This window comes from Haemaphysalis longicornis, unplaced genomic scaffold (genome assembly GCF_048455015.1).
Source record: "Haemaphysalis longicornis isolate Haplotype H1 unplaced genomic scaffold, Haemaphysalis longicornis Haplotype H1 scaffold_3, whole genome shotgun sequence".
In the NCBI taxonomy this organism is placed as follows: Eukaryota; Metazoa; Arthropoda; class Arachnida; order Ixodida; family Ixodidae; genus Haemaphysalis; species Haemaphysalis longicornis.
Window position 1 is genome coordinate 48,030,125 of NW_027526335.1, and position 216,781 is coordinate 48,246,905.

The 216,781-nt window shown below is 46.3% G+C and overlaps 7 protein-coding genes across 10 annotated transcripts in view; 5 read left to right on the forward strand and 2 right to left on the reverse strand.

Moving 5' to 3' along the window:
- The window catches only part of Cnga (Cyclic nucleotide-gated ion channel subunit A), a 123,771-nt gene extending 97,073 nt beyond the window's left edge, over window positions 1-26,698 (forward strand). Inside the window, exons 3-7 of the mRNA XM_077703126.1 lie at window positions 13,890-14,166; window positions 15,127-15,276; window positions 16,147-16,283; window positions 19,955-20,178; window positions 20,708-26,698. Of these exons, the coding sequence (XP_077559252.1) occupies window positions 13,963-14,166; window positions 15,127-15,276; window positions 16,147-16,283; window positions 19,955-20,178; window positions 20,708-22,137 (2,145 nt within the window). The 5' untranslated portion in view covers window positions 13,890-13,962 and the 3' untranslated portion in view covers window positions 22,138-26,698. The remainder of the gene's footprint in view (window positions 1-13,889; window positions 14,167-15,126; window positions 15,277-16,146; window positions 16,284-19,954; window positions 20,179-20,707) is intronic.
- Window positions 26,699-53,518: 26,820 nt separating this feature from the next.
- On the reverse strand, window positions 53,519-56,446 carry LOC144174419 (acetylcholinesterase-like). The gene is made up of 2 exons (XM_077703127.1): window positions 54,900-56,446; window positions 53,519-54,174 (listed from the first exon to the last, which is right to left on the reverse strand). The coding sequence occupies exons 1-2, from the start codon at window positions 56,372-56,374 to the stop codon at window positions 54,033-54,035; spliced, it is 1,617 nt and encodes a 538-aa protein (XP_077559253.1). The 5' UTR covers window positions 56,375-56,446; the 3' UTR covers window positions 53,519-54,032.
- A 3,185-nt stretch (window positions 56,447-59,631) lies between these two features.
- On the forward strand, window positions 59,632-86,708 carry Ids (iduronate 2-sulfatase). The gene is made up of 10 exons (XM_077703128.1): window positions 59,632-59,701; window positions 60,695-60,826; window positions 62,808-62,947; window positions 64,590-64,770; window positions 66,098-66,186; window positions 74,733-74,961; window positions 77,204-77,364; window positions 83,650-83,776; window positions 85,264-85,529; window positions 86,322-86,708. Exons 2-10 carry the CDS (start codon window positions 60,709-60,711, stop codon window positions 86,637-86,639), a joined length of 1,629 nt encoding a protein of 542 aa, XP_077559254.1. The 5' UTR covers window positions 59,632-59,701; window positions 60,695-60,708; the 3' UTR covers window positions 86,640-86,708.
- Window positions 81,365-83,070, reverse strand: LOC144173607 (uncharacterized). The gene is made up of 2 exons (XM_077701959.1): window positions 81,661-83,070; window positions 81,365-81,514 (listed from the first exon to the last, which is right to left on the reverse strand). The coding sequence occupies exons 1-2, from the start codon at window positions 82,705-82,707 to the stop codon at window positions 81,365-81,367; spliced, it is 1,197 nt and encodes a 398-aa protein (XP_077558085.1). The 5' UTR covers window positions 82,708-83,070.
- A 3,036-nt stretch (window positions 86,709-89,744) lies between the features above and the next one.
- Window positions 89,745-119,330, forward strand: LOC144174423 (cytochrome P450 3A14-like). 2 transcript variants are annotated; one of them, XM_077703131.1, is made up of 14 exons: window positions 89,745-89,870; window positions 91,721-91,817; window positions 95,509-95,561; window positions 99,013-99,109; window positions 103,236-103,361; window positions 105,286-105,517; window positions 106,388-106,518; window positions 107,123-107,204; window positions 107,827-107,896; window positions 108,570-108,678; window positions 115,531-115,628; window positions 116,115-116,255; window positions 118,303-118,465; window positions 119,105-119,330. In XM_077703131.1, exons 1-14 carry the CDS (start codon window positions 89,812-89,814, stop codon window positions 119,201-119,203), a joined length of 1,557 nt encoding a protein of 518 aa, XP_077559257.1. In that variant the 5' UTR covers window positions 89,745-89,811; the 3' UTR covers window positions 119,204-119,330. The 2 variants fall into 2 exon arrangements, with proteins under 2 accessions (XP_077559257.1, XP_077559258.1); XM_077703132.1 differs by having other exon boundaries at window positions 115,534-115,628; window positions 119,105-119,329.
- A 3,880-nt stretch (window positions 119,331-123,210) lies between these two features.
- LOC144174421 (cytochrome P450 3A14-like) lies at window positions 123,211-171,016 on the forward strand. Of its 2 annotated transcripts, none has more exons than XM_077703130.1 (14): window positions 123,211-123,284; window positions 153,904-154,000; window positions 154,894-154,946; window positions 157,042-157,138; window positions 157,622-157,747; window positions 159,482-159,719; window positions 163,257-163,387; window positions 164,332-164,431; window positions 164,679-164,751; window positions 166,923-167,031; window positions 167,917-168,008; window positions 168,336-168,476; window positions 169,314-169,479; window positions 170,323-171,016. In XM_077703130.1, exons 1-14 carry the CDS (start codon window positions 123,226-123,228, stop codon window positions 170,398-170,400), a joined length of 1,560 nt encoding a protein of 519 aa, XP_077559256.1. In that variant the 5' UTR covers window positions 123,211-123,225; the 3' UTR covers window positions 170,401-171,016. The 2 variants fall into 2 exon arrangements, with proteins under 2 accessions (XP_077559256.1, XP_077559255.1); XM_077703129.1 differs by lacking the exon at window positions 123,211-123,284 and adding an exon at window positions 144,580-144,829.
- A 5,283-nt stretch (window positions 171,017-176,299) lies between these two features.
- LOC144174424 (cytochrome P450 3A14-like) lies at window positions 176,300-206,203 on the forward strand. Of its 2 annotated transcripts, none has more exons than XM_077703134.1 (14): window positions 176,300-176,347; window positions 182,008-182,104; window positions 184,848-184,900; window positions 185,623-185,719; window positions 190,395-190,520; window positions 190,815-191,052; window positions 193,597-193,727; window positions 198,049-198,148; window positions 198,376-198,448; window positions 199,981-200,089; window positions 201,702-201,793; window positions 202,104-202,244; window positions 205,127-205,292; window positions 205,780-206,202. In XM_077703134.1, the coding sequence occupies exons 3-14, from the start codon at window positions 184,869-184,871 to the stop codon at window positions 205,858-205,860; spliced, it is 1,386 nt and encodes a 461-aa protein (XP_077559260.1). In that variant the 5' UTR covers window positions 176,300-176,347; window positions 182,008-182,104; window positions 184,848-184,868; the 3' UTR covers window positions 205,861-206,202. The 2 variants fall into 2 exon arrangements, with proteins under 2 accessions (XP_077559260.1, XP_077559259.1); XM_077703133.1 differs by lacking the exon at window positions 176,300-176,347 and adding an exon at window positions 179,272-179,447 and having other exon boundaries at window positions 205,780-206,203.
- The last annotated feature ends 10,578 nt before the right edge of the window (window positions 206,204-216,781 follow it).

Here is a 216,781-nt window from a genome sequence, read left to right on the forward strand (position 1 = left end):
CACTATACCATGTACCTAACGTATGATTAAGACTTCTCAATAATTTCAATTATATCGTAATCAGTTTTGAGCAGAAGGTCCCGTAAACCCGAGTTTGCGGAGTTTGCTGAGAATGTCAGTTGTGTACAACCAATCTTTGACTGTCCTGTAAAGCACATGCAGAGATAAAGTGAAGGAATTAAAAGCACCAAACGATTATGTGCCTTAATAGCCCAGCGTTTTCTGGGCTCTGTTCGGCACTGACAAGCTAGCTATTTCGACACTAATTGCTATGTAAATCAGTCCAGCGCTAATGTTAAAGCTTACAGTAACCAAGTCGCGTCCTGTACGCCTGCCACGCTCTGTTATAGTCTCTTTCATTTATTTCATCGCCCTATCTCGAGTGCACTATCCCATTGAGTGTACAGCGACGCTGAATAGAGCTCACGAAACGGGCGAATAGCGTTGTACGAAACGCTTCTTTTACAGCAGTGTAAAACACAAAACCGACAAAAATAACGTATTAGGCAGTGACACACAAAACAATTTCCTATGGCGTAACTTGCAAGAAAGGCGGCTCCAAGGGATGCTTTCTTGCACACTCGGGATTCACCAACCGGTGCAAGCTCCCACGCGAATACAAGCACGTAAGATTAGATGAATCTAAGAATGCCAACACACACTTTTTTTTTTCAAATGTTAGCCTGCGGGTTTCTGAGGGCGGCTATTGTGGTGTCGATGGCTTTCGCATGTTGCGTCACGCCAGACCAACGTGAAAAGCTCGACAAGTTGCTTCCACTTTTGTCAAGAAATCTTTGTAGTCTAGAGGCGCCTTTGTCAGGTCGTGTACTGATATACTTTCTGAGCAGAGTGGCACAGCGAAATTGAATCTTGGAGAGAAGAATCCACGTTTATAACCTCCTGCGCGATTGCGCCACAGAGAGCTTTTTAAGCTCAGTGCAAACGGTCGGGCAAAAGGTACACAAGAGCTTTTATTGAATGAGGAAGAATAATACTGAGAATAAAAAAAAAGGGCAGCATGTGTGGAGCGGCCGAATCGGCTTACTATTTGTGATTACTTTGAATGCCAGTCTATCATCTTGCCTTTCACGGTTCGTAAGAAAAATACGTGTTGCTGTTCATACTTTTCTTCAGTGTAGTTTTCGGTTTTTGCAAAAAAAAAAAAAAAAACAACGAAAGAAGGCAACCTTGTCCTTCGCAATATCTCGCAAATCTAGACATTTTTCTCGCAATTGTTGAACGCAAGGAATTTCTGTTGACGCTTGCAGGCGATTACGAGATTGCACATAAACTGCGAACAGCCAGCTTTCATAACTACTGCCAGTAAGGCCCTGACATTACTCTCATTCCTACAACGACTCCAAGTATTCCTGAAAACTGCCTTCACGTGAAGGCCGCGCAGATACAAACTGGGGGAAGTGATGCAACAAGGAAGTATGCACGATGCTTATTTATTTTTTCTTGATCTAATTCGCGGCGTACTTTTTGAATATTTTAACATCATTCCCTATTCTATGGCTGGGAAAAAATTTTGCTGGTCGCAAAAAGCAAAATTAGGTGTCTAAGCGTTAGCAGGTGGCTCTTTTGCTTGTTTTAGCGTCGCGGTCAAGTGTTCAGCACAAAGCATATATTAGGCTCACCTCACGCTTCATGATGGAGATAGATGTAGCCGCATTGCACAATTCAGAAATTGTTTATGTTTATCTTATTGTAAAACGGATAGCCATTCGCTATAAAAGCTTAGTTTGCTAGTACCTAACTTAAACGAAGATGTTTGACATGCTGGGCAAATTTAGGTTCCCTTAGTCTGTTTGTCGAGCTTAATAACCTACGTTTAAACAGCAGAATAGAAGCATTTAAACTTTTAAGGGACAGATATTTAGAAAACAATCTTTGCTACAATCAAAAAGGACTCCAAAGGTATCTTAGAAGCATCCCCTGGATTAAATTCGTGGAATGAGTTTATCATAAAACATGGAGAGAAAGCTGCACAATTGACATGGGATAAATCGTTCTGGCCAGTTACAATGTGCCTACATTACATGTTTGTTACTCTAAATCACAGTGTAAGATATACTTTTAAGTGAGGACACAGCTTGCAAACAAACGTTTACTCGTCGTGCTAAGAAATTCGCCTAACAGACGCCGCTGAAACCGTTGACTGCAGCGCCCTCTAGCACGCGAGAAAAGAAGCTGCCCGAGCGCAAGCCACTCGAAGGTGTTCGGATCTTTTCGGCTCTTCATCGGTACTTCTCCGCAGCTTTCGTAACCGGTTGTCTGTTCGCCACGGCTTGGAAGCTTGGCCGATACCACCGGTCGATGGAGAAACGATAATTTGGAGAAGGCTGTGCGAAAGCATTTGCGCTCTTTGCAGTGTTCCAACGTGTTCTCGGCAGGTGTTTTGAAGCGGTAACAATACAAAGAATACATAAAACAGTAAACTGAAATGAATGTCTGCCGCCGTAGCCGTGGAACACTCAAGCGAGTGAGATTTTATGCTTCCGCAACGAAAAAATGGGGTGTGAATACTTTAAAGAGAACTGAACGCCGGTAGAAGCCGCTGACAAGAAAACGTTACATTGTTTAACATTCCCTGAGATCCTAAACAAACGAATGTGTGTTCTGCAGCAGACTCCCGCAGACAATGATGCTGTTTGCAGTCAGCATTTCTCTGAGAGTGAGGTTGTGCGAGAAGGTACGTTTCGGAGTTTGGAGGGGAAGTACTACTTAACGTCGAAGAGGTGGGCTTAGAAACGATGCAGTGCCGTCAATTTTGCCGTTGGCTACAGCACCGTCACCAGCTACTCAGTACCAGCAGCTGCAACAAGGAAGAGTCCGCTGCCGGGACAACTAGTGCCTCGAAATGCAATGAAGGTTGAATTGCTGAATTGCTGGCGGAGAGTACGCCACTAGTGTACGCCACTAGTAACTAGCGGAGAGTACGCTGATGTTTGTTCGTCGTAAATGACTTTGCGGAACTTGGGTAAGTTCATGCACGAAGCAGCGGATACGAAGTGATGCGGTCGAAGACACTGGCAATGCCCAATGTTCACAGGAGCTTCATTGCGGGTCTAAATGAATTTAGGACGCTCGCACTCCCGCAGCTGTTTGAACAATGCGGTAAAATCACGCGTTAGGATCGCATTGTGTGAGCTCATACGGTGAGCTTACACAAATAACGTTGCTTTACACGCATGCCACTGGTTCTTGCGAGCCACCTTGTTCCGGACACTAGTTGCAGACGATTTGACACAATAGTTCGGTCTGCACTGTGACACGAAGCAATAAAAGCATGACGTTCGATACTGTGCAGTGTCACAGCGCAGATCACAGTTTTGTGTGAAATGCCACGCACGTTGCTGTCATTTGCTAGATTCTCTCAAATTGGTACATGAATTCGGCAATCGAATGCACTGTGTGCAGCTGAACCACGGGATCACCTTACACCGTAAAAGCTCGTTAATTCCAACTCGAAGGGAAAATTGTTCGAATTAAGCGGAGCTTGAGTTAGCGTGCGGGTGCTAGAATGAACGAACCTCGCGCCACACTGCGGGAGCATCACAAAGACTCGCTATTTCGGATTAGGCACTACTACACGTTTGGGGCAGGTGATTTGCAACGACATGTGCTTTGCAGCAGCAGGTGCAACGGCATGCGCCGGAACACTGGCGCGGCGCCCGCTGTGGAAGCGAAAAAAGCGGTCGCTGTTGTTTTTCTGTTTCATTAATTGGCATTTCTAGAAAATTTGGTTGGGTTTGGATTTGCAACACATTGTAATCACTCTAGGCTCTCTTCTTCTGCTAGGAGCAAATGGAAACGAGGGGATACCTGTTTGAATTAACTGTTCTGGATACCGACGCTGGAGTTTTCCGCCATTGAAATATAAAGGCCTGTGCCAAGACCAGGGCGTCAAGTTCGAATTAACGGAGTTCGAATAGATGACTCTCGGGAGATGTGGAACTCATCAATACCCGTTTTGTTCTGTCTGGGTGGGATTCCTTGCCGATTTATGGCTAAAAACAACAGATGTATACTTACTACCCTAGTGCTGCAGCTTTTCATTTTGGTTTGCCCTTTTAAAGGGACACTGAAACGAATTTGTCAAGCTCCCGGTTTTGCTTGCACTGGGTAGACTGGCTCAAATTACCACACTTTTCATCGTTTATCCGCTTGATAAGTCGTTAATTATTTTATAAAGCGGGAAAGAAGAAACACTACCATGCGCGGTCTGTGGCGGCCGCACCATCTAAAGGCTGTGACGTCGGGAGGAGATGGAACCGTGATTGGACGATGCCCAAGATTAGCATTCAAACAAGTTTCGGTTTCGGTTCTGTAAAACAACATGCTTGACATCCGACGGCATCGTTGTATGGGCATTCTCGATATCTCAGTAATCGCCGTACCGCGCTTCTGCCATGTTGTCGGCTGTAAAATGCCTGAGATAAGCCTCCCAGGACGGATTTGAATAGTAGAAATCCCTAGCCGAGGCCTACGCAGTGGATGAACGCCCTCCGCGTCACCGCAGACGCTCAAATGCCATGCGCTTTTCCCGTATATTCGGAGCTTGCCTCACTCATGCCTGTATCGTAAAAAGCGTGTTCGCACCAGGCCAAGGGTGTGCTGATTCAGGCCTGTGCCCACTGCCCGCAAGCATTCGGTGCTTGCGGCAACAGCACGCTAGAACTCGCTAGCGCGTCAGTGGCAGTCTGCGCGCGTTCTGCGAACTCGCTCGTGAAGCAGTGAACTTTACCGCCCAAAAATGGGGAACTCAGTTTAGAAAACACCGGCCAAAAACGAAAAAATCAACTTGCAAAAAAAAAGGATGTACCTTCTGGGACTCGAACTTGCGACTTGCAAAAGAACAACCTAGCGCCTCTGACCGCTAGGCCACGAGCCAGCTCTGTAGAGCTTGGATATATAAGGTATATAATGTATAACCAGTGTGCACTTTTATTTAGTTTTATCATTTCAAGTACTTTATGTGACTATTTGTTGTATAGCGCCCGTGCAGTAAGCGTCCCCGAAACTTCCACAATATCTCACGCCTAGCAATTGCATTTCTTTGAGGGAAAAGCTATCTCAGATGTGCGGTCGTGCTGCTGACCGCTGTGCTTGTTCACCCAGCGCAAAAACGTGCTTCCTGCTCCTTCGTTTCGTACTGTACGGTAAAAGCTTCAGTTGATTTTATTTCCTCAGTACCAATATTGACTTCGTTGACTCTTCTCCCGCCTTCAAGTGACCTTAGATTTTCCAACAAGCGTAAAGTCAGCGAAGCGTCCCATGTGCACTTATGCAGCGCTTGAGTGGAGGGACCCGGACTCGGAGCTTGATACAGTGTACTAACTAACAAAGTAAAGAAAGGCACATTCTTCCATTCACGAACGTGCTGTGGCTTAGTTTCAATTGAGCGAACGAATTGCGACGACCCGCCGGCGGCCGGCGGTCTTAACGCTGGGCCGACTGACTCGATTGGAAGGTCGGCGAACCGTGCAGTAGCACAGCCAATTGCCAGCTCGTCTCCTCGTGACGCCACACGAAAACGCCACAAAAAATGGGCGAGGGTGCAGAGAGGAGGACAGCATTTTCGAATTGCTTTTTCTACTAAATAACTTCGCGTAAACGCGCTCAGAGTGGTCGAAACGTGGCCTATGGACTCCGGACTACAGTTTGCGCTAGTAATCCCGCAATTTTTACAAGTCACTTCAGTGTCCCTTTAATGCAGGCAAACATGAAGCAAAACATTCGGCTGACCTTACCAAGAAAGGTTGTTTGTACGGGGGCGTGGTAACGTCACTTTCCAGTGTACTTGGACATTGATTACAAAGAAATAAAGGAATTCCAAACTAAAAAGTAAATAAATAATAACTATGTCTTTAGACCTACTTCACAGCGCGACGTGACAAAAATGCGGTGACATGAAAAGTTCTTTTATGTTCTAGGAGCAAAATATCAACCTGAGTAAAGTATCAATACGATTTCTATTGGTGAGAGGCGTTATGGCGCACTGTTTTTTTAACATTGCACAAGAATTTTGAAGCATTTTGTATTTTTTGTATATGACTTTTTACTGATAGGACTTTTTGATGTTAGTTAGTCCATGCGCTTAGAATGAAATTAAACGCTGAAGTCTGTATTCATTCGTATTGAGAGAGAACAGGGAATGCAATAAGTTCGCTTTTTTGCTCGTAATTGCATAGAAACTGGGAACAAATTACATTACATGTGTAAATGATCTGCATTTCAATTATTTTCACGATTCCTTGCTTGGAAAGAAATTTCGTTATTTTGGTGTACTGTTGAGAAATAGAATAAGTGACGCAACGTAATTACTCTAGAAGTATATATTCGCCGTTTCCGTCAAAGGCACTGCAAGAGCAGTAAATCGCTGAGGAGAAGAAGTAAGGGTAACAACGTATCCACTAGCCGCCAAACGACGCCACGCCTGAACGGAGAAAATTGCACATTCCGGCGAGCACCGATAAAATTTATGATGCGGGGCAAAGCCCACACGGCGAGGGTAAAGCAACCAGAACGCTGCTCGCGAGCAGATAAGGAAGGAAGTACGGTATGCGAGACTTCCTCGGTGGCATCGTCACGCGTTTGTGCTCCCAAGTGCAGCATCAAGTGACAAATTGTCAGCGTGACGTACGCCTCTGAACAGCTTGCATATTGAAATAAGCGAAAGGACAGTGGCTCTGACCGAGGAAAACGCCTCAAAATCAGCACTTCTAAATTATGGGGATGAAAAATTGACTTTACGATGAATTTACCTGCGAGTGATTGTTTCAAGCGCCCAGTTTTTCGTACAGCCTGAGGCTCAGCATGTGTGAAGTCCGGAGCCATTTACTTCTGATTGACTCTGCATTTTTGTCATGTTACCACGGGACATTTTAGCAGGGACTGAATTCTCTTTTTGGCCCCATTCTGTTTTCAGCAGCTTATTTAGTGTCTGTAGGTTCAGGTAATTACTGCTTTTTAGCCGATCCACAACTTGTGATTTTATTAACTTTGCTTGACGTAGGCCTCTGAACGTAGGCCTCTGAATGCAATCAGAGGAAGGACAGTGGCGCTGACAGAGAAAAACGACTCAAAACCAGTACTGCTAAATGATGGGACTGAAAAATGGACATTACGATCGATTTGTTTATGAGTGATTTCTTTTCTTTTCATTTCATTTCTTTTATTGAATCATTAGAGGCCCGAAGGCATCACCGAATGGGGACAACAAATACTCTGTGAGGGTGTACAAATCAACATGACCAAATTATACACATTACAGTTCTAAATACGCACATGGTAGTTTGGTCAAGAATGACAACAAAAGCGAATCAAACAAACAAAAAAAAACGCTTGGACTGGGAATTATGATTGAAGAGCACAAACAACTTGGCAAAAAATGTATACGTACAGTACGCTGGTAGAGTATATTTACAGCCACGGGTTATTGGATGACATCGAAGCGGGATTCCAGTTTTACGGGGATAAATGTGCAGTCAGGTGTGGCAACAATGGTGTCGGGGACGTGATTCGAAAGTGTAATTGCATGGGGGAAAAAAGGAGTGATTCATGTCGTATGTACGGCCGTTGATTCGGGCAATGGGGTTGGAACGGTTAATGCGGGAAGAAGTTTTGTTTAGGGCCTTTAAAAGTTTGTCTTGATTGTGGGCGGAAAAAGAAACTGTGCAGGAGGCATAAGCGTGAGACGAGGCGGTGTTACGCGAGAGATGGCAGTTGGATTGAGTGTTTTAAGGCGGTGACGCTGATTTCTCTGGAGAACTGTGAGGTTATAAAGCGAGCTGCGCAATTTTGGACTGATTCTAGTTCTTTAGCGAGATACGCCTGGGATGGATTCCAAATAGACGATCAGTATTTGAACTTTGGGAGTACATATGTTAAGTATGCTAGTTTTTTATCGTCAGGAGATGCAGATTTTAGATTACGGCGCATGAAACCATGTGTGCCCAGAGCGTCGGAGCAGATGGACTGCACGTTTGGCGCAAATGAAAGCGATGAATGCATGTGCACTCCGAGATACTTCTATGACGAAGCCGAACCAAGAGGAAGCGAATTGATAAAGTAGGTAATATGAACTCTGGTTCGCTTACGGGAAAATAACATCGATTTGCATTTGGTTAAGTTTAACGGCACTGATGAGTCTTGGCACCATAGCGCAACTGTGTTGAGGTCTTGCTAAAGTTTAGTACTGTTTTCAATGTTTTGAATGGTGGAGTATATGGTTTCAAGTGCCCAGTTTTAAAGCAAAGCTTTTTACCTCTACCCCCCAAGGGTTCTTTCGCGACCGTTGGTGTCACCAGAAAACTCCAGCGAACAAATAAAAGAATTTACTGGCACCGCCGGGAATCGAACCTGGAACTAATAGACTAACAAAGCGAGAGCGCGTTGTCTTACCGATCTAGCTATGAGCCCACGCGAAGACGTGGAAAACAGGTGGTGTACTCACCAAGCACATCTGCGGGTTTACCCCCTGCGTTATTGCTGAATGCCACGTGAAAACGTCACGCGACCCCTCCCGCCCGTCTAGCGGCCCTGTGCGCTCCTTGCTCATGTGCTGAGTTCCAAAAATTAAAGGAAGCTCACACCAATGAATGGCATCTCACTTCTAGTACGCCAATGGGCTAAAGCCTGTGGCCTCCAGTGTTCACGTAAAGAATCACAGCTACTTGTCGTCCGCCCTCACACCAAACCAAGGAATACATTCAAATATTCCTTGATGGCCAGGCCATCACTCCAAGCCCCTGCTTCAAGATCATGGGCCCACTTTTCCAGGCCAACACCAAGAGTGACGTATCCTTGCAGCGCCTCAAAAACAGCATTAATCCAATCATACACATGATCAGGCGAGTTGCCACCAAGCAGCGAGGCCTAAAGGAATCCGCTACCTTTCGATTAATTGAAGCTTTTGTCCTCTCGAGAGTCACTTACGTCAACCCACTGTCTTCTTGTCGACAAGGAAGACATAGAGATGCTTTATATAATGCTTAGAAAGGCGGTCGAGCAGGCCATTGGTCTTCTCATGAGTGCGTCCACACAGGGGCTGCTTAGCACGGGGCTCCACAACACGGTGGAAGAGCTGATAGAAGGCCGTCTTTCTAACCAGAAGGTCCGACTCAGAACTGCGGTGGGTAACCGCATGCTTCACCAGATTGGCTGGGCGGCCCAGAATGTCACTCCGCTTGACGTTCTCCCAGACTCTTGGCGACTAAAACTAAAGATTCTCCCTTTGCTTACAAATATGAACCCCTCACATGACGAGGGTTCACCGAAAAGCACGGGCTTAAGCGCTAAATATCACCCTCGGTGGGGATCATGGCGTTATTTACACAGATGCCTCCAAACATCGAGGGAAGCAATACGCCATCATCGTGGCTACCTCCAGAACCAACCTACTTGCGTGTACCTCGCTTAGGACCCAAGAAATGACGGCAGCAGCAGAGGCAGCCATCACCTTGGTTCTCGCTCAACCAGGAGTGCGGAGGGTAGTCATCGATTCCCAGCAAGCCTACTGGAATTACCAGTGGGGTTAGGTGTCCTGACCTGCACTGCGCGTGCTAAAAAACCACTCCCCAAACGGTTCCATTCAGCTCATCTGGACCCCCCTCACGCTTCAATGGAGGGCAACAAATACGCCAACCCAACAAGCCTGCGCTTTCACCTCCCGTTCTATTGAGCTGCAGGAGGACAATCACCCGCTTGTCACGTTCAGGGAGATAACCCAGCATTATCGCCTTCTGAGACAGACCGTACCTTCGCCTTACCCTGACCTTTCCAGAGAACAACAAACTACCCTACGGCTCATAAAATCCGGGCTCCTTCCCACAGCCTACGCGTCTTCACTTAATGTATCCGAATCGCTACGACGCTGAATGTAACTTTTGCTCAGAAGTAGGAACACTCCGCCCCGTAATCGGGGTGTGCGACTTTAGCCCTGAGCACCCTCCTCTCTTTCCGTCAACTACCCAACAAGAGCAATGGGAGATCCTGCTGTCGAGGCCCTCTCTACCTACCCAGCTTCAGCGGATGGACAGAACACAGGCCGCGCGGGCTGCGTATGGGCCCCACAAAAGAAGGAATCACTCCCCGGGGCTGCACTCTGGGCCGTTTAGAAATCTGAACAGAAGTATTTCTTCCTCCTCCTGCTCCTTCTCTGCAGCAAATCTCGTCGCCTCCGTCCGCGGCGCAGAGACGGAGAAGTCAGATCGTCTAACACCGAGTTGGAGCTTACTTTGATTTTATAAAAAAAGTTTCCACTCGTGTGCTACACCAATACAACTCAACCAAACACCGTTCATGCATCAATCATTGATTTAACTTTACCAAGAATATCTCTTTGAAGTAATGAATGGTGTTGTTAAGTGCATTACACTTCTCTCTGGTTTTGCTATTTGTAGAGCGATGTGAGTGAATTTAGGTGACGTCGTATGGGCAATCGTTATGGGGGCCGTTTACAGCTTTGCTTTTCAACCACATTCACGGGGTGGATTGGCGCGATTTTTTTTCGTACAGCCCGAGGCTCGACATGTGCGAAGTGCGAGCCATTTAGTTCTGATTGCGTCTGCATTTTCGTCATGTTGCAGTTGGACTTTAGCAGGAACGGAATTTTTTTTCTGCCCCCGTTCAGTTTTCAGCGGCTTATTTAGTGTCTTTAGTTGCAGGCAATCACTGCTTCTTAGCCGATACACAACTTTTGATTTTATTATCTTTGAGAATTCATTAATTGTTTCAGCCGGACTTTTGACTTTACTGTGGCTGGCAACTACTCAGTCGCTAATCTTATGTTTGTGTGTGTTTATACAAGTGGTTGTTGATGCCGAGCTTGAACCCGTTCTGATGGGTGGCCCTCAAAGCGGCAGTACAGACTAGGCCAGGGACGATAGATATGCGAGTGTGTCTATGTGTGTGTAAACGTGAGTGTGTTATTGCCCATGGGCGTAAACGTGCGTGTTTAAGCGGGTCCACGATCGTATGTGCATTTGCATGAAGTCTTATCGTACAACCGTGCAAAATAAGTTAAGCCAATGCGTGATGTCACGAAAAAGGCTACCCTCTCACTCACAGGGAAGTATTCGGCCTGCAACTGATATTCCAGCTGTCAATAGCTCATCTGCACTTGAAAATGTATTTCGACTTTCAGGAGCTGGAAGACCTGGCTGACCAACCTATATATTAATGCGTTAAATTACAAAAAAAGATATTTCTAGCCTTTGACTTTTGACAATGCACAGCTGCAGTAAATATGCCTTTAAAAGCGGGTGGCTTTGGCGTGGCTTTGGCTCATGCGCGGCTTTAGCGCAAGCATTGCGAGATGGTTTCTTTCGCGCTAGCGGACGGATGGCAGCGGCTGCTGGTTTATGGTCTGGCACAGGAAACGGAAATGGCCTCCCCCAAAGCCTGCTCTGCTGCGTGCCAATGCACTGAGCCGACGGGCCTGAAGACGGATCGCCGAGTCAGGAACCACGGCGATGGCCGTAAATAAGGAATATGCCTATTTCGTATGGGCCTCGTTTCCGGCACTCGGTTGGGCTTGGTGTTTGTGAAGGGAACCGGTGCATGAAGACCACTTCCAGAGCCTTTTGGGGGAGTCCTTGTCAGTTGCCTTCGGACCGGATGCTACCCTTGTCTGACCACCACTCCATTATGAGAACAGCGGCATAACGCTCAAGATAAAGTAGGAAGAAAATTTGTGAGAGAACGAAGGAAACAAAAAACCTAAAGAAAATGAAGAAGGAAAAGATATGAAGAAAAGAGATACGAATCACCATAAGACAAAGCTTAGAGATTGGCGCCTTTCATTAACAAAAAAAAACAATATGTTTTCCGTAATGCCTATGTTTTCCGTAAGGTTGCCGGTAATATAACGCCGTTTTTTTTAGCAAGGATTCACACCGCAAATTTTTTATTGCAGTGCGGCATCCTAGTCTTCTCTGACAAGCAAGGTGCATGGTGTAGACAATCTTGCAAATCTTCGAGTTCGGCTATGTTCAGACTACCTACGCAAAAGCCTTACCGTGGTCTGTGGACGTACAAAAAACGGCGTGTGCCGCAGCAGGGTTGTCTGGGAAGCTAAATGACGTCATTCTTTAAAGTTATTGCGACAGTTGCGGCAACAGGCTGAGCCCGGCCTCATTGTGAAGTTACAGACATAACTGCCAAACATGTCGTGGCCGAAAGTGCATAAAATGGATGACCGCTCCAGGGCAAACTATGATCACTGCTAAAATACCGCTTATCTGCTTTTAAAGCGGAGCAAAGACCTTGCCTCACCTTTCTCGGATGAAAGCTTCCCGTTCAATCCTTCCCCCTCACCCCCTCCTACAACGTTTACATATGTAGTTTCCAGTCTGCGTGCATTTGATGAGAACAGAGTACTGACGTGCTGAAGAGCTCTGGGGTAGCGAAGGAGGACTTAATTTGTTCACAGTTGGCCACTGTTATATTGAATAACTGTGGATATAAATAACTGGTCTAATGAAATATAGCTATTTTAGAAAATATCTGATAGATGATAACCAGTGTGCTTTCATACAAGCAATGTTTCGAAATATTCGCATTCAACAATGATAGCTTCCACCGGATATATGTAAGCCCAACTAAATCGAGGAGCCTTGTTAGCGCCGGCAACGCATAAAAATCGGTGTTTCGATTACAGTGTGTAAGGGTGGTTGTGTGGCTGCCATCAACTAGAGTTCATTTCACAAGATGCGTGCAGTAAGACCGAAGCTGTGCGGCTTAGCTGGGCGGTTCCACTTGCCCAGAAGTGGGACGGAAATGTACCCCCATAACACCTGACGCCGGTTGTCACTTTGTTTCAGTCGAGAATATAACGGTAAGTTAGACGCGCTGACTGGGCAGCGCTTTTCAGAAGGAAGAACGAAAACAAAATTCATTTTTCCAAGTAGCCTTACTCTAGAGTGCCTTCTTAGGAAACTGCGGCCAAGGCTTTCTTCGGCCTAGACATCAACAGGAGCTGCGTCGCTTTGCTGGTGTCAGCCAGCCTCGCCTCCTAGAATGACCGAGTTAAGTAGGGAATGCCGCCCAAGAGTCGTGCAGCTTCCACAGTGGTGCATGCTGCCAGTAAAAAAATGTCCGCGTATCTGCTCTTTTCGTTGCAAATGTCGTCAAAAGACTATAGTCTTTGTAGACATTTGCCAAGGCAATGTCCGCCTTTGCTTTCCCGCTCACCTGTCGTGCTGTTCCTGTTCCGTCGCGCTTATCCCAAGGTAAACACACTAAAGGTTTGCTCAAGGCGATTTGAATTTACCGCGTTCTACTAGTACAGGCCGGGTTTCTCGATGCCAGCGCTGGAGTACGGCGGAGACGCGCGTGAATCGAGGCGGCCGACTTCAAGGTTTATAGAACCGCGTTGCTGTGCTCCACGTGCGTTTCCAGCAAGAACGTGGAACCTTGCTAGTGGAACCTTTCGTTGCTGTTGCCACGTGATTTCTCATATGCCACCAGGAGGTGGCGCGGGCAACAGCAGGCGGCGTTTTCTGCAGTAGATGTACAATATCATTTGCTATCGGAAAACCATGAAGCATCTATGAGTTTTTTAATAAAGGAACACTGTAAATATCCCTTGTGTATTAATTCCCTGTCTTATATTTGCGTAATGTCTTGTTCTTCAACAAATTTGAGAAGTATGAACATATAAACCGGGCTTAGACGTTTACATTTGGTTGTGAGTATATAAGACTATCGTGCAGTATTAATTGTACTTTGGCCGGGTGGCTGAATCGAGTCACAGACAGACAGACGGACAGACAGACAGACAGGCATACAGACAGACCAAAATTTCTGGGTTTAAGTAGCCCAAGAAAAACTATCGTCTTTAATAAACTTGAGATTCAGTTGGTGTCATTCCGACCCTGCAGGGGGGTACCTTGCCCGGTAGCACGCGGCCGTGAGCAGAGAGCTGAGGAGGGGAACGGGGGCGATGCGTTGCTGATGGATCGGGCTGCTGCTGGCGACACGGCGCCCGTGCTGGCTTCAGCCACGGCGGCGGCGGCCGGGCCGGTGGCGGCTGGCCCGCCCGTCAAGGCCCTGGGCTCTCCGCAGCTCCGGGTTCCCGCCCCGCAGGCCACGCTGCAAGTGCCCCGCCACTCAAGCCTCCCCAACGATGGTCAGGCGGCCACGCGCACGTCCGAACAGGTGAGTACAGGCTCGACAAGGTTTCGTGGTTAGGCAGAACGGTGGCAGAAATGTGTACCACAAGAAATTATGTCCATTTGTTAACTTTTCACGCCCTTTTCTCCCTACCTACTGGCACGAATTTGAACGTGCGGGCTTATGCATATCACCACACACCGCTGTCGTTAATGTTTCCCGCGGCTCACTCTTGTAAGGGGAGATGTGACAAGCGGCATCCCAACCAAGAATGGGTTATCCGTTTCGCTTCTCAACCCAGGCCGCATGCTTCATGCTTCCGCGTGCAGGCCGCATGCTTCCCTATTGCGGCGACTGATTTTAAAAAGCGAAGACTCCGGTGTATCGAAATTTCGACACACGTTAAAGATCTCCAGATGATCAAAATTATTCCGGGGTCCCTCCTCCCCCACGTACTGCATGCCTAATAGCCCTAATGTAGCTTTGGATCATTAAAACCCCAAAAAATTTAAATTAAGAAGAGTGGGTCAGCCTATATTTTTAAACTCTGATGCTAAATAAACAGGCTGTAGCGCGATGCAAGCTGCAAAGGTGCATCTTGACCTCATTAGTCTTGTCGCCTGGAAAGGTTTAACGTCCCCGACTACTAGGCAGGTTAACCCTTGTCCTCGATTTTCCTTCTGTTTAGCGAGGCCTTTTTAATTCACTTCGCTGAGCTCTTTATCAAAGAAGTTTCATGTTACGCGATGGGGCTTCCCGGACGCATCTGTGGTATACCGTATTGCAACGCATCGCAGCGAGTCGGGTTGTTTGTATTGCATCGCATTGTTGTTTGTTTTGCATTTGGTGCATTTATGTTCTGGGTATCAGAAGTGCCGTTGACTGTTATCTGTTATCTTACTGCTTCTTTTCCAATTCTCGAAATATTTTGCACATGAGTTTCGCTATACTGATGTTTTTGCCCGATCATCGCCAGTACTTTGACGTGGCTGGTATTGTTTTCAGCCCGGCGACCTGGAGCTGCTCGAGAACGGCGTGCCCAGCCCATCGAACCGCAGCAGCACGTGCTCGGAAATAGTGCGCATCGAGCAGATGGCCAGCGATCAGGAGTCGCCGGCTGCCACCAAGCTCGGCAAATACATTGGGCGTATCAGGGTACGTGCACGTGCGACTGTAGTGCGTGCGCTTCAACGTACTCCGCCGTTCACAGCTGGTGGATATTCGGACCTTCTGGAGCTCCCTTGTGTTCTGCACAGGGGCGCGCGTAGCGTGATGCATGTTTTGACAGTCTGCTTGACAGTGAGCAGTGCACTCCACTTTTGCTAATGAACAGCCATGTGTTATGCAGTAGATGGATGGATACGTTTGAACTGAACGTTCACGCTGACACAACTACTGGAGGAACTGCTAAATGATACATTCTGTAGTAATGGAGGCTTGGCCGCTGAATCGCAGTGCAACAGGATGCCTTCTGAAACAAGGGGGGTTTGGCTGCTGAATTGCAGTGCAAAAGGATACCACTAGCCGTTTGTGTATTCTATGTGATGTTTAGTAACTTCAGAATTATCAATTTTCTCTGTGGCTGAGGCGTGATAAGGACTTAATCGACGCTGACAGAATTACGGCTGCAGTGAATGCACCGGCTATTATAAGCCACATGGCAGCAGGTAGCCTGTGTTGTAACAGTTTACGTCTATTAAGGTGAGAATGACGTGGTCGGCTGGGTTACGCCATTGTGTTCCAGCTTCTCTGCACTTCATCTTGCTAACTTAACACTGGAGTGGGGAGAACCGATAGAACTGAAAACATACCCACGCATTCTATAAACTTTGAGACGACGAATTAACTACTTTTAACCTCTCTTTTTTGAGAGGGCTATTTACATCAATCTACTGCCTGCTGTCGTTTTGTTGTATGGTGTCTCCAAATTTGTTTTCCTCCAGGTTCCTTCGTATGTGCATTTCTGTGCTAGTTCTGTTTCTAGTATGTATACAGTCCGCACTTCACGTTAATTTCGCTATGCAGGGCATTAAGAGATGGGCAGTGCGTCACAAGAAGCCGAAGGAGCCCGATCGGCCGGACTCCTTCTTGGAAAAGTTCGCCATGGGTCAGATGGCGGAGGAAGCACAAGACACTAGCAAAGGAGAGCAGACGAAGCAGAAGTACGTATCTCTAACATGCCCCTTCTTACCGCTCTAAAATCATTAACGTCTGCTCCGCAAATCACCCTCCTAGCAATGAGTAACACCACAGCTGAAACACAGTTTCCTAACCAAAGTTTGAAATACGAATGACGGTAATTCGAAAACAAACACCGCGGTCGTAAATATACTCAGATACAGCTTGCCGCCTGTATCCACAGAATATGTGTTGATCATTTATCTACGCACGTGATTAAAAGCACAGAAGGTCCATGTAAAGCCGAACAACGTTATCGTTCCCAACAACAGAGTGTGCACGCGATACGACAATTTAAGAAGGCGTCGAATCCACTACAGTGGGTCAATGATATGCTGAGCATTGTGTGTACAGATTCACGACGCCAAATGCAAGAAGGATGATGGTAACTACATTTTGGGTTCGTGGCAGTATACCACGGCACCAGAAAATTTAAAACCACCACTCGTGGAAGAACGCGGGCCAGCATTTTGCGCTTCATATTTTGTTTTTATTTTGTTTCGAACAGTCGAATGGCTGGCGCCCGCGCGAGGCGTTCTTTTTCTTCAAATGTGCCTTTTGTTCTACTTCTATTTCGGCATTTGTGGACGTTGTGGTGGTGGTGGTAAAAACCTATTTATCCAGAGCTGTTAAGAAAGAGGCACCGGCTGGGAGCACCGGCACACTACAGTCCCCTAGTCGACGGCTAGGAGCCCGTGGGCCCTAGCGGCGAGTTCGGCCAGCTGAATCACACACTCTTGAACTTGTTGGTAGGGGCTGAGCAGAGTAGCCTCCCATTGCTCTACCGTGGTAAGGGGCAGGGACAGAGTAGGATGGAGGGTGGGTCGCGAGGGGCACGCGCCTACTATGTGGTGGAGGGAAGCAAAAGGCGCGCCGCACCACGTGCACGTGTGGCAGTATCGCGTGGGGAAGTGGAGGTGGCACAATGCGGGATGCGGGAAGGTGTTAATCTGCAGTCGACGCCACTGAACAGTCTGCCTGCATTTTAAAGTGGGAGCGGGGCCGGGGAAGTGCATCCGACTAAGGCGGTACTGTTGCGTTATTTCCCGATACGTAAGCAGACGATCCCTCCCTCCCACCCGAGGTGGAGAGGCAGCATCCGAGGCATCCCGGCCGCAGAAATCTCGGGCTACCTCGTTAGCCAGCTCGTTGCCCGGAAGGGACGAATGGGCCGGAGTCAATATCAGGCGTGGACAATGTGCAGGCGGAGTCTGTGCAGTCTGCAGGATACGTGCGGTGATGGGGGATACAGGACCCGTCGCAAAGTTCCGCAGAGCCGTGTGCGAGTCGGAGATTATTGCGGTGGCCGGGGCAGCTGTAAGGGCCAGGGCAATGGCGACTTCTTCACCAACTTCAGGGTGAGGCGTGGAGGCAGAACACGAAGCTACAGAGTCTCCTCGGGAGTTGACCACTACGGGGACGCAGGCTGCACGGTCGGGATATTCCGCTGCGTCGACGTATAGGATAGTGGGGTGCGAAGCGTGGGCCTTGTGTAAGGCCTTGGCCCGGGCAAGGCGGCGTTCTTGGTAGAAGGCAGGGTTCATATTCCGTGGGATGGGGCCCACACTGTAGTGGGATCGTAGAGAGTCACTCAAACTGACCTTATCTCCGTGCTGCGTAGCAAAGGAGATGCCCAGTTTGGTTAGGATGGAGCGATCCATCGGTGTAGAGGCCAGACGGTGGAGTTGACCAACACGCTGCGCTTCAACCAGCTCCTCGAAGGTGTTGTATGTCCCGGTGTTGAGAAGCTTTTCAGTAGAGGTATGACGAGGGAGACCCGTGGCCAGCTTGACCACCTTGCGGATGGTGCATTGGAGGCATCCAATTTCGGTCTGGGTAAACTTCAGAAAGGGGGTGGCGTATGTGATGCGGCTGGTAATGAATGCGTGCACCAAGCGAAGGAGGTTGGCTTCTTTGAGACCATGGTTGCGGTTGGCTATGCGGGCGATGAGTCTGCCAATCTGGTCGGTGGTGTTTTCGAGACTGCGGATAATTTCAGTGTTAGCCCCATTTTCTTGAATTCGGAGTCCGAGAATGCGAATGGAGGGCACGTGCGGAATGAGGTTGCCTTGTTGCGTGACCTGAATATCAGGGGCACAGGCATCACGATGGCGACGCTTCGAGTGATAGAAGAAGAGCTCCGACTTTTGTGATGAGCAACTGAGCCCCCGTTCATGGGCGTAAGTGGCGATGATGTTGGCAGCTTGCTGAAGGCGGTCTTGAATTTCACCATCGCTGCCCCAAGCTATCCAAACGGTGATGTCATCCGCGTAGATGCTGTGGTGCAGGCCCGGGATGCATTCCAAGAGGGGAGGGAGCTGGTGCATAGCCACGTTGAATAGAAAAGGGGAAATGACTGATCCCTGAGGTGTGCCTTTACTGTCCAAGGGCATAGGGTCCGATTCAAGGCCTTGGACCGAGAGGGATGCTGTGCGACCAGTGAGAAAGTTGGCGATGTACTGGTAGGTGCGGGGTCCCATGTGAAGTTGGTTAAGCCCGGTCAGTATACTTTGATGAGTGACATTATCGAATGCCTTAGTCAAATCGACGCCCATGATGACTTTAGTGTCTTGCCGGGAGATAAAGGGGTTATCCAAAATTTGACGCTGAAGCTGCAGCATAACGTCTTGGGCAGACAGTTTAGGACGAAAGCCCAGCATGGTGTGTGGGAACAGACCCTGATCATCCATATAGGCTTGGGGATGCGCGAGGATGACGTGTTCAAGTAACTTGCCCAGACAAGATGTTAGGGAAATGGGTCTGAGATTTGTAATAGCCAATTCCTTGCCTGGTTTGGGTATAAGAGAGTTAGTCAGCTTTTGTTGTTTTAATAAAGAACCAATACAACATAATCTCTTCATTAAAATATTGCTGTATTTTCGTTCATGTTCTGACCTTCTTTTTCAAGTATGTCCGAGATAAGCTTTGCGGTAAAAACTGTTGACATCTACAAGCTGTTCCCCAAATGCCAGTAGTCTCGAAAGGTCGTCCTCACACGTGATCGTTGCGGGGTTTGTTATGCGAAATGCTTTTTTAAGAAGGGCTGATAAATTCTTAAAAAAAGCGACGTTACCGCATTGACGTGGAAAACCTGCGCCGCTTCGCCAAAATGCGCTTCTCATATTAAAAAAAAAGGCTCAAGAATTAAAAATATACAGTGCCCGGTATCCTGCTGCAACCTCACTAAGTATGTTGTTTTTAATTCAAATTGCTGTGAATAACGCACTGGCGTGCAGTTAGAGGTCTTTTCGGTTCGTGCGTATTGTATGTGTATGTCTTTCGCATGTGTTGCAAGGTAACCCGTCGTCTTTCGCGTCACCACTATTCCTTACTCATACTTTATTTGCGGCCGCTGTTTCTTAAACCTTTTCTTTAAAATGTTTCAGTGCAATAAGCCCGAAAACAAAACATTTTATCGCTGACAACAATCCGCTTATTACGCACCGATATTGGAGTTATGAAATCCTGTTGTGTTTACTTTCATCTTCTAGCGAAGCAGCGTGATGTGTTTTTCCCCCAAAGGAAGTTCTACATTTTTCGAGGTACTTCGGTGATAAATATTTTGGTACATATATTAACTTGCTACCTGGCCGGCTGGTTGCATGAGGGAATGAACGAACAAATGAAAAAGTGATTAATTTACTTGTTCTATTAGCTTTTTGCAGAAGCACGGCCGGTCGTTCGTGGTGGACCCATCAGAGAACTTTCACTACCGGTGGCTGTCTGTGATCAGTGCCGCGGTGCTATATAACGTGCTCGTTATCGTCGGCCGAAGTGTCTTCTGGGAACTGCAGAACGCGATGCCTGTCGCGTGGTACGTCTTCGACTACACCTGCGATGGCATCTACCTTTTTGACATGGCCCTCCATGCCAGGACAGGTGGGTTCATTGCGGTCTAGGAAAGTTAGCTGCAGGAACAAAACAGGTGCGCGTTTACATGTACATATGAGCGTGTGCTTATTATGTCTAACAGTAAGCCAGAAATTGTGCGTAACTATACCAGAGAGGGATGGCGGATTAGTCCTGGACTAGGGGTCATGTGGCATCGTTGTCCTAGAGAAGCATTGTGAATTGATGTTGCCTGTTTTTCAATGCCTTTGGATGAATGTAAACTTACACAAGCAATCTGCAAATGCAGTAGAATGCATAACGCGTCTAATATATGCTGCAATGTATCCCGTACTTCGAGGTGAAGCATTTTTATTTCAAATAACATTCTACACCTACTGAGATTTAGAAAGAAATTTGTATACAAGGCATGAAAAGCTTTTCATAAATGAGAGATTTGCGTGAATGCATTTATACTTGCTTCTAAGACGTGTGAATGAAATTAAGTTAATGATAAATCTTGATGCTGTTAAAGGTGAAAGGAAACGTACTTTTAATAGATTGCTGTTCGTTTTCGCAGGGTACCTGGAACAAGGCCTTCTCGTGAGAAATACGCGCAAGCTCATCATACGATACGTGCAGTCACTGCACTTCAAGCTGGACTTGATCAGCTTGATCCCGACGGACTTGTCCTATTTGTTCCTCGGAGTCGAGTGCAGTGTGCGAGTCCCGTGTTCTGTGATTGTGCGACTGAACCGGCTATTTCGCGCTTATCGGATGCAGGAGTTTTCAGACCGGACCGAAGCCCGCACGAACTTTCCGTACGCATTCCGGATCGCCAAGCTTATCTTTCTTATCCTCGTTATCATACATTGGAACGCGTGCCTCTACTTCGCCGTCAGCTACGCAATTGGCTTCGGGACGGACAACTGGGTCTACAAGAACATAAGCCTGCCAGTGTACAGCACCTTGCGGCACCAGTACATCTACAGTTTCTACTGGTCAACCCTGACCCTAACTACCATTGGTGAAGTGCCTATTCCGGAGAAAGACGCAGAGTACGTCTTTGTCGTCATTGATTTCCTCGTGGGCGTGCTCATTTTTGCCACCATCGTCGGCAATGTGGGCAGTATGATCAGCAACATGAACGCAGCGAGGGCAGATTTCCAGCACCGCATGGACAGTGTAAAGCAGTACATGGAGTTCAGAAAAGTGAGCAAGGAACTGGAGAACCGAGTCATTAAATGGTTCGACTACCTCTGGACGAACAAGCAGTCTCTAGACGAAGACAAGATTACCTCCATGCTTCCAGACAAACTAAAAGCTGAGATCGCAATCCACGTCCACCTAGACACCTTGAAGAGAGTGAAGCTCTTCCAGGACTGCGAGCCGGGACTGCTCGTCCAGCTAGTACTGAAACTAAGACTTCAAGTTTTCAGCCCTGGAGACTACATATGCCGCAAGGGTGACGTTGGCAAAGAGATGTACATTGTGAAAAGGGGAAAGCTTAGTGTAGTAGGTGATGACGGTAGGACTGTGTTTGCCACACTGAGTGACGGCAGCGTGTTTGGGGAGCTAAGCATCCTGAATATTTCCGGTAACAAGACCGGGAACCGCCGGACTGCGAACGTCCGCAGTGTCGGCTATTCTGACCTCTTCTGCCTTTCTAAGGAGGACCTTTGGTTCGTGTTGGAAGAGTACGCGGAGGCCAAAAAGATGCTTATCGAAAGGGGGCGCAGCATCCTGCGGCGCGATGGCCTTCTGGACGAAGACGCTGTGAAGGCGGCCGAGAAAGAACAGGAGTCGCTGCAAGGGAAGTGTGACCGCCTCGAAAAGGCTCTGGACAATCTGCAGACGAGATTTGCTAGGCTTATGGCGGAGTACATGGCTTTCCAGGTGAAGATGAAGCAGCGCATTAGCAAACTGGAGGGGCGAGCGGATGTTGACGACAATGGACCTGCTACTGTTGAGGATGACGACGACGCTGCGAGTCAAAGCAGCCAGCTGTGATGGTTCGAAGTTTCTGTGACCAAGTTGTGCTTTTTAGTGGCAAGGCCCGATTATGTAACCACTCGTAGTTTTGAAAAACATAAGTAGAGCTCAACGCTCGTAATAGGTCATTATTGTAGCAACAAGATGCTTAACTCCACAAAGCTTTTATTCTGGTGTTCAGTTGGTACAGTCAAAACAATTCATGACGGAGGCTGGGCTCTTCGCTGTGGTCTGTCTATGTTTGTGGTTGTCTTCACTTACATGCTTTGTAAACGCGCTACTAATGGAGCATTTGCAGCTGTTTTGTGGGCACTGCACGTCTATTGCTACAACCTTCCATTCTAAAATTGATTCTAAACGAACTAAATCGCATGCGCATGATTTTGCGATAAATATATCTTTTGCCTGTCAGTAAAAATGATGGTTGTCAAGTAACCCTAGGCCTGTGAGCCATACACTTATCGACACAGATAACAGCGCAAATGCTAACTGGAGTCGTTCAAAGGTTTCCCTCCAGAAATATTAGCAGTCTATTGCCCATGGTAGCTAAAAGAAGCGACGGGTAAAACTTACATCATCAGAACATCAATCGATTACGTGCCGATTGTTGACATTTTTCATGCCGGAATTAGCAAGAACTATTGTTCATCTTCCCGCAAAACCACTCTGAAGCCTACGTGCTTCGGCAGCCCAACTTAACGGAAGGAAACAGAATGATGTGTTAAATCAAGCCATGTTAAAGCTTACTTGCGCACTATATAAGAAAGCTTAGCCGTATATGTTGTTAGCTACTAGTTCTCAACCTTCTCGCGCGGGCCTCCATGAACTACTGAAACACAGCGAATGTCTATATTGTGAACTGTAAAATTGTATATATTGCATCGAGCATTTATCACAAAAAGACATCTGCCTGCTGCCTTCAACTTGGAATCATGATTTCTACGGACGTGGAAACGGCACCACCCAGTTCGGAAGATTTTCGAAATACGAAGCAATGTTGCGCAACTTTTGTGTACCAAACATTGTGAAATGTCCTAAGTGTGCTCCATCATAAGTGTGAAATAGTCCCACTGGGCCAGCAGCGGCTTATGATATTTGCCACTCAGTGCTTTATTGTGATGTAACAAGGGACCAGAAACCGGTAAGCCAAACCAACAAAAAAAAGTGGGAGGCCGCGGTTCATTGGAGATGCTGGCTGTTAACGCTAGTATTGTCATGTTGTGTCATTTTTGATAGTTGCCGTTTGCTGTATATTAGCTGCACAAATACCAAGAATTTTGGCGAAGAAAACGTTGTTGGGCTCCACTAATCTTGCCAGTAGAACTTTCCACTGGACGCTTGGTTTCCGGTATAAATCTCTTTCGTTACCCTCGAGTTATTCTCACAATGTGTTACAAATGTTGTATTGGGCATAACAAAAGTACGATGTGTGCTTGAGACTGACCAGCCCCCCGTCCCTGTAGTCCTTCCTTAAAAACGTTTTTTTTTTGAAGGTTGGTATTACAACTTGCGATATGAAGAGTTCAGTTTCAGGCTGTCAACATGTAGCGTTTTGGTGGTGCACGACATTTTGTTGACCGGTTTGGCGCTTCTGCCAGCACATACAGAAACCTTGAGTACGATTACCTTAAATATGAGTACCCTAAAAAATGAACTTCATATATGTACACGTAATGCAACTTAATATTCACTCAAGATTGAATGTTTGCCATTTTTTAACCACTCGCAGTCCTGTAAAAATGTTTCGTTAGTTAGGAAATGAATCATCCATTCCGAAATATTTTTTATGCTAACCATTAGAAAAAAGACGTTAAAAACATTGCGAACGACTGTTTTAAGGGTGACAAGAACGCTGACCTTGTGCTTATAGCGCAGATTTCGTCTTTATTACGCCTGCGAAACTTTAGTAGTATACCTTTCACCGGACTTTGCTGTGCACCACGTGGGGAATCGCGAATTTCCGTAGCAGGAGGAAAGATCCCTTATACACCTCAAGGCAAAATAAATAAAGACTAGCTCACTGCTGTAACTATTTCAGAACATAAAATGTTTTCTCAAGGCAGAAGTCAGAAACCGTAAAAAAATGCAAGTACCGCAAGTACCGACCTGTTTTGCATACTCGGGTTACTGAATTCGCACTTTAAAATAGTATCATGCAAAAGCGCATTCTTTCTCCCTTCAGTTTTTGTGTTTCTTTTGTTAGGTTTGTGTCCTTGCAATGTCGCACACAGGACAAGCGTCTCTTCCACACTTGCGGTGTCACTGCTTTTGTGATGTTTAGTAGTACAGTGCCCTGCAACCATAAACCACTGCATTTTATGGTGTACTTCTCATAGTTCGAAGTGCAACGAGTGGCCTCTTTGCGATGCTGACAAATGAAGTTCGCCCGTACTCGGCGGTAACACAAGAATCCGGCAAGCCACCGGCAACGCTGCGACGACCAATCCGTCCACACCAAAACCGGCATGCGTGTGATGCATAGGAAACTGAGTGCTGTGGGTCATGTCTTTGTAGTCGGAGTCCTTCGGCGTTCGTGTGGTATGTAAACAGAACAGTGTTGTGCGCATTGTCGGAGATACGAACGCCGTGGACCATCAGGTATTGATGAGTGAAGCAGTTTCAACCATCCCGAATGACGCGTAACTGCTTCGACATTTTAGACAATTTTATGGCATCCGGTTACGGGAAAGTATATGGTCATGAATTGTATGAGATCCTGGTGGTAAAAGAAGTATATAGCCGAATCCTAACTATAATAATATGGTGCGCTTAGTAAGAATGATATGTGTTTGCAGCTGTCACGAACGACTGTATGAGGACCGTTTATTTGGAAGTAGTTAGAGGGCGCACAATAACTTTTTACTGTTACACGGCTGAAAGTAGTCGTTACCCTCTTCTATGGCAGTACCCGGGCTAGACCAGTAGGGGTTTAGGTCAGGATGAACCTTCACCAGACTGTTCTCTACCTGAGCCTGTATAACTCTACCTGACTTCATCATTAACGCCCTGAAGGCTATTACATCACGTCAACACTGTTTGATGGTTTATTTTGGCTTATTCGACATTGTTACGTCCTTGCTCTTCCCACGTACGACGTTAGGTTGGGAATGGCTTCCGTACTCGGCTTTGTCGTGTGTGCTACGCTCGCCAATACCTATTCTAAAAGTGTTCTGGAGGGCTTGTTGATACAGTATAACTTCAAGAAAATCACGCATACGACGGCACTGTGTTGTGTGTTTCTTGCTTAGTCCCGTCGTCTGCGCTGTTGTCTTGAAGCTACTCGACAAATTTTGATGGGTTTTTCATTGTTGACCTCATTATTCTGCAAGACTGTAGCAGTCCCGCTGCAGCCTCATGTTAGGAAAGGTAAAAATAAACAGTAACAGGCACTACAAGACAGGCAGTTATTTTTCCTTTCTTAAATATAAAGAATTTTTTTACTGCAGGATCGTGCTACGCCCGAGCCTTCTTTTCGGTAGAAAACTAAACTTTTAAGTATTCTGTAGCAACAAAGTGACAGAAATGCGCATTGCAAACATTTGCCTGCCGCTACGACCTTCTCTCAACGCTGCTTTATGCCACAGGGAAGGGGTAATAATAAGTTCACCGGTGATGACTCAAGCAGGTAGTTTTCTTTCTTTACGTAGCACAGCGATAGTGCCGCAATATCCATCAAGGTGGGCGCACCTTGAAATTTTAGCAGCTAAGTTCCGGGAATAATGTTTGAGTGCCATTGCGAGGGATAATCCATTTTTAAGGTTAATGTGAGATCAATGCTTGCAGCATCCAGCCGACTCACCCTTCCGTATAATTGTTTTAAACTATGGCGCCATGAAATGACTAGCTCCTATGCTTCCCGTAGCGAGAGAGTTAAGGCCGATAAATATATATTATGTCCCATCCCCCAAGAAGGACCACCAAAAGCTACAGGCGCACAGAACCTTAGAAAGTTCGCAGCACGTTCTCGGGTAAATCGTTCTCCAAATCTCCTGCAAGGTTCAACGTGTTGTCAATCCCAATTTTTTACGTCGTTTACTTCAGTGTCTGCGTTGCACATTGACATTTTTGACAACACGGTTCAGTTTGCAAGAGATCCATAGCTTCCATACAATATAAATGGCGCAGGTATTCCAAGTATTTTTGCGTTTAGGGATATGGTTTTCCTTTGGGCCTTATGTAAAAACATCCTCCTCTTTATTAAGGCTTGCTCTAAGAAAGTATCCTCTATTCCGGTAAACACGTGATTCCGATAATATCGCAATTTGTTTTTGCAACCACAGAGGACGTTGTAAAAATTATTTTAACGCCATTAATTGTCTCTGCATTTTGCTTAGGACTGTACGTTGCAGTCAGTATACAATAGGTGGAAAGAGCAAACGGAACAGCTGCATATCACCACTCATGTATTATTCGCCTCATGATTTTAGGCAACCATAGGAAATCAACCGCTATTGTTACCAGATTCAAGCCGGGCGTGAGGATGTGCATCTATAGTAAATTTCTCGTTAACATCTAATAAAATGTGTAAAATGACGCAAAGACTGTAATAAAGTTCGTATTCTACCTGCATTGTACACTTTACTTTAATGGGGCTCCGACTCATTTTGTAGTACCTATTGAATGCTCGGCGGTGCCCGTGAGAAGAATACTTTCTGTTTTTGAGAAAAAGATAAATTGTCGAAGAGGACCGACGGCATGAATGAATGTCGCCTCAGACGTTTCTCGATTAAACGTGGGCGCATGCATACATACAATCATTAACAAATGAAATGTGATCAGGAAAATATGAACCACCACACGGAAAATCGAAAAATACTGCTCGTGGAGGTCCAATAATGGCGCGATATTGGTATTTTTAGAGAGCCGTACCGTATTTGCACGATTCTAACGAGCAGGTAAGTTTTCCTATAAAAATATGAAAAAAAACAACCTGCAAAAGCTATTTAAAAATAAATATGTGAAAGAGTTGGCTGAGGTAAGCCCATTCATCGAGGAAAGGGTACGCCAACACTTACTTGCGTTGTGTTGACGAATTGGTTTGGATGTGATTGAGTTGGATTTTGAGAGGATAAGGTATGCCCATCGAGGAATGGGTACGCCTAAATTTACTCGCGTGGTGTTGACGGATTGGTTTGGATAGGATTGCCTTGGATTTTAAGAGGAATTTGCATCCATGCCGACGCCGCTTGGCGCTCCGAAGCTGATTTCGGTTTTGCGCCCAATTGTAACGCGCCCACAAATTTAAATGCTGCCTCTAGAGAGAAAATGTGAGCGTTATAATCATGTCAATACGGTATTTTCCAACTTTTTTACTGTAATTAAGCCACGCGGCAGTTTGACCTGCATGAAAAAAAATCGCGCTTTTTGTACTTCGCGGTTCTTATTTTCGTGATCGTGTTCCAGTTGTGCATGACTGTAACTACAGGCATGCATACACGTACACCGAAGCACTCCGGTGTAAAATGTGTGTAAATTTACTCCGAAAATAGTGTGCCTAACGGATACGCCGGTATTGTACGCGCCGCCATTACGCCCCGGATCGCTGGTGAGTGCTGTGGCGGTGCGTGAGGCCGCGGCATGTGAGCGCAGCTCGACGCGGGCGGTGCTGAAATCACGTCTCCTCCCATAATCAGCAGCAACCCTTTTCCTTTGTTTAGTTTTTTGTTCTCCTCTTCTATGACTGATAGCCCTGGCCAACCATTATACTTAAGTTTCTATTCAGTTTAACTTTGACCAACCGTAATGTTGGGTCTCATGACGTGCCAAGGAACAGAAAAGACATTGCACGCCTCGCGGTGGGTACCGGCTGACGAAGTTAGAGCTCAAAGCGTAACATGAGGACTAATGTGAGGCCAACACATGCCTGCGTTGTCGTCCGCCATTCGCCACCTGTTCGGGTAGCGCCGTACAGTCGCATGTTCAGCGGATGCCGCGTGATGTCACTACTCTTAAACGCCAAGCCAAGAGGACATTCGCGGAAGCGTACATACCTTCCCACTAGTCTAAATTCTACTTTTGTAATTAGCGTGCTCAAAAAACTCCTGTATGCCTCAGTTCACTTCCGCAACACACGTTTCTAAAACGTCAACGCATTGACGCAATAGTCCTACCTGACATTTAGACAACTAGACTCATCGATCCATCGTAGCATGAGGTGCGTGATAGGATAGCAAAATGGAGCCCCTGGCTTCGATGACAACTCAGATCCGAATTTTAACTTATCATATAGTTATTCTTCAGAGCCATCTCTGCCTTCGGCGAGCATTGGGCCCCATTCATGGGTATAAGCATAGGCATCGGTGTGAATCTCAGTTGGTGCGCGCGCATTGAAATGTGTGATATAAGTAGCGATGTAAGGACTCGACGTAGGTTTCTAAATCAAACACTTTACATTCAGCGCTGTTGCGCCATCGGGCATCCTGTGTGCCCTCTCCTTCTCCCGACGAGGGATTTTCAACGCATCGAGCAAACGAGTACTTCCGCATCAAAAATTGGCTGCACTCTGACGGTGTTAAGGAGGTGAGTTATCCCGCATTAACCACACCCCACAAACTCAAGCGACGTCATGCACACGCAGTTTACGGGGTCAACGAGTTCAAGAAAGTGAAATGTGCGCTCTCGTCTCATCTGCGGTCAGAACAGGGCGAGCCGAGGCGTTTATCGTCTTGGTGAGTGACGTTTAACTCTCAGGTGATGCTGCCGAGCGCAAGGAATGGTGAGCACGCCGACAGTACACCTCTTTCGCAAGCGCGACAGTTCACCACTCCACGAGCCTTTCAAAAAGGGCCCATCTCCCCGCGAGGGGGACTCGAGTAAATGCGTCGCATAGGGGGTGGGTGTATTGCGTTAACGTTTAGTGTTTGGGGAGTTGGTGGTAGTGAATGCGTTGCATCAGCAGCTTCTTGACGTAGTTTGAATGAGTCAAGGATATAAGGCGCGTTCGTAGCCTTTCATTCTGTGTCGGTTTTGTGGCGCAGTGGGAAGAGCACCATGTACCTCGCGTTCCGCCCACAGGTAGTGAATGCGTTGTATCAGCAGCTTCTTGACGTAGTTTGAATGAGTCAAGGATATAAGGCGCGTTCGTAGCCTTCCATTCTGTGTCGGCTTTGTGGCGCAGTGGGGAGAGCACCATGTACCTTGCGTTCCGCCCGCAGGGTTGTGGGATCGAAACCAGGCGCCGGTAAGTATTATTTTTTTATATAGCGTAGGGGGAGGGGTGCGGACCTGTTGTTGAGAGCGAGGAGGGTAGCGTGATGCGGGAGAGGAGGAGTGGGGGAGAGGGCGCACCTGGAACGGCTGTTGCGGACGCCGAGGCACGCCAACGCCGACAACGCCGGGTGACATCGTGAGTTAAAGAAATGTTCTGCATTTAAAACATGCCCGAAGCCGAAAACCCATCTATTTCTCGACAGGTTTGGCACTTCCCATCGCCAATTGATGGCCTTGACAGCGAGTTTAGGTAAAATGCTACGCGGGGAAAATTGGTGCATACATATACAAAAAAATTTACCGCGATAGACGCAAGGACACCGAAGTAGCACGATGGAAGAAGCGCCCTTGACCCTCCGTGCTTCGTTTGTGTCCTTGTATATATGGCGGTTTATTTCGTTTAGAATAACTGCTTCTTGCGCCTCCACATTTCACCATTTCTTTCCTTCTTTATGCAGTTCTTAAACCCCACGAAGTGTTCAGAATGCGGGGCATGCGCGTTTAAATTTGTTGTCCAAAACGAGAGTATAGCTATAGGTATTGTTGGACATTGCCGCCAATTTGCCGGAAGGGAGTCAAGTGTATGATATCTTAGATAAGATTATATAAAATTCATTTACCTGATGAATGTACAGCATATAATGGCCAACAATTGATTGATTGAAGGGTTTAACGCGCCGACGCAACGCAGGCAATGAGGCGCGCCGTAGTGGAGGTCTCCGGATTAATTTTGAACACCTGGGGATCTTTAAACGTGCGCCGAAATCTCGTACACACGGGCGTTTTAGTTTTTCGCCTCCATCAGAAATGCGGCTGCCGCGTCCGGGAAACGAACCCGCGACCTCGTGCTCAGATAATGGCCAACAAGCCGAAGCCTTCAGTAGGCTTGTGTGGCGACGCCCTGCAGCAGCGATAGTTTCACAGACTTATTGCGTTCAACAGGGAGTTATAACACGCCAAGTGAAATGCATAAGACGAACACCGGAGGAAGGTTTAGAGTAAATACAAATACAAAACACAGGAAAAACAACAACCAAAAAAACTTAGAGCCCTTCCACCGAATGTGAAAGCTCCAGGAGGTGCAGAGCAGTGATTCGCCGTAATGGGTGGTGGCGCAGTTATCCGCTCACTGCTACCACCCTTCATGCTCTTCGCCGCCCCGTCTCACTCCTCTCTTGATGAATACGCAATTCAAATTTCCCGCCTTCGCAGTGCTCCCCCCCCCCCCCCCCCCGGCCTGAAACTGCGCCAGTGAGAGTTCTGTTATTTTTGTGCTTGCTTTAATTTTGTATGCGGGAGCTGTTTTGCCTCAATTCGAAGGCGCCATTTTTTTCTTGCGCGGCTGGAGCTTTTCTGCGGCATTTCGAACGCGCTATTTTTTTTATCTTGCACAGCCGCGTTTTTCGGTTACTATCATAAAAACCAACCCAGCGAGCCTCCCTAACTAAATAAACGCGGGGGCTGCTGGTTATATACACAGATTTCGCCTGAAATGTACCTGCAGGTTTCTTTGCTCTAAACAGCGGGGAGACGTATGACCAGCGCCAGCGAATGGCGAGGTTCGAACGGTTACGACTATTTAAACCGTGTTGTTTTTCGAAGCCTCGGCGTGATCCCCTAACGACGGCACACCAGGCTCTACTTGGGTCCGTTATCTCGCTGCGCCGCCTAATTCCGGCAGTCGCTTGACATCGACCGTTAGCGAGTAACGACGACAACTACTACTACTACTATACTACTAAGTGGTTCAAGAGAAAAGGAAAGGAAATGCACTGGGGATATTATTGAGCCCAGCTGGGGGCTCACCTGCATACAACCCAGTGCGGGGGGGAGGCGGAGGAGGGGGGATGAAAGATTAGAGGAGAAAATGGGTGATGAAAGAGGTGGTTAACCTAGGAAATTAAAACGTGGAGCGTCTTCTTAAAGCTAAGCGAAGCAGCAGCAGCAATGGCGCGGACAGCAGACGGCCGTCTACAGGCGCTTGTTGAGACCGGCGGCCTCCAGGTAGGTGAGCAGGTGGCGGAAGACGTCGCGGCGGGTTCCGGCGGGGCCCGTCGGGAACAGTAGACTCTCGAGGTGCTGGTAGGGCAGCCCAAGACGCTGAAGCGAAGTCTGCAGCACTTCCCGGTGTGCTGCAAACTCCGGGCAGGAGCATAGCAGGTGCTCCAGCGTCTCGGGCTCGGGACAGTGGGCACAGGAGGGGGAGGAGCAGCGGCCTTGGTGGTGCAGTCTGGCTGCCACGTCGCAGCAGTTGAGCCGCAGTCGGAGCAGCAGGCTGCGGTCGTTCCTGCTCAGACTACCCGGGAGGACCCGAGGGGCCTGGCCACTCACCACACGGCGGTCGGGGTGCATGGTGAGGGCCACTCGGGTCAGCTGCTGCCGTGCGGCGTCGTACGCTGTGACGTCCCGGGAGACGGGAGTGTCCTGCTGGTGGGCGCCCTTGGCCAGGGCGTCGCCCATTAAGCGCCCTGCCCTTAAAACAAAAATGCAACAGAACGAGGCATTGCTCAACACTTCAACGCAGTTGTCCTCAAAAGAAGGTGTGGCCGCTCGCAGCTTACTTCGCGAAGTCATCAAAAGCAGATCGCCTGGAAACTCTATTAAACTATACTGGGACATACCACGATCGTACGGCTCTCCCGTAGTGTGTCTGAATTCTTGGTAGCGTGGAAAGAAACACTTGTCGTAGAGGTAAGTATTTCATTTTATTAAACTTATATTCACTTTATTTCAAAATGACCCGTTGTCTAAATACGTTGTCAAAACCAAGCAATCATGCTGATTTATAGACACTGAGGGATTCATCTCGATTAACATTATCAGGAGCACTTTTAGTGATAAGTTTCATAATTCAAATAATTTTATTTTTACATGTTGAAAAACAATGAAAAAAAAAACAGCACATGCCATAGCGGGAAATACGGGGCGGCGTCAAGACAGCCCGCTACAATACAGCCCGCTACAAAAGGGCACGACGACAAGACAGCACTGCGACAAAAGAGCACGCGGCAAGAGGTCAGAGCGTAAACACAGCCCTCTGACAAAACACCGGGCTTTAACAGTACGCATAAATGTGCAATTATTTATATTTTACAAAATTATTTTCTACATTATAAAATTATTTTTCTTACGTTGCGTTACTGTTACCGGGAAAAAATGTCCGAATTTCGCTATCTTCAAAGAACGCGGTTTAGGCCTGTTAAAAATGGGGTACATATGTTAAAAGCTACGACGCAAACATAAGATGCTCCGTTTTTTTCTATTTTATATTGTATTTGTTGTATTTTTCTCCATAAATGGTTTGTGATACTTTATGTCTGCGCCAGAGTCTGTCGTATAAAGCGGACCGCGTGCACCCGAGCGTCATATCATCACGATTTCTGCGGGGAGTTAGCCGGGACCGCGGTGATCCGCCATAAGAAGCGGGTCGTCGTAAGTCCGGGGTCGTATGAGCGGGGTTCCACTGTAATACCTGCCACATGGTATGCGCCTGTAAAATCACGCAATCGCTCACCCCCAATCCCAACCCTTCCCTAGAGCAGTGGGAGGGCCTCCGAGGCAGCTCCATTCACGCTGCCCAGATCGTTCTGGTCACCCGCGGCACGGCTGCAGCCAAGGCTCAAGAGTACCTGGAATAAGGCTAGTCCACCCCACCGAGTGCCGGCTCAACGACCACCGTTTACACAGTTGAACGTTCCTTCTCTTTCTCCTAATGCTTGCCGTACAACTACAATTTTTATACTTTGGATGCTTCTTTACTACTGCCGGGGAATGGAAAGTTTTTCTCTAATTAATATGATATTTAAATAACGTGCAATAACCTCTTGCCTGCTTATTGCTTGCGGTGGTGCGTGTCCATAAATAATTTTACAAAAATGAAATGATTAAATGCAAAAAATGCACAGGTATTGCCCGTGACGTGTAATCTTTACAAATTACGGCACCCGAGAATTTAAACCTCTTGCCACCCGGCTTTCGCGGCCTGTGCAAGTTTTCTTGAATCAGGAATCGTCTGGCCTAGTATCAACGCCGCCGTCGTTGCGCGGTGGCAACAATGCTAGCATCTGCGTGCCACTATTCACAAGGAACGTGGCCGCAAAACGAGTTCGGGGCAGTACCCTGGGGAGCTGTCGCCAACACTACCGCGTATATGCAAATGCACTGTTACGCCAGACATTTCCCACCTTCTGGGGGCGCCCCCGGATCTTAGCTAGTTATACGCCCGGCAATGACAATCGTAACCTCATTAATATCACGAATGGATTCCATGAACTAGTCGCCATGAAACAACCAAAATCTCGCTCTGGCGCACGTGCATGCACGCAAACTCACCCACACGCACACACGCAGACACACACACACGCACAAAAACGCCCACACACACGCGCCCGCAGGCACGGGGGCATGCGGGCACGTGCGCACGCCCGCACGCACGCATGCCCCCAAAGTTCAGTCGGTTACCGTTCGGGTTCGAGCGACTTTATTTTGTTGCGGTTGAGTTCCGGTTCGACTAAACCACGTACCGAGCCAGTTTGCTCATTCGAATTACTATAGTCAAACTTCCTTAACACGTACCCGCCTAATGTGTAATTGCGGTTTAAACGTAATTGCGAAGATCGCCCCCCACATTGAACCATGTATTGGCTGCCCGCTTAAGCCATAGCCGCTCATTGCCATCAAACTGTTAGTGCGCACTATTTTCTTTCTGGTTCTACTCGCAGAGGCACAAAATCGGCAAAATCTTATGTGCGCAGGCGTTCGACGCTCGAGCGGCGACGCCAGGACGGCAGTCGCCAGCGCTAGTGACGTTAAAATATTGCAACCATGACGTATTTCTTGCTCATATGGCTGTTGCTGATTGCAAAGAACAAAACCATGGCCTTCGAGATTAGCTTCCGGTAACACAAAGAAGCTGCCCGTAGGGATGCGAATCCAATCCAGTTCACGAAGTAACCCCGTAGAAGCGCATTTTTTTCCTAATTCCGACGGTGTGTTTGCGGTCGTGGTCGTGGTATAACGTTCTACAATCTCTGCTGCTTCGTGTCGTGTCCATTGTTTGTTTTTCTTGTTACGTCTCTGCGTCTCATGGACAAACTGGTTCGCGACTTCACTGATGTCAAATATGCCGTCATCACGCTAAGACCACCAAGACGGCAAGGTAAGATGACGAAATTTTTGCTGCCTACCCGCAATTAAGGCCTGTCCGAGGGTGTATTTGAGAGCGACGTGTCGTAGTTATTCTTAGGCCGGTAAGTAGCCGCTATGCTGGCACTGGCGGTTAATCCGTGCATTGTTTAGTGCGTACCCAAATGTCATTCCCGGCCGACTACTTATTAAGGGAGTTTTACTGTATTACCAAACGTAAAAAAAATGCATTTGTAGTTCAGTACGACCATGAAGTAAGATTGCAAGCTTAGTTCAGTTAGAAGGTTTCGTAGATTCTGTAGTTCCGAAATGGTTAGCGTATACTAACGTGTCGTTCAAGAATAATTTTAACTTTTGGTTGTGCGGTTGAACAGGCAGGCAGGCATACATGCAGGCATACAGGCAGGCGGGCGGAAAGACAGAAATTTTGGTGTTTATGCTATCTAAGAAAGACAATTGTCTTTAAATAAATATTTAGTTACTTTGCGGTTGAGGTTTCGGGCTTACTCATTTATTTTGGGAATGAAGGCTGAATGGTATCCTAAAATAAAACATCTCGCAACTGTAATAAAGCATAAACATGAGCAACCCTTGTGCAAAATGCAGAGGCGTCGCTTAGAGGTACACAAAATTGAAAATTAAGTTGACCCATACTGGCAGAGTAGGGTGCCTAGAATACGAATATTACCACTACTGTCATCAGTTTTGCATTCTTCTCATTCTATGGGGGAGACTCGATCGGTTTGGCGGTTGACAAGTTGGATGTGCTGCTTCATCAGTGAAAATTCTGTATTTGGTGACGGTGGCGCGGCCAAAGCGCAAGGCGTGGCGAAACAGTGACGAAAGTCGTCGAGTGGTGCAAACAACGTACACGTTCTCTGCTGCGAGAGTTTCGAGCCGACGTCCAGATCTAGGACAGCAGCATTGTTCTGTGGCGGCGATTTGGGGGCGTCGGACACACCATCAATAGCAGAAAGTTCGATGATCGCTTCTACTTGAGCTATAGCCTTGGTCAGATGTTGGGTCTCGTCTCGAAAGTTGGTGTTTAGGACTTGCGCACACCCGTTGTGAAGCTGCCGTAGGCCTCTGGCGAAACCGATGCCTGTACATAGAAGAAGCTGGATGCTTTTTTCTAGAAATGCTTTGGTATGAGGAAACGTGTCCACTTAAACCAGCAAGAAAACAGTGGCTCGCGGAGACAGCTTTACGTGTGCATCCAAGGCCCTTAACACGCATGAATTCGGGCTAGGCTGGCTTTGTGAAGCTTCGGGCATGCGCACTTTGAGGCCGTTCGCACCCAGATTAGTCACGGCACCGTACTCGTAGATGAAGTCCACACCCACGATTATGTCTCTAGAGCAGTTCTGCTGGAAAAAAAATTTCACTGGGCACACCACACCATGAATCTCGACGCGGGCAGTGCACCGTCCAACAGGCGTCACGAGGTGTCCTCCGGCGGTACGAATACCGGGGCCTCCCCACGCTGTCATCACTTCCCGCAGGCGACGGGCAAGCTTTCCACTCATAACTGAGTAGTGAGCGCCTGTGTCAACGAGTGCCGCCACGTCGTGGCCATCTATGATGACAATAAGATTGTTGGACGGGGCAGACGTACGTATGGTATGTTTGCAGAAGTGCATGCTCACCAGATTCCATACACATGACTGAACGGCCGCTCCCGAATGGTAAGTCGGTTTGTTTGTGAATTGTGCTACAAGCTGCTGACCAGCTTGGACCTAGCCGTCCAGCGTATGCTAGTGGAGAGCACCCATCTCGTCAAGGTACCCTGGACTGAGGACACTTCTCACCGGCAGGCGCATTCACAAACTGTACCCGTAGGGGCCCACGACCAGGCATTGATGACCAGGGGTACCGGTCACCGTGATCGGGGCTGATCAGTGTGTCCCACCACTGCTCAGGAAGTGAGACTGAAATTAGGGGGCTGTGGTATATGTTGTTGAAAGGGGAGGACAACAGGGTATATATGTTGTTGAAAGGAGGACCACGTGGTATATGCTGTTGAAAGAGGAGGACAACAGGGGCGGGTGAGTGGGTAAACAGTCGGCGAGAATGGGTGACCTTCGTGCGTTGTAGAAACGTGTTGCTTTTAAGGCTATGCCGCATGTACTCCCTGGTGATAAATGAACAATAGTTTCGGCACTCAGTTACTGTGGTCCTCCAGCAGGGGCCGTAAATTTTTCTCTTGCTCAAAAAGCCATTTGCTTAAATGTCTTAAATAAACGAAACCATTAGGTTGGAAGCAAATCGATTCATATTGTACGCATTTTTTCGAACCGAGTTGGATTTCATATAATATATTTGCGCTATGTTCTCCGTGAGCAAAAAAGGCTAAAACAGTGTGTGCGCTTTCTTCCCGAATTTGACATATAATCTGTGATTTAGATGGTATACGGCATTTCCAACCTTATTTTTAACAATTTCTATTTCGAACTTTATAAAAGCAGAACCACATTAGATTAATGTTCGGAGTCTTAAATCGTTATCGATCCCAAACTGAACCCCGTACTACTCGTTCCGCCATTTGCGAGTCGAATGCCTCCGCTCTCCCCCCCCCCCCTCCCCCCCGCCTGTCTGTTCAATTTCTTGTCCAATGTCTGAATGCATCACATCGAAACATCTTCTAACTCTCGCCAAGGTGAACCATCAAACCTTTGTTGCGGAGGCTTCCATCTAATAGAAACGAGGGAAAATTTTATTTCACTGGTGGAGCTTAAATAGAGGCACGTTTCCGCTTCACCAAATAAGGGGCGTCTCCCGATCCAGGAACTTTACAACCTTTTATACGGCTTTGAACTTCTGCTTCCAAACGACTTCTTGCCAATGTTTTCCCATTTTTATACTCAAGCAGCATTGATCTAATCGCGTAACTTTTACCCGAGATCTAATAGGTCGAAACTGGTCAACTTCATGCGTGTGCATTGACTTTTCTTGCTATTCTCTTAGCCTTACTGAAAGGTTAGATTATTGCGTCCAGCGTACTTGAAGATTAACTTTGATTTCCTTATGTTACATATCAACTGCAGAAGGCTATACTTATTCAAACCAGAGCGTATCTTGTTTGATACTGTGTTACTCCGCGCTTGTGTTTTTTTCTTTGCTACAGGGTTACGCTTAATTTTTACGTTTGCGTGACTATGGCTCGAGTACAAGAGAACCGGGATGCGTTGCATTCTGCGCAACAGGAGCCAGATTTTAGTGCGCGAGCTTTAAAGGGACAATGAAGTGAATTTGTCAAGCTCCCGTTTTTGCTTCACTTCGTAGACTGGCTCTACCTACCACACTTTTCATCGTTTACCCGTGCGATAAGGCGGTATTTATTTTACAAAGCCTGAAAGAAGAAAAAATACCATCCTCGGTTTGCGGCGGATGCACTAACTAACCGCAGGGGTGTTAGGTAAAGGGACTACGTGAGTGGACGATGTCCAAGACTAGCATTCAAACAAGTATCGGTTTCGTTTCTGTGAAACAACATGCTTGGCATCTGACGTTATTGTTGGATTAGCATTCTTGATATCTTAGTAATCGCTATACCACGCATCTGCCATGTTGTAGGCTATAAAATGCGTCAGATAAGCCTACCAGGACGACTTGGAATCGTAACAATCACTAGCCGAGGCGTTCGCAGTGGAGGAACGACTTCCGCGTCACCGTAGGCGCTCAAATGGTTGCGGTTTTCCCCCCATCTTTAAAGCTTGCCTTAAAAAAAGTTCCTGCATTTTTGCAGCCACCCAATTTCATAGGGGCGATTTCCCGTCCAAGCCGGGTGGATTTCCCAAGCCTTGTAGTCCCACACAATGGCCGACCGCCAGGCCAGAGAGGTGCCCGGCGCCACCAAAGCACACAAATGCACATGGTGACTTCCACAGCCACGACGGACACTCAACTTGCAACCGCCTGTGGCAGGACATGCCGCCAGACTTTTTCACCCCCCGGTAATGCGGTGTTGTATACAAAGCCGGGAGGGGGGGGGGGGGGGTAAGGACGGGGGGAGGGGGCCCTGACCCTTGTCCATCCTTGCCAGATGGACAAGGGTCAGGGACCCCTCACAAGGGTAAAGGCGGGTTTCCAGGCGTGAATTCCCCTTTAAATGGTCCGCACTCGACCAGGGACGCGTGTACCCATTTAAGACGCCGGTGGGTGCCCGGCGGTAACAGGATTCGAATCCTGTATCTCCCGCATACGAGGCGAGTGCTGTACGTCTGAGCCATCGCTGCGGTAAAATGTACGACCCCTTCCACTGGGGCATTTCCCGACAAGTCGGGTAACTTCCCAGGCACGAGATACCCGGTTCAAGGAGTGCATGTACCAATTTTACTGGTTGGAGCCCAGCGGTACCGAAGTGCCTACCACTTTCTCGTACCCCATGGAACAAACCGGCGTAGTGTTACGGTTGCCGGTACACTCGATCCGCCGTACGGGGGCGCCTGTCCCCATTTTTATTCTGGTGAGTGCCCAGTGGCTCCGCAGGAGCCTACCACATCTGCCGCAGTGGTGGTGCGTGTTCAAGCCCTTTATTCCCCGCCGAGACAGGGGGCGCTTGTACCCTTTGAACTAGTGGGTGCCCAGTGGACCCAGACCCCCCCCCCCCCTCCCCCTCCCCCCCCCCCCCCGAAGGGGTTCCACGGACCTGCCACATTGCCTCCCATGGCTGGTTGTGGTCAAGCTGCAAGCGTTTGTTCCACAGTCGAGACGAGCTACGTTATAGCGACGCTTGTACCCTATAAGGAAACCGGTGGGTATCCGGCGGCCTGTATCGTGAGAGGCGTGTTCGCTCCAGGACAAGGGTCGCCCGATTCGAGAGTGCCCGCAAGCAGTCGGTACTTATGGCGACATCACGCCAACGTGAACTGGCTAGCGCGTCAGTGACAGTCTGCGCGCGTTCTGCGAACTCGCTCGTGGGGCAATTAACGTTACAACGCAACAATGGTGAATTCAGTATAGAAAATATCTGCCGAAAACGAAGAACTCAATTCACAAAAATAAAGGATGTACTCCCGGCTATTCGAATTAGCGACTTGCAAAATCACATTCCTAGCGCTCCAGACCACACGGCCACGAGCCGGCGCTACCGGCTTAGGAAATATGAAGTATATGACGTGTAATGAGCTCACATTTTTATTTAGTTTTAGCATTTCAAGCAGCTTAGATGACTATTTGTTGCATAGCGCTCGTGCAGTAAGCGTTCCCCAAATTTCCACAATATCTCATGTCAAGCAATTGCATTTGCTAGACGTAAAAGCGTACGCAGATGTGTGGTCGTGCTGCTGATACCAGAGCTTGTTTACTAAGCGCAAAAAGGTGCGTCCTGCTCCCTAGTTTTACGCTGTACGGTAAAAGTTTCAGTTGATTTTATTTCCTTAGTACCTATATTGGCTTCGCTGACTTCTCCCGCCTTCAAGTGGCATACCAGTCAGCGAAGTCCCGCATGTGCGCTTGTGCAACCTATGGGAAGCTACCTGAACTTGGAACTTGGTAAAGTGTAGAAACTAACAAACTATAGAACGGCGCATTCTTCAATTCACGCACGTGTCGTGGCTTATCTTTAATTAAGCGAAGGAACTGCGAAGACCCGCGAGTGGCCGGTAGACTAAACACTGCGCCGACTGACTCTGCCGGAAGGTCGGCGAGCCGTGCAGTAGCGCAGTCAAGCCAAGCCATTTTTTTCGACTTCATACAAAACGCCACCAAAAATGGGCGAGGATGCAGAGAGGAGGACAGCATTTTCGAATGGATTTTTCTGGCGAATAAACTCGCGTAAACGCAGCGAGAGCGGTCGAAACGTGGTATACAGACTCCATTCTGCAATTTGCGCTCGCAATCCCGCAATTCGTAATCCCACAATCCCGCAACCCTGCATTTAAAAATGCCATATAAAAACACTTTCGTTAATCCCCGTTTTTCTTTTGTTTGTTTGTTCTCGATTTTTCCAGTTTTTGATATCCTTTCCTCTGTTTGCATTATGTATTAACCCCACTCCCTTCTGTAACGCCCTCGGGCCTTGAAGGTACAATAAATGAAATGAAATGAAATGAAATGTTTACAAATCACCTCAGTGTCCCTTTAAGAGTGGTGACCGCTGGAAATCTGTCAGCGTCTTGTGAAGATTCGCACAGTTACATTAATTACAAATACTTGCGCCCGCTGCGGTTGCTCAGTGGCTAAGGCGTTGCGCTGCTGAGCACAAGGACGCGGGTTCAATTCCCGGCCATGGCGGCCGCTCTTTTGATGGAGGCGAAAAGTACGAATGCTCGTGTGTGTGAGATTTCGGTGACGCTAATGATCTCCAGGTGGTTAAAATTAAACCGGTGCCCTCCACTACGGCACGCCTCATCGCCTGCGTTACTGTCGGAATGTTAAACCGTACAATCAATCAATCAATCAATCAATCAATCAATAAACAAGTACTTGTAACGAACCTCTCATCCATCATAATGGTCAACATTGGCTAGAAAGTATTATTGACAGAACACAGCAGGATTACACAACGGTATGTAAAATAATTTGCGACGGAATGCGGGAAGTTCAAGTAAATAAAAGTACCTATCGGTGGCTGCAGAGCTGCGGTCAACGGCTCCTCAACGCTGGAAGACGAAAGGGACAAATCAAGGCATCTCCTCACTGTATGAACTGCGAAGCATGTTCGTATAGGTAACATGGTAGCTGTCGCCTTGAATCAATCTCACTCAATGAGTTGCTGTGATTCTGCACAGATTTTTAAAGCCAAGCTTTATGTGGCTAGGGTTCCGCGCGTTTTTTTACATGCTCGAGTAAAAACACAACACCAGACAGATTCATTCCTAATGCTCAGCACAAAACAGCTGTATATTTTGTTTTATCAAAGCCCTCCCAAAAACCATTATGAAATGATTGGCCGCTCAGACGATTCCTTCAGACGAGGTTCATTTGCCTGCCAAAATAAGTTCACAATAAAAGTAAAAGAATTACCGTCTGCTATCAATAGAAAGGCATCTACGGGAGGAGTATGATAAGACAAGACGGCTTACTACCCCGGAAAAAGGCACGTGAAATTAGTCGCTAAGACTGCTATAGTATTATGGCAAGTTTCATTTACTTCTCCTAATGAAGTAGCTCACAGTGAAGTTGCAAACGTTGAAAAATTCCAGTCGACGGTCATCACATGGGCTTATATCTGCTGGGATGAAATACTAGTCCTAAGTTTTGTCCAGGGACCGCAGCGAGGAAAAAAATATGTGTAGGCTTTGTATACGTGTCTGATCTGTACTTCGCACAGATTTGCTGCATGGGGTTATGAATCGACTGTATGTGTGCATGTGTTGACGAGGCGTGCAGGCTGCGATAGTGCACAGCGCGACGGCGCACCTTGATAGATTCCAGCATAGCACTGGTGGTGGGAGGGAAAGACCCCCTCATTCGTTCGTGCGACATGGAGAATACGGCGTTGCCAGAACCTTCTCGATCATGCAGGAGCCCTCCGGAGCTGCTGTTGACTGCGGTGGCATCCGTCTGACTCATTGCCTCTCCGGCGCCGAAGTAGTAGTAGTAAAGTCCTTTATTGAGATGGGACGGCCGGTTGGCCAGAGGGGGGAAATGGGAATAGCAGGGAGGGAGGATTAACACTACTTGAATCTTCAAGGGCCGTAGAGGATCTAATTGTCCATTGAGGTTCTCATTGTCCAGTTTGAGGGACCAAATGGGTTGTAGGCCCCGGCTCACACTACTCGATCCAGACCGCTCTCAAGGGAAAAAGTGCCTAGCGCGGCAAGGAATTGGGGGTCATGGTATGGGGGATTAGCTGGTGAAGAACCATTTGGGAGTGCATTTTCGATAATATATCGATGGTCTGAGAATGCAGTGCAGTGCCAGATTAAATGGTTTAGGTCCGCGATAGAAGTCGCTGAACAGTGCGGACAACGTGGGGGTGGTGACGTCCCAGGGTGAATCCATTTGTATATTATGTGAGGAGTGACAGCAGCGTTCGCAAGAGTCTTATTAATGAAAATTTCGGCTGGGCGTGGTAGGGAAGGGACGCCGTGTAGGTAGCCAAGCGGAGTGCCAAGCCAAAACACTCTTCGGCGCCGCCTAGCATCCGGCGCCGAAGAGTGTTTTGGCTTGGGTGTGTTTGGCTATAACGTGCGTTGGGCTCCTTCTTTTCCGGCCTCTCTCCGGCCAATACCTGTGGAGGGTGTTGCAATCGACTCGCCCATTTACCTCTTCCTTTCCAGCCCTACCTCATGCACAGCAGGCCGGCTTATATTACGGAACCTTTGGAGGGTGTTCTTTGTGTTTGTACTTTCTAGTGCCATGCGCAAAACGCCTGCTGACCGTTGGGAATTCTGTTTATAAATAGGCACCTTCCGAGACCGCCGAGCATTGCGCATGGGGTCTTGTTTAGAGAATTACTCTGCCCGTTTTAGCTGTAAGCACGCCAGTGCGATGCTTCCTGTATCATCACTGCCCTGTTCTCGCAATACATGAAACAAGTTAATTTTTCCTCTTGACTCTGCATCGTTGTTCAGAACGGAGACAACTCCCCTGCAATCCGCTCGTCCACCACGTTACCACAACATCATGAAGGTTCGCACTTGGACGCCTTCGCCAGTGTAACAATGGTCAAACACCCTCACAAAGTGGAATGGCTACTAACTCTTCAGGATCGCTTAATTTTCTTGACTTTAAAAAAAAATGTCTTCTCAACAGGCCCTTCGACTAATTTTCAGATCTGATTTATGAAAGCGAAAACATAATACGTGTCGGAGTTCAGTCGCCATTGAACGTCCTTGGCGTCCGGATTCGGTGTATGGGAAACAGAAGCTCGAGCTAAGGAACACCTCGCGCTTCCAATGCAAGTGGAGACTGGAAGCCTCCAGCGAATTAAAACAAAATAAAAAAAGGATGGCCGAACGAATTAGGACAACCAAGTAAGGGTAATTTTTAAATCGTAATAAACATGGGTAATTTAGCTAGCTGGACAATTAAACTGGGAAAATGGCATTGACATACTGAATTTGTGCGCACGAAAATATGACGGTTTCGGGTAAGATAGTTACGCCAGAAGGAAAGATATGACGATGGTGGTCCTGAAATAGCACCGCTAGAGGGAGCACAAGGATCTTACAATTGCGCCAACGTGTACAAACAGGTTAGTGCCTAGAGGTGAGTTTATCGCAGAGCATGAGACAAAATAAAAAAAGGATGGCCGAACGAATTAGGACAACCAAGTAAGGGTAATTTTTAAATCGTAATAAACCGTGTGCTTGTTGTTAAAGCATTGCCTCTCAAGTAATCGGCTTCAGGTCGTCTTAGGGGTAGCGATGTTTTTCTTGACTGCCGCCGAGAGCGCCGAAATGAAGCCAAGTGAGGATTTTGACTGTCAGGTGGGGGTCAATGGCCTATTCTGCAGTGCCAAGACCAATTGAAGATGAGGTCGCGCACTCCCTTTGTCTCCCAAGAGATTCAGCGGTCCTCCATCGAAGACGCGACAATTCAGTGAACCGGCAATAACGCCCGAATGCAAGCTCCGGCTTATCTACAGCTCGCTTCGTCCTGTGCGGTACGATTCCGCTGGGAGAGTCACAGAGGACAATAACCTGCGCGCATCCGCTCACTCCAAGTTAGCCTCTGTTTTGGGAAAGGCGCGCAGCTGGCAGTCTGAGGTAGTGGTAATCGGCGCCGGGATTTGATTTGATTTGATTTGATTTGATTTTTTATTTCTGATATTCGATACGACGGTTGTTTCCATCACTCTATTCCCTGTGTTTCTCGTTAGTTTTTGTCCAGTAGAGAATGTGAAGGAAACAAAACGGTCATCACGCAGAAGTGTTGACAGAAAGTAAACATGTCCTCGCACCCGTAAAGAGAAGCTTCTATACGAGTAAACAGGGCTTTGCTACAGTGCCGATAATTACTATAACTCTTTGCTTGTGCCCGAAGCACAGCAAAAGCTGCTGTTTTCGCCAACTCAAAGCAGCACTTCGTGATTTGCTCGCCTTGTCGGATATTCTTTTCATTCTCACGTTTGGTTGTATTGCGTTTTTCTTAAGTCACTTTCGAATGCTTTTATTGCTGCAACAGAGAAAAAACCTAGACAATATCCGCGACATCGCTCGAAGGGCGTCATTCAGAAGCGCAAACAATTCCAGTACCGGGAAAGATAGACAAATATTTCTGAGTAAAAACTAAGTGGTCTAGATAATAGAAGTATGAATAAAGCAGTAAATTTTGCGACCACGTATTGTAATTACTGGAAGAGATAACTGACCACGCTTTGAAATCATTTCATATTTAGAAGAAAGTTGACAAAGGGTCCTTCTAGGAAATCTGCAGGGATTCAGTGCAGAGATTCAGTGTGTTGGCGATATAAATTAGCTCGGTAGGGTAAAACAGCATATCAAAAGGAGAATTTCAGCGCTTTAAAAATCCAGAGGAAGCTTTAAAAAATAAACCCGAAGAACACCGTTCCGTTTTTTTGATAACGGCGCGCATTTTCGGAGTACATTCCAGAGATGCCGCCTTGTAGGAAAGGGACCCTGCATTTTCGCTATTTTCAATATGATTGGCGGTGTTTCTACTTCTAACAAAAGTAAATTTGCAGGAGGGTTCCAAGCTGGGCTAGTTGGAAAGGCATTCTTGGATGAAACCAGCGCGAACTTAAACAAAGACGAAGGAAGTGCAACACAAGGACAGCCGCTGGTCTAACAACTAAAGTTTAATATCAAGAAGGGTGAATATAAACACTCAACACAAACATTAAGAAGCAATAAAAAGACTGCGCACGAGCGAAACAAGTTTACAAAGGTCGGGGTGATAACGCAAAAAAGATATACACCTGCTACAGTCAAGGCCCACGCAGATCTGCAATCTCTTTGGGACGGAGATGCACGCTTGCTTGGCTGACACACTTGTCTCTTGGTTCCGCTACGTGAAATGCCTCCATAATTTCGCGGGGTGTTTGTTCACGGTGCCTATATAAAATTTTGGCGGCAGGAAAAGGACTTTTGTACTTTTCTCCCAAAACTTTTTAAATTGGACGCAGATTGGTTGTTACGTTGCCAACGTGGACGTTAAAAAGGCCATTTCATCTGTTGCATTCTCAGTTATTGTATCCATGGAGGGATCATATGCCTTTTATACAAGACATTTATACAAATTTATACAATTTATGCAAATCTGAGGGAAGTTCCTATCCCTACAGTACGTCGTGGAGAGCGGGGCGGAAAAGGCTCCTTTCTAGCGCTGTGTGCCATCTCGGAACAAAAAGGTGCAACGTGTTTTTGCTACTTGGCACGGCTACAAAAGTAGGCGTGCCAAGTGGCAACACAAACTTTCACTTTGGTTCTTTAGTCCTGAAAACCGGTGTGTACTGGAACAGCCTTCTTGACGCCATCGTTTCTACACGCGAACTAGAGAAATTCAAGTCATCACTCGCGAATCTTTCTTATTGACCCATGCATTGTTTGTTGTGTACTCTATTTTTTTTACCCCACTCCGCCTGTACCGCCTGAACGGCCTTGAGAGTAAAATAAATGAAATGAAATGAAATGATAATGCAAGTGCATGTAAAGGCCGACATACGGAGAGAATTTCAGAAAAATAAAGGATGGTGATGGTAAAAACCTTTCTATTTGAGTAGACAAAAATAAATAAAATCATGTACCTCTCCGTCTAACAACGACGATTGTTGAACGCGAAGCTTTCTACTGATGGATTGTTTGATTAACCAATCCCACATCGCGAGTATGTGCTACTCTGGAGGCACCCACCACTTTTCTAGAGTGGATTGGATTGGAAAAACATTTATTGTGCCTGCAGTTGAAGTCCAAGTTAAGACTTCGGACTGGGCCAGGGTCGTCCTCACTGTCGCCACCAGGGTTAGAGGTCGCCCGCCCGTTACCGGGCTGCGAAGACTTTGGCTGGCCAACGAACGCCACGATGACCCGCTGGACAGCCTGAGTTGGAGGTCTTGGTTGTCAGATCGCTTCGCCTCTTCAAAGGCGGGCGGAAGTCTTCCTGATGTAGAATCTTCCGGCAAGGCGAGACAGTCCCAGACGATTTGCTCAAGAGTAGCGGGGTCGTTGCGACACACCCTGCACGTACCGTCGGGGTGTGCCTCTGGGAAAATCTTGTGCATGAAAGCCGGGGTCATCTTCAAACCACTTTCCAGAATACCCACAGCAACTCCCGGGTGTGTACTCCGTAAGCCTAACGTTTGGGTTTGTAGTGTACGGCGCGAATCGGTACCTGCTGCTTGGCGTTCACTTCGACATCGTCAAAATGGAGCAGTCGGATAGAGTCCGGCTTCACAACGCGAAGGACACAGGTTAGATTCCGGCCACGGGAAGTATTTTGTTCTTTCACTTCAGCCACGTTCATTCATCACCATCGTCAGAGAAGGTTGGCTTTTCTGCAGGGCGTATTGGCTTACAACAGCATCAGAGAGGACACCAAAGCTTCGCTTTAAAAGAAAGGTGGGTGGCCTTTCCTCAGTTCAGAAAGGCGCGATCCACCGCAGCTGCTCTAGCCCGGGAAATCACGTGTTCGTGAGTCTTGAGCTGAGAGCTGATCAGCCCGCATTCCCACTCCTCAAGGGTGGGGAAGAGAGGGGGTTTGTGTATTTGGCGGGTGCCCCTACGAGATGGGAAGTTGAGCATAAAATTTTCGAATTGCTCCTAATAAATATTTTCGTAACTAGACGTCACTAAATTTTGCCGAGGCGCACGGGCAGGTAGAGGCGTGGGTCAACCTTGTTGTGTTGGAAAATTTTTTACAGCTATACAAAGTTTTTCCCGGGAAAGCTATTGGTGAAAGTGGACACGAAAATAATCAGGAAGTGATATAAAGAAATGTAACCAAATTTAAGAGCTTCACCAGCTGCCCTTTAGTCGATCTTATCTGAAATCACCCTGTAGTGACGTTCCGAACTTGGCTGCGAGGGGAACATGATTGACGGGCCGGGCGAAGCAGGTGTGCTTTGTTGGTAGGCGCCACAAATCAGAACAAGTGAGTAATGCAAATGTTTCATTTGTGAGTAAGAGTGCGCCGAGTGAGTAACGGTGATATTTCGATGTCAGGGTAAAGTGAAGGGCAATAGAACCTGTGACAGCCGGCAGTTTGATTTCAGACGTCGCTTTCGAAACGCATGCCATGGTCTGTATTCACAGCACATTCCAAAGTGATTTTGACGCTGAATAAAAAGGCAGAATCAAGAAAGGTCTCTCACTTTAGAGTTGTGGCATTGTGTGGCGGAGCGAAACAGCGTTCGATCGCTGCGATGTAGTAAATGTAATAACTTAATTTTGCTCAAAAGTTGTGGGATCGCTGTGCTGGTTACCCTTTAAAGGAATCAAGGTGAGAGGTGATCTTTATCTCAACTTCGCATTTTCTATTACAAAAGGCAGGGCTTGAATTGTTAGCCACGTGCGGCTCGTAAAAGATCGAGGCGACTACATGATGACAGGAATCAGACTGAAAGAAGAGTTTATTGGCATGTCGTGATATAGGCAAGAGCTTGATAACACCCAAGAGCACTGCTGCGTGTTCGCGCTGTCGTGATAAGGTTTAGGCAGACAGCGCATGCCCGATACATCCTCTGGGGGGAATACAGAAGCACAACAGTTCACGTTAGTTGATTAAAGTCCTCGTCGTAACGAAGCCGCTTTGGTGGCTTGACTGCTCGCCCCGACCTCCTCGGCACCTGGGTTGGTCTTGGAGGGGTTGCCGGGACTAGTTCAGGGGTCCGTTGAGGGTATGCGCCATCGGCGGACGACGGCTGTTGCTGCGATGGTGTAGGCACTGTGGCACCAACGGCGCTGCTTGCTGTAGGTGCACTAGAGTCGACAGACGTGCTGTCGGGTGAACCGTAGTCCACGTCATCACTTGAGCCTGCTGCGCACTTTTCACGAGTCTCAAAGGGGTGCCTTCTGTTACGTCTAAACACACGACCATCTTCGGTTTCCACCTCGAAAGACCTCGGAGAAGTTCTTCTAGCCACAGTTCATTTCGATGACCATGTGGCGTTCCTAAGCCTTACGACCGACCCTTTATCCAAGGGCGATAAAGGTTTCCCGCTGCTTTAGACTACTGAAAACAGTCGACAGGACACGTCATAAGAGAAAGACCGAAGTGCCTTGAAATGTTAGGTTACATAGCTAGTTGTTTAAATAAAGTGAAGCCCCGTCCTTACGTTCCTCAGTGCTGCGTTTTCCAGGCTGCTACGTTGTTTTTGTCTAATCTCGGCGCAGCTTACATAGAGTCCCATGTATTAAAATCCTCACTGTTACGTCTGGGCTCAGAATATGTCCCTGGATCATTCGTCTCAATCTGACACTCTGAAGCCGCCCGGGCAACATTCGCGGACCCCCATATTGACGTTTGACGAGCCTTGGCCAGGCTTGTCTACGGAACTGACTGCATGAAGCCGCACGCGGGTGCGAATCGTCACAACTAGATAGCAAAATTTTACTCTATGCTATCAGGATTATCGCTGCGCTTACAACGGGAGTTTCATTTCGGAATGCCGGAAATGCGTATTTACCACGAAGCACCATCGCGATAATAGCACGCGTCTCGTCGTCATCGTGCGCTTCAAGCTTTGAGAAAACCGTTGAACTTGCAACCGCAAAATTTGTCGCGCCTTTATGGCATCGCCAAAACGGCAGCCGCTTTCCGCTCAGGAAAAGCTTGACGTACTAAGCGCAGTAGACAAGCAGCCAGCGCGGAAGAGAGTCGGCATAGCTAGGGAGCTTGCATTGCTACGCGTAGTGTTTTCCAGCGATCGCAAAAAGCAGCAATCCCAAATCCTCGAGTTTTTTAAGCGTAGAAAGCCAAAGTTGAAGAATTACATGGTCGAAAGCCAAAGCTACGCTGTGTCTGTTCATTTTCGAAGGTTTTCTCACTGCTGCGTACTCCTGGTTGTTACGTTTTGTTTTCTCGGTCCGGTGGGAAACGTATGAACGGGGTTCCATTGAACAGCCACGGCTACATTTCCGCCAGATTCGTGCTCCACATATATGCCGCTACACAAAAATAGCTGCCGTCGCTAGGCCGATAGGGAAACTGTCCACTGTCGGTACCGCTGATAGCCGAACGCGGCGAAAAGAATGCTTGCAGTATTTAAAATCCCGGATGCTCCCAAAGCACTGCTGGTGTCGTAGCAGGATGACCAACTTCAAAATACGCTTTCTGTACACCAATGACGTTTCCCAGAAAGGCAATAAAAATAGCAAAAAACGTCGTGGCTACATTGATGGTTAATGGGGAGTCGTTTAAAAACAGAGTAGAGGGTGAACCGCCAGGATTAATTACCGCTAAGTCCGACCACTCTGAGCAGAAATCAACGCCGATGATTAATGGGTTTCAGAACGGATGACGCGAACCGTGGGCAAGTGATTAGCGCGGTGGGGTGGTTTAGTTAGTTTCGACCATTCCGACCATCACTCATTCGTATATAGGATAACTGTCGGCTGCGTAACGGTAAGTAAAGGACAGTTATCCAAACGCACAAATAAACATTTTCGCTGAACAGGAATGTAATCCCCAAAGTGTGCTTCACAAAGTCGTGAAAACAGTATTGTGTGCGTTGCGAAGTTGGGAGATAAGTTAGGGTCCCTGCTAAAAATATAAAATAAGAGTGATTGCGCAATTTTAGAAGCACCACACAAGTTTCCCCTAAGCACGTCAACTTGGTCGCGTGGAAAAGGGTTTATTTGGCCTCAAGACAGTATACACACCTGAAGAGATCATATAGAAAATGAATTGACATCACGACGACACCTCAGCACAAGCTATGGGAGATACCCTCACAGGCTAACATGATCAGCCGTTCAAGTGTAAGCTCCTGATTGCAGACAATGCCCCTGTTATCAGTAAAGCTTGGCAAACACAATATTATCAACGGGTAATTTCGACCAAGTACTTTCTTGAACCAATGTGCAACCACAGCCGCTTCGGATTTGTCATGTGAGCGAATACAAAATGTGATACGTTTTTCGAGTTGTATTTTGTAGGCAGCTTTCCCCGGCTGAACAGCGTTCGCAGGGCAGACAGATGTATTTAGCAAATTAATAACTGAGGATGTATGTTACCTTTGGTGAAGTCCCCTTAGGAACTGCATAGCAAAGGACAAACCGAATTTTGAGGAAAAATTAGTTTAAACTATAGGTTAAGCGAGAACAGGCATTACACCTTTCGTAAATGCAGGACTGCAGCGAAAATCCGCATTGAAAGCCGCTTAAAGAGCATTTTTTTCAAAAACACTAAAAAAATGAGCTATCTGGAGAGGGATTCGCATACATGTTTATGGACACGACGTCTCTTTTGGAATTTTGCCAGTGTGTGAGCTCAAGAAAGCGGATTGCAGACATTGCGTCATGCCTAACGCACGTTAAACCTAAGGTAACGTGGTGAAGCTCTAAAGCCTGGGGGCATGCATCAAGAAATGGCCTACGCACTGACGTAAATGAAAAGCTAGTCAAGTGTGGTGCAGGAAAGCAAAATGGCAGATGGAAACTTTGTGCAATGAGGAGCGTAACAAAGGCAAGTGTTAGTGCAGCTAGAAACTTTGTGCAATGAGGAGTGTAACAAAGGCAAGTGTTAGTGCAGCTAGAAACTTTGTGCAATGAGGAGCGTAACAAAGGCAAGTGTTAGTGCAGCTAGTTCCTTACGGCGGTAAAGCCCCGCAAATGAAAGCTTGAAAACATGCCATGCTCTAAAATGCGCCTTCATTGTTACGAACATGGTGCCGATTTTTAACCCTGATTCCTTAAAATATTTTAAATCAAATCGCATTAAATGGGTGCTTCTGGCGGTACAGCTCAGACAATGTTGAAAGTAGAAGATGCCCAGGAATACTTTTCTTGGTATCTTTCTCTTTAGAAACTTCGCCGCTGCACTTAATGCTTGTTCATTACACAATTCTGACAGCATTGTTTACGTGCACCAGTACTCCCGGTAAAATAGGCGAACATGTGGGCAGGCAGTAGAGCACAGCAAATCATCAAGATGCTATCACTGAATGGAAACAAAGTCGAGCGAAGTTCGAGCAAAACATGTGAAGTTCTCTCACATCTGATGATTCCGGTGATCCCATTAAAAGTATTTTTTTGTCAAAGGAAGGGATAACATCACCTAGTAAATGAAAGGTAGGTGCAACAAATGAGCCCTGCAACAAACATGACCCCATACGTTTCTGGTTACTACTTTTCCTAAGCTACTGCTACGCAAGCTGGCGGCTTGTTGAATTTGAAACTTCACAGAGGCATCGATAATAAAATGTTCCTGCGTGTGCATTTACGATACAGGATTAAAACTTGCAGGAAATGCTGCAGCCCCTTTGACAAATTACCGCTGAACAACAACTATCATGACAACTAACTGCGCAAAGAACAAGCCGAACCATGCGCGTCGGCAGGGGGTGCAAAATAGACGACTGTCAGCCCCCCCCCCCCCCCCCCAAGCCACCCCAGAAAAATTGCCCCCCCCCCCCCCTCGCCGTCTCCCTCTTTCTCCTCGATACAATGGGTTTGCCCCTCTCAAGACAAAATCCTGCCGACGCCCATGAGCCGAGCTGAAGGGAGGTTCCCGTGAAATTATTGCAGGCAGATAGACGTACTATTTTTGAGCGTTCACGAGATACCCATTGCAAGGAGCTGAACAGCATAAATTTTGTCATTAATTCGGAAATAGAGTTCACAGCTTCAAATATATACAATAATTTCCCGTGTTTTACTAGGCAGAAATGCTGGTAATAATGCCCACTGAATGACGCGGTATCTTGTTTTGTTTATCGGGGAATAGACCGGGTAAACATGTACACATTTCGGGTTTCAAAATTGGCGCTCGTCGTATGGGTTTTTCCGGTGAGTGGTATGGTCCCGCCACCTTTGAGATGCTGGTAAAAGCTCGGCATCTCGGGCTTCTCCCCCTGATTCTGATTTGGTTCCTCAGAACCCCGACGATGGCGCTGCAGTGCAAGAACAAGGAAAATGCGCACTGCAAGCTTCAATACGCAAAGGAAATAAAATGTATTTCTTTCCTCTGAGCATGGTTACAAATCTTAGTTGCTAGCATACCACTTCGAGCTAACAGCAGAGAGAAGGAAAAAAAAATCAGGAGCCATTACGGTGTGTTTGAAGGGGTAGTAATATATACGAATCACACTCACGGTTAGAGAAGGTACAAGTATTTGTTTTTCTCGCCATTCTCTAATGGTAGTAACTACGGATTGGTGATTATTTATTGAAACTTGGGAGGACTACAGTTCTATCCTTTAGCAGACAAGCACGGGGCTGCCTGTTTGACCCCTCCCGTAAATGCCGATGAAGTGACAACTTGCGGAACTTTACTGTGAAGTAACTAACTGCCAAATTAAATCAACCAGGGGTGTAACGATACAGTAGCCTTAGGGGCCAGGTTTCATGCATTTTTGTTGAAAAAGTGTTGATAAAACAACACTTACACAAACTTTGTAGCCGTACTCCTACCGTAGATTCCCATGTATTGATGGCGGAGAAGGATTCATTTTAAAGTTTAAAATTTCACTATAAATTAAAAAAATTATGAAAAGTGAACGAAACTCCAGGTAGCGGTATAGTCCTCTTATCGGTCGAGGGCATATAACGTTCGTGAGGATGGTTGGATAAAAGAAAAGTCTGCTAAGCATTCGCGACAAAGCTTTCACGCACGGCATTTTTGTTGGCGCATTACAAAATGCACGGAACCACAGATACAACTCGCTTCGCTTAAAAGCTTATTCGTCAAACGAAAACGCTTACATTTTGGATCCACTTACATCAGCCCAACAGTGCTATTAGCAAAAATACAGAATACAATTTCTTTATCGCAGAAGCAACACGCAGGCAATACGTGACTCCCGCCAGAAACAGCGAAGGAATCGTTTTTGTTTATTTTAGGGGAAGCAGGAAAAATTTTACGAATGTCGTACAGGGCTACTGCGCCATCGGGCGCCATGATGAATGCGCCGGTTTTCGTCCGATCAGTACAGTGCTACTCCTGTTAACCCACGCCCATTCATTCGGGTTGCATATGGCTGTGAGGTACCAAGGACAGTTTGCCATAAATCATGTGCCCTTCGTGCTCTTTAAATAAGGCGTTATGGTTGCCTTTGTTGTCGCTACTACAAACAGGGCAAAATAACTAGGCATAGGTTATGTACAAGGGAAATAGAGGTGTGCAGGAACTAGAATATTTCTGGCTTTTAATTTGGTCCACAACACACCACTTCCCTTACGCCCGCATCCCTGCCCTGGCTCAACCAGAGTTCACCCGGACCCCTTACAGATAAGGCTCTTTGTAACCTACAAGATCTCCGTAATCTTACCACCTCGCTGCTTGTATGCAAACAACTGCAGACCTGTGCTGACGTGCAGTTTCCAAGCTGTCCTGTAATAACCATTTTTTATGATCATTCCTTGTTGTCATAGAAGCCCTCCAGAATTAAAAAAAATGAGAGGAAGAGGCAATAATTGTGTCGCAATGTATTCCAATTTGGTTCTGCCAAAATGTGTATAACTACTGAAAAACGGTCCTCCCCCTCTCCTTGCTCAGAGGAGTTGTTCTCTCCAAACTTTGCAGTTTTCTTGCCCGATGTTTCGATGCAGCGAGTAGTTTCCCGGCTGAAACCACAGTATAGCAGGATCCTCGCTTGTGAACGCTGGCCAGTCGACGCCGTTGATGACTGGAGTTCTGTAAGTAGGTCGCAAGCAAGAAAACAGGGCTGTCAGCCACTAGCAAAGTCACTTGCTGGATAAATATTAGCCACAGCTCTTAAAATTCAACTCAAATTATTTCGCCAATATTCTTGCGATGACTTGACGATTTCTCGACTAAAGGTGCACCTTCAAAGGTGTCAAGAAAAGCGGCCTTAGCGTGCAGAAAATGCATCACAAGTATATAAACAGCGTAAAAACGAATAAAATAAGATCACGAACCCATTATTGCTGATCGCAGAACAATAGTTCCAATGATTTACCAGTGCAATGCGCAAAATTTGGTCATTGAACGCACCAACGCGAATTTCAGAAACATTACTTTGTCACTGTCAGCACTTCAGATAATTTTTTTGGAGGCTACCGTATACAACAAAACAGGTGAAATACTTCAGTTTGACGATCTACAAACACCAATTCGATAGGGCATCGCTACATAGTTTTTGTTGAACCCACAGTCAATGCTGTGTACAGCATGTCTTATTGTAGGCACGGTCTCTAAGGTTTTGCTCTTGACGCGCAGGTGTATTAGTACTGCGTCATCGTAGTGATGATTTTTAGCGGTCATAATAATTTGGTAGAAGGATTTACCTCAAATATTATACGGAACGCCGTACGAAATGAGTATAAGGTACTACGCAAGTAAGGTAATAAATGCAGTGCGTTATTTCCGGTTATAGCATGGTATTTCAAAATACTTGCCCAGTCCTGGCGAACTCCGTGAACGCAGTCATCACAGTCGTGCTGAAGTCCCTGTCTTCGTCGGTGAAATGTTCGGGTGCGAGAAAAGGAACTCCGAAGTAGTAGGGAATGTCAGAAGTGTGCGGTATGCCGGTCCACTTGGGGAAGGGAAACTTCACCGACCTGTGACCGAACACAGAAAAGTACACCTTGTTTCCCATCCCGGAGTACTCCTCTGCGAAGAACTTGCTTGAACACACGAACTGACCGTCGCTCACAAACTCCGTGTGCAATTCCCTTAGCAGCCGTTTGTCGCCAGGAGTCGCCCTACTCGTGTAGTGTTCCAAAGTGGGCGCGAACTTGTCCGGTAACCAAGCGAGAGCCATGGCCCGCAGGACCTGCTTCAACTCTGCTTCGGTGATACCTTCGAGGTCTTCCGTTTGGATGCGCTTGTCTGGAAATGATATCGCTGCAAAGTTGCCCTCCGTGGCTGCGATCCCCATCATAACATCGACGTCAGAAAATTCCCCTTTCTTCACAGCCGCGGTGGGTCGCTTGGGAAGGAAGGTGTTCGGGTGAGAAGGTATGAAGTTGAAGACCTTAGTGGCGGAGCCCTTGTAGCTGGCCTCGCACAGTTCTTCCGCCGGCTTCAGACGCAGGCAGTCGAGGACTTCAGCAGGATAGGATGCAAGGTCTTTGTAGGAGCTGGCGCAGCCTACCAGTTGAGCAACCGTGTTGCCCTTTGTGAGGCTGTCGTAGAAAGAATCAATAAAACCGTCGCCGCCATAAACGCCACTCATGAGAACAGCCCTCTTGAATAGCCCACGACTTAGCGGAGATACAAGGTGGGCGCTTGCGGAAAACGAGCCGGCGCTCTCCCCGAACAAGGTAACGCTAGCTGGATTGCCTCCGAAACCTAGAATGTTTTCACGAACCCACTGAAGCGCAAGATTCTGGTCCATAAGGCCCATGTTTCCGGTAGCTTCTGGAACGGCAGCATTGAGGAAGCCGAAGATGTTGAGGCGGTAGTTAAGCGTGACCACCACGACGTCATGCAGGGCCGCCAGTACAGAACCGTCGTACCAGTGTTGGTATGCGGAGCCAAACGTGAAGCCACCTCCGTGAATCCATACTAGCACGGTCTTCAACGGTTTAGACCTCGTCGGTGTCCAAACGTTGAGGAAGAGACAGTCTTCCGACTGCGGCACGTACGGAGCAAAATCGCTGCTGAAGATTTTCTGGGTACAACATGTTTTGGGGGCCGTGGCGTTGTACGTACCGTTCCACGGATCCGCTGGAAGTGGTTCCCGAAATCGAAGCGAGCCCACAGGAGGGCGAGCAAACGGAATACCCAGGTATACTTCAACAGTTTTTCCAAGAACGTCCTTGGTGCTGCCTTGGATGCGCCCGTTCATTGTGGAGACTACGGGGGGCTCGGCTCCATTTACAATTCGCACCAAGAAAGTCGCAAAACAGTATTGCCACAGGTTTGACATTGTATTGCAGGCTCCACCTGCGAAGCAATTGTTCTTGAGTTGCAACGAATGTGCCAGTGTTCACAAGCACGAAACCTGGAATAAATAACCCATATGCCTTAGAAGAATAACTTTAATAACCACATGTATATCGATTATTCCCATTAGGCAGCAATATATTCCAGTAATTTCCATTAATTTCTTCCAATAGATATTACCTTAACAGCTCAACTCCTAGCGTGCAAACAGAAAGACGTTCACTCAATCGTTAAGCTTTCCCTTTTCCCAACTACAGGAAAACGCGCTTTACAAAGAGAATGATTTAGAGTAAACTGGCAGGTTTGTAAGAAAAATAGCGCTAATGTAAGAACATTTTTTTCGGGGTCACGTTGAGCGGGATTTCCTTGCTTAACTGCTTAAACTATCAGTAAATTTGTGTATGGGTATAATTTGCTACTCACCTGCGTGACAAAGGCGGAGACTATGGACGGTCTCACAATCTTCTATGGGCCGAACAGATTTAAGTCTAATGCTCGACCTTGCAGCCGTTTCGCATAAGAAAGAAAAAAAAGGCAGGTGTCCAACAAAGGCGCGATTAATGAGCGCTTTCACGCGACCATGGTCAGTTTGCGCCTTGTGTTTTCACAGCTTCGAGAGATTAGCATGTCCACCGGATGCCGCAATGACTCGGGTGCCAACAGGGCACCCCGCACGTGTCAGCGGCGATCTGCGACTCAGAATAGGAATTACAGGCTGGGAGAAACGGGCAAGGGGAACATGGCACTTAGTTTTCGCTACGACATTGTTTGAATTTCTCTCAGATAATGAATGGCAGCCTACCATTGTCCGTGAAGAAGAAAGTGTATGACTGCTGCATCTTACTGGTACTCACCTACGGGACCGAAACTTGGAGGCTCACTAAGAGGGTTCAACTTAAATTGAGGACGACTCAGCAAGCAATTGAACGGAAGATGATAGGTGTAACATTAAGGGACAAGAAGAGAGCTGATTTGGTTAGGGAACAAAAGCGTGTTAAGGACATATTAGTAGGAATTAAGAAGAAATGAACGTGGGCAGGGCATGTAATGAGAAGGCAAGATAACCTAGGCAAGGCAAGTGTGGCCGAGGGCGGCAGAAAGTTAGATGAGCAGATGAGATCAAGAAGTTTGCGGGGATAAATTGGTCGCAGTTAGCGCAGGACCGGGATAATTGGAGATTAAGGGAAGAGGCCTTTGCCCTGCAGTGGGAGTAGATAGTCTGGTGGTGATGACGATGATGACGTTTGAATTTAGAGAAAAAGTGTCAAGCATATATAGGTGCAATGTTTCATAGACGTTCGCATAACCTCGTAAAAGAGGAATTGGGAGCGGCTCAATACCTGGAGATCTGCCTGACGCATTGACAAGCACTTGAAAGGCTTCATTTGAGCACTTTATCTTTGTTGCTGCATGGAGCATCCGTGTGTTTTGAGACACTGAGATATCCGTGACATTCGAGAGGCTGACTTCTAAGAGCCTAAAACAATGAAAAGATATTTCACGCGCCCGCTCAGCCGGTGCGCAGAGTATTCAGGTGACGCATGTAAGTACAAGAGCAAAGGGAATGAACTTTGTCCTGCGGCTTTTACTTTCGGCATCCACAGCGATTGCTTTTTGGTGAAGAAAAATAACCGAGCGCCAACTCACAGTTCAACGAGCCTACTCTGCGAGTTGCTGTGGTTTATGCCACATCTCCGCTAGAAGTCCACGTATATAAAGAAAGCATGAAACGCTTGCTAATTATGCCTAACGTTAAAAAGTAAAATCAATAATTAAAACGCTGGAAAATAGAGACTGCCGGTGGGGCACTCTCCCCCCACAATAAAAGTACTGAAAGTAAAAAGCCGCATTATAGATCCCTTGATAGCCTATGTTTAATAACTACATGGTCAACATCCGGGATTTTAGGTGGGCTATACAAAAATGAACGATGGGGTGCTTGTTCACAAAACATCGTGGCAATAATATGAAGTTTAGGTTTCACGAATAATATGGGGGAAGAACTACATATACGTGTGCAACGGTTCCTTCCAACGCCAATGCGGGATGGCCTGTCTGACCGGGTGGTACCGTCCCACAAGGATGATATATTGTATTCGTGATTTTGAGTGAAGAGAGCTACCCCCGAACGACACCGACGTCGGCACAGTACTGATAAGCTGTTATTACCGCGAATTCTTTTCGACAACTTCCCGAAATAAACGAAAATACCAAGTAAGTACGACATACTGGGCTGACTGCGGAGGAACGTTACTTGTGTAGATGGCGTTGACTACTCCTTCCTGCGCTTCAGATCGGTTGGCCGCGTTCGTACTTAAGTTGGGCTATTTTTGGCCCTCATAATGGCACAAAATGTTTTCGCGTAATAATGTACTGGTAGACAGCGACTGCAGACGGGGCCGCACTCAATAGCATATACAATTCATAAGCATTTTTTCTCTCATGGAGCCAACTATGCAGACTCTCGGATAAATGGTAGACCGTTGTTTTATTGAAATAATACAAGTACCGCCTTGGAGTCGCTGATGAAGATTGCGAGGCAAGCCTCATTTACTTCACCGGCCTTCGGCAAGAATGTGCCCAATCCTGTTTCTTTAAGGGTGGTTGGCGCTTCGGGATCACTGCGCACTAAGGTCCCTGTACAGGGACCTTACTGCGCACCAGGTGCCAAGGTACTTATCATCATCATCATCATCATCATCATCATCATCATCATCATCATCAGCCTATTTACGCCCACTGCAGGGCAAAGGCCTCTCCCATTAATCTCTGATTACCCCGAGCCAAGGTACTAAGGGCTCCAGCAAATTCATCGCTCTCGGAAGACACCATAAAATGAATTGGCCGTTCCCTTGTCCGTAAAGGGAGAACGGGGGGGGGGGGGGGGGGCAGGGGGGGGGGGGGGGAGCGGCGGGTGTTAAGAAGGCTGCTGAGCGTAGAGGAGTTTAATTCCCGGCGCCTGACATTTAAAAGCAGCCACTATCCCTGAGGTTAGAACCTTCGTTCTAAGGGGTCACACATACAAAAAAAAAAAAAAAAAAAGATTTTTGTGATCTACCCTCACTTGTTGAAGAAAGAGAAGGAGAGTGAGACAAAACCATAGAGAGACAAACAGATACATATGTGCTTTTAAGGGCTGCAATCACACCAGCTGACGAAATACAACCTTGATAGAAAGGGAGCGCCCTTCTGAATTCGATCGTTTATCAGTTCGTTACTCGCGCCTTTTATCTCCTGTACAGATACCGGCGCGAAAGCTGACACGCCGGACCATAGATTGCGGCCGTCTAGCAAAGCGTGCGAGACGTGGGTGAGTTCTTTGGGAACTTTCTCGGGAACGCTACTCTGTATCGGGTTAAATGATCTTGTAAGCGCTTTTCTTTATACAGTTGGAAGGCGTTGCCACTTATGCCATCTCTTCGCCTACTGAACAAGTTTTAATGGGCGTCTGTCAAATGCGTTATGCGGATTCTTCCTTTCATTTACTCGGCGCAATATTGGAGTTTTTTTGTTTTTTAAATCTGAAAATACTTAGTTGCTTCAATCTCGTGTAAGATATGCATGAATAATAGATTCAAGCCTAGCAAGAAAGTTTCTTGTAATCCTTCCGTTTCCATTACAGGTAGCAGGCTTTACCGAAGTATTCTCTCACAAACAATGCTTTCGTTTTTTGCTCCATAAGCGAAATAGCGGTCACGGCGATTTACGAATCCGAGTCCTCCTACAACAGCTCCACAGCTTTAGTCACTGGGTCACCGCGGCGGGTACTGCCCTTATACAAAAATGACAAACCACTAATGGTAATATTGAATAGGCTGATTGTTCATATAAAAATTTGGTTGCGGGACAATGCGAGTTCCATTATTCGTTGTTCGAGATTAGGAAAATTTTGTTAGTGCACTACCGGGATTTCTTTTCAACGCTTTCAAACAAAAATTTATAATGTATATTACTAGGTACAGCGTCGTGAGTAACCATTGTTTGACCAATGAAGACCATTGGATATTATAGCCTTAGGTGAATTTCTTAAGCAGGAATTATTCGCAAGCAGTTGTTTACGAAACCGAGTTCTACTTCCTACAAGTTCTAATTTTCGACTGGTCAGTAAATGCCGAAGCATTAATGCGAATTCTTTTGCGTTATGCGGATTCTTCCTTTCATTTACTCGGCGCGATATTGGAGTTTTTTTTTGTTTTTTTAATCTGAAAATACTCAGTTGCTTCAATCTCGTGTAAGATATGCATGAATAATAGATTCAAGCCTTGCAAGAAAGTTTCTTGTAATCCTTCTGTTTGCATTACAGGTAGCAGTCACGTAATGTCATCAAGCGCCCACCCACGACCGCACTCTATAATGAGTGCGAAGCTCCAAAAGGCAGTAGTCGGTCTTTTCATAGCCTTCCTGTTCCTCCCAGCCATCATAGCGCATGACCCAAGTAAGCAATGAAGATCTACACCTATTCAAGGGATGGTGCGAATGTCTGGAACGCAGAAACAACGGTCAAATCAAGCTGCTTCGTTGAGAGGCTTGCACCGCGGGTGCGCTGTGTGCGCAGATTAATATTACCTTATCTACGGAAAGATCAATTCAACATTCTCAATTACACACGTGCACGATGCATAAGGGAACGTGGGGCCGGAGAGAGACAGAGAGAGACACAGGGAGACAGGGATAGAAAGAGAGAGAGAGAGAGAGAGAAAGAGAGAGAGAGAGAGAGAGAGAGAGAGAGAGAGAGAGAGAGAGAGAGAGAGAGAGAGAGAGAGAGAGAGAAAATAAATTTTAATTACATCAAGCAAAAGCTGCAGAGAGTCGTCCTCATTCCAGGGTGCCTTGAGCTTGGGCCGTGTCTTCAGCCCCTCAGATAAAGCGCAGCTCATCTTCGAGGCCGGAGCCATGGCCTACGTCTGTCTCCCAAAGCTCTATTGAAAGGTGGAGAATGGAAGGGGAGGGGGGAGAGGTCTAGGGTAGATTTGTCGCAGCCGCAACTATGGGTCTGAGGGTCCCAGGCTCTCCCCAGAAGCAGCAAGGCGAAGTGGGAAAAATTGTGTCCAGTCAGAGAGGTGGAGTCTTGTGGCACGTGGGAAGGTGTTAACCGGAGGGGCACGGAATAATCCTTCCTGGTTCCTCGGTAGCCATTTGAGCGAGGAGGAGTACGTTTTACAGGACGTCCTATACTGCTGCGTAGTTTCCTGGTATGTGGCTACACTATGGATGTGGTTGTGGTCGCCTTCATCAGCGCTGGCTAGACGGGTCAAATCTCAAGCCGCGAGGTTGACAATATTGTTACCGGGGATTCCACTGTAAGGTGGGGCCCATACAATCCTGACCGGACGAATCACTGCTTAGTGAATTTTCAATGGAGTGTTCTCATTCCTAAGCAATAACTATGTCTTCTAAAACGGTGCAATTCATCTCCCGGGTCACTAGAATTTTTTCGCTGTATTCTCATTTTTTTAGGTGAAAGTTTATTTCATAAAAGCAATATAAACTTGTTAGTGACCAGACGAGTGTCAATGAGACAAGAGACTGTAAGGAGACCCTCGAGGATCTTTAACGTGCACCGAAATCTCGAACACACGAGAAAGAACGCCCGTGTGTTCAAGATTTCGGGGCACGTTAGAGATCCCTATGTGGTCAAAATTAATCCGGAGCCCTCCACTACGGCACGCCTCATTGCCTGCGTTACGTCGGCGCGTTAACTCCACAATCATCATCGCTTATGAAAGCATAAAATCATTACGTGAAAGCAGAAAGAGCTCGATAGAGCCCATCAAATGAGTATCCAGTATAAGCAGGCAAGAAAAAGATAACCTCTTGTGTACATACACTCAGTATGGTAGCCTAACCTAACACAAATAGTGGTAAAATCAATATAAACCAAATACATATAATTGGAAGTGTTGAATGTAAACAACAAATCAAAGTAATTTCAATCGACTTCTTCGTAAGCCGGCATGATGTGCACCGAGGAACAAAAGCTTTGAGAGTGCGATTTAAACGTTCAAATTTAATTTCTTTGTTGTTGTTCGGTCAACACTTGGTGGCTATTTGTAAGATAATTATCACGCTTCGGAGCAGTATCACCATACGCGTAGCAGGAACTCAGGCACCAGGAACCAGGCAGCAGAGAAATTTACCGTGGTTATGTATACCGTCCAGGTAACTTTCGTCTGATTGAGAACAAACGCGACTTCCTGCATGTTACCGCGCGTCTTTGAGCGGACGGCATCAGGTAAGGACAAATAAAAGGTCGGGACGCTATAACAGCTCTGTGTCAATCATCGGGTAGACAACATCGTACACAGAGGGCAAATTTGCGGCCTTGAATAGCAAATGCCTTTTTTTTAATCCCACACTCTAACGGGCCCTCTGCTACCTGCATGATATGTAAATGTGTTAAATTTGTTTCCTCGCAGCCAACAGACCCAATGTTCTTTTCATCATGGCCGACGACATGCGCCCAATGCTTGGTTGCTACGGCGACGAGATGGCGCTCACGCCGTCAATCGACAGCTTGGCGCAAGATGGCGTGGTCTTCACAAACGCGCACGCACAGGTACGCAGCTCTCGCCGTCATTTGTTTATTTTTTTTACTCTAACGGCGGCTTAGCCATAGTTGATTGAAGATGTTGATTCAAATTCGAATTTGGGGCTCATATATTGGGCTGTAATCTACATTCTCGTGGAGTAAGTGTCCGACGTGCATTTTGGCAAAAAGAAAATAGCTCGCTGTGTAAACTCATGGTAGCTAACTTTGTAGGAGATTAATTAGGGCGGAGCACTTTTCGTTGTATTAAAAGTTTAACGCAGGTAGCTCGTCATGTATCTACAATCTTCCGGAGGTATATGCGCCGACGCTGTCAATCAAAAACTCAAACTGTGCCCTGTAAACTTTCAAATTAGCGCTTGAACTACAAGGCTCAGCCACACCTATTTTTGTCTTGCGCAAGATCGAAACGAGGGGTTGATCAGATGCAAATAGCCGGCGACCGCAAAGGGAGCGCTTCTCGTCGCTGCACAACGATAACAGGTAAAGGACATATCTTTGTGGAACGTGTGCTTTCGCAGGCCCTGATCGCGCAACTACGCGCCATAATTTTTCCCTAGTTGCATGTTCGTCCCTTTAGAGATGCGTAAACAAAATAAGGAGGCCTAACAACCAATGGTGTGGACCAGCTAGATACCCCCAAAAGTAGAGAAATGTGATTATAATTGGCTTTAACTCGCAGTCTAAGGTCAAGTGATTAGATTGCGCAAAATATAGCTTTGAAAGCCTTCTAAGTCGTTTGCGTAGTTGTAAAAATTTAATTTCACGTCCGGTTTTTGTAAAAATTTAATTTCACGTCCGGTTTTAAGCGCCCATCACATCAGCCAATTCCTCCTTACTTTCTTTTTTACTGGGCATCTTGTCTTTCCTGCCTACTTCGAAGCGGGGTTTCACTCGCGAAGGTGCACTTACGCTGCAAGGTACGCCGTAGTGGACGGTTGCGGAGTCATTAATTACACCTTAAAATTTTACACGTGCGCTGAAATCTCAATACACCTGCATTTTTTTTTCGCTTACATCAGAAAACAGCCAGTATAGGGCATAATCCCTTGTGCTGGGCCGCCCAATGCCTTGGCCACTAAGCCACTACAGCGGGTTTTGTTTCGTGCATAAATTGCCCGGGAGCCAACATACATATCCGGCCTGTCTGTGCGTTTTGTCTGATGTAGTGTATGCGCGTTACACATCAACTTTAATGCAGTTCTGGTGAATTTCAGTGCAGCGTCCACAGATTAGTGCTTGATTAATCCCAACAAACCGATGTTCCTTTCTGTAGCCTTGCCGCCGTCATAAATACGTAATGTTTCAATCTACATCCCATTCGCCACACCTGCCATGCTGCACCGCCATGTACATACTTTCTACAGCTTACGTCAAACCAGTTAGTGTTCGTGGGAATGTGAATAAAAATGGCAAACATACCTGAAGAAGCAGTGCCTGCGGTGGACAGAGGAATCGATGAAGGGATATGAACGTCGTTGCTAGATAACACCCAAGAGCTTTGAAACAGGTACCCAAGCTCCTTACGTAAACGAATGACTTGCGGCTTAAGTACAGAATCGACGGCGTCAGTCAGCTGCGTACACAGGAATCTTTGATGCCGTACCACGGAACACGGTGGGAAGCTAATAGGGGTGCTTCCTGCGCACAGCAAGCCCTGTGTGGGCCGAGCAGGACCTCTCTGCTCACAAGTCGCCGGCCAGACACAGTTCGCGTCTACGAAAACCACGACCACTACTGGAGGAGGGCCGTTGGCAACTTCACCACGATTCCACAGTACTTCAAAGAGAACGGCTACCACACTGTCAGCGTCGGCAAAATATTTCACCCAGGTAACTACGTCGGTCCACTTGCTTCACTGCCAACCTCTTTTTCACCTTCCTTAGATACAAGATATCCGCAAAAAATTATCTTTCCCCATATTTCTAAATAAAGGGCTTGTTGTCTGCAACTGCTACCCACACTCGGCAGCTGCTGCTCGATAGAGGCATATGTGAATAGAAAAGGGACGAATGGTGCGTCGTGTGCCGAGTGTTTGAACGAAGCCCATTATGCACATCAAAATTAAAGCTGGCCTCTCCGAGGAAACATCTTCGAGTGCATGAGAGGCGATGAGGCGAAAAGAAGGAAATGTGCACTGTCGAGTCGCGAGTATTCGCGAGTATTCACTGTGTTGCGAGTATTCGCGGCAACAAGTGCTGTCCACGCTTTAAGCACTGTTTCGTTTTCTACCTTATATGCGTAGCTTTTTTTGTTCGAACTTTTCTCCCAGTGCTGATGGTTGCCTTAAAGGAGTACTGACACGAAATTTCAAAGCTGAGATAACTATGTAAAACGCTTCCTTTTTATCAGGAGATATCTCCCAGCAAGTTTCAACAGCAACCGTTCAGCGAAACATATTTAAAATCCATTTTAATCTTCGCCCGCACGAGAAAGCCCAGAGCGGGCCGACGTGACATCATCTGCTACGTGCCCCAAACTGCGGACGTCGGGGCTCCCGTGACGAAGCCGACGCGCTGGCTGTGGTTGGCGCGCGCTGCTCGGGCGTGTGTACACGTCATGGTTTTGGGACTGACGTCATGCTGCCCGGGCCTGTGGGGACGGCGAAAACCTCGGCCGGTCTGGGCGCGCGCGTGCGCTCGCTCGCGCGCGCTTCCAGAGAGGCAGCGATACGGCAAGAATGGTGACGTCATGTTATACATGCTGTCATGGCGGCCGCTCGGCGTTTTTCAGTCGAAACCGAAACTGGCACGAATAAACGACGCCGTAAATGAATGTTTACGCTGCGCTCGACCGCCTAATCTGTCATTCTATGATTAGTGGGCTGGTAGGCACGCATAGCAGCGAAAAAAACGTAACATAAAAATTTCGTGTCAGTACTCCTTTAAATTCCATAAAGATATCTGCTCTGCCAGTATTAAGCAGCCTGAACAAAAATTACTATCTAATTGTTATGAATACGTACTTCGTCTTGTCTGCTTTTTCAAAAGGCAGAAAAGTGTAATAGACAGCGAGTGAGAAGAGTGCGAACAATGCAGCATTGTTTTTATACCACCGTTTTATGTCATTTCTGTCTCCATTTTCTTAAAAAACATCAGGTGTCACTAATACTGCTGTTTTCACTAAAACTGCTGTCCCACTGTTTTAATTCAACTGCAGGGCCCCCAAGCGGACACCACCTCGACTACCCTTACAGCTGGTCCGTGAAGCCATTTACGCCACCATCATTCAAGTTCGAGTTTAAACAGGCAAGAACACTGCTCTTTGCTAAACAAATAAAGCGAAGCTTTCTAGTTCTGACTGATGGGTACGTCACGTGGAAAACGCACTGTAGGAAAGCCAACTTACTCTGACGGTGATGATGATGATAATCGTGGGTGAAGTGAAAGAAAAAAACTCTTTCCATGGTCCGAATCGAACCTGGGTCGTTCGCGCTGTGAAGCCGACGTATATACTGCGCCATTACGATTTTTTCTTGATTGCCGCCCTTAAACTCATCTAAAGTCCGTGATACATGTGATAAAAACGCTGGCTTTACCTTAACGAACGTATAATGCCAAAAAAGGGCATACACAACACTCTCGACTTCAGGCAGCCACTCTAGCGTACATGGTTGACATTTCCAGATCTCTGCAATACGGCGAACACTTCCGCAAAAATACTGACTTGCAGGCCTTCCATCAACGCCCGAGTATCACGTCGCTGTCCGAGATCTCCATATTTAAGGAGGACCGATAACATAAAAAAATGATAGGGCACTCCATTATCGTTTTCAACAGCCAGAAACCGTATGCTATGAGTATCCAGTGTATCCTTTTTCAACGTTCTCTGAAGGACGTCCCACAAGAACACCGCATCCCAACAGTCCCAAAATACAGGTTCAACAGTTTCGGGTTTTTTACACAATAAACAGACATCTCTCCACCACACAAGCAAACCCTTCTCAAACATCCATGTTTTCACCGGTACCACACCAACATGAAGTTTAAAGACAAACGTATTTCCACCGGATGTATACAGCCATTGCTTTAACGCCTTTGAAAAGATGTGGTCTTGGGCCATTAAAAAAACATGTATCTGAACAACGGAACTGGAAAACACAATTCAATGCCGTATTTGTATGACTTTTTTAGACACTGTACTGAGGTACTCCAACAAAAAATGCGCACAAAGAAATTGTGTTGCCTGTACGACCTCCCTTAAATATCAGCTGGCCTCTCAGGCGTAACACAGATGTGACGAAACAATAAATTAAGGAAGATAACTAGCTAGGGTGATCTGAATAAAAGTGCGCAGGATGGGGTCTTTCACTTCCCTCAAAATAAAAGAGACTACTACTTGTCGAAGATAAAGATGCGATAGCGACAAACCAACACTGTGCCCACATCGAAAAGGTTAAATTCTCCTTGTCTATTCCCAGGTATAGCTCCATATAAGAACAGCACATATGCGATGTAACCTCTGTACATTTGTACGCGAACAATGAATCTCGGGTCGAACGTACCGCAGTTTTGCCAAGAGAAGTATATTGCAAACTGCGGCTGCCGCAAACACAGACAAGACTTTACCTTCCCCTCCCACTTTTCCGCTTTCTCCCACAGCGCCTATTTTTTCTTTTCTCCAGTACGGGTCGCCATCTTGGTAATTTTATAGCGAAACCCCTACATATTTGGCCGGCGTAACTGGCCAGTTGATACTCTCAAACACAGTTGGACTAAAGCCCTAGTTGTCATGTCGAAACCACGACACTGGTTCAAAATTACGGAGCTCCCGCACTATGTACAAAATGTTTTGAGTATTTTAACTGAACTGCGAATGCTCTCCCTGTCACGGCAAAATACGTAGTGTCATCCTCAGATGCCGCTACCCAGACCTCGCACGCCTGTAACTGGGAAGCACGAACACTGCTGCTGTTCATTATGTTTGCACAATAACAACCAAAGTATAAACAAAAGTGTAAAGGTGACAGCCTACGTCATCGCCGTGCTGAACCAGTAACGTTAATAAATGAGGTTACACACCTGTTTATTATCGACGTTTTCGAACAATCTTTATCAGCTAATTTTGCATACTCGGTGAATATTCTACCGAAGTTGACATGTCGTGTATTGTTATACAGCAGCTATGAGTGTGTTCACCGAAGAGGCGGCATTTAGTGCAGCGCGGCAGCTTACAATCTCGCCTCATGAGCCCCGTCGCCGAACAACGAAGCCACTGCGGGGCCCTGCCTGGCACGACTACGAACGCCCGGCCTCCCGCTATACGGAGCTCATTCGGCAGGTCGTCGATCCGCACGCCGGCGTTGAGCCTGAGGGTCACCCACCCCATAGTCGAATGTTTTTAAGGACGCCCTTAACTCGCCCCCGTTCTCTTCCGTTGTCGGCGACACGACGGCAGTCAGAGCAGGTCGCCCTTCATCGTCCGGCGCGTTGTAAAGAAGACAGAGCAGCTTCATCCCGACACCCTGCTTTGCCGGATCGGTTAGCCACCACCGGCGCTCATTCACCTTCACGTCGGTCGCAGCGAGCATGCGCCTACCGCCGCTTTCACCTATGAATGTCAGGGCCCATACGTGGTTCATTTGATCGCCCCCAAGGCAAGCACGTCGGGGAGCAGTTCCAAACGAGCCAAAGCGTCCCTGAAATCCTCGACGTGATAAGGCCTTGCGCGAACGTCCGCGTGAATAAAAATTCTATATAACACACACCGACTTAAAGGAAGCGTAGGCAAACTGACTGGGTAATACTCTGTATCCTGTCTCTTAAACCCGTTTCCGCGGCCAGACATGGCCTTATACAGCGCTTCAACGGAGCCACGCATCCTGCGTCCGCGCAGGATGGGTGAAGCAAGCAGGAAGCAGAATGGCGCCATTACGACACGCTCGAAGCAGATTGGATCTGGACAGCAGTGTATAGACAAGCAAATTTAGACAGAAAAATCATGCACCCTCCGTCCAACGACAATTGAACGCGAAGCTTTCTTCATGCGAAATCAAATGGCGAAGGGTCAAAGTCAAAACCGCTGCGATCGAAAGTTAAATATGCGTGCGAGTCGAAATTAAAGCTCAACGACTCAAAGTCCAAACCGTCTGCGAGCCAAGGTCTAAACCCAGATGAGAACAAAGGAATTCCTCACAGGAAAGCTTCGCGTTGAACCATCGTCGTCGTTGGACGGAGGGGTGCATTATTTTTTTTAGTTTAAACAAACGTATAGTCGCTACAATACCGTTCGCTTAATTTTGTTCCTGTATAGGGTGTTTTCTAGGTAAGAATGAAGCGCCGGAAACATGGAATGTCAGGGTTAATGCAAACAGGAAATGGGACACAACCACTTTTTTTTGGTGACTTTAGACAAGTCAACGGTTTGACGGACGCCAGTCTGATCGGGAGGGTACATTTGGCAGAGAAAGAGGGCACGAACCACGTAATGAAAAAGAAAAACTTAAAAAACGTTTCTGCTCCCGCAGAATAAATTCATTGTGAATATGTAGCCCTGTCGTACCAGCTACATGTAGCATGTAGCCCTGTCGTACCAGCTGGCCGGTGGGTGATATTATACGCCTGTCACACGGGCACTTTCAATCGCGATTGAGTCGATCCGGATCGAGATCAATCCGAATCGTGTGCTGCTACACGGCAGTTCTTGTCGTGGTCGAGCCCGATCCTGCTCGAACGCAATCCTGGTTTCTCAAGCGCGATTGAGGTTTCCAAACGCGACCGGACGAAAGCGGTCAACCTCTCGTCCCCGCTGACTAATGGCACAGAAGTTAACAACTATAAGTAACGCCAGAAATTGTATCAAATAACTTGACCCAAATAAGCATGCGGTAACATTTATATAGTTACATATACATACGATCGCGCGAAGTTACCAGATGCCGTCCGCGAAGGACACTTCTGACGCCATCTGGCGTACGTGAGTAAACCGGTTGCATCTTCGAATCGGGATTGAAACGTGTCGCGTAGCAGCGGCGGTGCCTCGAGCGCGCTCTAAAAGGCAATCGCGCTTCGCTCACACCCATTCCCTCCCCACTCGATCCATCCTCACCCACATATGGCCATCCTTCTTTCCCATCCCCGCTTGTCCACACTGCGGGGACTACGACGACACCCCCCACGCCATCTGGCACTGCCCTGCCCTGCTTCCTCTTCCCCTACCCAACGCCCCCGACTCCTGGCTGTCTGCCCTCGCGCGCTCGGACGCCCAGTCCCAGTGCGCCCTGGTCGACAGGGCTCGGGCCTATAGAGCTGCGCTGCCACGGCTCCACCGTCCGAACAAACTTAGCCTGGCCAGGAATAAAACGTGTTTCTCTCTCTCACACACACTGCATTGAAAGTGCCCGTGTGATAGCTGTATAATCTGACGCAGCAAGTGCATCCAAAGTCCTCACAAAACTTCAATCTCTAGCGTTATGCTGCCGCCCTTGCCTGCAGATGTTTACTTATCCTAATGCCTAAAAATTACAGGCTACTTCTCTCTAAATTTAATTGTGCGTGCGTAACGTGGGGATACTGGAGGTATTATGGACTTAAGGTCATAGGGTTTTATAATTTTGATGCGATACTGCTTGTATTACATCGGAAAAATGACTTCCAGGTGAAGCATTTAATTATGGTTGGCACGAGGACGTTAAAACCTATCTGCGTTAATACATGAAGTCTTACGGAGGTGAAAAATAAAAGGTCCTGGGTACTCCCCATAGTTGTTTGGGACATCTTGTATTTTCACTGTACAGATTGCCTTCCCAGAAGTTTACCCGCGAAAAGTAGTGAAATCGGTGTATAGCACTCAAGCGCACTGCACAATGACTCCCTCTTTGTAATGTTGACTTTCCCACGGCGTTTTAGTGTATGGCAGTTAAGTTTCATGGTTGTAAGAGAGTCTTGTAAGAAGAAAGCCTCGGAGGACTCTGCACGAGTACGAAAGCCACAGTGCTTCGCACTATGGAAGACTTCCTTATACCAGTTTTTAATGTTTGAACCTTTTTAGTGTCTGCGAGGATGAGTGCAATATCATCACGCACCGTGTTTCGTCAGGCATTTGCTGGTGCCACTAGAAATTTGGTAACCACCAGCTGGTCTATACCGACGCACTGGTATAACCAAAGCTCTCAGTTGCATACATCCTAAGCAGAGGTTTCGTCGAACTGTTGCTACAACTTCATCGCGTCTTTGTGAAACGTAAAGATATCAAAAATTCAAGCGGCGCCACCACAACTTCTAGTACTTTGTTCACACCGGCCGAGTCGTGCTGGAAGAGTTTCGCGGTGAATCATACTGCAAAATTATCGCTTAGCGCTGGTTGGTAGAACCTGGGTGGTTAAGCTTGAGCAGCGGCCCTTCTACAGAAGTGCGTCTAGAAACAGACCAGCTGGCGGAATTACGGCAGTCGTGCACTAGACGGCGTCAGATTGGGGATTAGGAGTTGGCATCCAGGTGCGCATTGTATTATTCCTACGTTTTTGGCGCCGGCATCAATATTACCGTCAAGTGGCTAGCTGATATCTCCCATTGAAACTCCAGTCACGTGAATTTGCGGGCGGTCATATCAGTCTTCTTCTAGCTCTGCGGCGGTTGGTCGGGCTCAGTGACACTCATCGACCGCCGTTCTCACGCCTCCTGCGCCGTGATGAAAACTGTTCAACGCACTTTCTTTGTCCTGGGCACAGAACTCAACCGTGATCATATCTGGAATGCTGAAACATTTAGGCTTAGACAGCGGATTTTATTTAGTTTCCGTTTGCGGGCACCAGTTTCGGAACCGGCGTCTAGACACTTCTACTGTACAGCGCCGACTTTTTTTCTTAACTTTAAATGAGCAAGACCATTTGTACGTTTGGGTTTTCCAGATTTAATGTCATTAGCTTACCAACCCATTTTTCCTTCACCACGTGCACGCACAAACACGTGCGCGCACGTGTAGCCTGTCAAACTGGTATTGAGTACGGTAAAATACCATGCAACCCCCCCTCCTCCAAGGGGATGGGGTGGTGAAATAACAGCGGGAGTTTTTGCACGAGATTAGGATGGCCACCAGGACGACATGTAGGGAAGGTGCGCTTACAAGTTAAGAAGTGATGAGCGTAGTAGGGCACCTCGATCACGCATATGCAGGGTATTACATCGATAAATGGAACACCTAAAAACATTTTCCTGAGTGGGCCACTCTTCCGTTCGCACTCAAGCTTCACACGAAGGTCGCATTTTGTGTAATATTTTGTTTGACACAAGAAGTAATGACGGCGCTTTTCTGTTTATTATGAAACTAAATAAAAACGATTTTCGCCTATGCGAAAATGGCGGCCAATTTGGACGTGCAAGTCGATCTTCAGCGGCACCTTGGATATGGAAAACGAAACGCGCGATGGCGATTCACGCTAAGAAGTCAAATGAGGTAGCACACGATGAGAAACCCTGTTTCGTCGATAATTTATGATCGCGACAAATAGTTATTATAGAGCTCATAGGAATCATAATAAAGTATTCCCGTGGTTCATCGTTACCAATACCAGTCATCCGTTTTCAGATCGTCGGTCACCTGTAGTGCCAGCTACACCCCTTTTCTAAACAGGCACCACAATTCTTGGTTCACGCTTCTTTCTTTGTTCCCGTTTTACTTTTGTTATTCTGTGCCTGCGTGCCGTGCTTGTGACGAGTAAAACGAGAACAACGTAAGAAACGTGAGCAAAGAAATGTGATCCTTATTTAGGACAGTGGGGTAACCAGGCACGTATGGCTACAGACGAGCTGAAAACAGATGACTGGTATTTACAACGTGTAACCGCGTGAATACTTTACCATGATTCGTATAAGCGCTTATATAAGTATTTGTGGACATAAAAAGCTATCGAGAAAAGAACTTTTCAGATTGTCTACTACCTTACTTGGCTACTTGCCACGCAAAATGCAAAATTAAAACTACACTATATAGTCAGCGGCATAAACTGGATTTATTTTTGCAATAACAAACGGAGTAATTAACCTAATGAGTGATGGCAAAAATTTTAGTTTGGTGCACTGAATAAACCCAACCAATCGTGCACATGCGCCGTCTCTACGCCGCGAAATACAGCAGTTATTTAATACACCTCGATGCAGTTAAAACTGGATGTAACGAAGTTGACGAAAATTCGCAAATTTTTCGTTACAAGCAGGTTTTCGCTACATGCAGGTATCGAGTTAACGATCGTGTAAATGAAGCCGAAACTAAACCAAAATGCTAGACATCAAGGATAGTGAACTCCCCCTTTAAGAATTTATTTCGCAGTGAAAAAGGGCGGGCTCTGCGCATTCTGCTTTCCCACGGAGTTAGTCAGTGCGCGGCACTCCACAGAATCAAGGTCACTTCCCCCTATATTCTCAAACGTTTTTTAAGTATCAATTTTGCCTTTTGACAATTTTCGGTGCATTAACCAATTTCAACAAACAAGTGTATGCTGAAAGGGCGCCTTTTAGCGAGCTTGATGCTCTTTGTCACACTCAAACTTTTCGAGGGGGTGTTAGCTGGGATACTGTACCGGAAGGCAACGTTCACCTTTCTAGCCGGTAGAGACGGCACATGAAATCGCGAGCTTGTCTTGAAAAGACAAAACTTTTCGTTTTCTGACAGCAGAACTCATCACCGACGAACCTACACCTCAGAAAATTGGCCGCGTATCTGCTCCTTTCGTTGCAAATGTCGTCAAAAGACGATAGTCTTTGTGGACAGTTGATAAGGAAATGCCCCCTTTTGCTTTCCCGCTCACCTCTAATGCTGTTCCTGTGCCGTCGCGCTCATCCCTAGGTAAACACACAAAGCATTTGCTCAGGGCGATTTGAATTTACCGAGTTCCACTTGTACAGGCCGGGTTCCTCGATGCCAGCGCTGCAGTACGGCGGAGACGCGCATGAATGGAGGCGGCCGACTAGAAGGTTTATAGAGCCGCGTGGCCGTGCTCCACGTGCGTTCCAAGCAGAACATGGCTAGTGGAAGCTTTCGTTGCTGTTGCCGCGTGATTTTTCATATGCCGCCAGGAGGCGGCGGTTTTCTGCAGTAGATGTAGAATATCATATGCTGTCGAAGAACCAAGCATCCATAATTTTTTTTAATAAAGGAACACTGTAAATATCCCTTGTGTACTAATTTCCTGTCTTATATTTGCGTAATGCCTTGTTCTTGTTCAACAAAGTTGACAAGTACGAACCTATAAACCGGGCTCACACGTTTACATGTGGCTGTGTGTATATAAGACTATTGCGCAATATCAATTTTACTTTGGCCGGGTGGCTGAATCGAGTCACAGACGGACAGACAGACAGACAGACAGACCAAAATTTCTGGGTTTAAGTAGCCCAAGAAAGTCTATCGTCTTTAAAAATCCGTGGAGACGCTTTCTGAGGTGAACGTTCGTGGTCCTAGCACCTATCCGACACCCAACTCACACAGGAAACGGACGCTAGTTTGCGGTGCGGGCAAAGGTCGCTAAATTGCGCATATCTGCAGATGATTTTTCAGAAAAAGTGCAAAAAACAGTGACTCATCAGCGTAGCGATGTCGTTACATCAAGGTTAACCGTCGCCATGCCTTCGTTACATAGAGGTCGCTAGCATATGGGCTTCTATGGGGCCGGCAGTGTAGAATGGAAAAACTTTGTTAAATCCAGGAATGTGTTACAAAGAGGTCCGTTAAATCGAGGTTTAACTGACTGTATTTTGATATGAACTAATTGCGGTCTACCCACGCATTCCATCATGTCACCTGAATCAATGCGCGTTCGCCGAGAACTACAGTCACGCCGTCTTACCATGCCCTGCAGGTTTGCCCGGATCCTAGCGGAACACCGCAGAACAACCTGTTGTGCGCAGTAAATGTCTCTACTCAGCCCCTGGGAACGCTTCCTGACATAGAGAATGCGGAGTTTGCCTCGAAATTCCTCCGGGAGTGGGCTTCTAGGCAGGCCGATGGCAATACGCCGGAACCTTTCTTTCTGGCCGTCGGATTCTACAAGCCGCACATTCCTTTCAGGATACCCACGCACTACCTTGGTAAGGCTTGTCGGCTGTGTCTCTTTGTCCTTGGCGGTACAGATCGTATTATTGTTAGAAATTTAGGTTCCATTCTCAGCACGGGTGCTTCGTTGAAGGTGCTGGTCATAACGCGGGACCACTGGCTGGGATGCAACAAAGTTAAGACCACCAAAATAACTGTTCCGTAATTACTAAGCGCGTTGAACGTACGAATGCCACAATACATGTCAAAGTGACCTATGTGTGCATTTAAACGCGGTGGAAAAACGCGAAAATCATTGTGCACTACGATATTATGTTCGATGCTAATCGACAGCGAGTAGTATTCTCATGAATACAAGATTTCAGCAATCTTTACTCGAACCGTGCTTCTTTTCATAAAATGAGAGTACAGATTGGCCTAAATTTCAGAAATAAAGACGCACAAAAACATTTTGTCTAGTTCACTCCAAAGGGCTACTTACGCATGTAAGGGGCGATAGAACGTGCAGATGGCTATGTTCGCGTCGCATCCATAGGGAATCGGTGAATAGGCCGAGGGTCTGTGACTCCAGCCAGGGCAGTTCTCATCTTCCCTGACTGATTTCCCTGGGTGTGCACGTGAGAATTGTGGTTGTTTTCGTTGACGTCGCATTTAAGTTGTAATTGGAGAACCGGCCGTGAGCTTCCTACGCCACCTGCCATGCTTAACGACCAGTCCCCTTTAAGCCGCATGTTGGAGTGTGCATTCAGCCTTAACGTAAGCTTAACGTGGAGCCTAACGCTGAACCAAGCAACGCCAATTTCATTTAGGCTTAAAGTACCCCAAAGCAAAACTTGAGGCCTACCCTGCGGACCATTACCGTGAGTTGCTACTGGTGTTCGTTTCCGCTTTGTGTGGAAAAGTCAGTTCCGGGAACGGCCGGCAGGCCTGTCTAAATTACGGGGTGCCAGCTCAGTAGCTTCTTGGCGCTACCTGTTACAGCGCTAAGCAAACTGCAGCTCGCGCAACTGTCAAGCAATGTGGGTTTAGACCTATGAGCTTGATATAGCATTACAATACCAAGGCAGCCCACAGAAATCACCTGGCCTGTTGCGCCGTGAAGCTCGACGGTCTCCTAACTGAAATATTCGTTTACGGGAGGAAAGAAAGCATGACGTTTAGCGTATTAGGAGTTCGTAATTGGGACATGACGAACATATTATAATACTTGAGTTTAAATTGGGTGCAGACGCGACAAGAAAACCTGTGAGATGAAACGGTTTTATGTTGCTTGCACGCTCAACGAATTTCAATATTATCATGTGCCCGGCGTGTGACTAAACAAAGTAATTTTTTTTGTGATTTGGGTACAAAAGGGTTGACAAGGGCGTTATACATTCTTTTTTCTGTGCAATCACCGTATGTCTCAAGAATAACGTCGGCCACGGCTCGTAGAGCTAGCAAAAGTGAATCAGAGATTTTTCTTAAGCGCGCACCATGTGTTCTTTAGATTGACACAAATTTATTTTTCATTCTTTTTTTTCCTGTTTACCTTGTCCGGCCACTATGAGGAAATATTCCAGCAGATGAGTCCTAATTAAAAAAATGGCGCAGCTTGTACTAGTGACGCACGGTTGGATGTAGAGCTGAGGTGGACCTAGCTCCTTCCCACAGCGACAGCGGATCCCAGGAGAGAGGGAGCAGCTGGACTCCAGCAGTGCAAAGCCGTTTTGACCGGCACTGCAAAGCAAAGACAATTAAAGTATCTACAGATTTTTATTCAGCAGTAATCGCCGTCATACATTTTGTCGTCGTCGTCCGACGGCACAGCCGCTTAGGGCAAATCATTTTGTAGCGCGTCCTCGCCTCGGTAGACTTCGACGTCTTTGTGAGCTGGTCCGGTGGCCGTGTCCAAGTGTGGATTGTGACTTGACAGATTTCTCGTCGTCGTCTTCAGCGCGGCGCACACATGGCGCACCGGTCGACTCACAACGACGATGACGAAGGTGCACGCTCCTCACGTGACTTAAGCTTACGCGCAAGCCGGGACGGCCCCCGGCGCTCTTCACGTGGAGCACGCTCACGAGTGCGCGGTATTTTTTTTTTTTGCTAAAGCCACTATGCGAAGGTCGTGCCGGACGACTCGCGCTGGTTTTTTCTTTTTTTTTTTTGCTAGCGCCAACGGACCAAGCTAAAGCTCCAACAGCTCTGCTGATAAACTGTAAGGAAGGGTGTACATTTCCGCTGCCCCACAGAGTGTAGCGAGTACAGCCTAACGACTCTTAATTCTGTCGACAGACCTGTACCCGATTGAAAGAATCAAGCTTCCGCCCGACCATGAACTGCCTGCCGGCCTGCCCTCCGTCGCCTGGAACCCTTGGACCGATCTGCGAAAACGCCACGACGTCAGCCTGCTCAACGTTAGCTTTCCGTACGGACCCATGCCAGAGGACTTTCAGGTGTGCGCTCCATCCGCAGTGCTAACAGCAACATTGTCCTCGCTACGAGTACAACGGGCGATCTGTTAGCGGGAATGAATTGAATTTCGCTGCGGAATAGCTAAACATTCAAGTGGCAGTTTAAGAACTTCTCATTTAATTTTTAAGTATCACCAAGGCATTTACGTAACACTATATTGTCGCGTACAGCAAATACGCGTTGGGGGTGTTGGTAAGCTTTACTAAAACGCTATAGTAGAAGGAGCAGCGGAGAAGAACGCTCTTGACCGCGAAGCACTCGAGCTGCCAGAGCAAGACACTGATGATGATGCGTTCCCGGTAGCGCTCGTTCGTCGTCGTCGTCGCCTCGGCTGGGATGTCACAAATTAAAAGTTCATTCAGATGCTTGTGGGTACGTGACAGTTTACCTCCCCTCCAAAGGAAGCATCGTCCCGATGCTAAGGCAGAAAGGAGCGGAACTTCATTTGCGACCCGTCACGTCCTCGCGAAGAATGGTTTCATGCGGACTATGTGGACGACCTCGGGCCGACGACGACGGCGCATTGTGGAAACGCTGTCCACCGGAGTAACTGCATACGTGACGTCGCTTAGTTGCTGCAGTACTCTGTAGGGCCCGAAGTAGCGCTTCATGAGCTTCTCGCATAGCCCTCTTCGTCTGATAGGGCTCCATACCCACACGTTGTCACCAGGCTGGAAAGCGGCGTGCCTGTGGCGAGCATTGTAAGTAGTAGCATCATGCAGCTGTTGTTGCCTGATTCGATGTCTTGCGAGCTGACGCGCCTCTTCCGCGCGCTGGGCGAACTCCTGCGCAGTCGTGTCGTCACCCCCACCGTCGTGAGGGAGCATGGCATCTAACATTGTGGTTGCCTCCCGACCGTACACAAGAGCGAATGGCGTCATGCGCGTGGTTTCTTGCCTGGCGGTATTGTAGGCAAAAGTTACGTATGGTAGAACTTGGTCCCAACTCTTGTGTTGCTCGTCGACGTACATGCTCAGCATGTCTGCAAGTGTTTTGTTTAACCGTTCTGTCAGTCCGTTTGTCTGCGGATGGTAAGCTGTCGATTTTCGGTGGGATGTACCTGTGAGGTTCATGACGGCGCGCACCAAATCTGCGTTGAATGCGGTACCCCTGTCTGTAATCACAATTGCCGGAGCTCCATGGCGCAAAACAATGTTTTCGATGAAAAAGTGGGCCACGTCGAGAGCTGTGCAACGCTGGAGGGCTTTCGTTTCGGCGTATCGTGTGAGGTAGTCGGTGGCGACAAGTATCCACTTGTTGCCGGCATGAGACGTAGGAAAGGGGCCTAAGAAGTCCATGCCGATTTGTTGAAACGGGGTTTCCGGTATTTGGACAGGTTGAAGTAAGCCGGCTGGGCGTCCCGGTGGTGTTTTATGACGCTGACAGTCACGGCAGGTACGGATGTATTGCTTCACTGTCGAAGGAAGCTTGGGCCAGTAGTAGCTCTGTTTAATTCGGGACATCGTACGTGCATAACCTAAGTGACCAGCGGTTGGGTCGTCGTGGCAGGCCTGTAGTATTTCTGGTCTAAGGCTCGCGGGAATAACGAGAAGAAAGTCTTTTCCATTCGGGGCGAAGTTTCGCTTGTAGAGGATGTTGTTTCTTAAAGAAAAAGACTGGAGTCCACGTATGAACAGCCTTGGCTTGTGCGGAGTTCGTCCTTCCAGAAAATCTAGAAGTGGCTGCAACTCAACGTCTTCCCTTTGCTGATCGGACAAAGTTGTGGCGTCGATGGCACCAAGAAACGCCACGTCGTCATCATCTTCCGGTACAGGGCATTCGACTGCTGGAGCTCGAGATAGGCAGTCGGCGTCAGAATGTTGTTTCCCTGACTTAAAGACAACCGTCATATCAAATTCCTGAAGTCGAAGGCTCCAGCGGGCGAGGCGACCCGTAGGGTTTTTCAAACTGGCCAACCAACAAAGGGAGTGGTGGTCGCTGACAACTCGAAATGGGCGACCGTAGAGGTACGGCCGGAATTTCAAGACCGCCCTCACAACAGCCAGGCATTCCTTCTCTGTAGCTGAATAGTTAGACTCCGCGCGGGACAGTGTTCGGCTTGCGTAAGCGACAACTCTCTCCGCGCCGTCTTGCCACTGAAGCAGCACTGCCCCAAGGCCAACGTTGCTAGCATCTGTATGGATTGTGGTGGCCGCATCTTCATCGAAATGGGCGAGCACAGGCGGCACTTGTAAACGACGCCGCAGGTTCTCGAATGCAGCCTGCTGCTCAGTGGTCCAAACGAAGGCGACGTCATTGCGGGTGAGGCTTGTTAGCGGAGCCGCGATGTGGGAAAAGTTTGGGATGAAGCGCCGGTAATAGGAGCATAGGCCTAAGAATCGCCGTACGGCCTTTTTGTCGGCAGGCGTCGGGAAGTTGGACACAGCGGATACTTTGTCAGGATCGGGCTTGATGCCGGCGTGGCTGACAACGTGGCCCAAGAAGCGTAGTTCTTGGTACCCGAAATGACACTTTTCCGCTTTAAGTGTGAGACCAGCTGCTCTCACGGCGCGAAGTACACAGGATAGTCTTTTCAAGTGCTCTGCAAAGGTTGACGAGAAGACGATAACGTCGTCAAGGTATACTAGACACGTCTGCCACTTGAGACCGGAAAGGACAGTGTCCATCATTCGTTGGAATGTTGCTGGTGCCGAACACAAGCCGAAAGGGAGCACTTTAAATTCATAAAGTCCGTCCGGCGTTATGAAGGCTGTTTTCTCGCGGTCGCGCTCATCCACCTCGATCTGCCAGTACCCGCTCTTTAGATCCATCGACGAAAAGTAACGGGCATGACGAAGCCTGTCGAGGGAGTCATCGATCCGGGGCAATGGGTACACGTCCTTCTTTGTCACTTGATTGAGCTTTCTGTAATCAACGCAAAATCGCAATGTGCCGTCCTTCTTTTTGACCAGAACGACGGGTGATGCCCACGGACTTCGAGAAGGCTGGATGACATCGTCGCGCAACATCTGCTCCACTTGGCTGCGAATTGCGTCCCGTTCCTTCGCAGAGACACGATAGGGGTTTTGACGAAGTGGCCTCACATTATCATCAACAATGATGCGATGTTTTGTAAGCGGAGTTTGACGCACGCCAGATGTCGAAGAGAAACAGTCCTTGAAGGTCATCAGCAGCGCGAGGAGGGCTTGTTGTTCACTGAGAGGCAAGCCGGAGTTGACATCGATGATGGCATCGGAGCTGGTTTCACCAGGTGCGGCGCCTTGTAACGCAAAGCAGTCTTCGCCATCAGCTATGTCTTCGAAATAGGCAACTGTCGTGCCTTTGGCGACATGTTGGCGTTCATTGCTGAAGTTAGTAAGCAGTAATGCTGCACGGCCATCGAGCAACTGCGATGCCATGACGGAACAAAAGTTCATCGATTCGCTCTGCTATGCCGTCAACATTGCTAAACATGTCGCAGTGAACTGAAACTAGCATGCAGGACCGCGGTGGTATGTTCACGTCCTCGTCGATAACCCGCAACGGCGCTCGGCATGCTGCGAGTTCTGGTGGGCGGTGGCTCGACGAGAATGTAATTAGGCGTTCACCAACGTCGATCACAGCGTTGTATTCTCTTAAAAAGTCCATCCCCCAAATAAGGTCCTTGCAGCACTCCTCGAGAACCACGAAACTGCCGACAAAATCAGCGTTACCAATGGCGATTCTGGCGGTGCACTTCCCTATTGGAGTCATTAAATGGCCTCCAGCAGATCGAATCTGAAGTCCACACCATGGCATCTTCACTTTTTGTAACCTATCGGCGAGGGTCTGACTAATTATAGAGTAGTCTGCACCGGTGTCAATAAGAGAAACCACTTCATGTCCATCTATACAAATTACGAGGTCGGCGCTTCCAGCTTCGGCGAAAGACATTCTTGTGGTATCCTTTTCCGTCGGAGACGTCGAGGAGTTTTGAAGGTCTTGCGTAGTTAGGCTACGAGCAACCCTGCCTCCAGAGGTTGCTGCTTTTAGTTTCCCCGCCTAGGGCTTGGGGATCTGCCTCGCAGTATCCCGCGGAAGTTCTGACGGTTGGGGGAGACGTCGTTCGCTGGGGACGGTGAACGTGGTCGACGGTTCGGCGAAAGGTCTAGTCTCGCAGCAAGGTATTCCTCGATAGCAGGGGGTCTTTGTCTAAAGCAAGGGCGTGGAGCCGTGGGAGCGAATCCGGAAAGCCCAATTTCGCGGTACGGACAACGGCGGTAGATATGGCCTGCTTCGCCACAGTGAAAGCACAGCGGCCGGTTGTCATTTGTGCGCCAGACGTCGGACTTCCGTACCTGTCGTCCAGCTGAAGTTTCCATTCGAGGCCAGGGATGCGGGTTGGTGTGCACTCCCTGACGCCAGGAATCGGTTTGGGGAGCCCGTTGAGGTGCTGGAGTAGGCGGTACAGGTGGGTGACGACGGACAACCGACACATAGCTTGGTTGGAGCTGCTGCGGCTGGCTCTCCGGAATGGCCAAGGCTTGCCGGATCTCCTGACGCACGATGTCGGCGACAGAAGCATGCGAAGGTTGTGAAGAGCCTATCCCGTGCAGCTGCAGTTCCTCTCTAACTATCGATCGCACGATCTCACGCAGGGACCTGTCACTGGATGCAGTCGCTGCAGCAGTAGCGCTTGGAGAACCGCCGGTAACCCGGTCATATTGCCGGCATCTGTCCCGCAGGGCATGCTCGATGGCTGTGGCCTCCTTAATGAAGTCCTTCACTGTGCGGGGTGGATTTCGTACGAGGCCGGCGAACAGTTGTTCCTTCACGCCATGCATTAGATGCCGTAGTTTCTTCGGCTCTGACATTTCAGGGTCGGCTCTACGGAAGAGGCGTGCCATGTCCTCTGCAAACATCGCCACCGTCTCGTTCGGTTTTTGGATGCGAGACTCCAAAAGGCGCTGAGCGTGGTCACGGCGGTCGCTGCTGGCGAATGACTCCAGCAGCTCCTGGCGAAATTCCTCCCAAGTAGATAACCTCGCTTCGCGGTTCTCGAACCACGTCCTTGCACCATGTTCTAGCGAGTAATACACCTCACGCAGCTTTTGACGAGCGTCCCACTGGTTGAACGATGCGACCCGCTCAAACTGCTCCAGCCAATCCTCGACGTCCTCAAACACCTCACCGTGAAAAATGGCCGGCGTACGTGGCTGTTGGAGAGTTACCTGGCAGGGAAGTGGTTGCGTCATTACTTGGGGTGCTGGGGCTTGACGTCTAGGTGCAGTGAAGTCAAGGTAACCGCACTCTGGAGACAGTCCGCGTTGGCGACGACTAGCCCGATGGACAGGTGTGTGGACAGGGTGAGGCCGTTCCGGGCTGGCCGAAGGGGTCCTCTGCATGGGGTAGTCGTACCCCGCACCTCCACCAGTGTCGCGTACAGCAAATACGCGTTGGGGGTGTTGGTAAGCTTTACTAAAACGCTATAGTAGAAGGAGCAGCGGAGAAGAACGCTCTTGACCGCGAAGCACTCGAGCTGCCAGAGCAAGACACTGATGATGATGCGTTCCCGGTAGCGCTCGTTCGTCGTCGTCGTCGCCTCGGCTGGGATGTCACAAATTAAAAGTTCATTCAGATGCTTGTGGGTACGTGACAATATTAAGAACGTACTTAAACGGCTGAAACAAGACAGGCAGCTTTATGTTTCATTATAAAAGTAAGTGCATAACACGTAAGGAATGCACAGGGTGGTAACTTGTGCCAGAAGCTACAAGATTGACTGACATTGTTTCTGTTCTGGTGCTCTTGATACGTGACAAAAGAAGAAAATGCTTACTTTGCGTGCTTGTAGATGATTTAATGACACTATAATCCACTAATGGGTCTGCTGTTTAAAACGCATTTTGGAGGCCAATAAAATACGCCGGAGTGAAAGGGTATGGGGAATATATTCACATTTGGAACTTCTTTGGACCTCCAAGGTTCTTAGCAATCCCGCATCTTCTCTTTTTGTCTCCATCAGAAGAACAGCCGAAGAGGACGGGAGTACAGAAAATGGAATATCGCAGACAGAAATTAAGATAGCCATTATAGATTTGCGTTGTTTGCATTGCAAAAAAAAATGGTTTTAAAATACAGACATCGGGCCGAAAAGATACCACACAGAAGAAAACGTTTTTCCCTCATAAATTACAAACTGGGTGACACAAATTTTCGGGGAAGAAAGCACTCACTCTATTAAATTACCCTTGAGGCATTCAAAGAAAATATCGGTTATTTTAATCGGTTCTGTTCTGTTTTTTTAAAACGGCTAGTCGTTGTTTTGTGCCTTTCTGGTCTCGCAGAAAAAGATCCGCCAGCATTACTATGCCGCCGTGACGTACATGGACGAACAGGTTGGAAAGGTATTGTCATCGCTAGAGGAGACGGGACTTCGCAATAACACGCTAATCGTCTTCGTGGGCGATCATGGTAAGTGCTTATACTGCGCCCGAATGCAGTCGCGGATTACGCGATGACGCCTCCCAGAACTCTAACAAATTACGAAGTCTCAAGTAACGCTGCCCTAACAATTAACGCTTGGTGTGTTTAACGCCCCTCTCATCTCCCCGAATGTGTGCCGAGGCTGTAACCGGACATTTGCGGTTCAAACCACTCGAATTTAGTTATTGGCGCTTCACGAGTAGTGGGTTCGACGCAGCGTAATATTTCTTTATGCCTTCTTGGGTTGTGTTTTGAGAAGTAGTCTGCTTTTTATATTTTCTTTAATTGTGTTTTATCTCTCTCTTCTTCGGCGCCGTTTTATGACCCATATTTCTTACTTTTTTTGTAAAAACCAATCTAGCATAAACTTGTAATTAAAATATTACTTTAGTGTCCGTTTATATACGCATGCGTTCTACTGAAATATATGCCAGAGTTGGCTTATGCTGGACTTTGTTGATATGTACGGGCCATGCCACCAATTTTACCCGTTTGGCAATGTCTTACCGCTGTGTACTTTATGTTGACGCTGTTTGCTATGCCAATACATCTTCAGTGTCCACCCCCTCCCACCGCCCAATATAATATAAATAACAGGGGAATAACATTCATTCCAATTAAGCTCTGGCAAATTTAAAGATACTGAAAATTATTAAAGTCAGTAGACACCCAAATTGTATTCTATAATGCTGGATAGGAGGAGCAGGAGCCGGGAAAACGTTTATTTGAGCCGATCATAAAGAAAAGAACAGTGGATGGCATCTTTTCATTCCAGAAAGCCGCGGCCTACCGCTGCGACTCGGGCCCAATCGCCCAGGCATTCCTGGTCCTGAAGCCGCGAGGTGTAAATAGCACAGGGCTTGGGTGGTGAAGGAATTCCCATACGAGGTGTTTGGGATCCCGGTACGCCGCCGGCAGGGCAACTCTAGGTGTATGCTGAAGGCGCTATGTGGTGGAGGACAGGGGTATGATAAGAGGTACTGGAATAAAGACGTCGCCACATACGGGCAACTGGAAGGATGAGTGACAGGTGTGGAGAGGAGTACTGTAGTCTAGACCGGTGGTAATGAGTAAGGATCTCAGTTTATCAGAGTGGGATGGGAGGGTAGCTGCGGCATGGCGCCGAGCCTTCCTCTGGGAGGCCTGTGAGAACGACCGGGGAAGGAGGTCGCGGGTTTTCTTTGTATAACACCTGAAATGTATTCGCCACGGGCGCTGAAAACAGCGTCAAAGAAACGGAAACGCCAAGATACGAAACGCCAAACCCTGTCAAATCCGGAAACGCGGAAACGCCAAATCCTGCCAGGATTCTACAGGATATTAATTGCATGTAAAGAATTAACGCTTCGTATTTTCAATGAAGTGTCTCTCTTTCTCTCCAGGTTTTCATGTATTTGAAAACTTTAATTTGATCACACGGATTGCACAAGTTTTCTGATGTATTATTGAATGCATCACTTCCTGTGCTACCCAAGGTTGGTCCCTGGGAGAACACCAGGAGTACAGCAAGTTCAGCAACTTCCAGGTGGCGACGAACGTGCCCTTGATTGTCTCGCCGCCTCCCTCGCATCGACACCGCGTGGGCTTCGGTGCAATGCCAAGATTCGTGAATGACCCCGTAGCTTTGTTGGATCTGTTCCCTACCCTGACGTCCTTGGCGTCACTTCCTATGCCGCCAAGATGCAGTTCACGGCGTGAGGGCTTAAGAAATGAAAGCACGTGCACGGACGGCATAAACATGGTGAGCATAAACCGAGGTCCCTTTCCCTGTACACCTTGAAAGAAAACTAGCCCTTTCCGCTTGCCAGGCGAGGACACGGGAGACTTCGAGGACGCGTTTGGTGAGAACGCAACCTCACGGGAAGCCCTTGCCAAAAACTATGGCGATGAAAGCGCGAGACTGGGTTATGAAGGAGATGGTTTGGTGCTTGCACGTGGCACGATGATGATTGTTTGCTAGGCGAGAATGACCAGTTCGGAGGCCATTAGGAAACAACGATGACGCTGGTTTGCACACCTAATACAGCTTAGTCTTTGTCAGGTTGGGTTTGTGATATGTGTAAACTAGTGCAATCACGCCGGTACTGAGAATATCCGTTTCCTCTAAACCACTGGGCCGTCCTCTAGACTTTTGGAACGTACTTAAAGCAAGCTTGCAAAAAAATAGCATCCTGCCGCAATATAAAAGCAGAACGCTAGAGCAAAAAGGTTGATAATAAATATACAATATTGCTGAACTAGGTAAACATAGTTATATTAATTAGGTGCTTCGGACATGTTCACGCCGCCTTGATTTTCTAGCGGATAGCTGGGGTGTGAAGGTCGAAATTTAAAGAGTTTTCACGGTGCCGTAACCTGGCGAAAAGAATATAAATTTGACTTTATGGTCAGAACGGGTTTCGGGTGGGATGGTAAACGTCAAGCACGTTCAGGGCCACGTCTGGTTTAGGCTTTTGAAATCTGGAACAAACTACTTATTCACTTGCGCGTCAATAGGGGGCTTCGGTTGTAACAATGCATCTTTCCTTTCCAGTTCGAAGCCGCGAAACGTGTACAAATACTGCACCAGTACCCAAGACCTTCGTCTGCTCCCCAGAACAACAGCGATCAGCCGCGGCTCGGGGACATCCGCATCATGGGCTACTCGTCACTGTCGTGCGACTACCGCTATACCGAGTGGGTCGGCTTCAACCCACACACTTTTCGGAGAAATTGGAGCGACGTCTACGGCGTCGAGCTCTACGACCTCCGTACCGACCCCCGTGAAGACAACAACGTCGCGAACAATACCGAATACAGACGAGTGGTCCAGGCCCTGTCGTCTGAGCTACACAAATTGGTCGGCAGCTAGAGAAGATTTTATTAAGTTTACCCCCCGCATGATGTCACAATAAAGAAAAACTCTTGCCTTTTACATGAATCATGAACCATTACTGACTCCGACATATGGGGGAGCGTTCAACTACTGTGCTAGGCACCCCGGGTTTTAGCACCATAATTTGTCCTAGAGAGGAGCATGAACACACATAAGAAAATAACTTCATTTATTTTCTGTAGGCCTGAGCCCTAATGCTACGAAAATAACATAGCATCCAATGATTCTCGTCTTCCTTCTCTTTAGAAATACGCTCGTTTCATCTAGGCCTGCTGGTTCCTTCGTCTAACAAAAATTTTCTACACTTAAAAAATGTGTGCTCATTATTCTCTGATGAAATGATTTAACGAAGTTTTGAAGCGAAAGCCTACTTACCAGGACCGCGCGTCCGGTCAAAAACCTATTGTATTTCCACATAGACCGATTGCTCTACCGAAAGATCGGATAAGATATCTGGACACATGAGGGCGTGCGTGAAACCAGTTTTTCACTTATGTTGTAGAAGTATAAAGGAGGCTGTGGTTGTAGCGGAGGACGCTCAGCACCCCAGCGCAAGCGGCTCCCGCGAGACGGGGCTTTTCCTTTGTCTGCTGTCTGCCGCCGGCTTGAAGACAGTCCGCCTTTGTGGAAGACGCGTATTGGCGACGTCGGTGATGGCTTAGTGCTGGGGTCATTCCCCCCATCTCTTCAACGGTCACTGTCGGGGGAGGCATAACTTGTCCGGCCGACTCCTGGCATTAGTCCTGGTGCCGTTGCCGTCTGCTCGCTTGGGGGCCTTTTTCCTCTTTCTTTTTAAGGGCGCCGGGGTTCCTCTTTTTTCCCTCGTCGGGGGACACTCTCAGCGTACGCATATTTTGAAAATAAACAGTCTTGTCTTAAAACTGCAAACCAGCTCCACGTCTGCTTTCTCGCCTCCTTCAGCAGCCGACATTCCGGGCTGCTACAATGTCAAAAACAGTTACTCAAAAATCGCGAAAAAAGAACAGTTACGGATAATACAATACACACATTGATCGTGCAAAAGGAGTACAACAATATACCTTCATTTCATAAACCACGTATTGGTATGCATTTATATCATGCGTACATCCGTTAACTTAGTGCGCGAAAAACCGTCGCATGGGCTCGTTCTTCGTTGGCGATTTAGGTCTTTGAAGGTTTGAGAAAAGATTGGAGGCAGTTTCAGCGAAGGTTAGACGGTCTTTTAGCGAAGGCTTTGACGCACTTGTGACCCAGTTTTTATGCTAGGCAGCTGTCGCGCTTCTCAATGCGGGAAACTGAAACTTAGTTCAGTTTCCCGCATTGTGTGAACTTGCAGCCCACGCGGCATACCTTGGCCCGTCATGGTGCAACCTTGAACGCTGCTTTGTTAACACAAACCCTTTCTCTCTCTCGCTCCCCTCCCCCTTTTTTTGTTTGTTGTTGTTGTTGTCACATAGGCGTAGCCCGACTGCATGCATACTCTTCGTTTCCGAAACATCTTTCGCTCCTTCGCACTGTTTTCTGCAAGGCTATGTAAGAAATGTGTTCCAAATGTTTGTGACAGCAAAATCATGTAACTGTACTCAGATGAAGGCAAGTCCCGTTGCCGCTACGTAAGTAAACCTTCTTTGTTATTCTTCTTGCTGTGTATCCAACTCTTTACTTATACTATTTGTGCGCGCTTTGTGAGTTTTATCTTTCTCTCAATTTTATATATATATATATATATATATATATAGATATATATATATATATATATATATATATATATATATATATATATATATATATATATATATATATATATATATATATATATATATATAAACTACACACCATGCATACGTACATAGGAATTGAGGATCTGAACGAAACTACAAAATAATTTCATGATGAACTGCTTACTTATACTACTCATGTACAGCCATCGTCCCTTGTTCTTAATTAAGCGCAAACGGTAAACCAGTATTTTACATCATCAAACAGAAATCTTCGAAGTTGCCACCCACGGTTAATATTATTGTGCTGACGTTTGGTCCAGTCTGGTCGTAGGAGAGAGCGATAGAGAATGACACACTTCAAGATGTAACCCGTCGTTGTGGCCCTTGTATGTTTGTATCATTCACATACGTGATTTCGATCATCGTTTTAGCAATTGGCCACGATAATCGCCTGGTTGGGGGATAGTTCTTTATTCCTAATCCCCTCTTATTGCTTTTAGAGCCATATGTCACGCCCTCAACATTTTGTTTAAAAATTTCATAAGAATTGTCTCCAGAACTTCCAAGGACGCGCATAGGGTCAGTGGTCCGCGTGTTTTATTTAATCATCGGCCCAACACGCGCACAGAGGAAAGTCCCAATTTCACGCTTCATCGGGGACTTCTTCAGGCTCGGAGTGAGATTTTCTCAATTATCGAGTCTTTTGGAAAAGAAAAAATAATTATATATGTCGTGTTCCACCACTAAGAATAAAATCGCAGACATATCTCCCACTGGTGGCGTACTTCTGATGCAGTTATTGCAAATGAAAAACGAACGCACATATGGGAACGGGAACAGAAAAATAGCGCATTTTCCTCCTGTGCAAGTCAAATTGTCGCATCGCTCTAAAATAGAAGCGACGTTTGTAAACGTGACTTTCAAGGTATTGCACAACCACATTATTGCGGGCTTTTCACGGAACGAATACTTTGATTTTGCGAGTTCTGGTTCATATTTTCGCGCACTTTTCAGTTGTCTACGAGTGTACATATTTACGTCAGAGCAAGTGGAAGGGTTGCCACCACCAATCCAACAATAGGGTTCGAGACTACGTACACCACCACCCCGAGTACTCTGTGGCAGAGCCCTAAAATGAGAGATTTGTGCTGAATTGCCCTTTGTGTCAGCAATAGTGTGCGAGAATTATCTTTGAAAAGCAAGTACTATTGCAGATATTCAGTCTTGTCCTCCAATGACCTCTAGGCAACCAGTGGGTCCATTTATAATGCCCAGCCTTTGGCTTTCGGTGAACGCTGAGGGGAACGTCCTTCGATCGACCGGTTACTTCTTGCAATTGGAGAGAGGGAAATACCAATGATTTGGCGTTACGTGACGGAAACAAGGCTCTGCTGAACCGGATTTGTTGTCGTCAGGACAGTCGCCAGTTGCCGGGCCCGAGGGAAATGATAGCAAGCGGCGTACTACTCACCGTAGCTGTCGTACTAGCGGTGATACTGCTCAGGTAAGTAAAGGCCGTGGTGTGCTGCTGGATGTCGAATCACGTGCGCTAAATGGCAATGACATGGGCTATTTATAGCACGAGTACCAGTGCCCTGGAGGTGGGTCTTTATGTGCTCCGAACGCTGAGTGTATATACAGATGCCTGCAATACCTTCTCAGCTCCCTAAATCATGACGTTGGCAAAACGCCACCAGAATCTCTTAAGGCTGTGGTTTGAAAACCCCGAAACGGTTGTCTGTCTTTTTCTAGGGCTGTACATGTATGTGCTACCAGTACATAGGCATATCAGCCCCGCTGTGGCAGTTTTAGCCGATTTCAAGCTAGAGGTCATAGGCATTGAGTTCGGAGCGCAGAGCAGATTACGTGACCTGCTATTGAATATCACCAGCACACCTTGTTTGTATTTGAATCCTTGTGCAATTGCAATTTCGGTCATATATTGCTTCTTAGGTACCGCTCCTAATGTGATATGAGATGCTTACGGCGCTATCCCTTGGGCTGAAGCTTACCTTCCCAGCTTGTTCATGACGTAGGCTACGGAGATTTCTATGTCTTGGTGTTTGGATGGGAAATCAATAGATAAGCAGGCCTTCAGTGGGCCTATTTTCAGGTGGGGCTACTAGACTGTCTAGGTGATTAGTCTTCAGTGCGCAGCCGCTGTAATTTCTTTTAAACGTGTTGGTAATGCAGTGTCTCTTTAACAGCTGTGAACACAAAGTAAAGCGCAGTTGGTAGTGCGCTTATGTCCTGTGTATGTTAATTTCTCTTAAATTGCGTTTAGCGCGTAAACCCGCAGGCCAATTCAACCGACCACATTGCACTGCGGCTGGTGCCAATAAGGTGAACGGCCTGTAAATACAAGCGAAGGACTATTTCAAGTGGTTGGGGTTAAAACTATGTTCCTAATTAAGATAACACAGACATTCTCTTTAATGCTGTTGCAGCCACGACGGCGGGGTTCCAGTGCTAAAAAATGATGTTAGTGGTGCGTCCTAAACACTGATTCGGCCATCCAAATATAAATTTGCACGTGGCGTGCTGTTTAGAAAACCGTGTCGAGTATCTTTCGGCGAATCGACGATGTGTTCGTGATTACTTGTGTTCACAGTCGTGTTGTTGTAATCTTCCTTCTTTTGGGGTATACCTATTATGTGCGCATTTAAGAGACCAATATCTAATGACACCAGTAAGCTGCTTCCGGTCTTTCTCCGGCACTGCTGTGCAATAAGTTTCCAATGCGCACTGCGAATTAGACTGTGATAACATCGTTTTCATCCACTGCGCCCTTACTAGTCAGTAAAAGCGGGTCTTGGGGTCCTTGGTCCATGCCGGCGAGAGGAGGTGTGGTCGTTTCCGCGTTCTCCGTACGAGTAGGGTGGCCGGAGCAACGCGCTACCCAGCTTCCGCAGAAAGCCACTTTCAGGGTCAATTCGAGGTCGGGCAGTTCGCATTAGACAAAACAAAAAGAAAGCGCTCTAGGACGGGGGCACGGAGAAAAGCTTACTTGTTATTTTTTCTCTGTCCTCATACGACCGCGATTTCTTTCGGTTTAAACTGTGTGTGAACCAGCTTAGCAAAGCGTACGGTTTGCATAATTTGTTTTGCGGAATTATGATAGTGAAGGTGATGAAGAAGAAACAGGAGTAGAGGAGGTGGACAAATAATGGAAGGAAGGGTGAGGGGAAGGAGGACTATAGGGTAAGGAGAATGTGGATGGGAAATAGGAAGCGGAGGAGGTGCGGGATCGGAGGGGAGGGACATGGGAGGATAGAAGGACGGAGGGTGGAGAAGGAGGAGTTAGGTGTAGGGAATTTATGTCCTACATCATTCACGGCTTCTGTTTCAATGCAGATGGCGCCGAAAGCACTTTTCGTATTTCGAGAGCATCGGGATTCCTGGGCCTGAACCCAATTTGATTTGGGGAAATTTGCGTGAATATCACCGAGAGGTAAGTTTATTCATTGCTTTATTGTTGGGGTTTTACGCACCGAAGCTACACCAGCTCTATGTGGTGCGCCGTACTTAAGGGCTTTGGATTATTTTCGACCACCTGGAGATCTTAAACGTGCACTGAAATCTCAACACATGGCCGTTTTGGGTATTCGCATCCATCATAATAAGCGGCCGCTATGGCAGGAAAGTATACATATATGGTTGAAAGTAGTGTCGCAATTACAAATCGCGCATGCCGAGCTGAGGTAAGGGAAACGGAAACGACATATTGTAAAAAAACCTGCGAAAAATACAAGAGCTCAGGAAGGGCAAGACCTGCTCTCAATGCGAATTTATTTCAGTGCCTGCTGGGTGACTTGAAAAATTAGTTTCGATGGATGCACATGTATTTAACGGAGTACATAAAGGGGCGCGCACAATTGTGCCGGAAGGTAAATAGTTTTTTTAAGTAATAAGCTCTTCGCACTACCTAGATCCTAATGAACGACATACACTTTCGTGGGCTTGACAATATTTTCAAACATAAAGATCTACAGAAACCGTCCGTCATTCGCAAAAAAACAAAAAAAAAAAAAATCCCGGGACATCTTTGATAACGCCAGAAGCGAAGCATGAGGTGTATGAGTTTATTCTTGAAGCCTTGGCGTTTTTTCCAACGGAGATGAAACCATTGTGGGAGAGGGGGGAGGGGTTGGAGGCATAGAGGTACACTGCTTTGCTGTAAATGTCTCGTGCTTTTGAAGCACGAACCGTTCTAACGCGAGGCGTTGGAAAACGAGTATACCGGAAGAGTGAACTGGAACACAGAGAGGTTCAAACGGCTATACTTTTAATACACCAAAAGTGAAGCCAAAAACGGGTGAAATTCCTTAGGGGCGCTGTAATCACAAGACTACAAAACGTGCGCAGTGGTAGAATGCTCGCTTCACACGCAGAAGGCCGAGGTTCGATTATTGCCAGTACCGTTCTGTTATATCTTTTGTTTTAGTTTTTTTTTAATGTTCGTGAAACCTGCGCTTAGGGGCGTTGAGCCAAGGCGCGGCGGAAGCCGAGAAATGAAGCTCTCCGTGGTAAAAATAGAAGAGGACTTATTTGCGTGGCACCAATCACGGGCGTTCAACGTTCGATTCCTCAAGGGGCGAGCCCCGTGCCGCGAGAAGCCAGCCCGGAGCGCGAGCTATGCCCACAGCATCTCTGACACTTCCAGCTGTATTCTTCGTCTTCTTCATGCATCGGAGAAGCATGGCGATGACAATTTTCCACAGGGGTTTACTTTATCGACCGTTACTTTTTATTTTGTGTACGGCACGATGTGCAATATAGTTACACTCTACAGATATTCGTGCTTCCTTTGAACAGGCTATCCCGAGCAAATTTGTATTTTGCGATTATAACAAAAAACTGCATCGCAATTTCCTTAGCATCGAATACCTCATTTGAGCCCACCTTTACACATAGTTTCATACAAATATTATTGTATGAAACTCTATGCCTATAAATGCCTTTGTTCTATGTGACCTTATATTTGCTGAATCTTCGCCTGATAAGTGTGTGTTCGCGCAGCGAGATGCTAGTCTGAGCTCGGCAGTGCTTATCATCAAACAGGAAAAATCGAGGGTAGATTAGGAGAAGAAACATGTATTTGGCGAACTGCTGCGCTACCGGTGCATATTTTAGTCCAGGGGACTACTCGCTTCACGCCCAGTTTTTAACTGTTATGCGCTGTCTTGAAGCCACGGGGTGCATGATCTTCCATGAAATGGCTCCGCGTCACAGAATTGCATGTAGTAGACGACCCGAGAGTATTTTCCAGCCATCGCATAGCGGTGCCGCCATCGCAAGATTACGCAGAATTTCTCTTGACTTTCGCAGTAATAATAATAAAGACCGTTTATTTATGTGAATAAAAATTTCTTGTTTATATTATCATATAAATTTATAATTGTTGATTTGTTTGTTGGTTGGTTTTCAAATTATCCATGCAGAATGTCAAGTTGCCACTGACCACCCCTTGGCGGGGAGGTGATCGCAAGACTTCAGGGGAATCTATTACCCTATTTTCGCTTCATTTTTCGCAGCTCATTTGAACCACTCTGTGCTCTAGTTCACTGTAGTCCCGGTGTGTTCTTTTATTACGGGTTACGTTATAGCGTGAGTCGTTGGAAAACGAGTGCCCGGTGTTTCAGTACCGAGACTACACGAAATGGCGACGACGACAGGAGGCGCCGACAGCCCAAGCCCCGAAGTGGCTTCGCCGCTAAAAAAGTTATATCAAATCATCTGCGCCGTCGCAATGCCTGTCCCGTCTAAATTTTATTGTTATTCTGTAGTTAAAAGTATTCTGAAATGACACCACAAGAATACCACACATTCAACATATTAAGGAAGCAGTATAAAAATATTCTGTTTCCTTATTTTTTTTCCCGTCGTGATAAGAATAGGGTTCATTAGGAAAAAAGCCATCACTACGGGAACCTAAAAACAGCCTTGATCATGTGTTCATGGTTATTCCACGAAACCTGAGATTCATACTAAGGCGGCAGCCCGTATAAGCAAGGAGCCACAGCAATGAGAATCGCTCCAGCAGTAGCTTGTGACAGGCCACCCCGAAGTGCGTAATTCTCAGCACTGCTATAGCGATCACCATTTGGGCATTCTCTATGGGAATGACTTTGTGGCCACTCAGGACGTCAATTTGCGCAATTAAAAGTAGCTAGTTTTGCTAACGTTTTGCTAACGTTTTCTTGCTTTGCTAACGTAGTTTTGCTAACGTAGTTTTGCTAACGTTTGCTTGCTAATTTCTTCAAGCATAACTGGGAGTCGCAGCCGGGAAACATCGCGATACTACTTCTCCGGTTTCTTTTTTTTTCTTCAAACGTACTGCGCCTAAAATGTTTTCATTTATACAGCGTGCCGTTCACTCGGAAACTGAATACTCGATGGCATTAAAAGCATTTGCTTTGGCTGAAATGTTATCGTGTTACCTTGACAAATCCATAATTCAATGCATACCCGGCAAGGCAAGATGTGAGCGGCTCAAACGTCTATAAAACGACCCTTTTTGCGGTTGAATTAGGCCTCTGCAATGTTTTCCAAATATAACTCTCCGTGTGGCATACTGTAACACCTGGGTTCGAAAGAAAGCCAATTAAAGAAAACAGAAATTGAGGTTTCATGTATTGAGGCTACACCTTGGATATGAGGTGGGATGCAGTAGATACCCACAGAGTAATTTAAGCAACCTGGTGATATTTCTGTACGTTGTAGTAACCTTAACGAGTGTTTTTGTCAGTCGCCTCTATCAGAAAAATGGCCTCCACAGCCGGTGTCGAACCCGTGACCTTTGGTCTAAGCAGCACAACGATTTAAATCACTGAACTACCACACCGAGTTATAAATCCGGCTGTTCAGGCCAATCAGCCGAGAACTTAATATGAGATTGTAGTAAAAGTGACATCTTTGCCCTCGTAAACTTCTATTATTGTTCCGCAGCCCTAACAAGTCATCAACGCTAACCAACTCCCGCACATGAACATGCGTACCTCAAATAAAATGGAGCCATGTTGTTAATTTCAACCGTGCCGTGAACACAAGAGGGTGTAAAGCAGTTATTTAATTTATCGAAAACTTTGTCCTAAATAAGATTTGCAAAGACCACTATTAATATTTTGTGTACTGACTTGCAGGACCGCTTTAAAGTATTGGGAAAATGGCTGAGAAAATACGGCGATGTGTTCGGGTAAGTAAGACACAATATATAACCAATTAACCGAGTTTTCAAGAGACATGCTCTCAATTTTGCACGGTTTCTCTAAATTGTGCACAGGGGCTAAATTAACTGCCAACTCGAAGGCTCCGTCAAGGGTTGCTGGTTTTGAAAATGGGTGCTTTATAGAACCCTGACAGCATGCTATTGACGTAAAGTGTGCAGGGCCCCCCAACCCAGTTGAAGAAACGCTGGGGAGTCGGGTTGAGCTTTTTGTGCTAGACGATTGGTGCAGTAGAATTCAGGGCAGCGCGGAAAGCAAGTGACAAACGTGTGCGTACTTGTGGCGCCATATCTCGTCGCCAAGCGTTAGTACTGTATACACAGCAACACAGTATACACAGAATTAGGCTAGATTTGAGGAGGGGCCGCAACAAGCTACTACGAAAGAAGCCGATAAATGAGCTAACAGTAAGACGCAAAGCAGAATAATTCAGGATCGCGCTGCAGAACCGATATTCAGCTCTTGACAATGAAGCCGAGCTTACGACACAGGAAGTCAGCGACAACCTTACACTCATTATCACGGAGTGTGCAGGAGAAGTCGGGGGCACTATGGCTAGACAGGATACTGGTAAACTATCACAGGAGACGAAAGATCTAATTAGGAAACGGCAAACCATGACAATCTCTACCGCAGCTGACAGAATAGAAATAGCTTAGCTTTCGAAGTTAATCAATAAGCGTAAGACAGCTGACATACGGAAGTATAATATGGAGGGGATCGAATACGCTGTAAAGAACGGAGGTAGCCTGAAAGCACTGAAGAGGCGTCTTGGCGCGGGGAAAAATCAGATGTATGCACTTAAAGGTAAGCAAGGCAATATCATCACAAGTAGGGATAAAATAGTCACAGTGGCCGATGAGTTTTATAGGGACCTGTACAGTAGCCGGGACATCCAGGATAATGCCGAACGAGACAGTAGTTCAGAGGAGATAGACATCCCACCACTAATGACCGAAGTAAGGAAGGCTTTGAAAGAAATGAAAGGGGGCAAAGCACCTGGCGAGGATCAGATAACAGCAGACCTCTTGAAGGATGGCGGAGAAATTGTACTTGAAAAACTGGCAAACCTGTATACGCAATGCCTAATGACCGCAAGTGTACCGGAATCTTGGAAGAACGCGAACATCGTCCTAATCCATAAGAAAGGCGACATGAAGCGCTAGAAAAATTACAGGCCAATCAGCTTACTGTCAGTCGTCTACAAGGTACTTAACAAGATAATCGCTAACAGAATTTCTGCAACCTTAGATTTCAGTCAACCTAAAGAACAAGCAGGGTTCCGTAAAGGTTATTCAACAATGGACCATATTCACACGACCAATCAGGTGATAGAGAAGTGCGCTGAGTATACTGAACCCCTATATATAGCCTTCATAGAGTATGAGAAAGCATTTGACTCGGTCGAAACCCTAGCAGTCATTCAGGCATTACGGAACCAGGGGGCAGATGAGCCTTATGTAAGAATACTAGAGGATATCTACAATGGGTCCACAGCTACCATCATCCTCCATAAGGAGAGCAGTAAAATACCTATAAGGAAGGGTGTCAGACAAGGAGACATAATCTATCCAATGTTATTCACAGCATGTTTACAAGAAGTATTCAGAACGTTGGATTGGGAACAGGTGTGAGTAAGGGTTAATGGAGAATACCTCAGTAACCTCAGATTTGCTGATGACGTTGCCTTGCTAAGTAACTCGGAGGACGAATTGCAAAGCATGCTTTCCGCACTGGACGAACAGAGTAGAACCATGGGCCTGAAAATTAATATGCAGAAAACTAAAGTAATGATCAATAACCTGGGGCAGCACAGTGGTTTGAGATAGGTGGCGAGGTAGTGGAAGTGGTAAGCGAATATATCTACTTAGGCCAAGTTGTGACCCCAGATCCCAACCATGAGGCAGCGATTATTAGAAGGATAAGATTGGGGTGGGGTGCATATGGCAGACATTCTCAGATAATGAATAGCAGCCTACCATTGTCGCTGAAGAAGAAAGTGTATGACAGCTGCATCTTACCGGTACTTACCTACGGGGGGCAGAAACCTGGAGGCTCACTGAGAGGGTTCAACTTAAATTGAGAACGACTCAGCGTGTAATGGAGCGGAAAATGATAGGCGTAACATTAAGGGACAAGAAGAGAGCGGAGTGGGTCAGAGAACAAACACGTGTTAAGGACATATTAGTGGAGATTAAGAAAAAGAAATGGACGTGGGCAGGGCAGGTAATGCGAAAGCAAGATAACCGCTGGTCATTAAGGGTCATTAAGGGTAACAGAGTGGATCCCTAGAGAAGGCAAGCGTTGCAGGGGGCGGCAGAAAGTTAGATGGGCAGATGAGATCAAGAAGTTTGCGGGGATAAGTTGGTCACAGTTGGCACAGGACCGAGGCAATTGGAGAATAATGGGAGAGGCCTTTGCCGTGCAGTGGGCGTAGATCGGCTTATGATGATGATGATGACACAGCAACAAACAATCTCTGCCCCACCCTTCCCTACCGAATGCCTCTGGTGGGTAGGTAAAGGAGGAGCGCGGTGTGTGTGCGTACTTAAACACGCAGACACATTTATTTCCCCTTTTTAATTCCACCGTTTTTTACATCTTGTTCGCGCCACGCCATTTTGTTGCGTATGGACATACGAAATATACAGTTGAAACTCGTTATAACGAAGGCTGATGTGGAGAGTTATCGGCTCATCATCATCATCATCATCACCAGCCTATCTACGCCCACTGCAGGGCAGAGGCCTTTCTCATTAATCTACAATTACCCCGGTCCTGTGCTAACTGCGACCAATTTATCCCCGCAAACTTCTTGATCTCATCTGCCCATCTAACTTTCTGCCGTCCCCTGCAGCGCTTGCCTTCTCTAGGGATCCATAGGCTATAGCGAACTAAATACAAACTTTGGTTGGTCGCACTTTATTTATATGACACTTCTTTTATAACGAAGCTGAAACCGTGAGACCCCGCGTGACATCGGATACAACGAAGAAATATTTGACCAGGTGTCTGAGAAGCTACTTGAAAAGAAAAACCACATCGTTCGAAACTGCAGAAGTATAAAGGTCGTTTGTTCGTAGACACTGTAGAAAACTTCATCCTTCTCAATGCTGTGACTAGCCACAAGGCAAATATCACATCCCTCATCAAATACATAAGTACGTAGGCCTGTTTTGTCAAGTGAACTTTAATCTGTTGTACTTTCACTTAATCATGTTGTGTTTGATTACAAGTTGAAATGCAACAATGAGAAAGGTAAGCGTTACTTATTTCGTAGTAGATTCGAGGCCTCAAAAATACATTTGTGTTCCAAGTATTTTTCGCCAGGTTTTCGATTCGTTAGAGCCGACTTTTACCTGTACTGTTGTTTGAAGTTTTGAAGCTGCCTGAAGTTTAATCTGCCGTTCTTATTCGCAGGTTCTACAACGGAGATGTTCCCTTTTTAGTTGTGAATGACCTAGACTTCCTGGAATATGTTTTCGTTCGGAATTTTCAGAACTTCATTGATCGCGGGGTGAGTGACATTAGAAAACAGTTTGAGTTTGAGCCTCTACACAAGCGGCTTTTAAAGCTTCGTTATCAGTAAGCGCATCTCTCTCTAACTCATCAGGCATCACTGTCAGTCTCCGGTCGTCACTGCCGACGTAGACTTTCCGTGCCCTCAACAACCCCTACTCGTGTATTCCCCCTCTCGCCCCGTACCCTCCTACAAGCATTCAGTAAAGAGGCATATGCGCCCACTGGCTCCCAAGCATCGAGTAAATGGAGCTTGCAATAGCTCCCCGGCACCACCTTAGTATAACCGGTTATACCCAATTGCAACAGTACAAAAAAAGGGCCAACCGGCAAAGAGAATTTTGTCCACCCGAAGGTGGAGAGAAATTAACGGGAAAAGCTTTCTTGCGACCCACCGCCAGGGGAACAAGCCCGGGGGGACCCCCCTTGTCCCCCATAGGAAAAAGCCGGATAGGGTGGTTTGCTGGGAACGGGAACTTGGACATCGGGAAGGGTTATGGGAGGAAGGGTGGGAATGGGGGGAGCACAATTTTGCTCCAATCCTTTTGTCTGACTCTCTTCCAAGACTGATTTCTCAGCGAGGGCATCAGACAGTGCCAATTGCCAAATATGCGGTCCCTGCCACGGGTTACCGCTCACCCATAGGGTCCGATAGCTGGGCCCCAACTGTCGGAGACAGGAAGTACCCTATTTAGTGGCGACGGCCGCCCCCCCCCCCCCGACCCCCATCTCTGCGGCCGATGCGTACTAACGTCCTCGATCAACTGTCCCGCACCAGGTACTCACGACTCAACAGTGAAGCTTTCCACTATACACGGGTACGTGGGAACAGGCGTTTACCAGCTCGGACGTCCAATCAAAGGGCCTCCAGAGCAGCGGCGGCGCGCGGCTTTGTGAACGAAGCGGGCCATTCAACACTAATTTTAAATCAGTGACATTTATATGCGAACCTAATGAGAAAGCCCACCCGGACTGCTTCAAGTGTCACAATTTTGCGGGCACAGAGATTCGAACATAGGTCGTTTGGGAACAAACTCAAGCATTTAAACCACAAAATGACCCGTTTGTTCTCGAAAGGGAAGTCAAACTGCTCCACGTCTATCATGTTTCGCAAACATAGCAACCCTGGAACCGTAGCCACCACATGATTGCAACGTTGCGCCCAAAAACATCATAGTAACCCTGAAGATGCGATTGCGGGCACTCCCGTGCCATAATTGAGCTGATGGTCAAGTGACAGGAACGCGTGCAGAGGAGGCGAAGGAGTAGGAGGAAAAATTTTATTGTGAGCCTGGTGATGTGGGAGTGGCTCCTCAGTCCAGGAAACCATGGGACGACCTTGCTGTCTCAGCCCTATAGACACCAGGAGTTGCTGTGTATCCAAACCGGCGCTGGTCGTCAGGTTCTCCCACCGCTGAGGGCATGCGTGAGCAGTACGGCTAGCGTCACCGTTCGAAGCACTTCCCGCAGCGGGGGGGATTACGTGGCGCAGAAGGGCGCAGCCCTGGCTCGCTGCATTCCTTCACACTCGATAGGATCATACCCTCACCTTCTGGGTTTAAAAACTGGTCCTCGGGGAGAAAATAGGCGCACGCGGTAAAAAAAGAAAATAATCATAAGATTAGAGCACACGCTATACGGAACTGTACGCAGCAGGGTTTAGGACTTACCCTCCTAGCTATATAAGAGAGCTCATGTGCTCTCGCACCCTGAGGTTGAAATACAAGTTTCACCTTCCACGTGGCTCATGTTTAGGTAAAAATGGGATTATTTAATGACTCACGGTTGCTGAACTGACAGTTTCGAAACTAAAGCTTGAGCCTTAATGGGACCATGCAGACAAAATACGTTCGTTTGTTTCCAAAGATTTCGTGTTTGTAGTGCCCCCAGTGCTTGTCCGTCAGAAAACGATACTTTATTCACTGAGGAATTGTTAAATTTAAGTTAAAATTTTTATTCTCCCGCGAAATCGTGTTTTGTTGACACTTGCAATGACATCACAAGAGCAGGTTTTCGAGGTAAGCCGGCCGTGGCTACGGAGCCTTGTTTACCGTTAGTCAACCCAGATGCCGCCACCATACTGCGGTGTGCTGTTTACTGCCTTTGCTTTGTTTTTGGTCGTATTTGTTCCTGGCTTGTTTTTGTTAAGGTAGAAAATAATTGTTTTGCTAAAGATGATGTTCGGTCCGCAAATATGATGACGTAACACACCGTCGCTTACGTCAATCGGCCAGTGTCTTCTTAGACAACCATAAAATGCCGCAGTGCTGTGCAGCTAAAACAAGCATTCTGCGCGCCGTACCAACAGCAGTACGCATGGGTACTGCTATGTTTGCGTCTACTTTCGTAATTCCCTCTGTTTACCCCACAATGCTTACCTTTATAAAAAGGATTTGTCCTAAATGCAACCGCAAATAGGTCGTTTAACCAGCCTATAAGGCCAGTCTCATTTGCATTTGCTTTAACTGGCATCTGCCAATCTCTCTGCTAAACCCTTTTAGATGCGAAGCATCTCATGCTCAGGGCTGTGTCCCTCCCTCCCTTGTTGTTGTCGTTGTCCGCCGTCCGCACACCCACTGCGCATGCCTGGCCACGCACCGCTGATGATGATTGTGGCAGGATGCCTCTAGGGATTGGCCAACCAAAGAATCCATCACGAGATAGCTTCGCGTTCAACCACCGTCGTCATCATCCCGTAGGGGAACCCTGAGCAGTATGCGAGGCATTTCTCCTCTCCTCTCCGAAGCTCCTCTCCTCTCCGGGGTTGCGCAACGAATGTCAACATCTGCGCCTCCGCGCGCGATAATGCGAAGCAGCTTAGAGTTAGAGACGCGACGGTAGCCGCTGCATACTCCGCTGGGGGCGCCACTGTAGCTCCGCGGTAAAAATGACGCGCGCGCGCGCGCGCTCCGCTCCCCTCATTCTCCCCACGCAACGCCGCGATCAAACTGAAAACTAATGGGAACTTGAGTCGACCCCATGGCTGCTTCGCATACTGCTCAGGGTTCCCCTACGGGAAGTTGGCGGAATTTTTCCAAATTATGTTGATTATATGTGTGAAGTTTACGTTGAAAGTGGTGTCAGTACGATTACAATTAGGAAATCTTTCGAATGAACCTAGTTTGTGTTTTGTCTGCCTGGCCCGTTTAAGCCTAATTGCTGCCTGCAGCCTCTACGTGACAGAGACTAGAATAATTGATTGATTGATTGATTGTGGGGTTTAACGCGCCGACGCAACGCAGGCGATGAGGCGAGCCGTAGCGGAGGGCTCCGGATTAATTTTGACCACCTGGGGATCTTTAACGTGCGCCGAAATCTCGTACACACGGGCGTTTTTGCTTTTCGCCTCCATCAGAAAAGCGGCCGCCGCGGCCGGGAATCGAACCCGCGACCTCGTGCTCAGCAGCGCAACGCCTTAGCCCTTGAGCCACCGCGGCGGGTGTCAGAGACTAGAATAATTGCTACAGATCCTCTATTTTTCTCGAAAGCAGAGTGCCATACTTTTCACGCCCCTACAACTCGGATGAGGTAATTGGGCAGTTCACAATATTTGTTACTTTATAAAACAATAATTTAAAACAAAAGGCGTCCCGTGCGTCCCGTCTTTTCACAAAAGACGAGCCTTACGCGCACTTCTTAATACAATGTTTTCATTATTATTTATCTTTAAACACTTAATAAATTCTTCGTGTTTGTAATATAGCTCTTTTCAACAGAGGCCGTAGCAGAACTGTACGACCTAATTTTTTGACAAGTTCGGTTTCATCGTCGAATCTAGAACCGCACTAGTCAGAGAACCACCACATGCTATTCTAAAAATAAGTGGTTTGCCGACAGTTTTCCGGAGGCTCTGATAAGAAAATTCGCTGCGGCGAATTGTCGTGTCCTCGATTTTTACTATTCTTGCATCTGAAATGAATTTTTAATTCAACACACCGAACGCTTCCTTTTCCACGCTGCAGACAAATACAGCAAACATCTAATAGTAAAATTGAGACATTATTGGGATAGCCGAGCTCCAACGCCACCCGGTACGCCTCAATGGGTAAAGCTTTTTAAATTCGCAGTTAGCTTTACTCAACAAGTAGTGTTGCTTAGAATGCGCATCTTGTTTTGCATTGCAGCTCACCATGATGACCGATCAGATGCACCCGCTCCTGAACAAAAGTATACTGCACGTCCGAGGGAGTGAATGGACGAACATTCGAAATGCAGTCACCCAAGGGCTCAGCGCTGCAAAGCTCAAGCTGGTAAGATGCACGTCTCCTTGATCTTATAAAGCGCTTGGACTCGCACATGGAAATTCTCACCCGTTGCGTCAGCGTTCAAGAGTTATTCAAACGAAATTCTTTTCAACTTAAAATTCTGGGTGTTCTACACACCGAAGATACACCTTGAGTGTAGAATGTAGGATTGTGGAAGGATCCGGATTAAGTTAGAGAACGTCGTTATTTTAATTTCGCGCCAAAATTTCTACACATGAACGTTTCCGTTTTTTTTTTTTTACATAGATCAGCGGTCCCCGCGGCCGGGATCGAACCGGCGTCCTTGGCCTCAGCAACGGTGCGCTATGGCCGCTGAGCCACAGCAGGGGTTCAATTTCGAAGTAAACAACAGCGAAGATTACTACTTTCTGTCAAACACTTCGGTATTTCATTGTTGTGTGCTGTGCTCTACACTGTATTTGGAGCGACACCCCTGAAAATGCTTGTAACACAAAGGGCACTTACGGACTGATCTCACCTGGGTAATTACACCGGGAGAGGGGATCTCAATAGCTGTCCTCACGCCACTCTTGTCGCTCGACCCGTCGTGCATGTTAATTACCGAACTGGATATGACGACGGCTGGCGGCGCGTACCCATACCTTCCTGCTCTTTTCACAGTCATCCCCCCATCCAGCTGCAGACTTACTCCTATTAAGAAATATATCCTACGGTCAAAACATTATATTAAACTGAGATTGTGTGCAACCTATCCTTTTACAGCTTGTATATTCTCATAAGTGCCTATTTTACTGGAGCAGGTGCCAGTGGTTCATTAGCTGTATGTAGGGTCATGAATAGGATTCTTCATGAATCCGATGTTTCTTGCCGAGACTTTTTTGTGCGCTTATCGGCCACCGAACAACACCACTTGCAAGAACACTATGCGAGGGAAGTGGCATCTTTAATGTTAACGCGCAGTCAGCGCACTTATAAATTGCGCTCGCCCAATCTATTGAAACCATCCAGAATCGGGCGACTAGTTTTATTTTATCGAACTATAGCCGTAATGACAGTGTTACAGTTGTTCTTGGCCTGCCTGACTTGTCGGCACTTCGCAAATATCATCGTCTTTGCCTTTTGCAAAAAAATATTTTTCCACATCATTCACCTGAAAGAACAGCTGATGCTTCCGCCTACATATATTTTATCCCGCACAGACCATGTAAACAAAGTTTGTGTTCGTTCTTGTCGGACTAACCTTTATAATGATTCTTTCATTCCAAGAACCGGTGTTGTCTGGAACCACCTTCCCGCCTCCACTGCTGCCATCTCAGAACATTCCCAATTCAAGACTGTCCTACAAAACCTCATTTGTTACAGCGTGTAGTAATACTTTGTACTCCCACCTATGTACTACCATTGTTGGTTGTCATCGTTCTGTGCCCCTCCCCCCACTCCTTTCTGTAGTTCCTCTTGACCCTGAGTGTATTGTTAATAAATAAATAAATAAATAAATAAATAAATAAATAAATAAATAAATAAATAAATAAATAAATAAATAAATAAATAAAAAATAATGATTTTAAGCATTGCTGACGTCACGTAGCTCAAAGATTCGTGTTTTTCTACATTTCCTTTTTTTTGGAAATGTCTGTCGGTGCTATTCAGTTGAGTGAGTTCCCGAAGGCTAGTTCTTTCAAATTAAACCCAGCTGCTTTTTCTCTTTATGACTCCTTAAAATGACCATGCATATGCTTATGGGTCTACACAAACGTTATCGCCAGTCGCCTTCTCTTTTGGCGTTGCATGTATATAACATTCGTCTTCCTTGGCGTAACAGTTTAACGTAATAACCATGGTGCTTTTAATGTACTGCAAAACTTATTTGTAAACTAATGTACTACAAAACTTACTGCAAAGTTTATTTCAATATGCCTTTTTCATCTCACTGTTAATGGAATTCCAGATGATGCCAGAATTTGAGAGAAGTGCGGACCTTTTTCTCAAGAGGCTCTCAGAAGTCGCAGGAAAAGAAGTGAACTCTTATGACGAGTACCAGAAGCTATCAATGGACTACACGGCTCGCGGAGCGTTTGGCGTTGACACCATCTTTCAGCACGAGCCAGATCACGTGCTGCTAACTACTGCCAAGAAAGTGCTTGACGGCGTCATGACGGGACCGTCGCATATGATTGCTCGTACGTATGTTGATGCATACGCGCATGTCCACCTGCAGTGTGTCAGTTAAATGACGTTATAAATGTACCATTACGGGACATGACCCTTTCAATGACGCTGTTGTGCACGGCTGTCTTGTACCTAACGAAGTGAACTTTACCAAGAAAAAAATCTTCCGTGCGCGATAGGCCTAATAAATGAAAGACCCATTTCAAATCTACGCTACTTAAAGCTATCTACTGCTTTTAACTGCTTTTTTAACGAACGTCCCAGCAAAATCACCCACAAGAAAGAAATACCTACCCGCACACGTGATTAGCGTGAAGAACGACCGACCATCCACCGTCACCCAAGACAACGAGAGGGAAAATAGACAAACGTGGCTGGACCTGCTAGACTACTGCCCATTAAACCTCAGCCGTGTTGTGGCGCTAGCTGTTGGCACTGGACATGGTGAGGGTGATAGCTACTGCACTCAGGGAATACACATAGAAATGCTTGTTTCTTTTTCACACAAAAGTGGTGACGCTGTTACTTTTAGCCGAATTCGTAATACTGATGTTCCTCTACTATAATGGGGAAAATAAATTATATGCGTTATTCTTAACTGTGCGCTATTTTGAAAAGCGTAGTTGTGAGATATTTTTACCTTCAAACTATGGGCTATCTGGCTAGAATTCTTAAACTATGTGTAAATTTGAGAAGTTTGTTAATGTGGAGTTCATATAAACGAGATTTGACTTCATATGTGGATGAAACTAACGCTTATTCGCAGCGGCTGATGTTGTTAGCGGGATCCATGTTATTAATTGTTTCTGTGATAGCTCCGTATTACATTTAATAACAATCACTGCAGTCTAACAAAGCTGCTACTTGTTCTTATATTTCAGAAAGCACTTCAACACTTGGAGTGCTTATGAAGCCGTTCTACTCGTTTCTTGCGTTCTTCGGGAGCTTTACATTCGCCGCTTTAGCCAAGGAGACATTGAAAGTGGTTGAGATGCGGAGAAAAAATCCATCGGTAAGTGCAGCGGAATGACATGCATAAAAATCTTCAATGGAAAGTAAAGTACACATACGAACCTTTTCACATTAAAATTTGTGACTGATACCTATAGGTTTCAAAGAAATATCAGTGCGCCATACGTGTATATTTGAGTATTACGAAACTGGGGAGAGAATAAAATCTGCCGTTTTTTGTAAGCTTGTTATATTTTTATCAAAAAACGCCATAATCTTGTTGGATATGTCTGGCCGACCAAGTAATGCTTTGTAATCAAGCTTAGGCGAGATATTACTAGACTGACGTTATTTTCGTCCAACAACACTTGAAGCGAATATGTCAGTAGGGTCACTGAAATGGAATAAGTCGGCTTTCGTGCTGTGATAAAACCTTTTTTAAAGACGATATTGTTTCTGGTGCTACTCAAACGCAAAAAGTTCGGTCTGTGTATGTATATGTACGTCTGTCTTCCTTTCTCTCGATTCAGCCACCCGGCCAAATACTGGAATAAATTATTTGGCGAGACGTTTATATGGGCAAATGATTTTCAATCCAATAAATGTAGAAATATAAAGTTTTTATTTCTGTGCGTAATACGCCCTTTTACTTCGTTCATTCATAGTTGCGGAGGCCGGACATTTTGCAGAACCTGATCGACGCCACCACTGCGTCTGACAAGAAATGCCAAAGCAGCAGTGCCGAAGGTAAACTGGCATGGGGGAATATAAGTACTTAATATGTATGTATTACGTCGCTATGTCTACGCGAAGGGAACACAGCCAGAACATTTTTAGGAAACTAAGGAGTAGTATCTTCTTTATGTTTATTTTAGATGCAACGCATCTCATGCTCGCCCCTCTGTCCTTCCTGCGTCTGTCCGGCGTTGTCCGCACAGCTGCGCCTCTCCTCCTCTCCTCTCTCCGATAGCGAACACTCTCTCCCAAACAGCTGCGGGTTGGCGCAGCGCGCTCTCACTCCGTTGCTAGGCGCCGGTGGGCGGCGCTGCGCTCAGCGCTGGGCGCGCTGCGCATGTGCAGTACTCTCTCTCTCTCCGCGCTCTCCTCTCCTTCGGGCGCTGTGAATATAAAGCGCTCCGGCGGTCTCAGTCGACGGTCGTCCGCCCACACCCCCTTCGCTGGAGAATCCCTGCTATAAGCGCAATCAATACGATGGAAAACGCCAATGGAACCCCCCATGAGATGCGTTGCATCACACCAGGGTTGCCGCGAGGGGAGGTGGGCGTAATATTTGTAGTCACACCAATAAAGCTACACTTACCGTTAACAGGAACCAATAGTTTTTCTCTACCGGTGTTTTTCGCTCCAGGTTCAAGCAAAGGCCGTTCACTGAGCAATGAAGAGGTGTTCATGACAGCGAATTCTCTGTTCATAGCCGGGTAAGAATAGCGAATACTTGGAATGTTAACGTTGGTCATTTCGACTTCATGTTATCAGGCAGCCGTGTCTGTAGTTGAGAAGTCTAGTGGGCGACTTCTTTAACAAGAGCGAATTAATGCAGTCACCTCTATCTTTTATACGAGAACAGTCATCTTGCTTAGAGGAGTTTTTGATTAATAAGCTAAACTTTTCTACATTTCATTTGGAGTTTGATTAGAGTCACCATAATTAGCTTCGTTTTTTTTGTTTTTTAGCCACAAATTTTAGCAATAATATTATAGTTAAACCGACAGTGGCAATGGGATTGATTGCGTGAAAGAACCATTGATGCAAAGTTGGGCACGAGGGGGCACGTCGGAGCGTCACAGGGCAACAAACGGGAGAGAATACAGAAAATACGCACACGAGCGCTTGGGAACGTCCATTCCGCTCTCTGGCCCGTTTATTGTGCTGTTCCTTCCAACAGTTTCATGCTCAGTTTGAACAAGGTTATGGCCGCCTAAAACATTTGCAAATCCCACCATCTCCAATAATGGAGCCGTGAAGACATGCTACTACTGTACTTAATATTTCATGCACTTAAATATTGTAACAATATTTGCAACTATATCCTCACGGTGCGCGTCTCAAATGCCATTAACAGAACATTTTTTTTTTAAATACTGGAAACAGGTTCGACACGACGGCAACCACTTTGACTTACGTGACATTCTGTATCGCGAAGCACTTGGACGTTCAAACCAAACTTCGTCAAGAGATAAGGGAAATCCTCACGGAAAATGTACGTTCCAGGTTTGGGTTAATGTTATTTTTTGTGTTATTTTTACAGTCTGAAAGACATTTACGAATCTTGTTTTTGTGGTTGGTAGTTGTAGCTTTCTAGCTTTCGTGCTTTGTAGCTCCTGGCGCAAACAACTTACCGTTGTCACTGAAGGCAAACAACCTGCCTGTGATTGTAACAACCATGGATTAGATTTTTGCGTAGTACTTAAGGTTATGTCATCCACTTTAGCGCAATGAAGTTTTCTATACATCGAGAGTGCTTTATCTGTTAGGATAAGGAAAATGTATTAGATTGTCAAACCCTGACAGGCCAACAAGAGATTGGTTCGCAGGCTTATAAAAGGGACTTTGTACAACTCACTCAAAATTACATTAATTTGTTTCATTGGTTACGTGCTTCATTCAGGGGTATTTTAGTGATAAGTCTCTCCTACGTTATATCTTTCAAGATCATTCATTGTGTAGGAAGTGACAGCCGTCGGCACGCAAGCAGAGCCTTAATTATCGCTTCTCTTGCTGAGGCGTACCCGCTGCGGTAACAGTCGACTAGGCGATGGTGGAGCGGCTGCTTTTCCTGCGCCCGCTTGGTCCGCGCCTGCTGGGCCGTCATTGCATGCGCTTCCGTTGAAGCGAACCACATGACCAGCCGAAGGCTTAAAGGGACCCTGCAACACTTTCGATAAGCGCTTTCACTCTTTCCTTCGCCTCCGGAACCACTCCGAAAGTTATAGTTATCGCAAGCACGGAGCGGCACTGCGTGATTTGATCGTCGCACCATATGCGCCTTCCATTTCTGCTTTGTTTTTGTGGCTTGTTTTTAAGTTGGCATCGAAAAGCGTTCATTGCTGCAACTGAAGAAAAACCGGCCAACAGCCGCTACATGACCTCAATGACGTAATTCGAGCCGTCAAAGAACGTCAAGACCGGGAAAGAGATCAATCTTTTGAGCGAGTTTACAAGTTATCGAATGGGCATAGAACAGTAATGTTTGGCTGAGGTACTTTGCGACCCCTTAATCTAAGTACTGGGTGTGTTGGATGACTACGTTCTGCAAGCATTTAGGATATCAAAAAAGTTGAAAAAAGTGTTGCAGGGTCTCTCTAACGGCCTCTTCGGCGGCGATTGGTCCCTCAGTCTCGCGATCGATGCTACGCAAGGTGGGATGTCTGTGCGTGTCCTTTAGCCCAACGGATAAGATTAATCCAACCATCCAGTAGGCAAACTACCAAGTCTCAAGGAAGGGCCAACTTTCACGAAAGATTGTGTGCATACTAGCATAGTTTGCTTTTGCTCGCTTAAGAAGAAGAAGAAGAAGAAGAAGAAGACTTTATTTTTCAGCAGACGTTGTTACAATCCCTGCTGAAGGGGCAGGAGCTAAAGGCATTGAGTGCCTGACGAGGGCTCCTGACCCTCTGGAGTCCACAACAGAGGAGTTCACAGTAGAGGACATGTTCAAATCAAATATGCGTGCTTAGCAATAAGATCCAGCAATACAGAGAAAAAAAATAAGTAAATCGTGAAAAATACAAAAAATCGTACATTTACTATAATGAGAATCACAAGTTCTACAATATACATTGAACTTTTTTCTTCAATACCTGTTGCCAGCAGATACAATACAACACGAAATGTTTCCTTACTGAGTGTTCCTCATGTCTATGAAAAAATCACGTCTTCACACAGTACAGTTTAAATTCTTTAGAGTGAGACACGCCTAGTGATTGTCATATCTCACTTTCTTCTCTATAAACATCACCTTGGTTTCAGTCTTAAATACGGTTGCACTGGTGCTAAAATTTAAATTATCCGCTAGGATGTTCAAGACATGTGGTACTTGATAAGTGGCCGATTGTTTGCCGTAATTAGTCCTAGTTTTAGGTGTACGTCTTATTGGACGCCGTACACAGTAATGACGGTTTTCTGCGTCACCATCTACATATAACTTGTTTTTGTGTACCATCTGCAGGAGTCTAAAGTAATACAGCTGGTCAGCTCTAAGTATTGAGTGTTTTGAAAACAAAGGTGAAGTTGGCAGGTCTTGGAATTTCCCTTGAAAATTTTCGAAACACCTTAATATCTTTTTTTGCAGGACAACAAGCTTATTGTAATTATTTCGTGAGGTTGTCCCCACACCAAGATTCCGTACGTTAGTTTTGAATAGAATAGAGAATAATACATGTTTCTTTTTAGCCATAGCGGTACTAAGTCTGATATTTTATAAAGGCATCCAACTGTTCGTGCCAGAGCAGCAACTAAATTATTTACGTGTACTGACCAGTTTAACTGTTCTTGGAACCAAACACCAAGGAACTTTTGCTCATGTACCCGTGCAATAAGATGACCTTCGTATTTGAGATTGATATCTTCGTTTAAGGGCTTATTGATTGGGCGGAAAATTATATAGGTTGTCTTTGTGGCATTTAATCGCAGCTTGTTTTGTTGTAACCAGTTTGAAAGATGCACCAGATATTCGTTTACAATAGATTCCAGGAATGTTAAACTGTTTGATGAGAAAAAAATATTCGTGTCATCTGCATACATAATAATATCAGAAGAACCTGGTATTTTAACAATATCATTTATGTACACAAGAAATAATAACGGGCCAAGTAAGGATCCTTGTGGGACACCTTGTTTCAATTTCATTTCGGCAGATAATATGTCATTGATGCCGACTATTTGATATCGATCATGCAAGTAGTTTTCCAGAATTTGTAATGCGATCCCACGAATTCCACAGCTAGATAATTTTTTTAACAGCAAATCAAAATGTATTGAATCAAATGCCTTTTGAATATCTAAGAAAAGACCGAGTGTGTATTTTCTGTTTTCCATATTTACGATTATCTTTTCCTTGATATATGCCAGAGCTTGCTCAGTTGACCTATGCTTTTGGAAGCCGTATTGGTTGGTTGCTATTATTTGGTGCTTGTCAAAAAAAGAAGTGAGTCGCTCATGGATTACGCCTTCGAATATTTTAGATAGAGTTGGAAGCACCGATATAGGACGATAGTTCGACAGGTTGTTACGGTCACCACCTTTGAATATAGCAGTGACTTTGGCCAGTTTTAAATGTCTGGGAAAAATGCCTGTGGTCAAGGTGAGGTTAATAATGAAGGATAAAACTTCGCATATTAATGGTGATATCAATTTTAACTCTGCGGGCCCTATTTCATCTATGCCAGATGCTACATTGGTTTTAAGCTTGCAGATTAAATTTGCAACCTCAACTGCGTCTGTTGGTTGCACAAAGATGGACTCAGGCACACGGGGGCCCTCTGTTAACGCGTTGTCTGCGCTAATGCTAGTTCTTTCGTACGTGCCCGCATTTATAAAGTGGGCGTTGAAAGCATCGGCTAATCTCTTTCCTGCAAGAGCTTCATCGTTTACTGTTAATTCTTGGATACATTCACTACTTGTACTTTTGCCAGTCAGAGCATTCACTACCTTCCAGATTTTGCGTTGGTTATCGTAGATCCTTTCAAATGTCTTTTGGTAATAATCTTTCTTGGCCTTTTTCAGGTCCGACGTGAGCGTATTTCTGTATTTTTTGTACTTCAGAAATGCTGCAGGTTCTCGTGAACGTACAAAGTCATGAAATAACTTGTTTTTAGATTTAATTCTCTCGTGAAGACTAGTGGTTATCCATGGCTTTCGGCAATTTTTAATGGTCCGGTGGGAGAGCCTCTGTAAAGGGAAAGCTGCAGTGTAGCTTGTACGCAAGAACCCGAGAAACTTATCATATGCATCATCAGGATCGGATTGGTTATAAATGCAGCTCCAGTCATGCGCTTCTACTAATCTATAAAAGTGTTCCTGGGCCTCGGCATTCTTTTTGCGTCCAAGGCGGGTCCGAGTTCGGACTTTACTTTGATTAGGTGCTGATGGAAGAACACAGAACACCGGAAGGGGGTCACTAAACTCATACGAAATTATTCCGCTTGTAACGCTATCCGAGCTTATATTTGTTGCACAAATATCAAGGAGAGTGGCACTTAGATTGGAGAGCCTAGTAGGCAAAGTTATATGATTTGTAAACCCATAAGCTGATAGAACTGTCTGAAATTCTTGGCTGTACGGGTCAACGGACTTCATATCGATATTTATGTCGCCAATAATCATGTAGGGAGCATTGCAGAAAGTGACCGATGCTAGCGTTTTGTCTAAAAACTGTAGGAACTTGGTTTTATGTCCGTGCGGTGGTCTGTACACCAGACTGATTGTGGTCTTTCCAAAACGCATCGTCAAGATTTCAATGTCTTCATTGATAAGAGAAAAAGTTTCTACTAATTCATAGTTTAGACTATCTTTAAAATAAATAGCGAGCCCTCCACCTTTCTTTTTTTGTCGACAAAGAAGTTCGAAACGGTAGCCCGGAAAATAAGGTGCATTGGCTTTATCCCTAATCCAGGTTTCAGAGAAAGCTATTACATCAAAATCTATTGATACTGACTGCAAGAAAATGGTGTTGTTATCACCTTTTTTTCTTATACTTCTACAGTTTACATGTAGTATGGAGAACGACTTCTTTGTTGATGATATTTTAGAGTTGAATTCCGAGACAGTGTAATACTTGCAAGAGTCATTCGAGTCCATCAGAGCGAAATCTAATAGCAATTGCCATTTTCATGCGACCAATTTAGTTGCGGATTTGGGCCAGGTTCCCTTCATGAGCTATGTGAATCACAGGCGAGTCTTCGTCCCTTCGCACCAGCACCCTTCCATTAGTTGTCCATGCAAATTTCCACCCTACTTCTTTCTTTTTTTGGATGGCAGCCGAGAGCAAAGCTTTGTTTTTCTGGGTCAGATGTTCGTTCACAAAGAGCGGCGTTTTTTGCGCGCATCCAAGGATAGAGCAGTCCACTCTCTTTTTTCTGCACTTTGCCAGCACGTCATTTCGCTTGCTACGTCGAACAAAACGCACAACTATGTTTTTCACGCCCCGCTTTGGGGTGCTAACCCAGTGACATATATCGATGTCAGTAGCGTCTATGCTCTCGCCCACTGCCTCTCCTATTTTCTGCAGGACGGTCACGGGGTCGCTTTCCGCGGGCGCGCCCTTTACCTCGATATTGTTCAGGCGCTGATATTGCTCCAGTTCATCACATCTTTCGGATAGCCTTTTGTTCTCCTCTCTCAGCTCTATGTTCTGCCTGAGCAGCTCCTGCATTTCCAGCCTCAGGTTCTTTATATCTGTGGCAGTGCCCTTGACGTCATTGCAAACATCAGTGCAGAAAGATATACCGTCTTTAAGATCACGCATCTCAGCGCGAAAATCCTTCTTAAAATCCTCAAACATCTTTAGCAGGTCCCGCAATTCTTTAACATCTGTCACCTCCTTTTCACCATCCCTGCCAGTATCCTTGTTAGCATCCTTGCAAGCACCCTTGCCACTATTTTTCACCATCACGGGAAGAACAATTTACGCTTTGTTCGCCAGCAGTGCACAACAACAGCCAAATTAAATCACTTATACTTTTTCTCACCTGCAAAAGCAGAGTCAAGGGTTTACGATGTGGCCGGTTTGTGCACCGCTGCCGAATTGCGTAGCGCCAACGATGTGGCGGGAGAACATTTAGACGATGCCCGCAAAATGCCGTTGCGACGGCCAAGTGAAACGGTGGGCGGTGCAGGCTGTTTCACTATGCCCCAGCGATGCGGGGGCGCCGCAGTTGCACGTTGCCAGCGTCCGATCGCGCTCCCCTGGTCGCCGCCCGATGAGCTCGTTGACCGTGCCGGCACGTGCGACGATCGAGTCCGGTCACCAGTGCGGGTGGCAGCTTCACAGCGTTGAACCAGTCTCCCAGCGCTGATTCCTTCCACACGATGACTGTGTTCCGCGACAATACGTAGTCACGCCAGCAGTGGACCTGAATTCCTGGACGCGGTGCACAGGCCTGTTGTAACACGGGAGTGTCGAGATGTTAGACACACACACACACCCTGCACTTGTAGCCACCTCGTGGAGTTGACCGGCTCAGAAACAGAAACCTCCGCCTCTGTGCCAGGAAACGTTTCCGTCGCAGACACCAGGAATGCGGGTAGCACGCAGGAAACGTAAAAGCACACGCTCCACCAGACCTAGCGAGAGTGCAAACCTGTGCCGGCAACTGTGGTCTTCAAGAAGGCCGCGCCCAGGGGCAAAAAAAAAAAATAAAGAAAAGAAACGCTATCGGTACGTTTTTCCCGTTTTGGTGAAATTCCTGGTCGATTTCGATGCGGTTTTTTGCGTCTTTCAGTTCTTCTTAAGTTCCGATGCTTAGTTCGAAAGCACAATTTTCGATGGAAGCCAGTTTGGTACCGTAATCGCTTCAATTAGGTCGTAAGGCTTGGTGGCCGCCTTACTTGTTTATGTCGCTGGGTTGATGTACTCCTGGGGCTCCTTGGCAAAACTAGGTCTTCTTCAGGGGTCCTGGTTGCTTCATGTGCTCCGGGTGAGTCATTATAATCTTCGTCGCACAGGTTTACATTAAAAAAACAAACGTTCTTGCTGGAGCCGGGGTGACGGCTGCCCGCCACTGCTGCCTGCAAAGCGCACTATGCTAGTATGCAAAGTGCATACTAGCATAGTTTGCTTTTGCTCGCTTAAGCAAGACGGCTTATAGCCGCTCTTAGTTATAACTAGGTTTAGAAGTGCTAAACGTGAGCAATTTGTTACAGAGACCATCACTTTCCAGAAGCTTCCTGGTATTTTTTTTTAGATTGTTTACCTTTTTATTCATTGATGAGAATACGTTTTCTTTGTCATTTTTTAAATTGTCAACAAAGGCTAGGAGTATTTCGTATCGCGAATTTTGTGAGTAATATTCATTTCACTAATTATAGGCTGTCTTTATCTTCTGGGCCACAGCAGCAAGCGGACCTTGACTACGATACAACCATGAAGAAGCTACCGTACCTGAAACAAGTTGTCAAGGAATCACTGCGCCTCTTCCCCCCAGCTCTTATGTACGTATAGAACAACAAGAACCACACAAATGATGAAACGCGCTGATGTGGAGTGTGCTTTATGTGAAGCAATCATGTCACGTGGTGTTCCTGATATTATGGGCTCGTCGAATATGTGATAATAACTCATCCGTTTCTGCGAACGTTATCAGGTGAAGGATGACTTGCTCAGCGTGTGTGCTGCGCAGCAAGTAGTGTGTTAACTGCCAGTGATGTACCAACGGCCGAGCGTCCGACGGATGTATCAAAACCTGTACACAAAAGACTTCTTCGATTCGTTGCTTGTCATTGTTTATGTGCTTCGCTGAACAGATAAAATAGGTGTGAAGACACGAGATCGAATTTGGGAATGAAGGCGGAAGCAGGTAACACGAATGCATTTATTTCATTCAAACAAGACCGAAGTCCTCGGTGTGTCAGTCTGGAAAGATGTCACCTGAAATACATGCAACGGAGTAATAGCTGTGCTTTCGCTTGTTTCTGTAGATTCTCGACAAGGCGAGCCAAGGCGGACTTCGAATATAACGGTGTTCAATACAAGTCCGGCACATGTGTCATGGCGCCGACTTATCAAGTTCACACTGATAATCGCTACTGGCCAGACGCACAGATGTTTGACCCGAACAGGTTGGTCGCGCACTCATGAGCGGTCATAAAGAAGCAGAGATCACACGTTAACGAGTGTGTGCTAGTACGAGACATTCCTGAAAAGGTTTGTATGATGAAAACGACAGGCCTTTCAAGCCTGAGTACTGCGGAATATAGAAAGTATTTAGCTGGGGCCTGTAGTAATTTTTGTTTCCCATGTTCTCGCTTTTTTGTTTCGGAGAAAAAAACTTGGCACGCAGGTGTATATTTTCCTGTTCCCCCTCCCCCGTTCCCCATGAAACTTCACTGCTGTATTGATTGTATATTCCGTCGCCCTACCCTAATCATTTGTTGTAGTTCGAACCAATCCTCACATGTAGCACTTTATACCGAAAAGTCTGAAGTAGAAAATCTTTCCTGCTATAGGACATGCGCGCTATCGTTTTCGTTTGCTCAAGCATTGCTGCATAAGGTCATGAAAAGAAACGATTCGTTAGGCTCTGTGGCCGATGAAAGAGCTTCAAAAATTTCATGGCATGATTTAACATACACAGAGGCAACTTACGTAATACGTTCGCACAAAGTTACTGCGAAAAGAAAAAGAACAGAAAGGTAGTTATTGTTCAGAAACTAGAAATGCGATGCCTCTCGTGGAATGCGACGTCGTAAATGGACAGTTGTTAGTAAAGCGAGCACATGGCCACCACCTTATTTTTTGCACCCGAGAAGAGATCCCGTTTTTTAAACGCTGGTACTACACACCCCATGACAATCCTACGGCTTAGTTTCACGCCAACCTACTGGGTTGACAAATACACGCAGCCTATAAATAAAAGTTTTATGGAGAGCAGTGTAAAGTACGCAATCTGACTCAAACGTTAGAGTTGCGCTGCGGCATCGCACAATAATGCGAGCACACCGTTCTGCATCCCTAAGTGCCCAAGCATACTTCAATATTTTTTAGACTAATGCATCTTGCTATCATTCGACGAATAGGATTTTCTGGAGGCACGAATCGCTCACTCGAGTGCATTATGGCGAAGGTGAACTACGGGACCGACTTAGAGTACAGAATTGGTGTGAACAAAACGGGTGTCAAGTGAAGCTACATCATTCTCTAGCCGTTTCTGAATTTTTTTATCTCAGATTTCTCAAGTTGTCGTCTTTTTGACACCCTATTCCTCATTCTCAAGACCTGCTTTCGACGCATTTGGACGATGTTAAAATCACGCGACCTCCACAGAGAAACCTTCAGTGCTTGAAACAAACTTCGTCTTTTGCAACAGTCACAATTTATGAGTGACGCAACTCTTACCGACACTTCGGAACCATCTTTCATCCGACCCTAGGTCCCTGCGAAGAATAATTTTAACTTCCTAGCCTGCGTGCACTGACTGAGCCGTCCTGTACGATGCTCACATTGACACACATTGTTATCAACTACATCTGAGAACACAGTGTTTGCAAGGTTGGTCTAGATCAATCATCAGCAATAACAGGATGGTGATCAGGTGAGGAGCTTCGCTCAATAAAACACGCTTGTGAAAGAAATAGGCCTAGTACCCTAAGAAATGTGCGAAGACCCCCCCCCCTCCCCCCCTTCCATCTTCGCCCCCTCTATTTAGGTATTTTGAAATACATGACGTTCCTGGATATCGGTACAGGTGTGTTTTCTTTCTGGACGGAGTAAAACAGTTCTATATCATTCGTTGCTAACTTTCAGTCGTCTCAGAGGCTTTAATACTGCCGTTTATCAAATTAAATTCATGATTGCTGAATTATAATACTTTTCTTGCGCTGCTTCTGGAGAAAACAATTTTGTTCACGAAAAATTTATTTTTGTAAAAGCCTTCCCGTACTAACCTTTACCTGTAAAATGCACGATGAGGGCTCGAAATAACCTGGGATTTCTGGCGTTTTTCACTGTGCAGGTAACACCGTTACCAAGCGCACAAGGAATCCGTTGTAGCTAAACCAAAACTGCTTTTGATTGTATTCCCAATCACAGAGACGGTTTCTACTTAAACAGACACATGTTGGTGATGCTGCCTAACCATAAAAGTATGCATTTTTTTTCGATTGACAGATTTTCCGCCGAGAATGAAGGTGCAGTTCAAAAGATGGCTCAGCAACCATTTGGCCTGGGGCCACGCCGCTGCGTCGGTATGCGCATGGCAGAGTTGGTCGTGAAATACACCATCTCTAGGATTCTCCTCAAGTTCAGTGTTGAACTAAGCGATAAGCAGAAGGTAAGGACTACAGGTAACAGACGTATCTCGGATAATGACAGATTTTTATCTCTTCTATGAGTCCCATGTCAGGCAGTGACGAGTAATTTTTCTTCTAGCAAACACTACAATGAGAAATATTCCTATAGTGCCGAGCATTCTGTTCCACTATATACGCTTTAAAATGGCAGATGTGATAATTGTGGTGTAACTGCGTCCTAAATTTTTACCACTGATTTATTTTAATACAAAAAAATGGCTTGCAATTTCGGTACTGTGAAAGTGGATGGCAAATGATGCCATTTCAAATGACGCTGTCTCAACTTGCTGATGAGGCTATGAATTGTTTTATTATTGTACCGCAAGGGTAGGAACAATCGCTCTAGTTTTACCCGGCAGCGTCGTGGTGGGCTTGTGTTTTGCGCTGAGCTTCAAAAACAAGAACATTCAGGTCCTCGTGTTTGGCGTGGCGCTTGCGCTTGCCTCGAGGGAACGGAGTTCAATTTTGGCAGCACTTGGGCAAAGAGCGTTAACAATGAGAATACCATGGGCGAACTGTGAAGGCAACCTGCGGGTGTCAAACTTCATGTTACCACAGATGAAACAATAAAAAATTACCTCGTAGAAACTCTTTCGCCCTCTCACCTTTATTTTGTCCAGGGTACACTCGACATTACCGGACACGGCATGGCATCTTTGCCGGCTACAGGACCCTGGTTAGTATTTCGTCGACTGAGGAATGAAGACACCACCAAGTAGCCCCAAGCCGGTTCCGACCCTGAAAAAAGAAACTGTTCTGTTTTACTTGAAGATCGAGCTGCCCTACATTGGAGGGGAATAAAGTGAAAATTTTAATAAAAAGTGGTGCCTTTTTAGGGTAATTTCGGAAACCGTGTTTTTTAAACAGCAAAATCTAAAAAAAATTTGCACGAAATACAATAGCCGATTGCATGAAAGAAATTAAAGAAGTCACCATCCTCTTCGCTTGGGTTATAAGTGCCGTCAAACAGCTGTTCTGTAGAATGACTCTTCCGACAGAAGTCCCCAAGTAGCCTAAACGAATGCGACTGCATATACGTGCCGGTGACACTCATATTGCTGACGTTTATTGGCAAAGCAATCACTGCGGCCATATTTCTATAATTAACGCCGGGGAGGCTGGAACCAACATTTTGAGCATGAATATTATCTAAACTTCAACACGTAATATTGTGGGACACAATGTTCTCGTAACTAAAATACACATCTGTGTGAATTTTTTACATTATCATCGCCTCGCATAGATATTCTCGTATTATTTTTTTTGCGCTTCTTAATGCAGTAAAAAAGTAGTATTTATGTGTTAAGCAAGAACAAACCAATACGTTTACGCACGCACCTTGAATTTCACGCCACCAACTACTATCCCCAACGGCTGATGTTTTTACAAACCAAGAACCCCTGTCTTTTTTCTTCTCAGGCTTGCTATTTTGATTTCCCTTGCATTATTTCAAAGTGTCGTTATTGACTTGAGGAAGGAACAGGGCATTTTTTACGTTGTTTATACTTCAAATAATAAGTATAATCAAATAATCAAATCAAATAATAAGCTAAGGTTATGCTTCAACCTTACAGGGCGCACGAGGTCGCGGGTTCGATTCCCGGCCGCGGCGGCCGCTTTTTTGATGGAGGCGAAAAGCAAAAACGCCCGTGTGTACGAGATTTCGGCGCACGATAAAGATCCCCAGGTGGTCAAAATTAATCCGGAGCCCTCCACTACGGCGCGCCTCATCGCCTGCGTTGCGTCGGCGCGTTAAACCCCACAATCAATCAATCAATCAACCTTACAGGGCGGGGTCGACGAACAGCTTCGGCGTAGTATATAGCTTGTGGCTTACTGGGTGCTTCCGATGCCGTAGAAGTTCCAAGTGCGTGTTGAACTTCTCGGGTCACATCGGTCAGGGAGGCGACTTGGGATTGTGGCGTTTTTGGGAAACGTTTCCTCGGTTCTTCGCGAACGACGGCGCGGATTGTTTCCCGTAAGCCTTCCGTCGCGAATCCAGAAGCGTTGACGGGGTTCGACAAAAACACGTTTAGTGGTCGATCTCACTGCCTCGAACGCATGTCCAGGCTGCTGTCGACCATGGAAGCTTCGGTCCCGAACTCAGCGACGGTTCCTGTGGTGCATGGCCTTCATGATGGCATTGTGCCTAGAATAAACTGATGTTGCGTGCGTTGCGATAACAACCACGCCACTCGCACCTCAAAGGTCATGACTGAAAAAAAAAAAAAAAACGTGTCCTTGCGGAAAAGTAATTTCGTATGCGGAGCAAATCACTCGTAATACAAACTGATTTTGGCTACGTTTAGGCCACTCGAAATTTTTACACTTGGCTACATGTCGGCTACTATGGAGGCCGATTTTCCGGTTTCTGGTTCGAGCGATTTGGTAACTCTCACGCGGAGTCTCGCTGACTGCGAGAGCTATGCAAGGAACGCAAGCTCTTCTTGGGGCCAGCTTTGGGGCTCCCGCTACTTCGGCAACATAGCGTGCGCGCTCAACGCAAACCCTAAACCCCAAGAACGACTTGGGTTCTGCGCATGCGCAGTACGGCGCCCCAATCCACCTGGGGACCGCAGAGCATTGGGACCCCCTATTCTAAAGCTCTCTATTATTTTTCCTAGGGGCACTGCATTCTAAAAAGAGAGGTATCTCGACTCCTGCTGGAATTTTCGCCAAGAATACGTGGCGCGTGGAGTCTCGGTGTCTGTGATGCGATAATGGACCCGATTAGGAAGAGCAATTCACGGCAGTTAGGCAAGGCTAACGCCACCTCGTCTAACGAGTACTGTGGACAACGTCGTCTGTGCCATTTCGCGGTGACGTAGCACCGACCTTCTCATAGTATTTGCATGTGAATAAACAACGCACGCAGCGGATATGCACCTTCTTGCACGCAGCCATAACGAAGCCAATTTGTGAACAAGGGAATGTAGGCCACACACCCTGAAGAAAATATCCACACGAACTTTGTGAGCTTCCCAAACATTCCCAAACCTCCTAATAACACGTTTGTGGTTGTGCACAAAAATTAATGTGTTGGGAACATTTAAACCATTCATCTGATACAAGTCAACAACAACGAAAGAAATAGAAGACAGCCGGTTCATTTCCTAATGTCAGTTGCGTGTGTAGGGAGGGGCCCGCTGCTTAGTGCGTAGTATAGACAGTTGAGTGAGTCTTCATAAAGAGATAGCATCTCAAAAGTACTTCAGGGAAGCCTACGCATTTTGAATTCCTATCGAGGGGCTAAGCACTGAACCTCACAAATAGGCCAGAAAGGACGCGTTACACACGACCTTCTCACCGATGGTCTGGACAACGTTGTTTTGTCTATCCTTGAGTTGCAGACTTGAGCGGGATACAGCTGGAAGTTAATAGTGTCAGAAGCAGGAAAAATAACGCAACTACTGGAAATACGCTTTTTAATACACTGTAGCATCAAAGAGGGTGATTTCTAGCACACGCACTGCTGCCCCTCACAATCGGAGTGTAGCAGACGACAGCGGCGCGAGTCCCTAAGCTAACGTCAGCAGCCAGGGGCGCAACTCAAGCAACTCACCGCCAATAGCAGCGCGTGCCGTCATGCGCTCAACGATGACGGGTTCGCTTCCTGAGACGCAGTTCGCGGTCCGTCCACGACACGCCGATTGCGATCAGTTCCTGAGACGCAATTCGCGGTGCCGACACAGAGGCTTACAATCGCTAACATTTGCGGGGAGGTCCAAACGCGATTTACAACAGCATGCTCGTCGACGGCGACGCACTGCGCGATAGCGGCAGAGGAGCGCGCGCCGCCGTGCATTCGCTCATCACGTGATCAGTTCCGGAGATTCAGCAGCTATGCGCTGTGACCGAGAAGACTACAGTTCGCGCTTCGCACAAATTTCGCATTAGGAAATATAGTAATCGTCACCTATTTTTTGTAAGAAAACTCTGACTGGAAAACATTCGAAATACCGCCTAGTTAAAACTCACAATTATTATCGTTACAGCACTCCAGTGCCATAAATCGTAAAAGGCATAGAACATTTTTTAATGATTTACATGCATTATTTAACTGCAAAGTTATTTATTTATAAAACATACGCTTCCGCCGTCATTGGTAACCGCACTCTTGCAAAAAGCGGCATGTATTTACAGCCGACAAGAGTGTCCAAATGTTTGCAACTCCATGGTGAGCTGACCAAAAATGACAAGATAATAAAACTCGGGGTAATGGTAGTCTTGTCTTAGCGGACAATCGCCGTACGATTTTTTTTTTCACTCATTACATCTACATTTAATGAAGCACTACCGAGGATTCGCAAGAAAGTTGGCTTTGTCCAAACGTGTGCTCTGCTAACGCACCACGGCAGCGAGAAATGCTGAGGAGCGAGGAACGAGCTGTATACAGTACAGCCTCGCTGCGAAGGACGCTTCCGTTGCCGCATAAAACTGCGAAAGGACGCCGCAAAACATTTCCAACTTCAGGAACAGCACGCCGCTGCATACGCCGAAAGAACGAGAGGACGGAAGCAAGGTCGAGAGCGGCTTCACAGACGAAGCAGTTACGCAGCGCTAGGCACCACGCCAACGCCGCTGTGCGGCCCTGTCCGCTGTCACAACGTAACGTACCGTACGTACGTAAGGAAGTCGAGTCCGGACGTGAACGTACACACAATCGTTGGCTCTTTGCGCCCCCTGTCGACGCGCGCAGCATTCTGGTGTGCGTTGGATCGTTCACTTTACTTCTTCAACCATGATCGTTCTGGTCGGCGTATTTACCCTTTTGATCATCGGAGTGGCAGCGCTCATCAGGTAAGGCCCCAAATTTATGCAAGATGTCTGAAGAAATGCAATTCAAAAACTACGCTCCCGAACAAATTATGGTACCAAGAAATAAGCATCTCAAATACCTCATCTACTGAATGAAAACCCAATTTTATTGCAAAATTTAAATAGTTGTGTAGGAGTAAAAACTTTCAAAATACTTATAAAACAAATACGCTTTGAAAAAAGGGCGTCTTAAAATTATAATTTAGAGTTGCAAAGGTCGACAACCTATTCGCAGTGTTCTATTTTATATACTTCACATAAGTGTTTTGTTAGGTTAGGTCACGTACACGAAGTTCACTAACCCCGCGCGGTGGCTCAGTGGCTAAGCCGTTGTGCTGCTGAGCACGAGGACGCGGGTTCGATTCCCGGCCGTCGCGGCTGCTTTTCTGATGGAGGCAAAAAGCAAAAGCGCTCGCGTGTACGACATTTCGGTGCACGTTAAAGATCCCCAGGTGGTCGAAATTATTTCTGAGCCCTCCAATACGGTGCGCCTCATCGCCTGCGTTGCGCCGGCGCGTTAAACCCTACAATGAAAGAAAATAAACATCAGTTACGAATATATTGCAGTTTCTTCCCCGTTGAATATACCTTATCTACGTCGTGATAGTTATTTTAACTTTTTCTTCCTCGTGATAGTAATAGCGCGAAGTGGTGCACACATTCGAAAGTGAGCGAAGAGCTCATTGCTTTTCTTCGCAATATTTTTGTGTTGGTACAGATGCGAAGGACGCTTTCAACTGAATACTCCCCCGAAGCTCCCACGATATGATGTTTCTGGTTTTTGTTGCTATAAAATCATATGCTTGTAGAGAATCATTATTTTATGGCAATGCACTCCCAGCATGCTTGCTCTCTGAGGACGAGAACACAACACCAGCAACGCTTCATCTGCAGAAATGACGCGCAAGCAATGATAGCAACGCGTCCCCGAAAAAAAAGGTCGCCGTGCTGCGATGTCCAGCGAAGCTGTTGTGAACCACTAAAAATGCTGATGCGGGAGGTTATCAGATGTCTCTCGTCGCTTCGGCGGTCATGCGGCTTGTGCTCGGCTTCTCTGGCAGCAAATGCAAGATCCTGCCTAGCCTGCCGCACGCACTCGGCGTCCTGGGCAAAAACTGTTCGTTTAGTAACACTTGTCCTGCCTAGCCTTCAAGCATATTCTTTACCAGGAACACATGGGGAGTTACACATAATACGGGTTGAATGCTTGTTTTTTGGTTTGTTTAAACGATTACTGAGCTTCATTATGTATGCCTGATTAGCCTGACGCATGCGCTCAGCAATTTAGGCGGGAAATGCTGGGTCGTATACCTGGTTCTTTTTTTTTTTTTTGAGACACCAAGTTTTCCTACCAAATGGATGCCAATGGCTTCACTTGGAAAATTATCTACGCTTTCAAAGGGAATTATTTATTTGCCGCACGTAGGTTGCAGCAAAATGAGAGCCACCTGAAAATAAATAAAGCGCTCGCAATTGAGACATCTTTGTAAACTAGCATGACATCTAAGTCTCACTGTCTACGAAGAAACAACTAAGCTAAAATGAACAACACGGCCACGGTTCGCAATGTAGGTACCGCCTTCCGGAACTTAAACAACTGCACAACGCAGGAATTCGTTTTTCTTAACCTACAGGTATTATAACTCTTCTGTGGGCGACCAATTGCTTGCGGTGTATAGGGGAGGGGGGAATAGGAGGTGCGAAGGTAATCTCCCACCAAGGATCTTCAAATGAGCACTGCCAAGTCTACGTTTCCTTTCCTCTTCACACTGGCAACACTATAGATCCGCCTTTAAAATCTTCGAACCGAATATTTTTGTGGGATTTTGAATAAACAGTAAACATGAGGTCCACACAGTGGTAAGTGGAAGTACAGAAAAATGACTAAGATGTGAGAAACCTGTTGATATTTTCAAACTTTGATAAAAAGCCACAATTCAATCTCTCTGCATGAATGCTCGTAATTTTTCACGAGTGGTTGATTAACTACGGCTTGGCATAGGTGATGCAATTGGAAGCCCTCAGACAGCATGTAGAAACCCGTAAAGAGAAAAACTAATTTGAAAACACTACCTCTAACATATGAATGGTGGCCTGCAGTCCACTTCGAGCAAGTTAGCGTAAAAAGACCAGACCAATTATATTTCTCCTTTTGCTTCATTAATGAGAAACCCCATCCTGCAGCCGCCGTTTCTTTCAGTAGTTTTGGTCCTCGCAACGAACATTAAATGCGGCTGTCTCCTCGAATAAAGCGCGATGCCGAGTGCCGATAAGACGAACCTGCAACAAGCAATACGCAGATATTTTGGGAGAGCGAAATTCAGGGAGGATACTCCGGCCGCTTCAGCCGCGCGTTGACCGTCGCTTGCTCTCGTATTTTATCGGTCATGCAGTGGTGAACGGAAAGCGCTTCCGATGCTCAGCGGGTACTTGGAATCATTGATACGGGATAGGGATAACTTGTTTTGTCTGCATATTGAAGTGTGTTCATCTCAGTTCGCTGGTGAGCAGAAGTTTGGGTGTTAATATTTGGTGGTGCTAAACGGACCAAATGCCTTAGAGCTCAAAGCCATTCCTACTTGCCTACTAGCACTTTCTGAAGGAAAAAGCATGGACTTTAATAATTAAGTTCCGGAAGGATATATTTGTACAGTATAGGGGGCTCTGAAGAAGGGCCATTTTCGATAGCATGTGCATAAAAACGCTACCCAAGTGTTAAAAAATACACAGGAGCAGGGGTTACGTGCTACCGCTTTTATTTATGTTAGAGCCATTCCGGCGTAAGTATTTGTAGGGTATTTTGCATGAACTATGGAATTTATATTGCGGTGAAATGTACATTCTGCTTTGTTTACGCTTGGGTGTTGTTGCCAGCGCCTCACCGTACCCAGCTGTCTTACCAAAGTTATAAGTACAGCGTGAGTTTCAGTCGTTCATTTGTAAGCCGCGCAGGCAAGCTCATTTGATAGGAAGAGTGCATCGCCTTTCGTCACTGGAATTGTCTTTGATTGTCAATGTTCTAGATCTGATTCGATGGTTCTGGAAGAAATAACGCCGGAAGATGAATGCGCGCAAGGAAAACACCATGACATTCGATTACACAACACTCGCCTGTGCACGTCACGTTCTTGACCGCTTTGTCGCCGCTGATGTATTCTTTGAATTCTTAGCGGAGCCCGCTCCAACAGACGTTTGTTCCCCGAAGAAACCTGCGCCGTCCTTGGTTACGTGTCACTATCAACAGTACCGCGCTGTTCGAAAATGAAGACTAGATACTTGAACAAAGTAGCTGTAATTTCAAACCGTTCTATCTATCGTTTCTCTGCCCGGTGTTCTTTTAAAGCGATCATGCACCATTCCAATGACAAGAGGATAAAGAGCGAAGAGTACTCGGGGAAACGACAAATATTTTTTTAACAAAAGAAAAATTCGTAGATTACGACAGTGACGAGCATTCGTAATTCAAGCAAGGTGGCTGCAGTCTTGCTGCTTTTGACCACTGGATTCGAATATTACCAATACTCCCCGTTGCGTTGCGCAATATGTGGGCGGGCGGGGCTGACCAGTTTTTTTTTACTATTAGGATGTTTTATGAAGCGCTCGCCAGTTTCGAAGAAGTACTCTGACATTTTATTGGAATTTTTTATAGAAGGTGCGTTGCCTTACTGTGTCCTGCCAAATTATGTCGAGCCTACATTGACGGTTGATAATACTAGAAACGTTAAAAGCCCCCATTTCCTCGCTGAAGCCCCCCGGAAGCAACTGCGGCAACCGGCAAGCACAATGTACTTGCAAAAACCCTGACTTCACGCACTTACAACCGTCTCCTCATAACTCAGTGCTGGTGCGCATTGCTACAAAGTGGGAAATTACAAACATTCAGAAGAAATGAAGCGGAAAATATCTTGGGGCAAACAGTCAGCGGTCTGGTAAGGACAGGAGCATTCTTCTGAAGGCTGCAATGGACCGAAGCGCCAAGCGCATGTTAATAAGGGTGCACGCATGACCGAATTGTCATTGTTTCTTGCTGCTGAAGACCCAGAAACCGGAAAATCCGAAGAGGAAAGGTTGCAGACGGCGGTCATCCCTCCCTTTGGATCAAAGTGTTTCGTAATGCCTTACGCAATAACCAGGCTGCCATTGTTAGAAACTCGCACTTACTCCGAATGCGCAATTTTAGAAACTCCACAAAATCTGCAAGTGTGGCAGCGTGCTAGATATAAAAATAACAGAAATGTCTGCCAACTATATTGCGCGAAGCCTCCACGAAACCCGGCGCGGTCAATGCCTGTCTGGCTCCGCTGTTGAGCAACGCGAGTGTTTACGCTGTCTACACGTGCGCATACCTGCACACCCTGCTGGGAGGAAGGCGTGCAGTGGAAGAGTTGAAATCCCGGCTCTAGGTATCAAAACGCGTTACGACATTCGAATGCCGTATTTTCTCTGTATGTGAGTTTATAAATACAGTGAGGTGCGTGGACTTGGCCTTGCAGAGCTCTTTGTGGTGCGGATTGCTTTCTCGTTATTTCTGCGGGCCACTTCAGTACCGGGTCACTATTTCTCGATATTTCTCCCAATCCAGGACAGAACGGCAAAATGATGACCCCAACTATCTCCCGAAACATTTTTACCGGCGACAAATACTTAGTTTCTAAATGTTGCTCACGTTCGAAATGAACTCTTCGCGAAGATTGGTCTCAATACTCAAATTTATGGTTTCCGTAAATGGCCACTGATGTGTGAGTGTGAATCATTTAGCCCTTACAACATTTTGTTTATCCTCAAGGAAATTCCGTGCACTATAAAATTTTGGTGGAGGGTGACTTTTTCTTCGGTATACTTGACGGGAGTTGCTAAGAAAGAACGGAGCTTGAAAAAAAATACCTAGATATGTGGTAAGACTAAAATGAATGCGATTGTGAATGCTACCTCTGAAATTCCACACTGAATGATAGCTTTAGTCGCATGGAACATGATGAAGGTGAAGAGTTCTTAGAAATGCCTGCTCAGATTGCGTTGGCTTGACTACCTAATTGCTTTTATCGTCGAAACGAGTTTTGCATGCTAAGATATAAATGGTGCATAAAGTTTTGTTGCTAGGTAATTCTGCTATTAAAACATGATGTGCGGATGGTTTCTACATTTTGAGAATCGCATCTAATTTTTCATCAAAATGTATTTCAGAAATAGCGGAAATCTAGATTTTGTGTATAAGGGGCGTGAGCTTGTCTTCCTGGCTAGACAAAAAAAAAACATTTTGATTCTGATACTTTTTAGAAAGAATTGTGAATGCCAGGCAGTGTGAACAGACACACGTGCCTTTAGGCAAGATGATTCAACTTTAGCTGCCCAACCTCTTGCTCAAAAACTATGACATAGTGACATAATCACGTTAGTGTGTTTTGCTTGTAGCTTCCAGAAAGCGGAAAGAGGATACTAAACGTAATAAAAATCATTCTCACTGAGCGATAAAGCTATTAAACTTTTAATTTCAGCTTTTACTGCCGAAATCGAGGTTTCTATTAGTTAAAGCTCACCTACTGGCCACGAATCCGGAACTCTGCTTGTGGTTTGAGATATTCGTTGTGAAGATGTTTTTTTCACGCCGGTATACAAATACTTACCTTGGTATTCTGAGTCTTTACTCCACTCAAGCCTCCGGTCGAGGAGATCCCATGGAAGTCGATGTCCCCATTCGTTAACATTGCGGAATCCTCCCCTCATCCGAGTGGAGGGAGCAAATGGAGTGGAGGAGGTACTCGGAATATGGCCCTTAGTATTGTCCTACACCCCATATCAGCTTCATAGTAACTTTGACCGCGTGGTTGTTGGAGCGGCATCTATGACGCTCTTAATTCGTCACATGCCCAGGTTGAGTTTATTTTTCTCCTTTCAAAGCATCAACTTTAGCGCGAAACCGTGCAAAATATTGTTTCTGGAGTGTCATTGAACTCCGTACCCACAGTCCAGCGGCGGTCGCTCTAAATCGCATCGCCTTAGAGGTGATCTTCCGAGATTTTTTGCCTAAATGCGGAGGAGAGCTAAAATGGAAGCGGCGTGAAGTAGCACGAATTAAATGGCAATTTAGCTAATAAATGAGCCAAATTTAAATAAGCCAAAATGGATCGATCGCAATTACCAGTACGATCGATCGCAATTACTGTTCTGTTACGATGCAGTCATCCTTTGTCAATCTGTAAACACGGGACCATCACAAAGTTCTTTACAAGTGGCTGCAAACCTACGGCGACATATTTGGGTAAGTATAGGTTCCCGGGGCGTTGCGTCTCCTCATGCTATGGGAAAGTTCTCGGGTTCGACTCGTGGCCACAGTGACTGTGATTTTTATGGAACCAATTAACAAAGTGCCCTTGCAAAATTATTCACGCTGTCGTTAAAATTTAAGGAAGTGTTAACTCAAGCTTATCTACAGCTCATTAAAAACCGATGTTATTGTAACGTTGTTATTCGACCGGAACTGATGTTAACAGCTAGTTCATAACATAGCACTCACATGAGTGAAATATGATAACATAAAAACTCCGCATTAATTGCGCTGCGAAAGTACGGCCAATCACAACTGCTAAAACCAAGCATTGGCCCCGGAATAACATGAGACAAATGTAGGTAGGTGTTCAATAAGACAGGTAACATATGTAGGGAGGCTACGAAAGAATACCGGTCGAACGGACATTGCTTGGCCTAAACATCATCCTAAAGATGATGTTTAAAACTAAACAGCTGCTCCTCTGGTAATAAAAGAAAGCAATGTTTGACATCCAGGACTGCTTACATGATTGGAAAGCGAATCAGTTAAAATAGCAACGAGAAAGTAGCTCTAGAAAATGAATGACAAATGCACTTAAAGTTGCTGTTCGAACATGCTTCATTCGCAAGCGGATGGCTTCGGCACAGTCCCAGTAACTGCTACCAAAAACACGAATGTTTCTAGTGCAGTATTCAGCCCGATCATAAATAAATTATTCCAATAAAACTTAGAGTTACTACAGTTTTATCCTAGCAGACAGGCATGGGGTTTTGTCAGAAGGCTGAAATCGCTGACCAGCTTCATGTTATTCGTAATAAACTGCGACTGATAATTAGTCGTGACACCTGCCTAGATAACACTCACAGATATATATTAGTCGTCAAAGCAGTCCTATGCCAGAAAATCTGCTTCGGAATAGGTTGTATAAAGCATGTGTTTCAGCCATTTTTCTTAATCGTATTTCGTCTGTAGAGCCACATAGATTGACAGCAGAATGGAATTCCGGAATGTTTACAATACCATGACGACGACGACGACGACGACGACGACGGCGATGACGATGATGATGAGGATGGATAGATTTTTATGGCGCAAAGCCAGCTGGGGCAAAAAGCGCCGCAAAGCAGTGATTAACCAATACAAGTGAAAAGGCTACTACTCTAACCGATAAGCAAGAATAATCATTGAAAAACACTTAAGATGGCTGCTGCAACGGGCCTGTTTGGGAGTATGCATGATATGAAATCAGATGTAAAAATTTGACCTAGGACAAGTGCTCAGAAAACCGCTTAAAAGACACCTTGCGATTGTCAGACAAGAAAAATGCCGAGTGGCACAGCACCGAGTTTCATTCAATTGTCAATAGAACGCCACGATGAACTGATAATGGCAAGTAAATTAAACTCGGTGTAATAATGGATCTCTTCGTACGTTTTCGAACAAATGTCTTGCAATCTTTCTTCGAAGGGGGAAAGATCAAGCAAATACACAACAAACGGCTAATGGGCCCACCCCTCATGTTTCAGTCCTAAAGCCCTTCAGGAGTGTGTGACCAAACAAAGTGCCTTTCCGGCACAAGTGCCCAGCTGCAGTACGTGAACTTCAATCACGCCTAACGGGCATGTATCCGAGCATTCATGCTCAAATAATGAAAAATCAGTTGAGATCCCATAGATTGCGGTTTTTGTAAAATATATACATTAAATAGAAAGCTACCGAGAACTACCGAAATTCGCGACAAAGTTGACTTTTTCCCAGAACGTACTTTGCTGACAGACCACAAGTTAATTTCACGACGAGAAGATGATCATGAATGTAACCCTTATCGCGTAGATCGGTCGCCCGATGATAGAAGCGATGATCCTACGAACCGATGGCTCGTGGTCGACAGCACGTGGCAAACGATGAGCTACTCCAAGAAGCAGCAAGTTGTACAATATGAACGATTTATTTACACTACGCATCAACAACTCTCAAGGCCCATGATCGCATAAAAGAGGTAGGGCAAGCGTCGAGCGGGGCTCGCCGCCGTCTCCCTCTCTCAAAACATCAAACTCCTCGGTTTTACCACCAAAACCCCGCCCATGAACGGGACGTCACTATTTGAGAGTGAGGATGGCTCAGAGACTAATACCCCTGCTACACTAGGGTCCAAATGTCATTTGAACCAAATGTCATTTGACTCAAATGGGTTGCTTCGAATGCCATTCATAATCCGCCGTGTACACTACATGGCATTTAAAAGCTTTCACAACTGTTCCCTGTGCTGTAGTGGCGCTGTTGTTGCTCCGTTCCGTTTTCGTACACTAATACAACAATCAAACTTAGGAGCAGTCTCAGGCAGTAAAATTATATCAAATTAGAAGAGACAGCAGTTTTGACTCTAACGCGGTGGCTGTCTGCATTGTTTTTTTTTTTGCAACTGACCCACTGGTTTTGAGAGTATGAAACTTAAATACGTTGATTTCGTATTTTAAGTAAATAAACAGTGAACAAAGTTCCACAAAAAAACAGTATTTTGTTTGTTTTACGTACGGAAGTATTATATTTTTTATTGACAATCGAAGACGCTGCGTCCGAGAGTGCTGGAAATGGCATTTGAAATCTTAAATGTCTCTCTCGGTGCTCATTTGGCTCAAATGTCATTTCAGCCAAATGGCATTTGAAAACCTAGTGTAGCAGCACAACTTGGCATTTGAGTCAAATGACATTTGGTTCAAATGACATTTAGACCACAGTGTAGCAGGGGTATTACCCCCACTAGGCCATTGATTTGCCGCAGGGACAAACTTAGGTGAGTGCAAAATAGTCACGTGACCCACTTCTCTCGCTCTCATACGGAAACACGGAGGTATTCCGCAATACCCAAACATAACACAAATGAAAACCAACCAACTAAAAGCATACCTAGCGCCAGCCATCGGCTGTCGGGCGGCTCGTCTTAAAGTATTGTGAACACCATGCACGCCTATGACAGTGCCCCGTGCCACCAAAATTCCTTTGCATTGTAAACACGTCAAGTATATAACAATGCCTGGTCGCCTGTCCATTGACGCATCCCAGCCACCAAGTCGCCAGGGCCTGACGTAGAGCGAATGGAAACTTCGCCCAGTAGCTTTGAGCTGTGTACCCGTGGTAGGCAGAACGTCTGGTACCTTCTTCCCACCTTTGACCCCTTGACTGACCTCCAGCTTCCGTCCGCTTCCGACATTCTCGTGGCGGTAATCGCTGAAGTTAAAATTTCAACGGGCCCCCTTCGCCGGTTTCCCAAACGAACTAGAAGAAAGCCTCCTTCAAAATATTACATCGCTTTTAACTATTGTGGGGTGACCGACACATTTGTATAATTCCTCTCCGAGCCCTCTCGTCGGGTGAACACAAAAGCGCGGCGAATAATAAAGAAGCCCCCGCGGTTTCTCCTTACGCCCCTCACGGCGAAGTCAGCTCGGTCGGCCTGAAAACAAACACAATACAGGTAAACACGCTATACCTAATGAACGATAATCTAGTTTCCGGGCGGCATTAATTAAGTAAGGTGCGCGAACTTAGCACCACAACAAGAAAAAATCCTTTGGTGTGAGCCAATAACGGCCGCGCTGTAAAAAAGTTGCCCGCATATCCACTCGTTTCGCTGCAAATGTCGTCGATTGACAATAGCATTCTGCCGCCCCTGCCACGTAACTGCGCCTCTCCTCTCTCTACCACCCACCTATCGCACCTTACTCCTTTTGTCTCACCCCCCAATGATAAACGCAAAGGAGGTTTGCTGAATTCAATTTATTTTTTTATTGTTTATTTATTTATTTTTCGCGTTCGCACTGCTAGCGCAATCTCTAGGGAGTCGAGACGTTTTGCTGCCGCTGGGCTTGAAGTGCCGTCTCGGGTCGACGCTCCAGCGTGAGGCATTTTTGTGTTTTGGTAAAAATATTGATATTAAAATGTCTTTTTTTCTACGGCAAAAATCAAGCCCGCGTTTCTTTTTAAACAAAAGAAGACTGCTAGTGCCAGTTATGCATTTTGGTTAGCATCCGATGTGCCTAATGTTCTCTTTTTGCTTAACTATGTGGAAAGCCACGAAGTATGCGACCATAATTCGTAGCCTGTAAAGGTATTACCTATATACAGGGCAGCTATCATGCACAAGGATTTTCAGAAAGAGCAATGGCGTTACTCTAAGAAAACCAAGTGCATAATGTTTACAGTAGAGTGAAGTATCGGCCAGTATTTTTTTCTGCCCTCAAATCTAATTAATGATTTGTAATTAATTATCTAACTCACGAAGTACTGTCCTAATCATTAAAGTGTCGATGAGGCACTTGTAGGCTCGTAGGCCACGGGAAGTATGTAACTGCGGTATTTTTAGCGCCGAACTAATTGCGTACTACCCGCCGCGGTGGCTCAGTGGCTAAGGCGTTGCGCTGCTGAGCACGAGGTCGCGGGTTCGATTCCCGGCCGCGGCGGCCGCTTTTCTGATGGAGGCGAAAAGCAAAAACGCCCGTGTGAACGAGATTTCGGCGCACGATAAAGATCCCCAGGTGGTCAAAATTAATCGGGAGCCCTCCACTACGGCGCGCCTCATCGCCTACGTTGCGTCGGCGCGTTAAACCCCACAATCAATCAATTGCGTACTAAGTGATGTTGGCTCATAAAGAAAGCCCACGAAATAAAACAGGGCTGAAAATTTCGTTGTTTTGAACTGTCGCGACGGTATACGAGGAAGCGTAACGTCACGTGAGAGGAAAACGTCCACTATGGGCGAGATCACGTAATCCCCGTTTTTAACCGGACGGCAAGGTGACAAAGGTACGCATGTGGCAGCTCATGGCGATAACCTAACGAATTTCGTAGAGCGGAGGCGGCAGGGCACGTCGTTGACCGTTGCAGGTGTTTGCGGAAGTTGAAGGCGGACGTAACCTGAGGAACACTCAAAAACGGGGATTACGTGATCTCGCCCATAGTGGACGTTTTCCTCTCACGTGACGTTACGCTTCCTCGTATACCGTCGCGACAGTTCAAAACAACGAAATTTTCAGCCCTGTTCTCAATTTCGGCCGAATCCCCCAAATCCTTCCAATTAAAAAATTGCCCCCATCACACCGCGAGGGAACCCTGGTGTGATGTGGCGCATGCATACGCGAAATGAGAGAGTACACGTGTTTTAGCGACCACCACCCAGATATTTATTACATTTAAGAATCATGATTTTATGGTCAGTAAAGTGCACAGTGAGCGGTTGCCGCAGCAGTGGTCGAATCTTGGTTTCATCGTCTATGTTTGAGAAGAACGAGAGCGAGCGCTGACTAAACCGCCGCGGAGCGATACCCGCTTTATATTCACAGCGCTTGAAGGAGAGGAGACCGCGGGAGAGAGTCGCGCATGCGCGCACATGCGGACCGGAGCAGCTGTTAACGCAGCGTTAACGCAGCGAAGCGCGCGCCAACCAAGCGCGCCAGCTGTGGTTATGCTAATGCGCCGGAGTGAGAGTGTTGCGCACAGCTGTGGGAGAGACGAATGGAGGAGAGTCGCGCATGCGCAGGTGGCGTGCGGACTGACGCCGACAACGCAGGAGGGACATGCCTCAGAGCAAGAGATGCGCCGCATCTAAAAAGTCTCTTGCAACTCTTTCGCCTTTACAAGTCTCAGATACCTTCAATTTGTCTGCTTCAACTTTTCTTCTATTATCATCGTCAATATATTACGTCTATTCTTTGCTTTTTTGGAGCGCAGCCCTTTGACGCCCGGTATCTGGGTTTCGCGGTTGCGGCGGCGACGGCGGTGGCGGCGTCCGTCGAGTCCCCGTAAACGTGTCAGCGAAAGAGGCAGCGAGACAGAAATAGCCAGGCGATTGGTAGCTTATTTATTGTAAGGATGGGCGGACAGTTTCTGAAATGTGGTTCGGTCGGCACCAGAATCCCGGGACGCTCGCCGCCGAGTCTGTACACAAAGCAGCCGCGTCGGCGGATTGCCTCGAAAGCGCGTCATCCCTATTTCATATTTGCCGCGCTTTCGAGGCGCTTTTTCAAAGAAAGTGCTACGAGTTGTGCCGCGCCTCCGCCAGATGGCGCCACGGGTCCCGCGACCGAGAGAAGACGCAGTGAAACATCCCCCTCGCGAGGGGCACAATCAAATGCAGAGCATTTCCGGGGGCGCACGACGTTAAGTAGTTTGCGTTACGTTAATGTTGTTGCACTTGTGGCAACTGCTGACGAGAGAGCGCTCGTCAGCAGTAATTTGAATGAGTCAACGATATAAGGCGCGTTCGTAGGGTTCCATTCTGTGTCGGCTTTGTGGCGCAGTGGGTAGAGCACCATGTACATTGCGTTCCGCCCGCAGGGTCGAGGGATCGAAACCGGGCGCCGGATAGAGAGAGAGAGAGAGAGAGAGAGAGAGAAAACGTTTATTGAAAAGCAGGGACGGGGTAGGGGGGAAAAAGAGTTAGGAGCTGTGGGCGGCCATCCTATTCCGGTAGGCCGCGTGCCGCGGCTGCCATCCTCGCCCGAGAGATCAGGGCCTCCTGGTCTTCGAGCTGGCAGCTCTGCAACGCGCACTCCCACTGCTCAAGGGTAGGGGATCTGGGTGGTGGAGGGTTGGTGGGGCACGTCCAGACGAGATGAGCTGTGGTGTTAGGCTCATCGCATTGGGGGCAGTTGAGTGGGTAGTTAGTAGGGGATATGTAGTGGAGATGGAGGTGATTGTAATAAGTGTTTGTTTGAAGTCGGCGCCAAATGCGGGCGTCAGCGGTAGAAAGGGAAGGGTGGGGAGCGGGATAGGTGCGTCGGGTTGCTCTGTAGTGGTAGAGGATGTCGGTGTATGTTTGGGAGAGGGGCGCAAGGGAGTTTGTAATACTGGCTGCATTGTTGCCCTCTTCTGGGAATGCCCGGTGAAGGAGAGCTCGGGCGGTGGCGTGTGCCACCTCGTTCCCAGGGAGGGAAGTGTGGCTGGGTGTCCACACTATGCGGGCATGAGGGAGGGTGGGGCATTGAGAAAGGATGGCCAGGGTAAGAGCCGAGACTCGTCCGAGTGCAAAACGACGACAGGCAGCTTGTGAATCAGACAGTATCGTTACGCTGGGACTCATGGCTTGGGTCATTGCGAGGGCAATGGCTGCTTCTTCGGCCGTGGTAGTAGACGCTGTGCAGACAGTTGCCGAGGTGAGGAAGGCATTGTCGAAGCGGGCAACAGTGGCGACGTGAGCTGGTCGTTGAGGATAGGGAGAGGCGTCCGTATAGAGGGTGGTCGGGTCGCTGCCGTATTTTCTGATGAGGAGGCGTGTACGATGCTGACGACGGCCGGCGTTGTATGTAGGGTGCATATGACGCGGAATGGGGAGGACATGGATGTTGCGTTGCATTGATGGAGGTATGCGTTGTGGCGAGTCCGGAGTTTGTACCACCTTCCGGCCTAGCGTTTTGAGCAGATGACGACCGGCGGGTGTGAGTTGTAGGCGCTGTAGTTGGTTTTGGAGATGGGCCTCAATAATCTCCGAGAGGGTGTTATGTAGACCCAGTTTCAATAAGTGGTCGGTAGAAGTGAAGGTAGGCAGGCCGAGGGCTGTCTTATAAGATTTGCGTATTAGGACATCAATCTTGGCATGTTCTTGTGGTTTTAAGGTAAGATAGGGTGCCCCGTAGGTGATGCGGCTGATCAGCATTGCTTGAATGATGCGGCAGTTATCTGTTTCCTTGAGTCCGTGTCGGCGAGAGCATATTCGTTGAATTAGGTGTGTAAGTTGGGAGACTGTCTGTATAAGTTTGGGGAGGTACGCGGCCCCGGAGCCGTCGTGGTGGTAGTGGACTCCTAGGATGCGGAGGGTCTTGACGGTGGGGATTGCTTGCCCGTTGAGAGTGAGTGAGGGGTCGGGGGTAGGGTTTGGTGGGCGGCCCCGGGTTCGTGCTCGGAGGACGAGTAAGGCGGATTTTGATGGGGCGCAGCAGAGACCACAGGTTTGGAGATAATGGAGCGTAGTGTCGACTGCCTGTTGAAGACTGTCTTGCTGTTGTCCGGGAGAGCCTGTGTTGGACCATATGGTGAGGTCGTCTGCATATAAGGCGTGCGACACGTGGGGGATTTGTTCAAGTAATGTCGGGAGTCCCATGAGCGCTATATTGAAAAGTAGGGGTGAGACAACCGAGCCTTGGGGAGTGCCCTTTGCCGGTGTGTGAAAGGTCTCTGTCTGGTGAGGGCCAATGTGGAGAGTGGCAGTTCGATCTGTCAAAAAGGCTCTCACGTAGTTATATGTGGCAGATCCACAGCCCGTGGTTTGAAGTTGGCGGAGAATGGCTGTGTGAGTGACGTTATCGAAGGCGCCTTGTATATCGAGAGCGAGGACGGAACTGGGATGTACTTTGCTGAGGCAGTCGAGAACCCGCTCTTTGAGTTGGAGGTGGACGTCTTGCGCCGAGAGGTGAGTACGGAACCCGAACATGGTGTGAGGTAACCGGTTGGTGTCTTCAAGGAAGTCCGTTAGACGGCGAGTCACCAGATGTTCAAAAAGTTTGCCTACACAGGATGTGAGGGAGATCGGTCGTAAGTTGTCAAAAGTGATGGGTTTGTGAGGCTTGGGAACCAAAGTGATATCTGCGTGGCGCCACTGGGGCGGTACTGAGCCGTTAGTCCAGTGGTGGTTGTAACAGGCAAGCAGGGATTCTAAGTGGTCGTCGTTAAGGTTACGAAGTAGCTTGTACGTTATTAAATCGTGTCCGGGTGCTGTTGTGCGGGTTAGCCGGGTGAATGCTTGCGTGAGCTCGTCCATGGTAAAAGGGCCATCGAGCTGAGGATTGGGAGTGCCCACGTAGTCCGGGTGCGAGGGAGTTGTCTGAGATAATGTAGGTCCGAATAACTTGTGGCGGATTTGGGAGAGTAGTTGATCAGGCGGTTGAGAGTGGTTGTGTATAAGTCGGGCTATGTTTTGCGAAGTGGCAGTTTTGGTAGGGGCGTTATCCAGGAGGTGGCGTAGGATGTGCCAAGCTTTCTTGGTTGTAAGAGTGCCATTCATTTGGTCACAGAAGTCGCGCCAGTTTTGGGCTTGCAGTTGTTTGGCGTATTTAAGAGCCTCTTCTGTAATCTGGGCGATACGACGTTTAAGCTTGCGATTGTGTTTATTTCGGCGCCATCGGTTGAGTAGGCTACGTCGTGCCGTCCATAGATGGTCGAGATGGTTGTCTACTGCCGGTAGATCCTGCGTGAGCGTGATTTTCTTGGTGTGTGAGTTTTGTAGATCAATGAGTTGCTGCGTCCATTGTTCTAGGTCATCGGTCGGCAGTATGCTTGGAAGTGGAGCTTCGCGGAAGGCTTGCCAGTCAGTGAGCTGCGCCGTGCCCATCTTGCGACGGATACTCGTGAGTGGGACAGTGAGAGCAATGATGTAGTGGTCACTGCCTAAAGTATCTGGCAGCAGATCCCATACAAGGTCGGTGGTGTTGCGACTGAATGTCAAATCCGGTATGGTGTCTCGGGTCACGCTAGTGCCTAGACGTGTTGGCCGAGTCAAATCGTTCTGCAGGGTGAAGTGGTGGTGCTGTGTTGCTTGTAGCAGAGCCGTGCCTTTTTTGGACGCGTGGGGATAGCCCATGTAACGTGAGGTGCGTTAAAATCGCCCAGGAGTAAGCATGGGTTGTTGCGAGTGTGCCGCACCACCGCGCTGAGGAGGGCTTCGATTGCGGATAGGGGTTGTGTGGGCGGGCTGTAGACGTTCAGTATGTAGAGGCTTGGTGCTTGTGGCTTATGAGGAAGGATTTCAACGAGGACGTGATCGATGGGTGACGTAATCGGTATTACCTGGGCTGTCAGTGACCGGGCAATAAGGATGGCCGTGCGCTTGTGAGGGGGATTGGTGTAAGTATCATAACTGCGAAGGATGGGGCATGGGATGTCAGTTTCTTGCAATACAATGGCATCCGGCGGGTTTGGGGAAACGTATAGTTCGAGGGCTGCTTTTTTGCTTTTAAACGATCGGCAATTCCATTGGTAGATGGTAAGGGGCACTTGCGTTGCGGGTCTATTGGTCATCAGGTTTAGACTTTTTGGCTTGAGGTGGGTTGTCCGGGACTAGGGCGCGTTCAAGCAAGGAAATGCGTTCTGAAAGCAGATCGAAGATACTTTTGGTGGAGTCGGTGATCATTTTGCTTAGGTATTCTGTAGACTGCTGTACCAGCTGCTGAACTTGTGGGATGCTGCGGGCCGTAAATTGTGCGTCGATGATTTCCTCTACGTCGGCTCGTGTGAGGGGAGGGGTAACCACGGGGACGGGCGGGGGTGGTTCGGACTGGGGGGCTCGCTCTGCTTCAAGGGCTTCTACCCGGCGTAGGAGGTCGGCATTTTGTTGTTGCAGGTTTTTGATCAGGTCGAGGAGTGCGGGGGGAATGGTGGCGGGAAGTGGCGTAAGTGGGGATAGCGGGGGATAGTTTTGTGTGTCGCGTTGGGGAGGGAGTCGAGCAGTGGGAGCGCGAGAGGCAAGAGCAGACCAGCTTACCTTGTCGGCGGCTTGCGTGGACGTCTTGCTGGCCGGCGAGTTGGGGATGAAGCGGCGTGGACAGTCTTTACCCGCCGTGGTATGGGGTTGGGAGCACAATCGGCATTTAGCGATACACACATGGTCTACTGACGGAGTCGGTTGTTCGCAGTGGAGGCATTTTGGGCTGTCAGGGTTAGGGCACACGTCCATGCGGTGCCCCAATTCACCGCAGACGCGGCACACTTGCACGGAGCGGCGAAAAGGCCGGCAGCGGAGAAGCATACTGCCACCCTTCACGTAGAACGGCACACGAGTCCCTTGGAATGTGAGAAGCGCGGAGCGGGTGTTGCCCATGATGCGCGCGTGGAGGAGGGTGGGGTAGTTGCCTTGAAGGTAGGCGCCTAGGTTGTCCTTGTTTATCGAGGAGTCAAGGCCATGGATGACCCCGCGACAAGTTCCCGGTGGTGGCTTCAGATAGTATTTTTTTTATATATATAGTAGGGAGGGGTGTGGTGCGGACTACGGACGTCAACGCGGGTGACATCGTGAGTTACTGAAATGCTCTGCATTAAAAAAAAAAACACCACGTGACGGCACTCCCGCTTGCTTTATAAACCAGCGCCCGGTTTCTAATGCAAGTTATACGTTGCTCACCCGTCGATTTGTAAAAAATTCACCATGCATTCGCAGTGTTCATTTGGGCGTAGACGTGGGAAAGGTGCGGAAGAGAGGACGTCTTCAGACGAGTACGCGATTGAGGTTTGGGTCAAACGCATCTGTTTCTCCGCCAATTGGTGAACTGGTCTTTTTTTTTCTTAGGATCATAGCTGCCCTTTTTTTGAGAGCAGTGTGCCAGGTTTGCTTAGGGGAAGCACTGCCGCGGTTAGGAGTGTCACCACGCCGTGTGAAGAGACGAATTGTTGGGTATTTCAGGGAAATAGTGTTATCAGTCAGATTCTTGTCTTCCCGCTCCTCCTTAAGATACCTGAGTACAGTCGCACGCAGAACACTGCGATAGCCTTTTCCCTGCACCACGGTGCCGAGTTTTGTACTGTGAAGGACCAGGGAAAGCTGTACGAAAGACAAAAGAATGCCGATTCCAACGGGGGCAAATTCATTCTTTTTTAAGCTACATTCCGGGACCCTTTCAGCTAAAACGTTGCTACACAACAAGGAGATAGAGGTACTGTGGGACACTGCCTGCACAATATGTATGCAACCAGAAACCATTGATCATGTGTGCATACACTGCTGGATGGCGGTCCTCTTCTGGAATGTGTTACAGCGAACTCTGAAAAAAAGACTTTCCATTGGAGCCCCACGGCTTTCGTTACCTCCGTATCGAATATGGGGATGAAGATGAGGACTGATGCTTCTGCGCCTCCACAGTATGTAAAGGGCGCTCATGGTGCGGTTACATGGCTACGTGGATGATAGGCCGGCGAGGCAGATGTTCCGTGAGAGTGTTCTGCTGTTTGCTGAGAGGATTAAAATTTAGGACTCTGTAATGAATTGGGTGGCACGTTTAGAACCATTGACAATGATGAAATAATTTTATAACAAAGCCAGGTGGGCGACCCGGATGGTGGAACTGCATGTACATTTTCTTGAACAGTGCTGTACTAACCTAAACTGACAATGGAAGATCACACAAAGACGGAACGAGGCGCGACTTATCAACTGATTTATTTTCAATAACACGCACTACTATACATAAAAAGACACTGGTGAAAATCAGTTTTTAATTGATAACAAGAAAATGCCCACCCGTTAGACCCCCTCTCGTCTCAGCGCGCCTGCGCGGGCGCAAGCATTTCCAACTGACTATCTAGTGAGGGTAACTGAGGGCATGCTTATGCAAGCATCTGTTTTCATAATGGCTAATGCTTCTGGTATCTGCCTTTCTATCTTTTCATTGCATCGTCTGATGACACTTGTCTTGGTGAAATCTGGAGCGCTGGGGCACTGGCGGTAATGATGACAAATATCAGCAAGCATCCCTGGGGGAGTAATTTTTTTGCAGTTGTTTCTATGCTCTCTGATCCCCGTATTGTCGCAGCGGCCCGGCTGTCCAACATAACACTTTACTCTTGGTAATGGCAGATGATAAACAATTTTTAATTACATTCTACAAAGTCGGGATCGTGGTTAGTGGAGTGGGCCTCTCGGGGCTTTTGCGCATTGTTGACCTTCCTACAAAGAACTATCAATTTTATCGGCGCTGTGAACACAACCGGAAGGGGATGTCTTGCAGCAATTTTTTTTTGCCCATGCGCCCCGTTACAGATGTACGGTACAACGACCGGCTGCATTTTCTTCTCTGACTTCTCACCTTCGTCTGTCATTTTCTTTGTTAGTACAGTCTCTAAGGCCTTTTCGTCTACTGCCTCTAACAGACCGGCAGGAATCCTGCTTGCCCTGAACCTATCTACTTGAGCCTTGAGGCTCTGCTCCACCTTGTGCGCAAAAGATTTTCTGATACTCTGAATAATGACAGAATACGCAACGCTTCTCTTTTTCCCTTTCAAGTGGCCCGAATCGCATCTTATCAGGTCCTTGTCCCCTCCAGTCATGTATCCCCACCGTTCCTTAGCCCCAGAGCAGGAAACATTAGGTGTGCTGGCTGGCTTCCGCTATGTCCACGATCTCGTCCCGTACCTCCCCTTTCACAAGGGAGCCAGTGTTGATACAGGAAAAATTGTTTCAGTGTTCAGAAAGGCGTTTCAGAGGTAGAATTTACATTTAATTTGCCAGAACAGTCAACCATTCGGTTCTTGAACTTGAAGATACTGGAAGGGCTATCCACAAGTACTGGGGATACATGACTAAAAAGAAAAAGAAAAGGAAAAAAATTAAGCCGTTGCACTCAATGTGGAAGCTGTTGGAAGTGCATAGCAGTGATTCGCCATTAGGGGTTGCAGCGCCGTTATCCGCTCACTGCCACCACCCAATGCAAATTAAATTTCCCGCCTTCGTAGTGCTCGCGCGCACTCCGCCTGAAACAGCGCCAGCGGGAGTTGTGTTATTTTTATGCTTCCTTTTCCTACCGCACGTGCCGGCGTGGCACTGCCACTTTTTTTCGCTTACTATTGTAAAAATCAAACGGACGAGCGTTTCTAACTAAACGAACGCGGGCGCTCCCGGTTATTACGTATATTTTGCCTCAAATGTACCTACAGTTTTCTTTGCGTTAAACAACGGGGAGATGTATGACAAGCGCCAGCGGCTCACGAGTTTCGAGCGCTTATGCCTATATAAACCTCTTGGCTTTCGAAGCCTCTCGGTTACGCCCCTACGACAGCGGCTACGACGTAACGCTGGCTCTACTTGGGTCCAGAGAGCGATCTACGACGACAAGGCGCGTCCATGAAGTGCTCTGCACTTAAAAGAATAAGAAGAAAAGGCTGATTGCAAGCAACTGTTTTTCCTGTGAAACGTCCGAATAGACGGGGCATCGCCTTGATAATGACATGCCAGCAAGGAGCAAATGCAGCAAGTTTTGCGGAGCGCTTGTGGCAGATAAGGCACAAACTCACCGGTTTCAGCTGCTTTTTTTTTCTTTTCTTTTTTTCATTCAGGATGTTCGAGAGCAAGAGGGAGCTTGTTTGAGGTCATTGCTTTACGATGCGGGCGGGAGCGCCATCGCGTGGTATTTTTCATATATCGCTGGTTTTTTATCAGTATAAATAAATGAGTGCGCAATTAGTTCGTCGCTGAAAATCCCGCAGTTGGATGCCCCTCGTGGGTAACTGCATCATTGACACATTCCCGCCTCGAGTACTCCTCGAGTTAGATAAGCATTTACAATTAAATGCTTAGATCACATTAACAAAAATTCACGGGGCGATACTTTACGGTACTGGAAGCATTACGCACTAGGTTTGCTTTGATTAACGCCATTGTCCTTATTAAAAATCTACATGCATGAAAGCGGGATACCCTGCATACTTCTTCAAGAATTTTTTTTTAACTTTTGGTCAGACGGCTGTACGGAGGGAACAGACAAACACAGGCAGACAGATAGACCGATTTTGATTCGCGCCCGCGGCGGCCCCTTTTCTGATGGAATCAAAAAGCAAAAACGCTCGTGTGTTAGGTAATTTCCCCAAACGCTCAAGATTCCCAGGTGGTCAAAATTAATCCGGAACCCTCGTTACGGCGCGCCTCATAGCCTGTGTGCGTTGGTTCTCATCAATCAATCAATCTCACAATCTCAAAATAAATCACTATCACAACCTCAATCAATCTCGCAACGTCACAATCAATCAATCAATCAATCAATCAATCAATCAATCAATCAATCAGAGAGAGAGAGAGAGAGAGAGAGAGAGAGAGAGAGAGAGAGAGAGAGAGAGAGAGAGAGAGAGAGAGAGAGAGAGAGAGAGAGAGAGAGACCGCCAATATCGCTTTTAAGCAGCCCGAGATAGACTATCGTCTTTATAGAAACGCGCCCGCTGTTATGCGGAACGGCAAAACGGTGCCGTGAAAACATTGCCGACCTTGAGGGCATGCCGGCGCGTACGCCGCGGAACGGAGAGAAGGATGCTAGGTCACTCGGGAGCGGGTTCACAGGCGAGGGCGTTACGCGGCTCTGGCACAGCCAGCGCCGCTGCGCCGCTGTCACGGCGGAACGTATTTGAGCGGCCTTGAGCGGAACGTGTACACACAATCGCTCGCTCCTCGGGCCTCCTATTTACTACTGTAGTAGCGTTGTGTGCCTTGGATAGTTGGCGTTGCTTCTCCAGCCATGATTGTGCTTGTGGGTGTGCTCACCCTTGCTGTCGTCGTCGTGGCAGCGTTCATCAGGTGAGGTACTAAACGCCCATTCGGGTCATTTGAAGTGGCTCGATTCAAATTCGAGGCCAGATTGAATCGATGTCAGTGCACCTTTATAGATGTGTTTTACCCGATCTACTGTTTATTCATACATTTACTTTTTGGAGCAAATATTCAGTCCGTTTATTTTTGGAGGGTGAATAACGGGCATTGCTATCCAAATTGCCATGTACTCAGTTCTGTATATTCTCTCTTGTTACAAACACGCGGTTGTTGAGTTCCGTGGTCCTTGAGGGCGATTAGATGAGTAGGGCAACCGGAGCGTTTTCGGAAGAGCTCGAGCAGAGGGTTCCAAAAGCGAGATCGAGACCTCTCAATGATGGCAAACCGTGACCGCGTGCAATGCTTTTTCTTTGTCTAACTTGAACCGCCCCTTCCCTGGGCAAAACGTTTCCGTATTAAGCCATTTCGTCGTCGCCACCATCGCCTCTTGGCGCAGATGTTAAGGAACACTTGACAATATGCTAAAGATGGTGATAGGTCATAGAAACAGATGAATTTTTTGAGTCCGAAAGAAAGTGGCGAAAAAATGCCCACCGGGTGGGATCCGAACCGACAACCTCCAGAATACCGGTCTGGTGCGATGACCACTACGCTACCGGCGGAGCTGTCCCCCCCCCCCCCTTTCTCGTGTATTTATGTTAAGGTATTTTTTGTTTCCTGTACTTGAGGGTGGTAGCCAGAGCCACTCGGACTACTCGGGGTGAAGGAGACCTTCTTTTTAACCCCCGGCCTGTGACTGGAGTGTCTACGACATGTCGAAAGTGGTCGACCAGCATTGAACCCTTTTAAGCTGCCTTTGGCACCAAGACAGCCAGAACAGAGGCCCTCGCTATGCATGTAGCGAATCAGAAATGGGAAATGAGGGGCTCGGTGAATTAAGACAGAATAAGGGTTGGCATTCAAGAAAACCTCGGAAAGCAAAGGGGGGAATGTGGTAGGTTATAGTTCATATTGTTACGAGGCAGATGCGGACTATTTACACGCTGTGCTTAAAAGTGATCTATTCTCAAAGAATGAGGCGTATAGTCCGAAGCCGAGGATACCAGCGTAGCTCGAGCCAGTCTGTCTCTGCGCGACCTCTTCGTCTTCGCTTCGGCTTGCCTTGCGCGACCCACTGATGCGGCACGTACCCATAGATGAAATGTACGATGGATTGACCACCAGGTGATCCAGTGCATTGCGCCATGTGAAATGTCAAGAGGGCCATGACAATATATATATATATCCAAGGAAAGCAAAGGGGAGAATGTGGTAGGTTATTTATTATCCTTGAAACAGATACAATTTTTTGGGAAGAAAGCGGAGAAAAATATCCCTTCCAAAATATTTGTATATGTTTCAACGGCAATATAGGACTTACCACATTCTCCCCTTCTCTCTCCTTTACCTTTTTGACTACCTACTGTTATTTCTATCTCTCCTCTCTCTCTCTTTATATATATATATATATATATATATATATATATATATATATATATATATATATATATATATATATAAGAGAAGAAAAACTTCGAACAAGGTAAAAGCACGATTGTGGCCTACGTATCAGCAAAGAGAACTTGCTTTCCTCAGATATATATATACATATATATATATATATATATATATATATATATATATATATATATATATATATATATATATATATATATATAGCTATATAGCGAGCTATATATATATAGCTCGCTATACATAGCTTGCACTGCTAGTGCTCTGCATGCACGGTGAAGAGCTGTCAACTTATCTGCTCCCCTTATCTCTAGTAGCGCCGGAGAAGCGAAGATCAGTGCACTAGAAAGGGCGGTGTGACGTCTTGTGCAAGCTATATATATATATATCATGACAGAAGCTCAAGCACAGTTACTGTCCACATTACAGGAGACGCTCTTTACTCACATGCGTACACACCAGTCAGCTATCACGCATGCACATGAGACGCTCCCATCTCTCCAAAAAGTTGCCTTCTTTGCCTGAAAGGGCCAAAGACTGTGCACGGACGAAGTTTTCGACCTCCCTGTTTATCACAAAAGCCTCTAAGACCTGCCTATCTGTTTGCCAAATAAACAAACAAAAAAGCGCATTTGCACGAATTTCGGCGTGCAGACCTACCTATCTGTTTTTCGAGGCTTGTGCGATAAACACGAAGGGCGAAAAGGGCTGCAGGGCACCGTCTTTGGCAACGGCAGCCAAAGAAGGCAACTTTTTGAAGAGATAGGGTGGGGGGGAGTGTATGACAGCTGCATCTTACCGGTACTCACCAATGGGGCAGAAACTTGTAGGCCCACTAAGAGGGTTCAACTTAAATTGAGGACGACTCAGCCAACAATGGAACGTAAGACGACAGGTGTAACATTAAGGGACAAGAAGAGAGCGGAGTTGGTCAGGGAACAAACGCGCGTTAAAGATATATTATTAAGAAGAAGAAATGGACGTGGGCTGGGCGTGTAATGCGAAGGGAAGATAACCGTTAGTCATTAAGGGTAACAGAGTAGACCCCTAGAGAAGGCAAGCGTGGCAGGGGGCAGCAGAAAGTTAGATGGGCAGAGGAGATCAACAAGTTTGCGGGGATAAATTGGTCGCAGTTAGCACGGGACAGCGATAAATTGAGATTTATCGGAGAGTCCTGTGCCCAGCAGTGGGTGAAAATAGGCTGGTGATGATGATGATGATGACGCCATTGCCCCGACTTTCACTGCATTTAAGCACCATTTATCCGCAGTATACGCGATTTCTCGGCCTGCCATCGTTGTTCTTTTGTTTTTTTCTCGGTCCGTTGTGCTCAGTCTTTGCCGATTTCCACTGGGGAAGTGCACATGTTCCGTGGGCTCGACGGTGTGCTCAAATAAGTTTTTTTAACGCGAAATATTTCACTTGGCTTGGCTGCAGAAAGAACGCGCACGGCCGGAATCCTCCGACCGTGCACCCACCCAAATATTGTGCGCAGAAAGTGCCCACAGCTGCTAACGCGTTCCATGGTGCTCCACAAGTTTGGTAGCGCGCGTACATCTAAAACAATACTCACCCCCCCCCCCCCCCAAAAAAAAAAAATAATAATAATAATCACGTTTTGTTTTATAGCAGGCATCAGAAAAAAAATGAACAGAAAGAAGCAGTTTGCGCGTACTGTTTCAGGTAGTGCATCAAAATGAAAAGAATAACAAGGAGAAACACTCGTCAAGCGGTCAATTCTCATCGTCTTACGGCGCATTGAACGAGCACAACAAAAGAAAAACGAGCGCGCATCGAAAATTTCCCACACCGTCTTGGTTGGCCTTCAGCTTCCATGGATGGAGTGTAGCAGCAGCATGAACAGTGATTCTAGATAAAGTGGCTGCCGTAAGTCTGATGCCGAGGTTGTAGGTTTTAGGTAACTTAGGCAGGAGCTAGGTTCAGCGACAAACATAGCGAAAGACATGATTTCGCGAAAGAATATGCTGAAAGATCCTGCAACATTTCGCATCGTACTGTCAGTGAATATACCGTACGCGCTGGTATTTGTTGCGTACAGCTGAGCAATCGCGGCAGGCGCACGTGAAAGCCAATTTGTTTTCACTAAGTTCCCATCGCTTCGGCACGTGGAACGCGACACAAAGAGGTATCCCGAAGGTAACTGGTAGTCTTACCGCAAACATTGACCGCGGACGGCTGCCATACCGAACTTTGCCACCTGTTTCGGCTTTCAAGCCACCCTGACGAAGCTACTACACGCGTGGCGCTGCAGTTATGGTGAAAATGCAGCAGCCGCTGAAAAGGTTGCGTCGATTAGTGCTCTGTTCGCTGGAAAAACAGTTTTTCCGCAAGAATGACGGCGCTTCCAGCCACAGAATGGCCCTGTCGGAGCTGATTTGAGCCTTTCCAGTGAACTTTCGCACATCTATCGATCAGCTTCACGTAATATAAAGCTCTTCGATGTAAAGCGAAGGTCGTCCAAGTTCCCGCCTGTTTACGTGAACGAAAATGCTCTAAAATAAAGAATACAAGTCGAACAGGCAAATCTGATAGCAGCGTCGTTTGCAAGCTGACGTTTGCACAGCTAAGGAACGGGTCTAGATTTGGCCGATGATTCTCTGTTCTCGCCGGTGTTATAGGTAATGACCGGTGCAATCGCAATCGATTGGTGAAACCGCCACTTTATATGCGAGCAGTCGCAGGCTTCACTGCGAGCGAAGCAAAGCTGGTGTGTTTGGGGATTAAACTTAACCCCACCTGGCAAAGCACGCCGTCCCTACACGGCGGTTTGTTGGCACGCTGGCCCCCATTGTGGTCGGCTGTGATGAGCTGGTCGCTATCGATAAGCCGGTTGTGGTTTCAGCACAGGGACAGGACGCAAAGGGAGACTATGGAAGCTTGGAAAATCAGCCGGGAAGGGTCGATGCGCGTTAGTCATCGTTCGGTCAGTCTATACAAGACGCAGAGCTGGCGTTTCCTGGACGACACGTGCGGTGATAGCACACTATACCTGATAGGTTGTATGTTTATATGTCTCGTGTTATTTTTTATTGATAATCTCTGTATGAGCGTTGGGTTGTTGGAGTCATGTCCACTTTATCTTTCTGTTTCTTAATAAATGTTGCCAGTTGCTAGTAGCGCGTTGTCCTGTGTATTTCTTTCCTCGGTCAACGTCTTTTCCGCGCCTGTTTTCAAGAAGAGCCTGAAAAAACACAACAGCACTTGTAATGAGCCGGCAATGTTGGGTGAGGTACGCGCAGGAAGAATGCCGTATTTACACGATTGTAGGTCGACTCCCTCGCATGACGTGTCGAAAAAAAAAATAAAGACAGAACACAGGAGCGCATTCCACCACCAAAATATATTGGCTGCTTCACCTACAGCTCGTCCTGTCTGGTGTTTTCCCTCGCGATGCTGCTGCCGCAACAGCTGCTGCCGTCCCATGACAGGTCGTCGTCCAGTGTGAGCCCACAAAGAACAGCAAAAAATTACTTCGAACGAGCGTTCGGAGTAGCTGCTATACGCAATAGGTGAAGTCGAAAAACAAGCGCACAGTTGCTACTACGCCGTCGAGTCCCGGATTTCTCGTTTGGCTTGCCAGCTGCGGCGGTACAAGTTTGAGTTTAGATTGTAGGTGAACGCCCCAACTTCAGATTTCCAACTTCAAAGAAATGGGTTGACATACAATTGTGTAAATACGGTAGTTTAGTGATTTAACAGAAGCTCTCGTGAGGTCACCGTTTCATTTGTTTTGGAGTCATACGGGTTCAAGTATATACGAGCCTTTTGTAGGAACTACAGAAGCTCTACTATTAGCAGCATCGCACTGCTCAAAATATAGCCACATAGATACGTGTGAAAGACAGCTGTGATCAAAAATTGTTGTATGTCTCTTCTATCTGTACAGATACCAGCGTTATTTCTATGAATTCAATCCTGATTGTGATCCACGAACGATAACGTGGCATAACAAAGAATGCTCAGGGGAACAACGAGAAATATTTCCTTTTAAGCTCAAAAATTTATTTTGGGAATGGCAGCGACGTATTTAAATTATTCAAGCATGGTGACTGCAATCGAACCGGTCTTGGACGCCATATTTGAACGTCTTACCGTTACTCCCTATTGCGTTGTAGAATACGTTGGGTGGTGGGGGTGACCCGTTGTGTTGATTATTGCGTGGTCTTAAGCGACAACCTCTCTGATAGACTTGCAACGACTCCGGTCCTGCGCTTCATGGGTTCCGTCTCTGCCTCCGAATTTCCTTATTTCTTCCCTCCATGTAGTTGACGGCCTTCCCCTTCTTCTAGACCTGTCTCTCGGTATCTATTCTATTAGCCTGGTGGTCTGCCCGTTGTCATTTCGTCTAAGTGGCCAGCCCAAGTCGATTTTTTTATTTATTTGAGCTATGATATCCTCCACTCGAGTTTATTCTCTGATCCAGCAAGCGCGCTTCCTCTCCCTTAAAGTTACTCGTATAATTATTCGCATCATGGCTTGTTGAGCGAACCTAAGCTTGCTTTGAAGTTATTTAGTAATGCGCTATGTTTCTGCTGTACATGTAATCACCATGAAGACACATTGGGTGCATATTCTTCTTTTGCGTGATAGAGGTATGTTCCTTTTAACTAATTGGGAGTGCTTGCCGTGTGCACGCGAGCCCACACCTATTCTGCACCGGGTTTCGTTATCGTGGTTGGCATCAGCACAGACAACCTGCCCGAGGTAGTTACATATGCTGAACAGAGCACTGCTAAAAGGGCCGGCAACCTGGCATGCTTCAACTGTGCCAGGATGCAGGCTCAGTGCTAGAAGTCGTACTTGCGAAAACCTTGACCGCTTGTCATACAGCTGTCGCCCTAAAACATTACTACAGAGCGCGAAAACACAAATATCTGAAGCGAAGGCTGCACGGAAATTTTACGGCGAGACGTCAGCGTTCCGCTAGTGACAAGAGCATTCCTGTGAAGGCTGAAATGGACGAGGTCGTGGGTTCGATTCCCAGCCGTGGCGGCCGCTTTTCTGATGGAGGCGAAAAGCAAAAACGTCCGTGTGTACGATATTTCGGCGCACTTTAAAGATCCCCAGGTGGTCAAAATCAATCCGGAGCCCTCCACTACGGCGCGCCTCATCGCCTGCGTTGCGTCGGCGTGTTAAACCCTACACTCAAAGGCTGAAATGGACCCGTGACGCCAAGTGCATGTTAATAAGGGTGCGCGCATGGCCGAGTTGGCACTGCTTTTTGCTGCGCAAGCCCTACAAACAGGAAAAACCTTAGAGGAAAAGTAGCATACAGCGGTCAATGCTCCGTTTTGATCAAAACACGTCGTATCGCCTTACGCAATCACCATGCTGCAGGCAGTGTTAGAAAACCACAGTTAGGCCGAGTGCGCAAGCTTGCAAAGCCCACCAAACCAGCAGATGGGGTTGCTTTCTAGGACTGAGAACAACAGAAATGGCGGTCAACTCCGTTGCGCGAAACCTTCAGGAATGCCAGGCCTGGGCCTGCCTGTATGGCGCCGCTTTTTAGAGTTCTAGTTCAGCAACGCTTGTTTACGATTGTTACAGGGGCACCCACCTGTTCACCTCGCTGAGATGAACGCATCAGGTGAAAGCGGTCAGGGACCGGCTCTCGGTATTGCCTCCCGTCGTGACGCATAGAGCCTGTCTCTCTTTTGTTTACTTCGGTTTAAAAGCTGAGTAATGAGCGTCACCTTTCAGGATGAGCTTGCGCAATTCTTCGTGAAACTCTTTCTGCGGAATTATTCAGCTCGCTTGCCCGCCATTGCTGGGGAACTGCACAAGCACAGAGTCCTTTGCTTTGGGGTAAAGCCCGAGACTGCGCGACATCGTCTCCTTCAGCCCAGAACGTCATTTTGCACAACTCGGTCAAACTTAGTTCTCTGCAGCATATTTCTTCAGCGAAAATACTTACGGTCTCAACGTGTGGGCAACGTTCAAAATGAAATCTCTTAGAGCAAAATAAGATTGTTCTGAATACATGAAGTTCCGTTTTCTTAATAAGGACCACAAATGTGCCACTGCAATAAATCATTGGGCCCTTCTAATGTTTGTCTCCTAAAGCGCATACACGCTAAAATATTTTGTTTCAGAGTGACATTGCATCTGCAGCATTGGAGATAATGCGTAACACAAGTAAGGGCATCGGAGGAATTGCACGTCCTCGTGTGGGACTACAGTGAACGTCCTCAAAGAAGTAACGCTAAATTCCGAACTCAGCTAGCGCTGATACTTAACACGGTGAAGGCGGACTTGTTTGAAATGCCTGCGGGGAGAGAGAAAGATAGAGAGAGAAAGAAAGATCGAGGGAAACTTAATTGGTGACTCTGCGGTAAATGAGGGGGAGGGTGGGGGAGGCCCATAGGGCCGCCGCGACGTCCAGTGCCCGCGACGTCACCATTACCTCATCGGATATGTCGGGGCTCCCCAGGACCTGTTCCCACAGGGTGGGGAAGGGGAGAAGGGGTATGAGGTAGCTGTACACTCAAAGGAAATGGTTCTGGGTGACCAGAGCCCCACATGCAGAGCAATCAGAGAGGTGACAATGTGGGTGTGTGTTTGTACATGGACATTGTGCGGGTTTAACTACTTTCCTTAAGTGGGGGGCATCGCCACAATAATGATCGTGCTGGGGCTATCCACTTATGTATAGTGTGTGAGGTGTACGGTGCGTTCGCATGCAACAAGATATTGGCTCCGTCGCTAAAATGGTATCTGATTTGCCACCGACACTGATGACCGTAGCTGCTCTCGTGTTTCCAGCACTCGCACGCGTTGTCTCAGTTTTTGACGATGTGCTCAGCCTCTTACTTTGCGAGACTCCCGCCGCGTGCTTGACTTCGCACCTTTTTTCTTTGGCACTTCACCGAAGTCGTTCTTATTCTTGTCACGTACAAATGAGGAAAGTAGGCGCACGGGGAAGGTGTATGAACTTGTTGGTTCGAGAAAGTGTCGGCATCGTTCCGCGGTTCATCGTCTCACGTCATGAATGCATAAAACGGATGCAAATTGTACTGTCCTGAAAATGACGGGCTCTAATGAGCAAGCACTGCTAACAAGACAACGCGTATTACACAAAAACAGTGTATTTGTTAAACCTATAGTTATAAAGCGAAGATTGGGTCTCGTGGTGTTCCGCGGGGAAATTATAGCGCCTAAGTAAAAGTACTTCGTCTTTTATCATACGGGATGGCATCTTTGTAATAACTTTGCCCGCGTGTTTGTATGGCATGGAAGCTCCGCCGCCCCTCTCTCAATCAGGAACACAACCGTGTTGATTTCTATTTCCTCGTTTTAAAGTAGCAACCTTAGAATGCGCTGCACAAAGTATTCTCTTTGAGGTGTCATTAAGCAGCTGTTATTGAAGGCCGAATCACCTTGGGATTATCATTTGTGACGTTTTAATGGTGTACGGCTGGCAGAGAACATAACGAGGCGTGCGGCAGCACAGAGTCTAGGGCAGTTCAACTTCTACAAAATTTCAATCAAGCAGCGAACGGTTGCCTAGGGGTTAGGATAAGTATCCGTGGTTTCGTTAACGCTCACTGTTAGTTCTCCCTTGCTTTCAGATGGCGGCAAAGGCACTTTTCTTACTTCAAACGCCTGGGAGTACCCGGCCCGGAGCCAAGTTTGCTTTGGGGCAATATCCGGGAATACCACGAAACGGTAAGGTGGTACCTGGAGGGATTAGAAACATATTACATCCAATATATGCCGTGTTGATGTGCATACCAAGATTACACATGGAAGGCTGATTTCTGTTGCACTTGGTTGAAGAGACAAGACCCGCTGTGTTACCATTTCATTTACCAATTAGCCAGTGAGTTGTAATCGCTTTTAAGGGGGTTAGAAGAGTCGAGTGTGTAGGCCCTGTTTCGAGATGTTTCAATCGCTTTGCATGAAAATTTTCAGTAAAAAGGCTTGTTCAACTGCGCCGTTTCTCTTTATCCCCCCCCCCCCCCCTTATGACCTCCAACGTGCGAGGAATAGTTGAGAGGATTGCGAGTGGTTACCGCAACCCGCGCGCGAACAAACGATGTGTCTATGTTATTCATAGCTAGAATGACCGAAAAAATAAACGCGAGAAATTGGGATAGCATCAAATCTCCTTGCAAGCAAGCGTAATATCACTGTGGTGGCTCGGGAGTCTACCACCAACAGCCGGCTGGTAATATATTTTTTTCGGGGGCTTCTTATAAAAACTATGGCTTTAGACATCCGTGTATTAGGCAATAAACGGTTACCTCCGGCGGGCTACCTAATGAGGCCACCCGTGAATGAACCCTAAGATAGCAAGATCGCACTAAATGTCGCTTATCTAAAAAAGTTATGTGTCACACCCCGAAACCTTTATTAAATTTTGTAGTACGAATTATGCTAGATGTTCTAGCAGGGGCACAACAATAATATTTCAAATGCGCCGAGATAGAGAGCACGGGGGACTTTTTGAACTAGTGAGATCAGCCCTGCTTACTTCAGTTACAGTAAACAGGGCTAACATTAACCAATTCAGGCATGTGCTGTCAGGTTGCAATTTGAACTACAATCTTTACCCGCAGGATCACCACAAAGTTCTTGACATGTGGTTGGAAACGTACGGCGACACTTTCGGGTAAGCATCGGCTTCAGTGGGATAGTGGCCGCTGCAGTTTCTTGCTTTGCGAGAAGTTGCGCTTTTGCTTTCCGGCCACAGCGGCCGGGAGTTGGTGGTTTATGTCTTATGATAATGGAATAAAGAAAAAACACCTTCGCGCAACACTTCGCAAAACACGCTCGGTAATCGGAACTAACATTTCCGTGTCACCGTGTATAAACGCAGCCAAAGATGAAACTTCTTGTGGGACCCATTGCCAGACGCATCAGCTTTTTCCGGGTCCGGCTGCGCCGTTTTGCTTTTGTTTTTAGCCTCGTTGACCTCGAAAGCCTCGTGTCGTTAGTAGTGAGCCGGGTTAGCGCGACGAATGCCACATTGCAGTTCGTTTTAGTCGTTCGGTATCGATTCAAGTGGCCGAAATAACAGGGTTTAGTTCCTTCCGCCTCGTTCGTACCATCGTGGTGCTATTCGTTATTCATTACCTCGTTGCCGTCTTCTTAAGATCTGGAAAGTGCAGTTGCAAGGACCCGAACAAAAAAAAATTCATGCATTTTTAGTGCAGAGGGGCTAATTGTTGGCAATTAAACCTTTTGAATGCTATGACTTACCCTCTTGTAGTTTTCTTGCGCTTATAGGGTTCCAAGAAATGGTAAAAAGAGTACATAAATTTGCACTTAAGCCACAACTAAAATGGTACAGAAATTTGCAGTTTTGCAAATCTCTCTCAGTAAAAGGAACTTCTGTTAAATGGAACTGATTTTTTCGGTCCTCTGAAGTTCCGTTTATCGAGAGTTTACTCTAGTAAGGGGTGCCTAGCATAAGTATTGAGGCACCGCAACGCGGGCTGTTGTTTAAGCGTATGCGTGGATGGGGTGTCACTACGCAGTGGTAGGAAGCGCAAACTAAAACGGGGCAAGGGAAGACAGAAACGTAGGCGACCCGAATGCGATGCGTTTTGTTGTCTTCTCTTGCCCCGTGTTAGTTTGCGCTTCCCACCATGGTGATGTTTCACCAACTCGCCCAAGCTTCCGCTCTTGCGAGCATCACTAGCCTGCGAGTGCCCAAATCGATAACGTCAGGCGGAGGGGCATTGAGACGTCACAGGAAATGAGCTACTGCGCAGGCATATAAGGGAATATTAACAGAATGAATAAAACCGTATGGCGTCATATTGTAGTCTATTCATGGCTAGACTCATACGCCTGGGGCCATCAACGTCCTCATCTGCATACTTCCTATAGCCCAAACATTGTATGGCATGGAGAAGCCTCGCTATTTATTTAAAGGACAGTTTTTCACTTTTAAAAGTTTATGAAAATTCTGTGAAATTGCGTATAACAATAAATCTTGTGAGTGGTTAAGTTGCATGGTTACCGGTGAAAATCATACAATTTTCTGTTAATATGAAAATGATGGCTATGAAATAAAAACATTCTTTTCAGATCGCGCTTGTCACACTACCGTTTGTTGCGGACAGTTTGATGAAAGACGCCTCACTGTGACCCCACTCACGCGGATGACTATAAATGTAGAAATGATTGACTAATCATCTGTACAGTGGTGCAATGAACGAGAACTTCAGAGATCGCGTGTGTGCCTACAAGTACGCCCTAGTTTTATCTCATTTCACCGGCGCTACCGACACGAAATATCAACGTTCCCAAGTGACAGAGGCATCGACGCTGTTCATGCGCTATGACTACAATTCAGAAAACACTAATATAAACAGCCAGGTTATGTCTCAAACATAGACGTGTTAAAATTAGGCTTTGTTCGTAGAAGATTACAAGATATTAAAACCAGCCGAAAAAACTCGAACGCGAGAGCAGAGTAGACAGTTAGACCAGACGACTCTGCAGCCACCCTTGAGCTACCTACTCCGTTGGCGTGTTCGCTTATTTTTTAGCTTGTTTGAGTTCCTTCGTGCTTTATATACCGAAATACAAAAACAACCTCAGAACATTCCGCGTTTTAGGCCATGACCCTTGATCTTTCCCTTAAACCCCAATTTTACGATTCATATACACCAAATACTGAAATATCCCGGAGAAAAACTTTTGAGCATGTTGCGAATATGAAAACTGGAGCACTTATCACTTGTTCATGTTTGCAGCTTCTACGATGGGGACGTGCCATTTATTGTCACAAAGGACCTGGATTTCTTGGAGTATGTGTTTGTCCGCAACGCGAAAATCTTTACAGACCGTGGGGTACGTCTTAGGGGCACGTGCATACATGCTCCTAGTAAAATCGCGAAAGCATTTGAATAGTCAAGATTCATAAAATGTCTGCAGATAAAAAGAAGTAATAAATAAAACAGGGCGAGGCAGTCAGAAAGAAAATTTCTTTTCTTAAAAAAGCCCTTGCACAATGCGCTTTCAAAAGCAGCTAAAATCATACTATAAAACGGAGTAGCCCACATAACTGTAGTAGGATTTTGTTAGTTTTGAATTTTAAAAGTATGGTTATTCTTAGCAAAAGAATATACTGGATGATGTCATTGCTGTATAAACTAAGTTGTATTTCAACATTTTTGCTAATTTAATTTCGCAGCATCAAGTTGGAACGCCTAGGTGTACCACTAAGTATCTTTCTTTAATGGCAGTAATAATTATTTGATGATTGTATATCTTGGTAGCACCGCTTTTGAATGTAGTGGCGGCAAATATTAGAGGCAGTTACGAACCTTTCAGGTCACACTTTCGATGGAGCAGAATCATCCACTTCTTAGGCACGCTATTGTTTACGCTGAAGGTGCGAAATGGCGGAACATACGAAAAGCCGTTGCTCCAGGGTTCACGCCAGCCAAGTTGAAGCAGGTAAAGTACACACAGCAATAAGTTATTTGAAAACTTATTGGCATTGGCCTCCAATGTCTTGATCATAAAATGAACTGTGAAAGACTTGTCTGTGGGGTCATGTTCACGATTGAAGTCAGGTTGGTGAGGGAAGTGTCAATTCTTGCTAAAACGGATATACTGCACTTTTCAATGTTTGAACGGGCTCTCGTTTCTCATGCATGAGTTGCATCTTTTCAGGTACCGGTGTGAACAGACTACAAGATGCAATATGTAGTTTTAACGAACACCTGAATGGCCCATCACGGCCGCTCCAGCGGCTAATGTGCAGAGCAAATTACTCGAAAACTCAAGCGTGCGTCAAGTGTCTGACGCATTTCCAAGAAGGAATGTTGGGAACCAAACAATTATATTTATGCGTGATAAAGTTATGTGGCACGACAAAAGATTCGCCAGGGTTCCAGTCATAACCATAAAGAAACCTAATGAAACCCTTCAGTAGCTTTATAAAAAAAGAGCGTCTGCAGCGCTTTCCCGTTCCCAAGTCGGCCCCACGTATGTAACACAGTCGAAATAGCGATCCCACCTTAATGGCCGATGGACGTGACGGGAATGCTGCGCTATATTATGGCACGGTAGTTTTCGAGCGGATATAAAGTCGGATTCCGGATTCGAAACCTGTTCTACACTCATGGTGCACTGCACCTCATGATGGTGTCATAAGGAGAAAAAAAAACATCGCACCAATTTTGACAATCAAGGCCAAGTTTTGAATGCGGCAGGCAGACACGTACTTATTTCAGCTTTGCATTGAGAATGTCAACCCAGACTAGCTTAGCTTTTAGGTGCGGAGTACCTTAGGACCGCATAATATCCGTCCGCGTCCGTGCGCATAGCATTTAAAATCACAAAAAATCACAAAAGCAACGGCAGGATTCGTGCCTGTGTCTGGTAGACCAGACAGAGTTAGTGTCAGTCGTCTTACCCATTGGGCTGCGACCGTGAGTTAGTACCCGAGAGTCAAACGGCTTACTCCCTCGCCAGTAGCGGTGCGGAGTAGCTTAAGCTCCTCCCAGTGTCCGTCCGCGTCCATCCGTGCGGACACCACCATCAAGCAAGCGAAATTCGATTTGGGGCGTGAGTGGCAGTTTCATTTAGGGAATAATCAAGGTGCAACTCACGGCTCAAATCGATGTCTCTCGGGCGCAAGTTGGATGTCATTTCGAGTCCCCGTACTCCGCACCCTCGCCATCATCCACGGAGTGGAGATGCTTCCATTTTTCTCAAAAGCTTCAGGCCTTACCAAACATCTCTGTAGAGTTGAACCATTGTCTGCCCACTTCGCCGTCTTCAAGGGTGGTGTCCCCCTAACTTGCAGTGTTTCCTGTGGCCTGTGGGCTACATAGGCCCCCCTTTGTCCCCGGCGTTGCCGTGATTCTCCGTTTTCCGATTACATAAGCCCATACTGGCCAGTGTAATAAGATCACGGAACACAACGGGGAAGGAATAGATACCACTAATCTTACTCGTTGTGTCCTTTTCTCGTCTTGCGCTGTGCAAGGTGAACGCCTTACGAGTTGACAAAATTACCACCTTGACTAGGTATGCAATTTGTTATTTAATTTTAGGCTTCTGAGGCCGAGGTTTATTAGCTTTTTAAACCATTGCCAATTCGTACCGGTCAACCTCTCGCATTCAAAAATGACTGCAGCGCTTTGAACACCCCATAACCGACCGTTTCCATCATTTCGGCAGATTATGGTGAATTTGAAGAGTGGCACTGATGTGTTCATCGGCATTGTGTCTGAGCACGCCGATGCCGGCCAAGAGGTGGACACGTTCCAGATCTATCAGAGGCTCACCATGGATTTTGTGGGCCGGTCGGCGCTCGGGGTCGACAGGACTTTCCAGCTGGGTCCCGAGGACCCCCTCGCCTTGGCTGCCAAGAAGGTGCTTCAGGGAATTATGCGGGGACCATTCCACTTTTTCTGTCGTAAGTACGTTCCGACCAGCATGAGAGGTAGTGTGAATTGAAGCTCACGGTTGCGTAACAACAGCTGATGGTTTTGTAATCTGGCTTTAAATTTTGCTCATTTCATCGTGATGACTGATCACTCTGAAAAGTGCATGCAGCACGCAATCACAATTAGGTTCAGGAGCAATGTTGTAGCTAACCACGTTAGGGACATTTTCTTTGCGCCACGATGGCACACGCCGGCCCCCTTGATTCTTTGGAAGGCAGGAAGTGAAGCCACGGTGCCTTTATTGTTCGTTTACGCGTAACTGCACTGCTCCACGGCGCTACAGAACCGTGTAGCTTCGTAGTACCCAGTCGAATTTGTCTTCGCTCACGGCTATACAGTATGCTCGATTCACGGGTACCAGTAAAGTTGTTCATGTCGGTACTGCAAGCAACAAATAATAGGATTGATTGATTGATTGATTGATTGATTGATTGATTGATTGATTGATTGATTGATTGATTGATTGATTGATTGATTGATTGATTGATTGATTGATTGATTGATTGATTGATTGATTGATTGTAGGGTTTAACGCGCCGACGCAACGCAGGCGATGAGGCGCGCCGTAGTGGAGGGCTCCGGATTAATTTTGACCACCTGGGGATCTTTATCGTGCGGCGAAATCTCGTTCACACGGGCGTTTTTGCTTTTCGCCTCCATCAGAGAAGCGGCCGCCGCGGCCGGGAATCGAACCCGCGACCTAAATAATAGGAGTGGATACAAAGTATATATACATAAACCATATACAAGGGGGGGAATGTTTACTTCCAAATGAGCTAATATCCCCACCAGCCCACCCCACGGATCGTTCTGAGTTAGGTACAGCAAACTTTATATAAAGTAAAAATATTAGGTACACCTTACTGTGTGCCAGCTTTCTTTTGCTTGACTTTTCTCACAATGCGCGCCTTTTTTGCTTTCTTTTATACGCCACTAATGAACCGTTGAATGCGTTCTCAAGAATGCGCGGTAGACATGTTAGGGGGAGGGGTGGGGGGGGGGGGGGGCGGGCGTTGTTACATTGTATAAAAGATATTTTTTTTCTCAAGAAGAACGTAGCTTATAGGGTACATGAAGACAAAATGCAAGTTTGGTTCATTAGAAAGACGCCTCGCTAGATTAACACTGACGCCAATGTTAACGCAAATTTCTATAAGAGAATCTGCACAATGAGTAAAACAAATAGCCACGCGGCTCACTAGCTACTTGTTCGCACGGAACTGTGTAGCGATGACATATTATGGGTAGCTGTTTGTGGTTGGCTGAGACCGACAAAATCTAATACAAATTAAACAGGGATTGTAAGCTTGGAGAACTGTATTGGCGCCTACATTTAGTGCGCATTCTTTTTATAGGAGCAGCAATTGTGAGTTATTAAACAACGGAAGTTCATAACTAATGTGTAAACAAAGAAGCATCAGTTCGTACGGCGCGCAATATGCTGGCCGAAGCTACACAGCAGTCGGTTCGCCGGAGCCTTATCATCCATCATGCGGTTTCGATGCTTGCTTTGCAGCTTTTTTCTTTAGACGAATGCTGAGCTCTATGCTGCACGCCTGATTAGCCTGACGCAGGCGCTTGCCGTCTTGGGCAAGAACTGCTGAGTCCCACCTGGATTTTCTGTTTACTACACGCAATTTTCCGACCAACCAGAGGTTAACAGCTGCGCTGTAAAAACCTTTCAGGGGGAGGTGGGCGGGGGGGGGGGGGGCGATTGGATAAAACATCAATAACACATGCACGAAAGAAGGTGAATTGGCTGTCTAGATGTGGACTGGTCGTCGCGGTGGTGGTGGTGGTGGTAAAGCATTTATTACAAGTAAAAGAGGTTCGTGCTTGAAAGTGGGAGCAGCCCTCAGTCCAGGCCCCTTGCGGCGGCGGCGGTCCTGCGTACCCGGTCCACCAACTGTCGCTGGTCCTCAGGGTCCGAACTGCACCGAAAGGAATGCTACAAAGGCGTCCTCCCGCAGTACTTTACAGGCACCCGTAGCGCGGTGCCGAAGCGAGAACAACAGTGTGCCTGCGAGTAAGCAAGGTTGCGTATGAGCGCTGCGTTCGTGTCGGCAGCAGGCGCCATGGTCCCAGAGTGCGCAGCAGTAGTTTTGGCCACGAGCTCGCGTGGTCGGTAAATTTGTCTCCCCACGTACATTCCCTGAAGACAACATCGCTGGAGTTACGAAATACACGATTTTGCCGGAGAAACAAAATTCTGGCTTAAAGTGTTTAATTTCTGCGCGAAGAACGCATCGTTTGCTGTTTGACTAGAGCTGGGGAACTACAAGACAACAAATCTTTTGAATAAAACTAACTTTTATTTTGTCTCCATCATCATCATAATCACTAGGTCCACTGCGGGACGAAGGGATATCTCATGGACCTCCAACTTCTCCGGTCCCCCGCCGCTCGAGTCCATTCTTTCCCCCCAAAATTCCTTATTTCGCGCCTCCATCAGTCATTCTCATTCCCCTTCTTATAGACCCTTCTCTCGGTATCCACTCTGTAAGCCTGCTGGTTAAGCGGTTGTCATTTCGCCTATCTACGTGACCAGCGCAAGTCCACTTTTTTTTCTTTGTTTGAACTTGATATCATCAAATCTAGCTTGTTCTTTGATCCAGGAAGCCAGTTTCTTCTTCCGTAACGTTATTCCTACCATTCTTCTTACCATGGCCCGCTAAGCCCACGTAAGTTTGCTTTCAAGTTGTTTTGTAAGGCGCCAAGTTTCCGCTGCATATGTCATCACCCGAAGGACGAATTCGTTGTATATTCTGCTTTTCAGTGGTAAAAATAGCTTACTTTTCATTTTTTGGGACTGTTTGCCGAGTGCACCTCAGCCCATACCTATTGTGCCCGGATTTGTTTCTCGGGGTTGTGATCAGCACAGACGACCTGGCAGAGGTAGTTATATTTTTCTAGTTTTTCTAGCGTTCCCTTACGCATAATTAACAGCGCGCTTTCGGCATGTTTATTCATCATTAGGTTAGATTTAATCATATTCATTAGTAGCCCCATGGCCCAACCTAAGCGCGCTGAATTTAGTTTAAGCCTTTTTTCCGGGTGTTCTACAAACTCGCTTACCAAAACTATGTCGTCTGAAAACCTAGAATGCTTCAAGTCTTCTCCATTTATTCGTAATCCTGTGTTTTCCCAGTCAAGCTTCCTGGGTACCCCCTCCATACAAGCTGTAAGCACTTTTGGCGAAATGGTATTAACCCTGTGGTACGCCCTTTCAGATCGGAAATTTTTTGTCGCTTGGCTTGTGAAGGATGCTTAAGTCCAATTCGAAGGTGAAGTGTGAGAGTAATTACTATTATAATTTAGCTACTGTTAGTGCGCAGTAATTTTGCACCTGCATCATAAAAACCATTTAAAGTCCCAACCAGAACCGCAAATGTATATTATTTCCGAAACAATTTTTTTTAATATTCTGTGCATCATTTGTAAAGCCTCAACTGTATCGTCCACACGTATAAAAGACAATATCTAGATGCACCTTTCGTTTTCAACAGAGAGCACGACGAGATTCGGGGCACTAGTCAAGCCGCTTCACTGGATAAACATGCTGCTTGGCGCATACGTCGCTATCGCCATGACGGACGAGTCAAGGAAGGTCATCGAACTGAGAAGAAAAGACCCAAACGTAAATTCCTCCTTACCAGACAGGTTTTGCTGTTGCGTCGTTATTTCTCACTCATAAATGAAATCAAGCGCCAGGTTGCATGGGGTACTATTCTTAAACAGTTGATACTTGTGTGCCAATTGGTGGTGCGAAGGAAATATTGAAAAAGTAAACTGAGGGTAGTCATACTGTAACGTGACATGAATGAAGCTTGAGTGGTTCATGGAGCACCATGATTGTAAAAGTCCACTGAACGTTACGGGCTCGCAATTCCGTAGTTCGAGCTACGGAAGTGCATATTAAGTGCAGAGCACTTTATGGGCTCGCCTTGTCCTCTTAGCTCGCTAGCGGTCGATGCGACTGCCGGAATCAGGTGGGGCAGTGAGATAACGGACCCAAGTAGAGCCTACTGTCCCGGAGTCAGGGTGTCACGCTGAGGCTTCGAAAACCAAACCGTTCAAACTTCGTGAACCGCTGGCGCTTGTCATAAATTTCTCCAGTGAGACATAGTGAAAAATCAGTGAGAAATCTGTGAGACATAGCATGCTTCGCTTTAATTGGGGTTGAAATGATGCATTTTAACATTGCAGGGTAGAGGCGGTTAGAAGCCCAGGTGAGGCTCCAGTCCTGCAGTTGACAAAAAGCCTGATGATGATGTGGCTAGCTATACTGTTGCGGCAGCAACTTGTGCTGTGAAAATGTCTACAAGAAGAGGTAGATGAAATTAATGTCTCACTATTGTGAATCTTGTGCACAAAATAGCCCACACTCCTACAGCCGTCTACTTAGACTTTCTTTCATTTATAACAACATAGGGTCTCCATTTACAATGAGTTCCCAAACCGGGATGTTTGTTTTCCACCGAAAACACTTTTGTTTTTAGAGCTATTTATCCTGGATTCAGTAGCACAGAAGACAGATATTGTGCTCATTTTTAATGCTTGGGAAATTTCACGCTGTTACAGTTGCGAAAGAATGACGTGCTGCAGAGCCTGTTAGATGCCGAGTATCAAGAAGATAGCGGACCACCTAGCAATGATACCCCAGAAAGTATAAACAGGAACGGTAAGTGAATAAGTAACCTCATGTGTAAATAATTCTTGTATGATGTATAGATCACCCCAGTTACAAGCGTTGGACGTTTGTTTCATTAGACGCCCTAAATGTGCCTTTTGGTATAGCTAGAGGGAAAAGCTTTTTGTAAATCTTGAGCTGAAGTAAGCGTGATAATGTGAACGTCGGTACAGAAATATCGACATATTTTCCTGTGCTCTTTAGATTGATCGGTTCTTCTATTCACCTTCCTTTGTAGATAGTACTACCAAGGGCCGCGTGATGACTCCAGAAGAGGTGCTGGTCAGCGCTTGCACCCTTTTCGTCGCCGGGTGAGAATGCAGTCAAATCAATCAGTCCTGAGGGGCCGGAATGATTTATTATAATAGCCCTAGGAACCTTTATAATGTTACGCTTGCTACGTACGGGAAGGAACATCAAACGTACGTAACATTGTCGCTGGTCAACAATTGTACGCACGTATTTTCAGCTGAATGGAAATGAGTTCGACACATTCTCGCTGGACATTATTTTATCGCCTGAACACGAGTGCACAAGACAATGTGGTTGTTCGATTTTTTTTCGTCGGTGCCAGTATCACTGCGGTTAATTAATTGGTGTATCTAAATAGCGAGTATTTTAAGGCTAGAAGCCATATAAAGAGCCTTAGCAGAGATATTACGTCTCAGTCCACTTGCGCGCTTGCGCCGGCCCTGTGTCGACGCCTGAGGGGCAACACTTGCGTCTTCTTTTCTCGCGCCTTTAGTCCTCAATAACTGCACGCATAATAACATGGATGGTTTTTAATAATGCAAATTTTCAGAGGTTCAGATTCATGTAGAGTGAACCGCTGCTTCCGAGAGTTATTTTTGGTATCCCATTGGGCCTTGAGCAGAACATTTTTTTTCAGACAAAGCCAGCGATGTGCTGATGTTCTTTGTACAGCGACATTTTCAGCATCACATCAGTTGGTAACCTGCGTCGTTCCTCGACAAGATACGCTTTGCGGCATAGCTAAGTTTGTTGCCAAAACTCAGTATCTCTCAACGAAATATAGATATCACGAAAAAAGAAAAAGGCTGTCACACATGTTTCGTCTAAAATATCAGGAAACGAATGATATGATCGTTGACGTTTAACTGCTCCGACGACTGCATACCCGTGAGGAATTTTGATCTCATTCGGTATTGTGGATAAGAATCAATCGTAGTTTTCATGCAAACAACATGAAGCCCCCATTTATAAGGCGATATGTTATAAGCCTTCATATTGTTACGTGACGGCAGGACGCAGGAAATGAACCATGGAAGATGCGAGTGATGTATTTACACTATATACACGATGTCGGCCATGAGGGAGCCCGCACAGCTGGGTCTTCATCTTCTTCTCTGGAGATTGGACCGATAGCTCTCTTCTTCTTTCCGTGACAATATCCATCATCATCAGCCTCCAAGAGGCGACGGTGAAACCTTGAAACCTGCAGCGTATGTTTGTCTGCCAAGATAAAATTTTAGTGAGTTAGTTTTACTCAGATGCTAAATTACATTAAAAGCAATCGTGTTTTGTTTCTTGCACTCGGTTTGTCCCTCCATTGTTTGGACAGCAACCCCAGCGTGTCGGTCAATATACTAATAAATAAAGCATCGTAGAACTCTAATTCAAAGTGCAATATACATTCGTTAGTTAATACCATTTTTATCACGCTTTAACAGCTTCACAGCAGCATCTTCGCAGTGGAGATAAATGACAATACGTTTTATGCAAGGTTGAATTGTTGCTCTCATTCGAACCGGCGATCCGGTATTTTTAGGTATTCCTTCTGGTTTTATTGGTACAATAATAATTCTGGAAGTCGTCTTGGTGCTGATCTGTGTCGGGTAATCAAAATGTACCCTTTGCACTTGTCTTTGGGAACTAGGCCAATAATCGGCTTAGAGAACTGAGCTAGGCTCGACTGAGCATTGTTCGTGATGTTCGTGATGAATGTTCGTGAAGCATTGTTCGTGATGAATGTTGCATGCTGTAACATTAAAAAATAGTTCGACTAAATATGTTTCAGGTACAGAAAATTTCATATCCTATGCTACATTCTGCAGCGGAACAACGTTGCGCGCCCAAACAAAAACTGTACCTGGAGTGTAGGTGTATTTGTCTACGAAAAAGTAGACACGAAAAGTAGACACAAAATTAATAATTTATACCCGGCATGATGGGCAGCTACTTTAGAGGAAACCTACTTCCTAGGAAGCTCATTGTTTTGTGAAGCATGATTGTCTTGTCCTAATATGGAGTCAACGGAAATAATTATAGTTTTTAACATTGTTTGAAACCCGTCTTCTTTACTAACCTCCATTTAAGCGTAGTTTTGCAAATTTATGACACGTATGAAAACGTAGTTTCGCAATCACTTTTCAGGCTGCAGCAAATGTCTGATGGAAAGTGCAGGTGTATGTGCATGGGTGGGATTTGACTTTGCAGTTCTGTGTGTGTGCATTTTTTTCAGATACGACACAACTTCTAGTGCTCTTAGTTTTCTCACGTATCTGTTAGCAACACACCAGGACATCCAAGAGAAGGTTCGGGAAGAGGTTAATGAAGTCTTTTCGAGTGATGTAAGTATTCTGGCGAATTTCGCATATTATTGTCTGCTAACCATCTTATACGTAGAATGTGCCGTAAAATAACAAAGAAACAAGAAACATGAATTTCCATGCGCCTCGCTCACGTCTGGGGGATATCTGCCGACGGCATTACGACTTGTTTCTATCGGGACTCATGGTTCCTTAACAGTAATTTATTTATTTATTTATATATTTACTAACTTATTACTTACTTACTAACTATTGATTAATTTACTTATCTATTTTGATTCTTTTATATAATTAGTTATTTTCATTTATTTATTATTTATTTATACATACATACAGACATACATGCATGCATGCATGCTTGCATACATACATACATACATGCATGCAGTAGCAACCAACAGTTACAAAATACACAGGACAACATAAAACGAGATCAATTCCAAGGAACATATCACAAAATTACTTTCGGCAAACACATTTACAGCAGTGAAGTACACAAGAACATTCCGTGTATTCGCCAGTCCCAATTTACCGAAGAATTCACTGCATTGAAGGAATAAGAAAATACTGCTAGAAGTCGCCCACGCCTCCCCCCTTCCAATTTTAGGCTTCTTAGCATGCACCCTTTATAGCGGTATAATGAAGGGGAGACACCATTTTACTCGGTTGACGTTATTTTCGCTGTGCAGGGTTTTTAGGATTCTTGCTTGCGCAGCTTGTATGCATATCTTCTTGAGTCAAGGAATCTTATCGTAGTCATATCATTCGCTGTTTGACAACATTACTCAAATGAGGAGCTAACACTGAAATTACCCGTCCTAATAATACACGAGCCGGGCCATAAGCTCTCCTGGACAAACAAATCACACGTCTGGTTGCGACATGTTGGGGGATTTCACTTTGCAGGGGGACTTGGATTACGAAACGCTAACAAGGAAGCTACCTTACGTCAACCAGGTTATCAACGAAGCGCTTCGGCTGTACCCGCCCGTACTTACGTGAGTCCGATCTCAATACGTTTGGGAATGTATTCGTCATTTATGATATTGCATAGAGACCGAAAATACCACAAAGACTGGTTTCTAGGTAAACCATTGCGAAATTTAAGCTGAAAATGTATCTTGGCAAATATGATCAAAGAGTAAAATAGTGGCTTTGGTGTTAAACCATTTCGAGATGCATCCCCTAAAGATATTTCTTGAGTACTTTCCGTATATTAAAAGCTATCAACTAGTCATTCAAGAGGAATAGTTTTGCTTTTATTTAAGCCCATTGACTGATACAAGCCTTTTCTTGTTTTCCTTATCTTATCTGGGGCCACGAAGGTTCGTTACAAGGAAAGCGGTCGAGGACTTTGAGTACAACGGCTCGAAGTACAAGGCGGGTACGTGCGTCATGTCGCCGACCCTGCAGATTCACAGGGACGCCCGATATTGGAATGACCCGTTGATCTTCAACCCGGAGAGGTGAGAAGATACAAAAGGCGTTTTATCTCGAGGGAACAAACAGAAGCCAGAATAATGAGGGGGCTGCTTGACCGGTTGGCAAGAAAAAAGAATTAAAGTAAACTAATAAACTATTAAACAATTTGAGCAACCTAAAAATTAGAGGCGTTTAAAATTCACTGTTAGCATCATGATCTGAAAAAATAGTACTGGCCTTTTTAAGGCGTTACATATACTCCCCTTTCTGTCTGTCAACTGTAAAACCAACATGCAACCCCGAGAAAAATGAAATAGCGAGCAGAAATATAAGAGCTAAACTAGTCTCACTTGTTTTGGCTTCATTTAAGCCAAGTATCCACTTTAAACGTGGTGCTTTCCTTGCCTAATTTCTCTCAGGTGTCGACTGAGGCTTCGAGATATATGTGCCCCACATATTATTTGGGTCAAACTTCGAACAAAACACGTTAAGAAGCACATGTAAAAGACATCATCAATGAAGAATGACCAGCTCACAAGCAGTTTTGGTGCAGTATTATCTGCGGCGTGCACTTTTTATTGATTCCATTACAAAGTGGGCGCACACTTAGTGTGCGCTCAATTTGAAATTATGCTACTAGTACTTTTACTATTATCAGTAATTACTATTTTACTAATTGCTATTATAAGTAATACGTGTAGCGCCAATGATATTGAAGAGTATGGAGCAGTGCATTGCCATCTGTTTTGCCTAAGCTAGGATGAACACATGCTGATAATTGAATCAGGCACTTTTACACACCTAATAACCTAACATACACTGACTGGTGTCTACAGCGTTTGTTGGCTGCACGGCCCTTAAGTGGCATAAAAACATCGCAGGTTTTCACCAGAGAATGAGAAGAGCGTTCCCAAGATGGCATACCAACCTTTTGGAATGGGACCCCGCAACTGTCTCGGATCACGCATGGCGCAAATGTCTCTTGCCTACACGGTTGCACGCTTGGTTCACAGCTTCAAGCTGCAACTGGGACCTTCACACAAAGAGGTAGGTTGAAGAGCCTCCTAAAATTACTCTTGGGTGGCAAAATAAAGCAGGTAGTATCTACATTACCAAGTGATTTCAGTCGATTTTGTACGTGTTATATTTTAATGCACATTATAGCAGTCCTGTGCGGTTAGATCGGACCGCTGACCAACACCGTATACATTTTACTAGAAGGCACATTAACACCCATAGTTGGTTCAACGGGTGCGCTCGAAAACTGTTTCATAACTAATAGTGTTTTAGGCATAACAATACCTTTGTTTCATCTTCCGCGACTAAACAATACACTGAGATGAAGACGCTAACTGAACAGGAAGTCCATAAGGAAGGAAAAAAACTCAGGTTTTCACCAGAGAATTAGTACAGCGTTCCCAAGAGGGCATATCAGCCTTTTGGAATGGGCAGACGGAACCGAAAAGCGATAACGCCTGGGTTACGAGATTCCATCGCACGTTAAAGATTCCCAGGTGGTCAAAATTGTTCCGGAGCCCTCGTATACTGCGCGCGGCATACCCCAGGTGTAGCATCGGCACATTAAACTCCGAGAAGGAAATTTTGTTGCGGTTTGGGGTTCCCCATGTATAGGGGGATCTCATGCTAAGTGGAACACCGGAGCGTATGGCCGACACTTCTGCGAATGCTTGTCATGGATGTTGTGAAGCTGATGTGTCTGCATGGTCTTTTGGTTTCTGCACGCCAACATTGGCGGGCGTTCTACAGAGCATAAAAAGATGGCGTGTGTCCTCTAAAGGCTGACCCCCCTGTACACGTTCCATACGAGAACACCATACTTGTATGTGCCTTGTGATGTGGTGACTTCTTCTTTTGCATTTTTTTCTGCAGGGTTCTCTTGGAATCAGGTCACGTGCCATGGTCGCATCGCCAAGTACGGGGCCTTGGATTATTTTTCGTCGAATGTAAACAATCCTGACTGGCCAATCACAACGTACTAAGGAGGAAGCCATAGCTGCCAGTCCAGAGTTGACAAGACCTATATCTTTCGTCCCACCTATAGTTGTCAAATTTTCTCTTCATCTCAACTGGAGCGTATGCCGATGTATTTATTTTTCCTACTAATGCTGGTCTGTGATATGTTCAAATGAGCGTTTGTGGTGCCCACGAGGTGCCGTGTGAGAGCGAGATGCACTCGTAGCTTGCTGGATAACCTTTTATAAGGAGCTCAACGGGAGTTTCTACACATAGAGGCGCCGTAATTGAATTCAAGCTCGTCATGTGCGCTTGCAGTGCGCGCTGCGCTACTAGCCTATTGGCCCTATTTCCTTGTCACGGGACAGGAACGTGTTTACCAGAAAAAAAAGGTGATGTTCCCCATGGTTCTGTGATGCAAAAGACGAGGCAGGTATTTGCGGCGGAAAAAAGTTCTGCCACCCATCGCAAGGGATGCCAAATCGGTAAAGCTAAACGTTTGCATCGATAGTCATAGAGCTAACTTTGAGTGTGATTTCTGTTATCAATACTCTTGAGTCAGTAAAATGTATGTACCCAATATAAGCTCAATAAAAATTACGTACAGCTATGATTGTTCATATACATAGAGAGGAAAACCAGCATTCAAGAATTCAAATAAGGGGCATAAGCAACGAAGTTCGTACTTATTTAGTGTAAAATATTTAAATAATACAAATGAAATAAAGGGGACCAAACATGCACCCTACGTGGGAGCTGGGCCTGATAGCTATGGACATAGTGTGCAACGGTTTACCAATTCAGCGATCTTGGCGGTTATATTTTTTTGCATTCTGGGTTGTTTTCGTGCATGCGCTTGTCCTACAATTGGGTGTCGGGGCCAGCGACATTGCGACCACTCGGGGTAAAGGGGGCATTTTTTTCATTCGTGGGCCGCCACTCGAGTGTTTATGACCTGCCCAATGTAATTGACTCGATTGATTTCGATTGATTGATTGATTGATTGATTGATTGATTGATTGATTGATTGATTGATTGATTGATTGATTGATTGATTGATTGATTGATTGATTGTGGTGTTTAACGCGCCGACACACACAGGCGATGAGGTGGGCCGTAGTGTAGGGCTCGTGGATTAATTTCGACCACCTGGGGATCTTATCGTGAAGTGCAATTGACTCGATGTGCTATTTGTCATATTACGACAGCCATATTCGAAGCCCTCGCTACGCATGTATATTGTCATATTTGGGAATGAGGGGCTTGGGTATTAACAAAAGAAAACATCCAGTAGTCGTAAACTTCAAGGATATCATGCGGTGTGTGTGTGGGTGGGTGTGCGGCGCAGGGGGGGACAGGTACTTTGTATTGTTTTTGCATAAAAATACCAATTTTGTCATGTCAGGGAAGGAAGTACAGAAAAACATGCTCCCAGGTAGAAGCCCAACCCACAACCTTCGTGTAACACGTTCAATTCACGAACACCTCATTCACTACCCCTCATTGGGAGATTGTGATTTCTGACAAACGATGAAGTAATCAGAATAGGGCGATCAGTGGGTTCCAAGCTCAGATCCGCAGCAGTGTAAAAATGAAATTGTGAGATCACAGTTGTAAGGATGCGAATGGTACATAAGAGAACGTCTAGTTTATTGCGGTTTCGCTCCTTGTTTTTGAGTTGTTTTTGAGGTTTGAGTCGTTGTGAATCCAGGTTGTAATTTTAAATTATGTTGCGGGACTGTCCACCGAAATTGAGCATGTATGAATATGCAGGTTTATGTACGCGACTGTATTGTCTACGTGGAATGTGACCAGAGTTAATGTAATATAAAAGAAAAAAAAACATGGTTGAGCAAGTGTCGATGCAGGTTGCAAGGGCGCGGGCTCATCTTTTGAAAATTCATTGGGCATTTTCCAGTTTTTTCCTCCCATTAAAACATTTGAACATCTCTGGCGCAAACGTCGCAATCAGCAATTTGCCCTGGCTAATTTTTTGCCGTCTGTTGCAAATTGTACGAGCAAATTATTTAGCAAAAAACAAGTAATATTCGCCTTTTTTTCAATATTAGGAATTTATAGTTTTTTCGTTGAGACTTGCTTTTCGTAATGACATGAATAGGAGCTGTGGTGTATAAGTTCGTCCCGCCAAACTTAAACTTAAGGTTGCTAATCGTTACCTGCGCGTCTTACAGAGCTAGAGACCAAGGCAATTTGATTCTACAACCAAGAAGAAAGACTATACCCTGAAATATGATCTGTAACAAACTATCTACATTCTTTCAACTTCATTGAGCATTTCATACATAGAATACCTTCTGTAAATTCCTCCTGTATGACGCCGCTACAGATAAAAAACTCATGCACACTCACAAACAAGACCATGCGGCCACGCAAGCCACCGACTTCCCCCGGGCTGTATTATGTTGCTGCACAAATTACATGAAACATACAGCCACACTCGGCGCATCTGGCGCTGCTCTCACCAGGGCCGTATCTGTTTCAAGATGTATTAGAAGCCACTTCTGGATGAGGGCAACCAAACCTGATGGATTGATTGTGGGGTTTAACGCGATGACGCAACGCAGGCGATGAACCGCGCTATACTGGAGGGCTCCGGATTAGTTTTGACCACCTGGGGATCTTTAACGTGCGCCAAAATCTCGTACACTGGGCGTTTTTTTTCGCCTCCATTAGAAAACTGGCCGCCGCGGCCAGCAATCGAACCCGCGACCTTGTGCTCAGCAGCGCAACGCCTTAGCCACTCAGCCACCGTGGCGGGTCGACAATAAAACCTAACCATTGTTGCGTTGCCTATGTAAGAGCACTGCAAAACTTTGCTGGCAAACGACTGGACACGGAATGAAAATCGCTTTTACATTTAGAACTTATTCCTGGAGATCCCCGTAATGTATGGTTAGATGGCAAATTTTGCTTGCACGGTCTCGTCCACAAGTACAGTAGACACAATGTGCAGCTGCCGAGAAATCAAAATTCTTTATTTTTTTATTTTTGTTAGTTTCTGAATCTCGGAACTTTTTAAAATAGCAGCGTTTCCACTAGGCTGGCATACAAGCAATTTTCGCCACCCACCGGGAATGCCAGAGTAGCTCCAAATGGAGTTATGCTGAAGAGCGTCATGAAACGTGGAGGGTTCTAGTGCTTCGAACTGGAAGGGTACGCCACCTGAGTTCGAATTAATCACGTTCGATCTAACGAAAGTGAAGTACTCAAGACGTACAGTCATGCACGTAAGAAATGACACAACGAAAATATCAATCAAAACACGCAAAAGTGAAAAATACTTTTCGTGGAGATCCAATAATGGTGCGCTATTGCTACCTTTGGAAAGACACATTTCGCAACTTTGTTACTGTAATTAAGGCACGCATAAATTTTACCTGCATGGAAAGAAATCGCGCTATTTGCTATTTGTATGTTCTGGTTCAAAATTTTTTGCGATCACGTTTCATTTTTCCATGACTACAATGTGATTGTGGAGCACTAGAGCATGTCACCACATGAATGCTTGGGCAAGGCCGTGATATAAGGCAGCCTTTTTTCATTGAAGGCGAAAACCAGCACTTCTTGCTGTAACGAGCAAATGTAGCGGATGGCCGCCTCTTCGCGTGCTGCAAAACTGAAGAAGAAACGGGCGGCATTCCATGCTGTCATTATTTCCGAGTGATGGTCGCAATGGCGCTTCGTCGGCCCCAACCTCGTTATCACTGGCAGCGACAGGCTCTACGCTTCGAACTGAAGAAATGATGCCATCTGTCAGCGGGCACCACATCCAGAATTCGTATCCACATCGACGTAATCCCCAAAGAAACCTCTTCCAGACGTCCGCCATGGGGGTTGCTTTTACCCGATTTAACTTCTCGCTTCGTTCTCTCCATCCCGGAGGCGACACAGCCTCGTGTTCAGGCAGCGGGGCCATTCCTCAGGCCGTGCGCTAGGCCCCAAGCTACCGGTGCGGTGGCGCGTAAATCGAATTGTCCGTGGCGGAGGCCCCTTGCATTCTAATTGATGGGCTTTTAACCGTTTTGTTCTTGGTAGTGTTAATCTACGCCATCACATAAAAGTTCGTCTAGCGCATAGAGAACAAAACCAAAACTGCTAGCTTTTCGGGGAATTGTTTTTTTATTATAGCCTATTGCGATAAATATCGCTGTTGTTTCATTTTAGTGGAGCTCCACACTACAAAGAATAAGCAGCTCCGGTGAAGCCGAAATTACAACGTTGAGGCTGCAAAAAATTGAGGTTCGAGTTTTATTCCCAAGCTTGTAAATCCATAAATACCCGCATTACGAAGCTCATTTTTTGTTTGTAGGTATATGTAGCCATATAGTCTGGGGAAATATGCAAAACTAATGCCTCTGATCGACATAGAATTATTAATTGTCGCATGTTCTAATTAATTTCCTCATAATTAGATCTGTTATTACGTACACTTCCAGATCTATTTTCATTTGGGTGCTCATGGGACCCTAAAATTCAAGAAGACACACAGAAATCAGTCGCTTGAAATAGAAATCTCAGCGGTGAAAGGGAAAATGCATAGGTATCTATGGAGATTCGCCCGGACCAAATCGTACCCTTCAAAGTATCCATGAAGTGTAATTACTGAAGTTTGAATTAACGATCTTTCACTGTAATAAGGATGAAAATCATAATTTAGATGGTCCAAATCACCGTATTCAATGTCTGAGAAGGGAGAACAATGAGTTCGTTAGGAGCAGGATGGTATGGTGCTAGTTAATCAAACAAGCCGAACTCGCGAAAGTTGCTCGAAGGGGGGGGGGGGGGGGTGTTCAGCAGTACATGTTATGCATTTCTGTCACAGGTGTGAATTCGATATAGGGTGTAGTAAAAAAGGTGCTCGCCAACCTTCCCTCAGTAATTGCGACGAGCAAACCACAAGGGTCATCATGGAGCAGTGTGCCACGATGGGGCCAACCAAATCAAATAAATGTCAGGGCGTTCATGTGCCCTGGTTTCGATACCATGAAACGGACAAGCTGTCAGTACTGAAGACTCAGAGTATCACTGATGAGCGGCCGTCGCTGCCTGCCAGCTAATATCTAGCTTCATCATGAACACGCAAGGTTCTTCTCCCATAAAAAAATCGGTACTCATTTACAATCCATTATAAGCGATTTCACTCGCAACTGCAAACGTTTCGTCGCATAATACTCCCAACGGAAGACCACACCATCTATCACTAACTAAAGCAATACGCTCAATCATAAAAAAACATGCGGTTTGCAGTCATTATATGGACAATGACTTTAATGGTTCCACTTGTATTTACAACAGGAACCACCTGGGTCCAGCTGGGACTGCACTCGTTTCATTGGGAAATGGAGCAAGAACGGCGTAAGCTGTAACAATTTGCCTGGGGGCTCTGTCCCTCACAGTACATAGAATCCAATGCACGCCTTTTTCTCTTTTTAAAGAAAACGGAAGACAGTGTAGACAGAACCCGGTAAAGTGTGAACGGAAAAGCCGATGCGGTCATCTAACTGTTCAACAAGGGCTGTCTTGGATTGGGAGCCAGACTCTCAGGGAAAATTTTCAAATACACTCAATGTTAAGCAAGCACCCTGTGACCGTGTCGTATCTCAGCCCCTGCTGCTTTGTTATTCGTGCGAGGCCCTTATTTTGCACAATATAAAAGACAAAGTAAAACAGTGCACGTCTCAGCGCCCTCATACAGCACAAGCAAAAACACAAAATAGCTGATACTAGGCATATGCAGGCCGCCACGCGTTGCTGCCACGCGTTGGTGCCTTGACGCGCGTGTTTGAGCCAGCACGCCCAACATTGGCCGGCGCTGCGGTCGTTTTGACGTCACTTGTACGATCACGGGATCACCGTTCCTATATTGCTGCGTAGTTGGCTCGCAGCGCGTGACGCTTCGTGTAGGACGCGCGTTCTAAAGGTATTTGCGTGTCAATTTACGTCGTTTGAAGTTAATTCTCAGTGCTTCACGCGCAATTTGATTTCTTGTGGACTTATAACCGCATCAACTCTGGTACATTCTCCGCAAACAACTCGAGCGTGGTGGTGTATGACGTAGGCGAAGAAGCGTAAGCTGCGGCTCGTTTCCCCGATCAATAACGTCGACTACGACGATCGCCGAGTCAAGTTTCTAGATTTGCCTTGTTTGCATGAAATGTATAAAGCAGGAAATCATGAAGCGTTTACTGCTCGCAGAAACGCTCCGCCCACGGACCTGCCGTGCCTGCCCGCACGGCCGACGGAGCGGCTCGAACCGACGCAGCTCACGGCAGCAACACCTTGTCGCCTCTTTTTAAAATCACACAAGTAGTGGAAAAAAAGTTCCAGATCGGTGGAAGTGGACGTTAGTGTGGTGCAAAAATGTGCTAGGTAGTGTCATCAGCTGTGGGTTTCAAAGCGATGCTCAAATATCTGCCGCGATTTATGCCGACTGGCCGCGGGGGTCGGTCCCAGCACCGCCGGCCCGTTCACGCGCGGGTGGCGAGTGGCCGAAGGATGGCGATACCTGCGCGCAATTATCGGCCGAGGATGTGGCAGGAATCTTGATCATCGATCGCTTAAACGGCAATCAGCGCGGATACAGAGTTCCACATACGAGAAGGGGGGTGACAGTGCGGTGAAAAGTTGTTAGGGACTGTCATTCGCAATTGTAACGATAGCGGCGATGAAATATCTGCTAAGCCTCAAGTTCCCAACATTCGATTACGTGCATCGGAAGCCGGCTGCGAGCTGTTGGAGAAGGCCCTCTCGTCGTGTGTGCGCGTGTTGTGTTTGATTTACCCTAACTTCTCGAGGGCGCCCAACGCTCGGTTCTCCTATTCTAAGACTCCCCATTACCCCGACGTGTTTCGCCTCGTACACAGCCTCGCCTTCTGTGAGCAGTCATGAGTTTCAAAATTGATGCTAGAGAAAGGTCGGCTCACTGTAAACAGACAGAAGCCCAGGTTGCATAAATTCCCACGCCGAGGTCCAAATGAAAACTAAATGTAACCATGTCCTAACCCGCTTGAAGGCGTTTAAAACTCGCGTTCATACCGTTCATACATTGCGGAGAAGTTATCGCGAAAAGTAAACATATCAGCAGTGCGGAGTACAGGCTACGGCAGTGATCGTAAATCACATCCGGGCTAAACTATAAAAACGTTGTTGGGGAAATAGGCACTGCTTAAGCCAAACTGCAGATCATAGCAGCACTTTTAAGCGTGTGCGGCGAAGCAATCCGATCACTGTTCTCGTGTAGTCATTCATTTACCAAGCAGTGCGAGCAGTACGCGCGGTGAGATCCCAAGTGAGCGACGCGTTTCTGTCGCTGTTACAAGGTGTTTCCTGGCGCGCACAGTCTCGTACATATCTCGTCACATGTATTTCATAAAGAATTTACAGCGCACTTTTCTCGGCATCAGTGGCATCGTCCTTGGCGTTAGCTGGCTGCGTACGAGCTGTGGGTCGCGATGGTAGCAACTACCCAAACGCGGTTGTGTCGCCAAGAGCAAGTGAGTCGCTGTTTGCGTGCCCGGATTATTTGGTCTGCACACCACTTTTTTGGTAATTTGCATCAAATACACAAAGAGGGCGAGACGGTGGACAAAAAAAAACACGCGGTCTCATACGCAGAGGAAACGTGTTGTAGCAGACAACAACAAGACCCGGCGTCCTACAAGTGATGTCACTCGTAGGTGGCGCCACAGGCCATAATGCGGCCTGCGCCTCGTTTTGCTGGTTGCGAAGACGTTCCTGTTCTGGGTGACACATTTGCCGGGCCTGGATGTCCTCGGCGCCGCGGGAGCGTTTTTGAGCAGTTTTGCTGTAGCGGGCTCAATTGCTCAGCCGACGTATCAGTGGCCGCTGCATGATGATGCTTGATGATGCTTAGCGGCTTCCCCTTTGTAAAGGGGTGGCGTTGCACAGTAACCTTAGTAATAACGCCACTGTACAATCACCTTGCCAAAAAAAACCCATGATGGAATTTTTGTGCTAGTATCACTTCAATGTTCGCATATCTTCCCAATTTTTCTCTGCTCTTTTCCCACCAACATTAGAACCTTCTTTTAGAAGCATCTACTGCTGTCCAGTTCACCTTTCCATTAACCTTAAAGTCAAAGGCTTCCGGAAGATGGATGCCTTCGTGGACTGGACGGATTCCTCTGCACTCCCTTACAATATGTCACATGGTTTCTGGCTCCCTGCCGCAACCTGCGCAAAGTTCTCCTGTACCGGCTCGCGGATAATTGTTTTTGTCCGCAAGCAATGCCCTCCCGTGGTATTATCGAATAACTTCTCCCTCGTGATCTCCCGCTTCCCTATTCTGTATATATCTAAGGACTTCTTTGAGTCCACCCTCTTTTTCGCAATTCGCGTCAATCTTCTTTTTTGCATTCTCGGAGGCCAGCGCTACGCCATCTGGTGCTTTCCTCTTTTTGAGAAACTCAGTGTGCTCCTTCTCGCCACCGAATCGGTGGGCGGATAGGAGCAGCAGGCCACGACCGACGCACTCGGCCAGTAGAACAAACTGCAGCCATTAGCCTGCCCTCGGACGGCCGCAAGAGGGGCCAATTAAGCTTCGCATAAAATGTTTCTGGACCCCATATAGAAGGTGATTTGTTTCGCTCGACCAACAGCACCGGACCTCCACCAAAAAGAGGCCCTGCTGTTAGAAGGACGACGGAGGAGGCGTCGCTGGCCTAATCGGCCCGGCTGTTTCTGTCGGCCTGACTGGACGAGGATAATGCTTATCTGTGTATTGAGCACAAACGCTTCGGAAGGCGTTATCATGAACTGATCAGCCAGGATACAATCGCACGGTATGGCGAAAAATAAAAACGGACACACGTGGCAGAGCTTGGGTCGAATAAACTCGAGCTAGGACGGACCCAGCTGGAAAGTGTTTTTTTGTTTTTGTGCGAGGAGCCGGCAAATTACAACGTAGGAAACACGCTCCTCGCTTGCAGAAATATGGTTGTAGTTCTCGTGGCTACCTTGCTTGGATTTCTTCTGGTATTCCTGGTCACTGGTGTTGCCTTGTAAGTAAACATTTCTTGTCTATTTTTTATGATCATTAGCCTTGTTTGCGTTAGAATCAGTTCGCTTTTGCGGAAGTGTTTTCTCTGGAAGTTAATTTCAGTGCGCACACACTATAAATGTTGCGAATGTTAGAAGCAGTGTCATAGTTAACTATTTGAATTTGTAAAACCCGAAGTAACGCCTCGTTGCGAACGAATTTAAAAATAAAACATTCCACCGCTTTATCCGTGTAACTCTAACAGCTATCCCGTGGAATGTTATAAGTATTCCAGAGCCTTTAATAGACAAAACATTTTTTCGAAGCTGTCTGGTAGACTCTTCGGCTATTTTGTAAGTTTAGAAGAAACTGAAACAGGTGCAACCACACCTTGAAATTCCAAACCAGGTAAAAGTGAGTTCGTTTGAACAAGTAGATAATATTTAAGGCAGAAATGGGCTAGTTGGTAACGAGCATGATACGACATGTTTACCAGCGGAACAGGACCAAAGACGAACGAAAAAAAAAAGCGCTGAACGATGGTAAACTGAAACGAAAGATGACTACACAAATGAGTAGAACAGGTGATGCGGTGGTGGGAAGGGGAAGTGAGTGATGTTGCTTGGAGTAATTTGCAGAGATGCAAGAGTACAAACGGCAGAACATTCTCTTTGCAGGTTTAACACCTACCTTGATATTAGCAGGCGTATATTTTTTGTAATCTATAGACATAAACTTCTAAACCTACACACAATTTTTATTTGCATTTGCTTTACTGTTTACGCAGGTGCTTTCTTTTTCTTGTGCGTTGTATTCCATATCGAGCACCTTGGCATGACTTTAGTGAAACCTACGTTTCAGGCACATAGCTTTAAAAATCGAATAGCGCATTGCGAATGTACGCGTCAGGGGCTGGGATGGAGATTAAAGGAATAACCAGCTGCACTACAGTTGTTCCATATGTTCAAACACGGGTATCAATGCCCGAAACATTGCACTGCACTTCATGCGATCTGTTTTAAATTGATGTGAAAAGACAGGTGTCTGCTTCATATTTGAATGGAGGTTCTTGACCGGGTCTGTATGAGTTAATGAAGTGGAGGTCAAACATCACCAGACGGACGCAACACAGCTCTGGAAAAAGAAGCACAAAATTAGGTGCGACAAGTGTATGAGAATGAATTTGATAATACGCTTAATTAAGGGTTATCCTTCTTCGTAAGATAACGACTGGAACAATTGGTCAATACGAGAGATCGGTCCAGATTCGAACCCGTGGGTACTAGATAGCGAAACATGTGGTTTAGACAACCAAGCTGCCCTTTCCTCCTTTCTTCTCCATCTTGCTTCCCAGCTTCACTGGATAACCATGACTGAAGACGGTTTGCTTTTGGGTAACGCTAATATTTCAGAATATATTGCTCTGAAACAACCACTAAATGTTTAACTTTTCGGTGAAACAATGTCGTGTTCAGGTACAAAACGACCTCTGTCATGCATGTTTAAAACCCAACGAAGTGCCATTTCGACTTCAACATATTTATGTTAGAAACATTGGTTACTCATCTTGAGGCCACGCATCAGTGACACCGCTGCAGATGATGTCGCTGGAAATGGGCTTTTGATCGCCTGTAGTTTCAAGTTTCGCGAACAATATGGAAGACCTCCCCAGGTGCCCAGTGTTCACCCCTTGTGTGGTCGCCACTGCCAATTTGGACATTTTCCTGAGGCCTTTCCGTGAATGGTGGATAATGGAGGAACTGCAGGCTGCTATGGGAAACTTAGCATAACCAATTAAAAGTTTCCATATCTTTATGTTGAGCACGAGTCAGGAGGACTGATTGCACGCTGCTGAAGCCTATTCAATGCGAGACAACCAACATCGTAATTTTCTATGAATGATAGGCTTCTATTTATTACTAAACTAGGAGGACCCACTGGGCACACCATACGCATTTCTGCCAGATTTGATGATGAAAAACAGTGTTTTTGAATAAAGTCTGGCGCTAAAATCTCCCTCGGAAACTATAGTGGGTTTACGTGCTTTGAAGGCGAAGGCATAGCGATTATCAGACTCATTTACTGCGACAGCGCGTTTGCGTCTGTTTTCGCTTTCGTTTTTTTCTTTTTTTGACGCGAATTACTCCGTCAGGCAGACTGTTGTTACTTCGTGCTGCAGCTTATCCACAATCAAAGCTTCTCTCCTCGTGTCCCAGTTTTATTCACGTGCCGCCACGTGCGCCTCTCAGGTTAATTTCTGTTCCATTCTGCCAAGGTGCTAGGTAAGCGCTGTTGGACGACTACACGACGGTCCCTTTTAGCGTTTGACAAGACACGTGATGCTTTTCCCTTAATAACTGAATAAAACGCAATTATTTTCGGCTGATTGTATATTCTCCGCTTCTGCTTTTCTTTTGTTATTGATGGCCCAGTGGAAGTTCAGCCATAGCAAGGAGTGGCACAACGTCGTTTGCAGTCCAAATTCTGATAAATTCGAAACTTGCTGCCGAGAATTTTACAAGGCTTAGCATTAGTAGCGAGCCTTTTCCCGCTTACTGCTTATTCTCGCCTCCTGCCTACAGATGCCGACGGAGGCACTTTTCTTATTTCAAGCGACTGGGAATACCAGGTCCCGAGCCAAGTTTGCTGTGGGGCAACATCCGCGAATACCACCAAACGGTAAGCAGATGCCCTATTGCACTTATAGGAAATACATGGAAGAAAGAGGGTCACGAAAAACATATAACGAAGATATCGTTCTGAAAAAAAATCGATTGACGACAATGAAGATAATGACAGATGTTCACTTCCATATGGCGAAAGACAATACTGTTCTTAATTTCAACGATGGATGCGGAAGCTGGCCCGTGCCATTGAGCGAGAACGCCGACGTGAGCGCTCTGTTGCAAATTCCAAAATTTCCATTGGCTGCGGTGTGCGCAATGGGCCTTGCTGCAGAAATAAAACAGAAAAAAGCAATGTGCCGCGTGCCTCTCTGTCTGCAGCGCAGCAGTTACCAGAAAGCCAATGTGGTGATGATGATGCGGAGGAAGACGAGGGGAAGGAGGAAGAGGAGAAGGATGGCTTACTGCTTTGATGGGGTCTGCATGGTCTGCGAAAAAGAAACAGAAACTATACGGCACATAGTGTTAGAATGTGAGGGTATCCATCCAAATCTGCACGAGGGATATATGAGGCTTCCAGAAGCCCTGGGAGCTAAGGGTAGCACAGAGGAAATTAACTTAAGGCTGTTGATGTGACGAAAGAAATATTAGAATGCTGGTGGACGAAAAGCAGAGAGTAGAATAGCATAGGACAGCTACCACCTGTAACAGGAAAAAAAATATTTTGTGCGTAAAAAGTTCTTTGTGCCTTCCCTAAGCAGCGCTATTATTAAACCAAGAGTATAAAAGATAGGTATTTTAGTCCTTTTGGTAAGATGACACGTCATCAACCCGCTACAAAGGAGAAACCAATAGCATCATCATCATCATCTTTGTAGCGGTGGAAGGCGTTCTGAGCTGGGCAGAACCAACCTGGCCTCTCAGCGTGCCATGGATACAAAAACCACATCAGTGGCACCTAGTTCTTGGCGTCCCGTAAGCATATTTAGTGTAGTCATTTCTTAATTCCGTTGTCGCTATGAAATATCACTACTATCATTTTTGAGCACATCTATCTCGATTGAGTTGAAGGAACGTATACGTCTCAACTTTGCGTCTGTATTTGACGACAATACGCGATGCATATACAGGCCTCCAGGGAACCTCGACCAGAAACTTGATTAGCGTGTGAATAGGTGCCCCGACGCGTAACATTGTTTTTAATTTTTTGTTACTTTTTAACCCTAACCCTGGGTTGTATACCGTTGTCATGGTCCTTTTAAAGCAGCAGCGGAGGAGGCCGAAACGCAGAGTGTATGATTTTAAGTTGCTTGGCTTAAAATTGTCATTATGTTTAGACGAGCTTATAACGTTGACCCCGCCTAAAACACATGAAAAGCAGAAGTGAAAAATTGTTTGTTTCTGTGGAGCTGATTGTCAATTGCCGTTTTAAATAGTGTATGAAGACTACATACAACTTCGCCAAAATCAAAAGTTTACCAATGCAGAATAACAAATACGTTGCGTTAAACGTGAGCTGCACGTAATATAGGGAAGTAAGAAAAATCTAGAATCTGATGCGAAACCTGGAGACAATTCCCTTACTCACTTAACGTATCAAGGAGACGAGGTCACGCGCCATTCTGTGCGGGTTGGCAGCACCCTAAAAAACGTAAAATTAAAAAAAAAGGACTCAGTAACCTCTCTGTGGGGCCCGTCTAATGCAATGACTCGAGAGCGTCTACCGCTCTAGTGATGCCCTGAGCCCTCGAAGAAAGAACAAAATATCAAGAACCTTGGAGGACCGTTTTCTCATTGGGAGTTCAAGTGAGCTCTATGCGCCTAATTCCAGGAAAGCTGCTTACTTACTTGAACAAGCATTGCTGGCGGCCATGTTTTTGGGGAAGGGGAACGCTTCAGTTCACTTTAACGCGAAGCCGATTTTATATTGCTACAAGTGTGCGTGCCTTCACACGTACCCTTCGCACATGCATCCCCCCACCCACCACATAGATGACAAAATTAATTTTAGCCCGAATTAGAGCTTCAGATTCCAGCGGGGAGTTCGAAATAATGCAAGTTCATGTGCACTGGAAGAGTTGTTTCGGCCGAACAACATTGCAGGGTGGCATGAATTGCTCAATTTCAAAGTGCCAAGCTGCATGTTATTTTCGAGGCACCTTTAGGGCAGAAACGTAGCTCACAACCAAAAGTGTCCAGATAGTTTAGGCTCTGTCTTCCTGCCTTTTTAGTACTAAGGAGAGCACAAAACCAGCCAAAGTCGCAACGTTAACACTGCACTTTTTATTTTACAAAACGCGAGAATAATCTCCAAGTAAGGGCAGCCTGATGTTATCAAACCACTTTATCGTGCTTAAGTTCGCTGAGTGTAAAAATTCTCCGAGCGTCTTTTCTTGCTTCGTGTACACACAGTTTTTTCACGAAGAAAACGAATTAAAAACTAAAACGTGTTCTTCGTGAAAAACATGAGTTATTCGGGTAACAAGCAGTTTTCGCCATTCTTATGGTGGGTTCCATAAAAAAAATAATGTCACGGGTTTGCACAAAATTGTTTTTTATGTGAAGCAGTGTTGAGTCACAGACATTAATGTGAACTGTTAGCTTTACTCTACCCTGAACACTGTTGAGGCGACTCCAGGAAAAGATTAAGAATGTGGAGAACTTATTTTGGTCCCACCGGCTTGTTCATGTGAACGAATGTCTTTAGCAGTTGGGCTATAAAAGGTATAAAAGGCATTGGGGCGATGAGCTTGAAATTTATACCTTACGTTCGCTATTTTCTTAATCAATGCCGGCAGGATCACCATAAAGTTATCGGAATGTGGCTGGAAAAGTACGGGGACACTTTCGGGTAAGTACAGATGTGGTTATGTTAGATTTGTGGTTGTCTGTTGTTATCCAAAATTGCGCTGCCTCGACTCTCAGCCGCAGTAAGTGTATTCTGATGGCTGCTAAAATGCAAAATCTCTGTGTATGAGGTTTTATGCACGTTTCTAACCTCAAGTTGACCCGAACTGCTCCTCCATGACGTACCCACGTGTAGTTTTTCCGTGTTAAACCTTAATTTTCTTGTGCAGCTATTTTTCGAAACGATAGATTCCCGTCGCCAGAATGTAGCCAAGAAAAATGCCTGTCTCGAACAGATCTTGCGCTTTATTTAAAGAGCCCCTTGATTGATTATTGTGGTGGTGTATTGAGCACGCGCAGTTATTTGGAGCAGAGTCGGGGGTTATAAATAGCGCCAATTTAAGAATAACAAAAAAATGCGATCAAAGCGCGGTCCATTGTTGATGAGGCTCTTCTATTGAATTTCTTAATAGCCGAGTCAGCATACAATATTTGTGACTTCATGAGCTTTGAATCTTCCAGTTGTACAGCTTACCGCTCTTGCAATACAGAGATTTCGATTAAATATTTACAACTTGAAGTAACATTCCTGGATCTCAGCCTATTAATTTTTAGCAGGAATCGCGTTGTTAAGGATAAAACAGCATTAAAAACTGTGAGACAACGCCTTCGAAGACTTTGCAATAGCGTCCAGGTAGAACAGTAATCCTCTGTTCATGATCGCAGCTTCTACGACGGAGATGTCCCCTTCATTGTAACCAAAGACCTCAATTTCTTGGAATATGTGTTTGTGCGCAACTCCAAGAACTTTACGGATCGTGGGGTATGTATTTCGGCAATTTGTAAGCTCCTTGACGAATTACAAGAAACGTTTTGATAGTGCAATTCATGAAAAACGCCAAGGGCAGTAAACATGTCAATCATTTATAAGCCTGTATGAAATAAAAATAATTTATGCATAAAGAGCCCTCTTTATCTGCAAAAAATGACTCTACATGAGTTTATTGACTGCGAACTTGCGCGTTTTAGTAAATTCACATTCTCATCACATTAAGCATGATATAGCACTCAGAATAAAAGTAATACCCGTGCTACACGAGCGTTTCGATGGCCTTCGAGTCGAATGCCATTTGACTCAAATGACACCTTTGAGCTGCTACACGACGTATTTCAAAGGCATTTAGTTAAAATGGCATTTGAGTCAAAGGAACACGACAACTGACCTTTGAGTCTCAAAGGCCTTTGAAACACGAACGGTCGTACCCTCGGGATCAGTTTCTGCTTGCAATAATTACAAAAACAATTATTTACGAGTGAAAATTGGGGTTTAAACTGTGCAATCTTTATAACTTCCAACTTGTTCTTGTTTTCCATCACTCGCTATGCGATCACAAGGTAACTTGTTACTATCACCTTCATCGCTGCGAAAAAAAAGAAAAAAAAAAGACTGGTTTTCAGAACGGGTTTTGTGCGCGCTTGTAGTTTGTTACAAATTTGATCGCTAATAACTTTTTTTGCTCAGTTTAGCTGTAAAATTAAATTTTTGTCGACAACGAAACACGGCAGAAGTGGCGACACCAAAACACGGTGGGCGAATGCGGAAACTTTCAACTGCCTTTGAGAATCGCCGTGTAGATCGGCGGAACTCCTTCCAGTTCGAATGTCATTTGAAATCTCGAAGGTCATTCGACTGAAATGTCCTTTCAAACACTCGTGTAGCACAGGTATAAGACTGTTGTTGTTATAGAAGAATGCAATTCATGGAGTATTGTTTATAATCCTCAGTTTATGTTCAGACAGCGTTACGTCGATTCGTGCTGAAATTAGCTTCTCCTCCGTACAACCACGGGAACCTCCAACTTGCCGTTGTGTGAGCGCATGACTGTCCAATAAAACAACCCTGGAGAAACTCAGATACATGCAAGCGGAGCCACTGCAACAAATGCATCGCCTTCCCGTCATTCCACTTCTACTCGCCCTTCCATTGTTTTCCCCACTTACGAGGCAATTACCCTTTCGTTTTCCCCATTCATGAATTCAAGTTATTTAGTGTACTTCTTCCTGCATCGGATTGTATCAGAACAAGCTCCGTACCGAAGAATGCCTTATACTTTTCGAGATAGCCTTTTTGGTGCAGAGTGTGCTTTGTACGGGCACCATCACAGCAAGAAACTTCAACGTTACCTGGAACATTTGATCACGTTAAGGGCAGGCATATGTCACAATATGCGGAGATTTATTAGCATGATCGTAGACCGAGCTTCGATGTCTGCAGTAAACGACGCGCTTGCCTAAAGGTGATATTTTTAGGAAAGGCCTTTTCGCACGCAATTGTTTATATTTTTACCGTCCTTTTTGCGTGCAGTTCTAGTCAACGCTCTAGAAGGTAGATGCCTCCACCAGGATGATTTTGAAGCTGCTCTGTGCCCTGGTGCAAAGTGCCAAGAGTAGCTAAACACCTGATATATACGCAGGTGCAAAATAATCGTGTGTTAAACCACTGAGGCAGCAGGAAAATGTTTATTTTGTGGTAATGTCAAGACTAGAGCCATGAGAAATAACCTTACGCGTCAGGCTGGACACAGTCAGGCTCAGCTTGTGTAGCAACTGCGAACCAAGTGAGTTTATTAAGTTTTCCTTGTAACACAGAGCGGGTGTACGAAGGGATCGTGTAAAAGAATTCTCAATTTCGAAATGTATATCACTCCGAAATGTAAATTCTACTAGAGCGTGAGGCTGAAGAACGTTCCGAAAAAGGAAATTTGGACCCGTTGGTTCGGAATCGTATTTAACAGCGCTAGGGATGATACGAGGAGCAGAAAGACGTTAATGGTGATTATTTGGTTTTTTTTTTTTAAAAGGGTTGATTTTAAGAGCAACAAGATTGGTACCCTGAAACGCTTCAGAAAAAGAGGACAATCGTTGGAATTCACTTGCGAAGTCCATGTGAACGGGCAAATTCAATTTTTGGAATTGTCCCTCTCGTTCAAGAACAACCACGTGTCCTGGGAGTTTGCTCCCAGGTTGAAGAAACCCTAGCTTAATTTTTCTTCGGGTCATTCTAAGATTGTTAAGTCAGGCATTGCTGTCAACATTCTTGTTTCGGCAATATCCAAGTCATGTGAGCACAAGGTGGCTTCCAGTTTTTAATGTCAAGTTCAACCTCTCAGAAATGCCGATTTTACCAATGACGCCCTTGTTTCCGTCTCACAAAAGGTTTTAAATAAGTTGAAGCGTGGGCAAAACTGCCATAGAGAAACATAGGGGAACCGTGAAGGACTGGCGGTCAATCTGTATTTGCATGGCATTTCGCATCACATTAAAGAAGATTGCAAATAAATTAAACATTGATATCATGCTTTCGGCCAAGAATAAGCGGCAAAACTTTTGTCCCAGAATTGACAAGAAATCTGAAGGTTCTTGTTTACCTTGGGTCGTGTGTGGTGTATTCCATTCTGCTGTCGTGCGGTAAAATATAGGGGGGGGGGGGGGGGGGGTGCGTTGCCTTAATCTTCGTCTGCGAAGCATCAAAACTCGTCAAAAGGAATGCCTTGTTCACATTTGTCGGTCCATTGCTCCACGTGCCGGTGCATTGCTCGGTCCATTGCTCCCGAAATTCGGTCGAGCGACCGTCAACTCTGTGCGCAAGCAATTCTCGCACAAGGAAAATTGTCGAGACCTTTGCATTCTACAAGAAACTTGAAGCATACGTATGCGCGCTTTCCGTTGCGTTGCTAGATTGCGAGGTTAATTTTCTGGAGACAACATGATAATCCCTGTGTGCCTGCTCACCCCTTTATTCTTTCTTTATTTTCATTAGGAGCTAATGGTGCACGCGCATCTCTGTGTGCTTCGTTTGTGTTTTTCGGTCCGAATAAACATTCAGTTTTTATTCAGCGCTCGTACCGTGCCTTTCTGCTTCTCGTCTCGTCTTAGCGCTGCTAAATATGATCAAGAATATGCCGGTCGAATCGCTCGCAATTAAATTTTATAAAGACACAACTGAGTTTATTTCACCAGAGATAAATAAATGTTTAGCGTCGGGAGGCGTATCATGGAAAGTAACGAGCCCATTTATTTCTGTTTTAATATGTAGGCCTAAAATCCGCGAGCTCATCATCCGGGGGAATTGAAGACACGGGGCGGTGTAAGAGACTCCCGTAAGTATGCATCGTAACTGGAAAACCAAACACGCGACCGGACAACAAAGCAAGTTCTCAGGGCTGGAAGATAGGAAAAAAATTTCTGAGCACGAGGACGCGGGTTCCATTACGGGCCGCGACGGCCGCTTTTCTAATGGAGGCGAAAAGCGAAAACGCCCGTGTGTAGCAGATTTCGGCGCACGATAAAGATCCCCACGTGGTCAAAATTAATTCCGGGGCCCACCACTTCGGCGCGCCTCATCGCCTGCGCTGCGTCGGCACGTTAAAAACCCGAAAATCCATCAATCAAAAACAAAAAAATATAATCGACTTAAAAGTGGGTTTTGTATTGTGTAACTGCAAAGTGAAGCGAGTAAATTTTTCCTAATGGTCATTATCCTCGTCAGCCGGCTCCATTACACTGCAGGACGTAGGCCTCTCCCACTGACCTCCAACCGTTCCTGTACTGTGCTACTCGAGTCCACAGTTTATCCCTGAAGTTCCGTATTTCATCCCTCCATTGTGTTATTAACCTTCCCCTTCTTCTATACCCATCTCTTGGCATACATTCCACTACCGCAATTTTCCACCGGTTTGCGGTTCATCTCCCTACACGGCCAGCCCAAGTCCATTTCTTTTTCATCATTTGAACTATGATATCGTGATCTCTAGTTTTCTCCCTGATCCAGGTAGCTCGTTTGTTGTGCCTGAGTGTTATTCCTAACATTATTCGTTCCATGAGACGTTGAGCAGATAGAAGTTCGCTTTCTTGACCCAACTAGAAATTTTGCCTATCTGCCTAGAATAGTGAAATGTCCGTTTAAGAGTTAAATTTTAAGCCTAAACACGTATAAACTTCATGCGAGCTTATATGCGAGCTTTTAAACGACCTACATTATTCTACCCTCAGAAGAATAACGGTGAGGTATCAAAAACCCGAAAACAATCGTGTATTCGCTGTGCCTTTTAATGACCCATTCATTTGTTTCTAATAAATGGTCAATACATTGTTTCAATAAATAGAAAAATTATCAATAAATTAGCAATAAATATCTTTCCGCAAATACTTGAACATGGAGAAGGGCTCAAAAGAAACCACGGTCCTTTTTTATGGGACTAACACCAACGCTATTAATAAATCAAGACGCGTATAGTTGCCGTTTGTGTCGAATTAACGTAATACGTAATCTAGCTTTTGCAGACCTTGAGTTCCAACTGTATGTTTTTGGCCACCTTCACGCGCGGCTGAAGTATAAAAATAATATATGTTGCCTGTAATAAAAATATAAGTTTCTTGCGACCATTCATTACGGGTAATATTTCCAAAATGTATGCACAGACAGCTATTTCTTACAGGTCACGCTTGCAATGGAACAGAATCATCCTCTTCTCAGACACGCTATTATCTACGCTGAAGGGGCACGGTGGCGAAATATACGCAAAGCGATTGCTCCAGGCTTTACCCCAGCGAAGCTTAAGCAGGTAATGTATACGAGATGTACACCAAATTAAATCTACATTGTCACTGGCTTGTCACCGCTGTATTGTAAATAAGGGTACGCTGTAAGTTAACTGTTTCGTAAAACAAATCTCTAGATGCGAGTCGAGCTGGTAAGAAAAATGCACCCACTTGTAATAACCTACAGCCCCTTGGTGCTGAGGATGGGTTTTAAAAGGTGCAGGCTGAAAGTTTGTGTAATTGACCTCTAGCATTGGCCAAAAGAATGCGGCCTATTTTTTCCCCTATTGACGGAAAATATTCCCACACTTTACCAGATGATTGATAATCTGAAGAGCGGCGTTGATGTCTTCATCGAGGTTGCCTCCAAGCATGGAAAATCGAGCCGGGAGGTGAACGCATTCCACCTTTACCAGAAGCTTGCCATGGATTTCGTTGGGCGGACGTCATTCGGGATTGAGAGAAGCTTCCAGCTGGGCCCCGAGGACCCCATTTCCGTGGCTGCGAAGAAGTTGCTGAACGGTGTTATGAGGGGACCCTTCCATTTTATGTTTCGTAAGTACATTCCATAGATCACGTGGAGCTGTCGAAATGCAATCTCACCGTTGCATAACCAAAGCAAACACTCCGAAAGGTTTCGTGTTCACTATCTTACTAAAAAGGGCGCCGCGTGCGGCGCAACGCCAGTAATTAAGCATGAGAAGCAGACCCACGGGTAAAGGAGTCCATTGAGGTTTTCCGCCAAACAGCCGTGAGAACCCGAGGCGACTGTGTTATGAATATCGCCGCACTGAATTCCCACTGAGCGAAAAAGTCGCCGTCGGAATTGTCAAGTGCCTGTAGCGGCGCCTAATGCTATTTGGTGTGACGCGCTCTACAAAGCACGCGTCAGCATCAAACTAAAAGAAAATCGCCGCGTATTTGCTTCTTTCGTTGCAAATTTCGACGAAAGAGTATAGTCAAAATGCCCCCCTCCTCTTTTCCGCTCACCTATCATACTGTTCCTCTTCCGTCTCGTTTGTCCCAAGATGACACGCGAGAGGTTTGCTCATTTTACATTTACCGCGTTCCACTGCCCAAAGTCGGGTGTCTTGATGTCAGCGCTGCCGTACGTCGGAGACGCGCGTGAATCGAGGCACGCTCCCTACTGCAACATTTATAGAACCACGTTGCCCTACTCCAAGATAGTCCAAGCGGAACGTGGAACCTATGCAGTGGAACCTTTCATTGCTGTTGCCGTTTGATTTCTTAAATGCCGCTAGGAGCTATAGTAGCGCGGGCAAAAGCAGGCGACTGTTTTCGGCAGTTGATGTAGTATTTAATTTGCTATCGCAAAAACCAAGCGTACATGAATCTTTTAATAAAAGAGTACGGTAAATAGCACTTATGTATTGATCTTCTGCCTTAGATTTGCGTAATGCTTTGTTCTTGTTCAACAATGTTGACAAGTATAAACATGGACACCTGTCTTAGACGTTTACATTTGGCTGTGGATATATGAGACTATTGCGCAGCGTGTTTCTTTTTTAGCCGGGTGGCTAAATCGAGTCACAGACAGACAGAAAGACATATAGGCAGGCCAAAATTTGTCCGTTAAGTAGCCTAAGAAATACTATCGCCGTTAAAAAAATAGCGTGTCCGTTAGCTGCGAATGCGTGTATGCGAAGGCCTGACGTCCTCATTAGCTGCACGCGTAGTGCGGTTGCGAACGCAACACAAAGAAAAAAGTGCACTGCCTTTAATTTGACCGAGCTTCGAACTGCCTCACTGCCTCACCCCGAGGCGCAGCAGTCACCAACGAGCAAGGGTACTCTGCACCGAGCACAGGCGCTGACAATACCGGCATATCTGTTGGGAAAGAGGAATCTGGGATTGAACACTCACGACTCATAAGAAATACATGAGTGTTCTCATAGTATTTCTAATGCCAAGAGATACATGGTTGATAGGGAAAGTGCCGAACTAGCTGGCATCCACAAAGCTCTACAAAGGTTTGTATCTATGGTGTCCGGAATCTATTGGGCTGCCAGTCGACGGCCCCACCACAAGCTTAAAGGAGCCATGAAGACAAAATACAAGTTGGGTTTATTAGAAAGAGTGCTTAGTCCCGATAACAATGATACCAATATCATCACAATCTTCGAACAAATAACGGAGATATCAAAGAAAACGTGTGAAGCAGTCGCGACCCTTTAGCCAATTTCCCGCAACTTTTCTATGACGTCACGGAACCTTGTTTGTGCGATTGGCGGCCGCCTAACTGGCCTGTCGTCACGACATATGACTGGACGTCTGTAATGGGGTCTCTAGTTCCATTTGACCGCATCACTTGAATGCTAACGTGCAGTTAACGCACTGAAAATTATACTTTATTGTTGGCCCGTATGGCGTCATTCTTGCTCATAACACGTCACTGTGGCGCAAAATTTGAAAGTGTTTAAATACTTCTAGCTTTTTTTTTTCGCTAGAAAAAATCTTTTGTGGCTGTAATGGAGCTGCGTGAGATACTGAATCATAGTTCTTTCAAATTAAACGAAGTTGTATGTTCTCTTCATGGCTCATTTAAGTTCCTTTCAGGCTGCCTTTGGCTGCGCATGCGCCATCCATGTTGGGCATGCCGTTAGAAAAAGTGCGTCTCTATAAAGTATTTACGGTTGCGGCTGTAAATAAATAATCGTTTCTCGTAGCTTTAAACTGAAGCAGCCACTTTTCAAGGCCACTTTTCGATTTGGTCTTGAGAACTGGCTTATCGTGCTCTCCTGAGGTGTTCTCAAGGTATACAGGATAAATTAACGGAGCTAGAAACACTTTTTTCTGGCGGTGGCAAAACGTTTATTAGCCAAAGGGAAGGGTTAAAACATTTTTTTTTCTAGATTTGTTCATTTATTTAGTATTGGCTTTAAACTTGCCGTAGCCTTGCTGAAGCGGGTACTGTACCCCACTTTATTTTTGTTTTTTTGTTGGGGGATATGGGGGGAAACGGAATTTTTAAGAGGTTTAAAAAAGGTTATCGTGTTTGCCTGCGGTTTTCTAAATGTTGCTATAAGTTCCTCAAGCACACTAGTACAGTTGTAATGTCCATCTTTCTTTTTCCAACAGAAAGCACTACGACCCTCGGAGCTCTCATAAAGCCACTTCACTGGATCAACATGCTGCTTGGCGCATACGTCGCTATTGCACTAACGCAGGAGACGGCGAAAATTATTGAGTTGAGGGCAAAACACCCAGAGGTACATGTTTTCTGATCAGGAGACCTACTGTTTTCTGAAACCTCTTTTTTTTTTTTGGTTATCCCCCAATGCTACATCCATTTCGTTGAGATAATACTGGACAATAAAATTTTTGTCCTTACGTGCTACGTTTAGAATAAAAAAAGCAAAGGTCGTTCTCTTTACCGTTTGTGGTTAGCGCAGTGCGATTGGGGCATGAATCGAATTTATTTTAAATATTTTGAGGGTTTTGAAATACTTGGAAAACTTCGGATGAATTTATAACACCTGCATATCTTTAACGCACACCGAAATCTGGACTCATGGGCGTTTTATTTCTTCACCTTCATCAGAAATAGGGCGCCTTAAGCCGGGATGGAATTTGTGTCCTCACACTCAGAAGCACAGCGACCCATTGAGCCACCGCAACATTTCCCATATATTCTCAATGACCCCTGCGGTGGTCTAGGAATGAATAGTTCGTCGTTAGGAAGCGTCTACTCAACGGCATCCCGCCAATTTCAAAATAACAGCCGGTCAGCCCACATCGCTGCAGTGACGTGACAGCTGCACTTCGAAATAATGCCTCTGGTATTATTTCGAAGTTTCATTTCGAAGTTTCATGGTGTTTCATTTTATTTTGAAATGACGAGGAAAATTTATTTGGAATTTGGGCCCTGTTTACAATTATATTGTCTGGCCTTAAGATACAAGCATTCTTTAAGGGCATCCCCATGGCGTTCTTTAAGGGCGTTCTTTAAGGCATCCACACATGGGCGCCAGAGTTACGGTTAACTTAGTTCCTCCATTCCACTTGGCTTTAGCCAAGCCTGGTGCAGCTGCCTACAGTGCGCTAATGATATAGTGACAACTTTGCAAAGTTGAGAAATTTGTGTATTATTTTGGATCTGCTTAGCATTGTCAGTGTAACGTCAGAGTATACAGCTGAGGCCGTTCGAAGTTATCCGCATGTTTAGTGCTTGATATATTTGACTAATTTCAACCCCCCTAGTCAAGACCTGAAAACGAGCTCTTGGGGCAGCTCTGTAGCTGCCATCACCACCACCACCACCACCACCACCACCACCACCATCATCATGATCATCATCATCAGCAGCAGCAGCAGCAGCCTATCTACGCCCACTGCAGGGCAAACGCCTCTTCCATTAATCTCCAATTATCCCGTTCCTCTGCTAACTGCGGCAAATTTCTAACCAAAAACTTCTTGATCTCCTCTGCCCATCTAACTTTCTGCCGCCCCCTGCCACGCTTGCTTCTCTAGGGATCCCCTCTTACCCTTAATGACAAACGGTTATCTTGCCTTCGCATTACATGCCCTGCCCACGTCCATTTCTACTAATATGTCCTTAACACACGTTTGTTCTCTGACCCACTCCGCTCTATTCTTGTCCTTTAATGTTGCACTTATCATCTTCCTTTCCATTGCCCTCTGAGTCGTTCTCAATTTAAGTTGAACCCTCTTAGTGAGCCTCCAAGTTTTTGCCCCGTAGGTGAGTACCGGTAAGATGCATGCAGCTGTCATACACTTTCTTCTTCAGGGACAATGGTAGCCTACCATTCATTACCTGAGAATGCCTGCCGAATGCACTCCACCCCATTCTTATCCTTCTAATTATCACTGCCTCATGGTTGGGATCCGGGGTCATAACTTGGCCTAAGTAGATATATTCGCTTACCACTTCCACTGCCTTGCCATCTATCTCAAATCCATAACACATACTACATCATGGGCTCTGCTCTAAAAAATGAGATCATTTATGCTCCTCCGTGCCCAGCATTGTCCCCTCTCTCCGCTTCTATCTTGCCACCACTTCTCCATTAGAAGGTGTTCTCCGCTTCGTCAACCCTACTTGCCAATCTATCTCGTCGTCTTTCACGGAATCTTCCCGCACAGACGGATTTGCCTAACAGGCGAGATAGGGACAGACTGCGAACTCCGTTAGGCGATCAAGAACGCTGATCGCATTTAAAGCAGCTTGGCTAGAATGCGAAAACTACACGGACCCCGAAAAAGGAGCCACAACAACAGTTGGTGCTGACATACAACAAGCAAGTGTTGCTCCCTAGGATATTAGTCCGAGCAGAACTCCGAACCGGGAAACAGCGCAAAAAAGTAGGACTTACTCTGAAGGGATACAGAGACGATGAGTGTAGAGGGTGCTTGGAACTGAGAGGCAGGCGCGCGACCGACGACGCACAAGGGTTTCGAGATGAGGGTATGCAGTAGCTGGAGGGGGGAGCGCCAAAGGCGCACAGGTGGCGAGTGGAATAAGTATCCCACAGCTATCTTTAGCTTTATCGCCACTACAAGGTTTTCCGGTCTACGCTGTCGGTCTGCGCACGCATCAGTCTACTGAAACAATGCCGCCTATATAGACATTGCCTAACTCGTCGGCCGCTTTCCAATGGGAATGGTAGGGACGCTTAGTTCAGGCACTCATCCGCTATGTGGCGCGCCCCCGCGGACGTCCCGCCTTACGTCACTGCTCGCGAGTCGCGAACGCGCGCCCACTTCTACGACGTGTGCCTGTCAGCTTGCTTGTAGGCTTTAAAGAGCTCTTTCGCTCACATCTTACCCCTGACGGGGCGCTAGTTCCGGGGCGCACTGCGGATCTTGTTCAACGTGTCGCTCGCATCATACCGTCTGCATTTTTCGAAAGATGGCTGACGGAGAACGAACTGAAATAGTGTAAGAACATATTAATGGTCGGGTAGACAAATAGCAAACAGAAAAACGATATTTTCGTATGGTACAGCCATTATTATTCTGATATTTTTCTCTCTGAAGCATTAAGTGAAAAAAAAAATGCATGCAAATTTTTTGTTCAAGTGCTCACTTATGCCATTACTTTCCAAAAAATATCGTGTGCGTGTAAATTTCAGGAGATAAAAGAAAAAGATAACAGTTGAGGGTCCGTCCACGCTGTCCGGGCGCTTCTACAGTACAGTCCTGAATTTTAAACTGCGTACCGATGAGGAGTGCGAACAGCGGGGATAAAACAAGGCCGAAATGCGGAGGGGACAGAGCGGGGATGCCCCACTCAGAAAATTTCGGGGCCCGTGATTCATGTAGGTAAGCGCGCAAAGCGGGCATCAGCCTGCGGCAGCACAAGTGGCTTTGCGTCCGCCGTAGCAAAGGCGGTTTTCTAAGCGACAGACCAAAATAAACAGGTATGGTAAAAAACAAGAGGGCGTAGGAGCGCCGTCTGGGTAACGCTAGACAAATCGCATGCTATTTTGCATAGTTTCCGAGAAGCGGCGCTGGCTGGCGGATATGAAAGCACGGAGGAAGGCTACGGAGCGGGAAAGGGTAGGATAGAGCAGCAGGAGAGTGGCTGTAGGGCCATTTTTCGCTCACACACAGGCAGCGCTTATTGAAAACAAACGTGCAACATCCCCGCTGTAAAAGTGCATTGTTAAAATGACTCGACGGGTTAATCTTGCCTTCCATCTTTGCGTGCTGCTTCCTTGTACAACATCAGTTTTGAAGGATAGCTGACGCAGTTTATTTTGTGGGATCTAATCAGTAAAGCTGCGCTCTCCCTTGCCAACTGGTTAGTGTTTTTATAAATAAGCAGCTTCGAAAATGACGTGAACAACCACAGTATGGGGTATAATGCTGATGGGAAAATTTTTCGCAGTTCGGAGGCGTCGTCTACTCGACACAATTATCTCTTGGTAAACAGTACATCGGGAAGACGGGAGGGTGCCTCAATGATAGATTGCGGAAACACCAGCTTAATGTGCAAAATACGGTCAATGATCGGCTAGCACACACTGTCGAGATTGCGGCCGTTACCTGATTTTAGAAACTCTCGCTTTTCAATAAAACGCAATCCAGTTCCCCGGGAGATAATTCAGGCTTCAGAAATTAGATCCCCCAACAAGTGCGTCAGTGCTGGTAAGAATCAAAGAAATTTGCATACTTACACGGTAATCGTAGGTTACCTCTGCTGGTGTTTTAAAATCGCACGATTTGTGAAAACCTTAATTTTATTTTTGAGATACTTCTGGCCTCTTTCCACACTAGAATGTCCTTTTCCTTTTGTTGCTGTGGGATCCTACTCCTATAAGTATCATTTCGAGAACTAAACAGAAGTCAGCACCGAGTCTTTTATCGCCCTTTTCAGGGTCCGTGTCGTTGTTCGTTTCACCCGAGCGGGAATCGCAAACTTACCCAAGGTTATACTTTAGTGGTGATCTTGAAAGCCTTGATCTTGACTGGTGATGTTGAAAGCCTACCATCTTGACAAATGTAGAGCAGTAGAAATTCATTAAGTGCGTTGAATGCACCCAGGTCGCAATGCATTTTTCTTTGCAGCTACGCAGGAACGACGTGCTTCAGACCCTGTTGGATGCTGAGTACCACGAAGATAACGAACGGCCTAGAAACGAAGCACCAGACAATAGCAATAAGCCTGGTAAGATAATACCTTCTTCGCAAAGACCCCACCTTGCAGTTCTGTGACCATAGACCTTAGTTGCAAATACTTCCCTTTTTGTTCTGGCTGTCGCAAACTGAAGGGCAATTACGCTCCTCTAGGTGGTAAACTGACGTCAGGTTTTTAGTAAAAACAGTCTAGCAACAACAATGTATTCTCGCCTTTTTGTATTAGTGACCTGTTTTTGTTTGCACCTTTTTCTACAGCCACTACACCCAGAGGCCGCGTCCTGACTTCGGAAGAAGTGCTTGTCACCGCTTCGACTCTCTTTGTCGCTGGGTAAAAACGTAGTTTCGCTACTCAACTCACAGGTGTTAAATATTTAGATATACTATCTCTCAATTAAGCTCTGCTAATATTACGCCGCACGTAGGACGTAATGTAAGCTGTAGTTAAATAGCTTACTTTTGAACTTTAAGCTACGTTATTTTTCAACAATCGGTGGTAGCAGCCCTGCCTCAGGCTCGGAGGACACGTTAAGGCGAGACGCAGGAGAAAGAGAAGTGTTGCGCTGCTTGCCGCAACAGCCCAAGTACCGATGATAACACATGTTAACGATGATAACGATGATAACGATGATATCGGCTGATAACGATGAAAACGATGATAACGATGTTAACGATGATAACGATGATAACGCAAAGAGAACACCCGTTCTCTTTCCACGGCACCACGGAACATGCTTTCCAAAACCCATTGCTTATGAATATGAATAACGCCTACACAAGCGAGCGAGGCATTTTGTTCGAGTGTTTATCATGCATCCTTGCTAATTGTGCCCACTACATCCCAACAGCCGATATTGCGGCTGCTGCCGCGAAAATATATGATCTTGGGTTTTCCGAATTCAGAGAGAGTAAATTTCGTTGATTATTTTTGAAAAACCGACAGCCCTTTCTGGCCTCATGTAGTGGTTGAGGAGAATTTTGTTCGCATAGGGACTAAACTGAAATAATAATGCTGAAAGCGCTGCTGAAAATGTCGCAAAAATAATACCTGCGTCTATGGGGGGCTTTTGCCTCCGAAGATAAAAATTTCATAAGCAGTGTAAGCATAGCTATACGTAGTAAGTGTTACTAAAAATTCCGAGTGAGTAATAAAGAGGGGTTTTTCTTTTTTTTCCACTCGCTGTTGCTTCGATTTCATTTAAGAGGCATTGCTAAAAATATTTAGAAATTGAGCTAATCAACATACCATATTGACTCGTATCTTAATGGTGCTTCGCTAATTACATGAGATCAATTCGAATTCTTATTGGTCACTCCACGTTGACGTTGTATCCTTGCTTCCGGCACCTCAGTCAGGAAATCGGTTAAAATAAAAGTTACTGGAACAGCACACTCACCATGTTACGGCATTGGAAAATGTGCGGTTGCTAAATGTGGACCGGCTGCAGGTAAATTTAACCCATATTTTCATAGGAGAGGCAAAATAAGGAGCACTTAAACTAACAAAGGGGTGTAAACATTAGCAAGCTAGACCGGAATTAGGCTCGCCTTGGTAAAACGGAAGTAACGACGATATTATATAACGGCACGGCTGTAGAATTATTAAGTTTCCATTTGTATTCTCATAACATGTCGTTTGTGAATTGTGTCATTTGAGGGAATCCATCCATGAAACTGCAAGCAGCACTGAAGCAATGATCCGCTTTATTGAAGTTCTCTCTAAGTTTTATCACGTAAGTTAGTACGTGGCAATATTTGGGTCTGTTTGCGGTTTATTCCTAGGTTTATTGGTGTATGCTCAAAGAGCAGCATGAAAAGGAAATGAGGCCGTTTTGAGGAATAAGTTGTGTTTTTCTATCCTAGGTACGACTCAACATCTACAGCACTGAGTTTCCTCACGTACCTCTTAGCAAAGCACCAGGACATACAAGATAAGGTTCGGAAAGAAGTGAAAAAAGTGATTTCAAACATTGTAAGTAACGTGATGGGTCTTGCTCGAGAATCTTTGTCCCGCCCCTAATTGTGGCTTCTGCAGGAAATATTATTAATTATGATAAAGACGATACTGATTGCTTATTAGCAGGCTTGGGAAAATGAAACTCTGCCTATGCCATGACAACGAGGTCAAATGACATTGCACCGACCAAACCCTTTCGAAAACATCGGCCCCCTATTGGCTGCCTGCCAAAGCTGATTGCCTTCTAAACTAAGCATACGATAACTACAGCGTGCCGCAATCAGACTAACGAACTCGCCGTACCTTTAAATCGTACCCTGACGGACATGATTTCCTGCTACATTTCTGCGGATCACCATGACTGGGTTTGCTTATAATTCGTCACGGCATAATACGGCAGGGTATTTACCGTTCTCCCTCCTTTATGAAGGGAGACTATCGTCTTTGGCCGATATTTGCAACGAAAGGAGTATATACACGGCCATTTTTTCTACGGAATCCTGCCCTCGTAACAATATCAACCTTTCGAGTGGTGCACCAAATTTCACCAGTACTAGAAAACAAAGGTAGCTGGTCGGGGAAACCGACTCACAAAGAACAGAAGTCTCCCTTTATGCTGCCTATATTTGCATACAGAGTGCAGGTTCAATCATGCGATTGGATGAAAGGACAGACCAACCGTATGCGAACCTGCATTAACATATTTTACAATGTTTGACACACCATACAAGCATAGTGGCGTAGTTTTAGATTATAATATATATGCTAGCTACTTACGATAACTTCTCAGACGAATACAAATGCAGCAAATAGGAATATCTCGAAGGTAACATGCTAGAAGTTATTTCCAGGGTTACCTTCCAATGCCTGTCATAAATTTTCGCACGTAATCTCGGAGAGCTTACACTAACCAAAAGCAGAGTGATTGAATTTTTAGCACATATTCCGACGTTATAGTGCACTTTTTTCTCTGAGTTCCCGAGAGGTAAACTCGCCAATCTGGAGCCAGCCTGGAGATCTGGTGAGCATGTCGTAAACCTGATAGTTCCGTGTTTCAGTAAACGTAAAGTGCCACGGCGTGTGTTTCGATGGTTACGAAAAGAGATCACATTAAAGTCATACTGACTAAGCTTAGCGTTCTCCCTACTAGTGTGTCGTGAAGAGGGGAAACAAATGACATGACATTCCCTTTCTGGACACAAAATTTTCCCACTGTGCGTGCTGTAAAGCAATCTTTCTGTAGCTTCCACGTATAGGCGTAGGAGAGTCTGAAATAAACCTATTTGTGGTGGGTGCTGCAAGTGAATGCCAAAAAAGGTGACTAGAGCATGTCCCACTTAGCCATATAAATGTTGTGATCATAAAATAACTGTAATTGTGGCAGCTTAACTAACTTTGGGGTTGAGAAAAACATTAGTTGAATTGTCTGAAACCACCAGAAGTAACCTCATCAGTGACCCTTATTTTTGCCATTACGCGCCGGTGAAGCTATTCAAGCTATTCGGGGAATAAGGGTGTCACGGAGTATGAAGAAAGGCTTTTTGCAGTCATTATGCATTAACGAAGCAAAGAGCTCCCTTGGCCAACGACACTGAAAGTGTGTGACGTATGCGGTTTGAAATTGCAGGAGGAGTTAGATTACGAAATGCTAACACGGAAGCTGCCATATGTCAATCAGGTTATCAGCGAAGCGCTCCGGCTCTACCCTTCCGTACTTACGTGAGTCTCTCAGTATTTCTCAACAAACTATAACATTAGATATTGTCGTTTTTATTCGGACTATAAAACATTACAAGTACAGAATAATAGCGTTAAACCACAATGCACAATTCTCGCTCATGGTTCGAACTTTTGAGGCTTATTCAAATGAAAGAAAAGTTATGAAATTAGCGCTAACCTTTTTTGCTAAACAATTCCTTAAACCCGAAATTAAAAATGATATTTATTGGAAAGGGTGCTGTGCATTTTGTAAGAGTCCACCGGTCGGTGCATGAATCTTTTGTTTTTGCTTTTCTTGGTACCCGTGAAGATTTGTGACGAGAAAAGCAGTCGAGGACTTCGAGTACAATGGTTTGAAGTACAAGGCGGGTACGTGCATCATGTCGCCGACCCTGCAGATTCACAGGGATGCCAGATACTGGCATGACCCTTCTATCTTCAACCCGGATAGGTAAGACGATAAAGAAAATAGATATTTGCTTCATTTTGCAAACAATATATTTTTGGAGGACATCTTGTTAAATTCCTAGCTCGTAGATAAACGCTAAACAGCATTTCTAATAGTTAAAGAGCTAACTATATGCTTAAACAGGTGCAGCTTTCTTGCTTATGGCTGTTCTTTCAGAAGTTATTACTCCGGTACTATTCAACCTAGTGTAAATAGTTTTACACAGCTAAGGCGAAAGCTTGCTGTGTCCATAGTTTAAAGGTAAGAACACTGCTCTGCCAGGTTCCAGAGCAATCAAAGCTATCCCATTGAAATGTAAGGGTAGTAGCTTTAACAACGATTTACACAAAAACTTCCTACTTCCTATAGTTTTGTAATGTCTTGTGCAGTGTCTACTTCGTATTCTGTGCGACATATCAAATTTTGGCTATGGGATATTACTCCGTTTTCCAGAAGTAGACGTTTTGGGCGGGAAAGCCAAAAATAGCATAATGTACTTCAGAACATCTTGAAGGTTACCTACTTTAAAATGGCGTTAAAGAAGCCTGGCTGACATTTCTCATTCGTTCAAAGTGTTCTTCCTAGCCTGACTGAACTGTCAAAAACGCACAAGACGGAGATTGACACTCGACCCGAAAACTATCCAAGGAACATTGGGGGATTTGAGAGTTCCCATTCCATGTCAACTGTTCGCTCGTACAGTGTGTGTTTCTTACTAAATTTTTTTTCAGGCGTTTAACTAGGGCTCTTTAAATTTAACAACGTTCATTCTGAATATTGATGCCAACTAGAAAAAGGGAACCTTAAGTTTTGGAAAAATATAAATAGTAACATCCGAACACGGTCAGTTAGGGAGGCAGTATTGCTGACAACACCCGAATTGTTGTTAATCAAAGGTTTTTAATGGTTGCCCTGGTATAATCCAAAACTGGCACAAGGCAGTTCCCAGCTCAATGACACGGATACTTTTCTTGCAGATACCCCAGAAACTAAATACGATTCGTATTACCAGAGTCCTACAATGCTTCTCTGGTCATGGAACTCCCAGCCCAGTTTCGTACGGAGACAAAGGCTGTATTACGAACGTGTAGACTCTGGCTAGGGTGGATACATTTTACTGCAAAGCAGTGTATGCGTCACCCCCCAGTTTTCATTCCGTGAAGCAGATTTACTCGGCGCCGCTCTGGGGCTCTCCTCGCCACCACCGACCCCGTCTTTAAAACGGTTATCGGAATGATTATCCGCTCGCCACCACTGATGCCTCTTTCACAAGTTGCGCAGTCGGCTGGCAGCGGCGTAATGCTGTTATCAGATGATTGCGGAGAGTCAACACCAGCGCGAATATTTGTAAATACGCCCGAAAGCCGCCGCCACCGCCACGGCCGCCGCCAGGAATGTAGCCGCGGCCGTTGCCGCTTGAAATTCCACCTCGCCCACAAGCTGCGCTCCCCATGCCGGTTGAAAGCAACTTTCCCCGTTGGAACGCCGGCGTGAGCAGATTAATTTTCTTTAGCTTTAAAGCCATTCCGAGCAACATTGTCGCGTCGGCGGCCCACATTGACCAGCGGGTCATAGTTCTTCTAGCGGAAGAATAATTATAGATCTTAGGCTGGTCGCCTATAAAGTCTTTCTCTCTCCATTCGCCAGTTTATTTCACGCCTAATTAGGCGCCTACCCCCCGTTGCCGGTTTATGCGTTCACGGGTTGGGGGTGAAGGGAGAGGACATGCACGCACAGCGGGGTTAATGTCACTACCGATGACATACCCGTTGGGGTGGTGGGAGATTTAAAACGTGGCAGCCTCATGGTTCAATGTGCCCAGTCAGTAGTACTCCGCAATCGAGGGGTTTGGGCCCGGGTTGGCGTGTTGCACAAACAATGAGATGCCTGGGACTGGGCAGCGAAACGAACACCCACTTGTGTGTCCTCTAGTTGAGAGGTCGTATAGCCCTCGAGGTGTTAACTCGCATGGGACGGACGCATGTCGCTCGCTTGAAGGAAGAAGAGCGAAAACTTAAGAAGCGTCAGCACGAACAGAAGCGTGAATGGGCGCGGAAACCACGGAAAGCCGCTCACACCGCCATTGCCGCCTTAACTTCTAGCTGGTCGTGTAGCTCCGAATTCCTACAGGATGAACAGCAACTGGGCCGCTTACAACGCCGACGTGGGCCAATATCACTCGTTCAGCTTAAAGGGCTTTTAGAGCGACATTTTCTACAGTACCTTTCACTTCTATGCACCCGCTCATGACCGGTTGCCGATTTATGCATGCACGGGTTGGGAGAGGAGGGTGGTAGGGAGGGCAGGCGCAGATATAGGTTTCATACCCTTGCTGATGACATGTGCGTTGTGATGGCGTGAGGTTCAACGTGGTCGTCAAACAGGCGAATATTACCGGTCCGATGTCATGTGAGGTAGAGTGGATTGGGTTGGCGTGTTAGTGTTAGATGCCTACGACGCGGGATGGAAAGATCCAGCACTACGTTTGTCCGCTAGGATAAAGCTCGAATCTGTTCTAAATTTTCTTCAGGTAATTGGATAGCAAGCAGGCTTAGTCGTAAGTTGCAAACAAACGTGTTCTGTTTCGTGCGCTCCCGAGAGGGGGGGCGGCTTTGCAGGTCATCCTTCTTCACAGAGTGGAAGGGCACTAAACATTTTCTTAAGTGTTAAGTAATTTTCCTCTGTTCGATTGACCAGCCCATGGTAGTTTTCGATTGTTCGTGGGTAGTCTAAAAATAGTCCTTTCCTAGAAATCTACCGGCAAAGCGAAATGCCGAACTTTGGCTCGAGCGGTTCTATACAGTTCAAGGCTAAAAATTGTAGAGACCACGTATATCACTCCAATATTCAGATAATAACACTACTGTCTCGTAATTTTATTGCAGGTTTTCTCCTGAGAATGAAGCTGCAGTTCACAAGATCGCATACCAGCCTTTCGGAATCGGTCCGCGCAACTGTTTGGGACTGCGCATGGCTCAAATGTCTCTTACCTATGCAGTGGCACGCCTGGTTGGACGTTTCAAAATGGAGCTGGGGCCTTCGCATAATGAGGTGTGTTCAATAGCAGTCTCACTGTGCTGTCAGTTTTGAACATAGTGCAGCAGCTCCCACCTATTGCATGCCTCAATCATCGTGTTGGTACTTTGTGACCTGCATTGCCACGCACTCTTTTTCATATTGCGGCTTGGCAGTACTAGCTCTTGCATATATGTGCCTTCAAATCGGATGTAAATAGCCATCGTTTGCAGATTTAACTACAGCGCACAAATGTGGACGGAACTATTAGAGATATCTGTTGGTTGGATTTATACATGCAATTTTATGTTGGAAAGCCTTTTGCAGTTAACTATTCTTCTCCTGTTCCGTCAACTTGGAAGGTACTAATGAACGGATGTCTGACTCACAAAAAGCATAAAGTGCACAACATTACAGAGTAACGCTATAGTGCGCGAAACATGCGTTCTTGTCATTGGACAGCCGTACTTCTATGAACCTTGTGTGATAACGATATCGCCCTCTTTTTACTATCTCTCCTCAGAGCACCTTCGGCATTAAGTCACGTGCCATGATCGCAGGTCCAAGCTCTGGGCCATGGATTGTATTTCGCAATATTGACTAACCCACGGCTTGCGGATCGCCAAAACTGAGAAAAGAAGACATCGCCGAAAGCCTTGATCCTGCAAGGCTAGCATACTCCGTCCTGTGTTAAACATGTCTGCATCCTGTTTGTGGCGCAAGCCTGGGATTTTCCTGATTATACTTTTGACCCTGTTGTGAATGCATGTAACATACACATAAACTCCCACCAGTGACTGAGCAAGACGGAGTGGCGTATTTATTGACTGTTCACTAGGCCGTACGGACTATGCTTTCAATACCCGCTTTGGTGAACGCTGAGCTGCTGGCCTTGCCATAATTTTGTGGGCGCCACGGTGTATCAGCGAGAAAAAAAACTGACCGCATATCTGCTCACTCCGCTGCAAAAGATCATTTGAATGCGTAACATATCTGCTCACTCCGCTGCAAATCTCAGTGAAAGACGATAGTCTTCTGCCGCCCCTGCTACGTTAATGCCTCTTTACTTTGCAGCCCACCCCTCACACTTTTCCCCTCCCTGCTCGCTTCTCCCATGGTTAACACGGAGAACATTTGCTCAAGCCCATTGAATTTTGCGGCGTTCCACTGCTCGTGCGCCATCTACTGAATCTTTTTGTTACTGTTGCACTTGGAATTACGTCCGAGGTGGCGCCGCGAGCACAATCTGTATCTTTGAGTGAAAGCATTTTTTTCGAGGCGCATTTTAAATTTCTCATTGCGAAAGAAAAACAATGTTCAATTAGAAGAACATTTTAATTATTATTTATGTGTTGATATTTGGCCTCATATATGCCTAATGTTTTCTTTTTGCTCAACGATGTTGAGAAAGTGTTTAGACTGCCATCATATTTAGTAGTTTGGAAATTCTTTGCCTATATAAACGTCTTGTATAATAATTCTACCTTTTGTTCGGGCGTCTGAAGCGAGGGACAGACAGACAGACAGACAGACAGACAGACAGACAGACAGACAGACAGACAGACAGACAGACAGACAGACAGACAGACAGACAGACAGAAAGAAGGAGAAAAAAATCACGCCATATCCACGGAATGAATGATAAGTGGGGCGAAGCTCGAGAGGGGGAGATCATCGGTAACCGTAACTCTCCCGTGAAAGTTCGCCCATTACACCATTAAGAAAGACGTACGTAAGACTGTGTGCGTACATTGTACAAATCAACTTTTATTTTTGGAGTCAATGCTCCCAGGCCCAGACCTGGTGAAAGACCCCGCGCCATCGAGGACTACCCCGCACCTCCACCACAATTTGTCACGTAGGATGGGACACAACGGTAAAGAAAGAACTTTTATTTAGGGCGAACTTGTGCCCGAACAAGACGAGAGGAAACGAGCAAAGGTCCTTGCGTCTCGTTCGATCTCCGAGAACGACTGCCTGCGTTCGTGGCGTGATCTCTTGCGTGATCTCCCCCTCGCAGTGCACGTGCGCTCGCGCCTCCGTTGGCGAACACAGACAAGCTCGCACTCCCGGTGCCGACTTTGCGCTGCCGGTTGCAGCCGGTTCTTGCGCGTGCAACGCGGCCCACTTTGCGACATATCCGAAAGCATGCGGCGGTCACATACCACGAGACACAAGGGATGGACAGACCCATGACTTAAGGAGCTTCGCCCCTAAAAATTTCGCACTGAGCTAGCCCCGAAATCATCATCTTGGTATGCAGCAGGCAGCCGATTGTTGTTTCCGCCTAAATTCTCGCATTCATTCCCACACTAGAGTTTGGATTCTAAATAAAAGAAGTGATCTATATCTTTTGATATGTGGATAAGGACAGTAAATGTACACATGTATGGTTCGTAGAAAAAAAGTACAGGTAATATTCAGCTTCGGTGACTGTCTTCATAGCGAAGCACTGTTTGGCTTGAAGACTTATGCGCGGCACTACCTGGGCGGTTCTGAAATTACTTGAAAGTATCCCACATTACTTGAAAATAATTTTGCCAGATTTTCTAGAGGTAACTTGGAACTTCTACGAGTTACTTGCAATTTGTGGGAAATACCGACAACCCCAATTTATGAAAAGGGATTCATTATCTTTGCTCTAATGACGTGTGTGTACGCGTGCGTTCGTGCGTGTATGTGTGCGTGCGTGCGTGTGTGTGTGTGTGAATGCGCGTGCCTCCGTGCGCACCTACTAAACTTTCGCGATGGGGGATTGTTAATTATATTCTTAGAAGATTCGATTCAATTCAATTTAATTCCCTTTATTCATGAGATAGTACCAGACAGTACTCGTTCGTCGTCTGGGGTAAAAGCTGGGGTGACAGCTTGATGGGAACCCAGACAACCCTTACAAGGCGGCGGAGAGCTATTTGTCTCATACTGCATGCGTCTGCACTCACAACTAGAAGTCAGAAGATATGTTGTACTTATTCACTATTATTGTACCTGTACCGATGATACAAACATGGCCCCAATTGCTATAATAAAAGCGACACCAGAGGAGAAAAAGATCATTTGAATGCGTAACAAAAAAGAAACATGAACAACCCTGAACGGAAAGCGCCCATAACAATAAAAGTATGTAAATATTAAACACCATAATTACTAATATATACAGAAATTCTTTCAATGCTTTTTTAAGGTTCTTTTAGACGCATTTCTCCTATATTAGTCTTGCTTACGGTGATTAAACAATAGATATTCCAAATTTGTTCCGAAGCAGGGATGCGACTGCGTTTTTTTGTGTGTAGATGCGATCTTTCACGTCGGCTTGATACGAATTTTATGCGCCTCGGCTGTTGTACCCTTCATGCCTGACCTTGCCACCTAAAAGCACAGAATTTTTTTATTTTTTGCTAGTCGGAGTGAGTACGCCTCCGTCGAGTGTTGTGGTTCTCGTTCACAGCTTAGCAGCCACATTAGAGTTACTGGGTATGTGCCGAAGTTGATGTTTATTGCACCAATTCCAGTCATTGTTCATGCCGTCACTCATCATAATCGGGAACATTTCAACGGGATGTTGTACAGATAGTTGCTCAGAGAGTGTTGCTGAAAGATCATTATGATTCTGCGCTGTGCGCAACCGTCTCTCTTTTAGTTCGTTATCACGCCGTTGGTAATGGGAGGCGAAAGAAAGGTGAAAAAACCATTAGTAGGGTAGGAGCATGGGTAGGAGCACGAAAAGGCCACCAAATATGCCAAGTGGAGGAAGAGGAGTTGTTATTGTTTCTCGCCGGGCAGGCAATCACTTCGGAACAACAAGGACGCACAAGTGGGAGCGTTCCAGTTTCTTGCTAATAATGGCGCGACTTTTGTCGGTGCCGTTACTTTATGAGGGCTGCGAATGCGTATCCTACGCCTTATTGCCGGCGGTCGGAAGGTCACTGATAGACTCGACGATATTTTACAGAGGCGACATTGTAAGCTGCTACAGAAGGTTTTCCTAGATTATTTTTTGTGGCTTTCTTGTTGACAAACACTTGTATGACCTCATGGGAGACATAGCTAGCTCATCCTTTCGGACAGAACTTCGGACTGGCCAGGAGGCTATCTTGATTCATGTGGAGAAGACGTGCGAGGCTTTCTGGCCTACAATGAAGACAGTGGCGCCTCAGTCTCCATCCTTAGCTCACCTGGACCTATGTCGGTGACTGGCCAATAAGTCTATTTTCTCGTCCCCCCTCCCTTTTCCTCTCTACTTATTATGCTCATTTTAGAAGTTTGGTCTTGAAGCACCCATTTAGTGCGAACAATTGTTTCCTGTATACGTCGGCCTCTTCCTGATCCCGTATATATTCTTAAAGGTCTAAGAGGTTTCTGATGTGGTATTAGTTTTTACGGTACTTATTTCTGCACACGAACGTTTCAAGGCATGGTCTGTCGTGCTGTTGAGGTCAGAGATTCGCACCAGCAGAGTGTTTATCAGTTCTTGCAGCCGGCCCACGACATTGCAGTACTGCGCTGCCCAAATGTCATGGGAAAGCGTGGCATCATCGCAGCCGCCCTATCGTTGGACGACCCAAGATTTCATGTCTTCGGTTTGATGTGTTCAACAGGCGGTCTTGACAGGGCTTCCAGAACCAGGAGATCATAGTTTTTCAGAACGCGCGTGCCTCGATGTCTTACCGCGCCGTTAGTGTACTGAGCTGTTCGTTCCCGGATTCATGGCATTAAATGTTGAAAAACAGGGCCCGTTGGCAATGGCCATGCTTAGGACACCCTTTATTCCCCGTATTTCCTTTTTCCAGCGAATGATAGTGATTACTTTCCCTCGCTACATATTCCTTGTTATTTTCTGTACGCAGTGTCTAGAGAGCCATCCGACGACAATGAAATTTTAAAACTGGCCTGTCACAGGCCCGAGCGTTTGCCGTTGTGGTGTGGAGGTTCCGACTTGGCTTCCTGTTACAAAGGGATTTAGTAAAAGTTGCTTGATTTTTTGTATCTTAGGTATTATTACAATTTTTATGGCTTAGGCTAGTTTCCGGTGTTTTAAATGATTGTGTTCGTTAGGTTATGTTAGGCTAGATTACGTTACGTTTCGTTAATCAAGGGCGAAGTAGTGCCAAACAAGGCATTTTAAAAATCAAAACGCCGATGTTGTTTGAGTGGTGTGCTTAGTGGTGTGCTTAAGTACCGTCGGACGGCACTCTAGACACAGCCTTTTCTTTGGCAGCTGCATGTGATTCGGATCACGAGATCATTCGTACCCGTGCGCCAAAAACAGGATAATGTGAACGCCGAAGGATACAGACTAAAATGATAGTGCATTGAACAAAAAAGAGAGCACCGAACACATGACACAGTAGAAAAGAAAGACCCGATGAAGGAGCAATAATTTCAAATTTCAAAGTTAAATTCATTGTTCTATTTATATTTCAAAGACAATAAAAGAAAGGCGCAATCACAAAAAATTGCACCATCTTCCAGTGGGGAAACCTGGCGAGGATACGAACCATCATGGGGGTTCCATGTGTTCCATTGTGTCGCCATTATGTTGAGTAATCTCGTGTTTAGTAGCACCAGAGTGAATTCCGCGTCCGGGTCCACACCGGTGGCAAAGGCACACATGTACGGTTGTGTTACGGTGAGTAGGCGGTGGTTCTCGAGGCGTACTTCTTCTTTAGGCGTTCACGTTGCTCCTTCTCTGCGGTGAGTAGCTTGACCAGGTGACTGCCCCCTAAAACGACAGCGACGTTCAGTGCGTAAAACTAAACACATAATAAAAGGCAAGAAAAACAGCGAGCGAAAGAGAGGTACACAATGAGATGTACACAAAAAGAGGTACACAATTACATAGCGGCAATAAAATAAGGCATTACACAGAACTCGAGGAAAGTCTAGCAAAATCGGATCTTCATTAAAAAAATGGCTCCAATCCACGCTGTGAAGGCGGTTGGAAAGCAAAGGTTTAAAGACACCCACAACGATTACCCATGCGACGTCACTTGAATTCACACACGTGGCTGTACAAAGAGTGAAACCAGAGATTTTGCCAACCGCCGTTACCTGGAATTCGCGGGAGCGGTGTGCCGAACGCAGCAGCGTCGGCCACAGCCGGGCTAGAGTGGTGGAAGCCGCCGTCACAGTAGCCCGGCCATGCGTCGCCAGAAAGAAAATGGAGAGGAGCGTCTTTAGAAGGGTGAGAAAGCGCAACCTAGCCATCCTGATGTGCTAGCCCGGGGCTACACCACCGCGCGACATAAGCGCAAACACAGAAACAATACGGCATGCGGGCTTAGTGATTCCGACTTATACCGATTCAAACCATGATCAGTAGTTTGGGAGGTGGACGGCCTGCCAGAAGGCTGGGAAACTTTTTTGGTAGTAGGGCATGACTCTACTGCCAATATCTGCTCTTCTAGTGCAGCTACCTGAGAGCTCAGTTTCGTCACAAGGTTTAAGAACGGTTCATAATGTGTAGCGAGCTTGGCGGTGATAGTTTCTGTAATGTTTTGAATACAGTGCTTAAATATTGCTTGGTGATGTAGGTTGTAGAACCAGTTTGGGGAGTATTGCGAGGGGTTGAGTTAAAACAAGGCGGGTTATCGGTGTCCATGACTGCGGAGTTATCGGATACACTGGGTGATGGAGGAGATGTTTTGAGCTGTTTGATCGCAGCTCTAAGTTACTCATTTTCTTCGAGGATCTGATTAAGTAACTGCTTTACCTCAGCTAATTCGTTTGATGAAGGAGATGAGCTGGAGGCCGCCGCTGCTGCCCAGTTTACCCACTTGGAAGGTCGGGGCGATGCCCTTTTCTTCTCTTTAATAGAGTCCCCTGGTGTGGCGGCTGCTGCAGAAGCTGCAGAGGCATGTCGCTCTTGGGAGGCAGGTGGGTGCTGTCCATGGGAAGCAGATGGAGACTGGGTGGTGACTTCTGGCTGTGATGGCAGCGCAGCGCTATCTTCTCGCCATTGTTTGCCCAGGCTGGTGGTCTTTCCACGGGGCGTTGTCGCCTTGAAGCGTTGCTTGTACGAACGATCTCCCAGAGGATGTGAGCCGCCGCACAGGGTGCATTTGGTTCACACATGCGGGGGAAGGTTTCGAAGAGATGGTTCCCACATCTCCTGCAGCGCGTGGGGTTGGGGCGTGGGCAAATGTCGGCGCGGTGTCCCTTCTCATACTTCAAGAAATTGGGTATTCCCGGCCCACAACCAAACCTCATACGCGGCAACCTTCTGGAGTACCACTCGACAGTAAGAAAGAGAGTTAACTTCCTTTGCTTTTCAACACATTAATTAATAAACTGACCTGCGTGGCAGTGACTACTGTTGTACAGTCCAGCCTGGATGTAACGAACCCTTATGTAACGCATTCGTCAATTTAACGAAGTTTTTCAATTCCCCATTGCCACTTCTATTGAATCATGTGTTGAATCATTGAATCATTCGCTACGCTGATGAGTCATTGTTTTTTGCCCTTTTTCGGCAAATATGCTAGACAAATGCGCTAATTTAGCGTATTGTGACTGCAACGCAAACTACCGTGGGTTTCCCGGTGAGTGCGGATTCGGTGAGGTGCTACTCCGGCTGTGGGCGTGTAGACGCGCGTCTACACTCGAATCTGTGCTGTCGGGTTCGTCGGTGATGAGTTGTGCTGTCAGAACCTGAAAAAAAAAGTTTTTTCGACAAGGTCCCAATTTTAAACGCCGTCTCCGTCGGCACGGAAGAGGAGCGTAGCCACCCAGTACAGTATCCCAGCTGGCACCTTCTCAACAATTCTGATGGCGAAAAATCCATCAGCTTCGTGAAAAGGAGCCCTTTCAGCACAAGTTTGGTTCTTGAAATGCGTTAAGGCATTGTAAAGTGTTAAAAGAAAAAGGTTATGCCTAATTTACGTTTCTGAAAAAGGGGGTAAGTGACCTTGCTTCCTTGGAGGTTCGTGTAGCGACTAAGCTCGTGGGAAAGCAGCAGGCGTAAATCAGGACGTTTGTCACTGTTAAATAAATCCGTAAATGTGAGTTCACCGTCACTGGTGTCGAGCATTTTGGTTTCGTTTCTGCTTAATTCACACGACCTTGCTCGAAATCTGCACATGACGAAAACGTGCGCATTTTTTCAACTCCGTAATTTCCAGGTTTAAATGTACCATATTGTGCATTGCATATTTACCATCCACCCTTTTCTTATTTCTCTTGGGCGGGAAACAGGAACACTATAAAGTCATCTGAAGGTGGATGGAGAAAAATGGGAATGTTTTCGGGTGAAACTTTGTTTCTTCATTCGTTATTGCTATTTATTCAGTTTAATGTAGACCAAAAGCGTGAAACGAGAATTGAATTGATGCAAACCATATCGCATCCTGCACAAACCATTTTAAAGAAATTATGGCTTTCCGGGTCACGGAATATTGAGAAAGCATCATACATCACTGCATATGAAGCATTGTCACACATTTACATAAATGATCTAAGTGTTGACATCTCATCTCATGTCAGATTATTCGCTGATGATTGCGTGTTATATAGAGTTATTCATAATACGAGTGATTGTTTTTCCTTGCAAGATGACCTAAATAGGGTTGCAGAGTGGTGCAAAAAATGGGGTATGCGTATAACTTTGCAGAAAACTGTACATTTGTGTTTTTCAAGAAAACGTACTCCCCAACAAGTTAAATACACAATTAACTCTGAGCAGCTTTCATATGTACCTGAGTTCAAGTATCTTGGTGTTTTCTTTACCTCCACTCTGTCATGGCACCGCCATATTGAATATATTTCAGCCAAGGCATGTCGAGTACAGTCGAACACGGATATATCGAACATGGGTATATCGAATTATTGTCTATATCGAACTCATAAATTATCCCCTTGAAAATTATGTGTAAAAGTATAGGAATTCGTACGTTTATATCGAACCGTATTTTTCCCAACATCGGGTATATCGAACGCCGCGGGAGCTGGTAGGTGCTCTTCGGCGGTCGCTGCACCCCCGATTGAGGTTGAGGAGGATGTGGAGGAATGCGCGGGCATGGCGAAGGTCGGGTACAGGAGGCGACTCGTCGATAGGCTTTTGATGAACCTCCGCGTGGGCACCGAGCTTAAGGTTGACCTGCTGGGAGCCATACATATGATGACAAGCGCTTGGAACGGCGTGAAGAAGGAGACCGTGGCCAACTGCTTCCGGAAGGCAGGCTTTGTGACGGCCGAACTTTACGAAGCTTGCGAAGACGACGACGACGACGACGAGTGCATAGGCGACACGTTTCGTGAGTTGTCGTCCCTTTTTCCGGCTGCTGTTCCAGCCGGAGTGTCTGCCGACGACTTCGTGAACACTGACACCAATGTTCAGGCTGTTTCGAGCCTCGGTGACGAGGATATTGTAGCTGCGGTTGCAGGAACCCAGGCCGATAGCTCGAGTGGTGAAAATCGTCCGGACGAGCAAGCGGCTACACGATCGTACTCCGCGGGTGAAGTGGCCGCTGCGTTCAGCTTGATTCGCCGCTGTTGCGGCGACATGGAAGGAACGGGGCTGTCGCACCTGGACGGCCTCGAGAAGATTGAGACCAGCGTCTTTAATTTCATTTCCAGGACGAAGAAGCAGGCCAAGATCAGCGATTTTTTTTCACGGAAATAAAGCGTCCTGTTGCGTCGTGAGTGCGGATTTAGAAGTCATTCTTGAATGCGCCCATCGGTAAGTGATCGTTCGCCATAGGTGAGGTCTCAGAGCCCATATTTTTTATATCGAATTTTTCATATATCGAACTATTTCGCGATCCCCTCGGAGTTCGATATATCCGTGTTCGACTGTATTAGGATTCTTTCGACGCAATACAAAACATTATCCATTCCAAACTAAGCAGCTACTGTATATTATGAATGTTCGCTCTATTCTTGATTATGCTTGCACTGTATGGGACCCTTTGCTAAAGAATGACATCCAGAAGTTAGAAAGAGCGCAAAATTTAGCGGCCCGTTTTGTGTTCCGTAATTACACTAGAAATTTCAGTGTATCGCGTGCGAAAGAGATTGTTGGATGGGAACCATTAGAAGAACGTAGAAGGGCTCTTTGTCTGAAGTTATTTCATAATATCTTTCACTCCAGGACTGGCATAGAGCGAGAAAAATACTTTTTTAGGCCTGATTATGTCTCTTTACGCTTGGATCATGTGAATAAGGTAAGAGAAATGAAGTGTAAAGCAGATGTCCTAAGAAAGTCTTTTTTCCCCAGGACCATATCGAATTGGTATCGGCTACCTCGCGATACTGTGACAGCCATGTCTAACGCTGCATTTTTTTCCATGTTATGACCAAATTTGTTGTAACATTCAAGTTGTGTATTCAAGTTGTGTATGTCGTTTAAGTTTGACTCTGCATTTATTGTTAAATCACTTGCATTGATTGGTGTATATTTCCTTGTACCCCCCTCCCCCCCACTGTAATGCCACAGGCGCTGTGGCTACTGAATAAATAAATAAAATAAATAAATAAATCAATATGTGTGTTGCCCCATCAATATGTAATTCTTTGCTATGCTTCAGAGTGTTGGCCAACACATTGTTATAGGTGTGGGTTTCCCAGTGGTTATATTCCGCACTCACGGCGTTTAGGTATGCGCCGGAGTAAGGAGCTCAGGCCTAACCTAACGCTTTTTGGAGCCCTACGAATGCAAGTGGTACCGGGAACGTGAACTACTGTGCGTACTTCTTTTCACTGGCTACTCGTTGCGAGCGTTAGAATTCAAAGTGTGACGTTAGGCCAAACACACAATGTTAACGCGTGACGTCAGGTAGCTTTAAGAACACGCCAAGCAACGTCGTGCTCTACTTATTTTACATCGAGCTGCCGAGACCAGTTCATGACGTTTAATTTCAAAGTATGACGTTAGGCCTTCCCTGTGCCGTCACATGCCCCGGTCCCCCCCTCGTTAGGGTGTTCATCAACTGTTGAGTAAGTGAGTTATACAATGAAACATACGGGAGGCTTCAAAAGTCAGATACATGAATGATTAAGGTACAAACTTTGGCGTGCTGGTACAACCTCCTCCGAACAGCAGAAAGAGACGAGGAGAAGATGTAGGCGGGACACAGCGGAAAAAGCGCTAACACAGCGCAAAAAGCGGAAACACAGCGAAAACGAGACACGGCGCTGTGTCCCATCTACGCCTCGTCCTCGTCTTTTTACGATGTTTCAAAGAGGGTACATGAATGAAGCTTCAAAACAGGCTTCACGAGACGGCCTTCACTAATTTTGTGCGAGACCGCATGACATAGTCTGATAGGGATTTTGCCCTCAAAGAACAAGGACATGTGATGTGCAGACCTGCGTTGTTGACATTGTTGGCGCTACACCAAGACGGAAGAGTGGTATTCTCATGATAGGTTCCTCTGATAGGTGAGCGTGCGTTAGCTGATGCCGCACAATGTTATCTACAGGACTTGAAGTGTCGGGTTCGCGTTGCAAAAACGCTATTTGGGAGATGCACACGGAAGCGCCACGGAAGCGCCAGTTCTCGTTGAGATCTGCGCCTTAGTTTGCGCAAA

Excerpts from the sequence above, each read along its gene's own strand:
- LOC144174419 (XM_077703127.1), bottom strand. The coding sequence starts at position 56,374 with ATGTCAAACCTGTGGCAATACTGTTTTGCGACTTTCTTGGTGCGAATT. Across the intron at positions 54,175-54,899 it reads ACGGAGTTCGCCAGGACTGG|AACTCCAGTCATCAACGGCG; the intron begins GCAAGTATTTTG and ends ACCTACTTACAG.
- Ids (XM_077703128.1), top strand. The coding sequence starts at position 60,709 with ATGTCATCAAGCGCCCACCCACGACCGCACTCTATAATGAGTGCGAAG. Across the intron at positions 74,962-77,203 it reads GATACCCACGCACTACCTTG|ACCTGTACCCGATTGAAAGA; the intron begins GTAAGGCTTGTC and ends TTCTGTCGACAG. Across the intron at positions 85,530-86,321 it reads GCACGGACGGCATAAACATG|TTCGAAGCCGCGAAACGTGT; the intron begins GTGAGCATAAAC and ends TTTCCTTTCCAG.
- LOC144173607 (XM_077701959.1), bottom strand. The coding sequence starts at position 82,707 with ATGCAGAGGACCCCTTCGGCCAGCCCGGAACGGCCTCACCCTGTCCAC. Across the intron at positions 81,515-81,660 it reads AAACTTCAGCTGGACGACAG|ACAAAGACCCCCTGCTATCG; the intron begins GTACGGAAGTCC and ends CCCTTGCTTTAG.
- LOC144174423 (XM_077703131.1), top strand. The coding sequence starts at position 89,812 with ATGATAGCAAGCGGCGTACTACTCACCGTAGCTGTCGTACTAGCGGTG. Across the intron at positions 108,679-115,530 it reads GGGAAATCCTCACGGAAAAT|CAGCAAGCGGACCTTGACTA; the intron begins GTACGTTCCAGG and ends TCTGGGCCACAG. Across the intron at positions 118,466-119,104 it reads AACTAAGCGATAAGCAGAAG|GGTACACTCGACATTACCGG; the intron begins GTAAGGACTACA and ends TATTTTGTCCAG.
- LOC144174421 (XM_077703130.1), top strand. The coding sequence starts at position 123,226 with ATGATCGTTCTGGTCGGCGTATTTACCCTTTTGATCATCGGAGTGGCA. Across the intron at positions 164,432-164,678 it reads AGAAAGTATAAACAGGAACG|ATAGTACTACCAAGGGCCGC; the intron begins GTAAGTGAATAA and ends CTTCCTTTGTAG. Across the intron at positions 168,009-168,335 it reads CTGTACCCGCCCGTACTTAC|GTTCGTTACAAGGAAAGCGG; the intron begins GTGAGTCCGATC and ends GGGGCCACGAAG.
- LOC144174424 (XM_077703133.1), top strand. The coding sequence starts at position 179,380 with ATGGTTGTAGTTCTCGTGGCTACCTTGCTTGGATTTCTTCTGGTATTC. Across the intron at positions 190,521-190,814 it reads CCCCAGCGAAGCTTAAGCAG|ATGATTGATAATCTGAAGAG; the intron begins GTAATGTATACG and ends ACACTTTACCAG. Across the intron at positions 193,728-198,048 it reads TGAGGGCAAAACACCCAGAG|CTACGCAGGAACGACGTGCT; the intron begins GTACATGTTTTC and ends TTTTCTTTGCAG.